Below are 224,023 nucleotides of genomic sequence, written 5' to 3'. Positions count from 1 at the left end.
TCCAGCCTCCCAGTCCCAGTCTGTCTGAGAAGTCTCATTCCCACCACACTCAACCAATGCCATTCACCTGGATTCCCGTCCTCTTAGACTTCTTGTCCTCGAACACTCCCTACATTTCCCCGTTTCCATACCTTTTGTTCAGAATTCAGTTCCTCTAAAAAATTCACTCCTCCTTTAGCCACCTCCTCCAGGAAGACTGTCCTGATTTTCCAGTTGTAAATCTTATATCACAAACTATTTGGGTCAAAGCACATAGCAACTTTCTGCCTTCACTCACAGCCATTCATCTGCCCACTCCCATAAACTTAAGATTCTAGAAGACAGGGATGGTGTTACCTTCATTATAACTGCCCCAGCACCTAACTGACAGGCGCATGGTATGACTCAGTCAATACTTGTTGATGCAGCTGTGGGCATCTTTTACATGTGTGTGGGTGTTTAGACACCCTGAATTGTGTGCACAGAGCAGTGTGTAGGGCTTGTGTTCATGTGCAAGCATTTCTGCTTCTATGTATACATATTTCCATATGTATGCATGAGCAATCATGTTAGGCGCATACATGTGTATGGACATAGTGGTTTCTGTAGGCTTGTGTAAGAATTGAAGGTACACGGGTGTGCACGGTGGTGTGTGCATGGATTTACATTGGCGGGTGTATACCCAGGTCTGGTGGCAGATGTATGTGTGTGCGTGACACAAAAGGATGTGTGCATGGTCCCATGAGGTCAGGGTTGTGCCTGAACAAGTGCTGCGGGTGCACCGTACAAGGATATAGGCGCCTGGCGCGTGTGCAGGCCATGTGTGTGCACAGCTGCATGTCCTGGCCGCAGGCAGGCCAGACGCCCGGTGAGGCCCCTGCGGCCGCTGAGCACAGGGCTTTGTTCCTCCGCCGAGGAGGGCCGCGTGGTTTCACGGCTCCTCGGTCTGGGCGTCTTGGGCCCCGCCGTGATTGGCGGCCCAGCGGCAGCGGCTGGGCTCCCTCCCGGGGCGGGCGGTGCAGGATCGGCTCCCGTTACCGGCACGGGGTGGGGGTGGGGGGGCGCCAGGCCATCCATCTTCTGTTATTACAGCGTAATGGGGCTGCTCGGGCGCCCGCCCATTTGTTATCGGCCTCTTTCGCTGATAACGGGCATTTGTCATCACTTTCCTCTGCGCCAATGTCATCAGCGCGGCTGACAGCGGGAGGGGGGGCGTGCATGAGCACAGGCGCGCACACATGCACATGGGCCTGCTGGATACATGCTCGCGCACACACACACATGCACGCGGAACCTGAGAGACACGCCGATCCTGGGGCACACATGTCCCTATGCAGGGATCAAGGTTCCCTGGAGAGGACACACATGCAGACACACACTCACAACAGCCTCGTCTGTCAAGAAGATATTCCCAGCTGGAGATCCTCTTCCCCAGGGGAAGAGCTGTATGTAGGGGGGCAGGGGAGAGGATATTCCTGGTTAATGGCAGCTTGCATGCAGGTGGCCCTCTGCCAGCTTCGTGTGCACACGTGTGACATCAGCCACCAACATTTACTGCGCTCCCCACAGGCTGTACAGGCCTGAATGTGACTGTGTGTTCCATTGGCAGCACAAGGACAGCCAGAGAGTCACAATCAGGCCGGGCGCGGTGGCTCACTCATCCCTGTAATCCCAGCATTTTGGGAGGCCAAGGCAGGCAGACCACAAGGTCAGGAGTTTGAGACCAGCGTGGCCAATATAGTGAAACCCCGTCTCTACTAAAAATACAAAAAAAATTAGCTGGGCGTGGTGGTATGCGCTTGTAATCCCAGGTACTTGGGAGGCTGAGGCAGGAGAATCGCGTGAACCTGGGAGGCGGAGGTTGCAGTGAACCGAGATGGCACCATTGCACTCCAGCCCAGGTGACAGTAGGAGACTCCCATCTCAAAAAAAAAAAGAGTCACAATCAGGGCTCCCAGGACTCTCAGATACAAGGATGTTGGCGGAGTCTGCATGGCTGGCTGGGGGGTGGTGATGAGGTGGGGGCACGATGGCTGCTGGCTGGTGGGTGGTGGGATGACTGATCCCCACAATGCCTTCCTCCCAACCCTCCAGAGACAGTGTGGCATGGGAGTCACTCTTCCACTCCTGGCCCCATTCAGGTTCTGAGCCTAGGCTGATCTGCAGCAAGAGGGACTTAGGAAAGACTCCAGAAAGAACTTCCTGCCTGAAAGGGGTGTGAGGCAGATTAAGGACAGGGTAACACTGGTAGTCCAGGGAAGCTTGGAAAGGAAGGAACCTCCCCCACTTGTCTGTGTCCTATGCCCTCTAGGCTGGGTCAGGAGCCAGCCCACTTGGGGCACGGATATGTCTTTCTGACCCACATTCACTTCAGGATTGCAGAGGGGACTCCATTAGCGCTTATTAGAGAGAGACACCCACCTCCACCTCTCTGGTTCCTGATTGTTTGGCACATATTATGTGCTCAATAAATAGCTGTGGAATGAATAAATGATTGAAGACAGAGTGTATGGGGGAGGTGGGAGGTCCTCCTAGTCCCTCCTAGAATGGCCACCAGCCTCTGATGGCCAAGATCTCATCTCATGCCCTCTCCCTAACTCCCCTTTTCACTCCTGCAGTCCCCCAAATTCCCCTTCTCCCCCAGCCTCTCCTCCTGGGCTGAGCGGGGAGGGCTGGGGGGAAGTTCCCCTGGCGGAGCAGGGCTCGCTTGTTCCTTGTAAATGAAGACCATAATTAACATTAAATTAAGGTAATACAAATGAAGGCAACATAGAGGCTGACAAGATGAGCGTTTGGGGAGGCAGTGGGGAGAAGTGATTCATATTTTTAATTTACTGTATGGATGGGCCGTGTGGCTGGGGAGCGGGCGGCTCGCGTGGAGGGGGTGTCGCCCCGCGATGTTTGCTGGGCTTCGAGTGAGCACACAATGACTATTAAACTCAACTGTCCATATAATGGGACAGACTCGACATGACGCCCACCGGAGCACCAGGAACCTGGCTGGCCAAGCTGTAAATCCTGACCACACTGCGCCCGCCTGCCCACCTGCCTGCCTAGCCAGCCTGGCCCAGGCCCAGGGCAGGACAGATGCAATCCCCAGGGAGCCTGAGAGGGGTCTTGGACCTGGGGAATCGAGGGGGCCAAGAGGGTCTGGGTTCTGCCCCAGAGTTGGGGGACACAGCAAAGTCAGATCCTGAATGTGCTGGGATGAGAGGGGCCCTGGCATCCCAACCTCAGCGCAGCGCCTTGATGCCAGGATGGGGCTGGAGCTTGGCCCCCCCCCCCCACCCACATGGTCCATTCCAGGAATTGAACAGAAGACAATGATGTCCCATCCCAAAGAGGGGAATTAATCATTGTTGTCACTATCATTATCATCATCACCACTCACATTTGCCAAGCACCACCCCCGAGCACTTTCTTTTTCTTTTTTTTTTGAGACAGGATCTCACTCTGTCGCCCAGGCTGGAGTGCAGTGGCATGATCACGGCTCACTGCAGCTTCCACCTTCCTGGGCTCAGGTGATCCTCCCGTCTCAGCCTCCCGAGTAGCCAGGACTACAGATACACACAACCAGACCCAGCATATTTTTGTATTTTTTGTAGAGACAGGTTCTTATTTTGTTGACCAGGCTGGTCTGGAACTCCTGGGTTCAAGCAATCTGTCTGCCTTGGCCTCCAATGTGCTGGGATTGCAAAGCATGAGCCACTGCGCGCAGGCCCCCTCACCCCCAAGAACTGCTAATCCATTCACCTCTCCCGGCGTCCCCACGGCCATCCTATGAAGATATTATCCCTGTTTTACACATGTATAAACTGAAGCTGAGAGATGGGGAGTAACTTGATCACAAAGCTTGTAAGTGTCCACTGCCTTATGTTGAAAGAGTAAACCTCAGAGCCTGGGGCAGCCCCTGGATCCGGTAAACTCTGTGCAAGGAACAGAGGCCGGCATCCCAGGCAGCCCTCATCCATGGGACCCTGAGGCCTTAGACACGGAGAGCTCTCCAGGGACTTGGGGTGTGTGTGTCCACATCCACCCTCACTCCAGCCAGAAGAAAGGTGCCACCAACTCCCAGGCAGGCAAGGAGGGATTCCTGCTTACTCACTCTGCAAACGGGGCTGAAAGATGCTCATCCCTGGGATGAGAGACGCAAGTGTAATTTAGGTTTTGATATTATGAAAGTCTCGCTGCTCTAAAACAGCAGGGCACTCGGTGCCTCATTAATAAAGGATAAACTCAGAGTCTATTTACAGGCGCTTTTTGGGGTTATTTACTCTCCAATATACATATGTAATGTTGCCCATACTTACCGCTAGGTACGACTCTTCCTTCCAGCCTGGGCTTCCACCCTGGGAAGGGGGTCCCTGCGGGGTGGAGAGGGTTGCTGGGGAAGAGCGGGGATGCTGAAAGGCCATCCCTGGGAGTAGAGAGGCTCCATGGAAAATGACAGTTCCCATGAAGGGATGGGAGTCACAGAACTGTAGAGCTGGAAGTAGAAAGGGCAGAGGGCGCAACCCATCTGCATCCCCTCCTGCCGGCTACCCTTCCTGAAGCCACTTGTGGTAGCCTGCCCTGCTGTCTCCAAGGCCAGTACCTTAAAGGTACTACAATGACCACGTATCCATAAACATTGACACAAAAGAGATGCAGTCCATGGGCTCCATGCCCCTGCTGGCATTCAAAGCTGTCTCTCCAACACCCTTCCCTCTGTGCCAGGCTGGAACTCCTGGACTCAAGCGACCCGCCCTCCTGGGTCCTCCCAACATGCTGGGATTGCAAGCATGAGCCACTGCGCCTGGACCCCTGACGATTGTTTTTTCTTTTTCCAAAGAGTCTCACTCTGTTGCCCAGGCTGGAGTGCAGTGGCATGATCTCGGCTCACGGAAACTTCCTACTCCCGGGTTCAAGAGATTCTCCTGCCTCAGCCTCCCAGGTAGCTGGGATTACAGGCGCATGCTACCACGCCCGGCTAATTTTTTGTATTTTTGGTAGACCATGTTGGCTAGGCTGGTCTTGAACTCCTGACCTCAGGTGATCTGTGCTCCCAAAGTGTTGGGATTACAGGCGTGAGCCACTGTGCCCCGGCCTCTGAGCACTTCTAATCCATTCACCTCTCCCAGTGTACTCATGACCATCCTATGAAGAAGATATTATCCCTATATCCCCATGGCAACCTCCCTCACCAGGGCCCTGCCCTGACCAGATCATGCCCACGCTGGGAAGAGCTTCCTCAGCTTCTGAAAGGAGGCCCCCGCTGCAATTCCTATCAACAAGTATGTCCTGTGCAACTACTGTGCACCCAATCCTACGCCACCCTTGTCACAGCCCTGCCACCCCCGCCTCCCATTCTGTGCCCAACAAAGCTTGCAGCTGTTGAGGTCTTTTTCACACCAAGGTGTGAGGTCCCTCTCCCAGCTCCTTGTGGCCTCAGCTGCCCTGCACCCCCCTTCCTTTGTGGCTCCCACCGTGGCCTGCTCTGTTCACTTGGCATGCAGTGTTGCAGTGAAAATCCAGGCAGCCATCTCTTGTGGGGGAGTTCTGTTCTCATCCCCCTCTTATAAATGAGGGAACACTTAGAGGTTAGGGGACATACCCAGGTCATACAGCCAGGAGCATGCCACTTGGGGCTTTAACCCAGATTAGGGTTCTCACTTCCACAAGCCTCCTGGGCCTCCATGGCCTGTCCCGGCCCCTCTGCTAACCATAGGCCCCAACCAGCCCATGATCTCCAAACAGGTACATGGATTTCCTCTCACTGATGGATCCATTTGCTCATGGAGTCACCAAACATCCACCACCTGCAGCTTTGGGCCTGGGCACATGGCCTGGGTGCGCATAGGCATGTGGGGGAAGGGAGGCCTCGCCTTGGTCAGAGACCCCATTTCATTCACAGGGGAGCTTGGAGTTAAGGCTGACCACTCACCCTCCAGCTTGTGAACTGCAAGCCTTTCTTTCTGCACCTGTCAGCTCCTGTGATGAGGAGCGTGTGGCCCAGGGACCAGTCTGGGCGTGGTGATGTGGCATGTGTGTGGTGGGTGGGAGTGAGGCAATGTCAGGCTACCCCCCCGGCCTGGCCAGTTTGAACCAAGGAGATATCTGGTGGCTGTGAGATCTGCAGCCTTGCTGCAGGGAGCCCTGGGTGAAGGTATCAGGATCTGTCGAGTCCCTTGGGAGCCCCCGGAGGCCCAGAAGGACATCATCACCCTTGGGGGAGAGCTCACGGCTGCTCCTAGGCCTCAGGGCCTGGGACTCGATGGGAGAAGAGCCTGTGCTCATGTATCCTTCCCAGCCCCAAAGCTGGGGGAGAGCTGACCTGGAGGGTGCTGGACAGGGAGGATGGCAAGCAGGAGGACCCATTCATCATTGTTGGTGAACAATGAGCCGTCACCACCCTAATTAAAGATGTAATTACAGCAAATACATTCTGGGCTGCGAATGAGTGACGGATGGCAGGAAGGCACCTTGTGGCCCACAGCCAGGAGATGCTGCTCCCCTAACGCTCCCCTCTCCAAGCTGGGGAACCCTTCCCTCAGCATCCCTCCAAGCAGATTATAGGGTGCCCTGGTGCCTCCAGAGAGGAAGGACTGAGGTTGGAGCTGGGGGCTGGTCAGGGGCTGGGGTCTGGGGCCTGGCTGGAGAAATGAGAGTGGGAAGGAGGCCGTGCAGCTGGGGTGAGAGGGCCTGGGCTGATGCCTGGGTCTCAGCCAGGAAGAAGTGGGTGTTTCTGTGTGAGCATAAGAGAGCACTAGGTGGGATTTCAAGGCACTCATGCTTGGGGGTAACTGGGCCCTTGCCAAGGCCTGGGGTGGGGGTGTCTAAGAGCCAGACCTAGAGGACTCAGCCTGCAGACCAGTAACCACAGCAAGGCTCTGGTGTGCCATACTGGCTTTTTGTTCTGGTCTAGGCTTCAGAGACTCTCCTGAGGGCTGATTTGTCCTTAGCTGGGGGTCAGGATACAGGGCAAGGGTCTGGCCACCTGGAGGGAGGAGAGATGGGCTCCTGTGGCCGACCTGGCTTCTGCTGCTCTCCCCTTCAGCAGGGCAGGCCTTCAGCCACCCCTTGCTCCACAGCTCCAGCCTGGGACCACATCTAAAGTTGCAGGCATTGGTTGTCCTTGGGAGGCCGGGGGCTTGGGACACCTCTTCCTCTCCTGAGGATCCCAAGGCCTGTTTGCCCTGGGGCCCCCACCCCCATTTACCCTCAGGGGATAGGAAACACTGAGCACAGGGTCAGATCACTCTGAGGCCAGCCTGCACTGTGAACCACTCCAGGGCCAAGACATGAAAACCTGCCCCTTGGGAGCTTGGTGGCCTCAGCCTCTTAGCCCTACCTGCTGTGGTGGCCCCTGACCAGGTCCTTTGGGGTATGTGGGCCAACCCCATTGGGGAGAGGGATGGGTGGGGAATGGTGGGAGCCCAGGCAGGCAGGCAGAGGGGCGGGAGGAAGGCCCCTGACAGCAGGACAAATGCTTGTAATTTTATAACCAATCGCAGTGTGTCCACGGGGGGCCGTTTGTTCCTCCACTCAGGACCAATCAGCCTGACAGAGCTATGAGTCCGCCTGAGTGAATGTGAGCAGCTCCCCCAACTACTTACTGCAATCTCATTACCCGGCCAACTCAAGACTGGCCAGAGCTGTGGGGCTGCAGGGAAGGGGGAGCCACCCAATCCAAGCAGAGCCAGGCCAGAGCCAGGGTGGGCCTGGGACCAAGAGGGCAAGGTGGGCGGGCCTTGTAGACCCATCAGCTCAGAGGAAGGGGGAGAAAGGAGTCGGAGTCTCAGGAAACAACAAACAGTAAACACCGACTGGGTGCGGAGCATTTAGGATCCAGAGAGAGCCTAAGCCCCTGCCCTCAAGGGGCTTGCAATCTCCTCAGGGCAGATGGAAGATTACAGATAGATGGGCCCTGGGGAAAGGGCGACTTAAGATGGAAGTGTTCAAAGTACAAAAAGGAGGCTGAAGGCAAGGAGAGGGACAGCGTTCTAGAACCAGGCTGGTACTGGGCAAGGGGCTGGAAGGCAACAGTAGGTGAGACAGGGAAGGGGAACCAGAGACAGCTTGGGAGTGCATGTAGAGCCCGGGCAGAGAGAGACAGGGGCTGGGGAGAGAGAAATGCCCACCCACGGGAGGGAGAAGGGGGTGGCCAGGGGAGGGTTGGGCTGGCCGGTGGTGGATATTAAAGAATGGCCTTGCTGGATCTGGATATCTGGCTCTGGGGATGGCTATGTGCCCATTAGTCTCTCTAATTGTCAAAAATCTAATTTAGTGTCTGGAGCCAGGGCCGGCCTCGGGTTAAGTGGAGGGAGTCAGGCCTAGTCATAAATCTGCCCTCACAGGCTGGTGCTAATTCTGCAGTTAACTGAGGTGAGGTGGGCACAAGATGGGACAGGCAGGGCTCTGGAGAGGGGGTGTCCCTGCATGCCAGCCCCCACGTGCTAGGTCATAGCCAGGCTCTCCTCTCTTGCAGGGGGCTCATTCGGACCGTCCAGGGGAAGCGCCTCACATTCGACATGAGCTCAGGGACAGGAGTCGCTCAAGGGTCTGCACGGCCGGGATTGTAAAACTGTCAGCCCCCTCTCCTCCTGGACCCATTCAGGGTCTACGTGGGCTGTGCTCTTGTTAAAACGACCAGGGACTGTCCCTCACGGGTGGGAAGGGCACATTTCCTCCAAGAAATCATGAGCGTTTGTTGAGGAAAGGAGCATGAGGATTCACACTATGTGAACAAGTGACTGGTTATCCAGTGACTGCTAGGGATGGCCCCAATGATGAGGACCAGGTGACATTCACCTGAGCTGCTTGGGGAGTCATGCCCCATTCCTTAGTGGGGAGAGCACACTCCCCATTGGGCTGCCCAGCCTCTCTTTCCCTGGGCCCCGGGCTCATGAGGTGCCTGGGGGTCTGGCCAGCCCCTGAGGACCGCATGCAGCCTGAGGTGGTGCTGGTGGTGGTGGGGGTTCCAGCTTGGGTTTGGTAATCACCTTGCTCCCCTCAGAGTTGCTAATTGAAAGCAAGGGGTGTTGTAGGCGCAGCAGGAGAGGGTGGGGACTGAGAGCTTCCCTGAGAGGCTCTGCTTCCATGGGGGGACGAAAACAATTTCTCCAGGCTTCAGCTCCATCTCACCAGGCACCCACTTGGCCTCTCCTGCTGCTAACGAAGTGCCTTTAATTAGCAGCCTAATAAAATGCTCTTAATTGGCAAGAGCCAATCAGGAAAAAGAGAGGTCTCCTCCCCTTAGTCATTGCTGATGGTGGCACAGCTATAGGTTTAAAGCGGGGAAGGATTCCTGGCCCAGCCTGGCAGTAGGAAACCACGGCTATAGGGTTGAGACTTCCCAGGGCAGGCCCTAGACCACACCCTTCCTGGGGAAGAGATCTGACACAGTTTGAGGATGAGGTCCACAAACTCTTAGGCTCAGCCTCTGCTCAGGAGCCCAGCTGGTGAGGAATATTAACTGAGCAGATACCAGTGGCCCCACAGTGGTTCCTCTGACACCTCCCTCCCTTCCTTCTCTCTCTTGGGTGCTGCCTGCCCTTAGTTGTTAGGGAGGATTCTTCAGTGTAGTTTTGGGCAATGTGGGTCCCTTTTCTTGCTCCTCAGTTTCCTCATCTGCCAAGGGTTGGGTGGACCTGATGCTCTGACATTCTTCCAGCTCTAGTAAGGAGGGTTCTGCACAGCGGCCCTGATGTTGACCACAGTCTGAGATTGCTCATGGCCAGTGGTCAGTCCAGACAAGACAATGAGACTACAAGGCTGATGGAAGCCAGAGAGCCTTGGTCATGTGGAAGGGTTAATAATACAAAAAGCCCATAGATCTAAAAGAAGGATGGGTCAATTTTGACAAGGATCCTGTTGGTGACACTAGAGAGGGGAGGGGTACAGGGCCAACTGGGAGAGATAGTCCCATTCGGCCACTGCCTGCAACCTTGTACCTCTCCAGGTTTGGCTGAAGGAGGGAAGGGGGTTTCACTCAAGAACTGCAATGTCATATCCCAGATAGTCAAGGGTGCCTTCATTCTTACAGCTTGTTGGAGTCCCTCTGGAAATTGCTCCCAGATGTGAGGTTGCTTGCCTATAAACTGATCAAATGGGATGTAGGGGAAACTCAAGTCTTTTCACAGCTGAGGGGCAGAGAAAAATGTAAATTCTGCATTCAGGTTGGGCTGTGGTTGGCTAAGGTGACCAATGCACAAATGAGACATGACTTTGGCTTCAATTTAACTCAACATGGAACAGTAGGCGTAAGCCAGGGACCCCACACTCATCCACAGTGTCCAGCCCTGCTTTCTCTCAATCTTGTTTTCTCATGTCAGATTATCTGCAAAGGTATTCTATCTCTGCACTCCCTCAGTCTGTATACTGAAAAGTGTACTGTCCTTCTGGATGCTGGGGCAAGGAGACAAGACGCTTAGAAAATTCACTTTAATCTTATATTTGTAATTTACTTTTTTTCTGAACAGTTAAAAAAAACCCAAAACACACTCTATTATCATGATCCTAGGTTGTGAACATATTGGTACACTGACTACACATCACCATAACATAATCACAAAAGTCAAAGCAGTCAGTACTTAAGAGTCTACAGAACAAAGAGGTGAACCAGCTGAAAGCTCTCGGGGAAGCTCACATGTGTTGCTAGGCCTGTCCCATCGTTGGAGTGCACTGGCCATCCCTCAGATTTGTCTGGGCTGGCCTGAGTGGTCACCGCTTTGACAAAGCTGTTAGTTTCCTTGGTGCCCAGAGGGCTAACACCCTAGTTGGCCTTTTCCTTCAGTGTCCAAGAAGGGGAAGGGTTAGGAGGGGAGGTAACACTTTAAAATACGACTTACTGCACTGATCCTTAATAAAACACACACACAACCAATCAGGAGCTAAGAGCGCCAGCTGTGCTGGTTGGAAAGCACATATTTTAGATGTCATCTGCCTCTAGGACATTTTAGATCACAGGTACTCAACTTCCAACAGAAGGAGCTTCTAAAGATCAATGCATTAAGTTCCACCTGAAACCAGGCAGCCATCATCATGCTCTTTTGATTTCTCTCTTCAGCTCCAAGGATTCTGACACCACAGATGAGCTAAAGAAGCGAAACTCAGTTTTATTCCCCTAAGAAATGGCTCTCTTTCCGATACTATGTTGACATTGTGGTTAAAGGAGGTCTGGTCTGTTGGTGAACAACTGTGTGGAGGAAGACCAGGGAGGCTGCACCCTAAGCCTCCGGGCTGCACTAATCTGGGTTGGACTGCTCTGCTACAGACTAGAGGGTGTTGCCATCTAAGGCAAAAGGGAGATGCTGAGAAGGTCAACAGTACCAAGGTATCTAGTCCAATTATGGGAAAGAAAAAAATTGCCCTGATTATTTCCAGTATTCCCCACCCCTCCCACCTTTGTTTTCCCACACAATCAAGTGCTAAGTAAGGAGTAGACCAACTACAGCTGTTCAGACCAATGGTACCAGGAGCCGGCAAGGGAAGAGTGCATTTTTTTTTTCTCTGTAGCTTTAGACTGTACAGAAGAAAAATAAAAAAGGATTGTTCTTACTCAAGCAAAAAAACCAGAATGATGTAGGGGTCTCACAGACTTTTCTAGTTCGGAAACAAGTTATGAGGGCCAGACTTTATTACTTGTCAATAGAGATCCAAAAAGAGTTCCTGTCTCTGAAGTTAGGAGACACCAGAAAGAATTTTGCCAAGGGACATGCACAAATGGCCTTCCATCCATGATTCACATCCTTTCAAATTGCACACCAAGTTAAAGGATGTTCTCAGCAGTGAAATACACACACGTGTGCAGCAAGGCATGCTGGTCTTGTCCAAGTAGCTCCAGTGTGCACCAAAAGGTCACGTGTCTGTACCTCCTCATCTGCCTTTGAAGGGGTTTCAGCCTGTCTTTAAGAAAGGTTTCCTTTAGGCCCTACGTCGGAAAGTAAATTTTAGTGAGAATAGACTAATCTACAATGGGGACACCTTCAGCTCTGTTTCTACCACTCCTTGGAATGTGCTGAGACTTTGTCTCTCTTTTCGTTTTAAAAAGGTCAAACTTTACATTTATTCTAGCCCAGCTGGGGATTAGTGATAATCAATTCCCACTGAAATCATGCAGAGATGGTAAGTGGGGTTTACCTTCTCTGGAAATGAACTTTTAACTTACCTGATTATTTCTTCTACAACAAACTGGTAAATGACCCCCAGAGCTGAGAAATGTGAACGATTCAAGTTTTTCAGACCACTTAACTTCATTCCCATTTCCAACAGCAGCAGAGAGGACAACTTGGAGAATATCCTCAACTGGGCTAATGGCTCCACATCTGCAGGGTTCGCCCCGATCTCCTTTGTGATGTACTGGACATGTTTCAAAACAGTCTTAGAAACAATATTCCTTCAACTGAACCTAGATTGGAGAGCAAAACCCTGGGCACTAATAAACATTCAACAGCTTCCACTTTGTAATAGCAGCATATGACAGAAAGGCTGGTAAAATTATGGCTATTGGGCAATATTTTGAGACAGCTCGAAACCCATGCCTTTTAAATGTCTGACCTGTGTGTTTTTCAGGGCTGACAGCCCTCTACCTTCATCTATAGCAAAATCCTTACCCAATCAAAAAGCCATTAATAGTCAACACAATAGATGACGAACCCTGATAGTGGCCAAGTAGAAAACATTTCTCTGTAGCATTTGGGTAGCTGGGAAGGGAATTACATTGAGAAAATATTTCCTAGGCTACGATGTATCATTATACTGGGAAATATTTTCTGAATATAACCTTGAACTAAAAGCTTAAAAATACTCATAAAGCAGGAAAGGTAGAATGCATATGCATAAAATGACTCTCAATATGTAGTAACAACATTCAGTGGGTACACCTTGGGAAGAGGATACCTTCTTGCCTGGGGAGACCAGCTGGGTGCACATTAATAGTATTCTGTGTGCTCCCAGGTTGGTGTGGCACAGGTACCCTTGCACCTGAAGCCCACTAGCTTGGCAGCTCACACAGCTGCCTTCCGAGTGACTGGGTTTGCCTGACCCTTGCTGAGGTCCAGCTGTTTATGCTGTTCACCAATCGCCACAGACACTTTATTGGCTGGGGAGAGTGAAGAGCAAAATAAGGTCAGGAGGAGGAAGAAAAGGCAGTTTTTGCCCCATTAATAAACCCTGTGTGCCAAACTTCACCCTGATCCTCTCTCTTAAGCAGCTTTGCCCTTCTGCAAATACTGGGTGTGGGAGAAGCAGAAGGAAGGTTCTGCAGTGCAAGGTTGACACGGTGAGATCAATATTTGAGAGATGATATTTAACTGGCCAAAACAAAACAAAACAACAACAAAAAAACAAAAACAGTGTTTTCTCCTGACCATCTCTCTTAAGCTACCTTGATCACGGTCTTGGCAAAGATACAGGCACCTGGGTATTCACAGGCCCTGATGAGGAAATCGGAGATGGAAACCATTACACAGAATGCACCAAGCGACTGGCTCTGGCCATTTCAAATCTTTCTGTAGGCTGAGCCTTACCAGTGATTTAAGATGAAGTACAATGCTTTTTATTACACACCCAATTGTTAAAGAGAGGAAACGCAATCAGCAACTCCTTTCCACACTCTACATGGAATCAAGGAGACTGCTGAGTCCAGAAAAGATGCAGCCATTGATGGAGCCCAGGAAACTTCTCCCCACCCCCTCTGCCTGCCCCCTACCACCAATCCTCCTCTTGGGTGTGGGGAAGAAAGAGAGAGAAGAGTTGCAAATATGATGAGAGTATCATGTCTGAGAATCCACTGTTGCCACAGGGTCACTTGCAGCAAAGGCCTGGGGCTGAAATCTTCACTGAACAGCAGTTAACTCTTCCAAGTGTTGCATTTTCTGGCTGATCTGGCTCATGCTAGAGGAGGACACTCTCTTCATACACTTTCTTCTCAGGTGAAGCAGACAGAGAAAAAAGGTTGAAGGGGCGTAGGGGAGTAGATGGGAAGAGGAACAGAAACAGAAGGCAGGCAGGAGGCCCAAATCTTCCAGTGTATACATTCTTGTGTTTTCTTTTTCTTGCCCCAGAGGCTATACAGAGGGAACTCTGTCTCCTCCTAAGCATATTGGGGCTGGGCTGCTCTGGCCAGGTGCTTGGCATTCCTGCAGTTAACAGGGAGACACTGGGCACTGGGCTTGAAGCTGCATCCCCCATACCTTAGAAGTGGGTCTCTCCCAGCAGGCTATACAGGGAAACTAGTTCTTCTGCTTAATGGCAAAGCAAGAGAGATTCTGGCAAAACACTAAATATATTTATAAGTCACCTTTGTCTGGAACCAATGGGAAAAAACTAGGTGCAGAGGTGAAAGGAGGAGAGGAGGGGAGGTTTAAAAGTTCCAATCATTCACAAAAGATAGAAGACATCTTCTGATAGCAGCACTGAAGCAGTCAGTTGTGCTGAGTAGACCGTCCTGGGCCGACTGCAGACCAACTGTGTCCCAACAGGAGACTCAAAGCCCTGCTCCTCGGCTAGTCCGGGGAAACTGGGCAGTAGTTTGATTGTTACTGTTGTTGCTCATCCTGGTATTGGCAGATACGTTAAATACTGCAACTTTAATGGGTCCTGTGTGAAAACAGAGCAAATAGTCATTAGCCCCTTTTTCGATATTTCTTACTTGCTTGAAGAGAAAAGAGCATTCACTTAGCTGCCAATGGGGAAAAGGCTTAGGGGTCCTTCCTAATGCCTGCTGTCTGCCTATGCCATGCAGGAGCTTCTGTCAAAGGTGACCTAGCCTGATGGGGGAAGTTATACTAAAGGCAGGGCTTGCTGACATGCTCAGGGCTGTGGTGTTCAAGCAGAGTGACTCTGATGTCTTGAGGCTGAGAGTGCCCACGGTTGGCATAGCTTTCACCTGCCCTGTAGAATGGCAGGGCAGGGGTGGGGGATGGTCTGTGGGCCCTGCCTTTTGAGTGGCCATGAGCATGGCGGTGCCAGTAACAGAAGTGGGGGAATCAAGGAAAGCTGGCCTGGCTGTGTGGCTGCAGGGTACCAGCAGTGTAAAGGAGGGGACAGTGCAGTTGAGGATGTGAGCACTAGAAGTGCTCTTGCTATCTTCAAGGACAGCTGTGTGGATGGCAGCTGGAAATGTGGCCTGGAGATTAAGGCAGAGGCTTGGACTGGAGACAGAAATTTGAGTCTTCTACAATATGAGATCTGAAGCCTTGGGAATAGAGAAGGCAGCCTAAGAAGGAACTCAGATAAGGAAGAAAAGCCAGAGACAGGCCGGGTGCGGTGGCTCACACCTGTAATCCCAGTAACTTTGGGAGGCCAAGGGAGGTGGATCACTTGAGCTCAGGAGTTCGAGACCAGCCTGGGCAACATGGTGAAACTCCATCTCTCCAAAAAAAAAAAAAAAAAAAATACAAACAATTAGCTGGGCATGGTGTTGTGTGCCCGTGGTACTCAGGAGGCTGAGGCAGGAGAATCACTTGAGCCCAGGAGGTGGAGGTTGCAATGAGCTGACATTTTGCCACTGCACTCCAGCTTGGGTGACAGGAGTGAAGCCCTGTCTCAAGAAATAAAATAAAATAAAATAAAATAAAATAAAAATAATAAGAAAAGCCAGAAACAGACTCTTGGGAGTGAGGGGGAAAGAAGCACAAATAATCAGAGAGTCAGGAAGAATATTAAAAATGGCAAAGTAACACAGAAGTCTAAGGAAGAGAAAATTTTGGGCAAAGGAGGGGGTAGGTATATGGAGATTGCAATATTAATACTCATGACCAGTTTTTCCTGAGGGCATATTATGTATTTGCCACTGTGCTAAGCACTAGGAATTTTCCATGCAGTGTCTCCACACAGCCTTCACAGGGTTCTGTGAGGTGAGTGCTGCCCCTCACGTTACTCATCAAGAGATTCAGGCTCTGGGAAGTTACTTGTCTAAGGGCACACAGCCTGTGCAACCTGGCTGAGGAACGACGAACCGTGTCCTCTGTGAGAGAAAAAGGCGCTGAGGAAAGCCCAGCTGGGCGTGAATCACTGTCCTCAGCGGAACACTGCAAAGAGAGATGCAGAAACGTGTAGCGAACATGTACTTCCGCCACGAGAACTGAGGCACACGTGGCAAATCCTGACAGCAATGCTCCTCAGCAGCTAGGGCAGCCTTCTCAAACTGGTAACAACCTAGTGTATTCGAACTGGTTAGAACACCAGGTATGATCTGAATATACCACAATATGTATGGACCACCTGGGTATTTTAGGATCTTCCCCTGCCTGAGAGAGAGATTGGAGACTTGAGTGGGAGGACATGTGGAGGTCAGAGGTCAAAAGACAGGTCCTCTTTTTGGAGGGTTGAGGAATAGGGATAGGGATATAAAAGCTACTTTTTATATTCCTTTTAAAATCTGCCCTTTTATTTATATGTCAGTGTGAACTTTCACCAAGAGATGTTTCCATTCACACATTAGACATCAGACTGTTTACTTGGCTTGAAAGGTCTCTATTGTAGGTATTGTTTGATCTGGGAACTTAAACATCACAGGCCTTTGGGTCATTACAGTACTTAGTTTTCAAACTGATTCAAATCTCATTTTATTTTCATAACAGTACTACTAGATAACTAGGGCAGGAATGACTAGGCTTACCACACAAGTAGGACCCTAGAATCATCTAGAACTGAGGCTGGCTACCTTGGTGAAAGGCACTGTCCACACTGTGGCAGCTTCAGCCCTGTCTCACATTGTCTGCTTCCTCGGCTTTACAGGAGTTGGTGACCCAAACGGCAGGAGAAAGCTCCATGAACTAGCAACACCTTACAGCTAATACCCCATCTCCTACCCACAGTGTTATGTACATAATCGATTTTGATACCTGGGCAAGTATGAGGTCAGTGTATGGTTATTTATCTGGAGATGTAGGTGTATGTTCGAGAAGGGGAACGGGGGGGTTCAGGTTGGGCAGCTGGATCATTTAGGAAGTCCCAGATGAGGATTGTGTCATCATGTGAACTACTGACAATCTGGAATTCATCAAACTGTAGTCGAAAAACTCTTCCGGAATGCTCCTAAAGAAGTAGAAACAAAAAGGGTAGGAACTTGAACTACTCAAAATCAATAGGACACAAATTCAGCAACATGTCAAAAGGAGTCTACGGAAAGGCTATGGTTTGCTGTTATAAAGAGGCCGGGCGCAGTGGCTCACACCTGTAATCCCAGCACTTTGGGAGCCTGAGGCGTGCGGATCACGAGGTCGGGAGATCGAGACCATCCTGGCTAACACGGTGAAACCCCATCTCTACTAAAAATACAAAAAATTAGCCGGGCTGGTGGCATGTGCCTATAGTCCCAGCTACTTGGGAGGCTGAGGCAGAAGAATTGCTTGAACCTGGGAGGTGGAGGTTGCAGTGAGCCGAGATCACTCCACTGCACTCCAGCCTGGGCAACAGAGTGAGACTCCGTCTAAAAAAAAATAAATAAATAAAAATAAATAAATTAAAAAAATAGAGAAAATTTACTTTGGCTAAAGGCAGCATGGAAAAGTCAAATACTAGGCAGCTGTAAACAAAGCAATACTCTTTGGCCAAGACATGCTAAATAGCATGCTATTAATAGTTTCTCATGGCCAACTCTTTTTGGCGTAGGGTGGATGAGAGCATTCCTTACTACCTCCCTGGTTTTTATCTTCTAAGTTCCTTCTACAATCAGAGGTCAAGGATTGGTGAGCAATAAGAAGCAGTATGCTGATAAATGTTTATCAACCAAACTTTGCTACTTTGTAAAACCATCGGTAGATTTCCACGGCATTAAAAACTCCTATCATGGCCAATTATAAGCTAGTCATAGTCAACCAGCTGGCAAAATTCATGAATATCTAATAGTTGCCTCTCGTAAGTGAGTATGAGCCTGTTCTAGCACACCACTGGCAGTTACCACCCTGATGAAGATGTAGAATGTTCCCAGCATACTGGAAAACAATCTCACACCCCTTACTAAACAATGTTACCTCCACTCCAATTTTATCATCATCATCATCATTTTTTTTTTTTTTGAGACAGAGTCTCGCTCTGTCGCCCAGGCTGGAGTGCAGTGGTGCCATCTCAGCTCACCGCAAGCTCTGCCTCCCGGGTTCACGCCGTTCTCCTGCCTCAGCCTCCCGAGTAGCTGGGACTACAGGCGCCTGCCACCACACCTGGCTAATTTTTTGTATTTTTAGTAGAGACGGGGTTTCATCGTGTTAGCCAGGATGGTCTTGATCTCCTGACCTCGTGATCCACCCGCCTCGGCCTCCCAAAGTGCTGGGATTACAGGTGTCATCATCATCATTTTTTTTAGAGACAGAGTCTTGCTTTGTCGCCTAGGCTAGAATGCGGTAGTGTGATCATAGCTCACTGTAACCTCAAACTCCTGGGCTCAAGTGATTTTCCTGCTTAAGCCTCCCAAGTAGTGAGGACTATAGGCTCATGCCACCACACCTGGCTTTTTTTGTTTTGTTTTGTAGAGATTAGGTCTTTTTGTTGCCCAGGCTGGTCTTGAACTCAAGACCAAGCAGTCCTTCTGCCTTGGCCTCCCAAAGCTCTGAGATTATAGGTGTGGGCCACTGTGCCTGGCCCAATGTTGTTATTGTTATTAATTTGTTTAGTCTCTTATTGAATTTCATATAAATATAATCATATAGTATGTATTCTTTTGTGTCTGGCTTTTTTTTTTGAGACAGAGTCTCGCTCTGTTGCCCAGGGTGGAGTGCAGTGGCACGATCTTGGCTCACTGCAACCTCCGCCTCCTGGGTTCAAGCGATTCTCCTGCCTCAGCCTCCCGAGTACCTGGGATTACAGGCACGCGCCACCACACCCAGCTAATTTTTGTATTTTTAGTAGAGACGGGGTTTCACCATGTTGGCCAGGATGGTCTCGATCTCCTGACCTCGTGATCTGCCCACCTCGGCCTCCCAAAGTGTTGGGATTACAGGCCTTAGCTACTGTGCCCAGCCATGCCTGGTTTTTTTCTTTTGGAGATGGAGTCTTGCTCTGTCGCTCAGGCTGGAGTGCAGTGGTGCAATCTCGGCTCACTGCAACTTCCGCCTCCCAGGTTCAAGCGATTCTCCTGCCTCAGCCTCCCGAGTAGCTGGGACTACAGGCACCCCCCGCCATGCTTGGCTAATTTTTTGTATGTTAGTAAAGACGGGATTCCACCGTGTTGCCCAGGCTGGTCTCCAACTGCTGAGCTCAGGCAATCTGCCGGCCTCAGCCTCCCAAAGTGCTGGGATTACAGACATGAGCCACTGAGCCCAGCTCATGTCTGGCTTCTTTTAGTCAACATTATAAGATTCTTCTATGTTGCTGCATGTAAAACAGTAGTTCATTCTTTTTTATTACTGGTTGATATTCCACTGTATGAATATACTACAATCCATCTATTCTCTTGTTGGTGGACATAGGGGCTGACTATAGTTTATGGCTATTATAAAACAAAGCTGCTAGGAACATTTATGTACGTGTCTTTTGCTGAATATATGCACCCACTTCAACTAGGAGTCGACTTGCTGGGCCACGGGGTAGGTGTATGTTTGGCTTTAGAAGATACTATGAAACAATTTTTTAAAAGTCATGCCAATTTATACTCACACCAACAGTTTATCAGAGTTTGTTACTCCACACCTTCACCAAAAATTGATATTACCAATCTTTTACATTTATTTTGGTAGGTTTGTAGTAGTATTTTACTATAATTTTAATTTGCATTTTTCTTTATGAAGTTGAGGAAAAGCCTCTCTATCCCTTGTTTGCTGAGAGTTTTTATCATGAATGGGTGTTGGATTTTGTCAACTGCTTTTACTGCATCCATTGATATAAGCATGTGATTTGTCTTCTATAGCCCCCTGATGTGATGGATTACACTGATTGATTTCTGAATGCTGAACCAGCCTTGCATACCTGGCATAAATCTCACTTGGTCACAGTGTATAGTTCTTTTCATACATTGTTGGATTTAATTTGCTAATATTTTGTCGAGGATTTTTTTAAAAATTTCAGAGTTACTACATTTTATTTTAAATGTAGTACATTATTACATTTTAAAATATTTTAGAAATCATGAAATTGCTAAACATAAGGGCAATAATAAGACCATACATGGCCAGGTGCAGTGGCTCACACCTATAATCCCAGATCTTTGGGAGGTTGAGGCAGGTGGATCATGAGGTCCGGAGTTTGAGACCAACCTGGCCAACAAGGAGAAACCCAGTCTCCACTAAAAATACAAAAATCAGCTGAGCGTGGTGGCAGGCACCTGTAATCCCAGCTACTCAGGAGGCTGTGACAGGAGAATAGCTTGCACCCAGGAGGTGGAGGTTGCAGTGAGCCGAGATTGCGCCATTGCACTACTCCAGCCTGGGTAACAAGAGTGAGACTCCGTCTCAAAAAAAAAAAAAAAAAAAAAAAAAAAAAAGAAAAACCATATATTTACTTATTTATTTTGAGATGGAGTTTCGTTCTTGTCACCCAGGCTAGAAATGGTGTGATCTTGGCTCACTGCAACCTCCGCCTCCCGGGTTCAAGCATGAATCAAATAGTTTAAAATACAGATGCTCCTCAAATTACAGTGGGTTACATCCTGATGAACCTGTTGTAAATGAAACTATCCTAAGCTGAAAATGCATTTGATCTGCCTAACCTATTGAACTTCATAGCTTAGCCATTATTAGTCTGTATTTTTCTTTTCCTATATTGTGTTTGTCTGGTTTTGGTTTTAGGGTAATGCTTCATAGATGAGTTAGTAAGTTATTCATTCTGTTTTTATCTTATAGAAGAGATGACAGAAAATTGATATAACTTCTTCAAATGTTTGGTAGAATTCACCAGTGGATCTGCCTAGGCTTAGTTTCTCTGTTTGGAAAGATAATTATTAAGTATTGATTCTGTGAAGATCTGGGATCTCTTTCATTTCTGATATTAGTAAATTATGTCTTCTTTGTTTTTCATAGTCTGGCTAGAGACTCATCCATTTTATTGATCCTTTCAAAGAACTAGCTTTTGGTCTTGATGTAATCCATTGATTTCCTGTTTTCAATTTCATTGATTTCTGGTCTAGTTTTTATTATTTCTTTTCTTCTACTTACTTTGAATTTAATTTGCTCTTTTCTTAGTTGGCTCTAGTAGAAGCTTAGACTATTGATTTTAGACCTTTTCTAAGATATGCATTCAGTGCTATAAATTTCCCTCTAAGCACTGCTTTCACTGCATCCCACAAATTTTGATAGCTGTGTTTTCATTTTTATTTACTTCAAAATACTTTTCAAAACATCACATGTTCCCCATAAATATATAAACCTACTATGTACCCACAAAAATGAAAAGTAAAAATTAAAAAAAATACATTTCAATTTATCTTGCAATTTCTTCTTGACCTACGTGTTATTTAGAGGGGTGTTGTTTAATCTCCACATATTTTGGGATTTTTCAGCTATCTTTCCATTACTGAATACCACTGTAATCTGAGAGCATATGCCGTATGATTTCTACTCTTGTAAATTTTTTAAGGTACATTTTATGGCCCTGACTGTGGTCTGCCTTGGTGTAATTTCCTTGGGAGCTTGAGAAGAATGTGTATTCTGCTGCTGTTGCATGAAGCATTCTATAGATGTCAGTTATATCCACTTGATTGATGGTACTGCTAAATTCAACTATGGTCTTACTGAACTGGCTGCCTGCCAGATCTGTCCATTACTGATAGGGGGTGCTGAAGTCTCCAACCATAACAGTGGATGCATCTATTTTTTCCTTGCAGTTCTATGGTTTTTTGCCTCATATGTTTTGATGCTCTGTTGTTAGGTGTGTACACATTAAGGATTGTTAGGTCTTCTTGGAGAACTGGCCCCTTTATCCTTATACAACACTTCTCTTTATCCCTGATAATATTCTTTGCTCTGAGGTTTGCTCTCTCTCTAATTAATACAGCTACCCCAACTTTCTTCTGACTAGTGTTAGAATGGTCCATCAGGGCTAGGGGTGCCATAACAAAGTATGGCATACACTAGGGGGCTCAAAAAATAGAAATTAATTTCCCTACAGTCTGGAGACTAGAATTCTAAGATCAAAGTGTTGGCAGGGTTGGTTTCATTCTGATGCTTCTTCCTTTGACTTGTAGATGGTCATCTTCTCCCTTCATCTTCACATGGTCTGTGTGTGTCTCAATCTCCTCTTGTTATAAGGACACCAGTCATATTGGATTAGGGCCTACTCCAATGACTTCATTTAACCTTATTTACCTCTTGAAAGCTCCTGTAACTCCAAATACAGTCACATTCTGAGGTACTGGTGGTTAAGACATCATATAAATTTTAGGGGAACACAATTCAGCCTATAACGTGTTATATCTTTCGCTAACCATTTACTTTTAAGGTGTACGTGTCTTTATAGTTAAAGTAGCTTTCTTGCAGACGACATATAGTTTAGCCTTCTTCTTCAAATTGCTCTGACAATTTCTATTTTTTTAATGTGAAGTAGGAAAAATACAAACAAAACCACACCAAGACACATCATAAGCAAATTGCTGAAAACTAATGATAAAGAGAAAATCTTAAAAGCACCCAGAGGAAAAAGATACAGAATGGAGATGAGTGACTTCCAACTTCTAGTCAGAAACCAAGCCAGAAGAAAATGGAATGACATCATTAAAGTGCTGAAAGACACTGTCAATCTAGCTTTTTTTCTTTTTTTTTTTTTTGAGACAGGGTCTCTTTCTCACCCAAGCTGGAGTGCAGTGGCATATCTGTGGCTTACTGCAGCCTCAATCTCCCGGACTCATATGATCCTCACACCTCAGCCACCCAAAAGTTGTTGCACTGGGCACGTGCCACCATGCCCAGCTAATCTTTGTATTTTTGAAGAGAAGGGGTTGCCATGTTGCCAGGCTGGTCTTGAACTCCTGAGTTCAAGCAATCCACCCGCCTCAGACTCCCAAAGTGCTGGGATTACAGGTGTGAGACACCATGCCTGGCCTATATAGAATTATTTAGCCAGCAAAAATATCTTTCAAAAATGAAGGCAAAACGAAAACTTTTTCAGAGCCAGGTGCAGTGGCTTGCACCTGTAATAATCTCAGCTACTCAGGAGGTTGTGAGGCAAGAGGATTATGTGAGGCCAGGAGTTCAAGACCAGTCTGGGCAACACAATGAGACCCTATCTCTAAAAAAATAAAGAAAATTAGCCAGATATGGTGGCACAAGCCTGTAGTCAGCTATGTGGGAAGCTGTCAGGAGGACTGCTTGAGACTAGGAGTCCAAGGCTGCAGTGAGCTATGATCATGCCACTGCATTCCAGCCTGAGCTATAGAATGAGACCCCATCCCTTAAAAAAAAAAAAAAAAAAAAAAACAACTTTCCCAAGTAAACAACAAGTGAAAGTATTTGTCACCAGTGTACCTGCATATATGAAATGTTAAAGTAAGTTCTTTAAGCAGAAGGAAAATGTATCAGATGGAAATAGAATTTATACAAAAGAATGGGAGGCAATAGAAAAGGTAAACGTGTGGGTAAAAATAAACTCTCTTTTTTCCATTAAAAAATTTCTTTAAAAGGCCAGCTGCGGTGGCTCATGCCTGTAATCCCAGCACTTTGGGAGCCTGAGGCGGGCGGATCACGAGGTCAGGAGATCGAGACCATCTTGGCTAACATGGTGAAATCCCGTCTCTATTAAAACTACAAAAAATTAGCTGGGTGTGGTGGCGGGCGCCTGTAGTCCCAGCTACTCTGGAGGCTGAGGCAGGAGAATTGCTTGAACCCGGGAGGTAGAGGTTGCAGTGAGCCAAGATCACGCCAGTGCACTCCAGCCTGGGTGACAGAGCAAGACTCCGTCTCAAACAAACAAACAAACAAAAAAATCTTAAAAGATGGTTGATTGTTTAAAGCAAAAATAACAAGTGCTGTGGGGATGATAACATATTTAGAAGTAAAATCTGTAGCAACAATAGCATAAAGGATGGGGGTGAAAAATGAACATATAGTGTTTTAAGTTTCCTACATTATACATGAAGTGGTACAATATCATCTGATAGTAGACTGCAATAAATTAGAGATAACTATTGTAAACCCTAGGTCCCTCCTCACCAAATTAGTGAGATATAACTAAGAACCCATAATAGGAGCTAAACTGAGATAAAAAAGAAAAAAAAAGAGCATGAAAACAGGAGGTAACAAACAAAAGCAAAAAATGGAAAATAAATAGCAACATGATAGATTTAAATCCAAACATACAAAAATTACATAAATGGTCTAAACATGACAAAGGCAGAGATGGTCAGGCTGGATTAAGAAAAAAAAAAAACAAAAAAAAACATGGCCCAACTATATGCTGAATATGAGAAATTCATTTTAAATATAAAGACACAGGCATATTAAAAGTAAAAGAATATAGTAAGATACACCACACAGACACTAATCATAAAAAAGCAGAATGTTTACATATAATATCAAAGTATTAATTTCCCAAAACAAAGAATACTATAAACATCAAAGAAGGACATTTCATAATGTTAAAAAGTCAGTTAATCACTAAGACAAAAATCCTAAGCACGCAGGTACCCAATAATAGAGCTTAAAAATACATGAAGCGGCTGGGTGCGGTGGCTCACGCCTGTAATCCCAACACTTTGGGAGGCCGAGGTGAGTGGATCACCTGAGGTCAGGAGTTCGAGACCAGCCTGCCCAACATGGCAAAATCCTGTCTCTACTGAAAATACAAAAAATTAGCCAGGTGTGGTGGCAGGCGCCTGTAATGCCAGCTACTTGGGAGGCTGAGTCAGGAGAATGGCTTGAACCCAGGAGGCGGAGGTTGCAGTGAGCCGACATCGTGCCACTGCACTCCAGCCTGGGTGACAAGAGAGAAACTCTGTCTCAAAAACAACGACAACAACAAAAAAAACCATGAAGCAGGCCAGATGCCATGGCTCATGCCTGTGATCCCAGTACTTTGTCGAGGTTGAGCCCAGGAGTTCCAGACCAGCCTGGGCAATGTGGCAAAACCCCATCTCTAAAAAAAAATACAAAAAAATTAGCTGGACGTGGTGGCGCACGCCTGTGGTCCCAGCTACTCAGGAGGCTCAGGTGGGTGGATTGACAGAGCCTGGGAGGTTGAGGCTGCAGTGAGTCACGGGTGTGCCACTGCATTCCAGCCTGGGCGGCATAGTGATACCCTGTCTCAAACAAAAACCATGAAGCAAAAGCTGTCACAACTGTAAGGAGAAATAGACAAATTCAAAACTATAGTGGGAGACATAAAAATTCCTCTCTCAATAATTGGTAAGGATGAATAGAAAAATCACTAAGGATACAGAAGACCTGAATATTATAAACCAACTTGACTTAATTGACATTTTTTGGGATGTGGCTAAAGTAGTGATTAGAATTACTTCTAATAACATTTATAGCTTCAACTGATTATATTTAAAAAAGGTTCAAAGTCAATGATCTTAGTTTCTACCTTAAGAAGCTAGAAAAACAAAAAAAAAAAAAATCAATGAAACCAAAAAAGGAAACAGGACTATGCTCCTAACAGGCATTAAAAGGATAATAAGGGAATATGATGAATAACGTTATTTCAATAAATTTCATAATTTAGATAAAACGGCCAAACTGCTTGGAAGACAAAGTATTAAAGTGGATTTCAAAAGAAATATTAAATCTGAAGAGTGCTGTATTTATTAAAGAAACTGAAGTTGTAATTAAAACTTTCCACAAAGAAAATTCCAGGTCTAGATGCTTCACTAGTGAATTCTATCAAGCATTTAAAGAAGCATAATATCACATATGCAAACTCTTAGAAAACAGATGAGGGAACACTTCAAAAATTATTTTATAAGGCCAACATTATCATGACAGTCAACCAGAGACACAGAAAATAAAGCAACAAACCAGTATCCCTTACAAACACAGATACATACACACACAAAAATCCTTAAAAAGACATTAGCAAGGTGAATCCAACAACACATAAAAAGGATTATACCTCATGAACAGGTGGGGTTTATACCAGCAATGCAAAGGATTTAAAGCTAAAAAAAATTCAATGTAATATACCAATTAACAGAATAAAAGTGAAAAACCATATGATTATCTCAATGGATGTAGATAAAGCATTTCACAAAATCCAACATGAGTTCCTCATTAAAACTCTCAGCGATCTAGGAACAGAAGGGAACTGCCTAATCCCCTGATAATGGATCACTATGAAAAACCCTAGGCCGGGCGCGGTGGTTCACGCCTGTAATCCCAGCACTTTGGGGAGGCCGAGGTGGCTGGATCACGAGGTCAGGAGATCGAGACCATCCTGGCTAACATGATGAAACCCCGTCTCTACTAAAAAATACAAAAAATCAGCCAGGCGTGGTGGCACACGCCTGTAGTCCCAGCTACTCAGGAAGCTGAGGCAGGAGAATGGCGTGAACCCAGGAGGCAGAGCTTGCAGTGAGCTGAGATCGCGCCACTGCACGCCAGCCTGGGTGAAAGAGCGAGACTCCGTCTCAAAAAAAAAAAAAAAACAAACAGAGAAAAACCCTATAGCTGACATACATCTATATATACACATATGTGAAACGGTGAAAGACTGAATGCCTTTCGCCTAAGATCATGAACAAAAAAGGGACATTCACTCTTACCAATTGTTTTTAACATTGTACTGGAGGTCTTAGCCAGTGCAATTAAAAAAAAAAAAAAGAGGGAGAGAGAAATAAAAGATACACAGATTGGGAAATAAGTAAAAGTATGTTTCTATGTATTTGCAATGAACAATCAGAAACCAAGGTTTAAAAATACCTTTTCCAATAGCATTAAAAATACAAAATATTTAGGGATAACTGTGACAAAAAGATGTGCAAAACCTTTATACTAAAAGCTACAATGTGGCTGAGAAATTTAAAAAGACCTAAACAAATGGAGAGATAAAGACTCAATATTGTTCAGAAGTCAATATTCTCCAAACTGATCTATAGTCAACACAAGTCCAACAAAAATCCCAGCAGATGGAGTGGCTCAGGCCTATAATCCAAGCACTTTGGATGTCTGAGGTAGGAGTACTATTTGAGGCCAGGAGTTTGAGACCAGTCTGGGCAACACACTGAGACCCCGTACCTATTTATTTATTAAAAAATTAAAAAACATTCCCAGCAGACTTTTTTGGTTGAACTTGGCAAACTGATTTTAAAATTAACATGAAAAATCAAAGGCCCCAAAAAACTTTGAAAAAGACAAAGCTGAAGGACTCACATTACTTGACTTCAAGAGTTGGTAAAAAGCTGCAGTAATCAAAATAAAATTATACTGGAATCAAGACAGACAAAAATCAATGGAACAGAACAGATTCCCAAAGAAGACTCACACATATATGGTCAATTCATTTTTGACAAAGCTGCAAAAGCATTTCGAAAGGACAGTCTTTTGAATAAATGGTGCTGGAACAACTGAATATTCATGTGTAAAAAAGCCCAACCCTTTGATCTATACCTTGTACCATATGCAAAGATTAACTCAAAATGGATCATAGACCAAAATACAAACTGAAAATTATAAAACTTAGAGAAGAAAACACAGGGAAAAATCCTTGTGACTTTGGATTAGTCAAAGGTTTTTCTGAGATACAACAGCAAGTAACATAGGCCATAATAGAAAAAGTCAGTGCAGTAGACTTAAAATTAAGAACCGCTTTTTGAAAGACACTTTTAAGAAAACAAAGAAACAAATTATGAACGTGGAGAAAATACTTGTGAATTACATCTGATAAAGCATTTGTAACTTAGAATATATAAAAGAATCTCAAAACTCAATAACCACTCAATTAAAAAATGGGAAAAGATTTGAACACACTTCACCAAAGTAGATATACAGATGGCAAAGAATAGATGCTTGACATTATTAATCATTAGAGATACACGAATTAAACCACAATGAGAATGACTAAATTACAGACTGTGCTCAGTACTGGCAAGAATGTGGAGTAACTGGAACTCTCATACACTGCTATACTATAATGTAAAACGGTAAACCACTTTGAAAAACAGTTTGGCAGTTTCTAAAAATTTTAAACATACACTTACCATATGACCTAGTCATCTGCTCCTAGGTATTTACCTCAGAGAAATAAAAGCAAAAAGCATACATTCATCCCAAGACTTCTACATAAATGTTTATAGAAACTTTGTTAATAGCCAAAAACGAGAAACAATCAGTGAATGGGTATAACCATACAATAGAATACTACTCAGCAAATTTTCAAAAGAAATGAAATATTGGTATACATCAACAACATGTAGTGCCACTTCACTATAGCCTGGGTGACGGAAGAAGACCCTGTCTTATACATACACACATAAATCCAACAAGGAAGACAAGAAATGTAACCTCTTTCTCTTCTCCAGAGCCAAGAATGCCTAAATGATGACAGTCAGGATTTAGAACACTGGGCTTCAAATGCTTGCTCTCATCTTTTCTCCGAGTGGTGTCTGTCCACCCTGTTGCTCCAACTAATTTTCTAATGGAAGCAGCATTTATCAATCTGGGCCCTTGGCTAACAACACGATAAATAATTTAGTGCATTCCTCCTTTTGAATCATTTCTTTCCCCAAATGTCAAAAGGGGGTATATGGGGAACAAAAAAGATGGGCTCAAGTTGCTGGAGGCACTAGCTCATGAATAGGCTGCAGAACTAAGGGGTTGACCAGGGGGATTCATGCAGATTCCCAGGGCAGTTTTTTTTTTTTTTTTTTAAGACAGAGTTTCGCTCTTGTTGCCCAGGCTGGAGTGCAAGCATGATCTCGGTTCACTGCAACCTCTGCCTCTCAGGTTCAAGTGATTCTCCTGCCTCAGCCTCCTGAGTAGCTGGGATTACAGGCGCCTGCCACCATGCTTGGCTAATTTTTTTTTATTTTTAGCAGAGACGGGGTTTCACCGTGTTGGTCAAGCTGGTCTTGAACTCCTGATCTCAGGTGATCCATCCACCTTGACCTCCCAAAGTGCTGGGATAACAGGCATGAGCCACCGCACCCGGCCCCCAGGGCACTTTTTGAAGGCACAGGTGTACAGGTCCTCAGATTTTGGACAGGTTCCAATTTGAATAATTATATTCTCTCTCCCTTAGTACCCCCTGCTGTTTCTGGTGGATACAGAATTCTTATTCACTCCCTGCACTAAACTGTTGTGTAGAGTTGCTGTGCAGCTGTTAAACAGCTGCCACATTTCTCTCCATATATAGTCTCTGAAGCATTTTTGGATGAAAGGAATTATATAAACATATTTTATTGTCATGTACTGGTTGCCTTACCACTTAGTTGTAGGTTTTGTGAGGTTGTAACTATTAAATTCAAATCCATATTCCACAGCACATCAACGTTTAATTTCTTCCCCCACCTGCTCTCCAATGCTCTCTAAACAGCAAGGCTCTTACCACAAGGGTCCGTAGACAGAGTGTCCCTGCAGGAGCACGAGGGTCCAAAGCAGCCACAAGATCCCACACTTTAATTTTTCTAAAGATCAAAAAGGGGACAAAAATGTTAGTTAAAAGCAAATGTAAGAGAAGGCAGGGAAGAACAGCATAAATTCATGGCAATAAATATGGATGGTGAGTATAGTTTAAATGTACGTGATTAACCTACAAATGAGAAACAGGCTAGCTTTAACCAAACTGAAGACAGTTAATAGTAAAGTTATACCATACTTTGGGATCAAGAGGAGATCTTGTACATTAGACCTCTTAATGATATTACACAGACCTAGAAATCTACAACTGTGAAGCATCCTCTTCCTGGTCACTTCTAAGAGTGGCCCAGGTCACATGTACTGAGGGACTGGGGTCCATGTAAGAGCAATGGAGTTTATATAAGCAAGCCCTCATCTTTTGATTTAAATAAGATAAGTGTAGCTCTTCCAAAAATCTTTTAATAGGCCATGTTTCCTTAAGTTACATAAGCAGACAAATTCCAAGACAGGTGGGTACAGATTAAAGCCAGGACAATAAGAAAATATTGTCTTGACCAAGCTGGAACATGTCACCACACTCTGAACAATTTCCCAAGGTTGTAACAGTGATGGCTGTCCCAAAGCAGAAGTGAGCAGTCTACACTTCCTGCTGCTTGCATTGGCTAATGAATGTATCAGTGTAGTTAGCTCATGAACTAAAATAATGTTGTTAGTTTCTGATATTTAAAAAGCTGCCAAAATCAGGCAGATTGACAAAAAGAAATGATAACAGTTCTTCCTAAGTGAATAACTATTTTTTTTTCTTTTTTTGAGACGGAGTCTCGCTCTGTTGCCCAGGCTGGAGTGTGGTGGTGCAATCTTGGCTCACTGCAACCTCTGCCTCCCTGGTTCAAGCAATTCTCCTGCCTCAGCCTCCTAAGTAGCTGGGATTACAGGCGCCCGCAACCACACCTGGCTAATTTTTGTACTTTTAGTAGAGACTGGGTTTTGCCATGTTGGCCAGGCTGGTCTCGAACTACTGACCTCAAATGATCCACCTGTCTCGGTCTCCCAAAGTGCTGGGATTAAATGCATGAGCCATTGTGCCCAGACTACTTTTGTTTGAATTTACTCTGTGTTTAGGATTGGTGGACATGGGGTCCATTCACAAAATTAATGGATTCCATAACCACTAGAAATTAGAAGAAAATAAAGATGACTAAACTCATAAATGAAATGCTAGGATGACAAGTGATGACAAGAGAACTGTACTCTTAAAAATTACTCAAAGAGATAAAAAACCCAAGAGATCAAAATTCAAGATCTTACCACACTAAGTCCCCAAATACTGCCCTCTAGTGTTTCTGTTTTGTTAACAGGTTACCCTTTTACATGGGTAGCCTGTTAACACTGGGTTTTTCTTGTTCTTTGCTTTACAGGGCAAAACAGTCAAATACATAACCAAATAACCAAAATATGAATGACAACCATGTGCAAACAAGTATAATAAAATGAATGGGAAGAATATTTCAGGACACTAAACCAAGGAGAGGTAAATACACGGATTAAAGAAATATGGTATCAGATATTTTGTGTAAAATCTATAAGCTTTTAGAAACAAGGAATGGTTATGTTTAACACCATAAACATAAGGAAGGATTAAGACGTAGATTTTCTCTTTTTTACACTCTGTTAGCACACTCACCCATCATAGGCCCCACTGACTATCCTCTTGTTATCAAATCGAATACAACGCACCAATTCCTCATGGCCTTCTAACACTCGTAAACATGCACCACATTCTATGTCCCATAATCTGGAAGAGAAAATTAAGTCAAGTGAATTTTCACGTATTCTTTTCTTAGCCTGGAATGTTATAACAATACACCTCATATGCCTTCTAAAAATTCATAAAATAAAATCAATCACCACCCACACAGATATGTGCTGCTTTCAATGTAATTTATTTCCTTTCTGCTATATAACTCACACAGAAATATGCAGGTTTAAGTTCAAACGTAAAATGTATTTTCAAAACACAGGGCTTTACATAATTCTGTAAACAGGTTCTTCCAGGCATAAAAACGAATTCAACGCACGCAGTTGCCTGAGAAGGAAATGACCAAGCTAAGAAAGTAGTTTCCTGAAGTCACCAAACTGAAAGAGATACAGATTATCAGTGATGTCCTGTTCTCACAAAGCACCTCCCCCTCTGCCACGGCAGACACTTCTTTCACCACTGTCCAGGACAGCTCTTCTCAGAGAATGGAAATGCAAAGTCAGTTCTCAAAAACTTTTGTGTACTAATTATAAAAACTGTACGTTTTCAGAGCAATTTAAGTGATTTCTAGGAATAATTTCCTTAGATATAACAAACAGTAGCTCTTTTTTAATGGCCTTTTCATCCTTTTAATACTTCACTGAAGGGAGAGGATGGGTAAATCTTCCAAATTCTAATCATATCTATGTCATTCATCTTTGTGAAGGGAAAACCCCAAAAAGGACTTCCAACTGTGAAATCTTCATAATTTCAAAGACAGGTAACTCTCTGGCCAATTATGTAATGCTAAGACAAAAATTACATAATTTCTAGTAAGGAAACAAATCTTTCTTTTCATTTCTTAAAAACAATGGCAAAGAAAAGGCTGTTAGCTGTTTATTAGCACTTTTCAACTATAGACAGGAGAAATTTAAAAAGAAGGGCAACAAAAGGCTTTGCTGTGCTGCTTCTCTGCCTGGGGCAAACTTCTGACCTGTAAGAAGCTACAGAAAGGAAAAACAGTTGATTATAAACATAACAAAATTGAAGACTTGTATGATCTGTGCATTAATAATGAATGGGAGCATAATATTGATCCCTTATGATACAAGGCACTTGCTGCTCACCTGATAGTGTTGTCAGATGAGCCACTCACTACCAGCCTGTCCCTGTACTGCAAACAGGCAATGCCTCGTTTGTGTCCATTTAAGGTCCTTACAAATTCACAAGTACTTGTGTTCCATACCTGAAAAAGAAAATGGCATTGAGCAGTTGATTTGGTGCTTTTATTGGTAAAATCTATGGCAACTGGAGTCTTAGAGAAGCAGAAAACAGGACTGAACCATTAGAGGGAAGTCTTCTCAAACAAATAAAACAAAGGACAATTTAAATTCATGGTAACAGAGGCTAATTTGCAGTTGGCTGTTACTACATGAGAATTCCTCAAATTGATTTACTCTTCTAGGGTTAGTCTCTTCTCACACTCACCACTATTTATAGGAATAAAATATCTAGGATAAATTGTCACACAACGTCTCACTTATTACCTTTTCACTTGTAGACTAGTCTCTGAATTAAATATTACATTTTTCTGTAGCAACGTTTAAATATGAAATTGCCCTTGATCAAATTTTCATATGAATTCCCCCATTCTAAGTTGGAAACTTACTGAAAAATGCCTTATTACCTTTATAGTTCTATCCCCAGATGCAGAAACAATGTACTTGTCATCAAAGTCTACAACGTTGACAGCAGCTCGGTGTCCGACCAGCACCCTCCGGAGGGTAATGTCAGTTGGGGAGGCCATATCCCATACAGCAATGGAACGATCTTTGGAGCAGGTCACCATCATGCCATTATTGAAACGCAAGTGCAGAACTGCTTCACAATGGTGAATCAACGTGTTTAGCATTTCACCTGTATTTACATCCCACACTCTGGAAGTGATAGATGAGATTTAGATGGTACTCAAGCTACAATCTGTTACCTATATTTGACCATCATGAGCCCTTCCACCCCTTATATTTAGAGAGAGGGCCGGACTGGGAGAGTGGGAGAAGGAAGGGGATGGGATGCTGCCAGTGTGTCCTTAAGACATACTGCTTGAAATATGGGCAAGTTGTGGAGGGCAAGGATGAGGTGGCAGCCACTGTCACCTAATAATTTGGCCCAGACTTGAAGACTGTAAAACTTCTCACATTCAATTTTATACCATTAGTAAGATACATTTTAAATGAGGAATCTGATTAATAACAATAGCATTAGTGCCCATTCCAATGATAGCCCTCAGGAGACAGAAATGAAATAGGCCAAGATGCTTCTGTCACATACTTAGTAATGTGAATTTGAGTTTGATTACCCTGGATCTCAGGTTTTATCATAAAGGTCAAAGGCCAAGATAACCACGACTCTAATTCTAAGCCCCCATTTCTGTGTTTTGAAGTGGGTAGGGGTTTAAAATAGACCCCCCATTGTAAATATGGGCTTCACAGCAGAGTGTGGGGCCCTTGGATAGCTTGAGAATTTTGTGTGATTATATATTTTGATTATTCTATTTTTGTGTATTTACTTAAGGTTTTATAACATGTTATTTCCTTTTTTCCAGTTTAGCCCCCTTTTATAGAATATCATTTTTTCTTTATCTTATAAATGATGTTAGCACCTGCAGTGTTTTAGATTCTGTGGGGCACTCACTCCACAAGCACCAATAAATGTTAAATGTCAGTAACTACAAGGGCCAAGTTTGCTATGCCTTGCTATGCCTTTAAGTCAAAAGACAAAAAACAGGAACAGTCTTTTCTATTCACAGAGGATAACTTGGAATGGTAAACATTTAACTTCAGAGTATCTAACAATGCACTTAACTGCTTTTTTCCTAGGTCTATTTTTTTTTTAAGTTACTTTTGATGCATTATGTTTGCTAAATCCTTTAGCTTAAGGCAAAATTCCTAACAGAGGTTCCCAGCAGTGCTGCTGGTACCCAGAACTCAAGCTATCCTGGACTCCAGCAGTATAATGGCTGTGTCATCAAATCACTAATGCCTCTGGAAATTGGGGGCCCCTCCCTGAGTGAAGCTTGCAATTAAAAACTGCACGGATGGCAGGGGAGGGGCTGGCAAAGAGAGCACAGCTCACCTGTACATGTTTCAAAGGAGATAATACAGACCTGCACTACAGTTACCACTACCTGAAAGGAAGGCTTCATTGCATTCATATCATTCCCCCGTGAGGTGGTTTTTGTAAGGAATGCAAAGTTTACCATAAGGATAAGAAAAGTTTCTGTAATAGACGATCCTCCAAATTAAAATAGAATGTGTAGTTTCTTAAATGTGCGAAAATGTAAACTTACCTCAAGCATTTCTAAATCAAGTTTTCTAGTTCTAGACTGACAGAAATGATGGGGACCCGGTGGTTTATTCTTCTTTAGTTTCAGAACTGTGCCGATATATACAAAATTACTATCTATGACAAAGAACAGAGCAGAGCTGATATTTCAGAGTTCAAAAAAGCATTTGAAATTTTCTACCTGACCGTGGAATCCGATGATCCCGTTATGATCACTCTCTCATCATACTGGAGACAGAGGACTGAACCCGTATGGCCTGTGAGAATTCGCTTGCATTCCAATGTGTTTTTATCCCAGATCTAGGATGGCAAATAAGATCCTTTTGATCAACGTGATGATGGGGTGCTGTGGAGACTTGTTGGTCCTATTACGTGTCTGATCCCCCAAAATAATCAAAGCCCAGAGTAGTGTGGAATGCATTCTTTTCTATAGGTATAGCTAAGCGCACACACACACACACACACACACACATACAGCTTCAGTACTAATGCAAACTTTTATCCTGTTCATTAAGGAACAGGGTAGTCTATAATTACGTGATGGCCAAAAGAGTAACAGGCCATTCAGTGCATTTCAAGAAGAGAATTTAACCCTAGGACTACCCATTTGTATAGTGTTCTGGGGGGAAGCTGATGTCTGTCCTTTAAGGAAATGATTTTGGCTTTGGGACTGGAAACAATCTAAAATCTTCACTTACTTTCTAGAAATAATGCTTAGAGTTTATGCTTTAGACTGCGCTATGAATGTGGTCACTCTTGCTCCCTCTGCTACCTTTCTACAATTGAATAGACCTCACCTTGATTGTGTTGTCTCGAAGGCCGCTTACTATTTTCTGATCATCATACTGTAAACAGTAAACTCCTTTGCTTGTTTCACTTCGGCAGTGAATTCTCTGTAAACTATGTCTTCCACATCTCCAATTAGATTCTATTGTCTGAGAAGAAGGAATGGGAAAGAGGCAGTGTTAGGAAACACCTAGAATCAAACTCTTTTTAGGCTTTAATGACAATCAATGGCTCAATGCTTTACTCTATGGGATATACACAACTTAGGGAAAACTAAAAAATGTCTTTAAAAGGCCACTATCTATATTTATAAAATATTCTTCCTTTTGCAAGGTAATTAAAGGTTGTTTCCTAGAACTCCCCTGCCTATAATTTGTTCAATTAAATAATAAATCTGGTGGAAAGAGACTACTCACCAAGAGAAGAAAAGCTACGAACTATGTGAGGTTATACACTCAGTGCTCTTACATATGTGATGGCCATTGCTACTGATTGCTACTGATGAACTTCTAAGGAGGTTCAATTCAGAAGATATTTAAATATGAGCTTATGAGTACAAGTTTACCAGTCACACTGCTATTGTATGAAGGGATCAATCTCTTTAGCTCTCTCATCTACTTATTAGTAAACCATTTTTTAAAGCTTTAAAATTTTGCCTAGCAATTTATTTTACCTACCCTACTCGCCTGTAAAGAGATTGATTTTCTTTTCCTTTTCTTTTTTTTGATGGAGTCTCGCTCTGTCGTTCAGGAGGGAGTGCAGTGGTGCGATCTTGGTTCACTGCAACATGTGCCTCCCAGGTTCAAGTGATTCTCCTATCTCAGCCTCCTGAGTAGCTGGAATTACAGGTGTGTGCCACCATGCCTGGCTAATTTTTGTATTTTTAGTAGAGACAGGGGTCTTACCATGTTAGCCAGGCTGGTCTCAAACTCCTGACCTCAGCCTCCAAAAGTGCTGGGATTATAGGTGTGAGCCACCATGGCCAGCTAAGAGATTGATTCCCAACTCATGTCAATAAACCTTAATGGGCTTGCTGTAACCATACTGTGACTGAAGAATGCTGATAATTCTGTGCCCTTGGGCAATACCCCAAAATACATAGATTCTTACCTCAATGTCTTGTATAATTTTAGGATAAAGTGCTCTATAAAAAGAGTTGGGAGGAGCATTCCCGTCAGGAGGTTTGTTTTTGAATAAATACTGTCCCCTAAAAAATAACAAATATTTCCCAGTGAAAATCATGACATTATATATTTAAATACATATATATTTTAAGAGAGAGTCTCGCTCTGTTGCCCAGGCTGGAGTGCAGCAGTGCGATGTTGGCTCACTGCAACCTCCGCTTCCTGGGTTCAAGTGATTCTCCTGCCTCAGCCTCCTGAGTAGCTGTGATTACAGTCATCTGCCACCATGCTGGCTAATTTTTGTATTTTAGTAGAGATGGGGTTTCACCATGTTGGTCAGGCTGGTCTTGAACTCCTGGCCTCAAATGACCTGCTTGCTTGGCCTCCCAAAGTGCTGGGATTACAGGCGTGAGCCATCACACCCGGCCGACATTATATATTTATAAGGAACTTCATATATTTTGAAAGTGTTTTCACGGTTACCATTCCATACACTCTCCATAGCTGTCTGCGGAGGAGCAAAGGTAAGCCTGATTTCAGGAGTCCCATGTCAAAGAGTAATCTTCTGGGCTCTAAGGAATCTGACCAACACTGATTTGCTTTTGGGTAAAACATGATTATTTCCAGTGTAGAACATCGGAGTACCAAGCCTTTAGGAATATTATAATATCAGTAAACAAATGGAATATGTACAATCAGAATTCATCTATTGCTCTATTAAGACTACTGCTTAGATTCACTGGCCTCATCTTTTGGAAATTTTGTTAGTAATGGTAACTATTACCTTTGAACTAGCACATGCCCTATAGGTTTTTTTTTTTTCCCCCTTTTACTGTGTCAGTGGTCCCCAGCATTGTAGACAGCAGCAATGCCTCTGGCATGGAGATCACTTTTGCTAGGTCTTTATTTGTACAGGGTAAGGTGTGGTGGCTGCTCAGTCACCCAGGCTGCTGCTAATCAGTGCAACTATGCTTTGAAAGGAGCAATTCAGTTCATTTCAACAGAAAACAAAAGGATCACAGGTGTGCCCAGCAGCAGCTAGGGAAGAAGAAAAAAAAGAAATGCCTAAGAGCACTGCTATCAAGTCTAAGGCATGAAACTGACTTTCACAGGTGTGTTCCTGGCTGTATACATACATACATGTACTTAACTGCCTTCCCTGATTCCAGTGAGCAACATTTGTTAGTATCTCCTTCCTTATGACAGCACATCTCTGGAATACTCGTATCCCAAGCTAGATCTTTGCTACAAAAAAAAATCAGTAAATGGCAATCACTTCCTGCTGGGTAAAAAATTTAATTCCTCATCCGGAAGTTAAGAACCCACCAAACACGGTGTGGAAGCTAGTAAACCCCACTATGGGTGTACTAACTGCTGTTCTCACTGGCACCGTGCCTTGCAAAGTGGAGATAGGCAGAAATGCCTCTGAGTGTAATCCTGGCACCAGAGAAATCATGTTTTCTCTGGGCCAGTCATCCACTCCTCCCTCTATAGCTCCATTACAATATAATTAATTGTTTGGTATCTCCAGGAGTGTTTCTCCCCTGCCCTCTTCCTATTATACACCCTGAAAATTAGTTGAGAAAATTTCCTATCAGGAAGGTAGATGGCTCTAACTTCTGTGTTAATACAGAAAAGAAAATCTGAAATAGAGAAGTGAAAATAATACTTATAAAAAGGGGGATTAATGAAACATGATACACCAGCATAAACAAAGGGGGAAACAAGATGCATTATGAAAGAATTCCAGATTAATGGTACATTTCTCTGTACAATATTATTCTACAAACACTTTGCAGGCAAATAACAGATTTTGAATGTGAAGATTTTAAGTCTGACTCCTGAGCCCACCCACATTCTTAACTACTTTATTGTTTCTCAATGCCCACCATTCCTGAGATTCCTGTCTTCTTTTAATCTCTAGCACTCCAAGACTTTCTTCCTATGCAATGATACTATCTACATTCTAAGGAAAGAGAACTCATACAAGCTTCTGATCTTGTTTTCCACCTCACTGCATTTACCATGTCTTGGTAAAGTATCTGAATTTCTTCAAATCAAAGTGTTACAGAAAGGGGTGGCTAGGTACTGAAAACTGGCTTCTGTCTTTATGTTTTAAGTCAAAACCTTTTATGATGGAAGATCTTTGACAATAGGGACTACTTCTACGTGAAATGCCTAGTACCTACAAGAATGTGAGTACATGATAAACATTAAATATTAAATTCAGAATGTTATCATAAAATGTGATCTGCTGATTAAGAAAATTGACTTTTCCCAAGTGGTCTTTTATTATACTTTTAAGAGTTACCATTACTGAGCAGACAGCATATTCAGTATTATTCAAGAGAGAAAACTACAGAGTTCATGTCCCAGGGGAAGACTGTCAAATCCATCTAGATATAAAATACAACATCAAATACCAAGTTAAAACTTAGAGATAAAAGCTTTATTAGAAAACTGTATTTACTTACTATTTTTGGTTAGTAGAAATGGAAGAACCTTTCAAAGCTAGCATATGGGGAAAAGTATAACACAGAAAGACTTTATTGACATATTAGGCTTGGTAAGACAACTTGAAAGAAGAAAATGAGAAACTGATGGAGTAAATTTTTTTTTAAAAAAGGGAGGACAACTGACACAGGAATAAAGTCAACATGTAAAAATAGAAGCAGCAACAAGAAAGTCGAGGGAATAATGGAGGAAGTCGACACGGGATGTATAAGTATTTGGAATTTCATGGGTGTATCATGGGATTAAGAGGATAAACATGCCCAAAGACAAGGGGATATAGTCAGAACTCTGAAGGATACTCAAAAGAGCGGGAATGGGTTTCTGTGGATAAAGAGATAGGGGAAAAAAGTGGTAATTAGTGCTGGATCCTGGATTATTTCACCTACCCTTTAAAAAGGCTCAAAAGCCATCTTCTCAATGATTGTTTTTTCTTTGTAACTAACATAAAAGATCTTGCCATTTAGTGCCAATCCCAGGCAAAACTGTGGAGCCTTTTACCTTTGGCATTTTCACATCCATCTGCCAAGAACTGCCCACTTACTTCTTGATCTTTCTGCCTTCAAAAAAGGACTCAGTAAACTCCCAATTTATGATGAAGGTTTACTGTCATTTACAGTCCAAATGGGAACACGATGTATTTTAACAGGTAACAGAACCTTTATAGCTAAAGGAATGAATCTCCTTAACTGAAATTTCAGGAGTTATTTGGAGACGAGATTCTTTTTTTCTGAGGGATACAGAAATCTTCTCAGCTGCCCTAAAATTTTCTCATGTAAGCAATTGCCTGCTGTATCCCCAAGGCTGGTCCCAGCACTCTTAGCAAAATGATGGACCCCGAATACCATATAACTCCATTTTTATTTGCTTTGTTGTACTATTAAAGAGTTTATTTCCAAAGTATGAAGTAGGTTATGAATGATTTCTATTTTTCTATGTAGCGAAATAAGAATTAAAAAACATATTTGAGAAGTAGTAATAATATTCTTGTGTGTGTGTGTGTGTATGTGAGAGAGAGAGAGAGAGAGAGAGAGAGAGAAAGAGACAGGGTCTTGCTCTGTTGCCCAGGCTGGAGTGCAGTGGCATGATCACAGCTCACTGCAGCCTCAACTTCCCAGACTCAAGCCATCCTCCCACCTTAGCCTCCTGAGTGGCTGGGATTACAGGCATGCGCCACCAGGCCCAGCTAATTTTTTGATTTTTTTGTAGAGATGAGGTCTCAATATGTTGCCCAGCCTGGTATCAAACTCCTGGGCTCAAACGATCCTCTTGCCTTGGCCTCCAAAACTGCTGGGATTACAGGCGTGAGCCACCCCACCTGGCCAACAATATTCTTTGATACACAGCCTAAAAATTGCCTAGTTTTTTTGTTTCTTTAATTCAATTTGAGAGAAAAATTTAAACAGTCTTCCTAATAGCCAGAATGATAAAAATCTCTGAGGCATTTGGTATAATATTTATAGGTCATTGTATTTATTATGTGTTAATAAATTTCAAAGATAGAAAAAAAGCAAGAGAGCCAACTACTTTTTCATGAAAATTTGAAGGAAAGCTGGCCCATGAATATTTATCTTTTAAAAGTGTTCTCTATTTTTAACTGTTTTCCTCTTTATGATCCAAGATAAACAACTGATAAAATTAATTTGGAAGGACATCACTAAGCACACACATGCCTATTATAATTTTTTCTGTCAATGAGAATATTTAATATGTCACCTTTATTTGTGAACTATTACTACGTAGCTTTCCTATAGTGACATTCTAGAGACATACTCAGAGAGAAAATTATTTAAAGAAAGATATCTTTCAGAAGTTCTAATGAAATAGTACTGTTAAGAGAACAACAAAAAAATTAGTGAAGTCTCTTAGACTGCTAACTATATGATGCTTTGGGGAATTCGGAATTAAGTCAGAAAATCTTGAAAAACAGAAGTCTTAAGAAGAAACAATGATTTATACTTAATTTCATTTTCACTTTTTCTGATGGCTAGAGTTCTTATTCCACTTGGGCTTAAAAATAATTTTTGATTATTTTTAATAATATAAAAGCAAGAAATTTTCTGAAAGAAAATAAAAGCATTTGTCCTGCATTATTTTAGGGGAAAGCTATACTGGATGGTTTCTATGTGATTCAAAGTCATCTACTTTTTTTTTTTTTTTCTCATAAATTGCCCATCAGTCCTTTTGCAGGATACCAACTTTTTTTTTTTTTTTTTTTTTGAGATGAAGTCACGCTCTGTCACCTAGGCTGGAGTGTAATGTCCACCTAGGGTTCATGCGATTCTCCTGCCTCAGCCTCTACAGTAGCTGGGATTACAGGTGCACGCCACCATACCCGGCAGTCCTGTGTTTTTAATTTTGTATCTTTAGTAGAGTCGGGGTTTCGCCATGTTGGCCAGGCTGGTCTCAAACTCCTGGCCTCGAGTGATCTGCCCACCTTGGCCTCCGAAAGTGCTGGGATTGCAGGCGTGAACCCACTGTGCCCAGCCGCAGGATACCAACTTCTGCCCAGATAACAGAATGTTTTAAACAGGAGGGCTGATCAGCTTTCCATTATTTTTTGCAAAGCAGTATTAATACAATATCATGTCATTTTGTGAGTGACAGGTAAGAAGAAAAACTGCTGAGTATATGAACATTTGTTCTCTGTTACATTTTAAGCTAGAAATCAACAAAATCACCATATTAAATGAGAAGTGGTCTCATTGGCTCCCCAAAAATCTTTCAGTGACTGTGAATGGCCAGGTCCTGAAGCCATATAAGAGTAAGAAAAGTTAAAGGCTCACCATCCTCTTCGTTCTGCCAGGCCTCTCCACAGAGAATCTGTCCTGACCATTCTCTCGATAAGCTTCTTCCACAGCATGCCATCAGAGGTCACTCGGTACCATTCCTTGCACACAAGTTCAGCAGCACATAGTGATTTGGCATCCAGGTATGACAGAATGTTCTCAGCAATATGATCCAAACCCCGAGCTTTCAGTAGGGGGAGGAGGCAAAGAAAAAGAACACAGAAGGTGGCGAATGATTTTTTACAAAAGGTCCTTTAAAACAGAACAGCATTTGTTCTGCTATGAAGGCACATCATTGTCCCTAGTGTGGTCCAGTTTCTTTTTCAAACAGAGGCTTGGGTAAAATGAGTGTCAATAATTTTTCCATAAGGTTACAGAAATGAACAGTATTTTCCATCTTCCTTTAGATAAGGAAGTTAAAGCTAACAACCAGCAAACCCCCAAGACATTAAAAATAAAAAGGATTCCAGAAAACAATTCACATCTATCTATATGGATTTCAGCACTAGGGGATGTTCTATGGATGGCATCTCAAACTCTATGATTCAGACCCCCCCAAATCTCTATATTAGGTCCATTTCTCATTCTGTTTCTATTACTGCTGTAGTTCCAAAGCTGTTCGGTAAAAGAAATGTCCTTTAAATGTACTAGGGGAGAGGCACTAAGTCAGAATGTGCTGGGTTATAGAATTTTGGGCATGCAGAAAGGAGAGAAGAAGGAAATACAGAATGGCATGGAAATATCCCAAGAGAAAGACAGAGATGTATGTTTAAGTTCAAGAATGGGTTTAATTTCAGATTTAAAAAAACTATATTTGAGAGTAGCTGCTGCTATAAAACCTAAATGACAGTTGAGCAAAAACGAAAAAAAATTCCAGACCAAAAGATAACTTGGTTAGCATTTCAGAGAATATTTTGTAGGAGGTGCAGAGGAAAACAGTGGAGAATATGGGGAGTGTAAACCAGAAGGGCTTCCCAATTAAAGTTCTCCACCACCCAAATCTGTACTGAGGTCTCAGAAGAAAAGATCCTATAAAATAGGATGATCTCACTAAAAAAACTTCTTTTGCCTGCTGTTCTACATTTACAACTGAGATAAAAACATTCAAAGTTATTTCTGTTTACAAAGTACATATCAGAGGTTTTCTACAGACTTAAATAGTTCAGAAGGATTCCTTCATACTCGCACTCCCGTAGGCACAAACTTAACAAGAAAGAGAACATGGCATTTCATTTTGGGCCTTTCCCCTGAATCATATCATTTTAATTATAAAGATTGTATGGATATCAGTCACACTTTTCAGCAGACTTGAGAAAGAAAGCATTAAATGGATTTTGTTTGGCTGGCATCACATGTTCGTATGTAAGCATAAGCAGATGGAGACATGCATTACCCAATTCTTATTAAAGGAACATGAACAAAAGCCAATTAAAGATATAATAATTAGTTCTTCATGTTAAATACAGTAATGGTACAATTTATATTAAAACTTTCTACACCATCAGAAATTTCCAAAATGCAGTCCTGTGTTTTTAATGGGTGCCATCAAATTGCTCCTGATCATTTCACCATGTACCTATAAATAAGTCTTTGGAAGTAATTTCACCTAACACTCCAAACAAACCCATTACATTAATGGACTACAGGCACTTTTTGAAGTAGTTTGGTTTACTAAACATAGCCAGATGGTATATAGGTTTATAAGTTTAAATGGCCATAAAGCATTAGATTGATGATTTAATACCTCATAGAGTGGTCAGTGGATACAAACCAGGGATCAATATTAGGTAAAGGATACACAGGTCTAATCAACTCCTGTTCAATTCTTAGTGGTATAAGCTTGAGATAGTAACATGTCTCAGTGACTGAGGAGAACAAAGTAATGAGGTTCACACAGACTGTTTTGTACAAAGAAAACTGTTTGCCTATGGCTAAAACAAAATCCAATGAGTAAAGAGGGGGCAAAAATCTATTCTATTTAACAAAAGATATAGGTAAAATTCAGTTTTTATAGTGGTTATTCCTAAGATATAAATAGGTACTTCTTTTGTTTTAAATAGCAACTTAAATTCCTAGTTTAGAAAAACAAAAATTTTAAAAAGGTGTAATTGGCAAATATAAAACAAAGTAGTATTAATAGTTGGGAGGCTATGAGCTGGTATATTTTTATTAGGGGATAGTTTGGCACCATGTATTAAAAGCCTTAAAATGTTCATATTCCTTAATACATAGCAAATCTATGTCTGTATTTTTTTCCCTAGGATTCCTACAAGATTAATGTATAAAAATTCATCATCATATGGTTTATAATATGAAAAAAATTTGAAACTACCTAAATGTTCAATAAAGGGGTTAAATAATATGTGCTTCAACCATTGTGAAGAATATTATGCAACAACTGAAAAGTATGTTTTAAGAGAACACACATTTAGAAAAATACATTAAGAGAATGTATTAAGAAAAAATGGTCACAAAACATTTATGATCAAAGCTTTATAGGCAAATACACATACCTAGAGAAAACAGGCTACCTGCCAAAATATTAATAACTTAGCAAATCAGTAGTTCTTTCTGAATGGTGGGGTTCTAGGAAATGTTTTTAAATATTTTCTAAGTTTCCTATAACTTCTATAATTGGAAAACAACAACCAACACCCCCTCCCCTAACAAGGTAATATTTAAGATAAGATTCATTCATGCTGGTATGATTTTTTTCTCTTAAAATAAACTTTGAATACACAAGACACCTATTTTCCTGAAATAGCATTCCCCCCAAATACTGACACCTTGGCAGTGTTCTTGTCTGCCCTTAAGCATTCAGAAAAACCACAGCATCCTCCAAAAAAAAGGATTTTACGGATCATTTTATATTTATTTAACACCACAACAAGGCTTATGAGATATCCTTCTTTCTAAAAACTTCAACTAAAAATGTTTCTTATTCATCTGTAGAATTTATTTATCTATTTATTTATTTATTTATTTTCTGAGATGGAGTCTCGCCCTGTCGCCCAGTCTGGAATGCAGGGGTGTGATCTCAGCTGACTGCAACCTCTGCCTCCCGGGTTCAAGCGATTCTCCTGCCCCAGCCTCCCAAGTAGCTGAGATAACAGGTGTGTGCCACTACACCCAGCTAATTTTTGTATTTTTAGTAGAGACAGGGTTTCACTACGTTGGTCATGCTGGTCTGGAACTCTTGACCTCGTGATCCACCCACTTCGGCCTCCCAAAGTGCTGGAATTACAGGCCTGAGCCACCGTGCCCAGCCCATCTGTAGAATTTAAATATTCTGTTGATATATTCTCATAGAAATACAAATCCAAGTACATAAACATATCTTGGAACTAAGACGTGTTATTATAAAAGACACATCTTACACCAGGTAACACCTCAGAAAAGATTTTATTTGGACCCATGTATGGGTAAAAATAGGTTGAATAGAAGGGCATGAGTAAGAAGATAGGTAAAAGGAGTCTTGGCTGGGTGCGGTGGCTCACACCTGTAATCCCAACACTTTGGGAGGCCGAGGCGGGTGAATCATTTGAGGTCAAAAGTTTGAGACCAGCCTGGCCAATATGGTGAAACCCCGCCTCTACTAAAAATACAAAAATTAGCCAGGCATGGTGGTAGGTGCCTGTAGTCCCAGCTACTCAGGAGGCTGAGGCAGGAGAATTGCTTGAATCTGGGAGGCAGAGGTTGCAATGAGCCGAGATCACGCCACTGCACTCCAGCCTGGGTGACAAGAGTGAGACTTTGTCTCCAGAAAAAAAAAAAAAAAAAAAAGGAGTCTTTATTTCTAGAGTTTGGTTTTTTTTTTTTTAAAGCTTTATACCAGCTGGGCGTGGTGGCTCACGCCTGTAATCCCAGCCCTTTGGGAGGCCGAGGCAGGTGGATCACGAGGTGAGGAGATCCAGACCATCCTGGCTAACATGGTGAAACCCCATCTCTACTAAAAATACAAAAAATTAGCCCAGTGTGGTGGCTGGCGCCTGTAGTCCCAGCTACTCAGAAGGCTGAGGCAGGAGAATGGCGTTAAGCCGGGAGGTGGAGCTTGCAGTGTTGCAGTGAGCCGAGATCACACCACTGCATTCCAGCCTGGGCGACAGGGCAAGACTCCATCTCAAAAAAAAAAAAGCTTTATACCAAAAAGGTACAGTTAAGGAACTTAATTTGTAAAAATAAAGCCAATAAAGACTTTTAAAGAGAGATATATAGCTGGAGATCTAGTTCTCTTATCATCATAGCAAATTAATGGTTTACAAACACTTGTAGACATACCTGGCAGAGCAGTTATGAAATCTCTCTGCAACATAGGTTTAAGATACGAGTTTATGTGCCCATGTTGGTAATGACACATTTGGGATATAAGATGTTCCACAAATTCCACTTGATCTGACTCTGACCACTGCTCAAAGTATTTGACACACAGTTCCTTTTCCTTTTCATAGCTTGCTGAGAGTTTCCGTTGCTTTGGCACAATCATACTGGAAGTGCCATTGGCAAGTTTTGTCTGTAGAAGGGGTTAAAAGAAACATAAAATGATTAGTATTGAAAATGAGGGAAATATATATGATTTTCTGGTATGGCATGCTATATTATGTCTACATGATTGAGCCCACTCTGTTATTCTATTAGCAATTACGTGGAAAACCACAGAAATACCATAGAAAGTTGGTAAATCAGCTATAATGCCAGAAGACTAAGCATCCATTTCCAAAAGTTTGCAGAAGACATTCTTAATATTTGAAGATACACAAATAAAAACCGAAAGCTGAAAGCATGTTATTACTAGCAAGCCAAAAATCTAATTTGCTTTTTCTTGTATACAACAGTTGTTGGACATTTATACAATTACTTGCTCACAACTTTTTTTTGAGACAAGGTCTCACTCTGTCACCCAGGCTGGAGTGCAGTGGTGAGATCATAGCTCACTGCAGCCTCCAGCTCCTGGGCTCAAGCGATCCTCCCACCTTAGCCTCCAGAGTAGCTGGGACTATATAGGTACACACTATCATGTCCTGCTAATTTTTAACATTTTTTTTTTGTAGAGATGGAGTCTTCTTTTGTTGCCCAGGCTGGTCTCAAACTCCTGGCTTCAAGCAATTTTCCTGCCTTGGCTTTCCAAAGTGCTGGGATTACAGGTGTGAGCCATTGTGCTCCGTCATCACAACTTTTTTTTTTTTTTGGAGACAGTCTTGCTCTGTCGCCCAGGCTGGAGTGCACTGGCATGATCTTGGCTCACTGCAACTTCCACCTCCCAGGCGGAGAATCAAGCGATTCTCCTGCCTCAGCCTCCCAAGTATTGGGACTACAGGTGCCCACCACCACGCCTGGCTAAGTTTTATATTTTTAGTAGAGACAGGGTTTCATCATGTTGGACAGGCTGGTCTTGAACTCCTGACGTCAAATGACCTGCTCACTTCAGCCTCCCAAAGTACTGGGATTACAGGCATGAGCCACCGTGCCCGGCCAACAACTTGGTTTTTAATTGTCAAATAAGAAGTTCTTCATGAAAAGAGAAACCAAAGAATATTCTGAGACTCTGTGGTACCTTTTTGGACATAAAGCTAAAATAACACTCGTATGCTCAATCTACCTTTTTCCATAACATAAAATATTCCGTATTTCCCATGAAGTCTTTTTTATTAATTGATTCATTCAATAAGTATTTACTGAACCTCTACAATGTGCCAAACACTGTCCTTGGTACTAGGAATATAACAATGAACAAAAATGACAGTCTCTAACATCACTAACATATATTCTTAGTGTGAAAGGCACATTAAAAACAGAAGCAGCCAGGTGCAGTAGCTTATACCTGTAATCCCAGCATTTTGGGAGGCCAAGGTGAGGAGAACACACCTGTAATCCCAGCTACTCAGGAGGCTGAGGCAGGAGAATCACTTGAACCCGGGAGGCAGAGGTTGCAGTGAGCTGAGATTGCACCACTTCCCTCCAGCCTGGGCAACAGGGCGAGACTCTGTCCCCCAAAACAAACAAACAAACAAACAAATAAACAAACAAAATACAAGCAAATACTTAGAATATATAATGTAGGTAGTGCTATGAAGAAAAATAAAGCAGGATAAGGGGACAGGAAAAAAGTATGTTATTGTGGTAGGCAAAATTCTAAGATGGTCCCCAAGATTCTTTTTTGTTTGTTTGTTTTGAGACAGAGTTTCAGTCTTGTTGCCCACACTGGAGTGCAATGACATGATCTCGGCTCACTGCAACCTCTGCCTCCCGGGTTCAAGTGATTCTCCTGCTTCAGCCTCCTGAGTAGCTGGGATTACAGGTGCACAACCCCATGCCCAGCTAATTCTGTGTTTTTAGTAAAGACGGGGTTTCTCCATGTTGGTCAGGCTGTTCTCGAACTCCCAACCTCAGGTGAGCTGCCCGCCTTGGCCTCCCAGAGTGCTGGGATCACAGGCGTGAGCCACTGCACCCGGCTGGTCCCCAAGACTCTTGGCCCCTGGTGTACACATACCTTCTCTGAGTTATTCGAACAGTAATGTAGGTATTGCTGTCATTAAAAGAGGGATCCAAATCAGCTGACCTTAAGATAAGGAGATTACTCAGGTGGATCTGACCTAATCGTATGAGGCTTTACAAGCACAGAGTTTGCTTCAACGGGTTACAGAAGAGGAAGGCGGACAGCTGGCAAGCAATGTGGTCAGTCTCTAGCTGCTGAAAGGAGCCCCCAGCTGACAGCCAGTAAGAAAATGGGGGCCTAAGTCCTACAACAGCAAGGAACTGAATTCTGCCAACAACCAGAATGAGCTGAGGGCCGGGTGTGGTGGCTCATGTCTGTAATCCCAGCACTTTGGGAGGATGAGGTGGGTGGATCACCTAAGGTCAGGAGTTTGACAACAGCCTGGCCAACATCGTGAAACCCTATCTCTACTAAAAATACAAAAAATTAGCCAGGTGTGGTGGCAGGCGCCTGTAATCCCAGCTACTTGGGAGGCTGAGGCAGGAGAATCACTTGAACCCAGGAGGTGGAGATTGCAGTGAGGTGAGATCACACCATTGCACTCCAGCCTGGGCAACAAGAGCGAAACTCCATCTCAAAAAAAAAAAAGGCTGAGAAGAGGATTTTCCCTCTGAGCTTCCAGATGAGAACTCAGTCCAGCCCAACACCTTGATTGATTTAAGCCTTGAGATACTCTCAGCAGAGAACCCAGCCACTATGTGCCACACTTCTGACCCTCAGAACTATACACAGAATTAATAAATACGTGTTGTTTTAACTTGCTAAGTTTGTGGTGATTAGGCAGCAATTAACAAAAAACTAATAGAATTATTTAAGTCTAAGTGGTTAGAGATCGTTTCCTGAAAAAGGTGACATTTTAACTCAGACATGAAGGAAATGAGGACTAGACAGCGAGGAAGAATGGTCTAGGCAATGGAAATTTTGAGACCCTAGGTCCTGGGTGGCAGTCGGCCTGGGATGTTCAAGGAACAAGAGGGCCTGGTGTGGCTGGAACAGAGTGAGCAAGGAAAAGTTAAGGCTGGAGAAGTAGCCAGGGTCAAATCATCCTGGTCATTCCGGTGGTGGTAACTAATCTCCACAGATTGGCCCCAGCAACTCCAGCCCTCCCTCTACATGAATGCTACTCCTCCCATCAAAAGGCGGAGATTATGTCCTATTCTGTGAATCTGGGCTTTGACTAAGAGAATGGGGAGAAAGTTGCATTCCATTCTGGGACTTCCAAGCCCAGGCAACTTCTGCTTACTCCTTAGAGCGTTGAGCTACCATGTAAGAAACTCGGGCTAATCTGAGAAAGAGACAGGTATGGAGGATGAGAAGCCATACAGAGGGGCCACATGGGCAAACACCCAGAAGCATAATAGCGACACAATCTGACACTGTTTAAAAGGACCACTGCTACGTGGTCCTTTAAAACTATATGGGACATAAATAGAAGGAGGCCAATTAAGACGCTACTTCAACAGTCCATGGAAGACAGAACAATCTCTTGGACCACAGTGGTAGCTATAGAGGTGGTGAGAAATAATTGGGATTCAGTGTATATTCTGAAGACAGATCCTACTGAATTTGCTGATCGACTGGATATGAGTATGAGAAAAAAGGAGACAAAATCACACCCAAGTTTGAAGCTGGGGGACACTGGGAAAAGAATCAGAAATCAATAGAAACTTTTGCTACTCTGAAGAAAGTATTTCTTTAAAGGATAATCACAAATGGGTACAACTGGGTACTTTTCAAAGTAATTTGATGGATCTTTGGCATATTTACTTAAGGCAACCCAAATGTGGCAGAAAGACCCATGTTACCATAGAGTTCATCCCTGCTCAGACATACTCAATGTGGAACATGCTATAAAACTGTACCACATTTAGATAATTCATTTCAAGGCTCAGGCTTGCCTTATTTTCTTTTATTTATTTACTTTTATTTTTAGAAACAGGGTCTTATTCTGTCACTCAGGCTAGAGTGCAGTGGTGTGATCATAGCTCACTGCAGCCCTGAACTCTTGAGGCTTGCTTATTTTCTAGATGTTAAATCCTATACACAGGCCTCTTTACAAAGTAAAGATACACAGCTGAAAGCATATTTTCAAGAATGGCATTAGGCCATTTTATATACACAGAAGGAGCTGACACCTGTAATCCTGGTGTGTTGAGGTGGATGTTTTCTAGCATAAATGCCACTGTTGCCTATGATACAGACTAAAAATGATTACTAAGAACCTTGTTGGACACAGGCCTTGGGGGAGTTTTGGGTTGCTTTTTGTGTAAGTTATTAGTTTGTATCTCAGAAATGAAAACTCATGAAATGTGAAGATTTAGAGAACTAACACACAGGCAGGCTTATAAGCTTGACTAAATGCCACTTCTAATCCCAATAATGAAAACCTCCCAAACTCTATCATTTTTTATATATTTGCCTTTTAAAATGCACCCTTTGTCTTTTAAAAGGTGGAAATGGACATGAGTTGGGTGCTACTGGAGTACTGTTTTCTGGATAAAAACCAGAATGCCAGTAACAGAGAAGAACAATCAGCAACTTAATGAAATTATTCCACTTATACATTAAATAAATGAGATATTGCTATAATCATGAGGAGTCATGCTTTGATCAGTGGCTATCAGACTGTTAGGTAAAACTGCCTAAGGATTTAAAAAGTCTGGGTATCCTACTGCAGAAGCTAAAGATAAGACTTTGTGATACTTTCAATGATCAAGTCATAAGTGGGAATCACACATTTGGTTATTAGACATAAAGTATAAACTGAGATTTCACGCATTTATCAACTGTTCTGGGCTATTCTAGCTGGTATACATTTTAGTCACCACCCCTCAAAACGAGTATTTTTTTGATGAGGCAGAAAGACACATACCTGAGATCCATTAACAAATGGGTTACTCTCAACCACTACCCCATGCTGTATTGTTTTAAAAGCTTTGGCCCTGGAGTAAAAAGACCTGGTTTCAAATTCTAGCTCCTCAATTTAGCAGCTGTGTGGCATGGAATAAATAACTTGATCTTTCTGAGTCTAATTCTCTCATCTATAAAACCGGGAAAATAATATAATAGGTTCTATTTCATTGGGTTTTTGTAAGGAACAAATTAAAAAACCCTCATGAAAAGCATGCTTAGCACACCACCTAGCATACAGTCAAGTGTTCCATCAATCAACACTCTTAATGAGCTTATAACACTGTTGGAGCTGAGCCTTCCCTCTCTTTTTGAAAGTACATTCTTCTTTTTCACTATATATTTTTTTCTATTTTAATTTTCATTAAAGTATAACATAAATAGAAATGCTTAATCTTAAATGTACTCAACTAATTTTCACAAGGTGAACATACCCACATAACCAACACCCAGATCAAGAAACAGATCATCACGAGACTCACTAGCCCCCTTTGTGTCCCTTTTCAGGTCACTAGTCACCCTGAGAGTGACTCCTACACCTATTAAAAAAGAATACATTTTTTGAAAACCATCCACCTATACAATTTGTAGTACCATAAAAACATAAAATTCTCAGAAATAAATTTGATAAAAGTTTAGCCTGGGAGCAGTGGCTCACGCCTATGATCCAAGCACTTTGGGAGGCAGAGATGGGCAGATCACGAGGTCAGGAGATTAAGACCATCCTGGCTAACAAGGTGAAACCCTGTCTCTACTAAAAGTACAACAAATTAGCCGGGCGTGGTGGTACATGCCTGTAGCCCTAGCTACTCTGGAGGCTGAGGCAGGAGAATCACTTGAACCCAGGAGGTGGAGATTGCAGTGAGCTGAGATCATGCCACTGCACTCTAGCCTGGGATACAGAGCTAGACTCCGTCTCAAAAAAAAAAAAATTGATAAAATTTGTGTAATACTTATAAATTGAAAACTATAAAACATTGCTGAGGGAAATTTTAAAAAGACTTAAATAAATGGAGAGATACACTGTATTCAGAAATTGGATCTATTAAGATGTTTATTCTTTCCAAATCAACCTATAGAGTTAGTGCAATATCAAAGTCTCAGCAGGCAAATTAACTCGCTGATTCTAAAATTTGTAAAGAAAAGCAAAGGACCTAAACTTAACCAAAATATTCCTGAAAATAAAAAAAACGGTTAGGTGTTGTGGCTCACACCTGTAATCCCAGCACTTTGGGAGTCTGAGGTGAGTGGATCACTTGAAGTCAGGAGTTTGAGACCAGCCTGGCTGACAGGGTAAAACCCTGTCTCTACTAAAAATACAAAAATTTGCCGGGTGTGGTGGTGCATGCCTGTAATCCCAGCTACCCTGAAGGCTGAGGCAGGAGCATTGCTTGAAGCCGGGAGGTGGAGGCTGCAGTGAGCCGAGATCGTGCCACTGCACTCCAGCCTGGATTACAGAGTAAAACTGTCTCAAACAAAACAAAACAAAACAAACAAAACCCTAAAAAACCACAAAACCCTTTGAAAAAAGATGGAAGACTCAGACTAGTAAATTTCAAGATATGTAATAGTAATCAAGATAGTGTGGCTTTGGTGTAAGGACACAAGTGTAGATCAATGAAAAGGAATAGTGAGTCCAGAAATACATACAGCCAACTGACTTTCAACAAAAATGCCAAGATAATTCAATGGGGAGGCCAGGCACGGTGGCTCATGCCTGTAATCCCAGCACTTTGGGAGGCTGAGGCAGGCAGATCACCTGAGGTCAGGAAATCGAGACGAGCCTGGCCAACATGGTGAAACCCCATCTCTACTAAAAATACATAAATTAGCTGGACATCATGGCACACGCCTATAATCCTAGCTACTAGGGCAGCTGAGACACAAGAATCACTTGAACCTGGGAGGTGGAGGTTATAGTGAGCCTAGATTGTGCTACTGCACTCTAGATTGGGTGACAGAGCCTTCTCAAAAAAAAAAAAAAAAAATTAAATAGGGAAAGGATTGTCTTTTCAACAATTGGATATCCATAGAGGAAATGAAGTCTGTTCCTAACTTCACATCATACACAAAAATTAACTTAATTCTAGATTTATATGTAGGAGCTAAAACTATAAAACTTCTAAAATAAAACACAGGAGAAAACCTTGACGTTCTTGGAATAGGCAAACATTATAAAAGGAAAAAAATGTCAGTAAATTGGCATGTTCAAAACATGATTTCCAAAAATGATTTGTCATTTTTATTAACATTTGCAATAAATGTATTTCACAAAGGACTTGTATCCAGCATCTATAAAGAACTCTTAGAACTCAATAATAATTTTTAAAAAATCCTGTTTTATTAAATAGGCAAAAGATTTGAACAGATACTTCACAAAAAAAGATCCACAGATGCCAATAAGCATATGAAAAGATGTTCAACATTATTAGTCATTAGGGAAATGCAAATTAAAATATCAAGACATTATGACACACTTACTAGAATGGCTAAAATTTAAAAGACTAACAATACTAAGTGTGGACAAGAATGAGGAACAACTGGGTCTCTCACACATTGCTGGCAGTCACGTTTAATGGTACAACTACTTTGGAAAACAAGTTGACAGTTTTTTGTACAGTTAAACATATACTTACCAAACAACCCAGCAATTCCACTTTAGGTACTTACCTCCTTAAAACGAAACACAGTTCAACACAAAGACTGGTACATTAATGTTTTTTGCTTCCATATTAATAAAAATCCAAAATGGTAATAATCCAATGTCCATCAAAAGATTAACTGGTAAACAAACTGTGATGTTGCTGTAGAATGGAATAGTACTCAGCAACAAAAAGAATAAACCACAGACACACAAAATGGTAAAGATGAATCTCAAAAACATGCTGAATCAAAGAAGCCAGGTACAAATGAGTCCATTATGAATCTACTCGTATGAAACTCTAGGAACAGTAATTCTAATTGTTAGAAAAACAGATCAGTGGTTGCCTGAGGCTGGATGTAGAGATGGGACTGACTGGGGAAGGGTACAAGGGATGTTTTTGGGACAATGAAAATGTTCTCTAACTTGATTGTTACGCAAGTTGCCAACATTCATTGAACTATATACTTAAAATGGGTGTATTTTATTGTATGTAAATTATATTTTAATAAAGTTATTTTAAAAAAACTTCTAAGAGTAGAGTATTCCTACTGATAAATCCACTGTAATATGAATTTTATTTGTAACTAAGGTATTATGTTTGTAGAGAAATCTAAAGATAAAGGTCTTTGTTGTCAAGCCCCTTTCTTCTACCATTCTCCAATACAGATTTTTCTACAATTATCTAAAGTAAATTCAGCAAAATTCCAATTTGAGAACTTCTGAAAATCTACAAGGACACAATGAAAAAGTTCAATTATTAAAAAATCAAAAGGTTGTATATTAGAGTGTATGGGAGATATAATGGTTACTGGTTGCAGTAGAATTGATTTGGCTTTCCCAACAAAAGCCTGATGACTCAACCACTACTGTTCAAGTGTCTTGGAAAGCTGACAAACAGCCTCAGCTTAATGGTAACACTAAGTTTCTGCCACCCCTGCACATCTCCCTCTTCTTTTTTGTTTATAGTGAACAGTTGTCTCCACAAGAAAGAAAGAAGCTGTCAGGTGACAAGCACACAAAATGAAAGGAGTTAAGTATTTCTGGAACTGTCCTTCAGCTTAGTTCTCAAAGGCTAGGGACTAGTTTCCTCTCTGAAAACATATTTCATGTACCACTTTCAAAATTACCATGAATTTCTCTGAAGCTGCAGCCTGGGCCAGGAGGGAAAAATAGACACTTGCAGACACCAACTGGCTTGGCCATCAACTATCACTGTAATACTAAGTATGCTGACTTTACTAACTGTATTATGTATAGGTTGGGAAATACATAGTGGACTGACTGAACTTTATGGTGAAATGACAAGTATTTCTAGTTTGCATCCAAATCTGCTTTAACCAAAAGGAAGGGTATAGAGTAAGTAGAGAAAGACATTCCAGACATAGGACACTCTTTAGTACTGGGGTTGCAAGGACTAGATGAAGAAAGTATTTATGACAAGAAAGATGCAAATGATAAAAGATATCTAAGGATTCCATTTGGCTTTGAGAAAGGCTTTAAGGAAAGGCTCTGGCATTGAGAACTATGGGGGAAAGGGGATATAATGATTAAATGCTGAATTAATTTAAGAATAAAATAGGCAAGGTTTTGCAGGGGATAAGGCTGTAGCCTAGGAGGGGCAGGACAACAATTTTGACTAAACCTGGAACTTTAGTGGTATCAATCAACCAACAACAGTTTATTGAGTGACTACTCTATGCTGGGCACTTTACCAGGTAATAGGGAAACTGCTGTGAACAGGCATACAAAGTGTCTTTGCCTTCTCTGAGGAGGAGTGGAGAAAGAACATATATAAATATGTTAATTTCAGAAACCAGTAAGGATTGTGAAGAAAACAAAGAAAGATAAAATAAGGAGTAAAGGCAGGCATGGTGGCAGCTCATGCCTGTAATCCCAGCACTTTGGGAGGCTGAGGCGGACAGATCACTTGAGGCTAGGAGTTGGAGACCAGCCTGGTCAACATAGTGAAACTTCGTCTCTATTAAAAATACAGCCAGCACGGTGGCTCACGCCTGTAATCCCAGCACTTTGGAAGGCCAAGGTGGGTGGATCACTTGAGGTCAGGAGTTCAAGGCCAGCCTGGCCAGGCATACATAGCGAAATCCCGTCTCTATTAAAAATACAAAAATTAGCTGGGCTTGATGGTGTGTGAAGTGTGTGAACCCTCACTTGAACCCGGGAGGCAGAGGTTACAGTGACCTGAGATTGCCCACTGCACTCCAGTCTGGGCAACAGAGTGAGACTCTGTCGCAAAACAAAACAAAAAACCCAAAATACAAAAATTAGCTGGGCATGGTGGTGCGCACATGTGGCTCCAGCTACTTGGGAGTCTGAGGCACGAGAACTGCTTGAACGCCTGGGCAACAGAGTGAGATCATGTTTAAAAATAAAAGAAAAAGAAAAGAAGTAAAGAGTGCAGCCTACTTTAACTGAAGTGGTCAAGAAATGCCTCTAAAGGAAGTGACACCTGAGCTGAGATTTGAATGACATGTCAGTCTTGTGAAGATCTTGGGGAAGATCCTTCTAGATAGAAGGAAGAGCTAGTGCAATGGTATGTTCAAGTGAAAGACAGAAGGCCAATGTGGCTGGGCAGAATGAATAAGAAAATGGTGGGAATTAAGGAAAAATGGTGGGAATTAAGGTGGCTGGGGCTAAGATCATATAAGGCCTTCTAGGCCATCCTACAGAGTTTAGATTTCATCTGAAGTGTAAACGAGAGCCCCTGGAGGTTTTGAAATAGTCACATATGGCATTGTCTGATTTGTGCCTTACAAGTATTTATACTAGCTGCCACACAGAGAATGGAGCAGGGGCTGGAAAGGTGGGGAGGGGATAATAAGAGCAAGTTGCAAAAGCAGAGGAAGAAAGATCAATTAGAAGGCTGATAAAATAATCCAGGCAAAATGTGACTATGGCTAGGATTAGATTAGGCAGATTAGGAAATGTTTAAAAGAAAGGTATTTTAACTCTCACGACAGAGGATGAAGGAGGAGAAACCAAAGGAGGAGAAATCCCCTGTTGAGAATTGTAAGTCTGGGTCATAATATACATTTATTTTAGTATAATACTTTACTACCTCATTAAGGCTGATCCTTTAGATATTTAGTCTGGTACATTAATCTGGATGGGGATACAACAGTGTTCTTGCTCCTGCGGCCAGGAGAAACAAGGCAAAACTTACAAGGATTTTGAGGGGGAAAGGAAGAGATTTTTTAAGTCTATATTATACTCTCTAGAGGCTATTGTCAGGCTTTAGTTAAATAAACATCTAACAACGACTTTTTTTTTTTGTTTTTTTTAAGATGGAGTCTCACTCTGTCGCCCAGGTTGGAGTGCAGTGGCGCGATCTCGGCTCACTGCAAGCTCCAACTCCTGGGTTCACGCCATTCTCCTGCCTCAGCCTCCAGAGTAGCTGGGACTACAGGCACCCACCACCATGCCCGGCTAAATTTTTTTGTATTTTTAGTAGAGACGGGGTTTCACCATGTTAGCCAGGATGGTCTTGATCTCCTGACCTCGTGATCCACCCACCTCTGCCTCCCAAAGTGCTGGGATTACAGGCGTGAGCCACTGCACCCGGCCAAAAATAATGACTTTAAAAGATCTTTTTCTGATTATTTTCCTTTGATTTCTTTGTAAAAGCATCTTTCTTTTTCTTTTCTTTTCTTTTTTTGAGACAGAGTCTTGCCTGTTGCCTAGGCTGGAGTGCAATGGTGCAACCTCCGCCTCCCAGGTAGCTGGGATTACAGACATGTAACACCATGCGCAGCTAATTTTTGTGTTTTTAGTAGAGACAGGGTTTTACCATGCTGGCCAGGTTGGTCTCAAACTCCTGATCTCGTGATCCACCTGTCTTGGCCTCCCAAAGTGCTTGAATTATAGGCATGAGCCATCGCACCCGGCCAAAAGCATCTTTAAAAAAAAAGCCAGTCAGGCATGGTGGCTCATGCCTGTAATCTCAGAATTTTGGGACGCCAGGGCACAAGGACTGCTTGAACCCAGGAGTTTGAGACCAGCTTTGGCAGCATAGTGAGACTCCATCTCTACAAAAAAAAAAAAAAAAAAAAAATTAGCTGTGTGTGGTGGTGCATGCCTGTAGTCTCAGTTACTTGGGAGGCTGAGGTGGGAGGATTACTTGAGCCTGGGAGGTTGAGCCTGCAGTGAGCCGTGGTCATGCCACTGCACTTCAGCCTAAACAACAGAGAGAGACCTTGTCTCAAAAAAAAAAAAAAAATCCATATTGCCTTTGTCATGCTTGAATTGAGAGGAAATAGGATTGTTTACACTTTGATTAGAATGGAAAGAGATAAGTAAGCACACCTAGCGATGAAGATGGTGATAGCAGGGAGACCTAGATTTCTAAAGAGCTAGAATGGAAAAGAAAAGGAACCCAGAAGGGCTAGAGCCCATTGGCACCTGAGCATCCTTTTACAAGGACATTTCAAGATAAACTGAAAGAATTTAGCCACAAATTGAACATGCAGAAAAAAGGAAATTAATGCTCAAAAGTGGGATAATAACTTTTAACATTCTACTTTTAGTTCTTTTTTTTTTTTTTTAAGATGGAGTCTTGCATTGTTGCCCAGACTGGAGTGCAGTGGCACAATCTTGGCTCACTGCAAGCTCCGCCTCCTGGGTTCACGCCATTCTCCTGCCTCAGCCTCCCCAGTAGCTGGGACTACAAGCGCCCGCCACCAGACCTGGCTAATTTTTTGTATTTTTAGTAGAGACAGGGTATCACTGTGTTAGCTAGGATGGTCTTGATCTCCTGACCTCGTGATCTGCCCGCCTCGGCCTCCCAAAGTGCTGGGATTACAGGCGTGAGCCACCACGCCCAGCCTACTTTTAGTTCTTAAACTTTATAACTCTCAGTGATCAAAGGAGTAGTCCATTCCTTTTTTTGGAGTAGGGTGGGAAGTGGGAGTGCAAATGAAAAGAAAATGGTACATATAGAATGGGGCACACATTTCAACAGAAGTAAACATCATATTTCTCAGTGGGATTATTGTATTAATATTTTAACAGCCTCTACTAAATATGATTACATATTAGGTGAACTCATAAACATGTCAGATCTGATTAGTGAACATGGAAGACAGGAAGGGGCAGATTTGTCAGTAGAGGGAAAGTTCACATTATGAATTTGAATGATTTCTAATAACCAACAAGAAAAAGCTTGTAGTCATTCCAATTCCTTTAAATAAAGCCCAGTAGGAAACGAACTGACATTGCCCAGTATATACGATTATTTAATGACTGGACACTTGCCAATCTTTTTTTTTCTATTTACTAACTATAGGAAAAGTCATATATAAAATTCATCAAATTCAGAACAAAGCAGTTTTTCATTATTTTCTAATTTCTGGCATAGTTAAAGAGACAGGATAGTCATTTAACATTTTTAGGTTTCAAAACTGAAACTCAAGCTTCTTTATTGGCCCCCTCATGCAACTTTATAGCTTCCAGGGTGATAGGTTCTTTTGTTCTAAACCAAGAAATTCACAGCAGTTTAATTTACTGTTGCATTATTATAGCTACTAACTACACACACCTCCAAGGCTGGTAAACCCACCGATGTAGATAGTGCCACCTTAAAAGGATTTTTGGATGGGTCCTAGTGGTGAGGAAAAAAAAAGGACATAATGTTTAATTATAAGAAATGATTGAAATAGGCACAGACATACCCCGGGTGCCTCTGCACTGCAGCAAGCTCTAAACTTGTTATCGTTAATGGTTTAAATTTCACTGTGCTAATCATTTCAGGACACAAGCCTTTCTTGATAATCTAATGAATTATTCCAACATCCTTCAGCAAAAAAAAATCTTCCATGACAGCACTAATTACAAGACGTTTTCCCAGTGCTTATGTAAAATATGACAGAGCAGCAGCTTAGGGAATTGCAGAAAACTGCTTCTAATTTCCACTGAGAAACTGACAAACACCTCTCTTTCATCTCTCCCAGCTCTCAAGTAAGATTTAACTTTCTCATTTAGTTAATTACCGAGTGAGGATCATCATTTCCCCGGATCGGAGCGGCACAGAGCCTTTATCGTGTTAACTTGTGAACTTGATCGATGGCTGCTGCTAAAACTTAATAACTTCACCCCCTGGCAAATTGTAAGATAAATATAATAGGAGAAACTCTGACAGTAAAAACCTGCCAGAAATGAGCGCTGTGTTTATGTTTCTTTGCAGGCAGCAAAAAATCAACCGACAGCTTATTACTGGTTGCGTGTTACTTATATTTAAAAGACTCCAGGCAGTTAACTTTCTACGTACTGTTAAAACTTTGCTCACAAGATGGGAAAAAATGGGAAAAAAGCACCAGTGATACAGACTTGGGGAAGTAAGAGAAGAAAAAACAGGGAGAAGGGCAATGCAAGGAAACAAATACATTGTATAAAATGTTTTAAAATGTCGTGGTTATCTTATTAAATGTTCAATCAGCATATATAGGCATAAAATCCTTCAAAAAATAATTCTGGATTCCTAAGACATGGTATGAACTATATCTAGGAGCAAAGCAAGAGAATTTTGCTCACTCAAATTTTTTCAGAGACCCTGAGTCCATGCCTGAAGAATTCAATTAACTGCAGAATTCCTAGATCTCTTTTCAAAAACCCCTGCAGCTAGAAAAGCATTCACTAACTACATAATTTAACCCTTTGTGAAACAATGAGTACACTATAGCTAGAAAATAAGTAAACTTCAGTTGTTTAGAGCACTTCATCTAGCCTTGCCATCCACCTTGCATACCTAGGGTTAGGCAACTGAGATTGAAATAGTCTGCTGAAAGATTTCCTTTCAGTCAATTTTGAATCTGAGCTTGGAATTTTAACATTTAACTATGGCAGAGTTGGCATCTTGGCTTGGTACAGCATGACTGTTACACTTTTTATAACCAACACTACTAAGGACAATAAACAAGGTATATAACAGAACTGCTGCTCATCAATGCCTGTCCTCCCCACCCCCAAGACTGATAACAGGGCTGAAAACAAATCTGTATAAAAATTGCCAAGTCTACCAGACTGAACACTCTAATATTGAAATATTATAGAAAAACATGAACTAAATTTTGGGAGGACAGAGAAAGGCAGGAAAGGTCTTATAGGACTTAGAGTTGAAGCCTAACTTGAGCAACTGTATTTAACATTCACCATGTGCTACAATAGTGCCAATGAGCTGATGGCTTCATGCTTCAGTTCAAAGGGCCACCCATTTTGAAAGGTAAAAAAATTTGGAAAACTAGCCAGGCGCGAAAACTACAGGTGGCTCACGCCTGTAACCCCAGCACTTTGGGAGGCTGAGGCGGCGGATCACCTGAGGTTGGGAGTTCGAGATCAGCCTGACCAACATGGTGAAACCCCATCTCTACTAAAAATACAAAAATTAGCAGTGCGTGGTGGCCGGCACCGGTAGTCCCAGCTAATGGGAGGCTGAGGCAGGAGAACTGCTTGAACCCAGGAGGCGGAGGTTGCAGTGAGCCGAGATTGTGCCACTGCACTCCAGCCTGGGCGACACAGCGAGACTCCGTCTCAAAAAAAAAAAAAAAAAAAAAAAAAAATGGAAAACTGAACATCAAAATAGCAAACCAAATTCATCTTCAAAAAGGATCAAATCTGAGTCATTTTGTTTTCACTTTGATTAAATAAAGATCTATGGGGGGGTCAAGCAAAGAATGTTTAATTCATTTTCTAAAAATAGCATTTACAGTAGACACATTTTAGTAAATATGAAAAATTCAGATACACAAAAAACATGGAAATTGCCCATAATTTCAACTATCAACAAAGACATAATGTTCATATTTTGGTGGGTATATATTTTTTATTATTTTTTATTATTTTTATTTTTTTGAGATGGAGTCTCGCTCTGTCGCCCAGGTTGGAGTGCAGTGGCACAATCTCTGCTCACTGCAAGCTCCACCTCCTGGGTTCACGCCATTCTCCTGCCTCAGCCTCCTGAGCAGCTGGGACTACAGGCGCCTGCCACCACGCCCGGCTAATTTTTTTGAATTTTTAGTAGAGACGGGGTTTCACCGTGTTAACCAGGATGGTCTTGAACTCCTGATCTCATGTTCCGCCCGCCTCGGCCTCCCAAAGTGCTGGGATTACAGGCGTGAGCCACCGCGCCCGGCCATCTTTCTGTTTATTTAAAAATGTATCAGTCAACGGCCAGGCATGGTGGCTCATGCCTGTAATCCCAGCACTTTGGGAGGCTGAGGCAGGCGGATCACTTAAGGTCAAGAGTCTTAGACCAGCCTGGCCAACATGGTGAAACCTCGTCTCTACTAAAAAAAAAAAAAAATATATATATATATATATATTAGTCGGGTGCGGTGGTGCACGCCTGTAATCCCAGCTACTTGGGAGGCTGAGGCAGGAGGATTGCTTGAACATGGGAGGCAGAAGTTGCAGTGAGCTGAGATTGTACCACTGCACTCCAGCCTGGGTGACAGAGTAAGACTTCATCTCAAAAAGAAAACAAAAATTTTTAAAAATTTATTAGTCAAATATTTGAAGAATGTGGGGGAGGGGGAGTGTATCTGTGCCATCTAGAGAATTCTTTGTTCATAATATCAAATTGATCAGAGCAAGCAAAATTAATCTTTGCTGTTAGAGAAGTCAAGATCTGATCCTGGAGGACAGAGAATTATAGGTTATTGTGATGATGGGAGCTGAAAGGAGGGGAGGAAAGAGGAGAAAGGAAAGAGAGTCAAAGGGAGAGGAAGTGAGGAGAGAAAGAAAAGGGAAAGGGAAGGGGGAAAATGGGAAAGCAGAAGGAGGAAAGGAAGGAGAGGAAGGGCTAGGGCTAGAGAAGAGGGTAGAAGAGGAAGAGGAATGACAAAAGTGACTGAGGATTGGGGAAAGGACAGTGGAGACTAGGCAGTGGGGTTGGTGAGAGATGGGATAAGGATGAAGGAAGAGGGATAAGCAGGTCTAGGGGAAAGATAGGGACGGGGAGAGATGATGAGCTGGGGAAGAGATGGAGGGAGATGGCTACAGGAGAGATGAAGTGAGAAATAGGTGGGAAGGGGGAGAATGAATATAACCAAATGCAAAAGGGACCCAGCATTACCAAGCTCACCTGCTCTAAGAGGAGCAATATGCTTGTTGGACAAACATCCTCTCCCACACAATAAACATCAAGAGGGAGAGGAGATAAAAAACTATTTTTTAAAACCACTACTTAATGTTTCAGGCGGAGTAATAAAGTTTAATTGTCTGGAATCTGGTTGTTCTTTCTGTGTAACTTCCTCAGGTGGAAGTTGTTCACCTAGATGTCAAATTACGTTAAGATTACCAGAATAAAATTTCTGTGATGCTGAAAGTTGAAACTGAGAGTCTTCTGCCCAACTTATCCCCAACACCCTTCTCCCTTCAGTTAGCATCAGAAAATTCAGTTCTAACATTAGTAGGGAATGCATCAGATGTCAGAGCAAAACACAGAGGCACATGTAAAACAGTTAAAAAGTGTATGGGAAAAATACAGTCAGGTTTAAATAAAGAAGGAAAAAACTACCCTGCTCTTCTTTGTGCTCTAATCCTTCAATTTCTGTGTTCTATAAAAAGGCCTCAACAACTTCGTAAAACTTGCTCCTGAAAAAAGCCTTTGAGAAGCTTTATCTAAAACCAGGATTAGGAAAATACAAAGTTTTTTGGATAGGATCTCAAGAAGCCAACTCAGCTTTCTAGAAGAAATTCAACTCTTTTCAAATGCTTGTTAATACATGTTAAATGCAGCAAGAAATAATTCTATGAGGCAGCAGCACAAGCTTCTCTTAGCTGCAGTGAATGAAGTAAATGACTTGTAATTTCTGGAAGTCTTGGTTATCTTCAGGTAAAACTTTAATAACCCTGGGAACATCAAGGGACTAAAGATATTTCTATCTGGAATACTTTGGTAATTGTTTTCTTAATTTATCCAGGAAAAGCTAAGTTTAGATGCAGCATCTGTTTTTTCAGCACAGGTGATCAAAATAACTTGCTCAGATTCACACAAGTTAGTAAAGTTCAGATTTCAAAATGCAGTTATTATATAAGCTGAACAGTTTTTCTAAAATGAAATTCTGGTCCTCTTCCTCTTTTCAATGACAATGAAGCTCCAAGTCAATGACTATGACTAAATGTAGAAGACCAGGACTGCTTTGCATAGATGGATAAATGCATTTCTATAACCAAAAGAGGTTTACATATGCACTGAGACTCAAAGTGCCACACTGAAGCAAGCTTAAATGTCTTTCTGAAGGAGTTTATGTAATAGAATATCATAAAAAAACCACAATTTGGCACTGATTCTATCCCAGCTCTACTATTTACCTGGAGTGTGATCTTCAGTAAATTAATTAACTTCTCTGGGCTTCAAATTCCTCATCTACAAAATGGTGATAGTCACAATACTTAGCTAGAAGGGCTAATGTTAAGATTAAAATAATACATATAAAGGTATTCAGAAAGAGTACCTGGCACATAGTAAGGGCATAAGTTGTGATGAGTTTTAACTAAAAAGGATTGTAATCTACATAGTTACTTATTATAATTAGCTTAATGCTTCACTATATTTAAATATACTCCTCTTTTCTTTTACAATAATATTATGTCCAGAAACTTTCACTTTAAAATAGATTATCATATAAGTTTTCAGTATCTATATAACAGCAGCTCAAAAATATTTGAGAAACTGAACTGTTAATCTAAATGAACAAGGAGGTGGGTATTGCTTTTTGTGAGTACAGTGGTAAAATGTCTTGTGGTGTAAACATATTTGGAGTCCCCTTCTCTCACCAAGAAGGCTGCTACTATCACTATATTGATGCTTTGTCCATAGGCACTCAAATTTGGCAATCTAATCCATTTTCTAAGATTGGTATGCAAAAATTTAAGAACCAAAGTAAAACTGAACTCCCAAAAGGAATGAAGACTAACAGTAGGTTAATGTTTCATGAAACTTAATAATTGAAGACAGAAAAGAGCAAAAGGAAGCCCTCAAAGATCTTCTACAATATGGAATAAAAGACATCTACCATTGATTTTTTTTTTCATTTTCAATCTTTCAGAGCTATTGCTACAATGTTTTCCCATAACACCCAACTTCAGGGAAGGAAGAACAGTAAGGAAATTATCAGAATGGTAACAAGACTCTCAGTGCATTACTCTAATTTTTAAAATCCACTTGAACAATTTCTACCCAAGAGCTAACATCCTGTAGGGCACAGAGTATATTTTGCTTCCTTCTGATTTGTGGCATTGTTTTAGAATCAGCAAAGACAAGAGCCAGGGCAGAAACCAGACTAAAATTCTTGCTATTGTCAGCATCCACTTTCCTTTCTCTCAGAAATAGGCAGAAAAACTCTACTACCCTGTAACTTTGGAGGTTATTTATATGTCCCCTACATGGGCACCATTTTTAGTGGGGTTACATAGACTAGAGATTGCAGATTTTTGGTCTTTCTGAGAAAAGACACAGAATTTTGAGGGTCACTAAAAATGGTTTGTTTGTTTGTTTAACCTAGAATGGGACAAACTCCCACCAGGGGTTTTGTGTAGGTGTTTTCTGGGAAGAGGGGTTGTAATAAGAAAATGAAAATCAGGAAGACAGTCACCTCCATAAAATTTATGCACTTGATTTAAAATTAGGACTTGTATCCTTTCTTTGAAGAACTTGGCTTTTCTTAGAGCATGAAATAGTTTCTATAAAGACATTTTCTGGTTTACTACCTAACCTTTTTATTTTACCTGGGAGTGGTTTAAGTTCATATGGAGCACTATAAATACGAGGCTCAAGGGTACTAATAACTCTTTCCCATGGAATTTTTCTATGTATCAAACACTGTAGTTCATTTCTATTTTCCATTTAAGGAATACATACAGAACTTTGATGCTCTGGAAACAAACCATTCATCAAAAAGTTTTCTTATAGTTGACATAAATGTTTTAATGTAGCCTGAAAGCAAAAGTGAGGCAACATGATGCTAAAGAGATTTAGGCCCAGTCTAAATCACTAATTAGCCATATAACCTGGGGGAAGTATCTACTGGCATGGGAGTTCATGTGTAACATGAGTGAGTGGATGGGATTATCTGAAGCTCAGTCTGGCTCTTAAACTTTGAGTCTATAATCCAGTTCTACTGTAAGTTAAAATAAAATTGCATACATAAATTTAAAAATAGAGATTCATTCTTCACATGTTCTTACTTAAAACCCATCATATTGGCGTTTAAGCATACACCTCTTTCTTTTTTTGAGACGCGTCTCACTCTGTTGCCCAGGCTGGAGTGCAGTGTACTCCACTCACTGCAACCTCTGCCCCGCAGGTTCAGGCAATTCTGCCTCAGCCTCCTGAGTAGCTGGGACTACAGGTGTGTGCCACCATGCCTGGCTAATTTTTTGTATTTTTAGTAGAGGCGGGGTTTCGCCATGTTGGCCAGGCTGGTCTTGAACTCCTTGACCTCAGGTGATCCACCTGCCTTGGCCTCCCAAAGTGCTGGGATTACAGACTTGAGCCACTGTGCCTGGCCCTCGAATTTTAAAAAACATTTTTCACAATATTATTTGGGCAAGCAAGATATTCTATAATCCCAAGAATAGGTCAAACTTTTCTTAAACAATTGAATTTTTAATGCAAAGAAATGCTGTCATTCTGAGTGACAGGTACACAGGTAATATTATTATTCTCTGACTTTTCTACATGCTGACTCTAAAATTAATAATTCAAAATCTTAAAAGCTTTAAGGTTTTAGCCTTCTTCATGGCTGACACTACGATCTGAAGCCCTACTAATGCCTTCTTGAAGTTTTCTGTTTCAATATGCCTCATTTCTTTCACATCAACTCTTCTGATAATTACCCCAACTATCCCTCCCCACAGTTTCCAGTATTTAATAAAGGCTTTCAGAAAACTGTCTATACATGAATCTATCTCTTTATTAATAATCCCTTTGCTTCATAAGAAGGCAAAAAATTATATACACCAACTGGTCTCCGTTAGGGCCAAATCAAAGTACAGTCATGCACCATGTGATGATATTTTAGTCAATAACTGCATATACAACTATGGTCCCTAAGATTATAGCATTGTATTCTTACTATACCTTTTCTATGTTTAGAAATGTTTAGATACACAAACACCATCATGTTACGATTGAGTACAGTATTCAGTATGCTGACATGGTGTACAGGTTTGTTGCCTAGGAGTAATAGGTATACCATATAGCCTAGGTGTATAGGAGGCTATACCATTTAGATTTGCGGAAGTACACTCTATAATGTTTGCAATACAACAAAATTGCCTAATGACACATCTTCATACATATCCCCATCATTAAGCAGTGCACAACCACAGTAGGGCCACAAGAAAAGTCTGCAACTAGATATAAAAAACCCATTGGAATCCTCTCAAAACTTTATTAAGAGCTCATGATCAGATGGCCACTGTTCTTTGCCAGTTGTATTTTCAGCATTATAGTCCATAGCCTGCTGTATTGCAGAGAGCTTTTTCTTTCAGATTCGAAAGTCCATCAAGTGCCCTCAAGACCAAGGTGGCATAATAGCTATTGTAATAACTAAATGAATATGGACAAGCACTGAGGCTTGATTTCCATTTGAAAGAATTAAGTTTCATTGGAAGGTAGAAGCAGAATTTGTAACCTCATCTTTCTGTGGTGATAGCATTTTTTGATAGTGAGCAATCTCGTAGGCCTACATAGTAAGGATGGAAGAGTGGGCTGATATCAGAATAGACATGAACTAGGAGAGCAGCAGTGAGAATGGGGGTTAGGGGTGTGACAAAGACAGAATCAAGACATTTTGGAGGGTATATTCTTAAATATAATATCAAGGACCCAGGGCTTTATTTATGGAGGTGGTAAGATACATAATTATTTAAAAGGTAGTACTGCATAGTGGCCAAGCATGGTGGCTCATACCTGTAATCCTAGCACTTTGTGAGGCCGAGGTGGGCAGATCACTTTGAGGCCAGGAGTTTGACAGCAGCCTGGGCAACATGGTGAAACCCCACCTCTGCTAAAAATACAAAAAAATTTAGCTGGGCATGGTGGTGCATGCCTATAATCCTGGCTACTCACGGGAATTGCTTGAGCCCAGAAGGCGAAGGTTGCAGTGAGCCCAGATCGCACCACTGCACTCCAGCCCGACAGAATGAGACTCTTGTCTCAAAAAAAAGGTAGTACTGCATAGTGTCAGACAAGCCCAGGTACAGGCCAAGTGTCTGCCATGTACAAGCTATATAGACCTGAACAAGTTAGTTGCCTTCTTTAAGCTTCACTTTTTCCCCCTGTAAACGAAACTAATACCACCTACTTCCTAGAATTGTCATATGAAATAACAGATTATGTATATGAAATACTTGGAACAGGATCTAGCATGTACATGGTTACTAAAGGTGGCTATTATTATTTTCTTTTTCCGTTTTTTTTGAGACAGTCCTGCTCTTGTTGCCCAGGCTGGAGTGCAATGGCATGATCTCAGCTCACTGCAACCTCCGCCTCCTGGGTTTAAGTGATTCTCCTGCCTCAGCCTCCTGAGTAGCTGGGATTATACGCGCGCACCACTACACCCAGCTACTTTTTTTGTATTTTTAGTAGAGACGGGGTTTCACCATGTTGGTCAGGCTGGTCTCGAACTCCTGACCTTAGGTCATCTGCCTGCCTTGGCTTCCCAAAGTGCTGGGATTCCAGGCGTGAACCACCGCGGCTGGCCTGCTATTATTATTTTCTAGCACCAAGAAACCATCTCAACAATTCAGGCTGTATTAGGATGTGCCCACTAAACTTTAAAACTGTAGTTTTAATAGAAACTTAATGCCAAATTCCCCAGGAGGGGAATTATGACTAAAATACTTTAAAAATGTGCTAACCTGTGTGGCCACCATTAGCTTATGGGACTGAGGATAGAATTGTGAAGAAAAGAAAAAAGAGTTATGATGTGATTTAGACTGTAACAGCAGCTTCGGAGGCCGGGTGTGATGGCTCACACCTGTAATCACAGCACTTTGGGAGGCCAAGGGGGGCAGATCTCCTGAGTTCAGGAGTTTGAGACCAGCCTGGCCAAAATAGTGAAACCCCATCTCTACTAAAAATATAAAAATTAGCTGTGCGTGGTGGCACATGTCTGTGGTCCCAGCTACTAGGGAGGCTGAGGCAGGGGAATTGCTTGAATCCAGGAAGCAGAGGTTGCAGTGAGCTGAGATCACGCCACTGCACTCCAGCCTGGGCGACAGGATGAGACTCCATCTCAAAAAAAGCAGCTTAAGAAAGCCAGGTTAAAAGGCTCTGGGCAAAATCAGAAGAAACTACAACTTAGGGAATTTTTGTGTGTACAGAGTAATCACTCTCTCTGTATATGTCAATATATATCTCAACTTTAATTAATTAACTAATTAATTAATTAAGAGACGGAGTCTCGCTCTGTCACCGGGCTGGAGTGCAGTGGAACGATCACGGCTCACTGCAAGCTCTGCCTCCCAGGTTCAAGCAATTCTCCTGCCTCAGCCTCCTGAGTAGCTGGGACTACAGGCACGTGCCACCATGCCCAGTTAATTTTTGTGTTTTTAGTAGAGATGGGGTTTCACCATGTTGGCCAAGATGTTCTTGATCTCTTGACCTTGTGACGTGCCTGCGCTGGCCTCCCAAAGTGCTGGGATTACAGGCATGAGTCATTACGCCCAGCCAACTTCGTTTATTTATTATGGGTTGATTGACTGATAGACAGGGTCTCACTCTATCACCCAGCCTGGAGTGCAGTGGCATGATCACGGTTCACTGCAGCCTCAACCTCCCAAGCTCAAGTGATCTTCTCACCTCAGCCTCCTGAATAGCTGGGACTACAGGTGCGCACCACCATGCCTGGATAAATTTTTTTTAAATTTTTTATTTGTAGAGACAGGGGTCTCACTTTGTTGACCAGGCTGGTCTCAAACTCCTAGGCTCAATCCTCCCACCTGGGCATTCCAAAGTGCCAGGATTACAGGCATAAACTACCATGCCCAGCTTTAATATATTCATATTTAAACAAATATATGAAGACTGTTCCATGTTCAAGTGCTGTAGTACACAAAGCGTGGATCACACAGCTGGTAAATATTGGCGATTCTAAAATTTATATGGAAATGAAAATAACCAAGAATAACCAAGATAATCCTGAAGAGTAACAACAAAGCTAGGGCACTTACTATCAGAGTTCAAGATTTTGATAAAGACCCATAAGCATATGGTCAAAGAAAACAATCCAGTATAATGGGAACTACACATTTCAATAAATGGTGCTAGGTCAACTGGGTATCACACTGGAAAACAAAGAATTCTCACCTCTACCACGCCATCATATACAAAAATCAAACGAATTAAACATGAAATGTAAAACCATAAAAACTAGAGAAAACAATGTCTTTAAGACATTGGGACAGGCAGATTTCTTAAGTAGAATGTAAAAACACTAACTGTATAAGGCAAAGATCCATAAATTGGACTCTTAAATTAAGAACCTCTGTTCATCACAGACATCATTTAAAAAGTGAAAAGGCAAGTCACAGTTTAGGAGAAATATATGCAATACATACATCAGACAAATAACCTGTATCCAGAATTTATAAAGAACTCTTATAAATCTTTAAGAAAAATACATAAAACCCAATAAAAAAAAGGGCAAATGCGTTGAACAAGAACTTCACATCCAAATGGCCAATCAACATAAAAAAATGCTCAATTTTAATAGTGTTCAGAGAAATATGAATGAAAAACAATGTGACAACAATGTGAATACACTTAAAGCTAATAAACTGTATACTTAAAAATAGTAAGATGGTAAATTTTATATTATTATTATTTTTTAAATTGCAATTTTAAAAGAAGTAATTCCAGCACTTTGGGAGGCTGAGGCAAGAGGACTGCCTGAGGCCAGGAGCTCGAGGTTACAGTGAGCTATGATTGCGTCGACGCACTCCAGACTGGGTGACAGAGTGAAGCCATGCCTCTAAAATAAAAATTTAAAACAAAATCCAAAATGTCATACATAATACTACTACGTATCACCAGAATGCTACAATGAAAAAGGTAGACAACACCAAGTGTTGGTTGGTGAGAAAAAGGAATGATGGAACTTTTATTCACTGCTGTATAAAAATTGGTGCTAGTTTGGAAATTCCAATTCCTCTGCTGGTTAATATACCCATTCAAATACACTCATTGTATATATTCAGGAAAATATATGTAAAATAATTTTTTGTAGTTATGAAAATCTGAAAGAAACCCAATGTTCACTTATAGTAAAATGGATAAATTATGGCATATATGTATAATGAAATATTACATATCAATAACAAATTATAACTATACATATATAACAATATAAATGACTCTCAAAAACAGTGAAATAATTCAGACAGTAAAAAAAAAATACTATATGGTTCCATTTATATGAGGCTCAAAACCAGGCAGAACTAATGTATGGTGTTAGAAGTGAGGATAATGTTTACCCTTGAAAGGGTAGTGACTTAAAGAGGGTAGTAGTGGGCTCCGGTAATGGTCTTTTTATTTCTCTTTTCCTATTAAAATCTGGGTGGATGTGAACTTAATCTGGAATTTTTAAAAAATAAAAATAAAATCTGATGGTAATCACACAGGTATGTTCACTTCGTGAAAATTCACTATGATTATATTCATAGAAAGGGCAATAAGGATGAACACAGTTCTGTTTGGCTATAGATAGACTGTCCTAGCCCTTATTTTCAGATATAAGGGAAACAGGGACTTCTAATAAAAAAGATTTAAATTTTTGCCACAGAAGAGCCTGAGACTATATCTTCACTTGCAAACCTATGGCCACATACAGACAATTGTTCCCATATGCCACCACTCTGAACAAGGTTAGAGCTCCCTCTAGCACTTTTAACTAAGGAAACACCACAGGCCCTTACAGAGCTGACACAGTTTGGTGCTGCCCACGGTTAAATGCAATACGGTGATTTTTATTTTTAATTTGCTTTAATTGTTGCTATGATATGAATAATTAATAGGCTGCCTATGCCAGTTTTGCAAAGTTCACAGCACAGAAAGCCAGGAGAGAAATATCTACTTAGAAAGGAGGCTTAAAAATGGTTATAACTGCTATAATATTAGATAATTCAGAATATTTATTCATGGTTTGTGGCAACATTATGTTCCACCAACAAAGCAACATGCTACCAAACACTTCCTACTAAAAAATCTTTCTGGTCTCATTTATTTTTCTCTTCATGGCTGTATAACCACTGTACCTGTAGTATTGTCTAAGAGCAAAGTAGGTCAGTATTAGGAGAACCCTGCTCTTTGGTGGAGGAAAATAGAAAGTTTTGACTGTAAACACTTAACCTAGCTCCATCCATTCCAAAACAAGTATTTATTAGCATTAAATAACCCCCTGGATGACAGAGACCTTTTTCAACGTAAAGCCTGTGTTCTCTTCCTATGCTTGTAAACTCCCTTTACCACTGACACTTTAAAACATTGAAAATTATGATGATATCACTGCCTCCACACAACAATGTCTATTTCACATTTGAATATTATCAGAAAGTATAATTTAGATGTGATGTTGTAATCCTCTGCAATCCAGACAGAATTTGAGCAGGTGTTAAAAGTTCAATAATTATACTACACACAACTATTCTGGGAATGCAGCCAGAAATACAAGGGGCTTCATTTTTCATGGTTGGATTTCAAATCTTTCTCATCCTGAAAGAAACATGGCTTTTCTATATTCTTGTTAAAATCAATACGTGTATAAAACCAGCTAATTAATAAGTTCCTTGAATCAAGGAGGGAAAATGAGAGAAAGAAAAAGAAGAAAATGCAGAGTCACCTAAAAAGTAAATTCATTTTAGGGAAGATAATTATGTCTTGCTCAATATTCTGCATTCTCAAAATTAAGAAAATATTTTTTGAGTTATAATATAGCAAACATTTCCTATCAACTTATTTAAAGCATATGGATCCCTCAAAAAGTACGTCTATAAAGTCAGCTTTAGCAATTTCCTAGAGAAATGGTTGCCATTTTGTTTTTTAGCATATGAAATGAAGATTAATATAAATCAGTATGACTTCCTCTCTTGTACTCTGGTTATGGACAAGCACTCTTCTGCCAAAGACAGTATACCTCTGACACCAGTCCTGGATCTTTCCTGCATGTGCAACAAAGCCAAGATGCCAATTTACCACCTTAGTTTGGTTTTGCATTATGTCTGCTGGTCACATTAACCTGACCACATTCATTCTAAGAGCAGCTCAAACTAGGGGTGAAATGTTGTCTGAAAACAGTTATTCATTAACCCGCTGATAGCCTCAATCAAGAGCTGTGTTTTTCCTAAGACAGTATTCACTACAGCTCCTCTTTCAATTCACCAAGTGAGTATCTGGTGGGAGCTGTACATCATCAACTAGAACAAGAACGACAGGGCTAAATTAACATGACAGAAAAGCTATTTGATGCTGCCCCTTGGTTTCTCCACTTCACTCTCTTTTGTGGCATCCAAAGGCTTCAGAACCCTGGCATTAATTAAGCCACAGTTTTATTACACACAATCAAAGCTTGAAAAGAAAAGCCTAACAGACAGTAAGAGATTACAAGGTTCAATTAACAGTTTTACTTTTTTGTGGCTGCTAATTGAGGCATTTTTAATTTTTATCATCTCATATGGAATGCTAGAAAGGAAAATACTATAAGTGCAAGAGAAGAACAACAAACCTAAGATGTATTACTCTATCATGATTTTATATAACCAATTTGCATACTTCTGCGATTTCCAAATCCTGGCTAGTTGTTACTAAATTGTTAACATTCAATAGACACCACAGAGAATGTTTTAGATAATCCCCCCATTTGCTACATCTACCCTAATTTCTATGTATTAAAATTCACAAACACAGTGGCTTGAAAGCACAAGGCCATGGGGCCAGATGGTCTGGGTTCAAATTCCAGTTCTGCAACACACAGTATGACCTTGGGCAAATTACTTAATCTGAATTCTACTTCATTTGTGTGTAAACACAATGAGACTATTGTGATGATTTCAGTGAAAATGTATATGCCTAGTACATCATAAACATTCAATAAATACCTGTAATGGTGCAAAAAGGCTGTCAGATTTGATGACAAAATCTTTGGATTTTAGTACTTTTTAAAAATTTTTCACTTTTTTTTGTTTGAAGTCATTCACATTCAAATACATTTTGAGAATCTACCCGTGCAAGTGAAAATAAATCCTATACAAACTCTATAATAAGACCATTTAGCTTTGGATACAATTAGTCTTTTATAAATAACCTTTACTACACATTTTCTATTGAAGGAAAGCAGGGAGTAACTAACAATTGAAACCTCCAACTTCAGAAGTTTCAAGGGCACTAAATAATACTAGTAATTTGCAATCAACAGCAACCTAAACTGCTGACTAAAAAATCAGTTTTATAAAATCTCACTTAGTACTTACCTTTATTGCATGTTATAATGTTATAATGTTGAGACAGTAGCTCCTCTAGTGTCCCAGGCTAGATGTATTCAAGTTTATATTAATTAGTACCTAAACCTTTGAAAAGCATACCATATCCACAAAACTATCACTGCAAATGGAATCTGCTATAATCTGGACACTCGTGGTATCTATACTCCATCTTTCATAAGAAAAACAATTAAAAATAGCTGTATTTTATGAATTCAATACATTTCAGAAACTACCTTGTCTCCTTATTATCTAAATAAAGGGTTAAAGAAAACGCCTTCAATCTATCAATTTTAAAGTCCAAAATGACACTATATTAATACTACAAAAATAAATATGGAGCTAGATTCATGGAAACAGATTTTTTAAAAAATCAGTAGAAAGTTCCGTAATTAAAATGTCAGATTTGTAAATACTATAATCACAAGAATAAGAGAAAAATATACAAACTGAAAATGAACGTCACACATAGATGTAAATAAAAGCACTCTTTAGGTTGCCCATTAATCCACAAGTGGCATATTCATCTTATTTACAGTATTATACCCCCTGCCATGATATTCCATTACAGAGTCACGCTACAGACTCCATAGTTAACACTGTAGGAACCATTTCTTTTTAAACATGGTTTTCTCTCTATATTTCCCTTTTGGCTTGCTCCCACATTGAAAAAAACCAAACAAACCCAAAACTGTATAATTAAATTTCTTATGCTCTTAGATATTCCTAGAAAATGTGGATTAAATTAGAGAACTGATGTTTGAGGTATAAAACATAAATTTATGTTTATTCTTCTAGAAATATTTTGCTGTTCCTGTTTGTCATGGTCTTAGTGCTCCATGTTGAGAAAGTGCTTCTTACATACTTTATGAGTCTCTGTGAAAAATTTATGCCACCCTTAACTGTCAAGCATTTCTAACCTTTCCATTAGAGAATATCCAGGGAGTTAAAAAAAAAAAAAACACAACTACACATACACACAAAATAGTAATATTGGTGTTTGTCCGCTTTGTTTTCATTTGCTTTAAAAAAAACCTATTTCTTCTAATCACTCATCCCTGTCCCAAGCCTTTTCTCTGAGACAGAGGATTTCAAGGTCCAGCTACATTCTCATGACCTCATCATGTCTTCACAATCACCGAACCATCTAGAAGCATGAATCAAAATATAAAAATATTTACTGAAGTGTAATCAGACAGACCTGAAGCCTTAAGAGACTTTTTTTTTTTTTTTTTTTTTTTGAGATGGTGTCTTACTCTGTCATCCAGGCTGGAGTGCAGTGGCGCGATCTTGGCTCACTGCAACCTCCGCCTCCTGGGTTCAAGCAATTCTCCTGCCTCAGCCTCCTGAGCAGCTGGGCTTATAGGCGCCTGCCACCACACCCAGCTAATTTTTTTGTAGTTTTAGTAGAAACCAGGTTTCAGCACATTGGCCAGGCTGGTCTTGAACTCCTGACCTCAGGTGTTCCTCCCACCTCAGCCTCCCAAAGTACTGGGATTACAAGTGTGAGCCAAACCAGGCCAAGGGACGCATTTTTAATTGACAAAATTAATAACCAAGTTTAAGTGGGAAAAACAAATGTGTTGGTATGAAAGGACTGCCAGTGCATGCTTACACTACAAATTGTGACACAGACAACAGGATAAAATCTGTATTCCAAAACAACTTCTAAAACAATTACTAAAGTAAGTCACCACCCTGAACCAGTTGTCTAATATTATCTCAGTCATTTTATATACAGAATAATGTAATATGGAGTCAAGAAGTCATCTTAGATCCTTGAAAGATCTGTATACTATGTTAATAAGGCAGATGACTATTTAAGTTACATGGAATTACTGACTAGGTAACCCAGAAAAGAGAGTTTTTTTTTTTTTTTTGAGACAGAGTCTTGCTCCTTCACCCAGGCTGGAGTACAGTGGCGCAATCTTGGCCCACTGCAACCTCTGCCTCCCAGGTTCAAGTGATTCTCCCCACCTCAGCCTCCTGAGTAGCTGGGACAACAGATGCAGCCACCACATCCACCTAATTTATGTATTTTTAGTAGAGACAGAGTTTCATCATGTTGGCCAGGCTGGCCTTGAACTCCTGACCTCAAGTGATCCGCCCACCTAGGCCTCCCAAAGTGCTGGGATTACAGGTGTGAGGCACCACACCCAGCCGAAAAGAGATAGTAAGTTTTCTGAAAACACTACTTCTCTCAGTTCAGCCTGAACAAGATATTTATACAAGCAGCAAGAGGTAGGAAGAGGAGGAAGATGAGAAAATAACATTTGCTAGATGTCAAAGTGCTATAGAAATGAAATGGAGAAAAGCTATACAATGCGATGGGGGAAGTATCCTGGTAGGAGAGGTGCAGAGGCCTCCAAATACTACCTGAAAGGCAATCTAGTGAGTAAGAACTCTGAAGTCAGATCTTAGTTCAAAACTTGACTCTATCATTTAAAGATGTGAAAATCTGGAAAAGGTTTAACTTATCTAAGCTTCTCGTTCCTCGTTTGTAAAGTGGGATCCAGTCCATCTCACCAGGTTCACATGAGAATCCAAATAAGTAACACATAGCTAGCACTATATAGTGCCTGAACACTGGGGCTGAATACATTTTAATGTATTCTCTCTCCTCCTCAAACTTCTGAGTAGTATAAAACTGAAAAGGAAGGAAGGAAGAAAGGAAGGAAGGGAGGGAGGGAGGGAGTGAGGGAGGGAAGAAGGGAGGGAGGAAGGGAAGGAAAAGATCTTCCATCTTGAAGATACATGAAAAGAAAATGGACTTTTTCGATCTTTATATGGAAACACACCCTGAAAAAAAAATGGGGGTGGGAGAGAAAACTTAGAATTATGATAATCTTTATAATAGATACAACTGGTCCCATGCATAAGAACTTTAATTAAGGGTGTATTGGGTAAGTGCCAAAGGACTAGACTAATGAAAATTTCTCCAAGGTGAACTTAATTGGAATTAGTAGACTTTAAGGAGACTTGTTAACTTTAGCTCTATTAGGAAATTAAAAGGGAGTTTCTTGGCCATTCAGCCAGTTGGACGTTTTTGGGATTACAGTATAAACAAAAAAAGATGCCTTCAAAAACAGGACGTCTATTTTAATGCTAATCTTAAGAAACAAATCTTTTAACAATGGGAACAAATCCCGGCAGAAACACTAGTCAGATGAAACTTTCCTTTTAGGAAAAAGGAAAAAATACAATTTTATTTTCATAGAAACTTGGTATAGAGTAGAAGAGTCATTTAAATTCATAGCTCATTTCCCTCATAAGCTGAAGTCACGACGCAAGAATAAAATTTTGCATGTATGGTTCCTGAGCTCATGGGTAGTAAAAGGTTCAAAAGGAAGGCTCAGGTTTCACAAGCTTTGTAAGCGATCTTTTTATATCACATGACTAAGAACATATTTATTCATGGATAGCTTATGAACCTAGGCTTTGGAAACTGTCAAACAAGAGAGGAGAATATTTACACCCATAAAAAGCCACAAAAATCCATACAAGTATTAAGAATAAAAATCTCTCTTTCAGATTAAGGAATGCAGAAAAGGATCTGCAAAATAATAACAAGTGGACTTTAAATATTAATATGCACAGTAGCATCAGACTATTAAAGAGTTATCTGGGTTGCTTTTATTCTTGATTCTGGGAAAGAAAAAAAAAAGAGTTGTCTGGGGGGAGTCCTAGATACTATTTGGTATTACACCACTGATTCTAAAATATTGGTACATACAAGTCTAAATGAATGTTTTCAGGAAAAGCTCACTATCAGTCAAAATAAAACATGACAAAAAATCAGATTTCTGTTCTAACAGAATCCTAAGTTTTTTCAGGGAAGAGGGTAGGGAGATGGTACTAGAGGGAAGTGAGGTACTTTTGTACAATGAGTTTTACGTAGAGGCATAATATTAGAGACTTAAGTTTCTGTAAATGCAGTATCTTAGCACTGAAAGCCTAGAGAGTCATACCTATTATGATACATATAATCTACATTAGTTATAAATATTGTGAAAAAAAGTCCTATGAGAAAAGATCACCTCATACCTAACCTAAATATTTCACACTAACTTTAGGCTCTTTCCTACCAATTCTGTACCCAGGTGGGTACCTGGTAACCAGCTTTTGCATATTAGTACTTCAAATAAATGCCTAATTATTAGTATCAAGAAAAAAATATTTTGTGTATCTTTAGAAGATACTTGAATTCATTTACATAGCCTATAACATATTACTTGCTTTTATAGTAAGCCACTAAGTCTAATATATAAAGACTAACACGCTGCAAATCATGATGGCCTCATATACTTTCCCAAAATTAAAGCCTTCCAAAAAAGGTCTAGGAAACAGAAGCTGATTTGGCTCAGAAAATTTTGCTCATTTATGTCTTCTATAGCCTTATACCATTTGATTAACAGGTTACAATTTTAGTATATCTGAGCTTTGAATGGATGAATCAGCCTTTAGTCTCAGTTAATGCCTAGATTTTCTCCTTCTTCCTCCTATAAACACCTTACTTGATTGATATTCAGTTCTCAATTACATAAATTGAAATAACACAGCCCAACACTGAGAAGTCAATAGCACAGGTAATAGAAAAACAAAATGGCAAATTTCTAATAAACAGAATCAGGAAAGGAATATAATTTAAATATGACATAGCTGGCTGCCTGGATTTTGCTCCTCTTTTAAATAACCCAAAGTGACAGAAATGCTCCAAACCAGAAAACTCTCATGTTACTTGCAAGGAAAACTCTAAATTGGAGTGATGAGGAGAGAGGAGGCTGACAAGGCAGAACTTTAAAAAATGTAATTCCTCTGGTTACCTGATTTTTAGAAAAATCAAGCTTAAAACCCAGAGTACAATGCCAAAGAAAGTATGCTGGTAATCAAAATCAAATGACTCCTGATAGAATTACAGTCTATAGATTATTAATATATCAACCATATTTGTGGCATTACTTTGGAAAGTAGGCAGTATTTCTTAAGCCTGCAACCAGCTCTAGAATGGAAAGATAATGCCTGTACACAGCAAGAAAAAAAGTAACATAAAACACAGATTTTTTTTGCTTTCCTTTTCAGAAACTGAGCCTGGCATTGTGCAGCTGTGGTGCTGCCTTCATCATTCCCTCTGTTTCCACTCTTGCTAATTAAAAGGTTGATCACAGAACACTGTTCTTCTCATTAATTTCAGTGTTCCGATTGGGTAGGATCCCTGCTTACCCCACCTGATCTTTTCACACTGTTGAAGTTAATGTGACAGGAGTCCAAAGATGGATTACCTGCTGCCATATTGCCCATCGCCTCCAATCAGGAGCTATCTGTGTAAACTGATTGTTCTAATTTGCTCTCATTATTTTTACAATATCAGGAGAAAATAACGCACACAGCTCACTGTCAAAGCCATGAAAATCAGCCATTAGTTAAACCCAGACACTGAGTGGCTTTATTAGAGGCACTGCAGTTTATTGATGTAGCTCCAGTCAAAGAAGGCTGCATTTGTTTCAGCAGAAGGAAATGTTTAAGACTGCAAGTAAGTATTTATTGTGGTAATACCCACAGCAACAGGATATTCTGAAAAATCCTGTTCTTCATATAGTTGGTTTTGACACAAATTATACAGCAATGAAGAAATGGGTTGGCATAAGAAAGTAGGTAACATTTAATAAACATTGAGTAGCATGAAAATCTATTAACTCAAATCCATAAGCACGCTTCACCTCCTATACCTTATATAATAAGAAACCCTATTCTGTGACTACAAATGCTAATCAATTAATAAGGGTGATTTTATTTTGTCCCATATAACAACAAATATTTTTTCCAAAACAGAAATTTTATTACTTAGGAATCAAAATTATTTCTATAATGATCACACAAGTATAAATTTAAATACTATGTTCTTATAAAATGTAATGTTTCAATAAGATTGATTACTAGTCCTAGTATCATAGATATTCACAATATGTTTCAGAATGAGAAAATAAGCAGTGCAGCTAAGCAAACAAGCTGAGATTTAAACCCTTCAGTAAGTGACAGTTTCTTAAAGCAGAAGTCAGAACACCACAGAAAGGTCTGATATTCAGTGAGATAATATCTTTAAAAGATTTGTCCTGGTCATAAAGAATATATATTTCATGTTGTAAAGAAAATGCTAACTCTAGAAGAAAACAGATTTTAACTTGGCATTTCTAGGCTTGTCTTGAGTATGACCATTTTATAAAAATGTTAGCTAAACCCTGCCTGAACAGCATTTTAGGGGGCTGGAGATGAAGGTATAAATAATAGAAACCGATGCCTTTTAAATAAAGGAATTTAACTAATTCACACACTCTTTTCCCCACCTCCCCTCTCTAGTATTAGGAGGAAACATGGCTTCCTCTTGTTTTCTTTCTACACTAAGATTCCTAGGTAATGTGACGGCAAGAGTATGCCCTTCTTGCTGTTCCCCTTTTAATGGCCACTTTTTTTTTTTTTCCCTGAGAAATGTGTGCCACGCTTTTCTCCTTAAAATTCCTGCACTAAAAGACTGCACCATACTGCACTCCGCAAAACGTGCTGATGGCGCCAATTACAAGCCCCCAGCCGAATGCTCCAGCCCCCACCATTCGGGCAGATTTATGCGGACTCTTGCCGACGTTATTACAAGTCAGAGTTTATTGGGAAATTGTTACATTATGCGGAGTGTCTAACAAATTGCTTATGCTGCTATAATTGGATTACAACAGCCGCTTGCTCCCACCGGTAAGATTAGGCAAGTAGGACTCCTGCCGATCTCTGAGCGTTAGCAGTAATTTTATTTGCCTTGCCTCTCTCTTTCCTAACAACATGCCTCTCTCCCTGCCAGCTGTCTGCTGAAAAGGCACAGGCTTGTTCCTTGGCCCTAACAATGCAATTACAGCCCCGCAGATCGCACTGTTTGTGCATTAAGTACAGAGCCAAAACGAGGCGAATTGATCGTTTGACTTTTGGAGAAGCCATGTGATCTCTCTGTGCGGGTGATCCGACATGCATCAGCAGGCAATACTGCAGTCAATTCTTGATGAAGAACTTTCTTCTTTCATCCCTCTTTCCCCTAACCTCTCCCTTTTCACTGAGGAAGACACTGACTGGGCTCATTTCATGCTAATCTAGATCAATCCACAAAGACAAGCTCGAGCCTATTAGCTCCCTGGCTAGATAGAAATATGAATAAGTTCTAGCATCTTGAAGTGCCTCAGTCAGATATATCAGTGGTTCCCAACAGCTGAACCGCTGCTATTTAAACAAAACAAAACAAAACAAAAAAAACCGTTCATAGAGTTCACTGAAGAAATTTACAGAAACACGGTAGTTCAAAAGAACTACCGAAAGTTTTAGATTTGTAAAATAAAACTGCCTTGGAATGGCTTTGTTATAAGCTGTCTATATTCTGTCTATATTCAAGGGCCATCCAGAATCAGCACTAAAACCTGGGTCCTGCCTTTCTCTGCAGATCTGCTCTGCTGGAAGATGCTGATGGCCAACGTGCCTAATCAATGCGGCTGGACTTCAGGCTTAAAAACAGCCAGTCTGATGCCCACTCGGGGCAAAGTTTTAAACACATTTTGTTGACAGCTTTCAGTTTCTTGTTTCTTTTTCTTGTATGTTTAACAATGAGTGCCGGTAGCAAGAAGACTGCACAAGCAATTACTCTTATTTTAGGGCATAATTCATAAAGATTCTGGGCTGGGGTCTGGACTTTTTTTTTTAAATCTCTTTTTGGTTGAAAATGGTTTAAATTTTACCAACTTTAACACAGACCAAGATTCCTGTTTACACTTTCCTCAACCAATGGCATATGCTACTTAGGGTTCCTGAAGCTGATTACACAACAAATGTGCAGTCAATCTGCTGATCCGTTTTGGTGCCCCATGTCTGTATTTTTCTTAAATGGCAGGCACATCTAGAAGAAAATGTATTCTTACATCCTTAATCTGACAAACACACAAACTCTTGTCTATAAGAGGGGTCCTGGCTTCTCTTATTAATGCAAAGTGAACTTGGAAAAGTCATTTAACTGTGTATATTTCTGTAACCCAATTAACACATTAAGCTCATATGAATATTAAGATTTTCAAAAAGAATATTACATCTGAAGTTCCTTCCTATCTTTTTGAAAGAGCAATAAGCCCAATGTGTAACACATTATACTCCACAGTTTTTCCAACCACATCAGCCTCAATGACATGGTTATATCTTAGTATGTTCTCTGTAAAGCTAATGTTTAGACCTGACAGAGGCACCTGTGTGAAGAACGGACCATATGACATGCTACTTGTGGAACAGTATCTTAAAGAAGCCTGTTAACATGTAGTTTAAAACTCAAAAGAAACTCTGAACAGCTGAAATGCCTTATAAATAGCACAGACCCAGAGGAAGTGCAAACGTCTGCATTGTGAATTGTAGATCTTAATTACCGACAATGGCTGGTACAGCAAGTAGCATGGAAAAAAAGTGAAACAGTTGCACTGTTCATGGTTGGCAATAATTCTTCAGGAAAATATTTACTATCAATCAGTTATGAGAAAAGGGACTCTGTGCTCGTAAAACAGCACGTTGCTTCTCATACCAGGACCATTTTGCTTCAGCATAATCTGAATTTAAACAGCTTGTTTCCTGCGGATATAATTTTGGAAATAAATAAAACAAGTCTTCTATCAAAATCTGGAGTGAGTGGAAAGGAACATCACATTTTTCTGTCTCAGTCAGTTTCAAACAGATTATTAGTCTCAAATAAAAAAACAGTGACAACAACCAATAACAACTAAAATACAGAACATCCACAAAGGGCTACTGAAGGGGTTTATTTCCCAAACATAAAGAGGAAAAACTTCTCTTATCTGGGCCAGGAATCTGGATAGATGTATTCAAACAATTCAATTTTAACTGCATGTATTTGTGTATCTGTGAGTGTGGGTAAGGGTAAATTAGGAAAAAAAACCTAAGACCAAAATTTGCAGTAATAGTTTAATAAAGCCAATAGCAAAATAACATAAAAAAGTAATGCTTTTCAGCCTTCCAGTGAGTTTTCTTTACCAATTAAAAAAAATCATGAAGGCTGACAATAAGCACAATGTGATTATGGATTTTAAAGACTAAGTTGACAGTTAATAATGACTGTCCATTTAAAGCTACAATAAACACAGAGCTCATCACGCTCCAAACACAAATCTCATGAAACACAGGGCCATAACCAGGAGAAAGAATTCTGAAAAAAAAACAAAAAGGTATCTCAATGCCTCCAAATATTACTTGGATTAAGTTATAGGGATAAAATAGACCCTCCTTCATTTTCAGTTTTTTTTTTGAGACTGAGTCTCACTCTGTCGCCCAGGCTGGAGTGCTGTGGCACGATCTCAGCTCACTGCAACCTCTGCCTCCCGGGTTCAAGTGATTCTCCTGCCTCAGCCTCCTGAGTAGCTGGGATTATAGGCATGTGCCACCACGCCCAGCTAATTTTTATACTTTTAGTAGAGACAGCGTTTCACCGTGTTGGTTGGGCTGGTCTTGAACTCCTGACCTCGTGATCCAACTGTCTCGGCCTCCCAAAGTACTGGGATTACAGGTGTGAGCCACTGCGCCCGGCCATTTTTAGTTTTAAATTTTTTCTTAGGCCTCTTTCTTCAAGTTAAAGACTAACAAGATTATTGCCAACTTAGGGTGGTTGTAATTTGTTTTACAGCTTTGTTTCTTGTATTCTACAGAGGACTAATCGGTACCCTTCGTATAGAGCTATCATAGGACTATGATATTTCTGGCAAAGAGTTACAATCAAGGTATTATAGGGGTCCAAACATAATACCATTGCTGCTTTTAGGGAAATAAATGGTATTAATATCTTCTCCAAAACTTACATGAACCATATTCAATAAATAATAAGGTTTTGGACTATAATTAGTATCTCTAGCCAAGCCAAAGTCACTCTTTGAACTAAAGGACAAAAATGGTTGATATCACAATATTATAGTTGTTCTCACATGGAAATGGTTACAGATTCAGGCCACAATGGAGTACAATCTGAATCAACAACAGACACTTGTACCAAGTTGAGAAAACACTGCAGCCATATCAATGCAGCAGATGAAACTATTCAGTTAAGGGCTAAAGGTGAAGAACAGGAAATAGGGACAAGCTTGCAGACCAACAAAAATAACGACAAGTCATTCCATTCAAAGGTCAAGCAATAGAGGCCAATAGAAACAGTTGGCCAGGTGCGGCGGCTCACGACTGTAATCCCATTGCTTTGGGAGGCTGAGGCAAGCGGATCACGATGTCAGGAGATCAAGACCATCCCGGCTAACGCGGTGAAACCCCGTCTCTACTAAAAATACAAAAAATTAGCCAGGCGTGGTGGCGGGCGCCTGTAGTCCCAGCTACTCAGGAGGCTGAGGCAGGAAAATGGGGTGAACCCGGGAGGCAGAGCTTGCAGTGAGCCGAGATCATGCCACTGCACTCCAACCTGGGTGACAGAGCAAGACTCCGTCTCAAAAAAAAAAAAAAAAAAAGAAACAAACAAACAAAAAAGAAACAGGGATCATGAGACACACAAAACACATGTAAATAAAAAAGAAAAAACTTGGCCAGGCACAGTGGCTCACACCTGTAATCCCAGCACTTTGGGAGGCTGAGGCAGGGAGATCACCTGAGGTCAGAAGCTCGAGACCAGCCTGGCCAACATGGCGAAACCCTGTCTCTACTAAAAAATATAAAAATTAGCTGGGTGTGGTGACACACTTCTGTAATCCCAGCCACTCGGGAGGCTAAGGCAGGATAATGGCTTGAACCCAGGAGGTGGAGGTTGTAGTGAGCCAAGATGGCACCACTACACTCCAGCCTGGGTGACAAAGTGAGACTCCATCTCACAAAAAAAAGGAAAACCTTTTTCAGTATTCTCATGCTATGGGTACCTCACTGGAGACTGTTGCAAGACAGAAAATTTTTCAGCTATGTGTTTTTATTTGACATTGACCAACTGATTATTTGGCTCAAATCTGAAGCAATGAACCAGAAGACAGGATGTGGGCCAATAAAAGGAACCAGTGATTTAACTGGGTTCCAATAGGAAATGATAGACATCATTATTAAATTAGATTATTTAAGAGGATGATGAAAGGATATAGGTGTCAGAATAATGTTAAAATAAGCAACAATGCAATGAGAAGGTCACCACCTGGGAGCAAGTGAAACACACTGATGAGCAGCAATGAGCAAACTTACTTTCTCACTCAAGACCCAAAAGCATGGAAGAAATTAAATAATTGTGCTAGATGGCAGAAGATTTTTAACCATGTACCAATAAAGCAGAGGGTGGGAGAAAAAAACAATAAAAAAAAAACTCCACATCATATAGACACACACCAACCTATTTAGATTAGAGATCCTGGCTTACAAAGTATGGAGAAAACAAAAGGAACAGATGCTCACTTGGCCAGCTCTCAGTGAAACTCATTAAAATCGTCACCCTGTCCTTGGATTGGTGCTCATGCTAAAATTTTACCTTATTTAGCCAGAAGTCACCCACTTGTGATGAAACTAAGAGCAGCATGGCCAAAAAAAAAAAAAAGAAAAAAAAGAAAAAAAGAATATTTTTAAAGGCCCAAATAACTGTGTATCCCTGTTTCCAAGCACAAAAGCAGGATATAAAGTAGACTTGGGCTGGGTGCAGTGGCTCACGCTTGTAATCCCAACTCTTTGGCAGGCCTAGTGGGGAGGATTACTCGAGGCCAGGAGTTCGAGACCAGCCTAGGCAATACAGCGACACCTCATCTCTACAAAACAAAACAACTCTAAAAAACCAAAAACCAAAAATTAGCTGGGTGTGGTGGCATGCACTCATGTTCTCAGCTACTCGGGAGGCTGAGGCAGGAAGATCAGGGCTTGAGCCCAGGAGGTAAAGGCTGCATTGAGCTAGGATTAGTGCCATTGCACTCTACCCTGGGCGACAGAGCAAGACCCTGTCTCTAAAAATAAAATAAAACAAAACAAAATAAAATAGGGTCAATTAGCACTTGTTAGTTGTGACTAAATGACTGAAAAAATAAATATGTAATTTATAATTACATTTTGTAGCAAAATATTAACATATTTGGATTTGAGACATTTAACTGATGAACTCTACCTTTTTAAACTGTAATTTTAAATAAATTCTGATATTTCTTATATGTATGATTTCGATGGTTATATTTTGTGTGATACATTTCCAGTTGATAGAGCAGGCCCAGAGACTACTGCATGTTTTAAGGAAAAATAAACAAAAACTCTGCTTTTGCTATGGTCTGAACGTTTGTGTTCTCCAAAATTCATGAAGGCAGACCCCTTGTAAATGGGATTAGTGCCCTTAAAAAAAAGAGACCTCGGATATCTAGCTAGTCTCTTCTATCACGTGAGGATGCAGTGAGAAGGCACCATCTATGAGGCAGAGAGCAAGCCCTCACCAGACACTGAATCTGCTAGTGCTCTCATCTTGGACTTCTCAGCCCCTATAAGAAAAAGATTAGTTTTGTTTATAAGCCACCCAGCTTACAGTATTTTTGTTATAGCAGCTCACATGGACTAAGACAACTGTCATTAGATTTTTGTAGCAAAGGATAGCAATGACATGACACCAGTCCTAAGCTCTAATAATAACAGTAAGAAACTGAGGGCCTGGATCTATAATAAAATAGGTTAAACTAAAATAGTTCAAGTTGGGAATGTTGTAACAGTAGCAAATCTATGAATAGATATAAAGGCAATATTTTTGCAGATAATTCAAGTAAAAGAAACAAAGCCCATACTTAATAGTACTTACTCCTAAAATGTCTGACACTTGAATTTTAGTCAAAATTCCTCAGTAATTACAGATATTTGGAAAATGTGAGTTATGATAGATATAAAAAGCATCAGATCTCTAATATTTAAGATTAATTTTACATCTGGGCTATAGAGATGACATATATACATGACAAAGAGGTAGCCCATACACATGACTAAACATACTTGTCCATGTGGATCAAGATCATCAAAAGCAGTATTTCTAACATTAGCCACTCAATAAATAATAATAGTGATATAATAATTGGGTTGTCTATAGCATATTTCACAGTCCTTGCAATGAGGTGATGTACTCTATACATAACTGCATTTAAAAACCATAAACTTATCAAAACAATTGTACATTATCTTATACAAATCCTACTGATATGTGATAATCTACAACTAGTGTCAAGAAACAAATGTGAATCAGTCTAAAGAGTGACCAGAATTCATAAGCAAAACATTCTGTTGCAATTAAGAGGTGGAGAATCTAACTTGCAATCTGTTCTAGATAAAATGATGCCTGTTTGTATTTTTTTCTTAACTATATAATCCTGTAATAATCCTTAAGCAATACTGAGTAAAGATGCCTACAGATATGGCACCGTTATGGTGTCGTATAATATACATTGATGAGCAATATTACTTACTTTGGCCACACAATTCTCAGTCTTCATAGCAGTGCTTGCTAAACATACTGTTTCTTGGTTTAAGCAGAGTCTGGCACAGCTGTTGTATGTCTGTAAAGAGAATTTGTTGGAAACAGGTTTTTAAAATATTGAAATACTGCCATATCCTGTTTTCAAATTCTGCTCTATTTCTCAAGTCAAAACACAAATAGATTTTATCTATAAATTAAGACTTATGGGAACTGAGAGGTAAGTTAGAAAACGAGGAGGGCAAAGATAGAGGCTACAAAAGCCACTGATATGCCCATGAACAAGTATGTAAGCAGCAGTGGCTTCATTGTATTAATGATTAATGGAAGCTGGGGGTACTGATTATGTAGCATTTTAAAATGCAAATTGGAAGAGCTTAGTTCTGTTTAAAACAGCAGTTACCGTTCTGAGAAAAGATTTATTTTTGTTGTTTTTCCTTCTAAACTTTCAAAACCATCAAGATCTGAAAGTAGTTAGAGGGCATGTTTCTTTTTTTTTTTCCCCCCAGATGGAGTCTTGCTCTGTCCCCCAGGCTGGGGTGCAGCGGCGTGATCTCGGCTCACTGCAACCTCCGCCTCTGGGGTTCAAGCGATTCTCCTGCCTCAGCCTCCCACAGACGACATGTTTCTTTCTCTTTTTTTCTTTTCTTTTTTTTCTTTTTTGAGATAGGGTCTTACTCTGTCACCCTAGCTGGAAGTACAGTGGTGAGATCTTGGCTCTCTGCAATCTATGCCTCTGGGACTCAAGTGATCCTCCAGAGTAGGTGGGGGACTACAGGGGCATGCTACCACGCCCAGCTAATTTTTTGTATTTTTTGTAGAGATGGGGTTTTGCCATGTTGCCTAAACTGGTCTTGAACTCCTGAGCTCAAGTGATCCTCCTGCCTCAGCCTTCTAATGTGCTGGGATTACAGGGACGAGCCATTGTGCTCAGCTGACATGTTTCTTATTCAGAACAATAAATGAAAAAATTTTGCTTCTTTTCCTCCTCCTCCTCCTCCTCTTTTTCTTCTTCTTCTTCTCCTTCTCCTTCTCCTTATTCTTCCTCTCCTTCTCCTTCTTGTTCTCCTCCTCCTCCTCCTCCCCCTCCTCCTCTCACTCTCCTACCCAGGCTGGAGTGCAGTGGTGCAATCATGGCCCACTGCAGCCTCCACTTCCTGAGCCCAAGCAATCCTCCTGCCTCAGCCTCCTGAGTAGTGGGGACCACAGGCACAAGCCACCATGCTCAGCTTAGTTGTTTGTTTTCATGTCCCGCATTAGAAAGCGAGCTCTGCCCTCTCCCTCTCCCTCTCCCTCTCCCTCTTCCCTCTTCCCTCTCCCCTCTCCCCTCTCCCCTCTCCCCTCTTTCCACGGTCTCCCTCTGATGCCGAGCCGAAGCTGGACGGTACTGCTGCCATCTCAGCTCACTGCAACCTCCCTGCCTGATTCTCCTGCCTCAGCCTGCCGAGTGCCTGCGATTGCAGGCGCGCGCCGCCCCGCCTGACTGGTTTTCGTATTTTTTTGGTGGAGACGGGGTTTCGCTGTGTTGGCTGGGCTGGTCTCCAGCTCCTAACCACGAGTGATCTGCCAGCCTCGGCCTCCCGAGGTGCCGGGATTGCAGACAGAGTCTGGTTAACTCAGTGCTCAATGGTGCCCAGGCTGGAGTGCAGTGGCGTGATCTCGGCCCGCTACAACCACCTCCCAGCCGCCTGCCTTGGCCTCCCAAAGTGCCGAGATTGCAGCCTCTGCCCGGCTGCCGCCCCGTCTGGGAAGTGAGGAGCGTCTCCGCCTGGCCGCCCATCGTCCGGGATGTGAGGAGCCCCTCTGCCTGGCTGCCCAGTCTGGAAAGTGAGGAGCGTCTCTGCCCGGCCGCCATCCCATCTAGGAAACATGGAGCGCCTCTTCCCGGCCGCCATCACATCTGGGAAGTGAGGAGCCTCTCTGCCCGGCCGCCCATCGTCTGAGATGTGGGGAGCACCTCTGCCCTGCCGCCCAGTCCGGGATGTGAGGAGTGTCTCTGCCCGGCCGCCCCGTCTGAGAAGTGAGGAGACCCTCTGCCTGGCAACCGCCCCGTCTGAGAAGTGAGGAGCCCCTCCGCCCGGCAGCCGCCCCGCCCGAGAAGTGAGGAGCCCCTCCGCCCAGCAGCCACCCCGTCTGGGAAGTGAGGAGCGTCTCCGCCCGGCAGCCACCTCGTCCGGGAGGGAGGTGGGGGGGCCAGCCCCCCACCCGGCCAGCCACCCCGTCCGGGAGGGAGGTGGAGGGATCAGCCCCCCGCCCGGCCAGCCACCCTGTCCGGGAGGTGAGGGGCGCCTCTGCCCGGCCACCCCTACTGGGAAGTGAGGAGCCCCTCAGCCCAGCCAGCCGCCCTGTCTGGGAGGGAGGTGGGGGGGTTAGCCCACCGCCCAGCCTGCCGCCCTGTCCGGGAGGGAGGTGGGGGGTCGGCCCCCCGCCTGGCCAGCCGCCCTGTCCGGGAGGGAGGTGGGGGGGTCAGCCCACCGCCCAGCCTGCCGCCCTGTCCGGGAGGGAGGTGGGGGTTCGGCCCCCCGCCTGGCCAGCCGCCCCACCCGGGAGGTGAGGGGCGCCTCTGCCCGGCCGCCCCTACTGGGAAGTGAGGAGCCCCTCTGCCCGGCCAGCCGCCCCGACCAGGAGGGAGGTGGGGGGGGTCAGCCCCCTGCCCGGCCAGCCGCCCCGTCCGGGAGGTGAGGGGCACCTCTGCCCGGCCGCCCCTACTGGGAAGTGAGGAGCCCCTCTGCCCGGCCACCACCCCGGCTTGGAGGTGTACCCAACAGCTCATTGAGAACGGGTCATGATGACAATGGCGGTTTTGTGGAATGGAAAGGGGGGAAAGGTGGGGAAAAGATTGAGAAATCGGATGGTTGCCGTGTCTGTGTAGAAAGAGGTAGACATGGGAGACTTTTCATTTTGTTCTGTACTAAGAAAAAATTCTTCTGCCTTGGGATCCTGTTGATCTATGACCCTACCCCCAACCCTGTGCTCTCTGAAACATGTGCTGTATCCACTCAGGGTTGAATGGATTAAGGGCGGTGCAAGATGTGCTTTGTTAAACAGATGCTTGAAGGCAGCGTGCTGGTTAAGAGCCATCACCACTCCCTAATCTCAAGTACCCAGGGACACAAACACTGCGGAAGGCCGCAGGGTCCTCTGCCTAGGAAAACCAGAGAACTTTGTTCACTTGCTTATCTGCTGACCTTCCCTCCACTATTGTCCTGTAACCCTACCAAATCCCCCTCTGCGAGAAACACCCAAGAATGATCAATAAAAAAAAAAAAAAAGAAAGAAAAAAAAAAAATTTTAAACCATCCAGAAAAAACAATTATTTTAAAACCAATCATGAAATATTTTTATAAAAGAATCTCAATACAAGCTTTGACTTTTGGCTTTAAAAAGAAAAAAGAAATAAACCAAAATTGAAAGAACATTGAAAAAAGATAAACCAACACTTACCTAATCTTTTTTTTTTTTTTTTTTTTTTGAGACGGAGTCTTGCTCTGTTGCCCAGGCTGGAGTGCTCTGTTACTCCAGCCCAGGCTGGAGTGCAGTGGCACAATCTCGGCTCACTACAACTTCCGCCTCCCAGGTTCAAGTGATTCTCCCACCTGAGTCTCCCGAGTAGCTGGGCTTACAGGCGCCTGCCACCATGCCCAGCTAATTTTTTGTATTTTTAGTAGAGATGGGGTTTCATCATGTTGGCCAGGCTGGTCTTGAACTACTGACCTCAGGTGACCCACCCGCCTCGGCCTCCCAAAGTGCTGGGATTACAGGCATGAGCAGCCTCACTGGGCCTATCTAGACCTTAGAAGTTATCCCTTAAGTACATCTGGTAATGTTGAAGAGATAAAATAGAAAAATCAGGCCAGGTGCGGTGGCTCATACCTGTAATCCTAACACTTTGGGAAGCCGAGGTGGGAAGATCGCCTGAGCTCAGGAGTTTGAGGCCACCCTGGGCAACATGGTGAAACCCTGTCTCTACTAAAATACAAAAAATTAGCCGGGCATGGTGGTGGGTGCCTGTAGTTCCAGCTACTCAGGAGGCTGAGGGACGAGAATCGCTTGAGCCCAGGAGATGGAGGTTGTAGTGAGCTGAGATCACGCCACTGCACTCCAGCCTGGGCAACAGAGCAAGACATTGTCTCCAAATAAAAAAGAAAGAAAAAAATCATAGGAAATGGATTTTAAAAATTGGTGATAGCTGGGCACAGTGGCTCATGCCTGTGATCCCAGCACTTTGGGAGGCCGAGGCAGGGGAATCACTTGAGCCTAGGAGTTTGAGATCAGCCTGGGCAGCACAGCGAGGCCCTGTCTCTACCAAAAACAAAACAAAACATTGGTAATACTATAGTTATACTTTATGAAAAGCAAACTTATTAATTACTGGACAATATATTAATAGAAATGTTTCCTTTTAGTCTTAAGTTTTTACTGATGGTATAAATTATGATTATCGAACTTTAGTGTGCATCAGAATCATCTGGAAGGAGGGCTTGTTAAAACACAGATCACGGTGGGGCCTGGTGGCTAACACCTGTAATCCCAGCACTTTGGGAGGTGAAGGCAGGAGGATCACTTGAGATCAGAAGTTTGAGACCAGCCTGACCAACATGGTGAAACCCCGTCTCTACTAAAAATACAAAAGAAGAAAATAAAAAAATAAAAAAAATTAGCCAGGCGTGGTGGCGCATGCCTGTAATCCCAGCTACTCGGGAGGCTGAGGCAGAAGAATCGCTTGAACCCGGGAGGCAGAGGCTGCAGTAAGCCTAGATCGTGCCACTGCACTCCAGCGTGGGTGACAGAGCAAGACTCTGTCTCAAAACAAAACAAACACAGATTGCTAGGTTCCATCCCCAGAGCTTCTGAACATTTGCATTTTTAACAAGGCCCCAGTTGACGTTAGTGCTGCTGATCCAGGAACACTCTTCGAGAACCATTGCTATAAATACTTGTGTTGGATTTAAGAAGAAAAATCTTAAGACTCTCAAAACCAACAGTAACAAAGAATTCAATTTTTTAACATTTTGAGATAATTTTAGATTTATAGAACAAGTACAAAAATAGTAAAGTTCAAGCACAGTGGCTCATGCCTATAATCCCAGAACTTTGGGAGGTAGAGGCAGGAGGGTTACTTGAAACCAGGAGTTCCATACAAGCCCACATTTCTATTAAAAAAAAAAAAATTAACTGGGCGTGGCAGCACAGGCCTGTAGTCCTGGCTACTCAGGAGGACTGACTGAGCCCGGGAGTTGAAGACTGCAGGGAACTATGATTATGCCATTGCACTCCAGCCTGGGCAACAAATCAAGACATCATCTCTTTAAAAAAAGAAAGAAAGAAAAAGTAAAGATTTCCTATATACTTGTCACCCAGCTTCTCCATATGTTAATATCTTACATAATTACAGAACATTTATCGAAACTAAGAAATTAACTTGGTACTATATAAAGTACAGAACTTACTCAGGTTTCACCAGTTTTTCCACTAACGTCCTTTTTCTGTTCAGCATCTCATCTAGGATCCCACATGGCATTTATTTGTCATGTCTCTTAGGGCTCCTCTTATTTTCAACAATCCCTCAGTCTTTCCTTGTCTTTCATGACTGACACTGCTAAACAGCACTGATCAGTTAATCTACAGACTGTGCCTCAAGTTGGGTTTGTCTGATGTTTTCTCATGATCAGACTGAGGTTATTTTGGGGAAAGATACTTTAGAGGTGATGTGCCCTTCTCACTGCATTAAATCAGAAGGTATGCTGGTATTTCTGGTGATGTTAGCCTTGATTATACAGCTAAGGACATGTCTGCCAAGATTCTCCAGTATAAACATTATTTTCCCCTTAGGAATTACTGAAAAAAAAAAAAAATATATATATATATATATATGGCAAAATACTTGGAGACTATGCAAATATTCTGTTTCTACTTGCATCTCAGCTTGCTAATTTTAGCATCCATTGGGTGCTAATCATGCCCATGGTAATTTTTACTGTGTATTCTAATAGTGAATTTATTATTTTTGTCTTTCCTTCCACATTAACTGGAATTCTTCTGTAAGGAAAAGATGTGATTTCACCCCTCATTTATTTATTTATTCATTTGTTTATATCAGCATGAACAGATATTTTAAAGAATCTGATTTTGGTCAACTATCATTCTTTGGAAAGAAAATAGATAAAATTTAAGAAAAAATGGGGAAAATAGTAGAGATATATAACTCCCCATCAATATTATAAAGTCAGTTCTGTTTTTGTTTTTGTTTTGAGACGGAGTCTCACTCCATCTCCCAGGCTGGAGTGCAGTGGTGCAATCTCGGCTCACTGTAACCTGCACCTCCCAGGTTCGAGTGATTCTCCTGCCTCAGCCTACCAAGTAGCTGGGATTACAGACATGTGCCACCACGCCTGGCTAATTTTTGTATTTTTAGTAGAGACAGGGTTTTACCATGTTGGCCAGGCTGGTCTTGAACTCCTGACCTTAATTGATCCACCTGCCTTGGCCTCCCAAAGTGCTGGGATTGCAGGCGTGAGCCACCATGCCCAGCTGTTTTTCTTTTAAACAGGCTAAACCTTAAAAAATTTACCAACTTGTTTTATTCTTATAATTTAAGTAAAAATTATTTCAAAATATATATGAAAAAATAGAGCATTAGAAATTAGTGTACAGATTTAAATATTGGTGCATGTAAATTCTGGGCTCTAGATTTGTTATTTCTTTTGCGTTGTCTAATTCCACAAACATTTACTATTCATACACACACAAACATAAATATTTTTAAAATAAAACTCACTATGTTTTAAAGATAAATTTATGAAGTAATCAGTATTTGCTGAAAAAAATATAACTTGACTCAAAGAGTTCTGCTTCCAGTAATGGCAGAAATGTTTGTATCAGATAAACCCTCTTGCAGATAGGAAAAACATTTTAAAGCTACATAAAGGCACTGGAGATCGACTTTAAAAAGGTGGAAAATGGGGAAGGAGTGGCCTGATCTTGAAAGAAGAGAACCACACTGGGTGAGATGTGTGTTTATGTGCTTTTCCCCTGAAGGCACTCACGAGTCCACTTGGTGCAGGGTGACTAGAATTCAATCTGAAAGCCACAGTCTATTGGCTTGAGATATCAAGTGATAGAGTTCAAAATTGCCACAGTGGCTGGCAATAGAGAACAGAAATCCCAGAAATGAAAGAGAACCACAGGGGAAGGAGGAAGACTAAAAAATTGCATATAAATTCCCCTCAAATCTATGGCTAACACCCAAACTACGTACATGAAGGGGAGATTCCAAGGATTTCAATGGAGAGCAACAGCTGGAGGGTTGAAAGGCCTGTGCAGATATTCCACCTGCTGCTCATGGGGGGAGAAAGAGTTTAGAGTTTGACTTCTATCAAGTTAGAGGGATGTAATAACATCTTAGGCTTCCCATTAAAAATTCAAAGAGACCATGAGTTTAGATTCAAGAGTATGTCTTAGGACTAAGGGCAAAACCAAAATACACCTGACCTTAACAAATACAAAACCAAGCCTCCACAAGGTCATAGTGATCAGCCAGTAATTTAATCAGAGGAAGAAAAAATGAATTCAGAGTTTCTGCAATGTACCATTTATAATGTTGGTTATATGATCAAAAATTACTAAAAATGAGAAAAAGGAGATAAATGGGATCCATTGTCAAGAGAAAAATGAACCAAAAACCAACCCTGAGAAGACCTAGTTGTAGAAATTAGCACATATTATAGCTCTAAAGAAGCTATAATAGATATGTTCAAACTTGAACATAGCAATAAAAGATATGATCACAATGAATAAACAGATAATTTTTCATCCAGAAAATGAAAAACCAAAAATAAACTAAATAGAAATTCTAGAACTGAAAAGTGCATTATCTGAAATGAAAAATTCAGGCTGCACATGGTAATCCCATGCTGCTCACGCCTGTAATCCCAGCACTTTGGGAAGCCGAGGCAGGAGGATAGCTTGAGCTCAGGAGTTCAGGACCAGCCTGGGCAATGTAGTGAGATCCTGTCTCTACAAAAAATAGAAAAAATTGGCCAGGCCCAGTGACTTACACCTAGCACTTTGGAGGCCGAGGCGGGCGGATCACCTGAGGTCAGGAGTTTGAGACCAGCCTAGCAAACATGGTGAAACCCCATCTCTACCAAAAATACAAAAATTAGCTGGGCATGGTGGCACGTGCCTGTAATCCCAGCTACTTGGGAGGCAGAGGGAGGAGAATCGCTTGAACCCGGGAGACGGAGGTTGCAGTAAGCCGAGATTGCACCACTGTTCTCCAGCCTGGGCAACAGATTGAGATTCTGTCTCAAAAAAATAAAAAAAAAAAAAAAGAGAGAAAAGAAAAATTAGTTGGGTATAGTGGTGCACACCTGTAGTTCCAGCTACTCAGGAGGCTGGGGTGGGCGGTTGCTTGAGCCCAGAAGGTCAAGGCTGCAGTGAGCCACGTTCATGCCACTGCACTTCAGCCTGAGCAACAGAGTGAGACCCTATCTCAAAAAAATCAAAAAATTTACTGGAGAGGCTTAAAAAGCAGACTGGAAATGACAGAAGAAAAAGTCAATGAAGACAGATAAACTGAAAAAAAAAAGATAGATAAACTGAAATCATATAAACTGAAGAACAGAGAGAAAAAAAAGGAGATTAAGAAAAGAAAAAAAAAAAGATCGGTCTTAGTCACTGTGTGGGACAATTCTGGATTATCTAGAATATATGCGTGGCTGGAGTCCAAGGAAGGGAGAAGAGAACGGTACAGCAAAGAAGTTATAAAAATAGTGATCAAATACTTCCCCAAATTTTGTGAAAACTAGCGGCTTTCTGATTTAAGATCAGCAAACCCCAGTCATGTTAAAAATACAAAGAAAACAACACATATACGCCCATCACAGTCAGAACTGCTGAAAACGAGTGATAAAGATAAAACCTTGAATGCAGCCAAGGAAAAAGGGGATGTTATGTATCTAGGAGTAATGATATAAATAATGTCAGGCTTTTCATAAAAAAATGAAGGCTAGGAGACAAGCGAATAATACTTTTATTTCACTGCAACCTCCGTCTCCCGGGTTCAAGCAATTCTCCTGCCTCAGCCTCCCAAGTAGCTGGGACTACAGGTGTGCACCACCATGCCCAGATAATTTTTGTATTTTTAGTAGAGACAGGGTTTCACCATATTGGCCAGGCTGGTCTCAAACTCCTGACCTCAGGTGATCCACCCAACCTTGGCCTCCTAAAGTGCTGGGATTATAGGCATGAGCCACCACGCCCAGCTGGGAACAATATTTTTAAAGTGCTGAAAGGAAAAAAATCTTAAACCAGGTTTCCTATGTTAGGAAAGGGGTGGGGTGGCTCATGCCTATAATCCCAACATTTTGGGAAGCCAATGCAGGAGGATTGCTTGAGCTCTGGAGTTCAAGACCAGTCTGGACAACATAGGGAGAGACCCCATCTCTACCAAAAACAAGAAAGAAAGAAGAGAGAGAAGAGAAGAGAAGAGAAGAGGAGGAGAGGAAAAGAAAAGAAAAAGGAAGGAAGAGGAAGGAAGGAAGGAAGGGAGAAAAACGAAATATGGAAAGAAAGAAATCTAGAACAAACCCTGTGGGGTTGAATTAGAATTTGAGTTATCAATGTGAACTAATGGTTTCAAAGTATATAAATATAGATGTAAAAGAAAAGTCAGTGTTTGAATCTTGGTTTTTAAATACCATTCTGCACTAAAGGGAATCATACATTCATGGAAATATGGTTGACTCCAGGACTGACCAGGGAAACTATAAGATGGAAATATTCAGAGAACGATGAAGATACGTCAAAGGGGGCATGGAAGCCTGCCGAAAGAGGCTTTCAGTAGCCCAATATGAAACAATCACAGTATTAAAATAAAAGATATTAACATATTATAATCTGTTGAATAAACAGGAAACATTTCTTCAAAAACACAAATTACCAAAATTGACACATGAAACAGAAAATCTGAACAGCTCTATACCTCTAAAAGAAATTCAAATTGCTCTAAAACATCTTGCCACATAAATTTAAATAATAAGTTTAAAAAATCTTTCACAAAGAAAACTACAGGCCCAAGTGGTTTGTGAATTCTGTGAAATCTGAAGGAAGAAACACCACCAGGATTATACACAAGTGCTTTTAGAAAACAGAGGAGGATGGGAGGAAGATTTCCCAATTCATTTTATAAGACCAGCATAACCCTGATACCAAAACCTGGCAAACACTTAAAAAAGAAAACTGCAAACCAGTACCTCACATGAAACAGACACAAAAACTCTTAACAAAAATCAAGGTAATTTGTCGTGTTAACAGAATAACGGGGGCAAAATCCTATATATCTCAGATGAAAAAAAAAAGTAGTTATCTATCTGTCTGTCTATTTTTGGAGATAGTTTCTCTTTCTGTTGCCCAGGCTGGAGTGCAGTGGTGTGATCATAACTCACTGTAGCCTCCAACTCAGTGGGCTCCAGAGATCCTCCCACTTTGGCCTCCCAAAGTGTTGGGATTACAGGAGTGAGCCACCACACCCAGCCCCTCACAGACTTCTTTTTAATAGAAAGTGCAAGGTTGATTCTAAAATTTATATAGAAATGTGAACTATCTGGAATAACAAAAAATAAAACAACAAATCTAGAGAACTCACACTACCTGATTTCATGGCCCATTATATAAAATGACAATAATCAAGACACTACGGTATTTGGTGCAAGGATAGACACCTATCATTTTTCTTGTCCTCCTTGTCTACAGGGACATAAAATAGGGATGGGTCAGTACCTTAGGCACTGTCACCCACTGCTCTGGGTCCAGCAGCAACGTTTTCTTCAGGAGGTTCGAGAATATAACTCTTATATAACTAAATGGTTTGGACAAATGAATTCATGTAATTCAATGGGGGAAAAGAAAGTCTTTTCAACAATGGTGCTGAAACAACTGAATGAAATTATGGCAAAAATAATGAAGCCCAAACTCTACTTCATGGCACGTGTAAGAATTAATTTGAGATGGATCATAGAATTAAGTATAAATAGTAAACTTATAAAGCTCCCAGAAGAAAACTTAGAAGAATATCTTCACAATCATGGGGTAGACAAAGATTTCTTAGGTAGGACCAAAGGAAGTATCCCTTCTAAAAGAAAAAACCAGCTAGGCGCGGTGGCTCGCGCCTGTAATCCCAGCACTTTGGGAGGCTGAGGCGGTTGGATCACCTGAGGTCTGGAGTTCGAGACCAGCCTGGCCAACATGGTGAAACCCCGTCTCTAATAAAACACAAAAATTAGCATGTGGTGGCGCATGCCTGTAATCCCATCTACTCAGGAGGCTGAGGCACAAGAATTGCTTGAACCTGGGAGGCAGAGGTTGCAGTGAGCCGAGATCATGTCACTGCACTCCAGCCTGGGCGACACAGCGAGACTCCGTCTCAAAAAAAAAAAAAAAAAAAAAGAAAGAAAAAATTGGTAAACTGGATTTCATCCAAATATTAGAAACTTCTTATCAAAACACACCATAAACAGGAAACCATAGACTGTGAGATATAATCAGAGTACATATATCTGACAAATGAATGGTATCCAGAATTCAATATAGTTGAGTCTACAACTCAATAATAAAAAGGTAAACAATGCAATTTTTAAAAATGGCTAAAAACTTAAAAGATACTTCGCAAAGAAAATGTCTGAATAACCAATAAGCACATGAAAAAGTACTTAACATATGCTCACCAAAAACCTTTATAGAAGAACGTTCATAGTAACTTCACTTATAATGATGGAAATGGCTCAGATATCCACCAAAAGGAGACAGAAAACAAACTGCAATATATTTGTTCAACTCAATGAAAGAGAATAAACTACTGATATACACAGCAACATAGAGGAATCTCACAAACATTATGCAAAGTGAATGTCAGACCCCAAAAATATAGCATTCCATTACACAAAATTCTAGAAAAGGCAAAATTACAGTGACAGTAAGCTGATCAGTATTTGATCCATTGGTGGTGCAGAAAATAAGTAGAAAGGAGAACAAGAGACATTCCTAGGTTATGAAAATATTCTATAATTAGGGTGGTGGTTACACAGGTGGTTAGATTTATCAAAAATTCAGACTTATACAATTAATATCTGTAAAATTCACTGTATGAAAACTTCCAATAGAAGTATCTTAGGAGTAAAGTTTTTACAGAGGTTTGTCCAGTCATCAATAAATGTATCATGCTATTTTTCTGAAAATACTAAGTTATAAAAAGAAAATTTATTTTCCTTCAAAATTACCCTCTTTTCCCTTCATGAATGAATATGTAATAACATATTTAGGGGAACATTAGATAGATTCAGAAACTCTGTGCCAGGCCTGAGGGAGTTTCCAGAGTAGGGCTATATATAGGACTTTATTTTCTAGACATTCCATCTGTAAAATGGGTAAATGACTTTGCTGATCTCCCAAGGAAGTAACACAGATCAATAAACTAAAATTTGTCATAGTTCCTTTACCACTCTGCAATTAAAAGGCTAAAACATTCAATATTTTCCATTCAATATTTTCCTGCAAGACTCTCTCCAGTTTGAAATCCAACTAGTGAATATAATAGCCACAGGCAAGATAGGTTCTCTCCCCATGCAACACTTGAAAAGGTAGCTTCATTGCTGAACCAGAGGCAGAGAGTTTTGCGTTGGAGTACTTTAATACATTTTTATATCACATATAAAGCACATAAGCATAAACTAGTAAGATGCCTTGCTGAAAACTACCTTCTTTGTGAAAGCAGGCTGTAATTCTGAACAAGTTTTCAATTTTCACACTGCTGCTAGGGTAAAACATTTTAAAGAGTTTAATTTTTTACAATGGATTCAATGACATAGGATTATCTAACAAAGTAATGGCTAATCAATAGAAGGTTTAGTTGTCAGGTGAAACATATAACACACTAAAAGGGATTGATTGCCAGACTTGCCCTTATTTACTAGAAGGTATATATTTAAAATGACACAAACTTGTTACTGGGCTGCATTGTTTTAACCTTGCAAAAAGCTACTTAAGAAATCTGTTCAGCAGCCCTATAGCATAACAAGATATAGTATAATGAAAATCGTTAGTGACTGGGAGTGGGGGTATAGGAAGACAGGGACTTCCAGATATATGGTAACATCAAATCATGTCCCACACAAGAATATGGTATAGAAAAAGCAAACCAAAAAGCGATATCTAAGGAAGCTGGAAGTGGGTTTTAAAAATGCCACACAGATGCTACTGAATCTTGTTCAATAGATGCAAAGCTGCATCTGCTATCATTCCGTGTTGTTTTTAGGGCAGATTTTTTTTTTTTAGGGCTCATGCAGATGAGCACAACAGGCTTCCTCCCACCCCCCAACCCCCCCGCCCCGCCTTTTTTAATGGTACATCCAGAGTAAGCACTGAAAACAAAATGAATTGGGCCCATATGGACTTTGACCAGCATATAAACTGTTTCCTTTATAATTTATTCCCAGTATCACAACTCTCTATATGAAAATACACTCTTTATGGTCATTGCAACCCAGGAGTTCCATAATATTTTTCCTACTAAGTCAGTGATTACACAATTTATCAAAGAATGATTACATTAAAATACAAATAAAACAAAGCACCAACCCCCTATACGGTCTTCCTTCCTCAAAGTAATTTTAAGAAAGCCGGTTATTAAATTGCTCCTTTTTGAAGAAGGGTTTTTGTAGCTAGGCACAAATTGCCAAACCGTGTTTTCTTAAAAAAGTTATTAGACTCTAAAGGATTCAACAGAAGTGGGAAGTTATATAAACAAATCACTTCATCAGATTTGGAAAGATCACTTTTGTCTTACTTAAGAGACCTACATTAATTACCTTTAAGATCTTTTACATGGACTATTTAAAATAAATACAATTTATTTATTTATTTCAAATGAGGTGCTTCTTCCAAAGTATTAAATAATGTCTACAAATGCAAAGGCATTTTTATAAATAGGTAATTAAAACAGATGACTAAAATTAAGTCAAGCTGCAAAACATTACCCAGAATGCATTGTGATTTTTTTTATTAATAAACATCTCAGGCAATTTTTTTTTTACCCAAAGCCCAAAGCACTTTAGGGGGGCAAAAAGAGGTAGCAAGTTTTATACAGTAAAAAAAAAACAACAACAAACAACCACACATATATAACGAAATAATGCAAACCCCAAACGAAAGTATTTACAAGACAGTCCCTTAAGCATAGTTTGTCATATTGCAATTACACCTTGCCTACTGCCAAGCCAAAGTGCTTACAATTGCCACTAGAGGGAGAAGTGTCTTAACACAAAGCAACGGCAGATAGGGAATGGGTTTTCTCGAGCAATTATCAGAACAAAGCTCCCTTGGCTGTGTGTACCTTCTAAAATTACTCAATACAATTAAAGTGACTAACCTAAAACAAATAGAAAAAAAAAAAAAAAACCCTGCCTGCCTGATATCAGGGACTTCATTAAACCTTTTTCCCTCATCAATCAAATCAGAAAGAAGGGAATGCCATCATATATGAACATTACAGAGCTATTAAAGGAAGCAAATTCTGTGGTTTTTTTTTTTAAAGGAAGAAAAGGAGCTCTCTTGAAAAAAGAAATGTCTTGGTATTTACCCATCTGGATGCTGCTTGAAAATAAATTGTTCTCCAAAGAACAGAAATACAGTATGTTTTCTCTCAGTTCACTGGCTTATGAATGACTTTTTGTTGTTGTTGTTGTTTTGTTAATACACACTATAACGTCATTTTCTGTGTCAGTGATGTGCTTTTTCCTCCTACTCATCCAACTGTATAAAGGAGCTATGCCCATCAGACTTCCATGCTTATACTGGCTGATTTAAGTTCTTCACTGCTGTTTTTTGTGGATCTACTCCAAGGCAATGTTTAGAACGCAGGAATTTTTTCAGGGGAGGGGAATATGGTAGAAAAGGAAAACAGCTACTTATTCCTTCTAAAAGACTAATGTAGTTCCTTTTATAAGGCCCAGTCATTAACAGAAGATGACAACACAGTCATTTTTCTTTCAGCTGACAATTGTGACATTTTTCCAGCAGCGTGCAAGGTGTTGAAAACCTGGCAGCTGTTACCTCCTGGGATGAAGATACTTTTTTAACCTCCCTTGACAGTTTAACTCAGTGGGTCAGCACCTTTAAAGACTGCAAAGTATCCTTGAAGAGGATGGAAGCTTGAATTACTGCTCCCTCCCTAATCAATGTAAACCCTCACTGCAGGTGAAGTCTCCATCTATAGAGGTGCATGGGGGAGGAAAATGTAATGCCCTGAGCCAGATGCTTTTTATCTTGTTTTTAAAGAATAAAGGAACAAGCTAACAAGGGAGACAGCTACTTTGTTAGCTTCTTGGCCTCTCTCATGGCTTTGCATCCCCAGGGTTCCAGCTACACAAGAGAAAGAATACAGAAAAACCTAAACACTTAAAGAAATATAACTAGAGGGCTGGCATCATGCTGCTTTCAAAGAGTTGAGAGAGCTCTACTCAATGCTTTATTTATCACTGCCCATGTTCTCAGGATGGTAAGTGGACACATACACAAAGGAAATGGGGGATGGGAGAGGGATTAGACAACGGTCACAATTTACTCAATTACAGAGAAAGGCAGGGCTGACAGATCCTATTAGCACCAATGAGAAGCAAAGAGTTGAACACTGTAATGCCACAATTTTCAAAAAGTAATGAGTACTTTCATGTATCCTCCCAGGCCTTTGCCCTTGATTGCAGATAGGAATAAAAGGTAGGAAAACAGTGGCTATCTTTTCCTTGACTTCATATTTTTAGGAGTAAAACAAAAATTGTAGCTATTTTGTACATCCTTTAAATAAAAGTTCATATTTAATGCCAAGAAATGAGATTATTCTGAAACTAAGAAAATTAACTTTCTTTACAAGGATATACTGCTCTACTTCCTCTCCCTACCCCAAACTCTTCCATCTTCAAATGCTGGAAATGAAACGAAAAAGCAGGTATACAAAATGACTTGGTGACAGACACAGGGAACAGTGTCTCTTAATTTCCACCTTCATTATTTCTTGTTCTGGTAATATCTTTGTCGGGTTTTGGAATTACCGTTATGGTGGATTTATAAGTCAAGAAGTGTTCTTTCCTTCTCTATTCTGTGAAAGGGTCTGGCATAAAATTCGTATCATTTCTTCCTTAAATATTTGTTGAATTCACCAGTAAAACCACATGTCCCTTCTGATGATTAATTAAATTTATTTAATAGACATCAGGCTATTCAAATTTTGCTTCACCCTGTGTTAAGAGTTTTGGTAAGTTGTATTTTTCAAGGAATTTGTTCAACTTGCCAAATTTTTGGTATAGAGTTGTTTGCTCCTCCAATATTTAGATAGCTCTCCAAATTAACATGCAGTAGTTATGTCCTATCAACAATGGCAAAACGCTATTTTTGAATAATATACGTCAACTATAATATTAGTTAAAAACAATGCTTTGGGAGGCCGAGGCGGGCGGATCATGAGGTCAGGAGATCGAGACCATCCTGGCTAACACGGTGAAACCCCGTCTCTACTAAAAATACAAAAAATTAGCCGGGCGTGGTAGTGGGCGCCTGTAGTCCCAGCTACTCGGGAGGCTGAGGCAGGAGAATGGCGTGAACCCGGGAGGTGGAGCTTGCAGTGAGCCGAGATCGCGCCACTGCACTCCAGCCTGGGCGACAAAGCGAGACTCCGTCTCAAAAAAAAAAAAAAAAAAAACAATGTTAAATTGCTAGAAGATAACTGAACTTTTTATAATCAATAGTGAGTTTCTGAAATCCCATTAGAAATATCTGCAAAAGAATCTGAAGTTAATGAGATGCAAATCCTACTTGTATCAACACTAGGTATAAGGCGGCCTTGACATCTTTTTGTCTACAGAAGTTGACTACAGGAAAAACAAAACAAAACAAAAACAAAAAAACAAAATAGCAAATGGCACTTCATTATTGTCATATGCAATAGAGAAAAGAGGGAGTTTAAACAGCTTATATACTATGTCCTACCTTAAAAAAAATCAGCAATGGGGTAATCAAGTTCAGGGCAGTCCTGAACAGCTGCCCTGTGACCCGCTTCTATTGACCCCTGCTATTCATCACTCTTCCCTAAGATAGAGAGGGCAAGCTCCTAGGGAGTGACCACCACAATAGACAGACACAAGCCAACAGTAATCTGGTTCGAGCAAAAAACCAGATGGCACTGCAATAAATTTACAAATCTGCATTCATGGGGCTGCTAAAACACCCAGAAGCTAAAAGACTCTGAGGGCCCCAGGAGGATCTCCTACTTCCCTGTTTCTAAAGGCCATTTCTCTTTCCAAGAACATTGAGTTCATGCTCTTCACAAAGAGAATGGAGATAAAACCCTTTACAAAGAAGGGAGGAGAAAAAGCCTCATGACCTAATTAATCTCCAGAGCTTGGATCTCAACACTGAATGACAGATATTAGAAAAATCATTTCAAAGCACCATGAGGCGGGGGAAAAAGGTTGTTAAATTAAAGTGGGCAGGGGGAGTGGGGAAGAGAACCTGCTAAAACAGCAATGAAAAAAACAACATTAAATCTCTTTCGAATGCTGCACACAACAGATCTTGCAAGTAGAAAATGATTCAATAATGTATGCATTTATTTTTAAAATGAATCAGATTAGTCCCATGTGTGACCTGCTGGTCCATCTGTATGTGCTGGACTTAATAGGCATGATTCTCTCTCTTGCTTCAGTTTGAAGTATGAGAGAGATAAATTTAGTTTAATTTTCAACAGATCAGCCTATCCATTTTCCAAATGGACCATCTGGATCAGCCTATTAAAATTAATTTATAACTTTGCAGAGAGAAAATTCGTTTGTTAGCTTAAATAAAGTTGCCAAAACTTTTGTTGTGTCATTGTTTTCCGACAGTTGTTTCTGTATAGTGGGCAGAGTGTTCCTACTTCCCAATTTATCTTATTCAGTATTGTCCTATTGGTTTAGATGAACAGATCAGGTGTTGATTCTCCAAACAGTTAAAATTGCAACTGTCTCAACATCAATTACTGATCATTTGTGGATTTTTGTTTGTTTTTTTTTTAAAGCTTCCTGGATGATTCAATTCTATTTACTAAACAATTATTTTTATAAAAAAAAGAAGTGTTCATCCAAAAAACATTTAACATATAGTAAATTAAAAAAATGAATGTGTCACAGTTTCAAGTACTTTCCCTCTAAACACTTTATATAAACTGAAGTCAGAAGGCACAAGTAGAAACGCTTTGGAAACACTGAGATCTGAGGATCAAATCACTAATTAGCTAGACAAGTCATCTAACCTGTCTAACCCTCCATTTTCTTCATCTATAAATTGGAAGTCACATCATATCTAAAAACTTTACAGGGTTATTGTGAGGGTTAAATCAAATAAGCATCATGTTCACGGTGGGTGCTCAACAAATATTAGATCTCCTATTTCCTAGAACAATGCTATAAATCCAAGTAAATTAGAATTATTTTTACTGCTGCTCAGGCTCATTGTATCCAATTTTATATTAAAAATGAATACAGGGCCAGGTGTGGTGGCTCATGTCTGTAATCCCAGCACTTTGGGAGGCCAAGCTGGGCAGATCACCTGAGGTCAGGAGTCTGAGAACAGCCTGGCCAACATGGTGAAACCCTGTCTCTACTAAAAATACAAAAATTAGGTCGGGAACAGTGGCTCATGCCTGTAATCCCAGCACTTTGGGAGGCTTAGGTGGGCAGATCACGAGGTCAAGAGTTTGCGACCAGCCTGGCCAACATGGTGAAACCCCGTTTCTACTAAAAACACAAAAATTAGCCCGGTGTGGTAGTGGGCACCTGTAGTCCCAGTTACACAGGAGGCTGAGGCAGAAGAGTCGCTTGAACCCTGGAGGTGGAGGTTGTGGTGAGCCAAGATCACACCACTGCACTCCAGCCTGAGCGATAGAGCAAGACTGTGTCTCAAAAAAAAAACAAACCCCAAAATACAAAAATTAGCCAGGCATGGTGGCAGGCACCTGTAATTCCAGCTACTCAGGAGGCTGAGGCAGGAGAATCGCTTGAACCCAGAAGGCAGAGGTTGCAGTGAGCCGAGATCACGCCACTGCACTCCAGCCTGAGCGACAGAGTGAGGCTTTGTCTCAAAAATAAAAATAAAATAAAATAATATAAATAAAAATGAATAGGTGGCACACTTATTCTCTGGCAACATCATAAGAACTTGCGTTTCTTGTTTTTGCCAAGGACATTCTAATTTTTACAATAACACAATGGTATTGAACTTTCACAAGTAAAATGTGTTACCTTCTATTGGGGCACAGTGGTGAGCTATTTTTTTTTTTTTTTGAGACGGAGTTTTGCTCTTGTTGCCCAGGCTGGAGTGCAATGGCGCGATCTCAGCTCACCGCAACCTCTGCCTCTGGGGTTCAAGTGATTCTCCTGCCTCAGCCTCCTGAGTAGCTGGGATTACAGGCATGCGCCACCACGCCCAGCAAATTTTTGTATTTTTAGTAGAGACTGGGTTCCTCCATGTTGGTCAGGCTGGTCTCGAACTCCCGACTTCAGGTATTCGCCTGCCTCAGCCTCCCAAAGTGGTGGGATTATAGGCGTTAGCCACCTTGCCCGGCTGCTGTTTTTTTAAGTTATTATTAACAATGGCCTTTCCTTCTAGAAAAAGCAAACAAAATATTGCTCATACTAAAAAGGGCTAACTTTATTACAGGCAGATCTGTTTTTATACTTTTTCAAAAATGCCAACCAGCTGTCCTGTACATGTATACCTAGAATGTTTTTTAAATAACTGGGAAAACCATGTCACCTGATTGAAAGTGATGGCTATGGCCAGGCCAATGTCTGAGTACTCTTAATATAAGCTCCAGTGCTTAAAGAATGGCAAATCAAGGGTTTCCTGTCTTTTGTTTTGTTGTTGGTAGCTTTTTATTTTAAGTAAGGCTGAATTTCATACCTGTCTAAGTGAATTCTTCTCTGGTATTATCTTCCTAGGGGGTTCGCCATTATTACAGTCTTCTCTCTCTGAGGAATTCTGTGAAAGAAAGTAAGCTTTAATTCAGTTCTCATTATCTTCAATCTTATTCTTTGGGAGTAAACTGAATTACATTTCTAATTCTGTAAGTTAGAATATACATATATTTATACAATTATTCACTTGAAGATTTGTATACATACAGATATACACATATGTAAAAGAAAACATAGGCCCATGTATATAAATAATGTAAGGATTTAGATGGGAAGTATTTCATGTATCTTTAAGCATTGTGTAGGAGATCATATTCATTAGATCTCTAGCTTGCACTTTGACACAGGTTGACACTGGATACAAGAAAGTTCCAGCCCACACTTAGCTGATGACAACTAAAACCATGATTATTACCTTCTCTCGATTATAGTAAATGTTTGGTTGGCACAGATCTCCAAGTCTGGGTCCTAAAAATAGTTATTTCTCTTCCTCCTCTTCTCAGATTTGATTTTATTTTCTTTGATAAAAGTAGCATAGGACTTAAAAAAACATCTACTCAGTAGTTTAGGATTAGAGTCCATTCCTTGGCACTGTCACCTCAAACAGCAGCTAGAGGCCCTAAAATGTCAGTGGGGTTTTTATATACTTAGGAGGGGGAAAAAAACAACAATCCAATTGAAAATGAGTTCATAAGTACTAAAAATCTGCTAGTCAATATATGTAAATCACTATCTACAAGGCAAAATACAGAAAATCCAAATGACATATTATTTGAGTTCCATTTTCGGCAACAACATTAGTAACATTAATACCATTAATATTTAAAACCCTGCAGTTGTGCTAGGTGTGGTGGCTCATACTTGTAATCCCAGCACTTTGGGAGGCCAAGGCGGGCAGATCATCTGAGGTCAGGAGTTTGAGACCAGCCTGGGCAACATGCTGAAACTGTGTCTCTACTAAAAATACAAAATTAGCCAGGTGTGGTGGTGGGTGCCTGTAATCCCAGCTACTCGGGAGTCTGAGGCAGGAGAATCGCCTGAACACAGGAGGCCGAGGTTGCAGTGAGCCGAGATCACGCCACTGCACTCCAGCCTGAGTGACAGAGCAAGGCTCTGTCTCAAAACAACAACAAAAAACTTACAGTTAATATATTCCTTATATTACATATAGTCATAACGTTCTAATAGAGTTAGTTTATTTGTAGGTTCAGAAATTATTTTTAACATGAGAGTTTATCTGAAAATTTTCATACAAGCATGAAATTATTAATATACAATCATTACTGTGTTCTAAACCTACATGTAAGTTTCACTTTTTTGGTTTGTATTAGATATTACATTTTGAAAGATACTGAGAGATAAAAAATGTACTGTGTCATTCTGAGGCCCTTTCACCTCTGTGGCTGACACCTGTGTGTCACCTTTAGTAAGCCTGACAGGCCAGTACCCTAATGTGTTTCTTTTGGGCAGAAATATCTTATGAGGTTTAACTTGATATTTTACATTTGTGATGATCCCTTGTAAAAGTCCCTAAAATTAAAGAAAAAGCATGCTATATTACAAAGAAAGGGACAGAGACTCAAGAACTTCAGAGTTCTAACTTCTTTTCCTCCCTGTTTGGAAAAAAAGGAATGGAGATCATCTACCAAAAAATGGAGGAAGGATATAATTGAATTAATGACTACAAAGCTTGACAAATGAGGCGACTGGCAATACATGCTATGTAAGAGTATCAAACAAAGAAAGGGAAAGGTCAACATTTACCCCATAACATCAAGTTGTATGTTTAACTTTTTTTTTTAAAATGTAAAGATCAGTGTTTTAAATACCAAAATTAAATGCCTTATATAATAGAAGCTTAAGCCAGTATCCAATTATAAACTTAGAATTTGCAAGTAACTCTCTTTCAGGTCATGAAATTCCTCCTTTAAATAAATAAATAAAAAGATCAGATAAACTAAACCTGTTTAATTCAGTGTAAGATCCTGTATTTCAAAATTAATTATGTTTTTTGAAATGTTATCATATAACTTGGAGCCTAATTACTTTTTGCTGAAAGTTTGTCATACCAAAGATACTATAAATCACATTTTTCTTATACAGGTACTTGGGCTGATACACAATTGCTGGCAAACTCCTCTATACTGAATTATAAAGTGAAAAACAGTCATCTCAACCTAACAGCCTGAGTATTGACTAGCCCATATTCACAATTTTCTTTTTACTGACCCTCTATTTTATCAGATTTAGATGGATAACCACTGGGTGGGTATTATGAAAATGTCTAAAGAATGAAAACACAAAGGGAGCTTAAAGGGTGTTACTAACCTAACATAGAACACAGAGCTCCTTAGGAGTTCCTTTCCCCTTTCTATCCCACTAGGGCAAAGAATATTTAAATGGTATTGTTAAAAATAACTCTTAAACAAAAAATGGGGGAAACCCATAAACATTGGTATGTTCTTTTAATACAGATTAACCCAACACTTTTACTCTGGGCCATCCATCATGAGAAATCAAATCAAACAAAAAATCCAACTTATAATGTTGTTACAAAAAAATAGAGGTAGGGACATTAAACAGTCATGATATCAGGAACAAGGATTAGGAACCCTCCTAATACTAAAGAGTAGAAGCAGAATGCCAGTGAATGAGATTACTAGGTCTACAGTCTTGAGGGTAAGGGGTAATGATGAAATAGCCATGTATACCTAAGTAGTCACCTCAATAGTTCTCAAAGCCTGTCCAACATCACCCAGGAAAGCTCAGCAACACAGTTATTCCTTGCATCTTTATCTATGAGGATTCTCAATAAGCTATGTGCATAATTTTCCTAGATCATCAGGCTAAATTATATCCAATAAATTCTATTTAAGGATAAGTGATTAATATAAGCAAGAAACATCATTGGGTGCTAAAATTAGCAAGTGAGCCTAGTACTGTGGCATATGCGTGTAATCCCAGCTGCTCAGGAGGTGGAGGCAGAGGGACTGCCTGAGTCCAGGAGTTTGAGAGCAGCCTGGGCATCACAGCAAGACACCATCTCAAAAACCTAAGTAAAATTTAAAACTAGAGCAAGTGAGTGAAAGTTTGACAAGTTAACAGGATGGTCACATAATCTCAAAATATTTTTTCTATAAGATACCTGATAGTTACAATGAAAAAAGAGTAACCTCATAGTGGAGAAATCCAGCAGACGCCACCTTAACATTACGTGCCTTTTAATATGATGTACTGAAAACAGCACATCACTTGTGAGGTATCCTTGTCAAAACCGCAAAACTTAAATCTACTTATAAGAAAACATCAGGCTAACCCAAAAATGAGTATTTCATTCCATAAAGTTACTAGTTTGTACCTAAGAAATGTCAAGGCCATGAAATAGACTAAGGAATTGTTTCAGATTAAAGGAAACTAAAGAGGTATAGCACACACTGTTGAGGCAATTGGAAACTTTTTAGTAAGTTCTGTAGGTGAACTAATAACACTATATCAATATTAATTTCCTGATTGTTTCCCCACCATTAAAATTTACATACAGAAAAATTTACCCTTTTTGGTATACAGCTCTGTAAGTTTTGACAAAAACATACAGTTGTATAACACCGCCATTAAAAAATGAAAAATTCCACCACTCCCAAAATTCTCTTGAAATTCTCCTTAATAGTCAACCCTCTCCCCACTGAAAATCACTGATTTGTTGGCTCAATAATTTGTGCCATTTTCAGAATGTCATATAAATGGAATTATATCGTACGTAACCTTTGAATCTGGCTTTTATCACTTAGCATAAAATATCTGAGATCTACTCATGTTGTTGTAAATACTAGTATTTCTTTTCCTTTTATTGCCAAGTAGTATTATCTACTGTATGGATGTGCCACAGTTTTGTTTATCCACTCAATTTCCTGATTTTGATAATTTGTACTGTGATTATTTTTATTAAAATGTCTTTGTTTTTCTGGAAACACGCACTGAAACATTTAGGGGGGATGGAACATTACGTCTGTAACTTTCAAATTGTTCAGAAGAAATAATACATAAATGGATGTATGTGCGTGTGTATATGTATTTATAAGCAGATATAATACAAATGTGGTAACATGTTAACATTAGGTAAATCTATGTGAGAGGGTGTAAGGAGATTCTTTGTGCTATTCTTTTCACTTGTCTATAAATCTGAAGTTATGTCAAAATAAAAAATTAATTAATTAATTAAATCCATAATAAAATGTTAAGAAATGGGAGAAAAGTTAAGTGAAAAATAAATTTTAGGGGGAAAATTCCATCAAATGTAATTAACGTTATATTCTACTGCTTAACTTTAAACCAACCCTAAGCAAACCTGACTGCTCAGAACAACAGATTCCCAATACTCAGATGGAAAGTTTCATTATAGTAAATAAATTGCAGAATGTGTTTGTAGTCCTTGAGTAATAATAGTCTATGAATTGCATTACAGTAGTCCTCCCTTATCCACAGTTTCACTCACGCAATTTCAGTTACTACAGTCAACTGAGGTCCTAAAATATTGAATGGAAATTTTTAGAAACAGTTTTCAATTGTGCACCTTTCTGGTAGCTCTGTCCTGCCCAGGATGTGAATTATCCCTTGGTCCAGTGTATCCACACTGTACATGCTACTCGACCATGAGTCATTGACATTGTCTGCTCCTGACATTCCACCACCATCTTCATGGCTCAATAATCCAGGATCACCTGAAGCAGGTAGCATGCTGTCAAAGGGTCAGTAGTAACCTAATGCTGTGTCACAATGCCTAGGTCATTTACTTCACTTCATCTCATCACATAGACACTTTATTGTCTCACATCATCATAAGAAGGGTGAGTACAGTACAGTAAGATATTTTGAGAGAGCATATTCACGTAACTTTTATTACAGTGTAGTTATAACTGTTCTATTTTATTATTATTGTTGTTAATCTCTTACTATGCCTAATTTATAAATTAAACTTTATCATAGGTATGTGTCCATAGGAAAAAACATAGTATACATGGAGTTCAGAACTATCTGTGGTTTAGGCATCCACTGGGGAACATACCCCCTATGAATAAGTGGGGACTACAGTATATTAAAATATTTTTGCAAAAGATTCTACACAACTTGTTACCTTTTATATTAACTCAAATATTTATTTCTTAGCCCAGTGCACAACTTGTTACCTTTTATATTAACTCAAATATTTATTTCTTAGCTCAGTGCTTACTAGCTTAGAATTGAAAGGGCAGAAGGGAAGTCTCCCTGTCAACTTTGAATTTAACTCCAAACTAGATGCATTTGGGCTGTAACACCTGCAGATACAGTAACAGAGATTTGGGTAGGAAAAGGTCAATAAAGGAAATACTGCTAAAGCTCATGCATTAGACCTCAGGGATGCATTTTGGATAAAATGTTTCCACAACCAAACTGGGCGAATAAAAAAGAAAGTAATTATATTAAAAAAGTATTCAGGTGATAAGCTTAAACTGTCTCAAAATCAACACATCTAAGTTTAAAGCACTCTTTTACCATCTCCACTCATTTCTAGGTCAGCTCTTTTCCTCCCAACTTTTCTTTTTATCCTAGACTTAAATCCTCAGAGTCAGTTTTTACTCATTCCTTTTTTTTCTTTGAACATATCTAGCTAATTTCCAGTGTATAAACTTTTTCTTTGAATCATCTATTTTAATACATCTGACCCTACTTTTGCATTTCCACTGCTTTTACTCTAGTCCAGACCCACAACACCTCTTACCAGTGCTATTACTATTGAGACAGCCTTCTGACATTGACATCCTTGCCTAAATCCAAATCTGATATATTCTATACACTAGAGTGGCAATCATCATTCTTTTTTTTTTTTTTTTGAAACAGAGTCTCGTTCTGTCACCCAGGCTGGAGGGCAGTGGTGACCTCGGCTCACTACAACTTCTGCCTCCTGGGTTCAAGTGATTCTCCTGCCTCAGCCTCCCAAGTAGCTGGGATTACAGGCATGCGCCACCATGCCCAGCTAATTGTGTGTGTGTGTGTGTGTGTGTGTGTTTAGTAGAGACAGGGTTTCACCATGTTGGCCAGGCTAGCCTCGAACTCCTAACCTCAAGTGATCCACCCACCTCGGCCTCCCAAAGTCCTGGGATTACAGGCGTAAGCCACCATGCCCGGCCATTAGAATCATCATTCTAAAAAAGGTTACTTTCCTGTTCAAAAGCCTTTTATAGCTTTTTGGCAACAACAGGATAAACCCAAACTTCTTAGTACAGCATCCATAAGACAGCCAACTTAACACTCCATCAAAGTCTCTGTACCATTTACATGACATTATTTATCATTCACCAAAATAAGGAAACCACTCTTTCATCTCTGTGTTTTTGTTAATTCTAGTCCCTTAACATGCAACAGGCTTCTTTCCCAATCTCTTCATCTACTAAAAATCCCGATTCGAGAGTCAGCTAAAATGATACCTTCTCTGAGAAGCCTTTATCCCCTTATGCCTAACCTGCAGTTAGAATTAATTACTCCGAAGAAAAACTTCACTTCCAATTGGCACTTAATTCTTTATATCTCTTTATATCTCTACATGAACATGCTTCCCACCCCACACTACTGTAAATTCCTTCAAGGCAGGGCCAGTTTCTGTTTCATCTTATATTTCAGAGGTTCAGCACAAAGCTAGAGAATATAATGTGAATTTTAAAATGTTTTCTTGTCGGGAGGTAGAGGCAGGAGGATTGCTTGGGGCCAGGAGTTCAAGACCAGCCTGGGTAACATAGCAAGACCCTACCTCTACATAAAAAAAAAAAAAATTAGCTGGGCATAGTGGCAAATGCTTGTCATCCTAGCTACTCAGGAGGCTAAGGCGGGAGGATCGCTTAAGCCCAGGAGTTTGGGGTGTAATCATGCCATTGTACTCTAGCCTGGGTGACAGAGTGAGACCCTGTCTCAAAGAAAAAAAAAAAGTTTCTTGGATTGAATATTATTGCCAGGTTAATCTTTCTTAACACTGCTACTGTCATAATGGTCTTTCCCTAAAATATTTTTAGTGGCTCTTTATTTCTATGAAATCAAATATGAAGTTCTAGGCCTGGTTTTCAGGACCATCCAGAATTCCCTACTATATTACACCAAGTTATTTTCCACAACACATCTTTTCTGCCCCAGTTAAGCAAGTTTCTTCATAGTCTCACCAACAGGTGATATGATCTTGAAATTTCGGGGTTGAAAGGATTCTTTTTTAAAGACAGGGCCTTGCTCTATCACATCAGGCTGGAGTGCAATGACATGATCATAGCTCCTTGTAACCTCCAACTCCTGGGCTCAAGTAATCCTCCTGCCTCGGGCTCCCTACTAGCTAAGACTACAGGTGTACGCCACTACACCAGGCTAATTTTTCTGTTTTTTTGTAGAGACAGGGGTTCTCACTATATTACCCAGCTGGTCTCAAACTCATAGCCTCAAGCAATCCTCCCGCCTCCGTCTCCCAAAGTGCTGGGATTACAGGCATGAGCCACAGAGTCTGGCCTGGAAGGATTCTTAACTCCAGTCTAGTTCACTCAACAATTATAAACACAGGATTATCTCATCTATTCAAGTCTTACACATTCTTAAAATGAGGTTTAACTGTCATCTTCTCTAAGAAACCATAAAACTACTCCACCTTACTCTACTGGAAATTCCCTAACTAAATTTTAATCTTGATCCACACAACAGGCACTTAATTAGATAAATGTCTGCACTGTTACTTTCGACTAACCAGTAAGATTGAAAGATTACTGGGAAAAGTCTTTGTAGCTCCCTCTACCTACTAACACATTACGTAAGTATACAGATAACAGATGCTCAATGAATAATTGAAACCCTAAACCCAGACTGTCCGGCTAGCTTAAAAAAAAGTTTTGTTTTCTTTTGTTTTTAATAGCAGAGGAACTTCGGTGGCAGCCCAACTGCAGTCCTACTGTCCCACTACTTATAATGCCAGTATGATCAGTTAACAGCAGTTACAAGCTCTGGCCTGACACATATTTTTGCAAATAAAGTTTAACTGGCCCATAGCCATGCCCATCCATTTACGATTTGTCTGTGGCTGCTTTCACACTACAACAGAAGAGGTAAGTGGCCACAAGAAAGATCCTATCTCCCACAAAGCCTCAAATGTTTATTATCTGCCCCTTTACAGACAAAGTTTGGCAACCCTTAACCAAAGCATTCCTAACTTTGAGGTTGTTTGTATTTTTGACTGTCCAATTCAAGAAGTAAAGATGTTTTGATGGCAGCACACAGCAGGTTCATAGCTGGGGCAATATTCCCCATGACCTAGTAAGTGGCTTATTTACTATTTTCAGTTATCTATTTGAACACACAACTCCTGATAAAATGGATAATTAAGAGTTGATTATATAATCAAATAAAAAACTAATTTACACAGTGATGAAAAGTCAAGCCACTCATAATGACTTACAATAATCTTTGAGTAAGCATCTTGCTCAAGGTTGGATGGTGCAATAGAGCCTGAACCTGTTTGAAGAGACATCTGTTATAAATAAAATAACCAGCTCCAAAGCTACAAGCGAACATTTCCCACCAATGCCACATACTTCACTAATTTACCATTGGAGGATTCGAAGGACTCTGTAACTGGGATAATTCTATCATTTTAGCAAAGCAGGTAAATTGTGGTGGATTATAACTGATTTTGAACACATTTTAAAAATGAAATCATCTGCTCATCATCGTATAGAATGACAACCCACCTGAAGGAAAAAATCCTGAGACCGATTTCTAGTAACTAATTGCAAACACAGTATAGTGAACTTCAATGGTAAATTAGTAATTGGATTAATACTTTTTCCCATTAACTTATTATGTGACTTGGAGCTAATTTAGCCTCCAAATATAAATTTACAATTTACAAAAACAGAAATTATTATTTTACAAGGTTAACAGATATTTTAGCTACGTGGACAAAATCACTCAAACTCTTCTATGAAAGGTGACATTAAAAAAAAACACTGTGTGTGTGTTAAACAAATTTTAATTAATCCTTTTAGGATACAATGGGGAAAACTTAGGTCATTTAAGTTCAGAAGCTGTTCGGAAAATCCTATTCAAGGACTCATTTTAGGGAGGACCTAAAGTGTCCTCCTAAGATATTCTCTGGCATGTTTTCATGCACATTGCTTCTCCAGCATGTTTATCATTTGACATACTCTATTAAACCACAACCACATCAAGGCCTCCCTATACTGCTAAACTCAACAGATTCACCAGTTAAGGCTTTCAAGGAGTGCTCTTTTCTAGTAATATACCAATTCCAAGCACAGTGCTAACAACTAGATAGAATGGACAACATTCTCTGGGACAACCAAAGAGGACTTCCATTAGCACTGCCTTACTCCCCGTGACAGAAGTCAAAAAACTGCCAAGCAGGCTTTCTCCCCGCCACACTGTCCGACACTAATCATAAAACACTACAGATGCATCCTTTCTCAAAATGCAGAGGGATTGTGTATATTTGCAAAGAACAACTATTTTTTATGCTTCCAAATTCTTAATCCTGTTTGGAGCTGTCAGTGGGGGTTAATGGAAGCCTTGGATAGGAGAATTCCAATCTGGTTGGCAGATGGATAGGTTGGTTATAGCTGCATAACTATGTCTTGCCTGAAGGCACAATTCAGAACACTGTTAAAGCAATATAAAGTCTCTGTCAAGCTGAACCATTTGGATCAGTAGCAAAGAGAAATAATAATAAAAAAGAAGTTCATTTCTGGGCCTTGTGCATTTATGCTAGTATGCAGAAACTGATTAATTGTCATAGTGCACTGGTCTTCTATACCTCAGATTTCTACTTCTGGAGTAGATTTTGCATGCTAATATAATCATTCTCCCTCTTGAGACATTAGCAAATAATCAAATGAAAAACAGGATCATAATTTACTGAGATTCGAGCAATTCTCTATGCAAATTTGACTTGTTATTGCTGCTGCCTCGTTAATCTGAATGCCTTTGACAAACTCCTTTGATTTATGAACTCGTGACAACTCCAATGTGTATATATTTTGCTAGATTGACATTATCATTAAGAGTGGGTGGACTGAGCTCACATGAATGGCTGATTTTATTCGCTGGTGTCTGCTGCTCAACAGCTGAGCATCTCCTCCTCACAAAGCCCCTGAGCGGCAGGCTCTTCCCATCTTCCCATCCATTCATCATCTCGATGTTAATTGGCCCAGGCTTTAAGCAAATTTTCAACACGATTTAAAGGCACGATGACACTGATTACTGACCCTCTGCCATACGGTGCCTATTGATTAACCTGACAGAGATGATGAGCTTGAGGCAAACTAGGTGTGTGGGGACCTCAGGGGGAAAAAATATATTGTCTATGCAGGCAAACACTTGTCATTACCTCACAAGCCAGAATTTGCACAGCACACATTCTTAAAACACACTACTGCTTTAACACCTACAGCTAACACAGAAAGTGCTTTCTGTATTCAGAGATTACAGATATGTCATGTCAAAGCGCATGACACATTCAGTATTTAGAAGAACTCCCTAGATAGATGGCTGCCTTTCAACCAATTATGCTTGTTCTGGCTGATGTATCTAATTTAGGTTAAATTCGAAGAAAGTAACTAGGTGGCCTGGTAATGCTGTAACAGAAAAAAATAAGAATGAGAAAAATCACATTCTTAAAAATAGAGGAAGGAAGAAAGGAAGGATTAAAATTATTTGCTGCCATTCTACCACTATTAAAAGAAGTACTCTTAAAGAGGAAGAAAACATCAACCTGATTATACGAAATTTTGTTTTCTGTTCTTTTAATACTGCTACCTGATTATAACTGTCAAATTATTCCTGGCACAGAAATTATACCCACAACTGAATTATTTTTAAATAAAGTAATATTTTAAGTCTAACAAACATTCCCTTTAAATTCTTGCTTGCCCATTTTCAAAAACCGCTGTGCAAACTGCTATACTTAGGCAAATTGTGCAGGATCTTTGACATTAAGCTTCATAAAAACTAAATGTTTCATTATCAGAGAAAAAAATGAAAGTTCATAATTAATAGTTACTGAGCACATATATTAGTAACAAACAGAAATCTGCCTTAAAATATTGCTAGGTCTGCAAGTTTACACAACGTCATGCAGCACCCACTATCAGGGATCAGACAGAAAACATCTTTAGATAGGATCAGTTATTATCTAAAACAAAGCCAACAAATACCCTCCCTCTGGCCACACATATCACCTTGTTTACTTACGAGTCCTGGGGGGACAGCCAATATACAATTTTATACACGAAGATTTTGGGGCAGCACTAACAGTTATTTCAAAGCTAAAATAATAGAGAACTGAACAACTCGGCTGTACTACCTATTACAGTGACATGGGCTGTTAATGTAAGAGATCAAATGTTTTTCAAGTCAAACAGCATTGGTGCCTGTTATACTGGAACATGTAGCTTACTCCCTAAAAGCCTGCCTCCTGCTCTTTTAAGATAAACAAGCTCAACTAAGCACTGAGATACTCTGATAAGAAGGATAGAAGAGATGAACTGCACCAGGGAGTGACAAGGCAAGGGCATGAATGAGCAGTGTTGCTTTCTGTTAACTTTCAAGTCACCGAAAATATCACAATACAACATTTTAATGTTTCACCATTAATTAAAAGTCTAGCTATAGGAGAAAGACAAATTTGTAGCAATAAATATGGGGACCAAAAAAGGGAGGGGGCTAAAACAGTTATCTGTTTTGTGAATAGGAGCGATATTACACAGCTGTCTGAACACAGTCAGCTTTGTGACTTCTTAATCAAAGGTTTGAACATCAACTTAGCAATGACTATGAGTATATAAAAGAGTTTGTAATTATGTTAATATGCTCCACATCAGAAGTAATAGTCCATTTAAACTTTAAAGGTTTTTTTTTTGGCTCTAAAGCCTTAATTTAAAAACAAACAAAAAAAACACTTCCTACCTTACCCTTTCAAGTAGTTTTTTTTTTTTTACATTTTTATCCTGCTTAATGTACGAATGCAATTACAAAACTACATCTACTTATTAAAATGTGGGTTAATATTTTAAAATCCCAAACAGGCTTGCAAAGCAGGCATCTTATACCACTGTAGGTTGTGTTTTTCGTGATGGAACTAAAAGGACAACCATTCTTTCAGGGAAAAAAAAGCAATCCACACATACGTTTACACTGTTCAAAATGCAACAACAATGTACAAAGTAGAGAAATAAGCAAGGCAAAATGAATTAAAATTCACCAGGAGGATTTGAGATAGAAAGACATACATGATAAAAAGCCAAGAATACGTATAATGTAAACCAAAATATAACTAGCTTAACTTACCTTTTACCTTTAAATCTATAGGGATCTTTTAAAAAACTGCTTTCCTCTTTAAGACATTACCTTCATGATTATGTGTTTTGGACAGATTTTTTTGTGCCATGATTTTCTTTGCTGCCATATTTACAAAAATATTTCATCCAGAGATCCTCTGCATATAGTTTTGTGTAAATTAAGAGGCAAACATTTGCTTCTACTAATAAGGACATCTGGTTATTTTTGTAACTCAAAGTCCCCTGTAGATTTTCTTATGTAGTTTTTTTTATCAAAATAGGACTGAGAACTATAGAACCCTTAGGATGTATGACAAAATTCTTTCTCTCTGATGATTTTTTTTTTCTGTCATCCTTGTTTCCTGGTTTTTTGTTTCTTTTTGCTAAATGACTTTCATCCCCTTGGATATCTTCCTTGCTTTGGTGTTACCATTTTATTACAATTCAACAATATCTTGAAAGAAATTTAAGATTCCTTTAAACTTGATAAAAGCTAATATCCTGAGACGTAAAACCATCCCAAGTAAATAAACTACATTTCTGAAAGCTAGACTGGGCTAGATTAAGATCTGTGTTTAGGTGTATGTCTCTAATATGGACTGGTCTTGTTTAATCATTATTTTTTTTCCTAATTAAGAAATTATTATATAGGCTTATTATTATACTGTGTCCTTCCCCACTAATGATACTGCCTTAATGTCTCTTCGGGTCTTTAAAATTACAAATACCATTCCTCTCACCTATTTCTATAAATTTTTGGTTCCCAAGGCTGAAAAACATGTCTCAGCATAGATATTGAAGGGTATGCCTTAAAGAAAAGTAATATATAGGGAGAAAAAAAAAATCATACACCATACATTATATCCCTTGCTTTCCTCTTAAAATGGTAAGCAGACTAATTATACTCCTTATTTGGGATACTTGAGTTTAATCTGTAACTTTTGCTGTAAATCCTGCTTTCCATTTTCTGTTCATCTCCACTACAGAAATGAAAAAACTAGAATGAGAGAAAATATGTTTTTAAACAGAAAACAGCAAATATAACTCAGATTAACTGCATTCTCATGGGTCTCTAAGTAGCCAGACCCTAAGGTAGTATTGGCTTAAGGATTTAAAATTTGTGTGAGAAGTCTTCTATTTCTGAAGGGTCAAAGGTTATAAACACCAATTCATGTCTTCAATTTTTCATTTGTTAACATCACCAAACAACAAAATGAAAATAAAACCAAAACAGATTAGCTTGGAGTTCTACCAGGGGTAATTTAATAAATTTATTGGGAAGGATGGCTAATTTTACTGCTCCAGGGATAAACAACCTTGTTGGGTTTTTGTTGTTGTTGTTGTTTTAAAGCAATGCTCTTTGATGTGTAAGTAACAATTTTTTAAAAGATGTTTTTTCTCCAATAGAAGGAACTGCCTTTTTCTATAGCAATGCAAATAGTTTCTACTTAAAGAATACCAAAATTATTTCTCTTAAGCCTAAGGTCTTAAGTTACTGGAATGCTAGAGAATGGCTGTATACCTCTAATTTAACATTTTGCTAACTATACAGAATTTTGTGCATTTCTGACAAATCCTACAATTAATTTGATTATGCTGCCATTGCTTTCCACATCGTAACTATCTTCGATTTAAAGAATCACAAGAAATGTACATTTTCTTTTCTCAAAATTATCCCAGAAGTCACTGAATTATAGAAAATTTTACTATCATTTAGCAGAAATTGGTTTTTTTGGAAGTATTAATAATACTTGGTTGATTAAAGAAAAAAAGTGATAAACAATCAAGATGTTTCCAACTTATTCTGTCTTTGACCAGAACCTAATTTTAAAGTGGCCTTTTAATTTAATAATCATTGTAGCACTGAAATTCAAATTAGGCTAATTTTAATGAATGATATTTTAAAATCTGTTATTAGCTATCATCAATAGCATTTTGTTATTATTACTAATCTGTTACTATAATTACTATTAGTAATTAATAATATACTAATATCTGTTATTAGCTATCATCAATAGCACTTGTTGCGTTATGGAATGGAAAATACCACTACAGAGTTTGGTAATAGATAATTGGTTTGACAGATATCAAACATTAATTTTAATATCATAGTAGTTGTTCTTACAGTACAGAATTAGTGAATACCATAATAGCTAATTGTGGTATTAAAGTATCTCCTGCCAAAATACCCTCTTGTGGAAACCAATGTATAATGCATCTTTTGCTCCTATATACAATGAAGGAATAGTTGACTTCAAAACCAGTTGCCTATCACTGCTGTACAAAGGACATTCTGGGTAGTGGTCAGTAAAGAAAGCATGGCCATTTCTAAATGCCAGTGGTTCCCAACATCTCCTTTCTTTCTGAGTGGAATCAAGTCTGAGAGCACTGACTTGTGGGTCACTCGACCCACGAGGGCCTGGATAGGTTTCAAGAATAACAGAGGTCATGTAATTGCCAAAAGAGCATTAGCCACTCAATCATAATGGATAATTAAATGACCTACATGATTCCTGAAATAGCTGCTCTATATTTGGTCTATTACTTGCGTCCCTCAAGATAAGCTACTCGTCTGGTCTGCCTTGACCCGCAAAAAGTCCAACCTGCACGCGAACACTAGCTGCATGCTTCTATTGCTTTGTAACCGGCCCCCCCCCACCCCCCACAGTATTCATGCCCCTGACTCTGCTTTCAAGAGGACACACATAAAAAAATCAATCTTGTATCCTTCTCCCTATTGTGCTCTCTGGAATACAAATGACTAAAGCAAAGAAAAAAATTAGTAAATTCCTGGTTTAGATCTTTGGGGGATAGAGGGAAGAAACATAAGAACTACAGAGAAGGAAAGTCATGGTTAATTTTTTTAAAAGTTTTGCTCATATGCCTTCAATGAATTTTTACATTCCATTATAAAGCTAGTCAGGGATTTTTTGTGGGCAGCAAGTCATTAAAACTCCAGTTGCCTAGACTGCATTTTTGATGGTGTTGAATATTGCAATCTTTCCTGGCCTAATTTTTTAGTCCATATAGAAAGCAAAGTGCCTCTCAACAAAATGAAATATACACAGCATCAACTGTTTTTATAATAGCAGTAGCCAAAAAAGCAAGAATCTGTAATGCCTCAAATTTTCATCTCTCTGAATAGTTCAACAGTCTCACTATAATTCTTAGTCACAATTACAACCAAATAGAAGCCAGGTATATCAAACAGCAAAAAATGTACTGGATAATTTGCTTCTTTGGGAGGAAAAGGTCTGCCTTTGGCCCTAGAGGTAGCTGCACATCTAGCAAACACTACAGAAAAAGGCAAGAGACAAGTAACCAAAGACAACCTCACAATAATGGCAAGGGACACAGGATGTGAGGGACAAAAGAGCTCACATTTAGAATACCTTAGAGGCTAGTAGGATTTTTCCGTTTCCACAGGAAATTATGTAGCTTGAGGCTACTGGCTATCCTGATCTCTTACTAGTACATGGATGGCTTATTAAACCTAGAACATATCTGTTTTAGTTAACTTCTGAGCAGGGAGGGGGTTGGGGGGTGGGGGGGGAAAGAGAACAAAATGTACTTAAATGCTGAATTTTTTCTCCAGGCTGAATGCCTTTCATCCAATAAGACATTCAAAGCAGTGACCCAGCAAATGGATTGAAAAAGCAATCTTCCGTCCCAGTGCCACATTATCATTCCTATTCAGTATTCTCCATGAGATATCTCAATCAGCTGTGTGTAAGTGACAACGCAGCCCATTGCTGGGTTAATTAAACATTTGACTTTAACACCCTCCCCGTCATTAAGCAAATAAAAGCAGATAATTCAAACTGCACTTCATCCTCAGGGTACACAACACACATGTCAAAATTAAGAGAGTCCAAGGCCTCTGGGGAATTCTGCTGGGGCTATAATCAGTTTAAATCTTATCTGGTTTATCAATTATTCTATTGATTAAACCAAAGCGATTATACACAACTCCTCTGCCACATGGGATTGATGTCAGTAGAGCAAGAAAATAACTCCAGGAGGTTCCAAACTGATTTAAAAAGAGACCAACAGACAGACCGATAATAGTCGATTATTACATACCAGTGATCCATATACTGAAGAGTTGATTCTTAGTTTCAGGCGGGTGAAGTGAACTGTTTCCAATCACTATGTCCCTGCCTGCGCTATACCTTACAGTTGGCTTGAGTAAATTTATGTCTTGAAAGATCAACATATTTTCTACTGATTTAAACAGAAGCTAGCATGCTCAGCAGTTGAAATATATTTTATAGATACTGACCCTAAGCTCTAACAGAGAGAATCTCAAATATGGAAAACAAAAATTTTTTTCTAATCTTCTTACCTGTATGCATGTGACCAGTAAGATGCAGGAATGAAAAGGGACATATTTGAGAGCTGATACTCCTACAAATATACAATCAGCTATTCCAATGTCCTAAAACACCATTATTCTTGAAAAACAGAATCTAAGAAATCAGAAAGATCTTACCAGAGAGTCATGACTCCTTTTATTAATTCCAAGGGCACCATCTTCAATGCCATTAATAACACTGAAAATATATAGTCGTATCTTCAAATGAAATGTCGATAACTAAACCCTAACATATCGAGTTTCTACCAGAAATTTGTAACCACAATTTAGTTACCCTCCTGCCCCATTCATTGTGTAATATCTTTCAAATGTCTAGAGCCCCTATAACCTCAAGGCCATGCCCTACTATATATGAGAAAACCACTAATAAAACCTAACAAAATGAGGGAGGGTGGTTAGACTACTCCACACCTGAAATCTGTGCACTTACAGCCATGCTCTTGAGAAAGGAAATTTGTTCACTGCTATGCTGGCACCGCATGTGCATTCAACCATAATTTATCTCCTTCAGATTTTTTGTTTTCAGGCGGACTAAGTAAGAAACTTGCATTAGCATGCTGTATTCTACACTCACCACTAGAAATACTGAGGGTGCTATTTGTAATTGTATTCTTTTTAAGAGGTTTATTCTCTGCAGCTGTTTTCTGCTTGCAGTGTATTTTGTGTAATCAGCACATCATCATAAATACATTGGCTGTTCCCCTGAGGGTAGCTGTCAGTGTTTAATTTACAGAACAACCTGGCCAATGTGAATTTTAACACTACGGCACTATGGCAAGGAGTTACCACACTCTGTGAAAAACAGGTTTCTATGAATTTTTATATCAAGAGCTGGTCCCAGGACAATTTAGGTTCTAGAAACAGACTGTCTAAAGAAGCACTTTATACCTTGTATGCAATAGACTCTTTCTCAGTTATAGCCTCAGTAGAAGCCCCAAACTATCAAATCACCAGTGGGAACTACCAGTTCTGAAGACAACAAGGATTGAAAATCTATGATCAACCAGTAAGAGGCATTGTAACAAATATTATCATCTCTTTTTAAGCTACATGTACAGCTATCACAAACATCACTGTTCCCTTAGAAGGTATGTAAAGGCAAGAGAAAACCATTTAAGACACAGACTAGTCTGAAATATACATTATCACTTTTTTGCTGAGATGAGATATATCTGACATGAACATAAGTATACCATTTCCTTAGGACTGCTACTAAGTAAGCCAGACCTCTAGCTCAATAAATCAGAAAAAAATACATATGACTAATGGTTAACACTAGTAATTATATGCATAGTGACTGGTATATAAGTATTTAATACATGTATAACAAATAACTATAAGCTCCTTGAGGATAGGTTCTGAATCTTAATTTATGCCTAAGACTTTGTACAGTAATTGGCAAATACAAGGTACTCTGTGAATCGAATCGGAGTTGTGGCTAGTTGTGAATGGCCATGTTATTTGTAAAGCCTTACATCTACTTGATGTCAAAAGGATTTTCTAAATCAGTAAAATGTCCCTAAGGACAATATAAAAAGTACAAATTATAGTCATTTTAGTGAGAGCTATTCATACAAGAAATCTAAGTACCTCAATCTCACAATGAAGAACAAATTAGCCTACAAAATAATGGCATATTCAAACATATTTTAATAATGAAGATTACACAGAAGAAATTAAAACTTTTCTATGCTATATACTTGTTCCTATATCTTTAATATGATCAAATGGAAAGTGATCATTTTAAATGCTCAGAATGGTAACCAACAGCACTTTTCTATTACTGAAGTGGTTTTGTATGCACACATACACATTCTATAAATCAAGTGATTATACATATGTATTTTTCTGTTAAGGGCCATTTTTACAAGTTAGAATGCCTAGCGTTAAACTGAATCAAAATATATTTCATGTTGAGTTGTCCTCAGTGTATTTGCTTTTAATGTTGCGCAGGACTACATTTGCATGTTTTACAAAAATCAGTAAATTGTGACTAAGATTCTTTTTTTCTTTTAAAGGAACAAAATAACTGACTTCACTTAGGAGGGTTTAAAACTTGCCCAAATTTGTGGTAAAGTTAATTTTTAAACTATTAAGTAGAACAACAGAGGCCAGGCACGGTGGCTCATGCTCGTAATCCCAGCACTTTGGGAGGCCGAGGCAGGTGGATCACGAGGTCAGGAGATCCAGACCATCCTGGCTAACATGGTGAAACCCTGTCTCTACTAAAAATACAAAAAAATTAGCCGGGCATGGTGGCGGGTGCCTGTAGTCCCAGCTACTCGGGAGGCTGAGGCAGGGGAATGGTGTGAACCCGGGAGGCAGAGCTTGCAAGTGAGCCGAGATGGCACCACCCTGGGTGACAGAGCGAGACTCCGTCTCAAAAAAAAAAAAAAAAAAAAAAGAGCAAGTGAGATCTGTACAACTTACTTTGATACTGCTATAATTAATATAAGCATAATCACATATAAGCAAAATCTGGTAACACCTTATTTTTAACAACCAGGAAAAAAATTGTATTTAAAAATATGAACAAGCCCTGTATCATTCATCCTTTCTATGATGCTAAGACATTTCAAAAACGTTAATTCCTTTTTACGTTTATGTCACTGAAGGACAAAAATGAGAAAAAAGATGACCCACCAACTCGATTTTTTTTCACCAGTTAAAGGAAATTTTTAATTCAGTTGAATATTTGTAACTTAGTACTTAAAAACTTTATGTCTAATAAAATATATCTTAATTTTTAATAAAGAAATTTATCACATTCTTTCCTTTTCAATTTAGAATTACAAAATTACATCCTGGGACCTTCTGAACTAAACTGGATGGGGTTAGACTGAGGTCACGCTGTATTTTCTCTTCCCTGGAGACCACGTAGTAGTTCCATAGGCTGCCATTAGATAGCAGCACAGTACACACCATCAGTCATGTCTCTCATAGTCTCTCCCGTTAAGGTTGGAATTATCTCATTTACACACACACACACACACACACACACACACACACACACACACACACACACACAGAGAGAGAGAGAGAGAGATTCTAATTCAATTAGTGCAGTCGCAACTCCAGAAAAGAGTAATTCAATTAGTGCATTGTGGAGCTCTACAGTACCTCTAAGCAGATGTTCATCATCTTCAGGAACTGGAGCTAGGTTTAAAATACCTGTGCCACTCTGATATGCCACTACATTATGTCATTTGTCAAAGTGCTTACATATGCTTTTCTATGCTTTTCTGGCTTCAAAGAAAAGATGAGGAAACAAACCCAGGCTAAGTTCCTAGAAATTTTTCCATCATTCAAAACAAAGAAGTATATGCAATCTTAGGCAGTAATTAAATTACATTATTTAAATTGTGTTCAAAACAAGACGTGTCTACATTGTATTCTGACTTATTACACTTTTTTTTTTGAGACAGTCTCACTCTGTCGCCCAGGCTGCAGTGCAGTGGGTGTGATCTCGGCTCACTGCTATCTCCGCCTCCCAGGTTCAAGCGATTAGCGTGCCTTAGCCTCCCAAGCAGCTGGGATCACAGGCATGTACTACCACGCCTGGCTAATTTTTTGGATTTTTAGTAGTGACTGGGTTTCACCATGCTGCCCAGGCTGGTCTCAAATTCGTGAGCTCAGGCAATCCGCCCACCTCAGCCTCCCACAGTGCTGGGATTATAGGCATGAGCCACCACGCCCAGCCAAGAAAAAACTTTCTAGTAGAACCAACAAAGTAAAAGCAAGATGCTTCAAGAAGTTTGATTCACCAATAATGGTAGTGATCAGGGAGAGATTAGATGACTCCCTTCCAAACACATTTCATAAAGGATTTCTACATTATGAGACGTATGTGACTAGATGGTCTCTGATGTCTGGTCCAATGCTGAAATTCTATGGTTCTATGAATACACTGACGTTTGCTCATGAGGCAAGCCTGGAGTTTAAATAATTAAGCTAATCATTAATTGTGAAGGTGTGGTTGTAAAAAGCCCATAAGCTGTGAGGCATTTTCACTGTATTGATGCATAATACATAAGAAGAAATTTTGTAGTTTCTTTGTACCAGATTTAGAAAACTCCATAAAGCATATTTCAGTCTCATTTCTTAAACACTTGCATTCCTCTTATTCTTCTAAGACTGCAAAAAATGGTTTGTTTTCATTCATCCTGTAGAAATCAGCCAATGAGAAATCAATTTCTACAAGAATGATTTTTGAAAACTCCCCCACTGAGTCAAGACAGTGGGTTCTCATAGCTTAAATGCAAATCTACATCAATGTTTATGCTTTAAAAATTCAGAGCAATACTTAAAAACAACAATAACTAGTTCTTAATATCCCTCCTTTTGGTATTACTTTCTGAGCACAATATTTTTAAGTAAGGACAAAAATCTGGCTACAAAGGAGCAGGACTTATATTTTACAAGTATTATCTTCTCTCTTTCTAGCATGACCTCAAAGCAGGAATTACCAACACCATTTTTCCAGTGCATTTCACTGGACTGATGCAGAACAGCTCTTGCCTTTCACGTTTTCAGAGGAGAGGGCTAAGCTAAATAGTTGCCTTTTTTTTTCTTTTTTAGATGGAGTCTCACTCTGTCAACCCAGGCTGGAGTGTAGTGATATGATTTTGGCTCACTGCAACCACCACCTCCAAGGCTTAAGCGATCCTCCCACCTCAGCCTCCCGAGTAGCTCGGACCACAGACTGGCACCACCATGACTGGCTAATTTTTTGTATTTTTGGTAAAGATGGGGTTTCACCATGTTTCCCAGGCTGGTCTTGAATTTCTGAGCTCAAGTGATCCACCCACCTCAGCTTCCCAAAGTATTGAGATTATAGGTATGAGCCACAGTGCCCAGCCATTGAGGAACTTTCAATACAAACTCTTTTCCATACTCCAGAAGAACTGCAAAAGGCCATTCATTCTCAGTTAAAACTTTACTTGTATATTCAATGCCCCAAAATGGATGAAAATGAAAGCATACATCAATAGTGCTTCCTTAGAAGAAAAAATATATATGTTGTTTTAAGATGTATTGTAATTTATAAACTCCTACTCATAGCTTGAAAAAAAAGATATAATTTAAAACATAATAGAAAACTCATTTTATTACTACAAAATATTTTCCAAGAAATATATGGTGGTTTTATAAGGAAGATTTTCTATTCATTTGGCATAAGCTGGACTAATATAAGCATGTTTCTTCCATATTACCTAATGAGCTTTCTTACTATAAATACACATTTTCCACATTAAAAAAATATTTTTCTTCCCCAAATTTTAAAGTCTTCTATAATTTCACCACTTGTTAAAGACACTGGATAATAAGAGCAATAAATAAAATAGCTGGGTGAATTTTGATTGGCCTGGCAATACTGCCATATAGTAGGCTATCAGTTTAACAAACTATGTCACTGCATCTCTTTACCCAATACCACCTTCCCAACTTCCTGCCTCCACAAAAACAGAAATGGGACCTAACCTGATTCTTCCTTACAATAGGGTGTTCCATGAATTCCACTATTAATAATACACTAACCCAACTTTATCTCCTTTGCCCCACAGCCTGCATTTATTTTCCAGTGTTAAGTTTGTTTGGCTCCATCAGCACCACTTCTCTTTAACACTGTCCCTTTTCATGCATTTAAGGCAACTACTTCCAACCCTATCAATGAAAGCAGACAAATGGGGGAGAAAGGAATGAACTGCGAACACCTCAAACAAGAAAGGTTGCTTAAAAAACCAAGTGTCACATTCTGACAGTTCAATATTTCATAGCCAATACAAGGAATGTGCAACGATACTGCAACTTTAAATCTTTTCTTCCTATGTCAGTCTCTCTTTCTCTCATTGTAATGCCAAAGGGAACAGCAATCAGGGTGGAGATGTTCAACGTGATAGAGGTCAGGACACCATCGGATCAACGTACCAGAAACACGACCTTGTTTATTTTTTTTCCACAGTATTATTGTTTACAGGGTGCTTTGCTCATGTACCTTGTGGTTCTTAGCTAAAAGATGAAATTACAGCCCAGGATGAAGCGCTCAGGCACACATCCAATTTGTGTTTCCATCTCAGAAAACAAAAAGCTTCTAAGGCCCTCAGGCTGCCATTCAAACTTGGAGGCTGACATTTTTAACAGCATGAACCAGAGACTGGCAGAGAGAATGATCTAATGCATTTCTGACTTGTCAATCAAAGATCTCACCTCTGCTGTCTTGTAAACAGTTGGGGACCATCTAACTACATTCATAAACCTAGGGAGAGCTTACTGCCAGCTGGGGTGCTGTAGCCACATGCTCTGGCTTCTATTCACCAAAATCATGATTCAGTTTTATAATCTCACTGTAAATAGTCCATAGGCACATTTCCAGGACTACTGGAATTGAACCAGAGTAGGGAATACAAAAGAGATTTTGGTCAAATATTGTGTTATTTTCAAGCTGCTGGAATCCTGTACTAATTTTATCCTCATTTTACCAGTTCTCCCCAAAAGATTGCACTGTGCTGCAGTTGAAGTGCTTAAAAAAATAATGACCTGCTTTTTAAAAATCTAGGGGAAATATACTAATATTATATTACAAATTTCCCTTGTAGTTTATTACCAGTAACAAAACAAGTACTCCCCCAAACAATGGCTCATATAAAGGGTAGAAACTACAATGAACAGTAGCAACTATATTTTGGTAAAACTAATTATGTACTTTCTTTTAAATAGAAAACTTAAATTCATATACAAAAGTTTTGTACTTACTAATTTGACATAATGTAGTATATATGTATGTGTATGTGTGAGACATAAAAACATAAAATTAGATTACTTATATTGCTAATGAGAAGACTTTTTTTTTTGAGACAGAGTCGCGCTCTGTCACCCAGGCTGGAGTGTAGTGGCGCGATCTCGGCTCACTGCAAGCTCTGCCTCCCGGGTTCATGCCATTCTCCTGCCTCAGCCTCCCGAGGAGCTGGGACTACAGGCGCCCGCCACCACGCCCAGCTAATTTTTATATTTTTAGTAAAGACGGGGTTTCCCTGCATTAGCCAGGATGGTCTCAATCTCCTGACTTTGTGATCTGCCCTCCTTGGCCTCCCAAAGTGCTGGGATTACAGACGTGAGAAGACTTATATTGCTATTCTTTCCCTTCTGTATATGACCATCTAATCCAACACACGTAAAAAGTGAGACCCAATCAGGAATTTTTTGTTAAAGAATCAAGTACGAAAATGAATACTCCTTTTCTTCATGTCAATTTTACAGGGCACAGAATTCCATGCATGCTCTGGGTACAGATCCTTTGACTAGTTTAAGAGAGAGAAGATAAAGATCAGGGAAGACTTTAATTCTAGCTCAGCTTGAGCTGAATCTTGAAGATTAGGTAGACAAAGGCAGAGAGTGGGGTAAGGGACAATAGGTGTTTGTGGAGGGGTTTTTCAGGTAAGCAGAACGGTATATGAAGACACAGATATATAAAAGAACACTGCACCTTTGGGGAACTGCAAAATTTGAAATGACTAACAATTACATGAGAGGGAGGTGGTGGTCAGATATAAGCCAAATTCAAACTTTGTTCAATTCAAAAACATGTGAGCAGCTATCTATGAGATAAACAGTGACCAAAATCAGTATTACCAGATGATGAATGCAGAATTTGAGCAATATGATATAGGTGAAATTCAGAAATTACTAGTATCACTGAAATGGTAATCTCTGGGAGGACATTTAAAATCCTTCCTTCTTTCTACTTCTCTGTATTTTCTACAATGAATATTAAACGTTTTAATTGTATATCTCATAATTTAATTAAATGCAATAAAAATACTTAAAAATGAAACCATTATTTGGGCGTGTGTGTGTGTGTGCATGCACAGGCACACATGGATGGATAAGTCATTCCAGATCAAAGGACACTAACATGTTAATTTAGCAATAATTATCTTAAAGTGGAAGGCATATGGGTGATACTCTTGTTTATATATTTACCAAATAATGTACATATTCCATAATAAACAATAATTCATTTTATTAGGAGAACAAAACATTTCTGCACAAACGAACAAATAAAAACATGTTTGATTGTCATTCCCTGCAAACCCCTAAGGTGAAGGGTGTAGCTGGGATAAATACAAGTCAAATGTTAACATATACATAAAAAATAACTACATTTATTATACAGAAATTGTGCTACACAGAAATTATTCATATACAATAGAGAGGGTATCAGCTACAGAATGAGAAGCATTTCTGTCACAGGATAATTTTCCTTATGGTATTGTTTTGTAATAGAATTTGAATGTTAATGTATATTCAATTCGATAATCCATATTCCTCTAAAATCTCAAATGTAAAATTAAGTTTTCCATATATATAATGAATAGTGCTTAATTTTCCTAGTATTGTTCCATTTTAACATTTCACTTTGTACATGGTAAAATTCAGTAGACTTGTAAGCATTCTTAAGTAATAAAATACAACATCTCTCCTGAATTCAATACAATTTCAACCTTTGACATGGAACCCTAGCTAATGTTAAAATATCACGTTTCACTTAGCTCAAGATATTCCTAAAATTACTGGTTACACTTGATAGCTAAAGTATTTTAGGGCCATATAAATCTATCTATCTATCTATCTATCTATCTATCTATCTATCTATCTATTTTTTTTAATTGAAACAGGATCTCACTCTGTCACCCAGGCTGGAATGCAGTGTCGCAATCATGGCTCACTGCAGCCTTGACCTCCCACCTTGGCCTTCCAGATAGCTGGGACAGGTGAGTACCACCACACCCAGCTAATTTTTTGTAGAGACAGGGTCTCACTATGTTGCCCAGGCTGGTCTCGAACTCCTGGGCTCATGTGATCTGCCAGCCCTGGCCTTCCAAAGTGCTGAGATTATAATCGTGCATCACCGTGCCCGGCCCCTTACTTATATTCTTACAGTCAGAATTTCATTTCTCTTCTCTTTCAATATCTAAAGCAAAATAAAGAATCTTAATTACTCAGCTATTTTTAATTACTTTAACTCTATTGCTCATTCTCATTTAATATTATAGATTACGGGATCACCATTTGCTGGGAATGAGCAAATGATTCCATCAAATATATCTACTGGTAATCAACAGAAATCTTCTAATCACTCATACACTTCCCAGGATAAATCAATGGAATGATGAAAATAAAAATATCCTCAAACTAAACATATCCCCATACAATTTATTCTAACAACTTTTTTCAGCATCTTCCCTGTCACTAGTTTTCAAACCATCTCAACGCTGTGGTTTCAATTTGAGCTACTGGGAATAATCCAACAAATTCAGCAATGACTCCATAGCTCCTCCTTCTTTATTGCCATAAGAATTTTGACTTAAGATGCTTCAAACTTACTAAAAGAATCCAATGATCAAAAAAAAAAAAAGTCATGAAGCCATTACATTAAATGAGACATTTCATTAAACATATTTGTCAATATTAGTAAAAATGGGTATTCCTACTGTGACAACCACTTTGAAGAATTGCTTCACTGTCTCTTTTAAAGTTAAAAATACACTTACTCTATGACCCAACAAATTCCATTCTTAGACATGTACCTAAGAGAAATAAAAATACATGCCAAAAAAAAGACTTATACAAAACTGTTTATAGTAGCTTTATTAATAATAGGCCAAAATTGGAAACAATCCAAATACCTATCAATAAATGAATGGATAAACAAATTGTGGTGTACTAATATAATGAAATATATTTAACAATAAAAGAGAACTACTGATTACGTAACATGGATAAATCTTAAAAACATCATACTGATTGAAAGAAAACAGACACAAAGAATGTACACTATATGATGGCATTTATATGAAGTAAGTTCAAGAATAGGCAACACAAATTCTTGGTGACAAATCAGAACAGTAATTGCATATGGGGGATGGGTACAAACTGGAAAGGAGTATGAGGAAACTCAGATTATGAAACTGTCATGTATCTTCAAATTGAAGGTTACACAAAAGTATACATTTGTCAAAACTCACCTAAGAGTACACTTATGATCCATGTATCTCACTGTATGTAAATTTTACCTAAATAAAAATCTAAGTAAATAATTTACCTAAATAAAAATCTAGGTAAATAAAATAAAACCTAAACCAGAAGGATGCAAATGCACTAAGACTGCTGTAATTCCAGTAGGTGGGCAGAGAAGATACTAGATTCAAATCCAGTTTCTGCCTATTAGTCAACCAGCATTATCAAGCACCTGTGTGTGCTGAACCTGACAAAGAACAAGTAATTGAATTGATAGGGTAAAACCAGTACATAAGCCCATTTTTGCTACATAAGACATAATAATAATCTTGTTGAGGCCGGGTGCAGTGGCTCATGCCAGTAATCCCAGGACTTTAGGAGGCCGAGGTGGGCAGATCACCTGAAGACAGGAGTTTAAGAACAGCCTGGCCAACAGGGCTGAAACCCCGTCTCTACTAAAAACGCAAATTTAGTAGAGACGGGATTTCAGCCATGTTGGCCAGGCTGTTCTTAAGCAGTGGTTTTTCACAGGCACTATAGCCCCGAACTCCTGGGCTTAAGCAATCCTCCCGCCTCAGCTTCCTGAGTAGCTGGGACTACAGGCATGCACTGCTGTACCTGGTTCCTGATCATTTTTTTAAAGTGTCTTTTGAAAAGCAGAATTTTTAAACAGTGATGAAGTCCAATTTATCAGTTATTTCTTTTATGGTTCATATTTTTTGTATCTTAGCTAAGAAATCTCTGCCTAACCCAAAGTCACAATGATTATTTTTGCCACATTTTCTATTAGTTTTATACATTTTAACTCCGATTTAGGTCTATGATCCATTTCAAATTAATTTATGTATATAGTGCAGTATAACCGTTGAGGTTCATTGTTTTGCACAAGGATATCCAATTGTTCCAGCATAATTTATTGAAAAAAACTGAGACCAATGGATTTTAATACAATAACAGAGGAAGTTCATTGATAAGGCTTCAGATACTATACTGCAACTAATCTTCAAGAAACTGCAACTACCTGAAAATGGTATTAAAATATCTTTCCCTTTCAAACTATATACCTATGCCAGGTCAGATATTACTCACATATGTCAACCAAAATAACAAACCACAATAGATTGAGTGCAGAAGCAGACATGAGAATCCAGCTGTCTTTTCTTAATCCAGACATTAAAGAGATTCATAAAAATGTAATAGTCTTAATTTTTTTTGAAAAATATATTTTTCATAAAAATGTTATTTGGATTATATGCCACAGGTTTATTATAGTCTTTAGGTGAATTAAAGAATATTTAATTTTTTTTCTTAATTCCTATTACAAATATAGTGAATATCAATAGATATAAGCCATATAAACAAAAGCACTTTGGGGTCCTCAATAATTTTTTAAGAATTTAAAGATCCTGGGTCCAAAACCAAGCTGCCATCATCTCTCTCTTCAACTACTGAAATTATCCTTTTTATAGCCAGAGTAACATATCTAAATGCATCTTCTTATAGCCAGAGTAATGCAAATCAGATCAGGTAAAACTTGTGCTTAAATCCTTTCAGTGACTTACTATTCTTAGAATCAAGACTAAACTACACACTTTGAATGGCCCATAAGACCTGAGTGATCAAGCTTCCCCAGTCTTTTCTCACTCTATTCTCCCCTTTCTCTTTATTCTCTGAAAAAACAGTCTTGTTTTCAGTAGGGTCCTTAAATGCACCAAGCCTCACTGGCTCTTGGGGCCTTTGCACTGACTCTTCCTTAGGCCTGAAATGTCCTCCTTCTCCTCCATTCCTCCCTGTTATCGAGTTAATTCCTATTCATCCTTCAGCTCTTAAACATTGATTACCTGATCCTCTTTACCTCAAACTTCAGGTTAGATTGGGTCCCCTTTTTATATATTCTTAACAGCTCCTTGAACATTCCCTTCCTAGAATTTATCAGCTTGGGAGATTACACTTCTAGAATTATGTGATTTAATAGCTCTCAATCATTTCATAAAATAAAAATATAATAAACATCTATATATGTATGTAAAGTATTCAACACAATGTTGCCAAATACCCAAGATCAATAGTACTCATCAGATTCCCAAAGAGATCCATGACCCCTGTGTAGTGAAGAATTACTCTTCACCAAAGAAAGGAATGGCCTTTCCTCTTGGCTACTGGAAAGCGGTCTCTGGGCCCCTGGTACTTCTTGTCTGGTGAGAGTATCTCTGCTTGCCTGAGAGATTTAGCGACTGGACAAATGTGATTCATGTTGGGGGCACTAAACCACACCTAATAAGTTTCAACACCAGGAGGAAATAAGAGACTAGAAGTCAGCCATGTGAGCAGTATGTGATAGAGCCCCAGTGAATACCTGGACATCAAAGGCTCAGGTCAATTTCATGGTTGGTAATACTCTGTGAGTATTGTCACACACTGTGGCTGGGAGGCAGTAATGACATCCACGACTCCATGGGGAGAGGATGACAGGAAGTTCTACAATTGGATCCTTCCGAGATTCTGCCCTATGTGTCTCTTCTTTTGGCTAATTTTAACCTGTGTCCTTTCCCTGTAATAAACTGTGAGTATAATTGTTTTCAGTGAATTCTAAGTCCTTTCTAGCAAGTTATCAAACCTAAGAGTAGTTGTGGGGGCCTCTAAACATGAAACTAGTTTCTGAAGTAGGAGCAGCCTTTTAGGCACTACAATTCCCTCAGACTTTGCAGATCGCCTAAACTAACTGCAACCCCGAAAAGGTTAAAAAAAACAAACAAACAAAAAAACCAACAAACTAGACTATGGATTCTTCAATGGCAGAACCTTGTCAGTATGATATGTAGTTAAAAATACAGGATATAGCCAAGTGCAGTGGCTCACATCTGTAATCCCAGCACTTTGGGAGGCTGAGGCAGACAGATCACTTGAGCTGGGGAGTTCGATACCAGCCTGGACAACATGGTGAAACCCTATCTCCACAAAAAAAATACAAAAATGAGCCAAGTGTGGTCGTGTGCCTGTAGTCTCAGCTACCCGGAAGTTTGAGGTAGGAGGATAACTAGAGCCCAGTAGGCAGAGGTTGCTGTGAGCCGAGACTGTGCCACTGCACTCTAGCCTGGACAACAGAGCAAGACTGTCTCAAAAAAAAAAAAAAAAAAGAAAAAAAAGATATTTCACTTTGAAATAAATAAGCAGTCTCAGGATATCAATTACTCTCCAATAATAGCAATAATGTTTATAACGATCATGATAAAAGCAGCTACCATCACTGCACGCCCTTACTATAGTATCCATTTACAGATAAGGAAATAAGTTCAGGATCATACCACTAGTGACAAAGACAATATTCAAGACTTGATTTAGCTAATTTTAGAACCTGCATGCTTTACTATATTGTATCTCATAGTATAAGCCAAGGAAGTTTAATATTAAATTTTGCAAAGGAAAACTGAAAATCTTAAGATATTAAATTTTATAAAGGAAAAATGAAAATATCCAGCTTTATGATCACTAAATAGTATCATTAAAAATTAACCACTCTTAGCATAGGTTAGGAATGTGGAAAACCTAAGTTCCCCTCTTTTAGCTAAAATTTAGTCACAAGCATTCTGACACAGCCTATCTTTGAAATTCTTCTAAATAGATATGAACAACAGGTTAAAAGCAGGCAAATATTAATATAAAAACTAATTTGTTGTGTATTACTATAAAATGCTAAACACAAATTCCAAATACCTGAGGTACGCAGATAAGACTCAGCCAAGAAAACAATCATGTATGGTACCCTAATCTGTAAGCAATGAGCACCAAACTCTTTCCTACGTTTTTGTCTACAATTTTCCACATTATTTCTCTATAAGTTTCTCGCACATCCTGGAACTGACATCCTGGACTCTAAGAAAGGCTGAGGGGTCTGTGTGCAGTGGTTCTTGCCTGTAATTCCAGCACTTTGGGAGGCCGAGATGGGTGGATTACCTGAGGTCAGGAGTTTGAGAGCAGCCTGGCCAACATGGTGAAACCCCGTCTCTACTAAAAATACAAAAACTAGCCAGGCGTGGTGGCGCGTAACTGTAATCCCAACTACTCAGGAGGCTGAGGCAGGAGAATTGCTTGAACCCAGGAGGCGGAGGATGCAGTGAGCTGAGATCATGCCACTGCACTCCAGCTTGCGCCATGAAGCAAGACTCCGCCTCAAAAAAAAAAAAAAAAAAAAAAGAAAGGCTGAGGGGAACTGGAATCTGTTAATTCATGAAACACTAGCTAGAGTGTCTCAAGGTGAATACTGTACCTAAAGGTCTCAAAGGTTTTTCCACCTAGAAATTAGAAATGTTAATCAAGATATAAATAAAACAGTTATAAAAAATATATACTTAGTAGTATAATTACCAGGAGATACTCTGAAGAGGGCACTTTATACTTTGAGTAATCATTTAAAAAAAATAAGAAAATGTTCAGGAAACTGATTGTAATTAATTGATTGATTATACTAATTGGCTTTATGTCGGTCCAGAGCAAATATTACGTATTGACCTGCTATTTATTGAGATTACTTTAAAATTTACTATCATACTTCTACTTGATCTGAAAGCCAACAGTTAAGCTGTACCATGTCAATTTTTTGTAACCAATCATGATGACATTGTCTTAAGAGTGGATCAGTCTGGATCTACATTATAAACTAATCATTAAAGGAGTACTGAGTGATGTGAGATACAGGCAATATGAAGGAGAAAAGATGAATATAAGTAAAGTATGGGAAAGGAGGAGGCACATACTAATGAATTAGACACATACACTAATGCCCGCAAATAACCCACAGAGACAGAGAAAGTACCTGGAAAGCTGTGAGTGCGCCAGTCCCTGGGTTATACAGGCATCGCAGCGAAGGCATGCTGTCCGCCAGGCTGGAGCAGCCCAGCCACAGAGACCTGGGCATAGAGCACTGCAGAGAGAGGACAACTATGAGATGGGACAGTATGAGACAGGATGGCACAGATTACAGGAATTTTTAAGGCTTGGCTGAATGCAATATTCCAGTTGCAGCTGACCTTTATGACAGAAACATCTTTAAGAAACACACTACTTACTGGTTTTAACCCCAGAGAGAAACCCAAAAGGGGCAGCAGTGGCCAAAAGGAAAGGAGGTAAAAAAAGAAGTTATCGTTCAAAAAACCAAACATTTAGTCAAAAAAATTTTGTCCCTATTCTTCTATGTATCAGTCTAAAGGAAATCTACTTCTTAATCCAGTTGATCAATTATTTTCCTCTATGCACCTCAACTCAGCTCCCGTAAACTCACCACAGGGTGTAATACTGTGCAGACTAAGCAGAAAGAGGAGGAGTTCACAGAAACATTACAATATTAGGAATGGTAAATTAGAAAACAAAACACCACAGTTAAGAGAGTTTTTTTTTTTTTTTTTAGAAGGAAAAGAAAAAGTATTGTATCCCTACGGCTTTGACAGCAACAAACTCTGCACAGTTTGCGTATGTTTTATGTATCTTGTTAGTCTGCTATTCACTAACCAAAATGCACAGTTACCATAGCAGCTGCCTCTTCATCTTTCCAGATGGATTGGGGTCTGTGGGGGGTGGGGGGTATAAGGCGGGGAGAAGAAACAACCCAAACAGAAGGGAAAACAACAATAAAGAGACAGGGACACAGAGAGAGAGAAAGGAGAGAGAGAGAAAAAGGAGAGAGAAAAGAAGAGAGAGAAAGGAGAGAGAGAGAGAAGAAGAAGAAAAAGGAGGAGGAGGAGGAGGAGGAAGGGAGGGAGGGGAGGGGGGGAGGGGAGAGGAAGAGGAAGAGGAAGAAGAAGAAGACACCTAGAAAGCTGTTGGTATTAAAACCTTCTAAACAAACAAACAAACAAAAATACCTAAGAATGTACATATATATAATATATATGGTATATTCAGTAGTCAAAAAAGGTAGAAATTACATATTTCTAGTAGCTCTAAGTAACTGACATTAGCATTATTGCAGCTATAGCTTTGTAAGAAAGAAACCATACTTTTCAAAACTATTTTTATATTCTTCATGTTTCTCTAAAAGTATCCCAGGATGAAGTTTTATCCATCAACTTGAGTGCTATTACAGTCTAATAATAACTAAAAAACTAAATACCTAATCATGGCACATATAAAAACAGGGATACATATTTTAAAATATAGTAGGCAATACAGGTAACATTAAACCTTAAAATTACAGACTTTGAAATATTTTATATTGTCATAGGCTTTTTTCTCCTTAAAACAATATAGTTGTAGAAAGTAATATTGGGAAACAAAATATGGTATTCACTGTTTACACCATCTAAAATTGATAAATGGACAATGAGAGCCATGCAAGGGGTTTGTGCCTGTGGTCCAAGCTACTCAGAAGACTGAGATGGGTGGATCGCTTGAGCCCAGGAGTTCAAATCCAGCCTGGGCAGCACAGCAAGATCCCGTCTCTTATCTAAATAAAGATAGATAGATAATGGGCTGCAAATAAATCCAAAGGAGATCTATGTATATCCCCTGATTTTAGATCATTATCCTCATTTTATTTACCACCCATAGGACTACGCTTAATACATTAACCTCATTTTATAGGTAAGGTGACTGATGCCCAGGAAAAATTAAGTATCCATGATTATGAATTTACAAAGTAGGGAAGTAGGGACTAGAATCTTGGCCTGTTGCTTTCTAGTGCAGAATTCTTCCTCCTGCCTCCATCCATCCCTCAGTCATAAAGTGGACATTGGGCTTCAAAAGAAGGGTATCTGCTAAAGGCATCACCAGATAACATACCAAGCAAAACAGCTAAACTGCTTTGAATTACTTCAACAATCTCTGAACTTTGTTCACTGTTTTCAACGTTTCCTCACCTCAAGCTACGATCCATTTTATAAACAGCAGCTAAATAGAAAAATAATTGTCTTCACTTTGTTATCATGTCACTCTCATCAATAATTCATGAGGGCTCCCTATATCTACTGTATGAAATCCAAGCACTCTGTCAATCTGACATTTCCCCCACTGCCAACATCAACTCACCTTCTCTAATCTTCTAATTGGCCCTGGCACTCTAGCTAACTACCTACCTTGATATTTTGTTCAAATACTCATCTTACCCCTACGTCTTTAAACTTACAATTTCCTTCTCTCTGTCATCCTGCCAATCCATATCGACCATTTACATCAATATCTCCTTAGAATTATGTATACTAATTTCAGTCTCTGCCAGCGGTTCTTAATAGCAGAGATTCTCATATTGGAAGGAGAAGGCAACAGAAAGAGAATGGAGAAAATAGGGTAAAAAAAGCTTCCTTGCTGTTGAGAATCACATTCTACTCATATTACTTCTTTATAAGTATTAAGAATGCTTTGCTAATTTTTTAAGTAAATGATATTAAAATTTTCTTAAGGCTAATATTTTAATCATTTATTCAATAAATACTTATTAAATGCTGTTCTGGTAGTAGACACTGTCCTGGAGCCAGATGTGGTGGCTCAATCCTATAATCCCAGCACTTTGGGAGGGCGAGGCAGGTGGATCCCTTGAGCCTAGAAGTTCAAGACCAGCCTCAGCAATGTGGGAGACCCCATCTCTACAAAAAATTTAAAAAATAGATGGGCATGGTGGCACATGCCTGTGGTCCTAGCTACCTGGGGAGGCTGAGATGGGAGGACTGCTTGAGCCAGGGATATCAGGGCAGCAATGAGCGGTGATCATGCCACTGCACACCAGCCTGGGCAACAAAGCAAGACCCTGTCAAAAGAAAGAAGAAAGAGAAGAAAGTAAGAGAAGAAAGAGAAGAAGGAAGGAAGGAAGGGACTCGTCTCAAAAAAAAAAAAATCCTTAACATAAAAGTAACTCATTGTTATAAGAAATGCTGTACACAGGCTGGGCATGGTGGCTCACGCCTGTAATCCCAGCACTTTGGGAGGCCGAGGTGGGTGGAACACAAGGTCAAGAGATCAAGACCATCCTGGCCAACATGGTGAAACCCCATCTCTACTAAAAATACAAAAATTAGCTGGGTATGGTGGCGCATGCCTATAGTCCCAGCTACTCAGGAGGCTGAGGCAGGAGAATTGCTTGAACCCGGAAGGCGGAGGTTGCACTGAGCTGAGATTGTGCCACTGCACTCCAGCCTGGCGACAGAACAAGACTCCGTCTCAAAAAAAAAAAAAAAAAAAAAAAAAAAAAGAAAGAAAAAAGAAATGGAAGTGCTGTACATATGCAATTGGTTAAGTTTCTGTGCGTGCTGGGTAGAAAAAAATCTCACAGTCATTCGGAAGGAAAGATTGAATCTGAAAAAAAGAGAAGTCAGAAGTGGGTGTAAATAAATAGAGCATGAAAACACAGGAAAAGGACAAAGGAAATAGTGGAACAAAATTGAGGAGGCACTGGAAGGTAGCTTGTCGCTTCTCCTGCTTCCCTTCACAAGAGAGCAGGCGACACTTTTAACCATATAAAGCCACCTGCATGACATACAGCAAGCACAGCTGGGTCTAGAAACCAACCAGAACCCTTTCATTCACAGACTTGGGGCTCTTTTTAAAATTAAAATATACATATTTATTTTTGTGAATGCTCCTTGGTAAGTTTTTAAGGCTTTCCTCTTGTGAATGATTTGTCTCCTCCATTTTACATAAAAATCTGCGTTATTTTTGTAGTATGTACTTGATAAATTATGAGTTTACTTACTTGTTCTAACACTCTTCCTCATTCATTTATCCCTATCCTCCATCAAAACTACTAACAACAAACAATTTGAAAGTGCTTACCCCATCCCCTTAAACTAAAATTCCCAAAGAAAATTATAATCAATAATGAGCCACATACACCCAGGAAAGCCACTAGATATACCAGTGTGATTTCCAAAATAGCATTAATTTGCAAACACCACACAGAGGATGCATTCCCGATTATTACAAGACAATTGGTATGGGTATGAAAACTACACTTGAATATAGTCAGATCTGCACATTACCATAAGATTTTATATATTATGGCTCAATTTAAAAACTAATCTTCAAATTGGTTTGTTTTGTAACAATTAATCTTATCTATACTGGTAAATGCCACTTAACACTGAGAAAAAATATTACAAAATAAATGGAGTGGGCTATAACTTTTACTCTACCTCTTTCCCTTCTATCTTCACATTTAGAAGCATTTCGTAAAAGAAGGAGAAAATAGCAAATTTGGGCAATGAGGAACAGAGTGGAAAGGACTGCCATTTTGGTTACTATCCTTATTAATTCTATACATTTCAGGGCCATTCTGATTGGTCAGTTTCTGACAAATATGTAAGACGTTTTCTGTCCTTCAACATTTAATAAATAATGCCCTTTAAAATTACCTTTAAAATACCTGAAAAGCACATAGTTTTCTACTGAAAGTTTGGACTGTTTTTGTTGTTTTTCCTTGCAAATTATATTTAAATTCCTAAAATTTTCTTTCTATACTTAATTTTTTTTCCCTTTCTTTCCTTTTATTGAGACAGAGTCTCACTCTCTTGCCCAGGCTGGAGTGCAGTGGCACGATCACAGCTCACTGCACCCTTGACCTCCTGGGCTTAAGCAATCCTTCTGCCTCAGCCTGCCCAGTAGCTGGGACTACAGGCGTGCACCACCACGCCTGGCTAAAAAACATTTTTTTTTTAATTAAAAAAAAAAAAAAGCAGGTTCTAAACTAAGCAGCAACTACGCATTCTCCTGTTTAAATATTTACCTTCTGTTAACTGTTAAATAACTTGCAAATCACCTACTCCTTACATGCAGTCTCAAAAGCTATGACAAAGTTAACAGATAATGACTGCATCCTACACAAATCCAGCCCTGCACAGCACATATTAGTTTCTTCAGCTCAGTTCCCACCTAACTTCACCCCAATTGACTCTCCTTTGCAAAATCAAAGAAAGTTGAAGAGTATAACAATGTATTACAATTATTGTTATCCAACTGAATGACTTCACTAGCCTTTAAAAAGCATACACAGCACAGAAAAAAATAAGACTGAACATGTTTTCTACTACCTGAATCAGAAAAAAAATTGAAATGCTGCAATACGATAGTAAAGACACAGAATCAACCCAGGTACCCATCAATGGAAGACTGGATAAAGAAAATGCAGTACACATATACCATGGAATACTAAGTAGCCATAAAAAATAATGAAATCATGTCCTCTGCAGAACATGGATGCAGCTAGAAGCCATTATCCTAAGCGAACTAATGCAGAAACAGAAAACCAAATGCCACATTTTCTCACTTATACATAGGAACAAAACCTTGAGTACACATGGACATAAAGAAGGGAACAGACACTGAGGAATACAAAAGGTGGGAGGACAAAAGGGGTAAAGCTTGAAAAAACTACCTATGGGTACTTTGCACTCTCTACCTGGGTGAGATTCACTCAGACTCCAAACCTCAGCATCATGCAGTATATCTCTGTAACAAACCTGCACATATACCCCAATTTTAAAATAAAAGTTGAAAAAACAAGATTGCAATGAAGGGCCTCCGGTGCTTCAAGAAGAATATAGTATCTAGTGCCCATCAGGTTCAATGGCACAATTCATTTACACAGAGAACACTGAAAATCTCAACTCTTCCCCCTACACTTGGCTGTCTGGAGTAATGTCACAGATCCTCTTCACTGATAGCCCTGCAGGCAAAGGGCTAGCCTCAGCATTTACTATACGAAAGCTGAATGACAAAATCTCCTAAATTAAGGTCCCTGTTGGTCAACTTCTAGGAGTAATAGAAGCTATAATAATCAACAATAAAAAGATTGCTGTACTGAGAGTTTATGTATCCTTAAGCCATGGAATAGAAGAATTCCCTTTTCACTACTATATCAACTAAGAAATTCAGAGAAATGCAGTATACCATAATCATGTAACACATTCAGACTTTACCTACAAATCCAATGATTGCCTCTGAAGAATCCCAATTTAGTTCACTCCAAAAACAAAACTCCCACCTGTCAGATAGGATAATCATATCTGCCCAGCCTTATTGCACAAGGTTGTGGTAAAACTAAAACAAGGATTCTTTTTTTTCTTTGAGACGGGAGTTTTACTTTTGTTGCCCAGGTTGGAGTGCAATGCCATGATCTCGGCTCATTGCAACCTCCGCCTCCCAGGTTCAAGTGATTTTCCTGACTAAGCCTCCAAGTAGCTGGGACTGCCGGCATGCACCACCACGCCTGACTAATTTTTGTATTTTTGGTAGAGACGGGCGGGCTTTCTCCATGTTAGCCAGGCTGGTCTCGAACTCCTGAACTCAGGTGATCCACCTGCCTTGGCCTCCCAAAGTGCTGGGATTACAGGCATGAGCCACCTCGCCCGGCTAAAATAAGGATTCTAAAAGCTGCAAAGTGCAAAAGAAAAAAATATAAATGGCATCATCACCAGGAATAGGCTTCTGTGAATGCCACTTGCATTTCAAACTGTTCTGGGAAGCCATTTATTTTTTCATTACCAAAGTGGGCACAGGTGGAGTACAAAAAGAGGATAAGTAAAGTTTACCGGGAATAAACTGTCTGCCAGGCATTGTACTAGATCCCTTAAGTACATTATTTCATTTAAGCATTACCTTCTTGTCAAAGAATTATTAGTACTTTTGCCTTAACAAGAGAGTACACTCAAGTTCAGCGAAGTTATAGTGCCTAAATGACAATGGCAGAAATAATACTCAAATGTGTCTCCACAAATCCACAGACTCAAGTAGTTTACACTCTATTTCAAGGAGATAAATTACTAACAAATAGTAACTACAAGAAAAAATTTAACAATGTACTAAATTGCATTAGACAACAGCTACTATAAGTTTAGGTAAATTTTCAAATATTTAGAAAAGCTCAGTCACAGACTTTAATTTTATTGTAGCACTTGTTACTATATGTATAACAAACTAACAAGCTGCATCTGTATAACATTCTCTGTATAACAAACTAACAAGCTTTGTTAGTTAGCTTTGTCAGTCTAACAATTCATTGTTTGGCAATGAATTGCGGAACAAGCTCTTCCCCAATTCATTCACCTGTATAATAAACTGGTAAGGTAAATAAGACCCAGAGAGGGTCAGGCAAGGTGGCTCATGTGTATAATCCCACCACTTTGGGAGGCCAAGGTGGGAGGACTGCTTGAGACCAGGAGTTCAAGACCAGCCTGGTCAACATAACTAGACCCCATCTCTATTTTTATGAAAAACTGGAAAATAAAAAAAATTTAACTTAATTTAAAAAAACTCATGGATAGGAAGAATCAATATCAATACCAATGACTTTCTTCACAGAATTGGAAAAAACTACTTTAAAGTTCATATGGAACCAAAAAAGAGCCCACATTGCCAAGTCAATCCTAAGCCAAAAGAACAAAGCTGGAGGCATCATGCTACCTGACTTCAAACTATACTACAAGTCAACAGTAACCAAAACAGCATGGTACTGGTACCAAAACAGAGATATAGACAAATGGAACAGAACAGAGCCCTCAGAAATAATACCACACATCTACAACTATCTGATCTTTGACAAACCTGACAAAAACAAGAAATGGGGAAAGGATTCCCTATTTAATAAATGGTGCTGGGAAAACTGGCTAGCCATACATAGAAAGCTGAAACTGGATCTCTTCCTTACACCTTACACAAAAATTAATTCAAGGTGGAGTAAAGACTTAAATCTTAGACCTAAAACCATAAAAACCCTAGAAGAAAACCTAGGCAATACCATTCAGGACATAGGCATGGGCAAGGACTTCATGTCTAAAACACCAAAGGCAATGGCAACAAAAGCCAAAATTGACAAATGGGATCTAATTAAACTAAAGAGCTGCACAGCAAAAGAAACTACCATCAGAGTGAACAGGCAACCTACAGAATGGAAGAAAATTTTTGCAATCTACTCCTCTGACAAAGGGCTAATATCCAGAATCTACAAAGAACTAAAACAAATTTACAAGAAAAAAACAAACAACCCCATCAACAAGTGGGCGAAGGATATGAACAGACACTTCTCAAAAGAAGACATTTATGCAGCCAACAGACACATGAAAAAATGCTCATCATCACTGGCCATCAGACAAATGCAAATCAAAACGACAATGAGATACCATCTCACGCCAGTTAGAATGGTGATCATTAAAAAGTCAGGAAACAACAGGTGCTGGAGAGGATGTGGAGAAGAGGAACACTTTTACACTGTTGGTGGGACTGTAAACTAGTTCAACCATTGTGGAAGACTGTGGCAATTCCTCAGGGATCTAGAACTAGAAATACCATTTGACCCAGCCATCCCATTACTGGGTATATACCCAGAGGATTATAAATCATGCTGCTCTAAAGACACATGCACACGTATGTTTATTGTGGCACTATTCACAATAGCAAAGACTTGGAACCAACCCAAATGTCCAACAATGATAGACTGGATTAAGAAAATGTGGCACATATACACCATGGAATAGTAGCCAGCCATAAGGATAAGTTCATGCCCTTTGTAGGGACATGGATGAAGCTGGAAACCATCATTCTCAGCAAACTATCACAAGGACAAAAAAACCAAACACCGCATGTTCTCACTCTTGGTGGGAATTGAACAATGAAAACACTTGGACACAGGAAGAGAAACATCACACACCAGGGCCTGTTGTGGGGTGGGGGGAGGGGGGAGGGATAGCATTAGGAGATATACCTAATGTAAATGACGAGTTAATGGGTGCAGCACACCAACATGGCACATGTATACATATGTAACAAACCTGCACGTTGTGCACATGTACCCTAGAACTTAAAGTATAATAAAATAAAAATAAAAATAAACAGACCCAGGGAGGTTAAATAAATTACACGTTGATGAGTAGTTAGTAAGCAGCAAAGATGGCAGTCAAAACTAGATATTCTGACTATCTAGAATAGTGTTACATTAAAATGGCACTTTAAAAGTTAAACATGGAGTTACTTCACTAAGAAATGGGAAGCCAAAATGGTTTAGGGGCACAGGAATGACTACACAAACTAAATAAAGAAATCGCACCCAAGAGGTTATTATATTCATTAAAGTAATGGCCATGGAGAAGATAACGTACATCAAAAGAAGGATCAACAGGACTGGATAACTGATTATAAGGAAAAATGAATTAACTTCAACATTTCAAACTTGAATGACTAGAAGAACAGTAGTGGTAGTGACAGACACTGGTAAACTGAAACTCGTTTGGAGGGTGCAGGGAGTAATCAAGTTCAGAAATCATGAATCTGATGTGATAGTAAACCTCCATCTAGTATGTAAGAAAAATATGGCATGAAAATATGAGTATAAACCTGTAGCGATTACAGAGATGTGGGAGTAACTGACTTCTATGTAAGTAATAACAAACTAAGTTAAAAGCATTTGTTGTAAAAATACCAGTGAGTTTTTCAAAAATAAAATTTAACTGATACCTCTCCCTCTTCTCCTTTCCTATCTGAACAGTTCAATAGCCATTAGGTGAGTACAGGCAAAGGAGGCATCAAGCTAAGTGGCAGAGAGTTGACTACAGTGGCCCAAAACAGGCTTTTGGAGTCCAAGTAGTAGGAAAAGGGTATTCCCGAGAGGGAAAAGGACGGGGCACAGAGTTTCAGGGACTAAGCAGAGTGATAGGAAAAAATCTGCTGGGAGGGGGACCCAGCATGAGGTGATAGAGCCCTAATGGAACAAGGAAGGCTACCACATAGGAACTGTAACAGCAGTGAGCAGAATGATGAGGATGTCCACATCCACACAGGGCAGTGGAGGGTGGGGGGATGGCAGTGAGGGTTGCCCATGTCGGCAGAAGAAGGCATGCATTAAGAGAGGGAGAGGCAGTGGTCCAACAGTGAGTTTCGGACCCAGTGGAGTGAGGAGGGTGGAAGGGGCAGCCAAGTGCAAGCTGTCAGATCCCAAAAGGGTGAGGAAGGCATGCATATGAAGTATGGGGTGAGAAATGGAGCGAGAGATATGTCAGCAACAGGAGATGGATTATACAGGAAGATTGATCAAATAAAGGTGGCAGATCAAATACAAAGGATAATAAGAGCTAGGTTTCTCATAATCAGAAAAACAAGTTACAAGTACAGAAAGAAAGAAAACTAGAATGAATATTACATTGCTGAACTAGAATTGAGGATGTTGTAAGCTGAAAGCTTACAATGTATTACACCGAGAAATTCCTAGGTAAATAATATATTCATGATATATATATATATATGTACACATATACCCACAGACACACACAGACTGACTACCAACTGAGAGGGCCTAGGAGCAACCTAATAGCAACAAACACATTTAATGATTCAAAATATCACTTTCCACTAAAAGGAACCAGAGCTCCTTAGAACAATGCGAGGGCTTGGACAGCAAAGTTTAAGAGGAGCTTGGAATATCTTCTTGAGGTGCTCAATGAATGACAGAGACATGTCAAAATAATACAGGGGCCACAGTGAAAGACTGAGGCAGGCTACATTTGAGAAAATTAGAATATCAAACTAAATAATGATAATAATGGATAACAGTAGCAGGCAAACTCTAACATGCCCCCCGATGTTTCCCACCGCTTGGTATGCATGCCCTTGGTAAAGGTGATGTGATGCCATTTTCCTAATTAGGTTAAGACTGCAACTTCCATCTTGCTAACAGACTCTATTGCCTTCTTGGCTTGCATGCTTTGATGAAACAAGCAGTCATACTGCAGATGTCCCCATGGCACAGACCTGGCGGTGACCCAGTCAACAAACAACTAAGAATTGAGGCTCAGTCCAACAGCCCTTGAAGAAAAGAATTCCACCACCACCAACGACAGTAAGCATGGAAGTGGCTTTTTCTCGAAATAAAACCTTCAAATGAGACCTCAGCCCTAGACACCACCTTGATTATGGCCTTGTGAGAGAGATTCTAAAGCAGAAGGCCCAGGTCAGCTGTGCCCAGACTCCTGATTGAAAGAAACTGTGAGGTACTGGCCAGACGCAGTGGTTCACACCTGTAATCCCAGCACTTTGGGAGGCCGACGTGGGTGGATCACCTGAGGTCAGGAGTTCGAGACCAGCCTGGTCAACATGGTGAAACCCTGCCCCTACTAAAAATATAAAAATTAGCCAGGCATGGTGGTGTGTGCCTGTAATTCCAGCTACTCCAGAGGCTGAGGCAGGAGAATTGCCAGAACCTGGGAGGCAGAGGTTGCAGTGAGCCAAGATCGTGCCACTGCACTCCAGCCTGGGTGACAGAGTGAGACTCTGTATCAAAAAAAAAAAAAAAAGAAAGAAAGAAAAGAAACTGTGAGATGTTACATGTATGCTAGGTTACAGATATGTTAATTAGCTTGATTGAGACAAGCATTTTACAATGAGTATGTATATGAAAACATCATGTTGTACACCTTAAATGTAATTTTTGTTTGCCAGGAGGGCGGGTCGGGGGAGAGCATTAGGGAAAAGAGCTGACGCATGCTGGGCTTGATACCTAGGTGATGGGTTGACAGGTGCAACAAAACACCGTGGCATGTTTACCTACGTACCAAACCTGCACATCCTGCACATGTACCCCAGAATAAAAAATAATAATAATAATAATAATTTTTGTTTGCCAATTATACAGCAATACAGCCAAGGAGAAAAAATATAAACATATATATGTTTGGCAAAAAAAAGCAGATGTGAGAAAATTCTAGAAGAGGTCTAAACTATTGCCAAGGTATATCATGCTGTCAGTTTGGGAGGTGGCACTCTGAAATATTGGAGCTCATAAAAATTTATTGAAAATGAGTATTAAGTATTCATTTTTCTACATATTTTTGAAAAATTTAATATTGTAATAACTATTCGCCATTTAAAGTTTAAATACAACTCACTTGTAAATCCCCCCCCCCCAAAAAAAATATAAATGTCTGTGTTTTTGTGTTTTTTTGAGACAGAGTCTTGCTCTGTCACCCAGGCTGGAGTGCAGTGGCACAATATTGGCTCACTGCAACCTCCGCCTCTCAGGTTCAAGCGATTCTCCTGCCTCAGCCTCCTGAGTAGCTGGGACTACAGGCAACCGCCACCACACCCAGCTAATTTTTTGTATTTTTAGTAGAGATGGGGTTTCACCATATTGGCCAGGCTGGTCTTGAACTCCTGGCCTCAAATGACCCACCTGCCTTGGCCTCTCAAAGTGCTGGGATTACTGGTGTGAGCCACTGTGCCCAGCCTAAATGTATGTGTTATTATAAGCCACTCAATTTGAGGTAATTTGTTATGTAATAATAGATAACTAACAAAATAAGCCACTGAATAAAGTTGAAATCTATGACTCCATTAATGATATAAAAAATAAACTGGGGACAAGCGTGGTGGGTCACACCTGTAACCCAGCAGATTGCCTGAGGCCAAGAATTAGAGACCAGTCAGAGCAACGTTTTGAGATCCTGCCTCTACAAAAAGAATTAAGGGGAAAAAAAGAAGGCATGGTGACACGCATCTGTAGTTCCAGCTACTTGGGAGACTGAGGCAGGAAGATCACTTGAGCCCAGGAGTTACAATGAGGATCACGCCACTGCACTCCACCCTGAGTGAAAGAACAAGACCCTATCTCTAAAATGAAATAAAATAAAATGAAACAAAATATAAACTGTAAGTTTGATAAGGAGGAGGATACTTAAATAGTCTCAAAATACCTCCCCACAAAATACTACTTCATTTTAATTGGAAAAGTATAAAGTTAATTCTATAGTGGGAAAAAAACCCTGATATCTTAATCAAGTAATCAACATTAATATCACCAATATTGGAAGAAATTCACATTATGTGTCACCTGATACTATTCAATAAAAACACAACATCACCTCTGTGATATTCCTGTTGAAGATACCTAATTTGGATCTAATCATGAGAATACATCAGAAAAACCCAATTTGAAAAATGTTCTGCAAGATACTGGCGTGTAATCCTCAAAAATGTCAATGTTATGAAAGCCAAGGAAAGACTGAAGAACTGTTCCAGAGTAAACGAGACTAAAGAGGTATGACTACTAAATGTATCATGTGATCCTGAACTAGATCTTTATGCTATTATATAAAGCACATTGATTGAGATTACTAGAGAAACTTGAATGGGGTCTGTGGATTAGATGACAAAATAATATGCCAATAATAATTTCCTTAATTCTGATGGTTGTTATTGGGTTATATGGGAGAATGTTCTGGTTTGCAGGAAATACAGAGAATTCAGAGGTGATGGGACATCATGTCAGAACCTTATTTTCAAGTGGTTTATGAAAAAAAAACATAATTTGCATTTTACTTACAACTCTTCTGTAGTTTGAGAATGTTTAAAAATAAAACATGGAATATAAATTAATAAAAATACATACTGGGATTTTGCTTTTGGTCATAATGTAGTAATTATTATCAGACTAAATTTCATGCAGAAAATTATAGAAGCTAAATAAAATATAGAAAATGGAAGGCATGAGAGAGAGAACAACTAATACAGCCAAAACTTTAGGGGCAAAGATCCTAGGCAGAAGGGAAATGCATTATGGTTAACCTGATATTCTGGGTATAATTTTTCCCCTACGGCATTTCCTGACTCCTAAATTTTACACACAGAGAGTAAGATGCTGAAAAACTAAGTCTGAAGTGTATTTCAGCAGTCTCATGATGCTGTGGAGCCAAAGATTGGAGTATAGGGTGCATATAGGACAAGGTACCCTGGTAAAAAACAACAACAACAACAACAACAACAACAACAACAACAACAACAACAACAACTCAGGCTTTCAATTGACACCATGGAAGAGTCACATGAACCAGAACAATGAAGGGCACCAAAAACAGAGATGCCTCAACTGAACCAAAGGGATATGTCTGTGAAAAGAATATTCAACACCCTGTGAAGAATGATTTCAGAGTCTTTAACATTTTCATTAAAAAATATCTAGCTCTCAATGAATAATTACGAAGCATTCAAAGCAAAGGGATCAAATGGCCAAATTAAAAAACAAACAAAAACCAGGGGAAAAGGCAAACAATAAAGTAGACAGATTCAAATGGCCATCAACAGATGGGTAGATAACTAAAATCTAGTATATGCATACAATGGAATATTATTCAGCCTAATAAAGGGTGGAAAATCTGACACATGCTGCAACATGGATGAACCTTGAGGACATTATGCTGAGTGAAACAAGCCAGTCACAAAAAGACAAATACAGTCATGTGACACTTAACAAAGCGGATACATTCTGAGAAATGCATCACTAGGTGATTTCTCGGCTGTGTGATCGCAGTGTACTTACACAAATCTAGAAGGTATAATCTACCACATGCCTAGACTATAGGTAGAGCATATTGCTCCTGTGCTACAAGCAGGGACAGCATGTTACTGTACCGAATACTGTAGGCAACTGCAATATAGTGGAAAGTATTTGTGTACCTAAACAGAAAAAGTACAGTAAAAATACAGTATAAAAGATTAAAAGGGCCAGGCGCAGTGGCTCATGCCTGTAATCCCAGCACTTTGGGAGGCTGAGGCGGGCAGATCGCCTGAGGTCAGGAGTCCCAGACCAGACTGGCCAACATGATGAAACCCTGTCGCTACTAAAAATACAAAATTAGTGAGGCATGGTGGCGCATGCCTGTAATCCCAGCTACTCGGAAGGTTGAGGCAGGAGAATCGTTGAACTCAGGAGGCAGAGGCTGCAGTGAGCTGAGATCACGCCATTGCACTCCAGCCTGGGCAACAAGAGTGAAACTCTGTCTCAAAATAAAATAAAATAAAATAAAAAAATAAAAAATAAATAAATAAAATAAAATAAAATAAAATAAAAATGGTGGCTGGGTGTGGTGGCTTTGGGAGGCTGAGGTGGGCAGATCCCTTGAGTCCAGGAGTTCAAGACCAGCCTGGGCAACACGGTGAAACCCCATCTCTACAAAAAATACTTAAATTAGCCAGGCATGGTGGCACATGCCTGTAGTCCCAGCTACTTGGGAGACTGCAGAAGGAGAATCATTTGAGCCTGGAATGTGGAGGCTGAAGTAAGCCGAGATCTCACCACTGCACTCCAGCCCAGGCAACAGAAGACCTTGTCTCAAAAAAAAAGACAAAAAGATAAAAAATGGTACACCTATATAGGGCACTTAACCATGAATGGAGGTTGCAGGATTGCAAGTTGCTCTGGGTGAGTCACTGAATGAATGGTCAATAAACGTGAAGGCCTAGGACATTGTTGTACACTACTATAGACTTTATAATGGTTAAGATGGCCAATAAACTCTGTGCACTTAGGCTAGACTAAATTTATTAAAACATACTTTTGTCTCTTTAGTAATAAACTTAGCTTACTGTGACTTTTTCACTCTATAATTTTTTTTAATTTTTAAAAACTTTTTGACTCTTTTGTAATAACATTTAGCTCAAAACACAAACATATTGTACAGCAGTACAAAAATATTTTTCCTTACATCTTTATAAGTTGTTTCCTATTTAAAAAATATATATTATATATATTATTTAAACATCTTTGTTGAAAACCAACACATGAACAAACACACTACATTAGCCTAGGCCCACAGAGAATAAGGATCATCAATATCACTGTCTTCTACCTTCATAGCTTATGGCACTGGAAGGTCTTTGGGAGCAATTAACATCTACGGACCTGTCATCTCCTATGACATCAATGCCTTTTTCTGGAACACCTCCTGAAGGACCTGCCTAACGCTGTTTTACAGTTAATTTTTTTTAATAAGTAGAAGTAGCCCACTCTAAAATAACAATAAAAAATACTGTACAGTAAGTACATAAACCAGTAACATAGTTATTATCAAGTATTATGTACTGTACATAATAGTATGTACTACACTTTTTTATGACTAGCAGTGCAGCAGGTTCATTTACACCAGTATCAACACAAACACCTGAATAATGCCTTGCATTATATGACGTTACATTGGCTACAATGTCACTAGGCGATAGGAATTTTTCAGCTCCATTATAATCTCAAGGGACCACCATTGTGTACACAGTCCATCACTGACTGAAATGTCATTATACAGTGCATGCCTGTACTGTATAAATCCACTTATATGAGTTACCTAGAGTAGTCAAATTCAGAAAGTAGGATGGTGGTTGCCAGGAGCTGAGAGGTGATGGGTAATGGGGAGTTGTTATTTAATGAGTATAGAATTTCAGTTTTGCAAGAGGAAAAAGTTCTGAAGACTGGTTGCACAATGATGTGAATGTGCTAAAACTACTGAATTGTACACTTAAAAATGGTTAAGATGGTCAATTTTATGGTATGTACATATTAACACAGTTAAAAACAACAGCCCCCAATGTGATAAGTAATCACAGACTTTAAAATAACTATATTTAAGATATTCAACAAAACAGATTAAAAAGTTACACCAGAAAATTGGAATCTAAAATTTAAAATATATAACATGAAAATCCTGTATATAAAAAAACACGAAAGTTGAAATTAAGAATTCATTAGATTGGTTTAAGAGAAGATTAGAAACAAAGCAAGATCACATTCTAACATTTTATCCTTTGTACTTTCAATTTTGTGAAATATCTCAAGATCTTTTAATATAAAGTCTTTTTCCTTTAATGTAAAGATTTCCTCTGGGACATCTTCATCTTTTGCATCAAAACCACTTCCCGCAAGCCGGGCGCAGTGGCTCACACCTGTATTCCCAGTACTTTGGGAGGCCAAGGCGGGTGGATCACCTGAGGCCAGGTGTTCGAGACCAGCCTGGCCAAGATGGTGAAACCCCATCTCTACTAAAAATACAAAAATTAGCCAGGCCTGGTGGCAGGTGCCTGTAGTCCCAGCTACTCGGGAGGCTGAGCCAGGAGAATGGTGTAAACCCGGGAGGCGGAGCCTGCAGTGAGCCGAGATTGCGCCACTGCACTCCAGCCTGGGCAACAGAGCGAGACTCTGTCAAAAAAACAAAACAAAACAAAAATTAGCCAGGCGTGGTGGTGGGCGCCTATAATCCCAGCTACTCAGGAGGCTGAGGCAGGAGAATTGCCTGAACCCAGGAGGCAGAGGTTGCAGTGAGCCGAGATTGCACCACTGCACTCTAGCCTGGGTGACAGAGCAAGACTCCATCTCAAAAACAAACAAAAAACAAACAAACAAAAAAAACCACTTCCCTCATTTATGTTAATAAGTTCACCTTCAATAAGTTCCTCTGGCTGCATATCTAGAGTCTATCAAATGGTGACAGTGTCAATTTTCCTATGGTCAACTATTTCTTCTATAACTTCATTTACATTTCTCTCAAATTTCAATGAAAGGGTTATCATTTTTTGTTACTTTGCTTCATATCTGTTGGCCAATTTCCACTTTTGATTATCTATTTCTATAAAATATCATGTGGGCTTAACATTGGGAAAGACAATACAACTAGACACTTTATTGTCTGTATATAAACTTAATCGCCAACAGACCTTGAAGTAAATAGACTAGTGTGTATCTGTTTTTCACATAGTCGTGTGTGGACTGGAGTACTAGCAATGAAGTTTGTACTTTACATAGTTACTCATAGTTAATATACTATGGTAACGGAAATTGGAACCATGGTGTTGGGTGACTAGTGTCACTTAACTAAACTGTGCTAACTGAAATTTATGCACATTAGAAATACGTAATATGAGGACTTCTAGTACATTAAGTTTAAATAAAATTAAACTGTAAAGTAAAAACAAGCACTAGACTTTAGATTCTACCATAAGGCAATAACTGGTATCAAACTTATCTTCCTACCATCAAGAAACTGAACAAAATATGTGAAACATATATTTCAAGACAATGAACAACAAACAATGCCAGAATGTAATCCCTGAATGACAGGAAACAAATAAGGTGACCCTTAAAATTATCCTAGTCTTCTACCTGAAGGTACTGTCCAGGCTGCTGCACAAGAAAGGGGAACTCAAACAGAGTACAATGGGACCACTTACTTGAGGAAACAAAATACATGAAGGCTAAAAAGAACTAGTGAGGCAGAATACTGAAGAATGAATTATGTAGAAAAAGGTTCCATATACCTGAATAGGACACCCCTGACTCAGTTCCTGAATACTAAGTCCTGTATGCATACAGTGAAATTCCACAACACTAGGCAAAAAACTACAACAGAACTATAAGCTCAGCAACTAGAAACTACACAGACCTGGGGCACATTTCTGTTCTGACTGGTCAGATTTCAGAAGCCTAATGAATACTTATGACATTCACTAGGAGCCTTAGAAAGCTCACATCTCAGTTGCTGGGATGAACTACACTAGAATAAAAGCTACACTAAAACTATCATAATAAAGCTTAAAATCAGCCACAAGAGCATCAAGTTGATCTGCAAAAAACTTAAGAGCACCAAAATAAACTCAACATCCTTTTAAAAAGATTTTAAAAATACAAATATTCAAAAATGTAATATCACAATGTCTACAACTAAATCTAAAATTACAAGACAAGAGGCACAAAATATGATTTATAACTAGGAGGACTATCAGTCAATGGAAGCAGACCCAGAAAAAAAAAACTGACAGAGACAATGAAATTAGCATACCTAAAAATTAAAACAGCTATAATAACATGAACATAGTGATGTAGGGTATAAAAAAAGAATGAAATAAAAAGTTCCAAAATGAAAAATACAATGTTTGAAATGATAATTTCATGAAATAGGACTAGCAGCACATTTAAACTCTGTAGACGATCAGTGAACCCGAGGAAGCAAAAATAAAGCACTAAGAGAAAAAAGACTAAGGAAACAAACTGAACAAAGCTTCAGTGACCTACAGGAAATTGTAAGTGGTCTAACACATGTATATCTGGTGTCTCAAAAGAAAATTAGAGAACAGGGATGGGCAGAAGCAGAAAATATATTTGGAAAATGCATATTTCCAAATGTATCTGAAGAATGATAATAGACCAACCTATACAAAACTATAAAAAGTGCCAGAAATGGCCAGGTGCAGTGGCTCATGCCTGTAATCCCAGCACTTTGGGAGGCCGAGGAAGGTAGATTTCTTGAGGTCAGGAGTTCGAGACCAGCCTGGCCAACATGGTGAAATCCCATCTCTACTGAAAAAACAAAATAGCCAGGTGTAGGGGCCTGCACCTGCAATGCCAGCTACTCAGGAGGCTGAAGCAGGAGAACTGCTTGAACCCAGGAGGCGGAGGTTGCAGTGAGCTGAGATTGCCCAATGCACTCTAGCCTGGGCGACAGAGTGACACTGTCTCAAAAAAAAAAAGTGCCAGAAATACAAATATGTCAATATTTTAAAAATTGTTTCATTTAAAATTTTTTTAAAAAGTAAGCAATTTAAGCAAAAATAATAAGTTACAGTGTTCATAATATACATGAAAACAAAACGTATGACAATAATAACACAAAGGATAGGAATGTAGAAAACTGAAAATACAGTATATGTGAAGTGAAATATTTCCAGGCTGTGTTAAGTTAAAGATGCATATTGTTTTGTAAATCGTATCTGTAAGAACAGTTGACTATCCAGAATATACTTTTACAACTTTTACAACTCAAAAAAATAAAAAATAAAAAAAAGACAACTCAATTAAAAAATGGGCAAAAGAACTGAAAAGATACTACTCTCAACAGCACATTAAAAGGGTACTCTTCCTTTTTTTTGTCCAAGACAGAGTCTTGCTCTGTCACCCAGGTTGGAGTGCAGTGGCATGATCTCGGCTCACTACAATCTCCGACTCCCAGATTCAAGCAATTCTCCTGCCTCAGCCTCCAAGCAGCTGGGATTACAGGCACGCATCATCGTGCCTGGCTAATATTTGTATTTTTAGTAGAGATGGGGTTTCACCATGTTGGCCAGGCTGGTCTCCAACTCCTGACCTCATGATCCGCCCACCTTGGCCTCCAAAAGTGCTGGAATTACAGGTGTGAGCCACCCTGCGCAGCCAGGGTACTCTTCTTGACATCAGTGGTCATTGGGAAAATGAAAATCAAAACCACAATAATGTACCCTTCACACCCACTAGTATGGTAAGTTTAAAAAAAGAACTAAAGAAAGCTAAAAAGCAGCCATCCAGATATATTAGGAGAGAAGCATACCAGGAAATCCAGATGTACTAGAAGAAGCTTTATCGGTAAACTCCTGTCCAGTCTCAAAAGCTTTTGAAGTTACAATTAAAACAAGAAAACCCACAACAGAAAATAACAAGTGCTGACAAGGATGTGGAGAAACTGGAACCTTCATACATTGCTGGTGGGAATATAAAATAGTTCAGTAACCATGGGAAACAATTTGGCAGTGTCTCAAAAAATAAAACACAGAACTACCATAGCAATTTTGGTATATACCTACTTCTAGGTATATATCCAAAGAATTAAAAACAGGTAAACAAATAAATGTATACACATGTTCATAGTAGCATTATTCAAAATTGGCAAAAGGTTGAAAACAGCCCAAAAATACTTATCAACGAATAAACAGATAAACAAATTCTGGTAACTCACGCACTGCACAATGACATTTTTAGTCAACAATGAATTGCATATACCATGGTGGTCCCACAGATGATAATACCAACATTTTAACTACATCTTTTCTATGTCTAAGTATGTTTAGATACACAAATACTCCTTATTGTGTAACAACTGCCTACAATATTCAGTACAGTAACATGCTGTCCAGGTAGCCTGGGAGCAACAAGCTATAACATATAGCCCAGGTGTATAGTAGGCTATACTACCTAGGTTTGTGTAAATACACTAGATGATGTTCACACAATGTTGAACTCACCTAATGGCACATTTCTCAGAATGTATCCCCATCAAGTGACACATGACTGTATGTACATACAATGGAATATTATTCAGCCATAAAAATAAACTACTAATATATGCTACAACATGACTAAACCTCAAAAATATGGTAAGTGAAAGAAGTCATACACAAAAAGTCACATATTGTATGCTTCCATTTATATGAAATGTCCAGAATAGATAAATTCATATGGGCAGAATGCAGATTGGTGATTGCCAAGGGCTGAAGGAAGGGAATAGAAAGAAACTGCTTACTGGATAAAAGCTTTCACTTGGAATGATGTAAATGTCTTTCGACTACATAGAGGTAGTAGCTGCTAAACTACACAGAATTGTTCACTTTAAAATGGTTAATTTTATATTATGTGAACTTTACCTCAATGTTTTGTGTGGTTTTTTTTTGTTTTTGTGTTTTTGTTTTGAGATGGAGTTTTGCTCTTGTCGCCCAGGCTGGAGTGCAGTGGCACAATCTTGGTTCACTGCAACCTCCGTCTCCCCGGTTCAAGCGATTGCCCTGCCTCAGCCTCCCAAATAGCTGGGCTTTCATGCACCCACCACCACGCCCGGCTAATTTTTTTGTATTTTTAGTAGAGTCAGGGTTTCACCCTGTTGGCTAGGCTGGTCTCGAACTCCTGACCTCAGATGATCCACCTGCCTCAGCCTCCCAAAGTGCTGGGATTACAGGGGTGGGCCACTGTGCCCGGCCAACCTCAATATTTTAACATGCAAATTGTCACCTCTAAAGCAACCATTAAAACAAAACAAAGGTACCTAGTAAGCCAATAGAAGGCATAAAATGGAATACTTAAATAGTAACAAAAAATAAATCCAAAAGAAAGCAGGAAAATTTTTTTAAAGGCAAAAAGGGCCAGGCCCAGTGACTCATAACTGTAATTCTAACACTTTGGGAGGCCCAGGTGGCAGATCGCTTGCGTCCATGAGTTGGAGACCAGCCTGGGCAACATGGCAAAACTCTGTCTCTGTAAAAAATACAAAAATTAGCCAGGCATAGTGGTGCATGCCTATAGTCCCAGCTACTCAGGAGGCTGAGATGAGAGGATCACTTGAGGCTGGGAGGGCAAGGCTGCAGTGAACAGAGATCACTCCACTGCATTTCAGCCTGGGTGACAGAGTGAGACCCTGTCTCAGAAAAAGAAAATAAATTTTAAAAAAAAGAAGAAAAAGAACAGATGGGAAAAAACAAACAAATAGCAAAATGATCAATTTAAATTTAACCATACTGATCACTACACTAAATGTATGGTCTAAACATACTCTCCAATACAATAACCACTAGTCACATACGGCTACTGAGCACTTGAATGGTGGCTAGTCCAAATTGAAATATGTTACAACTTTAAAATACCCATTGATTTTTAAAAACTTAATACAAAAAAGTGAAATATCTAATTCATAATTCTATATTAATTATATTTTGAAATAATGTTTAGGCCAGGCGCAGTGGCTCATGCCTGTAATCCCAGCACTTTGGGAGGCCGAGGTGGGCAGATCACGAGGTCAAGAGATTGAGGCTATCCTGGCCAACATGGTAAAACCCTGTCTCTACTAAAAATACAAAAAATTAGCTGGGCGTGGTGGTGCGCACCTGTAGTCCCAGCTTCTTGGGAGGCTGAGGCAGGAAAATTGCTTGAACCTGGGAGGTGGAGGTTGCAATGAGCCGAGATTGCGCCACTGCACTCCAGCCTGGCGACAGAACGAGACTCTGTTTCACAAAAAAAAAAAAAGAAAAAAGAAAAAGAAAAAAATTAATGTTTAAACTACACTGTGTTAGGCTGGGCACAGTGGCTCAGGCCTGTCATCTTGCACTTTGGGAGGCCAAGGTGGGCGGATTGCCTGAGCTCGGGAGTTCAAGACCAGCTTGGGCAACATGGCAAAACCCCATCTCTACTAAAAATACAGAAATTAGCCAGGTGTAGTGGCGCATACCTGTAGTCCACGAGAATCACTTGAAGCCAGAGGCGGAGTTTGCAGTGAGCCAAGATCACGCCACTTCACTCCAGCCTGGGCAACAAAGCGAGACTGTTTCCAAAGAAATAAAAACAAAAATAAAAAATTACAGTGTGTTAAATAAAATACATTATGAAAATTTCAACTTTCTTTTCACTTTTTTGTAAGAGACATGGTCTCATTGTCAACCAGGATGGAGTGCAGTGGTATGATCACAGCTCCCTGGAACCTCAAACTCCTAAGCTCAAGAGATCCTCCTGCCTCAGCCTTCCAAGTAGATGGGACTACAGGTGTATACCACTACGCCTAATTTTTTTTTTTTTTTTTTTTTGGTACAGACAAGTTCTTGCTATATTACCCAGGCAGGTCTCATACTCCTGGCCTCAACTGATCCTCCCACCTCGGCCTCCTAAAACGCTGGGATTACAAGCATGAGCCACCTTGCCCAGCTTCATTTTACATTTTCAATGTGGCTACAAGAAAATTTAAAAGTATATACTTGGTTGGCATCTGTGGTAAACATTTCTATTGGACAGTGCAAGTATAAACAAAGAAGGACAGATGATCAGGACAGATGATTAATTTAAAAACCAGACATAATTATCTATTAATGTATACCAATAAATTAAAAGTAAAAAGCTTAAAGAAGCTGTGTCATAAAAACAGTCATAAGAAAGCTGAGGCCGGGCACGGTGGCTCACGCCTGTAATCCCAGCACTTTGCGAGGCTGAGGTGGGTGGATCGCCTGAGGTCAGGAGTTCAAGACCAGCCTGGCTAACATGGCAAAACCCTGTCTATATTAAAAACACAAAAATTAGCTAGCTGTGATGGCACATGCCTGTAACTCCAGCTACTTGGGAGGCTGAGGCAGGAGAATCACTTGAACCCTGGAGGTGGAGGTGCAGTGAGCCAAGATCACACCATTGCACTCCAGCCTGGGTGAAAGAGTGAGACTCCGTCTCAAAAAAAAAAAAAAAAAAAAGATGGCTATGTTAACATGAAAGTTTACCTCGGAACAAAGAGTATAAGCAGTAGGCCAGGTGCAGTGGCTCACGCCTGTAATCCCAGCACTTTGGGAGGCTGAGGCGGGCGGATCACGAGGTCAGGAGATCAAGACCACGGTGAAACCCCATCTCTACTAAAAATACAAAATGTTAGCCGGGCGTAGTGGTGGGCGCCTGTAGTCCCAGCTACTCGGGAGGCTGAGGCAGGAGAATGGCATGAACCCAGGAGGCGGAGCTTGCAGTGAGCTGAGATAGTGCCACTGCACTCCAGCCTGGGCGACAGAGCGAGACTCCGTCTCAAAAAAAAAAAAAAAAAAGTATAAGCAGTAATAAAGAGGACTATTTCATAATTATAAAAAGGTTAATTCATCGAGAATAATCCTAAAAGTATATGTACTACTACTAACAATTTCAAAATAAGCAAAAAACTCAGAACTAAAGGGAAAATACACAAATCTACATAGTTTGAGAGCCTAACATAACTCTCTCAGCTATTGATAGAATAAGCAACAAAGAAGTGACAAGCACAGTAATAATAAACTTGATGTAATGATTTATCTAGAACACTTCACCCAACAACTGCAGTATACACACACATTCTTTTCAAGCACACTTGCTACACTTTACCAAAACAGACTGTAAGATGGGCCATGAAGGAAGCTCAAAGGACTGAACTTGCAGTGTATGTTGTTGACTAGCATAAATCAATATCAAAAGGATAATTAACTAGAAGGGGTTCTAGTTCCATGTAAGATGGAGTAAGTGCACTCCATCCTGTATTTCCCACTGAAGGCAACCACTAAGAAATGGACAGAACATATAGAACAACTATTTGAAGACTCAAAAAATTAAATACTAGCAGGTAATTGGAGAAGACTTTTACATAACACTGAACCAATAATGAATTTATCTTTTTATTATTCCTCCAGTATCCACCAGCCTGGACTGCTGCCTGAAACCCAAAAGTGGGTATTGGTGTCAGTAAAGAGAGCTCCAGGAAAAGCCCTCTAGTTCTAGCTTAAGGAGTGCAGAAGGAGTATCCTAACACTCAAGAGAGAATGGCAAAAATCTCCCATTTTTCTTTAAAGTTCTTGCTATTCTCTCAAAGCAATTCCACGAGGAAAGCCACAGCAGAAGCAGAGACCCAAAGAAGGCTAAAACTCTGAAGTAAGGAAACCTTCCTCTCTGATCAGAGGAGTTGTGATCCTAAAAGGGTGAGACAAAACCTCATTGCTTTTTTTTTTCCTCTAGCCTCACATTGCGTAGCCCCATATGCAGTAACAGATGCAGGATTACATAAAGTCCTAGCTTTCTGGCTGGAGGACTGAAAAAGGCGGCCCCAGGGAACCAGATAGTACTGGGGAGATTGTACAGAGGGAGGAATTCAAGAAAATGGCCCCATAAAGTGGTTAATGAACTCCTATGTTCACCCCCAAGCTGCACATGGGTGGATATAACCCAAAACAGTAAGGCATAGACTTTTTTTTTTTTTTTTTTTTAAGACGGAGTCTAGCTCTGTTACCCAGGCTGGAGTGCAGTGGCACCATCTAGGCTCACTGCAAGCTCTGTCTCCTGGGTTCATCCCATTCTCCTGCCTCAGCCTCCCGAGTAGCTGGGACTACAGGCGCCTGCCACCACGCCCGGCTAATTTTTTGTATTTTTAGTAGAGATGGAGTTTCACCATATTAGCCAGGATGGTCTTGATCTCCTGACCTTGTGATCCGCCCACCTCGGCCTCCCAAAGTGCTGGGATTACAGGCGTGAGCCACCGCACTCGGCCAGGCATAGACTTTGAGAACTGAACTACGAGATGGACTATCATCCAGATTCCACAATGGCCATCAAGTGGCACATGCATGGAATATATCTCAATAGAACTGCAAAGGCTTTCAAAATGTAACAGACATTGAAACCACAATCCTACAGAAATCTCAACTTGTAGACTGAAGCCAACTGGGTTGAATGCCTGACAAAAATATCAACATTTTCAATACAATTTAAACAAAACTGAGTTGCATAATATTAAAAAAGCCAAGGATATAACACAAAAATTACTTGGTATACTAAAAAGGGGAAAACTTCAACTGGTATCAACAGATGCCAATACCAAGATGGCACAGATGTTGAAATTAACTTTAAAGGCAAAGACTGTAATATAGCTAGGATTGGCTGGGCGAGGTGGCTCACACCTGTAATCCCAGCACTTTGGGAGGCCGAGGAGGGCGGATCATAAGGTCAGGAGATTGAGACCCTCCTGGCTAACACGGTGAAACCCCGTCTCTACCAAAAATACAAAAAATTAGTCGGGCATGATGGCGGGCGCCTGTAGTCCCAGCTACTCGAGAGGCTGAGGCAGGAGAATGGCGTGAACCCGGTAGGCGGAGCTTGCAGTGAGCTGAGATGCGCCACTGCACTCCAGCCTGGGTGACAGAGCGAGACTCTGTCTCAAAAAAAAAAAAAAAAATTATATATATATATATATGTACATATATATAATTTTTTTATATATATACACATACACATAGATAGGATTAAAATGTTCCAATAACTAAAAACACTCTTGAAAGAAAGAGAGTACCAGCAAAGAAACAACAGATATAAAGAACTAAATGGGCCAGGTGCAGTGGCTCACGCCTATAATCCCAGCACTTTGGGAGGCCAAGGCAGGAGGCTTGCTTCAGCCCAGGAGTTCCAGACGAGCCCGAAAAACAGGGCAAGACCCTGTCTCTACAGAAAATTTCTTACAAAATTAGCCAAGCCTGGTGGCACATTCCTGTAGTCCCAGCTACTTGAGGGGCTGAGGTGGGAAGATCTCTTGAGCCTGAGAGGTCGAGGCTGCAGTGAGCCATGATCATGCTACTGCACTCTGGTTTGGGCAACACAGCTAGACCTGTCTCAAAGTGGGGAAGTAAAAAAAGGGGGTCAGGGGAAGAACTAAATGGGAATGTGAAAACTGAAAATAAAATTTTTAAACTCACTGGATGGTCTCAACAGCAGAATGGAGATTATAGACCAATATCCCTTATGGCCATATAGGCAAAAATCCTCAACAAAATAATGGCAAATAAAATCCAGCAACACAGAAAAAGGAATATACACCATGACTAAGTAGGATTTATCTTAGGAATGCAAGGGCGGCTGCCTTGTGTCCTAAAGGTATTCCAATGCCTGGTTCCAAGTCCTTATGGGGCCTTACTGGACATCTTTTTCCCTTTAGTTCCATGAGCTATCTCTGTACCCTTAAAATACTCTCCCTTCTTGCTTAAAGGGGGAATGAAGCAATCTGTTACTTGAAATGAAAAGTACTTGATGAAGACAGAAATACAATTTTGAAATGTGTATCGTCCCCAGAGAAGACACCTCAGGAAGCTACACTTATTCCAACAATGCCATCAATGCTTAGAAATTTTAAGTCTTTAAAAATGAAACTGGATTGACTTTACAAAAGCTAAATGAGTCCCTGCTTTTAAAGAGGTTATAATCTAGTAGAGAAAAAGAGATTTAAAGGTTTAGCCACCACACGTTAACATTTATAAACATTAGAAAACACCAGATAAAACTGAGATTCAAATGTAAAATATTACTAGTCTGATATCATTATTGTTAGACCATATAAACTCACACTATTGTTATAACCTCTGGATGCTTAGCTCACTGTTGTACACACAGCAGTGTTCAAGGAATCCCTGGTGAAATGAACTGCTGAATTATCATGACAACTGAGAAGGCATGACATATCAGGTTGTGGAACAGACTTGTCCTCAAACCAATTGTATGACTTTGAGAAGTTCACTTAATTTCTATACACTTCACCTTCTTTGCTGGTAAAATGGATAGAATAAGATATTTCTAACTACCTTACAGCAATAAAATTCCACAATTCTGTAATTTAAGTCCATCTATAATACTTATAATATAGAATTTTTAAAATAGGAATGATTTTCTCCACGAAACTTGGACTAAAGGGATGAGAATCCCTTTAAACAAGAAAGTGAAGAGGGGGAGCAGCTCCTAATGTTTATTTACAATTGTTAAAATTTGGGTGCCTTCTAAAATAAATTATATTCATTATTATTTATTAAGTAGGCAATTAGTCAAATATAACACTGATAAACTACAATTTTGAACAAACAAATGCTTTAAAATTCTAATAACTATGCATAAGCAGTAAATTATTCTTACTTGAATTTCTACTGCTTTGTAGAGCAGGGTTACTAAGTACATAATTACATAAGAGAGTCACCCAACTTCCAAAGGAGCCATTCCAGTGAATTGTGTAAATAATATGCTTTAAAAAAACATAACCTCCTCACATATGAATTTAGATTTATCAGATATGAAGTAGCGGTATACCTGTGAGACTAGCATACAGCCTTAAAAAGGCCTTCCTAATTATGAATTTACCAGAGAGACTAGAATGACCCAAAGCAAATTAATATAGACTTTTTTTCATAACTTCCTATAAAAACATTTTCACTATTCTGCTTCAGTACAGAAAACAAAAGATCTTAAAAGTCACTGGCTTGAGGTAAGAACTCCAGAGCATAAGACAATAACCAAATTTTTCTAACATCAACATTCTGTTTTTCTTTTTTCCTTCTTTTTTTGCCCTGCTAAGCACTCTAGAAAGAAACATTGTTTTTCTTTTTCTTTTTCTTTTTTTTTTTTTTTGAGATGAGGTCTCCCTCTGTCACCCAGGCTGGAGTGCAGTGGCATGATCATAGCTCGCTGCAGCCTCAAACTCCTGGCCTCAAGAGATCCTCCCGACTCAGCCTCAGAAAGTGCCAGGATTACACGTGTGAGCCACTGCAAGCAGCCTCTTTTTCTTAATTCACTCAATATTTGTAGTTATGTTTCTTTCATTTGTATCAACATAATAAATTCTAAATATTTGGTCTATGGCTGCTTTTACTATAAGATTGTTGAATCTGAAAGAGTAAGATAAAAACAATTGTTTTTAATCCCATAAAATATTCAACATCAGAAGACAGCAAGGCATCACAACAATGCCTTGATGCTACGTGTTTTCTATACCAAAAAAGCCATTTTTAATACCCACCTACAAGAAATCAATCAACCATCTTAGTAAGCAAATTTATACATACAGCCAGGTGGTATCTTTATTCTCCCCTTGACAGAACAAAAAGTTAAGGATGTTCACTTACACTCTTTGCCCCACTGTTAAAAATCACCTTATGCTAAGTAAAGAATTTCTGTATTTTTGAATGCTCATTCACGTGATAAGAGTGAAACTGCAATTTACCTCTGATTAGGTTTTACAAACTCAATCACCTATACCTGTACTTAAATACCCTTTAAATCATGCCACAACAAAATTACTTGGCTATTCTGAAACTTCATTGTATTAAATTCAAGTCAAATCTCATTGCAATAAGTTTGAAGGGACTGTCCAAATTCTTTTATTGCCATAGAATTTATTGCATTAAATATTATTTGAAATAACTACGCTACCAGCTGAGGCCTGGGAATCATGGGGTTACACAATTTCTGATGATGTGAAGCTGGCTTATACACAAATTTCAAATGATTGCAGTGTTCGGTGGGAAGATTCAGCTTTTGATATTTCTGAAAGATGGAGGATAGTGGGGATGGAAAAAAGGAGGGAAAGGAAGGCAGAGGAAAATGAAAAAAGAAAAAGCTTGGTTATAACAAGAAGAGCAAATAGAAGTTGAAGTAGTCTTCCATTTTGATGAAAGGCATTTGCAACACTCTTTTTTTCCCCTAGATGGATTTACATGTTTGTTCATAGCAGTTGCTATGACTCAACAGAGGCTGGTATCATGTTAATAATCTACATATTAAGGCCAGGCTGGGCGTCATAGGAAAGATCAGAGCTCTTGCCCCTCACTTCCCAGGCAAAAACAGCCAAATAAGCCAGAGTAAAATCCTTTGACAGGGAGAGGAGGCAAACCCTTCTCATTGATAGGGAGAGGAGGCAAATCCTTAGCATTAGACTTATGGATCATCTTCCTCTACAGATGTGTTTGCTCTAACAATGAGTTCAAAAGGGAGCTATCCGGAGCTTTCTTCTTAAGGAGAGGGAAACTCCACTCATGAAAGGATCCCCTGATACTCAGCAGTATTTCAATGACTGCAAACCAAGTTTCCCAGCCCTCTTGGGTACTTCTTAATTTAACTTTTGTGTAGAAGTAGAGAAAAGAAAATTACTTCCTCATTAAGAAAGAGAATAAATGCCTACATAAATAAATGCAACCATATTACATCTGATTTCCCGCGCATCACAGATCAGCACAAAGAAGAAACTCATTTTCAGCAGTGTATTTACCTTGCTATTTGCAAATCACTGACTGATTGGCAGCTACAACATATGAAATAAATAATTTCAAAGACCAAGTGTCATGTTCCCTGGTAAGTAACAAAAATGAACATTATCTACCCTCCCCATCCAGTTTATGGAATTTAGCAGGAGAACAGGTTATTGGCTATTTGATTGCCTGATACGTTGTGAGGCCTTCTTTTGTGATGGTATGGTTATTACTGAGGTTAGACAAGAAATTCTCCTTTCTCTCAGGACATTAGTATTAAGAGTTACATATTCACAAGAAGGATCAAAAATGAGTATTTCTGAAGTAAGTGAGATATGACAAGAAATTGTGAAATGGGAATGATGAATATACCTAATTTTTTTTTCTTCCAGGAAAATAAAGTACCTGATCTTCCAATCCAATTTATCATAAGCCAAGATGTAAACTGGTAAATCTCAAATGCACAACCTGATGATATTGCCTACTTTAGACACGAATCTAAAAATCAGTGCATCAAATTTTAATGTAAAACATTTTAACAGATTTACAAACTTCTGCTTGCAAACTTCTGTTTGCAAATCTATTAAAATCTGTTAGCTTTAAAAACTTCTGTTAGGAGAAAGGGCGATTCACATCCTTGCATTGTGACATTCCAGTGGGGCAACAATAGCTAGGCACACGGAATATAGGTACTGACAGTCTTTCATTTTGAACTCCTTTACAAAATGTTAGCTAGCTTGTTAATGCAATCTTTGAACTGTTTGCTGGGTATCTGAACCATTTAATAGCCTAAGTTGTATGACCTAAGTCGTGAGTCATACATGACCTGCTACCATTAAATAACAGCAAAAAGGAATGAGCTTTTTAAAAATTCTAAAAAAAGAAAAAAAAAAGGTGATTCTAGTTATAGTTCTCCCTTCTCCTCCTCCATCTTTTTCTTCTTTTTAAAAATAGGTTTCTGGACAGGCATGATGGCTCACGCCTGTAATCCCAGCACTTTGGGAGGCCGAGGTGGGTGGATCATTTGAGGTCAGGAATTCAGGACCAGCTTGGCCAACATGGTGAAACCCCATCTCTACTAAAAATACAAAAAAATTAGCCGGGGATGGTGGCGCATGCCTGTAGTCCCAGTTACTCAGGAGGCTGATGCAGGAGAATCGCTTGAGCCCAGGAGGCGGACGTTGCAGTGAGCCAAGATCGCACCACTGCATTCCAGTCTGGGCAACAGAGTGAGACTCTGCCTCAAAAGAAAAAAAACAAAAAAGGTTTCTTCTCTATACCTACATGAAAGGCCAGATTTCGGTTAGCCAGGCAAAACCAGGCAATGTATACAGTGAAGAGGTTACTGATGAAGACCAACTTATGCTCAGGCAAAATCAACCTGGATTTTCATGAAAATATTCAATGGATTACTTTAAAACACTGTTCCTATGGTCAATATTATTTCTCATAACTGACGAGTTTACAACGCAGTTTTCAACCACAACACAGGAACATCAAATATAAAATCCTCCACTAAAGGGCAAAGGATGATGGTATTAGTGTACGCAACTCACACTCAGATAATGTTCAACTATGTGCAATTAAATATGAATTAAAATAAGAAAATTTCGGCTGGGCGCAGTTGCTCATGCCTGTAATCCCAGCACTTTGGGAGGCCGAGGCAGGCGGATCACGAGGTCAGGAGATTGAGAACATCCTGGCTAACACGATGAAACCCAGTCTCTACTAAAAAATACAAAACATTATCTGGGCACAGTGGCGGGCGCCTGTAGTCCCAACTACTCGGGAGGCTGAGGCAGGAGAATGGTGTGAGCCCGGAAGGCGGAGCTTGCAGCGAGCCGAGATCGCGCCACTGTACTCCAGCGACAGAGCAAGAGTCCGTCTCAAAAAAAGAAAAAAAGAAAAAAAGAAATTTTCAACACACATTTTTAGATAAAATACTTAATTTTATGGATATTTATAGCATGTGTCCGGTCTTACAGAACTCCACCTTCTTCCACCTTATTTGTAATATAAACTGCTCTTAAACCACTTTAATACATCTTTACTAGAAGACTTATTTTACACAGTACCTACCAAGCAGCAGATCAATACTCTAATACAGAGATGCCAATGCCATTACCACAAAAACCTGTGCAAGCAGCCAGCTGCTGAACAAAGACCACGGTTTTCATCAGGTTTATTCCTAACATGTCTCCACTCCACTAGGATGAAATATCTTGCTATGATGAGCAAGTGGAATTTGGGAAGGAAATAATGGCATTTTTAAAAACACTTAAGAAGCTTTGATTACAGAGAAAGTTTGAAAGATAGAGCTAAAATAAATTTATTCACACTTACAGGATGTTTATCATTTATCATCAAATCCGTTCATAGGCAATCATAATGCTGCATGTGATGCCTTACCAATGGCCATGGTATTAGATATTTATATTACAATTCAACACTTAAGACTAAAATGATACAGTAAGAGGGTATGAAAAAAATGAAAATTAAGCACTGGGTGAGAAATGGGGGAAAGAGGAAAGGAAAACACCCTATTTTTTAAAAGTCATTTTCAATAAATAAATTTCCTAACTTTGCTTTCTAAATTTGCTACCAAAAAAATCATTATTCACAAGCTTTTCATAGTTATTACATTTCTTTCCTTCATAGCACAATTATGATCTGAGGCAATAAAATTGAGTTGAAACACAATTAGAAAGGACAGAGATCTGTCTACACATGGTGGTACTAGCAACTTGTGGCACCAGAGGGATTTAACTTTTGTCAAAAACCAATTCCCCCTGTCTTTTCTTACACTATTTACTTTCAATGGACTAAAGCTGCAATACATCCTTTCTAGACTAGCTTTAATCATTTCCACAACTGTGGTTGCCATGACAACAGGATGCAGCTTATCTGAGCTGTTTTCATTTTCCCCATTTGAGTTGCCATAACAACACAATCACTCTGCCTTTCTGCAATATGTAACAACTTTATTTTAGGATTGTATTCTTAAGGTTACTGGATTTCCCCACTAACAAAGTAAATAAGAGAATTTATATAAGAATTTTATTTCAATAACATAACACCTAACTTTAAAATCTTTTGGAGAGGCTGGGCGCAGTGGCTCATGCCTGTAATCTCAGCACTTTGGGAGGCCGAGGCGAGTGGATCACCTGCGGTCAGGACTTTGAGACCAACCTGGCCAACATGGTGAAACCTCGTCTCTACTAAAAATACAAAAAATTAGCCATGCGTGGTGGCAGATGCCTGTAATCCCAGTTACTCTGGAGGCTGAGGCAGGAGAATTGCTTGAATCCGGGAGGCGGAGGTTCCGGTGAGCCAAGATCATGCCACTGCACTCCAGCCTGGGTGACAGAGTGAGACTCTGTCTCAAAAAAAAAAAAAAAAATCTTTTGGAGATATAATTACTTTGATAGGGACTTTCATCATGTAAAAACAAACATCAACAAACCCTGCTGAATATCTGCTGAAATCTAAAGACTGTCTACCGTTAGTAGTGACTGATGTTTCCACAGACTTTCACAAACAAGAGACAGCAATACCAACATGATTATGAGCTATGAGAAAGTGTCCATTAATACCTGTCCTAAGTAGATCAAAAATGAAAATAGTTCTATACCACATATTTTGCTGTCGTAATCCAACATTATTTGTTAAGAGTACCACAGAACAAGTGAGTAGTGGGCTTAATACTAGCTGAACTCCATTTAAAATCTTTACCTCGCTCGAGACCAGCCTGGGCAACACAGTGAGACCATGTCTCTACCAAAAAAAAAAAAAAAAAAAAATCTTCACCTCCCATTCAAGTTTTCGCATAGTGGCAGAATCTTGCAGAAATTGATAAAGTTCAACTACTTTTACAGTATAAAATGAGCATTTATAAAAACTCACATTCACTGACAAAAATTAAAGAAAAGCATTATTCTAATTGGCGGTATAAAAATTTTAAAATATTCTGGCTACTAGATCACCATATCCATTACTAGGTCCATCATGTTGGGAAATGAGAGCAAAGACAGTGTGTTTTTTAAAGAACTCTATTGTTATGACTCTTTGTTGTACCAGTATTCGCTATAACAGAACTTTGTGTATGCAAAGGTTATCTTTAATAGCTTAAATCAATAAGTTCAGATCCCTTATAACTTTGATCAACTACAAAGATATATTAAAAACCTCTCCCTACAGCTGGGAAAGCTGAGGCAAAAAACAAAAATACAAAACCTTCTCCCATCATATAAAAAATACCTATGAATATATATATACATATTTGTCGCTTACAAACAAAACATGGAAATATTACTACTATTTAAGGAAAAAATATGCAAATATTACTAAATTTCCTATTAGTCCCCTACAGGCATGTAAAAGATTATTCATAATATGGTAGTATTTTTACAGGATAGAACTAATTTTCACATACTAATGTAACAAGATACATTTTAATTTTAATCACAGCAGAGATAATAAATTTGTAGTATGCAATGAACTGAAAAATATAATTTATTAACCAAACCTGAGAACCAAAAATAAATCTAAGATCTTTCATAGCATGATCATTTTCTTAAGTTCATTTTTTAAAGAAAAAAATCTACTGTTATTTCAAATTCTGAAATAACAATTTAACAATTTGTATTTTAGCCATTTTTATTAAGGAGAGGAAGGGTCTGTAAATGTTAAGAGCAAAATTAATTACTGGATCAAGGTCTTTTCTTTAGAATCTTTTCCACACTCAGGAAAATGAGGAACCCCTAGACAATGATAATGAAAATAAAGCAGCTGGAGCAAAAGGGAGGGTTACACTACTTACAGTCAAGGGAGGAAGAACAGCAGCACAGAGGGTGTTGGGAAAAAAGGGGGGCAAAGAGTCAGACAAAATAATTTCCAATCCTAGCCTGCCTGGCTAGACTCTCACACGAAAATTAAACCAATGGAATGGGCTGAAATAATATGCAAAACCCCATCTCTCTCCAACCCTACCTTCTTCTTTCCTTAGAGTTTGCTGTATTGGTAGGAAACCTCAGGAAAATCCCTCTGTGTGAGGCCTCAACTCCCCAAGCAAATGCCACCTAGTGATAATGACTTCTACATTAGCTGAAGCCAGTAGATCCTAGGCTATACACAAGATGATACAATTTTGTTACAGTGCAATAAGGTGAATTTAGGCGCTACTGCTGTTGGAATCATGTGAGACTGGATTTTTGTGATGCACGTTGACAGGATTGGTGAATTATCTGTGCATGTATGTCCTAGCATTCTTGGTAACTGCTATGACTCATCCAGAACACCTCAGACCTCATCTCAAGGGCTGTCCGCTATAAGCAGACATGCATTACATGTATGTGTAAGAAATCTGTGCTTTTGCTGTTACACCTGCTGGAACTCACTGGTCAAATTGCTATTCTTGCCCTAATCTGACAAGTCTAATGTACTACTCTACAGGGAACTGCAGGCTACTGGGAAAGCCCTTATCACTCTTCTCAAGAGTGTTATACCCTGCCCGGACTAGTAAGAATTTTAACCCTTACTCTCTCTGAAATAGGGACTTCTTTATTTCTTCTCTGTTCCTAGATTAAGAGGTAGTTTGCTTTTGTTTTACTCATAACTAGTCAGTCTGTGACTGTGTATTTTGTGGAGTGGGGAAGCGGAAGAAGGACCTGCTTTAAGCTTTACCTTTGAAACTAGACAACTGAAGGAATAGACAAAAATCCTTATTTAAGAAACAAACTAATATCCCCAGCAGAAACAAGGTGAAATCCACAAGCCAGGCAAGCAGGATGCTGCAAAAAGAGTACTTTTTCAATGATTTTAAGCGACATCTACATGTCCCCCAACCTCCAAGATACAAAATAGTATTTTTATAAAGATTCATTATATTAGTCATTGGCAATTAGATCTAAAAATATCCCATTTCCAAAATTTATATTTGAAAATAATTGAGTTCGTACTCGAACCATTTCCAAATTGAAAGAATACATTATCATAAAAAATTAATTACCAGAGTCCCCTTCTTTCATTAAAAAATTCAACATGCCCTTAGTCATAGATCTCCACTTCTAGCTCCATAATATCTTCTAAATAGAACTGAGATGGAAATATCTCTTTTTAGCTAAACAATGTCTGCGTTCTATAAAATCTATCATTTAATTACTAAAAGCCCTGGAAGTCCTAGGTACAGACTCAATTATACACTCAGTTTTAGAGGGACATGCTCTACAGTCTACGAAGTCTGCATTACACTGGCTCTGCTTGTTCGAAAGATTAGTTTTCTCATTCAACTGCTTTTCAACAATATATGAAATCTGGAGAGAAAATGAGAAAAGACAAAGAACTCAATTCTGCCACAATGCATTTTCATCCCTTGTGTGAGGCAAGGTGGTTTCCAAAGCAGGGTGTACACATGCCAGGAGGTAGGCAAGATGATCCTCCAGGGTGGGGGAGTGTGTAGGGAAAGACTCTTTCCAACCTCGTGTTTTTCCACTACTCTCATACTACAATAATCATCAACACAGAAGACTTCTCTGTGACCAAATGTGGGTTGTTTTTGTTTTGTCTAACTTCAACCCTAACCCCAAGACTGAAATGCTGTTGGAATAATGATACTGGATTTTTGTGATGTACTTTGACAGGACTGATGAATTATGTGTCCCTGTATGTCCTAGCATTCTTGTTAACTGCTATGACTTATCCAGAACACCCCTTAAAAGAGAGCCTCGGGCCTCATCTTGAGAGCTCCAAGATTGTCCCCCATATCCCTAGATATCAGTCACAACTCTGGGCCTCTGGAGCTTCTGACTGACTGGCTTCAAGTTGGGGTTACCATGATCCCCTCTGTGGGTTCAATTAATTTGCTGAAGTGGCTCACAGAACTGAGGGAAACACTTACTTATATCTGCTGGTTTATTATGAAGGATATTGCAAAGAATACAGATGAAGAGACCCATAGAACAAGGTATGGGCGAAGGGGCTCAGAGCTGCCATGACTCCCTGGGCACACCACCCTCCAGGGATCTCCATGTGTTCAGCTATCCAGAAGCTTTCCAAACCCAGTCCTCTTGAGTTTTTATGGAAGCATTCCTTCCTCCCACGAGGGTATGAGGTGGGACCCTCTCAGTGGAGGGTCTTAAGATCCACAATCAGAAAGGAGGTGGTGGGAGATTAGAGTCCTGCCCTGGGGTAGGTGAAAGAAGGGCAGGAGACAGACTATTTCCTGAGGTCTGCGGCTGAGGCCTAACACACCCAACATTATTAACAAAAGACCATAAAAAGGGATATGGGAGTTATGAACCAGGACCATGGATGAAAACCTATGTATACATACATAACACCACAGGGGGAATATTAAAACTTTTAATTGGTCGGGTGCGGAAGCTTACACCTATAATTCCAGCACTTTGGGAGGCCAAGGCAGGTGGATCCCCTGAGGTCAGGAGTTCGAGACCAGTCTGGCCAACATGGTGAAACCCTGTCTCTACTATGGTGAAACCCTGTCTCTACTAAAACTACAAAAAAATTAGCCAGGTGTGGTGGTGGGCACCCGTAATCCCAACTATTTGGGAGGCTGAGGTACGAGAATCGCTTGAACCTGGGAGGCGGAGGTTGCAGTGAGCCAAGACCATGCCGCCACTGCACTCCAGCCTGGGCAACAAGAACAAAACTCTGTCTCAAAAAGAAAACAACAACAACAACAACAACAACAAACTTTCAATTAATTTTTAGTTTAAAAAATAATCTTTAAAAATTTTTTTGATACGTGTTCCCCTAATCTGATGTTAAATGGTTAAATGTCACTTACTGAAGATTGGGAATTCCACAGCACAAAGGGGTTGCCAATGGTTTCTTCCCTCATTCATTCTCTTTGGGCATATTGCAAAAAACTTAAGTGTGCTCAGAATTTAAGAATATTTTCACTGGGTGCAGTGGCTCATGCCTGTAATCCCAGCAGTTTGGGAGGCCAAGGCGGGCAGATCACGAGGTCAAGAGTTTGAGACCAGCCTGACCAACATGGTGAAACCCAGTCGCTATCAAAAATACAAAAATTAGCCGGGCGTGGTGGCGCACGCCAGTAATCCCAGCTACATGGGAGGCTTAGGCAAGAGAAACACTTGAACCCGGGAGGCGGAAGTTGCAGTGAGCTGAGATAGCACCACTGCACTCCAGCCTGGGCGACAGAGCAAGCCTCCGCCTCAAAAAAAAAAAAGAATATTAGTTAGTTTTAAGTAAACTGTCAATTGACTCTTCTCTAATTCTTTGCACAAGCCCTTCATTAGTCACTTTACAAGGTAAAAATAATATTGAACTAACCATATGTGAATAAACCAAAGACATTATCATTACAACTATCTGGACATAATTTACACATATATATTTACTTATTTATATTTATTTACCCTAAGTGTATATATTGTGCCTTAATATAGTAGCTAATGATGGCAGGGCATGAGTACAATTTGCAATTTGCAAATTAAGAAGTAAGAATATTTAGGATAAGTCCTTAAAATGTTTCTGATGGGTTAGGAGGCTACTGTTCTAGAGAGCAAATTTCCCAAATTTATTTTTAAAAGAACATAGCAAATTAAGGTACATGTCAACATTGCCATTTTTATAAAGAGTCTCTCCAACGTACATCAGATGAACAAAGAGCATTTTGGGAAGGCTGAACTACGAAGGTTGTGCCTATGCTAAGAAATGAAAGCAATTTTTCCATTTGGTATTTGTTGTAACAATTGACTCAGAGACAATTTATTAACCTAAGACACAAAAACAAATAATTTTATTTGCAAACAATACTATATCTTAGTATTATAAACTCCATTTGCTGGTAAATTAGATCTCTACTTCCAAAGATGACCAAACTTTATATATTCCAAAGTAATAAATTTCAAAAAAGTAGTTCTCCCAGCTGAATATATTTATTTTGAGAATTGCTTTTCTAATTCAAAAAGATGTTCCAAGGGCTTCAAATTACACTATTCCCCAAGCCTAATATAACTGCTTAAGGGCTGAAATATTTGAATCACAGCAGGAGCGGTAGTTACCACACAGGATAAATAGTAACCTGTACAAGTTGTTTTAAAAGACAAATCAGATTGTATTCCATATCAAGAAATCCTGATTATATACAGGCTAGTTTCAAGAAAAGTTCTTTAGGCAAAATTCTTATAAAAACTTTAATTATCAAGAGTAAAATTTCTAAATTTGATAAAGAACCATTTTTATTTACTTCTTTCCACACAAGTTTCAAAATACATAAATGAATTCCCTACAAGTCTTAAAAAGTATAAAATTAATCTATCTTAACTGATGCACCTCCTTAAAGTGTTTGGAAGCTGCTTGGGACAGGAAAATTAGAAAGAGAGTGCTGGACAGTACATTCACCCTTAAAAGTTGTTGTTTTTCTTTCTTTCTTTTTTTTTTTTTTTTAAGACAAACAAAGTTAAATAAAAGTGGTTGTGTGGGATGGCAGGCTGCTTTTTTTTATTTTGTACTTTCTCAAATTTGCTCTAATGTCTTTTAAAAAACTAAAGCTCATTTATTAAAAATTATCATACCAGGCTGGGCACGGTGGCTCACGCCTGTAATCCTAGCACTTTGGGAGACCGAGGCGGGAGGATCACGAGGTCAGGAGGTTGAGACCATCCGGGCTAACATGGTGAAACCCCGTCTCTACTAAAATACAAAAAATTAGCCGGGCGTGGTGGCGGGCACCTGTAATCCCAGCTACTCAGGAGACTGAGGCAGGAGAATGGCGTGAACCCGGGAGGTGAAGCTTGCAGTGAGCAGAGATTGCACCACTGCACTCCAGCCTGGGGAACAAAGCGAGACTCCGTCTCAAAAAAAAAAAAAAAAATCATACCAGGACATCAAAACTGATAAACATTGTTTGCTTTATTCCCTACAATGACTCCAGGAAGCAGGATGGGCAGTTTATCATCAGCTTCCATTTTACAAAATGAAAAAAAAGAAAGTGAGTGACTTCACAAGTATTTATTGTCTACCACATGTCATGCACTGGGATATACTCAAGAGTAAAACACAAAATTTTACTATCATGGGCTTTATTTTCTTTTCTAGTAGAAATAATAGACAAATAAGGAAAGGGGCATTTACTTTAGATAGGGTAGGCTCTAAGTAGGTGATTAGAACTGAGATATAAAGGATAAACGAAGGACTCAAGCAAAAAGTCAGAGTTGGAGAAAACAGCCAATGCAAAGGCCTTATAGTGGTCTTGCGAGAGTTTGGCAAATTTAGCTCACACCTATAATCTCAACACTTTGGAAGGCTGAGGTAGACAGATCGCTTGAACCCAAGAGGTCAAGACCAGGCTGGGCAACATAGTGAGACCCTGTCTGTACAAAAAATTTAAAAATTAGCCAGGCATGGTGGCATGCACCTGTGGTCTCAGATACTCCAGAGGCTGAGGCAGGAGGATCACTTGAGCCCAGGAGGTCAAGACTGCAGTGAGCTGTGCTGTGTTTATTCCACGGCACTCCAGCCTGGGCAACAGAGAAAGACCCTGTCTCAAAAAAAAAAAAAAAAAGGTGTTTGGCAAAAGGCCAGTGTAACTTGACTGTAACTGAAGACTGGGAGTAATGACCTAACAGGGTCAAAGACATAGGTGGGAAAGGACCAGCTCTGCCAGGCAAAACAACAAAGTTTACCATGCATAGCTTTAGTCCAAAAGGAAGATATTAGAACATTTTAGATCTCTGAAAGATCACTCTGGCTATTGTGTGGATACAGACTAGATTTAAAGGGGAGAGTAGCTAGAAAACTGTTAAACTTTTCCATAAAAGAAATGATAATAACCCAAAGTAAGTTGATAGCAGTGTAGGCAGAGAGGGGTAGACGAATTTGAGATGTATTTTGGAAGTAGAACAGATAAAATCTTGTGAATTGCATATCGGCATAAGAAAAAGTGAGGAGCCAATGATGATTCCAGGTTTCAGGCTTCAGTAACTGGATAAACGGTGGCACCATTTATTAGTATGGGAAGATCAGCAAAAAAAAAAAAAAAAACACAAAAAATCACAATTATGCAACATTCAAGTGGATAATCAGTTGAATACATAAAGGTAGAAGTCACAGTAAAAGGATGGGTTAGAGACTATTAGCCCATTAGAAATCATCAGCCCACAGATGGTATTTCAAAGCAAAAGGAATAGATGATCATCTAGGAACAAAGTGTAGACAGGAAAGAGAAGAGGGCCAAGGCCCAAGGGTTAAGAAACTCTAACATAAATAAAAGACTTGTCTAAAGGTCAAATGCTTAAGTGATCTGGCTCAATAAAGTGCTCTTTCATCATATCCAACTATCTCTTAACATTAAGAATAAAACAGGCTGGGCTGGGTGCAGTGGCTCACGCCTGTAATCCCAGCGCTTTGAGAGGCTGAGGTGGGCAGATTGCTTGAGGCCAGGAGTTCAAGACTAGCCTAGGCAACATGGCAAAACCCCACCTCTACAAAAATGCAAAAAAATTAGCCAAGCGTGGTGGTGGGCACCCGTAGTCCCAGCTACTTGGGAAGCTGAGGTGGGAGGAACACTTGAACCCAGGAGGTCGAGGCGGCAGTGAGCTGAGATCATGCCACTGCACTCCAGCCTGGGCAACAGAATGAGACCCTGTCTCAGTCAATCAATAAACACAGGCGGGGCGGTGGCACCTGCCTGTAATCCCAGCACTTTGGGAGGCCACAGCAGGAAGATTGTTTCAGGCCAAGAGTTCGAGAACAGCTGGGCAACAGAGAGAGACCCTGTCTCTACAAAAAAATAAAAAATAAAATAAAATAAAATAAAAATTAGCTGGGTGTGGTGTGGTGTTACCTGTAGTCCTAGCTACTTGGAAGGCTGAGGCAGGAGGATCACTTGAGCCCAGGAGGTTGATGTTACAATGAGCTATGATTGTACCACTACCCTCTAGCCTGGGCAACAGAGCAAGATTCTCCTCTAAACAAAACAAAAGAAAGCCATCTTTCCTAGCTAAAAGTTCTCAAATTTTAGTTTTTAATTTTGAAGTAACTCCATACTTTGGTTTCTATCAAGAATCAACTAACTTGAATCCCAATAGGTTTAGTATATTTTTGCCTTTAGCTATTTGTTGCTTTTGAACTTGACAAGCTATCTATAAAAATTTCCAAAGGCTGGGCATGGTGGCTCACACCTGAAATCCCAGCACTCTGGGAGGCCGAGGCAGGCAGATCATCTGAGGTCAGGAGTTCAAGACCAGCCTGACCAACATGGCAAAGCCCCGTCTCTCCTAAAAATACAAAAATTAGCTGGGCATGGTGGCACACACCTGTAATCCCAGCTACTCAGGAGGCTGAGGCAGGAGAATCGCTTGAACCTGGGAGGCAGAGTTTGCAGTGAGCAGAGATCGCACCACTGCACTTCAGCCTGGGCGACAGAACAAGACTCCGTCTCAAGAAAAAAAAAAATTAGCCAGGTGTGGTGGTGGGCACCTGTAATCCCAACAACTCGGGAAGGTGAGGCAGGAGAATCGCTTGAACCCAGGAGGCAGAGGTTGCAGTGAGCCAAGATCGCACCATTGCACTCCAGCCTGGGCGACAGAGTGAGGCTATCTCAAAAAAAAAAAAAAAGTCCCATGAAGGTATAAAAAGCCACAAATAGCCAAGAAGAAAATAAGGTATGAGACCTTAACTACCATAAAAAAGGTGTATTATAAAGCAGTGTGAGCTATATAGGAGGAATAAGTCCTAGTGTTCTATAGCACTGTAGAATGACAATAATTAACAATAAAATATTATATAGTTCAAATAGCTAGAAGGAGAATACTGAATGTTCCCAATACAAAAAAAAATAAATGACTGAGATACATACACTAATTACTAATCTGATCACTATATGTATCACAATATCAGTATATACCCCATAAATATGTACACTTATTATGTTAAATTTTTAATATGAATTTTTTAAAATAGAAAAGATTTGCCCAAAAAAAAGCTATATGAATAAGATAGTATGGCACTGATATAAATAAATGAACAATAGAACAGAATGAGTCCAAAAACTGATCAATACATGTAATGACATGATTTATGAGGGAGATAACACTGCAGATTGATGGAGAATGCATGTTCTTCCAATAAATGATGCTGGGGGCCATTGTAAATCCATATGGAAAAAAGTGAAATGGAATCCCTTCCTCACATCAAACCCAAAAATCAATTCTAGAAAGACTAAAATTCTAAACGTAAAAACCAAAACTCAAAAAGTCTCTAGTAGAAAATATGAGGCTATTTTCATGATCTTAAATTAGGGAAGGCTTTCTTAAACAAATCACAAAAGTACTAATTAAAAACACCCCCCACCAATTCACCTATCAGTAGAAGAAACACAAGCTAAACCACAAATAAAACAAAGACTCGGAAAAGCACCAACTAGACTTGGACTTAGGAAATGTGGGCTCTAATTCAGGCTGTCATCAATTGTGACACTGGCAAGTCAAACAAGTCCTTGGTTCTTCATGTGCTCATTTTTAAAAAGAAGAAGTATTCCACAATACTTTTTATCGATATCTCATAAAAACTCTTTTTCTAAGTAGCATGTGGGATAACATAAGATAAAATCCAAACCAGGTTTTCTGGCCAAAGTGTACTGCTGATCTAAAATTATCACAAAAAAGTCTTTCTTGAATGAGCTAATTAGATAGATAGCATTGTCAGTGTTGATACCTTAAGAGGATGAAGAAAAAGAAAAGAAGATGAATGTTTCCCAGGCCTCCCCAGAACTGCAGAGCATAAATAAGTGAACATGTTGACAATGTTTAAGGCTGACCTTGACAGAACAGAGTTTATTCCACATGCTTCTAGATGCAGAGTGTACTTACTAGAGTAAACTGACCTTGCTGGGCATTTGCTTGGTTATACTACATCTTTAATAAAACTTATAAAAATAGAAAGGTCCTGGAAATATCAGTAGAATAATAATCAAAGGATTTAAGTGTATCTGTCCATATATCCTGAAAAGTAAAATTACATCATCATAGACAGGGATTAATTGTGGCCGCTTGCCTGAATAGCTAGGGGAATGAGAACAGGATGTTCTGGGAGGATTTTTGATAACTACCAGCCAAGTCATCTCTGTACCATTTTTCCTGACACTACTAGGCAACATACTCAACATTTCATTAGCTTCTCAAAATGGCACTTTATGATGAAGCTCAAGTTTTACAGTCAGACCCTTATTAAAACAGGTCACAACTTAGTTATATTAAAATAATAATTATCAGCAAAACGTTTTAAATAAAACTATACTATGCAAGAATAAAAAAAAAACAAGCTAGATCAGGGTTCTTAACCCAGGGTCCATAGATAGGATTCAGGGATCTCTGAACCTCCTGAAATTTTGTACAAAACGTGTGTGTGTGTGTGTGTGTGTGTGTGTGTGTGTGTGTGTGTGTGTGTGTGTGTGTGTGTGTGTGTGTGTGTGTGTCTGGGAAGAGGAAGGATCCTGTGATACAAGATTTTCAGTGAAGTCCATAACCATAAAAAGGTTAAGAAGCCTTGAATTATCAAGTAGAAGAACACACACACAAAAAAAAAAGAAGAAGAAAGAAAGAACAAAGAAAATAGAAAAACTAAATTTAAAAAAAAAAGCCTTGAATTAGATGGTCCTTCTAGACTCTTAAATCCTATGACTCCATGCAAATTTAGTGACATTTTAGATAAGACAAATGATACATTTATTAAGGAAATAGTATTTTGCTTCCTTCTAATTCATCCATCTATCCTTCATCCAAGTTCAAAAAAAGTCAGTTTCACTTTTTCTTTTTCTTTTTTTTTTTGTGAGACAGAGTCTCGCTCTGTCACCTAGGCTGGAGTGCAGTGGCGCGATCTCGGCTCACTGCAAGCTCCACCTCCCGGGTTCACGCCACTCTCCTGCCTCAGCCTCCTGAGTAGCTGGGACTACAGGTGCCCGCCACCACGCCAGGCTAATTTTTTCTTTCTTTTTTTTAGAGACAGGATCTCACTCTGTGTCCCAGGCTGGAATGCAATGGAGGAATCATAGCCCACTGCAGCCTCAAAGCAAGTAGCTGGGACTACAGGTGTGCACCACCATGCCAGGCTAATTTTGTTCTGTTTTGTTCTGTTTGTAGAGACATGGGTCTTGCTAAGTTGACCAGGCTGGTCTCAAACTCCTGGCCTCAAGCAATCCTCCCACCTCAGCCTCCCAAAGTGCTGGGATTACAGGTGACAGCCACCAAACCTGGCCCCAGTTCATCTTAAAAGTGTTTAAAACTCCATAGTTTCAATTAAGCAATTAAAAATTCAGTTAAGTAGTGTCCCACAATTTCAAAACCTTCTATGTCTTGCCCTCAGTTGATCTTCCTATTTTTTAAGCCTCTCAAAGGTCTCAATTTTTAACCACAATGTATTTTACTTCTCAATAAGAAAAATAATCTCTCCTTAGGTCTTTTCCATCAGAAACCACTCTTTCTAGGTCCTGTGTATATTTTCAAATCAACTGAAAATAAGATCTCACTCTTTCCTACTGCTAATTGGCTGGACTGTTAGTCCAAACTTGAGCCTTTGAAAAAAGCTGTTAGTCAACTGCTAGTCTGGCCAAAATTTAGTGACTGATTCCTACTCGTATCTAATAAATAACACACTTTAAAAAAACACACAGAACTTACTAACTAGAACTATAATTTACCATAAACTACTCATAAGAAACTATAGTTCTGCTGACTGGCAAGTAATTTGCAAAGGCAAATCAGTTTAGCTACATAACATAAGTATCTACCTGCACGTACTGGCACTAATCAGGGCGTGAAATTAAACTTTTTATTCAGAAAGAAATAGCTGCTTCAAGGCTGTGATTTAGCCTGGGAAGCAAATATTAAGGTCATCCTCTTCTCACTGATGTTTATAGTATTTCTAATAGGAGACTCAAAGAAGGAGGGCTGATGGCCAACTTCCGTAAAGTGAAAATAATCTCTATGACGTAACAAATTTGCCACTTGCTTCACTAATTGCGCAGACTTAACAAAACCAGTTGCTAAAGTATAACAGAGATTAAATACTGAAAGCACAAACTGATCACTATGGATACCTAATTTGGTACTTCATTGAGCGAAGTAAAGAAAATTCAACAAATATAAATGCTACAAATATGTTTTACAATAACCTAGACAGGGCATGGTGATACAAGCCTGTGGTTCCGGCAACTATTTGGGAGGCTGAGACGGAAGAATCACTTTTGAGCCCAGGAGTTTGAGTCCAGCCTGGGCAACACAGCAAGACTCCATCTCTAAAAAATAAATAAACAAATAGATAAAATACCCTACAACCATTTTCATTAAAACATAGATAATTTTGAATTAGCTAGGTTAATGAGATCCTATTCAGTAATTTAGCCAATTGCCAAAATTTTCCCAACATTCATCAAAATCCCCTAATACAAACTTCAACTTACTCTGCTATACTATATCCATATTATTCTCATATCTATTAAAGAAAGCAAACAAGTAGAAAAGTAGCCCAGGGTCAGCACAGTGGCTCATGCCTGTAACCCCAGCACTTTAGGAGGCTGAGGCGAGAGGGCTCCCTGGGCCTAGGCATTCAAAGTTGCAATTAGCTATGATCGAACCACTGCACTCCAGCCTGGAAAGAAGGAAAGAAAGGAAGAAAGAAAAGAAGAAAGGAAGAAAACGGTCCAAATAATCATGAGCAAAATATCTGCTCGAATGGCAAGTGCAGGTGTTCACAACCAATTGCTTCAGAACTTGACTAGCCTTTTTTTTTTTTTCAAAAAAGGAAGACTTATAGAAGCCACAGCAGTCCTCAAAGTGTAGTCCCAAAACCAGCAGCATCACCTGTAAACTAGTTAGAAATGCAAATTCTCAGACCCCAACCCAGGCCTAAAGAATGGCAAACTCAGCATGGGCAAAACCCTGTCTCTATGAAAAATAAAAAAATTAGCCAGGCGTGGTGGTGCACGCCTGTAGTCCCAGCTACTAAGGAGGCTGAGGTGGGAGGATCACTTGAGCCTGGGAGGTCAAGGCTGCAGTGAGCTGTGATAGCACCATAGCACTCCAACCTGGGAGAAAGAGTGAGACCCTGTCTCAGGGAAAAAAAAAAAAAAAGCTCCAGGGAAGGCCCAACAAGTCCTCCAGGGAATTCAGACGTACTTTTTGTTACAAAAAGCCCTTAAAAACTTAACTCAATTCTCTAAGCAGCTTTAGTAGTGTTTTGCACTAAAGATAAAAGTTATCTTTATCTCTTTTACAATGTAAAAAGTACACTTTAATTGGTCTAAGTTCAAAAATGAAATAAAGATGATAAAGCCCATGTAATGTCTTTCCAAAATAGGAAACAGTCACCATTTCAAAATTGAGAAACAAAAAAAGTATTTAGAACTACCTAAAAATAAATAGGTTGATTTTACAACTATCACAGAAGAATCACCAATGGATGGTAAAACTACTGCGTGAAACAATGTTGTGAAATAAGATATTTACACAGTCTCCAAGTTTGCTCCTCTGAATACTTACAAATATACCTTTACAACAGAGAAATCTAGTGAATACAACCTTAATAAATGATCAAACAATATCTCCAATAATGGAACAAACTGACATTATATGCCTTCTGATGTAGTAGTGCACTAAGAAAAAAAAACACAGCATATATTATACTCCTGCCAAATTTTTTTACCCTGATCTAATCATGGAAAAACAATCAGACAAAAACAAATGAGGGACATTCTGTAAAACTACCTCAAACTCTTCAAAAATGTCAATTTCATGAATAAAAACCATTAGGGAACTACTGTAAATTAAAGGAAACTAAAGAGATATTATATATAACGTGATTGGATCCTGGATTTTTTTTTAAAGAGCTGTAAAAGACATTCTTAGGGGCCGGACGCGGTGGCTCATGCCTGTAATCCCAGCACTTTGGGAGGCTGAGGCAGGTGGATCACCTGAGGTCGGGAGTTCGAGACCAGCCTGGCCAGCATGGTGAAACCCCATCTCTACTAAAAATACAAAAATTAACCGGGCGTGGTGGCAGGTGCCTGTAATAACAGCTACTGGGGAAGCTGAGGCAGGAGAATCACTTGAACCCGGGAGGCGAAGGTTGCAGTGAGCTGAGATCACACCACTGCACTCCAGCCTAGGCAACAGAGCAAGACTCCATCTCAAAAAAAAAAAAAAAAGAAAAAAAAAAGACATTCTTAGGATAACTAGGGGTTCTGGATATGAACTGTATATTAAAAAATAAAAGGTTATCAGTGATCAGTGTTAAATTTCCTGAGTGGGATCTTGTATTGAGGTTAGGAATAAGGATGCTCTTGTTCTTAGAAAATACATGCAGAAGGTAAAATATCATGTCTGCAACTCTCAAATAATTTAGAAAGAAAGTATAACTGTATACTAGGAAAAGTCAAACGTGGCAAAATGTTAACAACTAGATAATTCAGGTGAGGGATATATGAGTTATCATCGTGTGTTTCTCATAATTTTTCTGAGGAGTTGAAAACGGAATGACACCATCAACACCTCTCTTCAAAATTATATTTCTCAAAAATAAGTCAAAAGATAACATCCCTCACCCACCAAAAAACTATAAAATACCTACTCTAAGGTGCATGCTAATTCTACAGTTCACATATAACTTCTATTTATGGTACACTGTGATGTCAAAGTGCTTTTATGTGTACTCTCTTACTGGATCTTCAACCCAGTAGATAGAACAGTTATTGTTATTCTCATTTTAGAGAAGAGGAAATTAAGGAACATGGTTAGTATAGCACAATGATTAACCACACTCACTCTGGAGCTAGAATGTCTGAGCTGGAATACCAGCTATGCCATTCACAAACTGTTTGATCTGGAAAAAGTAACAACCTGTCTGTGCCTCAGTTTCCACATTTGTAAATCAGGATGATAATAATAATACACACCTAATAAGATGAGAGGATCAAGTGAGTTAATATATATAGTGTCTAGAATCCTGCACGGTATATACTGAGCTACAAGTGTTGGCTGCCATTATTATTGTTATTTTATTATTATCACCACCCAAGAATAAGGTCAGAGAATAAGTAAAAATACAGTGATGCACCCCCTGACACTTCAGTCAAGTATGGTCAGATACGCAACAGTGGTCTCATAAAATTATAACACTGTATTTTTACCGTACCCTTTCTATGTTTAGATATACCAATACCATTGTGTTACAATGGCTTACAGGATTCAGTGTACAGTAACAAACTGCACAAGCAACAGGTTATATCACATGGCATTTGTGTATAGTAAGGTATACTATCTAGATTTGTCTATGTACACTCTGTGAAGCTCACACAACCACTTAATCACCTAACAATGTATTTCTCATAATGTATCACGTATTGTTAAGCAATGCATGACTGTAGTTAAGACAGGACTTGAAACCAGGTCTTCTGACTCCAATTCTTGTGTAATTTCCACTATGCCAATAGTGGTTTCAATCACTTATACTTAGACAAGGAAATGGAAAAATAAGTGTCATTTCAAAAAGGATGTACATATATGTACTTGACAGAATGCATAAACAAGAGAAGGAAGTTTGCTAATTAAAAGAGGTTGTTAATAGCCGCTGCCCTGTCTGGGAAGTGGGGAGTGCCTCTGCCCAGCCGCCCCACCGTCTGGGAAGTGAGGAGTACCTCTGCCCGGCTGCTGTGCAACCCTCCAAGTGTGAAGGGACAGCCTTGTGTGTGATCTTTCTGCCCTCCCAAGTTTGCATTTTTGACATTAAAGTTTACTTTTTAATTAAAAAAAAAACGAGGTTGTTAAATCTAATTCATCTTTAAGAGACACATGATCTGGATGCTTACAGTCCTTTATAATTTCCAAAATATTTGCTCTATTTATAATAATTTCATTTACTCCTCATAACAGCTCTTTGAGGTACAAAAGTAGGTATTATCTTTCCTTTCTATATGAGGAAAGTGAGACTCAAGGAGGTTAAGCAACATGCCCAATATCTATGACGTCTAGGAAGCAGAACCTGAAAACCAGGTCTTGTTTTCACTATGGTACAACGTAAAATTTACCTACCAATCTAAACTAATTACAAGGTATTTCAAAGAAGACACACTAACAAAACAGGTAGAATTCTCGCATTGTCAGTTATAAACAAAAGAAGTTATAACTAGTCCATTCAGCAAACAAATGTCACTTTGCAAAGCTTTGATATTTTTCTTAAATACCTTTGAAAACAAGGATCAAAAAATATGAACTCTTATAAAAAGGGCTTTATTGTATTTTTATAGCTTATTACATACCTTGTAACAATCATTTTGTTAAATATGAATGTCAGTTTTATTTTCTGTCCCTTTTTTCCTGGCTATTTACAAGCTTTGTAAGAATCGTTCCTTAATTAAGTCTAAACATAGTTTTATATAAATGGATTCCTGGAAATAAAACGTTCAGACTTAAGAAATGATTGTTACAGAGACTGTAACAGGCCGTAAAAAACGAGTGCCACTTTAAACAAAGATTTCTCATTTTAATTAAAAAGATAATCATCAGAACATTCCTACACTTAACAGAACCATTTAAATAAGCTTCTTAGGAAAAAAAAAATGTAGTATATTATGCAGGCCTCCATACTATAATTTATAACATATTTAAATCAAAGTCTCAGTTGATCCTTTAGTATGAATTCTTATATACTGTACCTACATTTTAAAGACACATTGAAAAAGAACAGGTCCAAATGAGATAAATCACATGTCTTTTTAACACAAATGCTTTCAAAAGATTATATTTTTCCACAAGACATTAGTAGAACACATTTAAGAGTACTTAAGAAATCCTTTGTAACATGACCACATATAAACCTAAGAATTGTATGTAGTTTATTGATGAGGTGCATATGTGTCAGGTAAGAGGACCATATTCAGAAGACTACCATATAATCAAAGGTGACCTATACCTACATGAAAAGAGTTTCTACTTTCAAACTCTGATATAAGTGGAAGCAATCCTTTCTGATTTTCAAAATGCCATGTCTGGATATGATTACAGGCAAAATTTGATAAAGCAGGATTCTTCTCAATTAATTTGACTAGCTTTTAAATTGTTTTTAAATTATGTGAAATTTATAGTCAACATTCCAAGAGAGAAGGAAGGAAAGAGATCTTGTAAGTTGTCATTATAATTAGGTGCAATTTAAAAATAGATACATCAGTGTTCTTCAACTTAAGTCACCTTTTCTTAATTACACTGAACACTAAACCTGAATCACTGCTTGACCGCCTATTTCTCATTTCAATATATTACTGAATACTGCTTCAAAGCGGATGTTTTCCCATGGAAACAAGTTATAATTGGGGCTGGGCACAGTGGTTCATGCCTGTAATTCTAGCACTTTGGGAGGCCGAAGTGGGCGGATCACTTGAGGTCGGGAGTTCGAGACCAGCCTGGCCAAAATGGTGAAACCCCATCTCCACTAAAAATACAAAAATTAGCCGGGCGTGGTGGCTCACTCCTGTAGTCCCAGCTACTTGGGAGGCTGAGGCAGGAGAATCGCTTGAACGTGGGAGGTAGGGGTTGCAGTGCACCAAGATCGTGCCACTGCACTCCAGCCTGGGTGACAGAGTGAGACTTTGTCTCAAAAAAAAAAAAAAAAAATTATAATTGGGAGCCTATTTCCTAACTGAGAACTCGGTAGCAAATAAAGTACTGACATGACTAACACCACCAAAACAAAGATTCAATAACTGTAAAACTCACAATCATTAAAAAGAAGGAAATTATGTTCCAGCTTCATAAAATGGGAGTAACATACCAATGATCAGCAAGTATGCATTCCAAATGTGAAAAACATAATTCTTCCATATTCACTCATTAAACAAATTTAACCTCAAGCTAATAACCAACTCAAAAAAAACACTAAATATTTAATTAGCAATCATTTAGTTTGCTTCTTATAATACAGACTGCTGCTTGGGATGATCTACAAAGGAGAAGAGATAGATGGGGCCAAATTAATATATTACTCAAGGGAAAGCCTTCCTTGCCTCCATCTAAATTACTTCCCTGAATAAGAATTATTAAAATCATACCATTGATCTTTGCTACCAGGAACATGAAATCAGTAAATGTAGATCATGATCTTGTTCACGATCTTGATCACAGTGTCCATAAGCGTTTCTCACTTATTTCTGCTTTAAAAAAATTACAGGCATATAAAAAAAATTTTGGTCATCCTATCTCCTCAGTTTATTAAAGGCCACAAGTGTTCTACACACCAAAGGTCACCAGAAAAAAAAAAAAATGCTCTGAAGTCACTCTCTTATCCACACTGTCACATGGCTTACTTAAAACTTTCTAGATAGGTTTCAGAGTACCTCAAACTTCACTGAAAAACCATGAATATTCAATAGTACAAACTCCTTTTTAAAAACATTAATGAAGTCTTTCATAGAATGTTAAAGTTAGGCATATCAAATATTTTGTTCTCATGACCATGCATTATCTTTTGTGTTGGATCCTCCATCAATAAAAGCATCAAGAATCGAGGAATGCATTAGGGAAATACAAATTGAAACCACAATAGGATATCACTATACACCTATTAGAATGGCTAAAATTAAAAATACTGATAATCCCAAATGCCGACACGGATGCAGATCAACTAGAACTCTCACCCATTGCTTGTGGGAATGCCAACTGGTACAATCACTCTGGAAAATAGCAATTTCTAAAAAGGTTAAACCTACATTTATCACGCAATTCTCCCTCATGGGTATTTAGAGAAATGAAAATGTTCACACAAAATCTATACACAAGTGTTTATTTATAGCAGCTTTATTTATAATCACCAAAACCAGAAACAACCCAAATGTCCTTCAGGAGTGAATAAACAAAGTCTGGTACACTACACAATAAAATACTACTCAACAATAGTAAGACGTGAACTCCCGATACATGCAAAAACATGGATTAATCTAGCTCAAAGGCATTATGCTGAACGGAAGAGGTCAGTAACAGAAGATTTCATATTGCACGGTTCCATTTATATGACATTCTCAAAAACATAAAATGAAGTGAGGAAGAGGGGGTTAGAGGTGGAGGAAGAGTATAAGAGTTTTTTGCGGGGAAGTGATACAATTGTTCTTATCCTGATTGTGGTTTACATGAATCTACACATATTAGAATTCCTAAAACTGTGTACACTAAGAAAAATCCATTTTACTGTATGTTCATTAAAAAAAAATTGGAATCAAAAATTTGCATACAGCAGGCATGAATAAATATATATATTTAAAGAGTAAAATGGAATGAGAGTGGAATGCCTATTCAATAAACTTTGGGAGTCTGCATGAATTGCTTTGTGTTAGAATGTTGTTGTGAAAGCACCACCACCACCACCACCTTACCCTATGACCTACAAAGCACCTTTACATTTACCTTATTTAATTGTACTGAATTACATCCTTTTCCTCTATGTAAAGATGCCATGGCTGATGGTGATTATGAGCTGAGGGACCAGCCACAGCATCTTTAAAATAAATGAAGATGATACACAATCTGTTCATAGTACTAGGAAAAACTACCAGTTTTATTGTGATGTGATTTTAATGTAGTACCTCAGTGGCCACATTCTGGGATGTTGCTATTGTCCTTCCACTAGATATACCTCTTCTAAGTGTCACAGCTTGCTTATTTTCCTACTCCCATGGTTCACTATTTCTCTAGCTGCAAACAGCCTACAGAAGTAAATTGTTTTCTGAAACCAACTTACTACCAACTAGTTGGAATTCAGAGAGTCCAAGCCTTGGCCATGAGATTTGTCTCATTCTGCCATCACTTGTTGTTGTTGTTGTTGTTGTTGTTGTTGTTGTTGAGATGGAGTCTTGCTCTGTCACACATGCTGGAGTGCAGTGGCATAATCTTGGCTCACTGAAACCTCCGCCTCCTGGTTTCAAGCGATTCTCTGGCCTCAGCCACCCAAGTAGCTAGACTACAGGCCTCGGCCACCATGAGCGGCTAATTTTTTTATTTTTAGTAGAGACGGGGTTTCACCGCGTTGGCCAGACTGGTCTCAAACTCCTGACCTCAGGTGATCCGCCTGCCTCAGCCTCCCAAAGTGCTAGGATTACAGGCGTGAGCCACTGCAACTGGCCTGCCATCACTTTTGATTCCAGTTAATTCAGCTCCTTCCTGCTGTGTTTCCCAAGTACAAGGCCTCACCTTTTACTCTGGTTCTAGCCACATCATTTCCCCCACTTCCCCTGTGTTGATACACTGGCCAGCACACAGTGGACTAGATATTTTGTCAAAGCATGATCCTGAGAAACACCAGCATCAGAAACATCTGATATGCTTGTTGAACATGCCAATTTTTTAGGCGTACCAAGTAAAAGGGAAGAGGGGGGAAAAAGAACTAAGAATCTGTACTACATTTTAACATGCATTCCAAATAATTCCTATACAGGGTAAAGTGTAGAACTATTACAATAGACACTAATCAGTATAGGCTGAATGAATCAATTATTTAGTTCCTTGCTAGGTTTCCCAGTTCCACTTTTGAGTTCAAGCTTGAAGCAACGCTTTGCCACCTGTTTCTAGTATTCACTGATGCTTTCTGCCTATTGATCTCCCCAGAATATCTGCCCCAGACTCCCTGCCATTATTCTCCTGCTGAATGTATACCCTTGTATATGAGTCCATTTTTGCACTGCTATAAAGAAATGCCTGAGACTGGGTAATTTATAAGAAAAGAGGTTTCATTGGCTCACGGTTCTGCAGGCTGTACAAGAAGCATAGTGAATTCTGCTTCTGATGGTTTCTGCTTCTGGGGAGGCCTCAGGAAACTTAAAATCACGGGACAAGGCAAAGGGGAAGCGGGTGCATCTTATATGGCCGAAGCAGAAAGAAGAGAGGGGGGAAGAGAGGGGGGCAGAGAAGGTGCCACACACTTTTAAACAACCAGAACTTGTGAGAACTCTATCACAAAAACAGCACAAAAGGCGGAAATCCGCCCCCATGATCCAAACACCTCCTACCAGGCCCCACCTCCAACACTGGGGATTATAATTAGACATGAGATTTGGGTGGGTACAGAGCCAAATCATATCACCTTCCCTTGCTAAGTTCCCCTGAGTCCACACACTTGGTTGAGTTGCCAACAGACACCTAGTCAATTTCTTTTCCCCAACTCCTAGCCACCCCGCAGCACCTGGCCTCTGTAGCTTTGTGCCTCCTTATCTGGCAGATCTTGATAAAACTGTGTTCCCAATAGACAGCGGTTATGAAATTACTCAAAACCAAATCCTGATATTTCTCTCACATAACAATTTGAGTACAGCTGGTCCAGAGATCTTCAGTTCAGCCTACTTTTTATGTGGATAAACTTTTCTTAACCTCTTATCATGGATATTTTTAAATATACAAAAAAGTACAGAATAATATATAATCTCCATCTAATCATCACCCAGCTTTCCACCTTCCAAGTCTCATATATTCTATCACTTTGATCACCTTTTTTTTTTTTTTTCTGTCTTGTTTGTTTTGTTTTGGAGACGGAGTCTTGCTCTGTCGCCCAGGCTGGAGTGCAGTGGCACGATCTCGGCTCATTGCAAACTCCACCTCCCTGGTTCATGCCATTCTCCTGCCTCAGCCTCCCGAGTAGCTGGGACTACAGGCACCCACCACCATGCCCGGCTAATTTTTTGTATTTTTTAGTAGAGACTGAGTTTCATCGTGTTAGCCAGGATGGTCTCGATCTCCTGACCTCGTGATCCGCCCACCTCGGCCTCCCAAAGTGCTGGGATTACAGGCGTGAACCACCGCGCCCGGCCCTGCCCATCTTTATTTATACGAATATATCTTAAATTCAAAGTCTCCTTATTATAGTTTGGGATCATCCCAACATCTTCACCCACCAAACACTCATTTTCCCTTACCTACCTACTGCTTTGATAACCCTCTAATTGCCCTTAACATGACTGATGCCAGCTATATTTTACTCTTTTTCTTCACTTGTTCTACCCTACTCTCAGCAACCTTCTTCATTCTGTCTCCAGAATATCCTTGAATATCTTTCCTCCTTTTCCATACCTACTGCCCTAGCTCAAGCCCAGTCTCTTGCGTAGACTATTACATACTTTAATTGGCCTCCCTGCCTCTCTGGTACCCCTCCCTAGTCTAATCCACTCTAAAGCACTAAGTGCTCTTTCATCTTTGTTGTTATTGCCCCCAGTGGGAATCAGATTCAAATGTAAATTACAGATCTTTCAGGAAAAAGTATTAACATGTTTATAGCTTGTACAGGGGCCACAGACCACAGATTTAAAGCCTCTGCACTATCAGCAACAAAGAGGATTAAATTTTTAAAATAACACCTAAAAACATCTGCTTCCTAGGAATAATTTAACAAAAGATATATAAAGACCTCTAAACAGAGAAATTCAAAACCTAAATAAATGGAAAGACACATCATTTTTGTGGACTATGAAACTCAATAGTGTTAAGATCTCAGCTCTCCCAAAACTTATATATGGATTCAATGCAATTCCAATAAAAATCATAAAGGTATGTTTTGTGGAAACTGACTAGCTAATTCTTTTTTATTTTTTTGGAAACAGTCTCGCTCTGTTGCCCAGGCTGCAGTGCAGTGGCACGATCTCCACACACTGCAACCTCCGCCTCCCAGGTTCAAGCGATTCTCCTGCCTCAACCTGGAGTACCTGGGATTACAGGCATGCCCCACCATGCCAGGCTAATTTTTGTATTTTTAGTAGAGACGGGATTTCACCATGTTGGTCAGGCTGGTCTCCAACTCCTGACCGCAGGTGATCCGCCCGCCTCGGCCTCCCAAAGTGCTGGGATTACAGGCGTGAGCCACCGCAACCGGCCTAGCTGATTCTAATACACATGAAAATGCAGGCCGGGCACAGTGGTTCACACCTGTAATCCCAACACTTTGGGAGGCCGAGGCAGGCAGATCACGAGGTCAGGGAGTTCGAGACCAGCCTGACCAACATGGTGAAACCCCGTCTCTACTAAAAATACAAAAATTAGCCGGGCATGGTGGTGTGTGCCTGTAATCCCAGCTACTCGAGGCTGAGGCAGGAGAATCACTTGAACCCGGGAGGCAGATGTTGCAGTGAGCCAAGATTGTGCCACTGCACTGCAGCCTGAGTGACAGAGCGAGACTCCATTTAAAAAAAAAAGAAAAAGAAAATGCAAAAGGCCAAGATAGCCAATGCAATCTTGGGGGAAGGGGAAGCTGAGGGGCATATACTATCAGATATCAAGAAATGTTATTATATAAAAATATAGAAATTAAGACAGTGTGGTATTGGCACAAGAACAGACCAATGGAGCTACTGAGAAAATCCCAAAAGCAGGCCTACATACATATATAGACATTAATATGACAAAAATGACCCTGCAATAGAAAAAGAACAATCTTTTCAATAAATAGTGCTGAATAAGTTGGCTATAGAAAGAAAAGGAAAAAAGAATTCTGATCCTTTTGTAGTTTATAAGCATGACGATCGGGTTTTCAGCCTCATGTGTGAGGTGTGCCTCCCTCAAACCTTGTTACATAGGCACATTACCTGTCTGGCATGGAGAAAGAAAAAAAAAAAAAAGAATGCTGACTTCTACCTCACACCATATGCAAAAATTAATTCCAGACGGATTGCACAGCTAAATGCAAATGGTAAATAAAACTTCTCACGGACTTGAAGAGGTACTTGTAACATATACAAATAGCAGCATTATTCACAAAGGTCAAAACGTACAAGCTTCCCAAGTGTCCGTTGACAACAAATAAAATGTGATATATACATACAATTAAATGTTATTCAGCCTTAAAAAAGGAAGAACATGGATGAAACCTGAGGACATTAAGTAAAATAAGCTAGTCACAAAAAGACAAACACTGTATGATTCTACTTATATGAGGTATCTAGAGGAATCAAATTCATAGGAAAAAAAATAGAAGGCTGGGCGCAGTGGCTCATGCCTGTAATCCCAGCACTTTGGGAGGCTGAGGCGGGAGGATCACCTGAGATCAGGAGTTCAAGACCAGCCTGGCCAACATGGTGAACTTCGTCTCTACTAAAAATACAAAAATTAGCTGGCATGGTGGCACACACCTGTAGTCCCAGCTACTCAGGAAGCTGAGGCAGGAGAATTGCTTGGCGGAGTCTGCAGCGAGCCAAGATGGTGCCATTGCACTCCAGTCTGGGCAACAGAGCAAGACTCCATCTCTGGGGGATAAAAAAAACACCAAACAAACAAAAAAAAAGAATAGTGGTTGCCAGTGGCTGGGATAAGGGAGACACTGATAGTATAGAGTTTCAGTTTTGCAAGACAAAAAAGTTCTAAAGATTATATATGCACAACAGTGTGAATATACTTAACATTACTGAACTATACATTTTAAATAGTTAAAATGGTAAATTTTACATGTATTTTACAATAAAAAATGTTTAAATGAAGCTTATATGTGTGTGTATGTATATAGGTACATATGTATGTGTGTCTGTGTGTCTGTGTGTGTCTGTCTGTGTGTGCAGATAAATAAAATCAACATCTTGGCCCAGTGAAGTGGTGCACACTTGTAACCCCAGCATCCCAGCACTTTAGGAGGCTGAGGCAGGTGAATCACTTGAGCCCAGGAGCTTGAGACCAGCCTAGACAACATGAAGAAACCTCATCTCCACTAAAAATGCAAAAAAATTAGCCGATGTTTGGTGGTACATGCCTGTAGTCCCAGCTACGGGGAAGCTGAGGTGGGAGGATTGCTTAAGCCCAGGAGGTCAAGGCTGCAGTGAGCCTAGATGGGAGAAAGGGAGGGAGGGAGGGAGGGAAGGATCTGTATGATCTTGGGATAAGCAAAGAGAAAAAGTGCTAACCATAAATTAAAAAATTGAAAATCTTGACTACATTTTGACTACAATAAACCTCTACTCATTTTGTCAGGGCCAGGCAAAACAGACATCTGCAGGATCAGCAGAGGTCTTAGTACAGGATGACAGAGTACCATCAGGATAAGGAAGAAGGGGCGGGCCCGATGGCTCACACCTGTAATACCAGCACTTTGGGAGGCCAAGGCGAGAGGATCACTTGAGTCCAGGAGTTTGAGACCAGCCAGGGCAACATGGGGAAACCCCATCTCTACAAAAAATTAGCCAGGTGTGGTGGCAAGCACCTGTAGTCCCAGATGCTCAGGAGACTGAGGCAGGAGGATCACCTGAGCCCAGGAGGTTAAGTGAGGCTGCTGTGAGCTGTGATTGTGCCACTGCACTGCAGCCTGGGCAAAAGAGTGAGACCTTGTCTCAAAACAAACAAAAAAACAGGATAAGGGATATGTCCATACAGAAATACGGCAGGTAACATGGCAGCCCTGCACAGAGTGTTGAAGTCCAAATGTGATGTGAAAAGCAATCTAGTGCAGGTATCGGGGAAGGGTGTTCATGGAAGGATGCAGGCCAGCAATCTGACATGGGGTTTTGGAGCCTAAGTAAGTCAAGGACGGCATCTATATAGTGGGTATGGGGAACAGCAGCAACATGAGAGTGGTCACATAGAAAGGGGCTGATTGACTAAGAAAATATGTTGAGGATAATGAAAGCCAAGTTACTCACTGTCAGAAAACGGAGTTACAATTATGAAATTATTGAACGAACCCTGTGGTATTAGACTGGAATTGGGGATATCAGTGTGAACTCATGGTTTTAAATAATACATAAGATAAAATAACAACATAAATGTGCAATGTGCACCTGTGTGTGTGGTGTGTCCAGTATGACGGCTTGTGAGCAGTGACACCCCAATAGCAATGAGCACACTTAACACCCAGATCTGGACTTCTACATGTCATTCTCTACTAAAAGAAACTTCTAAAAGAGCTTCTCGGAGAAATCACTAATTCCAGGGCTAGGGCAAAAAAAGTACAAGAAGAGCCTGGAGTATCTTTCAGTAAACAAGAAAATGCTCAATGACACCAAAAAACAGAGGAAGCAGTTTGAATGCACTTCCCACTGGCCAAATAGGGAACAATTCAAGCATCAAAATAAATAATGAGGCCAGGCACACAAAAAATAATGAGGCTCATGCCTCTCAGCACTTTGGGAGGCCAAGGTGGGAGGATGTTTGAGCCCCGGAGTTGGAGGCTGCAGTGAGCTATCATCAGTGAGCTATGATCACACCAGTGTACTCGAGAGCCTGGACAAGAGGGCAAGAACCCATCTCTTTAAAAATAATAATAATAATAATACTCCAATGGGGAAAAAAGGCCAAGACTTGAACAAACACTTCAACGAAAGACTATGTCTAAACAGTCAACAAACCTAAAAAGGTGCTTGTTTACAGTAGTCATTAAGGAAACACAAATTAAAATGGTGGGATAGTACCATCATCTACTACAGTGGCTACAACGAAAAAGACGATGTTATTATTATTATTATTTAAGATGGAGTCTCGCTCTGTCACCAAGGCTGGAGTCCAGTAGTACCAACTCAGCTCACTGCAACCTCCGCCTCCCAGGTTCAAGCGATTCTCGTGCGTCAGCCTCCTGAGTAGCTGGGATTACAGGTGCCTGCCACCACATCCAGCTAACTTTTGTACCTTTAGTAGAAGCGAGGTTTCACCACGTTAGCCAGGCTAGACTCAAACTCCTGGCCTCAAGTGATCTACCTGCCTCAGCCTCCCAAAGTGCTGGGATTACAGGCATGAGCCACTATACCCGGCCTCAAAAAAGACGATATTAAGTGAGCACTGCAAGAATGTTCAGCAACTGGGACTCCCATACACTGCTAAAGAAAGTATAAAATGAAAAACATTGGCTGACTGTGGTGGCACATGCCTGTAGTCCTAGTTACTCAGGAGGCTAAAGTGGGAAGACAGCTTGAACCCAGGAGTTCAAGGGTGCAGTGACCCATGATCATGCCACTGCACTCCGGCCTGGGCAACAGAGTGAGACCCTGTCTCTAAAAAAAAAAAAAAAAGAAAAAGAAAAACAGTTGCATAGGTTCTACTAAAGTGTCTTAGTCCATTTACGTTGCTATAATGGAATACCTGAGGGTGGGTAATTCATAATAAAAAAAGGTTTATTTGGCTCACAGTTCTGCAGGCTGTACAAGAAGCATGGTGCTAGCATCTGCTCCTGGTGAGAGTCTCAAGCGGCTTCCACTCACGGTGGAGGGCGAAGAGGAGCTGCATGTGCAGAAATCACACGCCAAGAGAGAAACCAAAAGAGAGAAGAGGGAGGTGCCAGACTCTTAAACTACCAACTCTGGCAGGAACTAATGGAGCGAGAACTCACTTATTTCCAAAAGGATGGCACCAAGCCCTTCATGAGGAATGCACCTCCATAATCCAAACACCTCCCACCAGGCCCCACCTCCAACACTGGAGATCAAATTTCAACATGAGACTTGGCAGGGCCAAACAAGCTATATTCAAACCATAGCATAAAGCTAAACATTTTCATACCCTGTGACCCAGCGATTCCATTCCCAGGTACCTACCCAACAGAAATATGTACATATGTTTAAGGAAAGACTGTACAAGATTATTTATAATAGCACAATTTAAAGTAGCCAAAAACTGGAAATAACCCAAGTGTCCATCAAAAATAGAATGACTAATCTGAATGATTAATCACAGTGGAATACATTAACAAGAATAAACACACCACACCTCCCACAACAACCTGAATGAATCATCTTACAAACAATGTGGGACAAAAGATACCAGTCACCAAAGAATACACCCTGGAATGATTCCATTTAGATGAGCTTACATACCAATAACAGTAAAACTAATCTACAGATATTATAAGAGAGTGGTTTCCCTTGGGATTAGGGAGTTAGTAACTAAAGGGAGCATGAAGGCAACTTGTGGAGTGCTGGCAAAGTTCTATTCCTGATCTAATGGTTACGGAGATGTGTTCACTAGGTAAAAACTCACTGAGCTATATATAATTATTTGTACATATTAAAAATATGTAACTATTTGTATTACATTCTACTTTAGTAAAAAAGCTCACATTAACACATACATAAAGTACACTAGAACATTCTTCTTAAATATAGACCTAGGCCAGGCGCAGTGGCTCACACCTGTAATCCCAGCACTTTGGGAGGCCGAGGCAGGCGGATCACAAGGTCAAGAGATAGAGACCATCCTGGCCAACATGGCGAAACCCTGTCTCTACTAAAAATACAAAAATTAGCTGGGCGTGGTGGTGCGCGCATGTAGTACCAGCCACTGGGGAGGCTGAGGTAGGAGAATGGCTTGAATCTGGGAGGCAGACGATGCAGTGAGCCAAGATCGCGCCACTGCACTCCAGCCTGGGTGACAGAGCGAGACCCTATCTCAAAAAAAAAAAAAATATATATATATATATATATATATATATATACACACACACAAAAATATAAAAAAATATATAAATATAAAAATATATATATATAAAAATATATAAATAAATATATACATATATATATATATATATATATATAACTAGATTAAGTCCAAACTCCCCGGGCCTCCAATTTATATTTTCCTTATCTGCTATACTCATATCTATCTACCCACCTATAACTCACTGCACCTGCCCAACTTCTGATCTCCTGGCCTTTACCCAAGCTACTTCCTATTCTTGGAATTGCCCACCTCAGACACAAGTCTGTCAAAATCTATCTACTCTTCAAGGTCCAATACAAAACTTTCTTCTTTAAAGCTTCTAAAAAATCTCTCATTAAAACTAATTTCTCCTTCCTTTAACTCAATTTACTTTTTTTTTCTGTTGCCTCTCTTAAATTCTATAGCTCTTTGTGCCACTATTTTAGCACTTAACAAAGTGCGCCTTAAGAGATATTTATAAATGCCTATCTTATTAGATTGTGAAGCTCTAGAGAAGTTTTATTCAACTTTGTATCTTCACCCCCCTCTGCCCCCATAATGTCTTCCCCTATATGTAACAATGCTTTGCAATCAGCTCAGGCTCACATTTTTTATCAAATTACATTACAGGTACACTATCATGACCTCTCTTTGTCAACCCACTGATTTTTTTTTCCTATACTTTATTGCCAAGTACTACTTAACAGAAAATGTGGTACTCCAGCACAATTTAGGATCATACAGTCCTAAATTTCCTATGAAAACCCTGGATACATAAAGGGGTTTTATGGTGTAAATTGACAACCCCTTACTTATACATGGCAATTTAGAAATTAACATGAATTGAAAGGAAAAATAGAGAGAGACCCTAAGTAGGTAAAATTAACAATAGCCGATTTTCTGGTTAAGAAAACTGGAGCTCAGAGTAAGGAGTCTGTTTAAGCAGCCACTGTCAGCCCACTGGCCAGTACACTTGCTACAATGTAGTCCATGATCATTTTGTTTTATAAATGCATATACTCAATATACTAAATTTTACTTTTTCCGATTATGATATATATTCACTGTAGAAAATCCGTAAAACATAAAAGAATTGAAAGAAGGCTAGGCATGGTGGCTCACGCCTGTAATCCCAGCACTTTGGGAGGCCAAGACAGGTGGATCACTTAAGTTCAGGAGTATAAGACCAGCCTGGCCAACATGGTGAAACCCTGTCTCTAATAAAAATCACAAAAATTAGCCGAGTGTGGTGATGCACACTTGTAGTCCCAGCTACTCGGGAAGCTGAGGCAGGAGAATCGCTTGAACCCGGAAGGCAGAGGTTGCAGTGAGCCGAGACTGCACCACTGCACTCCAGCCTGTGCAACAAGAGCGAAACTTCGTCTCAAAAAAAATAAAAATAAAAATAAAAATTTTTTAAAAAGAAAAAGAATTAAAGAAAAGAAATATCACCCAGCCTGGGTGACAGAGTGAGTGAGACTGTCTCAAAAAATTTAAAAAAAAAGGGCCAAGCGCGGTGGCTCACGCCAGTAATCCCAGCACTTTGGAAGGCCGAGGCGGGCAGACCACCTGAGATCCGGAGTTCAAGACCAGCCTGGCCAACATGGAGAAACCCCGTCTCTACTAAAACTACAAAATTAGCTGGGTGTGGTGGTGCATGCCTGTAATCCCAGCTACTCAGGAAGCTAAGGCAGGAGAATCACTTGAACCCGGGAGGTGGAGGTTGCGGTGAGCCGAGATAGCGCCATTGTATTCCAGCCTGGGCACCAAGAGCGAAACTCCATCTCAAAAAAAATAAATAAATAAATAAAATTTTAAAAAGAAAAAAAGAAAAAGAATTAAAATCACTTCTCGGCCTTTTGGCTAAGATCAAGTGTAGTATCTGTTCTCATCAGTTTAGTATCTGATATGTCCTCTATCTGAGGACAATATATTAAATAGATTTTTGGAGCAGGGAGATGGAATAGGAGCTTGCTCCGTCCACTCCACGCATCGACCTGGTATTGCAGTACCTCCAGGAACGGTGCACTCGCTCCGGGGATACAAAAAAAAAAAAAAAAAGAATTAAAAGAAATATCACCTAAATAATGCTTTTCTGTGTATTTACTAGTATATTTTCAGAATACCATTAAATATTTTGAAATATTACCCATAATCCAGCAACTCACAAATAACCACATTAACAGTTTGGTGTAGTACTTCCTGCATACAAGGATTTATGAATCTGTGCTACAAAAATATTTATCCACATGCTATAATTCCTGGATATCTGTCTCTATGACTTTTCAGTGAAAGCATGAAAGTTTTCCAGACATCTAAATATATCAGCACCCGATCTTTGCAACCTTAAGTTTAGGTGCAGTAAAGAGATGGAAAAGCTGTTAAAACTGTTAACAAAGGAGTTGTTGGGTTATTATGTATGACCTTGATGCAAACTCTGTTACAGTTCAAATTCTGTTACAAATGCCATTCCAGTGACATCAAGCTTATCAGTCCCAAAGATAGAATAGCACCATGATATTGCTGAACTTTTCAGGGCATCACTGTGGAATAGTCAAGATTCTGATTATTTCTTTATGCTTTTTTTCTACATAACATGAAGAGAAGAAATCTGCTGTATTACATTATGATTCTAGGAGTATCCAATCAACAGGTATTATTCAGCAACCAAAATGAAAAAGTGCTATCAGGAGAGTGTCAACAATAGAGAGCAGAAAGAAGAAAGCACAATAGTTGTCATAATAAGCATCTTACCATTCTTCTCTACATCAACTGTACTAGATCACTGCAGTAGATTACTGTCACTATAGTATTGTGCAAGTTACTCCCTGCCCTGCTTGACTTTTGGCTTTTGACTTTGAGTAAGCCAAGTTTAGATCATCCACTACCCAGCAAACCCACAATTTCAAGAGAATAAATACCTATCATTGTAAGATGCTGGTATTTTGTGATTCTAAACGCCAATAGCTAACTGAAATGATACTGTGACAACAGCAGAGTCTTACTGCACTTCATCGGTAATTTAAATAATCAGGAAACCTATATGTAAATCTGGACAGTAATTCTTCCACTCTGGCCACCGCTTGACTGCCTACCTCAGAGAGACATCTGTCAAAATCTATCTATTCATCAAGATCTAATATGAAGCTTTCTTCTACAAAGCTGCTAAAGAGCTCTTCAGTTAAAACGAACTTCCCGGCCAGGCACAGTGGCTCACACCTGTAATCCCAGCACTACTAAAAAATACAAAACTTAGCCGGGCGTGGTGGTGCACACCTGTAGTCCCAGCTACTCGGGAGGCTGAGGCAGGAGAATCGCTTGAACCCGGGAGGTGGAGGTGGCAGTGAGCTGAGATTGCACTACTGCACTCCAGCCTGGGTGACAGAGTAAGAATCCATCTCAAAAAAAAAAAAAAAAAAAAAAAAAAAACGAACTTCCCCTCCCTTAAATTCTATAGCACTTTGTGCTTCTATTTTAGCATTTACCAAAGTGTGCCTTAACAGATATTAAGGAAACATGCCACCATATCCCACAGTTTTCCTGCTCTTCAAAGAGGAAGTATACTGCACGTAAGTAAGGCTCTCAAGTCAGACTGCCTGGATTTAATCTCAGGATACCTGCTAGCATGACTTTGAGCAAGTTACTTAACCTCTCTGGAATAATTTTCCTTAAATGAGAAATGGGGATAATAACAATACTCAATCTATCTCACAGGATTACTGGGAGGATTAAATGAAATAATATATATAAAGAGCTTAGAACAGTATATTTAGAACAGCAAATAGTACATGCTAAATAATTATAGTCAAACCTCCGTAGCTGCAGGGAACTGGTTCCAGGATCCTCCCATCGGATACCAAAATCCAGAGATACTCAAAAGTCTCTTACAGTGCCTTAAATGGCACATAACCTACACACATCCTCCCATATATTTCAAATCATCTCTAGATTACATATAATAATGCAATGTAAATGTTATGTAAGTAGTTGTTATACTGTATTGTTTTTAATTCCCACTTTTATTGTTATATTGTTATTTTTTATTGTGGTCTCTTTTTCTGAATATTTTCAATCAATAGTTAAATTAGCAGATATGGAACCCATGAATATGAGGGACCAGCTGTTAGCTGTTAGCTATTCGTGGCTGAATAGCTGTTAGCTATTCGTGGCTGACTGTATTAACAAAACACAAAAAATTTCTTCTGGCCGGGCGTGGTGGCTCACACCTGTCATCCCAGCACTTTGGGAGGCAGAGGCGGGCGGATCACCTAAGGTCGGGAGTTCAAGACCAGGCCTGACCAACATGGAAAAACCCGTCTCTACTAAAAATACAAAATTAGCTGGGTGTGGTGGCGCATGCCTGATTTAATCCCAGCTACTCGGGAGGCTGAGGCAGGAGAATTGCTTGAACCCGGGAGGCAGAGGTTGCTGTGAGCCGAGATTGTGCCACTGCACCCCAACCTGGGCAACAAGAGCGAAACGCCATCTCAAAAAAAAAAAAAAAAAAATTTCTTGCACCTCTGCATTGTCCTGTAATTGACAGCATCAGGTCAGGTCACAAGCCTAGGAGCAGGAAGGCAAAATCAGATACCCTGAAAGGAAAGCCAAACTACAGAAAGGAGCAAGACTTTAGAAAGAAATTCCAACTCAAGGCTGGGCACGGTGGCTCACAGCTGTAATCCCAGCACTTTGGGAGGCCAAGGCGGGCGAATCACGAGGAGGAGATCGAGACTGTCCTGGCCAACATGGTGAAACCCCATCCCTACTAAAAACACAAAAATGAGCTGGGTGTGGTGGTGCGTGCCTGTAATCCCAGCTACTCGGGAGGCTGAGGCAGGAAAATCATTTGAACCAGGGAGTCGGGGGTTGCAGTGAGCCGAGATCATGCCACTGCACTCCAGTCTGGCGACAGGAGTGCCAGGGGGAAGAAAAAAAATATCCAACTCAGAAGGTTCATCTTAGGCAGGCAGAAATTCTCTCTCCCTTAGCTCTGGGGCTTTTGCTCCCTTGCTTCCCAATCCCCACCTTGGCCACATATAAAGGTAATCCAGGAACTAGCAGGTAGTGCCTCAGAGAACAATCATATTCTTAGTTCAACATTAATCTCAGTTATCTTTTTCACTTGTTTATCTCTGAGTCTTCTGTACAATGTTATAGCTGGTCTTATAGCTCTATCTCAATCAGGCTATGGGAAACTAAAAGGAATAAGCCTCAGACTATTCTAATTATCCAGAAATTCTCCCCAAGTACAGCAGAAATATTGTGGAACACTAGTTGAAACTGTTAAGATCCAGTGGACCCTTCCCATAGAGATTTCTTCCCCCCTCCATTGCCTATTTTAGAATGCTGAGATTGATTTACTACGGAAAGAGAAAGTTTTATTTTTATTGACTAAGTTGTTAAACTTTGGTAAATATTTTCTATTTCATCCTCAATGGATTCTCACTCTACACATTTAAAAAGGACTTCTGTGCTATATTAAAATATTGCTGGCCAGGTGCGGTGGCACATGCCTGTAATCCCAGCACTTAGGGAGGCCGAGGCGGGTGGATCACAAGGTCAGGAGATCGAGACCATCCTGGCTAACACGGTGAAACCCCATCTCTACTAAAAATACAAAAAATTAGCCAGGCATGGTGACACGTGCCTGTAATCCCAGCTATTTGGGAGGCTGAGGCAGGAGAACTGTTTGAACCCAGGAAGCTGAGGTTGCAGTGAGCTGAGATCGCACCACTGCACTCCAGCTTGGGCAATAGAGCGAGACTCTGTCTCAAAAAAAAAAATTGCTAAAGCTGGGCATGGTGGCTCAAGCCTGTAATCCCAGCAATTTGGAAGGCTGATGCAGGAGAATCACTTGAGGCCAGGAGTTCCAGACCAGCCTGGGCAACACAGCAAGACCCCATCTCTACAAAAAAATAAAAATATAGCCAGGTGTGGTGGCACAAACATGTAGTCCCAGCTACTCAGGAGGCTGAGGCAGAGGCATTGCTTCAGCCCAGGAGTTTGAGGCTGCAGTGAGCTCAGCCTACTGATGGCAGAGCTGCGCCCAAATAAAATAAAATACTGCTAGAAAGTAGGTGAGATTTAAAAAGTATTTTAGGCTGCGAGTGGTGGCATGCACCTGTAGTCCCAGCTACTGGAGAGGCCGAGGCAGAAAGATCACTTAACCCTAGCCTGAGTTCAAGGCCAACCTGGCAACAGAGCAAGCAAGATCCCATCTCTAGAGGCCAGACGCGGTAGCTAATGCCTATAATCCCAGCACTTTGGGAGGCCAAGGTGGTCGGATCACCTGATGTCAGGAGTTCAAGAATAGCCTGGCCAACATGGTGAAACCCCGTCTACAAAAATACAAAAATTAGTCAGGGATGATGGCAGGTGCCTGTAATCCCAGCTACTCAGGAGGCTGAGACAGGAGAATTGCCTGAACCCGGGAAGCAGAGGTTGCAGTGAGTTGAGATCATGCCATTGCACTCCAGCAGCCTGGGTGACAGAGCAAGACTCCATCTCAAAAAAAAAAAAAAAAAAAAAAAAAAGCAGATCCCATCTCTAGGCCAGGCATAGTGACTCACGCCTGTAATCCCAGCACTTTGGGAGGCCAAGGTGGGCGGATCACTTGAGGTCAGGAGTTCGAGACCAGCCTGGGCAACACGGTGAAACCCCGTCTCTACTAAAAACACAAAATTTAGCTGGGCATGGTGGCACATGCCTGTAGTCCCAGCTACCTGGGAGGCTGAGGCACAAGAATTGCTTGAACCCAGGAGGCAGAGGCTGCAGTGAGCCAAGGTTGCACCACTGTACTCCAGCCTGGGTGACAGAGTGAGACCCTGTCTCAATTAAGTTTTTTAAAAAAATAAGAGATCTCTTTTGAAAGTTTATTTTCTAATTTAGCAATAAATAATTTCTAAAACTACTCAAAGTTGAATTTTTACTCCACATCTAATAATTCACTTTTGATAATTTATGAAAATCTACTATAAACATAAATTTAGAAAATTAGCAAAAAGAGGCCGGACACGGCAGCTCACGCCTGTAATCTCAGCACTTTGGGAGGCCAAGGTGGGCAGATCACCTGAGGTTGGGAGTTCAAGACCAGCCTGACCAACATGGAAAAGCCCTGTCTCTACCAAAAATACAAAATTAGCTGGGTGTGGTGGTGCATGCCTGTAATCCCAGCTACAGGGGAGGCTGAGGAAGGAGAATCACTTGAACCTCAGAAGCAGAGGTTGCAGTGAACTGAGTTTGCACCATTGCACTCCATCCAGCCTGGGCAACAAGACCAAAACTCCATCTCAAAAAAAAAAAAAATACAACAAAATTAGCCAGGCGAGGTGGTACACGCCTGTAATTCCAGCTACTTAGGAGGCTGACGCAGGAGAATCACTTGAACCCAGGAGGCGGAGGTTGCAGTGAACTGAAATTGTGCCACTGCACTCCAGTCTGGGCAACAGAGCGAGACTCAGGGTATCTCAGACAAAACAAAAGAAAATTAGCAAAAAGAATTACCACTAATTTCATACCCCAACACGTATAAGAGTACCCAGAAAAGAAACTGTTTGAAAGCCAATTTAAACTGGGAATAGGTAAAGTATACACAAAAACTCAGACAACTTAAACTAAGAACTAGTTTCAGATGTTCATCCCACTACCTGGTAATCAATTTCACTGATGTAAAGAAAATTCCATTACAGTGAAACATCTGACAATTTATTTTAAAATGTAATCTGTGTTTAGATACCTATGTTTCCTGAAGTAAGTAAGCAAGTTTACTGAATCACATTAATTCACCCAGTATTATGTCAACAGTGACATCATTAAGGGAAGTCACGCAGGAGATCATGTTAGTGCCTTCCGAAGTTAACCTCAAAAAAAGAGATGCCTCCTAAACATTCCTAGCATTATGACCCACAAACTTGGTTGATACCATTTTTATTTTTAGCCTGAACATCCAACTAGCATAGCACCTATGGTAGCAAGTCTCAAAAGGTGGCCCCCAGCAATTCCCCCTTCCCTGTTTATGCACGCCACCCTTCCTATCAATAGGTAGAGATTATTTCTCCTCCCTCTGTAGTTGGCCTTGACTGGCTTTGACCCACAGTGACATTCTTGGACTTCCAAATCTAGGATTTAGAAGACTGGCAGTCTCTACCTCCTGTCTCCTGGAATGTCCCTTCTTAGAACCTTGCCACCACACTTTAAGGAAATCCAAGCAGCCAGGTAGAGAAAGGCCCATATAGAGGAGAAGTGAAGGTCTTTCCCACACCTCAGCCAATACCAAGTGAAGCAGAAAAACCATCAGATTTGAGGGGAAAAATAATTGGTTTTTTTAAGCTAAGTTTTGAGGTTGTCTGTTAAACAGCAAATATTTACCCTTTATACTGTTTCATTTATCTATCAGCTCTATAAATAAAACTTACATACATTCTAAAATTATTTCATCTATTTCAAGCTACTGTACTTGATTCTGGGATTGGCTGGACAAGAATATATTTATCCTGTTTTTAAAAATAAACGTGGCTTGGCAAGGTGGCTCACGCCTGTAATCCCAACAATGGGAGGCCAAGGCAGGAGGACCCCTTGAGCCCAGGAGTTCAAAAACCACCCCTGTCAACAAAGGGCGACCCTTGTCTCTACAAAAACAAAAAAGAAAAAAAAAAATAGCCAGCAGTGGTGTGTGCCTGTAGCCACTTGAGAGGCCGAGGCAGGAGGATTGTGTGAGCCTGGGAGTTTGAGGCTGCAGCAAGCTATGACTGCACTCTAGCCTGGGCAACATAGTGAGACCCTGTCTCAAAGGTGAAAACAAAAATAAAGTTCAAATTCCTCCTCAGCATGTCTTTTCAACCCCTATCTTAAATGTGCGTGTGTGTGTGTGTGTGTGTGTGTGTGTGTGTTTGTGTGTTTTGGGGTCTATATTCCCTCAATCATTTTCATTTCTCTTCTTAGGTTCTCTTCAAGTTTCCATTTATACTTTTGTTAACCAAAAAAGTATTAAGAAAGGTCCTTGAGGACCTCTAAAGCTGAATGAGAGACATTAGCACGTAAGTTAATGTAAACGGTTGCTTTCAATATCATTTATTTGTTTTTAAAAGTTAAACATTCTGCTTAAACTTTTTTCACAAGTAAAACAATAAGCTTTAAGTCTCGATCACGTGTGAATTATGGTCATCTCTGAATCAGCAGTCTTATTAATAGGATTTTATTGTAAAATTCTTTATCAAGGCACATTAGTATAGCAATGAGCAAATTTGTGAGAGTATCCATTTCATTCTGGCATTTTAAACTAATTTTACATTTGTTTAAACCATGGAAATCATGACATCTGTATAAAAGTTGTCATTAGCGATTCACAATTGAGGGAAAGGTTAAGACCAGAACAAAGCCAAATAGTAATAAAAATGCCCGTTTGATTAAAAGGATAGTTCTTCCATGTGTACTGTGCACTAATTATGTGATGCTAGCTCAAATAGCTTCCTTTTTTTTTTTTTTTTTTTGAGACAGTCTCGCTCTGTCACCCAGGCTGGAGTGTAATGGCACGATCTCAGCTCACTGCAACCTCCGCCTCCTGGGTTCAAGTGATTCTACTGCCTCAGCCTCCCGAGTAGCTGGGACTACAGGTGTGCGCCACCAGGCCTGGCTAATTTTTGTATTTTTAGTAGAGACAGGGTTTCACCATGTTGGCCAGGATGGTCTCGATCTCCTGACCTCGTGTTCCGCCCGCCTCAGCCTCCCAAAGTGCTGGGATTACAGGAATGAGCCACCACCCCTGGCCAATATCTTCCTTTTTTTGTTTGTTTTTTTGAGACGGAGTCTCGCTCTGTCGCCCAGGCTGGAGTGCAGTGGCGCGATCTTGGCTCACTGCAAGCTCCACCTCCCGGGTTCACGCCATTCTCCTGCCTCAGCCTCCCGAGTAGCTGGGACTACAGGCGCACGCTGCCACACCCGCCTAATTTTTTGTATTTTTAGAGAGACGGAGTTTCACCATGTTAGCCAGGATGGTCTCGATCTCCTGACCTCGTGATCCGCCTGCCTCGGCCTCCCAAAGTCCTGGATTACAGGCATGAGCCACCGCACCCGGCCTATCTTCCCTTCTTAAAACTGACTCTGAATAAACAGACATGTTATAGCAGGGTAAATGGCACCAAAGGGAAGTTGTGACTTACTCAGATTCATAAGACGGTTACTGCACTGAAAGAGAATACCCAATCTCAAACTCTCCATTCTCTGTTTCTTTTATTAAGGTGTCATTCTGGTGACCCTCTTCTAGTTGACCTTTTCTCAAATGGCAGCCAAAACAGCAGGCAAGGTCAATAATGAAAGTAACTAAAATTAAAAGAAAAAATTGGCTTCTCCCTATGGAAACTGATTCAAGATTTAATAATGTGTGGTGCTCTAAAAGCTGCAACTACTACATGGTCATCTCCAAGTCCACTTTAACTCAACCAGGGAGGCCATTATCAAAACATAACTCACTGGTACAAAGCAGAGATTAAGTAGCTGAGAATGTTACTAGGCTGAAGTCTAACTGAGAGTAAAAAGGATGATCTCATAATGTCTCTTTATGATCTGTAAATCACATTATTCCATAAATCTGACATAAATGTCAGGATTAGGATTAAGAGTCAACCCTCTGCTGGGCGCTGTGGCTCACACCTGAAATCCCAGCACTATGGGAGGCCAAGGTGGGCGGATCACGAGGTCAGGAGATGAGACCATCCTGGCCAACACAGTGAAACCCCGACTCTACTAAAAATACAAAAATTAGATGGGCGTGGTGGCCCGCACCTGTAGTTCTAGCTACTCGGGAGGCTGAGGCAGCAGAATCGCTTGAACCCAGGAGGCAGAGGCTGCACCACTGCACTCCAGCCTGGGCGACAAAGCAAGACTCCATCTCAAAAGAAGAAAAAAAGGAGTCAACCCTCTAAGTAGGAAAACAAAAATAAGCAGTAACAGTTTTCTAACTTAAGTCTAGTAACTTTCACTTACTTCTAAAGTCCAGTAAAAGTTCAAGGTCTCTTCTTCATATTTAGAATTTTAATGTTGGGCAGAAATCCAAGAACCTTCTTCAGGCTCAATGAAATTTTGTTAATGATACCCCTGAATTTTAATTAGGTGTTTTCGAAAACACTAATGCAAGATAAAGTTTTAGTGAATTTGACTAGATTCCAAAAAAGTATTCTTATAAATGGGGCAGTTTAAAGTCTAAAATTCAGTTTTGTTAGTATCCATGTTTATCTGGATTTGTTACGGTATTTTAGGCAAAGATACAAAATAGCTATTTTTTTAAGCAAAGGAGTAAGATTTGGAGTGACAAGTCACAATAACTTCTGAAAAAGCAAGACTGGACTGCAAATAATATCAATGTCCCTAAGGCCACCTGTTAAGCTTAAAATCTATGCATTCCATCATTCTTTAGTTGTAACCACAAAGTTTGGTTTTACACCTAGGAAATACAAAAAGCATCAGATTAAAAGCATCAAATATCAGACTATACAAGTTTGCCAAAGATAAGCACAGCAAAAAGAAAAGCGTGATACAAAGTTAAAGAAATATGTTCCAAGGGGTTTAAGCACACCCACAAAATCCAATCTTTGCTCACACTGTGCTTCAACCTAAAACTGACGGGTAACCACAAATCCTGACTTATCCCTGACTTACTTCCCTCTACCAACCTCCACCCTTTTTATCTCCTAAATTTCTCAACTGATCTCATCACTTCTTATGGGTCTTTGCAACTCTCATCTCCACGGCCTTTCCTTTCCCAGAAAATGATACAAAGCACCTGGCCTCCACATTTTACCGTCCCACAATTTACCTTTAAATTTTGTTTTGCTTACCCTATTAGATACTCATTTTGCCCCAATCTCCTGTACCCATGTTTCCCTGACAATCTGCTCTTACTTTTCATCACCTTGTCCTTATTACAGTATTTAGCTTCTCCTTTCAAAGTAGCGTTATGTACCCCTCTCCCTGACATTTGTAATTCTAGCTTACAGTCAACACCCTTTTCCCCTCCCAGGGACTGTCATTATAGCCCTAGGTCCTCATTCCCAGTCCTTATCTTCTTTAGTGAGGCCTCTTCCCTTCCAGAGTTTGTCAACAGTAGTTTGGCCAAGCTGGGATTCCACCCTCAAGGCAAAGGCTATCCTCCCTCCTCATTCTACAAAACTATAAGCCTATCACCAGCCCTAGCGTTCCCTCCTCCACCCTTAAATCCATCTGCATCCAGCCCTGCCCGTTCCCCTCTACCACCATATCTGTCTTCACTCTATCCCGCGCTCCCTTCCCCAGTCGTGAATGCACCTCCTCTCCCGGGCCTTACCGGTAACCCTGACACCAGGAAGGCCCCAACAGCGGCCTCACGGCGTTTCTCCAGAGAGCTTCCTCCGCTTTTCAGTAACAGTCCCCACGCCCCTTTCCCTCCAGGGCCCCGCGCGCCGCCTGGAGCCCCCTCCTCGATTAAGCTCCCGCTGTCACTTGGCCTCTCATCCACAAGATGGCGGAGCTGCTGCCCCCACCCCTGGGTCCGCTCCGCAACCCCAACCTCCTTTCTGGAGCTCCCATCCCATCCCTCCAGCCGCCCCACCGCCAGCCTCGGCCCAGGGTCCCGCTGCCCGGTCCCGCAGTGGGCGGGCGGCCCAGGCCAGAGCTCAACGACGCCGCCAACGCCAGCGCCTCCGCCGTTCCCCGGCCTCCACCGTCTCCTCACCATAAACTTGAGTGCCTTCTCTTGCAGCACCGCCTCGGCCGGGTCCATAATCGCCGAGGCCACTGGGTCCGCTCTCCGCCGGGGCCGCCCCTTTGGTGCCAGGCCGCAGCCAACGCAGCGCCCGGATCCCGCCTCCTCTTCCTTCCCCCCGCCCTCTCTTACCTCTCAGGCGCAGGCTGAGGGGCCAAGGAGAATCGGCTTCTCCATGCGCAGGCGAAAGCCCACTGGCTCACGGGATTTGTAGTTCTGGAACTTCCCGCAGGAAAAAAACTGAGGCTACGCCGTGAACCGCAACTCCCACAGTTCACTGCGGCAGCGTTGCGGTTGCCCACAAGCCAGATTTAGATAAGTTGCCATTAAGCAGAGGAAATCGGCTGATGGGAATTGTAGTTTACAGCCTCTAAGGATGAGAAACGGGAGGGGCACGGGTGTCTCCGTGGTTACCGAGCGACGCCAGTAGCGGCTTGCCTGGCATTTGATATCAAGATGGCGGCCAATGCCTCACTTTTAGCTCAAATACTAAGAAAAACTGTGGCAAGAATCACGGGTCCTAGGACCTGCCTAACTGTGGTTTTAGGAAGCTGAACGTCCCCAAATTTCATGTATCTGGCGTCTGCAGGTTTGCGACCCAGAGTCGCTGGGCCAGTGGGCACCTGGCAGCAGCTCACAGACAAATGCGGAATTTCAAGGTCCTCCTAAGCCATCGACACCCACACTTCTCCCGAGGAATCTTTTCTCCCCCACAGCAAGTCAGGGCCGAATAGAACTCGGTTCAAGAAATTCTCAGTGTTTAGAGCTCAAAAAGCACGTAACTTGCTATTGCTAACTGTGGGATGTAAGCCCTGCACTAAGGGTCAAACAGGTACTTAACAAAAGTCCTTCAACGGTGGAATATAATGGCCTCCAGCAAATAAAGCATATAAATATTTTCTTTGGCCTGAAAAGGTACAATATGGGTTTATTTTGGAAATTGGGTCTACCTTAGGAGGAGAAAACTCTAGGGTTTAGTTAAAAGTGATTTAGGTTGTTTTAAGCTGCTATGTTTGTGATAATTGGTTATACAGCCTAAAAAACTGACCCACACCGAAATGCCCCTCAGCAGGTGGTTGTATGAACAAATTGTAGCATATTCCATATGTAGCACAGTGGAATATTACTTAGCAATGAAAAGAACAGTATAACAACAACAACAACAACAACAAAAGTGATTTAGGGCCAGGCGCGGTGACTGACGCTTGTAATCCCAGCACTTTGGGAGGCTAAGGCGGGTGGATCACCTGAGGTCAGGAGTTCGAGACGAGCCTGGCCAACATGGAGAAACCCCCGTCTCTACTAAAAATACAAAAATTAGCCGGGCCTGGTGGCACGCGCCTGTAATTCAAGCTACTCGGCAGGCTGAGGCATGAGAATTGCTTGAACCCAGGAGGCGGAAGTTGCAGTGAGCGGAGATCACGCTACTGCACTCCAGGCTGGGCAACAGAGCGAGACTCTGTCTAAAAAAAAAAAAAAAAAAAAGTGAGTTAGATTGTGACAGCCTTGTACAAAATATCTGAATTTATAAAATAAATGAACTAGGAAAATACTTTTTCACTTATAGGAAAAAATCTCCATTTTAAACTATCTTATTCACTCAGTCATCCAACAAATGGTAAGCATATAACCGTGTGCAGACATCATCTCAAGAAACAGGGATTCATCACTACTTGGGTGGCTAAAATATCAGACTTCACCACTATACAATTCATCTATATAACCAAAAACCACTTGTACTCCAAAAACTATTGAAATAAAAATAAAAGTAATTAATTAAACAAAAAGAAAAAGAAATGGGGATTCATTAATGAACAAGACAGACCCAGTTATTTCCTCGTGGAGCTTACACTTTTACTCTGTTGATACTTTGTCCTAGCCCCTATATCCACAAAACTCAGCATGATACTTAATACATAATAGGCTTTCAGTTAATAAAAAGTTTTGTTCTTGAATTTTTAAAAAAATTCTACACAAGTGCAAAATGGAGAAGACTTCAAACGCATTCGTATGAAAACTAGCCGGAAGTTTTCAGAGGACTAAGGCAGTAACAGGATGGAGTTACAAAAAATAAATAAATAAATAAATAAATAAATAAATAAATAAACGAAAAGATAAGGTGGGATGATGGTGCAGCCACTGGAAAAGAGTATTCCAGGCAAAGGTAACTACATTTTTGGTGATTGATTCTGAGAACCAAAACAAGATCAGTGGGACTTTAGAGGAAGAGTGGCCCTAGATGAGACTGCAGAAGAGTATGGGGCTCTATAGGCAAGCCATTATTTAGCCGGCATAAACTGGTCAGATGAATCAGCTGACATGCTTGCTAAACTGGCATCAGGGCCTGTACCTTACCAGCTATAAAATACCTTGACTTTCACTCCAGCTTATAGGCCAAGTTCAGTCATTTAGACTGTATCCTGAGAGCTGTGAGAAACTAACTGAACAATTTTTAAAATGGTCAGATTTGCATTTTCAGAAAATCACTCAGAGTCCAGGGTGGAGGAGAGATTAAAATGGAGCACAGCTGGAAGCTTGGGGAAAGGATTATGAGGTTGCTGAAATATTCCTGGGAGAGATGATGGCAGCCTGAATGTGGTGGTGAGAACAGAAAGAAGTAGATGGATTCCAGAGATACTAAGGAGATAGAATCAGTGGAGTATGGTGATTGATTAGATGTGTCATGGATGATGTCAAAAGGATGTGTCAAAGATGACTTCTATGTATCTGGCTCAGGTAATGAATGAGGGATGCCATATATATATATATTTTTTTCTTTTTTTTGACAGCACAGTAGAAGTGGTAGGAGGATAATCAGTTCTCTTTTTGGACATATTGCTTCAAGGTGCCTGTGAGATTTCTAAGTGGATTCAGATGTTGAGGAGGCCATTGGATATTTGAAACTGAAGTTGGAGGGAAAGACCTGGGCTACAAATAGGGATTCCAGCATGTAGGTGGTAAACGAAACTCCACTCCTGCTTCTTCCCCCAAAAAGAATGAAATCATCCAGGGAGCTGGGCATGGTGACTCACACTGGAAATCCCATCACTTTGGGAGGTTGAGGCAGGTGGATTACCTGAGGTCAGGAGTTCGAGACCAGCCTAGCCAACATGGTGAAACCCCATCTCTACGAAAAATACAAAATTAGCTGGGTGGGGTGGTGCTCACCTGTAGTCCTAGTTACTCAGGAGGCTGATGCAGGAGAATCGCTTGAACCCAGAAGGTGGAGGTTGCAGTGAGCTGAGATCACACCACTGCACTCCAGCCTGGGTGGCAGAGCAAGACTCTGTCTCAAAAAAATAAATAAATAAAATAAAGAAAGAAAAGAAATCACCCAGGGAAAGCATAAACAGTGGAAAGAGCAACAGGCCTAGGACAGGGTCCTGAAGAACTGTATTTATAGGACGAGCACAGGAAGAGGAGCCTACAAAGTAGCCCAAGAAGTGACCAGAGAGGTAGCAGGAAAGTCTGGTGAGTGAGGATCATGAAGGGGTTAGGGGGTGCAGATGCCACACTGCAGCATGTTGAAGAGGGAGGTGAGGATATGAAGACTGCTGAGTCTCTTCTTTACAAAACATGTGGCTATCTAGGGAAGGAGAGAAAAGCTAGCACAGTGGTGGGATGTAGAAGTTGAGCGTCTAAGGAAAGCATTGTTTTGTTTGAAAGAAGGAATATTTTAGTTCAAAGGAAATTGAAGAGGCATGGCAACTAAATGCAATGAATGATCCCTGATTGGACACGGGAACAACACACATACACTGACACTGATACACAGCAGAGAAAACAGCTATAAAAGGCATTAATAGGGCCAGGTGCGGTGGCTTACACACAGGTATGGGAAGCCAACGCAGGAGGATCTCTTGAGCCCAGAAGTTCAAGACCAGGTTGGCAACCTGCAAGACCTTGTCTCTCTCTCTCTTTTTTGAGACTGAGTCTCGCTCTGTTGCCCAGGCTGGAGTACAGTGGTGCGATCTCGGCTCACTGCAAGCTCTGCCTCCCAGGTTCACGCCATTCTCCTGCCTCAGCCTCCTGAGTAGCTGGGACTACAGGCACCTGCCACCTCGCCCGGCTAATTTTTTGTATATTTAGTAGAGACGGGGTTTCTCCGTGTTAGCCAGGATGGTCTCTATCTCGTGACCTCATGATCCACCCGCCTCAGCCTCCCAAAGTGCTGGGATTACAGGCGTGAGCCACCGCGCCCAGCCTAATTTCTGTATTTTTAGTAGAGACAGGGTTTCACCATGATGACGAGGCTGGTCTTGAACTCCTGACCTCAAGTGATCCACTCGCCTCGGCTTCCCAAAATGCTGGGATTACAGGCATGAGCCACCATGCCCCATGCCCAGCTCTTAAAAAAAAAATTAAATAAATAAAGACATTAGTGAAACAGTCAGGGAAAAACTGAATATGGGCTGTGTATTAGATAACAGTATTTTATCAATGTTAAGTTTTCTGAGTGTGATAACTGTGAGAATAAGAAAATCAGAGAATGTCTTAGATGATATATCCTGAAGTATTTAGGGTGAAATGTTATGCTACCTGCAGCTAACTCTCAATTGGTTTAGGAAATAAGGAAGGTGTCTATGTGGCGTGAGAGAGAAAGAGGGAAGGAGGAAGGGAGGGAGAAAGACAACTAAAGCGAACGTGGCAAAATGTTAAGAATTGATGGATCTGACTGGGTGTGGTGGCTCACGTTTATAATCCCAGTACTTTGGGAGGCCAAGGTGGGCAGATCACTTGAGGTCAAGAGTTCCAGACCAGCCTAGCCAACAAGGTGAAATGGTGTCTCTATTAAAAATACAAAAAATTAGCCAGGCATGGTGGTGTGTGCCTCTAATCCCAGCTACATGGAAGGCTGAGGCAGGAGAACCCCTTGAACCCGGGAGATGGAGGTTGCAGTGAGCCGAGATTGCACCACTGCACTCCAGCCTGGGTGACAAAGAGAGACTCTGTCTCAAAAAAAAAAAAAAAAAAAAGGAAAATTGATGGATCTAAGTGAAGGGTTGTAGGAATTCGTTGTACTCTTCTTGCAACTTTTCTGAGGGTTTGAAATTTTCCAAAATTTAAACTTGGGGAATAAAATGAAGTGAGATACTTGAGCATATTTAAATGCTGATAGAAAGGATCCATTAGAGAAAGGCTAAGGATAAAAGAAAGAGGATAATGATGGCAACAGTTCCTGAGAAGACAGGACAGAAAGGGATCTAGGAACAGATGGAGGGATTAGCCTCCTCTGAGAGACAGGAGGAGGAGCGTATGAGGACAAATGCAGTTAAGTTTAGAACTGGCAGAGAAAGGTTAAGGTAGTCCCTTCTTCTTCTTCTTTTTTGAGATGGAGTCTTGCTCTGTTGCCCAGGCTGGAGTGGAGTGCAGTGGCACGATCTCTGCTCACTGCAACCTCTGCCTCCCTGGTTGGATTATCCTGCCTCAGCCTCCTGCGTGGCTGGGATTACAGGAACACACCATTACGCATGGCTAATTTTTGTGTTTTAGTAGAGACGGGATTTCACCATGTTGGTCAGGCTGTTCTCAAACTCCTGACCTTGTGATCCACCTGCCTCAGCCTCCCAAAGTGCTGGGATTACAGGCATGAGCCACTGCGCCCGGCAGAGGTAGTCCTTTCTAATAGGTGTCACAATAGGCAACTAACAATTTCTGCCATACAAAGAAATAAAATTTTTGTATTTTCTGTTCTTCTGGATTATGTTTTTCCCTTTTCTTTTATTAGCACAATTAGTGGAAAAGTCGCTTTTCTTTTTAAATTAATATTGTTTTAAATTGAGAGATCGTAATTGTATACATTGATGGAGTACCATGTGATGCTTTGATATATGTATAGGATGTGGAATGATTAAATCAACCTAATTAACATATCCATCACCTCACTTACTTATCCTTTTTTGTGATGAGACATGTGAAATTTACTCTTAGTTATTTTGAAATATACGATACATTACTATTGGCTATAGTTATCCTACTGTGTAACCCAGCCAGAATTTCCTTCTTTTTAAAGGCTGAATAGTATTTTATTGTGTATATATACCACATTGGGCTGGCCTGTTTGTAATCCCAGCACTTTGGGAGGCCAAGGCAGGCGGATCACAAGGTCAGGAGATCGAGACCATCCTGGCTAACATGGTGAAACCCCGTCTCTACTCAAAAAAATTGGCCGGGCACGGTGGCTAACGCCTGTAATCCCAGCACTTTGGGAGGCTGAGGCGGGCGGATCACGAGGTCAGGAGATCGAGACCATCCTGGCTAACACGGTGAAACCCCGTCTCTACTAAAAATACAAAAAAAATTAGCCGGGCGAGGTGGCGGGTGCCTGTAGTCCCAGCTACGCTGGAGGCTGAGGCGGGAGAATGGCGTGAACCCCGGGGGGCGGAGCCTGCAGTAAGCCGAGATCGCGCCACTGCACTCCAGCCTGGGTGAAAGAGCGAGACTGCGTCTCAAAAAAAAAAAAAAAAAAAAAAAATTAGCCGGGCATGGTGGTGTGCGCCTGTAGTCCCAGCCTCTTGGGAGGCTGAGGCAGGAGAATCGCTTGAACCCAGGAGGCGGAGGTTGCAGTGAGCCGAGATCATGCCACTGCACTCCAGCCTGGGTGACAGAGGGAGACTCAGTCTCAAAAAAAAAAAAAAAAAAAAAAAGGGCCGGACATGGTGGCTCACGCCTGTAATCCCAGCACTTTGGGAGGCCGAGGTGGGCAGATCATGAGGTCAGGAGATCTAGACTATCGCAGCTAACGCGGTAAAACCCCGTCTCTACTAAAAATACAAAAAATTAGCCAGGCGTGGTGGCAGGCCCCTGTAGTCCCAGCTACTTGGGAGGCTGAGGCAGGAGAATGGTGTGAACGTGGGAGGCGGAGCTTGCAGTGAGCCAAGATAGTGCCACTGCACTCCAGCCTGGGCGACAGAGCGAGACTCTATCTCAAAAAAAAAATAAATAAAAATAAAAAATATATATATGTATATGTATATATGTATATATGTGTTTATGTATATGTATATATGTGTGTATATGTAATCACATTTTCTTTATCCATTCATCTGGTGATGGATACATAGGTTGATTTCATATCTTGGCTATTATGAATAATACTGTAAGGAATATGGGAGTGCAGATATTCCTTTGACAGACACACTGATTTCAATTCATTTGGGAAGTGGGATTGCTGGATCCAAAAGTAGCTTTCCGGCCGGGCGCAGTGGCTCACGCCTGTAATCCCAGCACTTTCAGAGGCTGAGGTGGGTGGATCACCAGAGGTCAGGAGTTCAAGACCAGCCTGGCCAATGTGGTGAAACCCCGTCTCTACTAAAAACACAAAAATTAGCTGGGCATGGTGGCGGGCGCCTGTAATCCCAGCTATTCGGGAGGCTGAGGCAGGAGAATCGCCTGAACCAGGGAGGCGGAGGTTGCAGTGAGCCAAGGTCATGCCACTGCACTCCAGCCTGGGCCACAAGAGTGAAACTCCATCTCAAACAAACAAAAAAACAGGTAGCTTTTTTTAGATTAGTGCTATTCTAGATAGTAATTCTCAACTGGGGGCAATTTTGTTCCCTGGAAGACATATAGCAATGTCTAGAGATATTTCTGGTTGTCACAACTAGGGACAATGGGAGCTGCTACTGGCATCTAGTGGGTAAAGACCAGAGATGCTGCCGAACATCTTATGATGCACAGGACAGCCCTCACAACAAAGAATTGTCCAGCCCAAAATGTCAATAACCCTGAAGTTGAGAAACCCTGTTCTAAACCAAGGCTGTCCAAAATACTATTAATCGTATATTGGAACTCAAATATAACTCTGTTCATGCCCCAGGTGGCTTTAAGTAATAAAACGAGTAATTATGAGTCATCGTTCATTTATCCATTCACTACAAACTTATTTTATACAGTACAATATACCACAGTGTTTAACAGCATTGGGCTCTGGAGGCAGACTACTTAGGTTCAAATCTGACTTCTATTCCTGTGTGTCATTTTCCTTATCTGTAAAATAATGATTATCACAGTAACTTCTTCATAGGGTTGCTCTAAGAATGAAATCAATTTATAAACATAACACACTTAGAGCATTGGTACATACTAAGAACTCAGTAAGTGTTAACCATTATTATTGTAATGATTAACTCTCTGCCATGAAGGGTACACAGAGAAACAAGAGACATTTCCTTCCTCACTGTCTATGAGAAAACTTGGAAGAAAAAAAAAACAACCAAGACTACAATATATTTTGATTATTGCTATGAGTGAAGAGTGTGGGAAATGCTATGGTAGCATCCAATAGGATGTTAACTAGCTCTGCTTGGGAAATAGAAAAAGACAAAAGCAATAATATTTGAACTGAACTGTAAAGGATAAAGACTAATTACACTTTGTTTACTATTTCTTTGTTAACACTTTGTCTTCATAGGCGTGAGCACCTGTTTTGTTTGTTTTTAGTGTGGCAGCCTATTATTAAGAAATGTGTGGCCAAGGCCAGGCATGGTGGCTCATGCCTATAATCCCAGCACTTTGGGAGGCCGAGGCAGGCAGATCACCTGAGGTCGAGACTAGTCTGGCCAATATAGTGAAACCCCTTCTCTACTAAAAATACAAAACTTAGCCAGGTGTGGTGGTGGCCACCTGTAATCCCAGCTACTCAGGAGGCTGAGGCAGGAGAATTGCTTGAACCTGGGAGGCAGAGGTTGTAGTGAGCCAAGATGGCATCATTGCACTACAGCCTGGGCCACAAAAGTGAAACTCCATCTCAAAACAAACAAATAAAAAGAGAAATGCAGCTGGACGCAGTGGCTCACACTTGTAATCCCAGAACTTTGGAAGGCAGAGAGGCAGGATGATCACTTGAGCTAAGGAGATCAAGACCAGCCTAGGTAGGCAACATAGCAAGACCTCATCTCTACAAAAAAATACAAAAATAGTTAACCATGCATGGTGGCACATCCCTGCAGTCCCAGCTACTTGGGAGGCTAAGGCAGGAGGATTGCTTGAGCCTCAGAGGTCGAGGCTGCAGTAAGCTATGATCCACGGCACTCCAGCCCGGGTGACAGAGTGAAACCCTGTCTCAAAAAAAAAAAAAGAAAGAAAGAAAGAAAGAAATGCGAGTACGTGAGAAGTTACTGAAGGTACAGTCTGGTCTGCACAGAGGCCTGTCAAACGTCATCACCTGCACTTCCTTCCGTGGAGTAAAGAAATGCAGGCAAGGGGCCGGGTGCGATGGCTCACGCCTGTAGTCCCAGCACTTTGGGAGGCGAGGTCAGCGGATCACATGAGGTGGGGAGTTCAAGACCAGCCTGACCAACATGGAGAAACCCGTCTCTACTAAAAATGCAAAATTAGCCGGACGTGGTGGTGCGTGCCTGTAATCCTAGCTACTCGGGAGACTGAGGCAGGAGAATCGCTTGAACCC

General features: G+C 40.2%; 1 protein-coding gene and 2 non-coding genes across 12 annotated transcripts; 2 read left to right on the top strand and 1 right to left on the bottom strand.

The window, feature by feature from the left end:
• Positions 1 to 10,395: 10,395 nt before the first annotated feature.
• BTRC (beta-transducin repeat containing E3 ubiquitin protein ligase) lies at positions 10,396 to 215,286 on the bottom strand. 10 transcript variants are annotated; one of them, XM_055352767.2, is made up of 16 exons: positions 214,585 to 214,762; positions 162,183 to 162,275; positions 139,256 to 139,363; positions 107,687 to 107,764; positions 87,693 to 87,782; positions 45,968 to 46,199; positions 41,687 to 41,873; positions 36,376 to 36,472; positions 35,277 to 35,414; positions 34,661 to 34,779; positions 32,822 to 33,071; positions 32,262 to 32,380; positions 31,081 to 31,191; positions 29,365 to 29,443; positions 16,809 to 17,001; positions 10,396 to 14,559 (listed from the first exon to the last, which is right to left on the bottom strand). In XM_055352767.2, the coding sequence occupies exons 1-15, from the start codon at positions 214,630 to 214,632 to the stop codon at positions 16,840 to 16,842; spliced, it is 1,911 nt and encodes a 636-aa protein (XP_055208742.2). In that variant the 5' UTR covers positions 214,633 to 214,762; the 3' UTR covers positions 10,396 to 14,559; positions 16,809 to 16,839. The 10 variants fall into 10 exon arrangements, with proteins under 10 accessions (XP_055208742.2, XP_018890837.1, XP_063565835.1 ...); XM_019035292.4 differs by lacking the exon at positions 162,183 to 162,275 and having other exon boundaries at positions 214,585 to 215,286; XM_063709765.1 differs by lacking the exon at positions 162,183 to 162,275 and having other exon boundaries at positions 214,747 to 214,768.
• LOC115936137 (small nucleolar RNA U13) lies at positions 196,990 to 197,090 on the top strand. The gene has a single exon (XR_004071715.2). It is a non-coding gene; the product is annotated as a small nucleolar RNA U13 (small nucleolar RNA).
• On the top strand, positions 203,725 to 203,915 carry LOC115936155 (U2 spliceosomal RNA). Its single transcript, XR_004071729.2, has one exon. It is a non-coding gene; the product is annotated as a U2 spliceosomal RNA (small nuclear RNA).
• Positions 215,287 to 224,023: the final 8,737 nt, after the last annotated feature.

The sequence above is a fragment of the Gorilla gorilla genome, chromosome 8 (genome assembly GCF_029281585.2).
Source record: "Gorilla gorilla gorilla isolate KB3781 chromosome 8, NHGRI_mGorGor1-v2.1_pri, whole genome shotgun sequence".
NCBI lineage: Eukaryota > Metazoa > Chordata > Mammalia > Primates > Hominidae > Gorilla > Gorilla gorilla.
Note: the sequence above shows the minus strand (reverse complement) of the source record. Positions and strands in the feature narration are given on the sequence as shown.

Excerpts from the sequence above, each read along its gene's own strand:
- BTRC (XM_055352767.2), bottom strand. The coding sequence starts at position 214,632 with ATGGACCCGGCCGAGGCGGTGCTGCAAGAGAAGGCACTCAAGTTTATG. Across the intron at positions 162,276-214,584 it reads AGAAGGCACTCAAGTTTATG|TCTCGCTTTGTTGCCCAGGC; the intron begins GTGAGGAGACGG and ends CTTTGGAAACAG. Across the intron at positions 29,444-31,080 it reads GTCAGTGGGGCCTATGATGG|AAAAATTAAAGTGTGGGATC; the intron begins GTGAGTGTGCTA and ends TTTGATCTTTAG.